Source organism: Paroedura picta, chromosome 9 (genome assembly GCF_049243985.1).
Source record: "Paroedura picta isolate Pp20150507F chromosome 9, Ppicta_v3.0, whole genome shotgun sequence".
NCBI lineage: Eukaryota > Metazoa > Chordata > Lepidosauria > Squamata > Gekkonidae > Paroedura > Paroedura picta.
In genome coordinates this window covers 35,624,256-35,909,508 of record NC_135377.1, presented here as the reverse complement: position 1 = coordinate 35,909,508, position 285,253 = coordinate 35,624,256, and the positions used below count along the sequence as shown (strand labels likewise).

The 285,253-nt window shown below is 40.1% G+C and overlaps 1 protein-coding gene across 1 annotated transcript; it reads right to left on the bottom strand.

Annotated features, from left to right (window-relative positions):
* Window positions 1-44,614: 44,614 nt before the first annotated feature.
* Window positions 44,615-280,145, bottom strand: TOX (thymocyte selection associated high mobility group box). The gene is made up of 9 exons (XM_077352333.1): window positions 279,504-280,145; window positions 163,508-163,573; window positions 140,389-140,628; window positions 98,399-98,677; window positions 90,342-90,572; window positions 67,205-67,285; window positions 57,383-57,769; window positions 49,017-49,168; window positions 44,615-45,711 (listed from the first exon to the last, which is right to left on the bottom strand). Exons 1-9 carry the CDS (start codon window positions 279,633-279,635, stop codon window positions 45,675-45,677), a joined length of 1,605 nt encoding a protein of 534 aa, XP_077208448.1. The 5' UTR covers window positions 279,636-280,145; the 3' UTR covers window positions 44,615-45,674.
* Window positions 280,146-285,253: the final 5,108 nt, after the last annotated feature.

The window sequence follows — 285,253 nt, the reverse complement described above, 5'->3', positions numbered from 1 at the left end:
TTAAGCTTTCATGTGCAAGCACACTTCTTCACACAAAAGCTTATGCCTTGAATAAAATATTGATGGTCTTAAAGTTGCCACTGGACTCAAAAACTTTGTTCTGCTTCTTCAGACCAACATAATTGCCTACCTGAACACATAAAAGGAAGGTTGGTTGATGAGTGGGAAAGGTGGAAGCTGAAAAGAGATGGGAGGCACCCACAGGTGTACGGTGGGGAACCTGTAAACATACTATAGATCAGGCAGATGAAAGAAAGGCCCATTATATGTCAGTAGTTTGATTCTCAAAGGAGAAGTAGGTAAGGACTTCTGAACAAGATCAGGTTTATGCTTTGGATATTTTCATGACCAGTGGGTGACTGTGGCCCTTTACATACGATACATTAAGTCTTATACCATATCCTATAGACAGCAGATGGAGAAAAATTTACTCAAGAGTGACCAGTCACTTGCCAAATAATTAAAAGTAGCTTTTCTCCCCTTCTCCAGTGCTGCTGCAATAACAGCTTCTTTCCACTTTTTCTTGTGAAGGAAAAGGTGAATGAGTGGATGGGAAGATGACAGTACTGGCTCTCTTTCCCTCCTGTTTCTCCTCCTCCTTCAAGCACACTCACATGGAACCTTACCCTGGATGGGAAGAGAGCTTGTAATTGAATCTCTATTGCAGGGGTAGTCAAACTGCGGCCCTCCAGATGTCCATGGACTACAATTCCCATGAGCCCCTGCCAGCATTTGCTGGCAGGGGCTCATGGGAATTGTAGTCCATGGACATCTGGAGGGCTGCAGTTTGACAACCCCTGCTCTACTTTCCCATCCCAAGGAAAATGGGAAACTAAACTTTCCCTGGCACTTCTTTTCCTGGCAATTAGGGTTATGAATAGCCCTGAATAAACCGGTTCTGTCCCTTTATTATAGGATTAATGTATGGAAATCAGCAGCTGAAACTTTGCCTTAGTGTGAGAAGTCATAAGTTTGACATGAAGTGAACTACGCCTTGGAGTTGCTGTTTTTGTTGTTGCTTTAAAGGATCATTTCTGGTTTTTGCTGTATTGGTACATGGGGAAACAGCCACATAACTGCTTCACAAGGCATTCCACTGCAGTCCACATTCCCTTGAAATGGAATTTATGTCTCTGAAATTCTAGGCACTTTTCATTGCAATGTTCATTGTATATATTTGATTGTTTTTTTTTTTGCATTGTTCTCTAATATGCTAATCCAGCTTTATTATACTTTGTATTGTATGCAATATAATGTTATTATGGCGTTGTTTTCCAGTCTTGTAATTTGACTTCATTGTTTGGTTTTTAGTGTACTGTTCTCTGTTTTTGCAATCCAATTTTACTGCATTGTTAGCTGTAGGCATTATACTATTTTTACTGAATCGTTTAAAATTGTTTGATCTAACTTGAGTCTAAGTGAGATGGGCAGACTATAAATAAAGCAAGTCCGTAAAATGTGCTTCAGCTTGTTTCCAGGGTTGTGGGAATCCTGAAAGCTGGCACACACTTAGGGCTTTTGCATTCTGCAGTGCAAAATACTTGCAAATCCAATGTGATCCTGATCCCATGTAGACCTGGGCCTAGTCTGCACACAACAGATAACACACTTTCAATGCACTTTGAAAATAGATTTTCCTGTTCTGCACAGGAAAATCCAGCTGCCAAAGCACATTGAAAGTGTATTATCCTATGTGTGCAGAATGGGCCTTAGTTAATCCAACTCTGCATAGAACCAGGCTGTGTAGCTACAGCACGACTATGTGCTTCTGCTTGGCAGTAGGTCTCATTACATTTATTATGTGTTGTCAGGATGAATTTTTTTACTACACTTATAGCCACATTTTCCTCCCAGTGGGGGCCCAAACTGGCACCCAACATTTTCCTCTCCTCTGTTTTATCATCACAAAATAACTTTGTGAGATGGGTTAGGCTGAGATGACACCCAGCAAGGGGCCATGGGAGAGTGAGGATTCCAAGTCCGAGACTTAACTACTACTCTTTGCTGGCTGTATTGTTTATGCAGAATTAAGTTTTGCAGCTTTCTTCAACTTAACTGTTATCAGTACCTGTTTGCTACCTGTTTGCAAATAATACTGATTTTCTTCTTTGAACCAAGAACATGATAGTGAACTGAAAGTACATCTAAGTTGTGTAAGATTGACAATGCAAATATTTGTGTGGTAACCAAGTTTGTGCAGCCTTTTCTCTTTCAACCTCCTTTTTATAGGTTCCCTGCTTTAAAATTTATTTATTTTTGGCTGCAGATACATAAAATATTTAGATATAGAGCTCCCTCTTGTGGTTAGAGGACATTGCAACATGTCACTGCCTTAAAATTTAACATGCAACTGGTACTTAATTTTAGGTAGTTAATTAGAGTGTCCATGCGATAAAATTAACTTATTAGGAAGTGACTGCTACAGGAATGAGTTATCCTAAGCCATTTAAGTTGGTTATTTCAGTGGCTAATTAAGGACAAATGTCTTCTTGCAGGAAGAAATTACCTTTTTTCATTTCAGTCATGGACTGTTATTACTTAAGAATGCTTCGCTATGACTCTTAGTGATATACCCAATATAACTTTAGAATCCCTTTAAAAAGAGCAGTTGGGATTACATATCTTGCTGTTTTTCAAGCACTAGTTCTTGGAGCAGGTAACTGCAGCTCCAGCTAAATGCTGAATACCAATTTTTAATATACTTTATCAACATGTGTATTTAAGATTGGCATCCCTGAAAATGTCCTTAATAAGGTTTTTATGGTATTTATACCATAATAGGCAAGTAACTAGTTAAACAGATAGAATTATTGCCTGCACTAATGTTATTTTCTGTTCAGTGTAGGTTACAAAAAATCCTTGGTAGAAAGGAATGTCGTTACAATATTAGGGGCTTTGCGTCTGACACTTTAGCACAAAGCTATGGTGTTTGTATGTTCTGCTAAGTTACTTGCCCAAAGTAAAGAAAGCATTGTGTTTGTTTTGAATCAATATCAGCCTCTTGTGTACCATGAGCTGACATTTATTAAAGAAGATCTCCCCCCCCCCAGCCCCCTGTTTCATCAGTTCCCTAGGCTGGGTCATATATCTATGTACATTTAAACAAGTGGGTGAGACAGACAGAAAATGAAGACAACACCAACAACACCTTTATGGTCTTTCAGTGCTGGTTAGTGTGTGGATGGGAGACAGCCAAAGAATCTCAGTTACTGGGCAGGGGAAGGTAGTGGCAAACTGCCTTTGTCTCTTGCCTTGAAAGCCCTACAGAGTCATGATAAGTCGGCTCCCACTTAACAGCACTTTATATACATGTTCACACATTTTGTATATATGTAATCTTTTTGTGCACTTACCACACTTAGTGCAGGGGGCTGGACTAGATGAACCATGAGGTCCCTTCAAAATGTGTTTTTGCGATCCAATATGTACATATTATAATCATAATGAAGCAGACCAAAAAGCAACCAGGGATATATATAGAATCATAGAATCATAGAATCATAGAGTTGGAAGGGGCCATACAGGCCATCTAGTCCAACCCCCTGCTCAACGCAGGATTAGCCCTAAGCATCCTAAAGCATCCAAGAAAAGTGTGTATCCAACCTTTGCTTGAAGACTTCCAGTGAGGGGGCGCTCACCACCTCCTTAGGCAGCCTATTCCACTGCTGAACTACTCTGACTGTGAAAAACTTTTTCCTGATATCTAGCCTATATCGTTGTACTTGAAGTTTAAACCCATTACTGCATGTCCTCTGCTCTGCAGCCAGCAGAAACAGCATCCTGCCCTCCTCCAAGTGACAACCTTTCAAATACTTAAAGAGGGCTATCATGTCCCCTCTCAACCTCCTTTTCTCCAGGCTGAACATTCCCAAGTCCCTCAACCTATCTTCATAGGGCTTGGTCCCTTGGCCCCAGATCATCTTCGTCACTCTCCTCTGTACCCTTTCAATTTTATCGATGTCCTTCTTGAAGTGAGGCCTCCAGAACTGCACACAGTACTCCAGGTGTGGTCTGACCAGCGCCGTATACAATGGGACTATGCCATCTTGTGATTTTGATGTGATGCCTCTGTTGATACAGCCCAAAATGGCATTTGCCTTTTTTACCGCTGCATCACACTGCCTGCTCATGTTTAGTTTACAATCCACAAGTACCCCAAGGTCTCGTTCACACACAGTGCTACCTAGAAGCGTATCCCCCATCCAGTAGGCATGCTTTTCATTTTTCTCACCCAGATGCAGAACTTTACACTTATCTTTATTAAATTGCATCTTGTTCTCATTTGCCCATTTTTCCATTATGTTCAGATCTCGTTGAACTCTGTCTCTATCTTCCGGAGTATTTGCCAGTCCTCCCAATTTGGTGTCATCTGCAAACTTGATGAGTAGTCCCTCCACCCCCTCATCTAGATCATTAATAAATATGTTAAAAAGTACCGGGCTGAGCACCGAACCCTGAGGTACCCCGCTACTCACCTCTCTCCAGTCTGATGAAACACCATTGACAACAACTCTTTGAGTGCGGTTGTCTAACCAATTCCCTATCCACCTAACAATCTGAAAATCCAGATTGCAGTCCTTTTATATAATATAAAAGAATCTAGGCAATTGGCCAGTTTCCTTAGTACACTGAGCCCATTTAATATACATGACATAAAACATAAAAGTGTAAGAAGAGCCATGCCCATCCATTCTGTTGACACAGTTGCCAATCATCTACTTCTAGGAAGCCCACATGCAAGAAAAATAATAGTAATTCTCTAACATTAACTTAAATATCACTACTATTATAATAAAACATTTTCTGTGACTTTGATAGATATCTTTCAAATTAACTTTTAATAATTTGCAATCTGTTTTGTTCAAACTACAGTTATGAAATTCCAATTTTGTTGTACTTTCAAAGAAACATGCAGGGCAACTTCTGATTTGTTGTCACTAGATGGCACTAAACTAACATGGTATAGATATTAATCCAACACCGTGAAAGGTATGCCATAATATAAACTTGATAATGTTTGTGTTTCTTGTTCTTCAAAACTTGATTTTGGCAATAAAAAGATCCTTAAGAGCCTATCAAAACACAGCTGGCAAGTCTTATATCCCAATAAAAAACATCCCAGAATGTCTACCTCTTGATTTTGATCTGTTTATTAAATTTATTGTGTATTCATTCCGTCCTTTTTTACTGTTTATCTATTGTATCCATATGAGATAAGTGATTCTCTTCACCTTTCCATATATTTGAAAACTACCAAGAAATACCCTCCAACAAATCCTTCCTGCCAGGTTTAGTTTTTTTGCCATCAAATTGTAGCCAGCTTATGCTGACCCCATAGTTTTAAAGGCAAGAGAGACATCCAGAAGTGGTTTATTATATTCTTCTTCTGTATTACAACCCTAGACATCCTTGATGGTCTCCCATCAAAATAGTAACTGGGGCTGACCCTGGTTAGTTTCTAAGTTCTGATAAGACTGGGCTAGCCTGGGGTATCTGCACCAAGGCCAGCTTTACATACGCAAGGCCTGATCTACTCAAGGTTAAGAATATTCCAATTACTGCACAATAGCTCAGTTTTTCTCATGCTAGTAAAATCTTGCTTAAAATCATACAACGATGCATAGCGCCAACCACTAAAAGGGAATTACCAGATTTCAAGCTGGCTTTCAAAAGGAACATGGCACATGTGACCAAACAGCAAACCTGTGCTGGATTGTGGAGAAGTCACAGAAATATCAGAAGGATGTATACATATGCTTTTTGTGCACTTACCACACTTAGTGCAGGGGACTGGACTAGATGAACCATGATTAAATAAGCAAAATTTTGATTGTGAGGATCACAACAAATAGTGAAAATCCTTGCAAAATTTAGGGGTGCCAACACTTTTGATCAAATTGATAGAGTCACTCTGAGCAAATCACCATTGAATGTAAACCATTTGGTGACACTGACTGATTCAAAATAAAGAAAGGAATGCACCAAGGTTGTATTCCTTCCCCCTTCCTAAATGCTGGGATCATTATGATGGAGACTGAACTCAAAGAATCAAACAATGTAATTAAGATTGGAGAAAAGAATATAAATAATCTTCGGTATGCTGATGACACTACCCTTCTATCAGAAACGAAGGAAGGCCTAGAACAGCTGATTACAAAAATCAATGAAGAAAGCAAAAAGTTTGGCCTTTTCTTAAAAAGAGAAAAATTAATGACCATTGCAAAAAATAGACATGTCACAACAGCAATTGATGTTGAAGAGATTGAATGCATTCAAGAATTCATTTTTCTTGGATCACAAATGGATCAGAGTGGTGGTTGCAGTATGGAAATTAAACATCAAATTTCTCTGGGTCACTCAGCAAAATCACAAAGACCCAGTTCATTCACTTTGGCCATATCATACAATCCAACTCAATGGAAAAGTGACATGTTTGTGCGTTATGTGAAATCCAACATCTATGCGATATTCTACATCCAGGTTACAACAAACTCCTTAAGATATCCCAGCTAACATGAAAGTAACTACAAGAAAGAATTTATGGGATCTTAATCCCAAGTATGTATGCACATGCTTATAGCCATACTCAGAAAATGAAAGGCCAAAGGAAACATTTCAAGCAAACAGATAATAAATCCATAATTTTTAGACAGATACTTCAGAAAAGGTGAATTTGAATGGCAATCTTGCCACAAACCAGTTGCTAGCATACCTAGATGAAGCTTCAGACTTGGATTCATCCCAGTCTGGCTTCCAGCCTGGCCATGGTGTGGAAATGGTGCTGATCACCCTGATGTATAACCTCTGGAGACAGCTGGAACAAGGGAGGTCGGCACTGCTTGTGCTACTGGATCTCACAGTAGCGTTCAACATTGTCGATTGTGAGCTTTTAGCTTGCCACCAGACTGATGTCAGAATATGGGGGACAATGGCTGATCCCCTTCCTCTGGGGTCATGTAGAAAGGGTAGCTGTTGGGAAGATATAGTTGCATCAACATCATCTCTGTTGTGGGATGCCTGAAGGTATAATTCGCTCCCAAACTCTGTTTAATATCTTTATGCGCCCTCTTGCCCAGCTAGTTTCATACTATCTCATCCCTACCCCAGGGACTTGGGATTTCTTTTCTACTATAATGATGCTATCCATATCCATGGGTCCTCTATATATTTGTGAAACAACCTGGGGGGTAAGACATGTCCGGATGTCCAAGTTGGAATAGGGCCAATCAGGGTGCAGCTAGCAAAGCAAAGCTAGCTGCATCCTGATAGGTGCAGCCAGCAAAGTAAATTGATTGGGCCTGATTGGCCCTGATTGGCCGTACAGCTTCTGCCCTCCATCCCTGGACTCTAGCCTCTTTGGTCTCAGACACACCTCAGTGCCTGGAACCGGCAGTAGGTCAGGGAGAAGGCCCTGGGCAAAGGGTTGTGTTGGAGGGCTTGCTAACGAGGGCCTCTTGGCCTGCTAGGCTGGCCCTGCTGACTGCCTGCTAAGGAGCTCTGTCCTGGGACTGCTAATGAGCTGGCCAGCCCCCACCTACTTGATCTGGCTGCGAGCTGCGGCGCACAGCTACCTTAAACTGCCTGGCCTGGGGCCAGGGGAGCGGGCCCTTTCAAGGCCCATTCTTAGGAACGGGCTTTGAAGCTAGTCTTAGCATAACATGATTCCTCATGCATTTACATCTGAAGGGTCTCTGTATATTAATGTATTAGATTTGAATTTTACCTAATTACATTCTACTTATATTTCCAGTAGTTCATGCCCCCTAGATCACTTTGTTCAGTCTTACATAAATGTCAGTAAAGCAAGAGTCCACTCTGGTCTACAATAGCTTCTGCTGGAATAAGATTTTGTTAGTCTTTAAGGAACCATAACTCATGTTTCTTGATGCTACAGCTGACTAATACATCTATACTTTGAGAGCTGTAATTTGGAATCAACTCCTTTGCTCTCATAGATAAAACAGCAGCTGACTGTTACAGGCTATTAGCTGCACAAAGGGGTAATCATGCAGCAGCCAGAAAGTTCACAGAAGTTTTGGGCTTGGATCCATGCATGCTTCTCTCTGGTAGCCTGCCGCAACTCTTGCTCATGTTCAGCATTTCTACATGGACAATTTCAGTATTTGTCATTGCACTAAAGCAGGGTCCTCAGCATAGTGACTCTGGGCACCATGGCCCAGACCGACAGATCTCCTGGTGCCTCCCAAACGTTTCCTGGAAAGAGGGTGGGCTTGTGACCAGCAAGGCTTCTCACCATGGGACATCTGGGCACATTTTTAACAGCTGCTTGACTAGCAGCGCCCACCACAGCACGTGCATCTTCACAGCATGACTGGAGGAAAGTGGGGTGTAATGCAAGGAAATATTTTTAAACGATCTGTTCATTTTAAAAGGAATTCTTTGAAGCAGAGAATTGAATTGACATTTTTTGAATTGAAATTTATTGTTGAAGCCAAAGTTCCATACGAACAGTCATACAAACAAAGCATTAAAAGAGTAAAATGAAAATGTATATACATATATGTCACAGTATAAACAAGTGATCACAATAAGAAAATTGCAAGTGGAGAATAAAATAAGTGAGCTTCAGCGTAAAATCTTGAAGAGTTAGTTTGCTTTCTATATGACCTCACTTCCTGCTGTTTGGTGGTTGACTCGGCCTCCTCCAAAAGCCATTTTGTAGTTATGCCCACTATCCTGTGTCAGAATACCAAAGGTTAAAAAATGCCAAAGCCTCAAAAATGTTGGTGTCCTCTGTGCTACAGGAATTGTGCTCCATGACAAAAGAAGAAGAGTTGGTTCCTATATGCCACTTTTCTCCACCTGAAGGAGTCTCAGTGCGGCTTACATTCGCCTTCCCTTTCCTCTCCCCACAACAGACATCCTGTGAGGGAGGTGGGGCTGAGAGAGCCCTGATATCACTGCTCTGTCAGAACAGTTTTATAAGGGCTGTGGCCATAGAGGGTTGCCTCTACAGAGCTTCAGGGCCTGCAAAACAGAGCTCTTCCACCAGGCATGTGGTTGAGTCCGGGCTACCAATAACATCCCCCCAAAAAAACGCTCTCCCCTGCAGCATTTGGACCTGGCAAGCAACATGGGAGAGGCCTGGAAGCAAGGGACATCAGTATTGTTTTAGATATCTTAACAGACTGATTAGAGCCTCTTGTGGCGCAGAATGGTAAGGCAGCAGACATGCAGTCTGAAAGCTCTGACCATGAGGCTGGGAGTTCAATCCCAGCAGCCGGCTCAAGGTTGACTCAGCCTTCCATCCTTCCGAGGTCGGTAAAATGAGGACCCAGCTTACTGGGGGGTAAACGGTAATGACTGGGGAAGGCACTGGCAAACCCCCCCGTATTGAGTCTGCCATGAAAACGCTAGAGGGCGTCACCCCAAGGGTCAGACATGACTCGGTGCTTGCACAGGGGATACCTTTACCTTTAACAGACTGATTATAACTTATGTGATTTAATATTGGTGTATACCACCGCAAGATGGCTAGGCCAGGAGGGGCGGTCTTATAAATATAAATATAATAATAATGCCAAGTCTTTAAGGTAGCATATGACTCTGTTGAGGTGGCTGCTAAAGACTTCACGGCTACCTCTCTGGAATGAATGTTGAGTGCAAATGATCCTTCAGTTTAGATATTTTTCTATGATGGCCTGCAAGAGGGGTCATTAAGATAAAGGGAAGGAATGAGGTTTTGGAAAAAAGCTAGTTCCTGAGAGGCAAAAGAGAATTTCATTTATATTTAAAAGATTCTTCAAATAAGGGATATCCAAACCAAACAAAAGAGTTGGTAATAACTTTGAAATCCACATTTCCAGGGCTCATCATTGAGCAGGGTTTGCTTGCACAACCAAGACACTGCGTATATGATCTGGCAGCCTGCCCCTTATGGCTCGAGGGATGCAAATTAGATTTATAGATGACTTATGATATCAAAAGTGAATGCAGGAAGGGCTTTTCCGTCACAGTACATGAATCGCTGAGACACTGCAAAGCCTGTAGAAGCCATGGGGAAGCTTTAGGAAAAAAAGAAAACAAATGTGGATTACTCTTCATAATCAGAACATTTTAAAAGTACTTTCTGGTGTGTCTTCAGAAATGGCCACTGTCACATTTAAACTTACGATGTAAATTTAGTTGCAATGTAACAGACGGTACCTCTTCAGTTAAAACCCAATTTAATACTTCACAAATAAGGCAAAGCCACTCAGTCCTTCCTCTACTGTTCCCACTACAAAATGGGATAGGGGAAAGAACCACATCTTTAACAGCACTTATATTTCCCTGGCATTGCTTACAGTATCTAGGGCAAATGCTGGACTTCTGCTAGCTGCCCATTTTAGATTTCTCAATTTTCAAAGAAAGGATTTTGAGAGATTAAGTCTTGTAAGCACTGTTTCCAGATCCTAAATGTGTAGAAACAGACACTGATTTCCCAGTGGTGTGGCTGAAGCACTCCATCTGCATTGGCACAAAGGTACATAATAATAAGGAAACTTAATCCCAAATTTAACCCCTGGAATCTGGCAGAGGTTCTAAGTATGAGCTCTAGTGACATCTACAAAGGAAGTCCTGCTTTCGTCCTAGGGCCTCTTTGAGAATGTTTCAAGATCAGAAGGTGGTGGGAGACATGCCCAAATCCCATGGCCCAGTGGCTGCCATCCACATAGATGACTCTCTTCATATCAAGGCTTTGTCATAACAAGTGCAGTATAATATAGATTGTTTTGTGGCAAAATAAGCTGGATAGATGCTGTGCTTGTATGGAGCTTACAGCCTATAAGTGGGCATACTTTCCTAGGACTCCAAGCATGAACTTAGACTACATGAACTAGTAACAAGAAAATTCCTTATACCGAATCACACCATTGGTCCATTAAATTTATTATTTGTATTTATTTTATCAGTTTCTATACTGCCTTTCTCGGGCTCACTGTCCAGTGGCAGTGGACAGTAAATTTGACACTAGTTACAAAAAATAAAAACAATAGTGTAAAATTTAAAATTATTAACAGAATTTAAAATACCAAATAATTAGCACCAACATTAATTAAATTCTGGCCTGCTGGTGTTACAAGTATAAGGAGGTGGGGGCGTGGGTGAGGGAGGCCTGATCGGCTTATTGTATATGAACCTCTGATTGGCAGGGGCTCTCTATAGGCTTTTCACGTCAACAATTACCTGCTATCTGATGAAGGGAGCTTTGGCTTTTGAAAACTTTGTACCCCACCCCCCGGTCTGTTTAACCGAAGAAGCAGGGACAGCACCAGGGACCTCCTGAATCTGAAGAAATCGTGGTGTACAATATGTCTCTCTGAACACAGTTTATGGGGATGGCAGCATATCCCCCTCCCCATTCTCATGTTCTACTGTAACAATCAGGGGAGGGGGGTATAAAAAGCCAGGAGTGCAGGCTTTGTGTACATGTGAAAGATACTCCCATCTTCCCCTCTCCTTTGTCCAAAGAACCCAGATGCTTCTTCCCACATGCAACCACGTTCAGCATTTTCCCATACATAAGAACATAAGAAGAGCTCCACTGGACCAAACTAGCCACCCACTATTTCACTTAATGGGCAACCAGTTGCCCTGAAGGACCAACAAACAGTGCATACTGGCCAAGGCTCCCCCCTGATGCATCCTAGCATTGATGCTCAGTTGATTGATTCTGAGTGTGGAGATTCCTTTAGCCACCTATTCTCCATGAATCTAACTAATCCTATGTTAAAACCAGATGGTGGCCATCACTACATCCACTGGCAGTGAATATCAAAATTAAATTACTCACAAAGAAGGACTTCTTGTTGCCCATTCTGAATGTATTGCCCATCAACTTTGAGCAGTCAAAGTAAACAAATGTTGACCTTAATAGACAAGTAGTCTGACTCAGAATAAGTAATCATGTCTACAATTACTGCCTTAATTGTTATGTTAATGTATTACGCTTTATTCAGGCCATCTTCTGAGGAGCTTAGGAGGATATGTGTTCCTCTTATTTTTACTCACAATAACCTTGTTTAGGTGGAGAGACAATGGTGGACATCCCCAGGTAAGACTTATGAGGCGAAGGGACTCCCGGGGCTCCCTGGTAAATGTGACATTTACCTGCCTGTGACATTATATTGACACAGTTGCTCTGGAACGGTGAAGGAAACAGCAACTAATCCTGTCCTTCATGTATTCTGGTATTTTCTCCTTCACCCCAACATTCCCTCACCAATAAGGAACAGGGGTGCTCAAACACCCACTGGTTCAATTCGTGTTCTGCAAGCAGCGCAAACCTGTCATGTAGTCAAATTCTGCAGTATAAACAGCAATATCCCATGCACATGTGTTCTCACATCTCCCACTGCTTCCCCATCTCCCACTGACCTGTCATCACTGCCTGCTACTTGACAGCCAATCATATAAATAAATAGTGAGCAGCTGGTGATTTTAGACATTGTGTGTATGTATAGGCAGTCTGGCCGTTTGTGTTTGCTTTGCACATGCACACTTTTTCACATCCTTATGAAAGTCATAGTTCACCCCTTCACCAAGTTGTTTAATTATCCAATCCAACCATCCATCATCCTGGAGGGGAATCAATTTCACCTATTGCACAGGTATAAATGCCTGGCAGAAGGAAATAAAACTCGACCACCACAGCTGCGCACAGCTGCAAAACTGTTCAGTAGCCATTTGAGTCAGATGGTGGCCATGAGGCAAGGAGATCTGAGGCTCAGCTCATGGGTAATCACAGCTGTGGACCATAGTAGGTTCACCTGCTGCCTAACACACTTACCACAAAGATCAAAGCATCCCTAATAAGCACCTGCCTCATTTTGATAGTGATCAACTTTTTCTCCCCCTCCACTTATAATGAATATATTTATTTTTTAAATTATGGGGTTCTAGGTCGCCCCTTCTGACAATGGTCTTGAGGTGGCTAACATCATTAAAATCATATTTAATTTTTTTTCTAAAAATATATAAAACCATTTTCAAGTTCTTTAAGAGTTCCTAAAAAGGTGAGACAAGCCACTTCATCGCAAAACTTCCCATGAACCTGGGGTCAAATAGGTCCAAATAAAAATGATAATCCCCTGGTTCAGATGGGGGGGTGCAGGCAGGATAGCCCATTTATTGATGTCATCAAGTGAACTTTGACAGCTCCAGAAACGCCGGGATCTCTTTTGGCACTCCCCTTCTACCACGCTCAAGGCCAGCCACACTTCTTTGGGGTCGGGGACCACTAGCACGTTGGCATTCGCTGAGCGCTGTTTTGGAGACATAGTTGGAAATGCGGTCCTTCAGATATAATGAAACACAGTAAAAGTCCTTTGGTTTAAAGAGGGAACATGGGGCCAGAACAAGACTGCATATATATTGGGAGGGCAGCTGATGTGAAAATGCAGTTTAAAACAATCTCACATTCAAGATTTGAGAGGAGACTAGTGCTAAACATCAGGGGAATTTGGGAGGCAGAGAATCACTGGGTTGGGTGATCCAAAGAGGCAGAATACAAGTGGAGAAAGCTTTCATGACAGTCAGCTTGGTGTAGTGGTTGAAAGCAGTGGCTTCTAATCTGGTGAACCAGGTTTGATTCCCCACTGCTCCACATGCAGCCAGCTAGGTGACCTTGGGCTAGTCACAGCCCTGATACTGCTATTCTGACCGAGCAGTCCTGTCAGAGGTCTCTTTTGCAGTCTCACCTACCTCACAGGATGTCTGTTGTGGGCAGAGGAAGGGTAGGCAATTGTAATCTACTTTGGGACTTCTTTGGGTAATAAAAGGTGGGGTACTAAAAGCAAGCTCTTCTTTCTTGCTTTGACTGACATATGCCAGCCAAAGCTATGACTGTACTATACGGTCCATAAATGTGATACACATAGTAAGTTAATGATGGGAGTTTTTACTGTCAAACAAAAATTTTTATTGATTATATGGTAATAGCTAGATTTTTAAAAACCCTCAAACCAGTGAAATTGACATAACAACAAATTTTAAAATTTGGTATATTTCATACAGATTTATTTAATGTCTTTTGTTCAACAACATATTTAGAAAGAGGAACATATCTGGTTTCCGGGGTCAGGTTATTTGTAAGTGAAACAGTTTTAAAAAGGAAAGGAAAGGAAACCAGAAGGTGAGTTTGCAGATTAAATCATAGGCATAATTCCAAGAATGATTCCCGTCATAGCAATTGTGAAAGTATAGAATACTCTATCAATATTCAAATTCATGTTTCATAAATAAGCTGTGCATGGTAGAAAATTATAATTTAAAATCAGTTAAACTTATTGAAATTTTGTGCAGCGGTCAGTATTGCAGCACATCTATCTCCTTTTCCCATCCACACTGGTGCTCTGCTCTCAGCAATGACAAATTCTTGATTGCTTCTGGGAAAAGTGGGAAGAAAATGAATTACGAAGAGCCAAAGCCATACAGCACTGAGCCAATCACATTATGCTGTCTTTATAAAACAAAACAGAGCAAAAAAGAAGATCTTCCAAACATATTGGAGGAGAATCATCATATACTAAGAAGGAAGGAACTGCTTTCTCTCTACTTGGATGTGGTGTCATTGCACATTATAATGCTAGCCATATCATCATCCGACTCGTTTCAGAACTGGTCACTTATCTGTTTGCTTCAAGCATTGAGGTTTATGTCTGCACTAGCAAATAGGTTCCTAGCAGAGATCTCTTTAGCTTTGGGCTCCTGCTAAGTGCTGACACCTTCAAAGACATACTAAGCTCTCAATATCAGCATTGGAGATATATAAAATGGTACTGTTATATGACCCCTTTCCATGTTATATCATTCTTTACTGTATACTGATACTATTACAGCCTAAACATTTCTCTTGTAGAGAACCAAAACCGCTAGGATCGAGAAGCTGACCTCTTCCATTATTCACAGTTTATTCTGTTTATTTATTTATATGTCCGCTTCACAGTTTTGTGAAGTCAGAACCATTACAAACCATTTAAAGCCATTAAAAATAACCAATTTCATTAAGCCACTCACTAAAAAAACAAGCCGATATAATTAAAACAAGCCAGGGTATCAAGATGGCATAAAATACACAGTGAGCAGCCAGAAAGATGACGATAAGATGATCCTTGGGCAACAAGCAGACCATAAAACATTAAAAATATAAACCTTCTTTGTTAAAGGCCTATTTTAAAGAATATGTTTTAGCTTAACCAAAACATCCCAACGGGATCCCAAAGGCCACTAGTGAAAAAGCCCTATCTCTGCTCTGAAAGTAGGGACACAGAGAGCAGGGCTCAGAAGAGAATCTTAAAGTAGCAATCCCCAACCTGTGGGCTGCGGACCACATGTGGTCCTTCGACTAATTGAAGGTGGGCCCCGAAGGACGATTTCTCCCCCCCAGCCCTTTACTTCATCCCCCCCGCCCTTTACAACACACTTTGGGTGTCATTGTCTCTCATCACTTCCAGATGGGACTATCTCGTTGCAGAGAAACAAGCTCAGGGTTCCCATTGATCTGTCATTGTCATGAGTTAAAATTTCCATGAAAATAAAATGTTCCTTATGTTCATTGTTGTGGCATGTCTGTATCTTATTTTGAAGGGATGTTTAAACATTACCATAGCGATCAGAGAGCGTTAGGGCAGTGGTTGAGAGCAGAGGAGTAAACTACCCCCCCCACTGGGCCTCAGAAACAGACTGCCAGTGCAAAGGGGCTATACAATCCCTGAGTCCTCCCCCACACCAGTAACATGTGTGCCACATTTTGGAGGCTTTGGTAACCATGAACAGGTTTCTGGGGGCAGTTTTGGAATAGTTGGACACTAATAAACTGAAAATTAATTCTGACAAAACAAGGGTACTACTGGTGGGGGCATTGATGCTGTGGGATATCTCCTGCTCTGGAAAGGGTTGCATTCTTCCTAAAGACACACATTCATTGCTTGGGTTTGCTCAGTCTGTGTTCCTTGTTGGATACAAAAGTGGCAGTAGAGGTCAGGGACACTTTTCATCACATTCATTTAGTAAACCACCTGCGACCTTCTCCAGGAAGAAAATTTTCTTGCCATTGTGGTGTACATCCTGGTAGCATCTAGCTTTGTTGTTGTTAGTTGCAAAGTTGTGTCTGACACATCGTGACCCCATGGACAATGATCCTCCAGGCCTTCCTGTCCTCTACCATTCCCCAGAGTCCATTTAAGCTTGCACCAACTGCTTCAGTGACTCCATCCAGCCACCTCATTCTCTGTCGTCCCCTTCTTCTTTTGCCCTTGATCGCTCCCAGCATTAGCCTCTTCTCCAGGGAGTCCTTCCTTCTCATGAGGTGGCCAAAGTATTTGAGTTTCATCTTCAGGATCTGACCTTCTAAGGAGCAGTCAGGGCTGATCTCCTCTAGGACTGACCGGTTTGTTCGCCTTGCAGTCCAAGGGACTCGCAAGAGTCTTCTCCAGCACCAGAGTTCAAAAGCCTCAATTCTTTGACGCTCGGCCTTCCTTATGGTCCAACTTTCACGGCATCTAGCTTAGATTACTGCATTGTGCTGGATATAAGGCCGCCTTTGAAAACTGTCAAGAAGACTCAATAGTATAAAATGCTGGGGTCAGAATGTTGCCCGGGTATGGTTTGATGCTTTAATGTTTTCATTGTTGGGGACTTTTAGTTGGGAGCATATAAATGTTTTAAATAAGGTAGCAAAAAAAGTTTTAAATAAAAATAAATTTCACAAGGAACAAGCCTGCAGTAGCATACCAATGAGCTGAAGTTCCTGTTACTTCAGGAGGCAGAACCCAGAGGGGATTTTTGAGAAAAGCTGATCAGGAGTCCCAAACACTACATTCTGGAATATGTCAGCCAATAAAAGTGGATCTGCCAGAGCACAGTGCCCCTCTCAGTCTGAACTTATCTAGCCTCTGCAGAAGGACACTGAATTATATAATCAAAAACTGCTAAGAAGTCCAGGAGAATCAAGAGGAATACACTGCCCTGGCATTGTCCCATTAAAGATCATCACTCAGGACAACCATGGATGTTTCCATCCTGACTCCACACTGCAGTGGGTTTAGATAATCTGTTTCCTGCAAGGCCTCCTGAAGCTGTATAAGCTACCAATTGCTCAAGCACCTTGGCTAAGGATGAAGTATGGTCCACTGAGTAGTAGTTATTAGGTGATTGGAATCTAGAGAGTCATTCTAGAACATCTGTTACAAAGCAAAAAATGTATAGATGGTATCTTCACAAAATATGGTCTTCAGTGGTACTAATGCAGTTTGATTGTATTTCAGGTACAGTGCCTAAAGCACTATTTCGTGGGAGAAAATATATAAATGTATTTAATAACAGCATTAAATATCTAGAGCTATGCAACCCATTTATAATGCTCACATTCTAAAGCTAGCAGTCTGATACTGGCAAAAATACATAAATCAAAAGCTAAATTTATGTATTTATTCTCATTATAGCAGACAAGGAAATTCCTCTGTGTTTCAAAGAGCAACTTTCAAGTATTTATCTGTTTAAAATATTTATGTATCACATTTCTATCAAAAAAGATCTCCAAGGTGGCTCATGCAATTCTTATATCTAATAGTAAATTGACTGTTTCTTGTAAGGATAATGGAAGCTCAAAATGGGCCACCCCAAGATAAGATAGGAGTCTCCCTGGTATACATTTTTTTAAAAAAAGTGATTCTGTAAATTAATCAAAAGCCCCTGACCTGAAAATTTTATCATTGTATAGCAGAGGAAAGGTTTCTGGAGGCAAGGGAAAATAAAAACCGAAATTCACTGGAAAAGAATGGTCTTTAGTTATAGGTGAAGCTATATGAATTTCCTTAGGGAGACTGTTCCCAGGTTAGGGTACTAATAATGAAAGGGCTACCAGAGCAATTCTAGACAGGTCTCCATCAAACAAAGCAGAACTGACACCCGGGAAAACCATCGTAAAGATTGCAGCTTGATTTCTTGATGGTGGGGGTTCATGGAGCACAACCTCTGCAGACAGATGTGGTCCTGGTAATATCCAAACAACCAAAGACCTTTTAGGCTTAAACTACAGAAATGCTGAACAATTATGCTATTTCTGGCAATCACCAATTAGGGTTATAACTCCTGCATTCTAGGCTAGGTATAGTCTCCAGACCTTTAAAGAATCAAAAGTTTGTAAGCTTTGAGGCAGATTTCCAGACAGAGTTCAGAACAAGCAGGCCTTTGTAAACACACAGAGAGCTTTTGTGCCTTTCAGAGTTGTACAGAGATGAAATTTTACCAAGTTTAGCCTCTCGCATTATTATAAAGGAGCACTCCTGGTCAATATATCCCCTTTCTAAGCAACTCTGAAAAATAAAAGGGACCTGTCATGCCTGAATCTCAAAAAATTCTCAGAGGGTCTGTGCCATGTACAGAACAGAAAACTGAATTTCATAAACTGATTTGAATGAATCAGCTACCATGAAGAGAGGCAAGAATTCTTCAGATATCGGATCTTGGGTAGTACAGACGGCACCAGGCTTTTCCTCATTAAAAGGGATGAGGTAAAGTTGCCACTTCTGCTGAAAATAGTGGATGAGGTAAAAATGAGTGGCATCACTTCACCTCCTTTCTGAGCAACTATGTCTATTTTTTGTGTCATGTTTATCCCACTTTCCTTCAAGACACTGATGGCTGCTTACAGAATTCTTCTCACCCCAGAGAAGAGAGAACAAAACCCACCGGAGGTATAGGGCCTTAAGATAAAGGTTATAATATAGGAAAATAGTACCTTTGTAGGCCTTATGAAGATTCCAAGATCTAAATTATCTAATAAACAGACTGTTTGTTTGCTGCTAGTGAGCAAGACATTGTCAAAAAGAGGATGAATCAGTAAAATGAAGATGAGATCCTCACCAAAAAACCTCTCAGCTATTTCAAGCATTTGCCAGGCCCCATCTGTAATATTTAGTAATGACAGTGGTTTCGGTAGAAATGTTTTGTCAATCTTCAGATGATCTATGTAGAGTGGAGCCTGGAGCATCTTTCAATTAAACAGTAATATGTTGATGCATGCTGCAAGCTCACAAGACAGTTTTGATCTCTGGCACCTTTTGAGCCCTCTGGGGATATTCTCCACCTCCAGAACTCTCTCAACCTTGACAGCTTCTCTTGTTCTGGCAGATCACATAACCTATGATACTATCAAAAGAAAAAGTACCTATTCACTGTGGGTGGTTTCTTCTTTGGGGTCTGTTCCAGAGTGGTAGTGAACTTCACTGGTTATTGAGTACTCCTCTCTGAAATCATCCTTCTTCTCTGGTCCTAGAACATTTTGTGTCATGACATTGTATCAGCAACTGTGTATTACCTATTTATTTCAGGTACTTGGAATGTGCCTTTCTCCTTAACAGATTAATGGTAGATTAAAATGCATAAGGCATTTTATATTTAACATCTAGTTGCTGATACAATTGCTAGTTAGACACAGAATCATAGAATCATAGAATTGGAAGGTACCTCCAGAGTTATCTAGTCCAAACCCCCTGCATAATGCAGGAACTCACAAGTACCTGCCCCCCCCCAAAGTGATCCCAATTTCATGCCCAAATGATTCTCCAGAATACAGCCTGGCCTGGAGGAAATTCACCTACCATCCCACTGTGGCGATCAGCAATTCCCTGGGTATGCAAGGAAGGGCCACAAGAGACAAACACTGACACATCCCTTCCTGCCCACACACTCACAATCTGCCTAAGTTCATAAAATTGTTATTCCTGTAAGATGACTGTCTAGCCTCTGCTTAAAAATTTCCAAAGGAAAACCCACCATTCTCCAAGGAAGCCTGTTCCACTGAGGAATCACACTTGGTATAGTGGTCAGGAGCATGGACTTCTAATCTGATGAGCCAAGTTGATTCCCTTCTCCCCCACATGCAGCCACCGGGGTGACCATTCTTCTGGATGTTTAGATGGAATTTCCTTTGGATTAATTTCATCCCATTGGTTCTGATCTATCCCTCTGGAGCAAGAGAGAACAACTCTGCTCCATCCTTTATATGGCAGCCTTTTAAATACTTAAATACTGAGATCCCCTCTCAGGCGTCTCCTCTCCAGGCTAAACAGACCAAGCTCCCCCAACCTTTCCTCAGATGTCTTGATCTCCAAACCCCTCAGCATCTTTGTTGTCCTCCTCTGGACATGCTCCAGTTTGTCTACATCTCTCTTCAAATGGGATGCCCAAAACTTAACACAGTACTCCAAGTAAGGCCGAACCAGAACAAAGTGGTACCATCACCTCTCATGATAGTAAAAGTAAACTATGTCCACAGCATTTCCCTGTGGTAAAAAAGTCTCAAACACACATACAAAAGCTTGTCTGACCAAACACATGGAGCATTCTGTCTATTTCAGTACCACAGTTCTTTGAGAGCTCAATAATATTGGTACGCATACACATAGTGAGTAGGCATTGCCAATGAGGTTATATTTATTTTTTAATTAATTACCTCTCTTTTGTTACTGAGACTCAAGATGAATTATATAACATGTCAATGCAATCAATAAGCAATATAATAGAACTAGAATTACAACAATCTGAAACAAAGCATAAAGCATTAGAAATATGTTTCACAATGCTTAAAATGACCTTATATTCCTACAAAATTGTTGGCAGAGTTTAAATATGCAAAGAGGAATCAAGCATCAGGACGCTTAAAGAATAAAACAGATGAGAAACAAACATAGAACTGTTCAGGAGACAACCAGGAGGAAATGTGCTCAAAGGAGCAGGAAGTCTATTGAGCCAGCTAGGACACTGAAGGAGATTACTTGAAAAATATCAGAAAGTTCCTAATTAACTTTGCTAGCTACATATCTCATCTAACCCCCCCCCCCCGATATTCCACTCATGCTCTCTAAGGATCTTGCTTATTCCAACAAAAACAATGCAGTGAGAGTGGGATAAACGTAAGCAAACAAGTAACACATACTAAACACAACGGTATAATTCACAACCCTGTTATTTTCACGATGATTTCCTTCCTGAATCATCTCTTGAACCCTGTCCCCATTATAAAAATACTCACCTGAACAATTTTGTTTTATGTAGTTAGTGGAATAATATGCAGGCCCTTGAACAAGGTTGTGGCCACAGCAGAGAATGTACCCACAGAAGCCCTGCTTGTATTATTATTATTAATTGCTGTAAGGGAAATATAGGTGGTGATGGGACAACCTTCAGGCCTCTCCACCCCCACACACTACTCTACTGCCCAACCTATCCATTAGGGCCCTGGTGTACTCTTTACCTCTTGCTGTCACCATAGACTACTTGATCAAAATAAGCTAGCTGCTATAGTAGGCTACACTGTACTCTAGGGATACTAGCCTACAGGTTGGGATCCCTTGGATTTATAGCTCATCTCCAAACTAAAGAGACCAGATTCCTTGAAGAAATGCTTTAGAGGGTGGACTCCATAGCATTATACTCCACTGAGGTCCCTCCCCATCCCAAATCCCGCCCACCTCCAAAGTCTCCAGATATTTCCTAACCCTACTGCACTCTGAGTCTGAGCACTAGCCAATCTGCTCTTTAATCTGACTCATTAATCTGCTGTCTTTAAATTTGTCTGTCTACCAGTCCTCCTAACTTTCAGCTGCCTTAAAGAACAACATGCACACTAAATAGGCAAAATAGGAATAGGCTGCCTAAGGAGGTGGTGAGCTCCCCCTCAATGGCAGTCTTCAAGCAAAGGTTGGATACACACTTTTCTTGGATGCTTTAGGATGCTTTGGGCTGAGACTGCGTTGAGCAGGGGGTTGGACTAGATGGCCTGTATGACCCCTTCCAACTCTATGATTCTATGATTCTTAATTTTTTTTAAGGCTTGCTTCAGTTGAATATTTCATCTTGACCATAAATTCTTTCTAGCTTAGAAGCTGACAAAATTTTTTGTTTGTGATGCAAGTATGGGATTTTTAAAAGACAATCTCGAAGATGTCCAGCTGGCACAGAACAAGTAGATTTTCCTAGGTAGAGAGCAGAAAGTGGTTGAAATCCAAGATGGAGAGCAAAGCAGACCAGTTCTCCAAATAATCTAACTCTCAGGTGGGGTCAACTAAAGATCTGTTTTTAAAAATCATCTTTGGTCTTGCTCAGAGAACCATGGAGAGCTATGAGAGAATTGTCATGACTGGGTATACAGGTCTAATAATTCCCCTGCTATTTGATCCCATTGCATGTGAGAGCTCCCCCCCCCCTCTCCATTTGCCTGGTAATCCTGCAAAATTAAAGAAAAACAGGCCTAGGAGCCTTAAAATGTCAGTATTCTTGAATACTCAAGTATTTCTGGATTTTTGTGGTTTTTTTGAGAATCAGCTACTGGTATTCTGGAAAACTCAAATATTGCTCCAAAAACCTGAATATATTTCAGCGATATGCTCAGACCAGAAATATCCCATAGTACCCCTCTTCATACTTATACACATATGTTGGAAGATGGGGTGTGCATATCCTTGTGGGACCCTAAATTTCCACAACTTAATATATTTGTATTTTGATAAATAAAATTATAATGGAGAAAATTGTCATGAGGTATGAAATGTTGCTGATTGGAATTTTCTCTAGTTAGTTATGCTATTAACACATTTGGTGGTGCTGCTATCCTACTGGCAAGAAATTCGTTTATCTCTAAAGAATGCAAATCCCTTCATTTGGACTAGATCTGGATTAATTTATCAAAACATGCAGACAGAGCAAGCCATTATCCTTTGTGAAGACTAGTGATTAGATCTATATGTTGGTTGGGGGCTCTAATCATTGTCTTTATGCAGCAATAATAAATAAAATAACCTCCTTTGCTTTATGTTTTTCTAGCTGTGCAATCTGTCAACCAGTTTATCTTCTTCACTAATTAGGCTGAGGGTTTTCAGGGATTTATGTACTATAACTCCTCTATTTCTTTTCCCTGATCTGCCCTGCATTTATGTTCATGTGTTGCTGCTAACATAGTTTGTAGTACTTTATTTAAACACAGGTGAGCAATTGTAGTTGAGATTCTTACCATTAGAACATTTACCCGCTTATAGGAGAATACTGAAGTCCTTTCACTGAATTTCATTTGCCCTACTTTTCTAATATTGACAGTAGTTGAATCAATGCATGTCTATGCATGTTCATCTATCACTTTTGATTCTTATTATTCAGGTAAGGATTAGCTGGTTCCATTTATCTAAAAACCCCGTATACAAGATAGAGAAGTAGGTAAACAAAGAGATGGCTACTCAACCATCATACTACAGGAACATCCTCTTTAATTAAGTACTGAGGGCCATTCCACACGCATCTAGCATTCCAGCAGAAAATTGGCAGCTACATCCTCCATTTTAAAGCACTAGCTGGGGAATCCGCAAAAGTAGATCCACAAACACACACAAAAAATACAAAAGAATCCACACAAAAATCCACAAAAAATCCACAAAAGTGGATTCCCCCAACTTTATTGCGTGAGCAAGAGGAGAGCAACCAGCAACCACTAGTGAAATGGCTGTGTGTAACCAAAGTGACCAGGAGTAGCATGATCTGTCTCCAGCACCTGCCCTCATGCCCACCTCCCTTTCCCTTCTCTCTGGAACAGTTTTTATTTTATTTTTTTGGTAGCAAGCTGCCTGGAGCAATGAATACATAGAGACAGAACCAAAAAAAAATCATACCCACCAGTTGGCACACAAAGCATGCCTCTTAAACCCCTCTGCCCAAAATTGGGAAACAATTACTTCTGTTCATCTTCAAGTGTCAAAATTCCAAAATGGTCTGGCATTAAACTATGCCCTATGCATCTATGATTATATGCATGGGCATAGCAATGGAGAAATCTTACTTAAAAATGATCACTTGCCCTTTAAAGAAAGGAGAAAGCTGATTGGCTGGTTGCCATGATTGACAGGCGAGGAAAACTTGCTGGTATTGCGAGTCCCTCTCTGCAGCCATTTTAATCAGCTGTGCAGAGTGCCTGGAAGTGTCAGAAATCGGGAAAAGAAAGCGAGAGAGCGAGGAGGTGAGAAATGTCAGGGGGCGTGTTTTTTTATAGCATTAAGTAATTGCGGTTGCTTAACACTATGTTTTTAGAGGTGCAGAATGGCCCTTAGTATTTCCGGGGCTATTTTCCTAGCACAGCCATTCTCCTAGCAAAGCAGGACTTTGGTGTATTCAACCACTGCTGGCTTTTTTTGCAATTTTGGTGATTTTGGCCCATACTGCTTCCGTTTATTCCTTGATTTCTGCAAGCATTTTTGTGCTTTCAGTTTTCATCACTTTTGTTGTTTTCTGCCACCCCCCCCCCCCCCGGATCTGATTTGAGACCATTTGTACCTCAATCTTTTTCTGGAAGCCAGTTTTGTCGCTTTTTTCCTAGTAATAAAGGTTTTCTTTCTCTCCCTCACGTCCACTCACCTAGAAACCACTTTTTGATGATTATTTGTAAGTCTGATTAGCTGAAAACTTGGCTTGCCACCCTGTCTGCCTATCATAAAGGGAGATTATCTCTACTGTTGCTCTCTGAATTTCCAGCTTTTTAAAAAAAGTCACTGGTCTCTTCCCTTGTAGAGATGTATGCTTTTTTCCTCCAAGGGAAGGGCCTAGACACTTGTTTTTAAAAAACAAAAGCTGGGTACTCAGAGAATGTACTAAGCCTATTGTTACCACACTTTAGCAATATATTAACATTATGGTGCTATTTTTTTTAAAAAAAGGGGGGGGCTGTGATGCCATCTATGACACGACCAATTATGACAGCACCCTCCCTTGGAAATCCTCATAATTTAAAGCATGTAAGGAAGAACATTAAATGATTCCAAAACTGGGAAAATGCAGAGGGAGGGCAGATACGTGAAAGAACCACACTCAAACAATTTCAATGCTTGTGGATCAATTCCCAGGAAAACCAGAAGTGTGCAGAAAAGCCTTGTGATCCTAGAGTTCTTCTTCAATCCTTGCCTGTACACTTGTCCTTGTTCACTGCTTCTTTCCTCCTTAACAAACTAAGTTGCTGGCCAACTGGATGTACAAACAACAGCATCCAGTTGCTGGGACATGTGACTCATTTTGCAGCTTTTGCAACATAAATCTAATCTGATATTACTTTTCATCCTATCGTAGTTTTTAGGCTCTGTCTAATTCTCTGAACAATATTTGACTCTTGAAAGCCTCCATTCTTCAAATGTTGTCTTTTCATCTTCCTTTAAAATATTATTTGAAGCTAACCTCTTTTCTGTGAGATAAATAACCTAAAAGCTCTATGGAAACCATTGTCTCTTTTATGTTGGACATGAGGGAATACATGTGGTTAGTGTATAAATACCTCTAGGTTATAAGAAACTTATAATTAAATCTATGGATGATAATGAACAGATGCTTTCCTCACAGAAATGATTTTTCATACCAAACATAGGCTAGCTTGAAGATTTTCTCAATACGAAAAGTTTACCATTAAATTGAGAGAAAAATGCAACATACCTTGACAGTATCCCATCTGGTTATCTTCTCTTCTTGGCTTCTACCTTTTGTGAGCTGCTAGCTTTTTCTGTGTAAATGATTTTTACTCCCATTTAGGCAAACATATAGCAAAATTGACATGTGGTTTCTTTCAGGTCTCATAACAAATAACCAAGGGATGATGTAGTGTCTGACAGAGAATATTGCTACTCAGAAGTATCCTTCATTGCATGCTGTTGTAAGGCCAGAACTACTCCTGGATCAATGGAACATCAGGCTAATCGTAAGGCAATTTCATGCCTTGTGTATTTGAGAAACATGTACCATGTACTGTGATGGTAATTTAGTGGCAGTAAGCCAGAGCACTATCTATCACTCTGACCATTTCCACACAGAAAGGTAAAATGCGAGTGACTTCCTGCTTGCAAATGCAGGATGGTAAGCCTTATGTTTGCAGCCCTCTCAAACGAGACCCTTCCCGCATTTTCCCTCTGGTCGTGGCTTTTTGCCACCTGACGTGGCTGCAAGGGAAAGCAAAACGAACTTCTATCTCTGCTCCTTGGCTTGTTAATCACAGCAAGCCACCAGTCACAGCACAGCAGTTCTCTTGTGGACTGAAACTTTCTCCTCCCCCAAGACCCAAAGTTATTAATTTTTTTAAAAAGGCACTTCTGCATTGGCATGTGGTAATGTCACAACAAAGATGCATTTTTAATAAAAATCAACACTGCTGCATTGCTATGGAGAAATGCCAGAACAATACAGCATCACCCCCCCCCCCCTTTTTGGGATTCACTTTTTTTTTTTACTTTATTTCTGTCTGGGTGGCTTTCTGAGACACTGAACATGGTCCCTGGAGCCCAAAAAGACATTTTGTGTTAATGATAGGTTTTAAAACATAGTGCTCAGACCCCTGTATGATTGGGAGAAGGATGCTAGATCACCGGCCCCCCCATTTTTCCAGCTCATTTCCCATTTCCAGAAAACAGAAAATGGGCTGTGTTTTGCCTGCCTGATCCAAAAAAGATTTTATTTTACCTTTGACAATGTAGGTTTATGGCTGCACTGTAATGCAGACTGCGACATCCTGCGGTGGGATCCCCATGCTCCCTGCCCCTCCCCCACCGTCACCATCCTGAGGCATGGCAGACCTTTCTCACTTCAGAGTTGTGTGTGCACAGAAACGACTCTGGTGCCAGGGGATTTTGTCCCCGTACGTATTCAGGAAGCAGCGCTGCCCCACCGCTAGGATCCAGTGGTGGCTCAATGCAGATGTCACCATGCATAATCAGTCATAATGAGCCTGTGACAGTCTATGTAGTATAGCAGTGAGAGTGTCAAACTAAGACCATGGAGAACTTAGTCCAATAAGGGTGACGTTGGCCACTCATACTCTCTAACCTACTGCACAGGGTAGCTGTAAAACGGGTAAGGTAAGAATCCTGTACTCTTCCTTGAGCTTCTTAGACAAAGTTTGAACTAGAACAATGAAAGATAATAGAACCTTACTGGTGCCACAGTCAAGAAGTTTCTCTCTCTTTCACTGTCTGCTTCAAGACAGGTAGCTGTGTTAGTCTGTGTGCTGTAATAGAAAAGAACAAGAGTCCAGTAGCATCTTAAAAGTGAACAAAATTTGTGGCACCTTTTGTGAGTCACTGCGTACTTCTTCAGATAGTGTCTGCTTCAGTTCACTATTGCTAACTTGTGTTGTTTGGAACAGAATCTTAGGAGAAAGGATTCCAGGATCTACTATATTCATCTTTGGGCTAAAATTCCCAAATGAGATATAATTATTCAATAGCTGGGGTGTACAAGCAGATATGCAGTTTGTTGTATGGAGTACCCAGTGGCACATACTCAACATCCATTTCTATAGCTGGGCTAAAGCAAATTGTGTACATAGGATTGGGGATACTATAATACTGGGAATAACTTTTAGTAGCAGATCACAAGGTATCCTAACAGCATAGGTCTCTTGACTATGTTAGAACTTCAGTGGGAATCCTCCAGAAAGAACAACAGGAAGACAGGAAGACATTGAATCTTAACACTATGGAAATGGAGCAGCACCTCCTACTGGTTGGAGGTGCTGTTTATATAATCATTATAATACTTTACAATCTATGCAGGAATTCTTGGGCATAGGATGATAGATGAAAGTAGGGTTTAAGAGTAACAGGCAGGGGATTAATATTTGCAACCTGAAGTTCTTCTTTAACAGATTTGAGCCTTAGAACTATGCGCTGGCAGTTCCACACACAAATCCTGAATGTTCAAGATCTAATTGTTGACACAAGTGAAGCAGAATTCAAAACTGGACCATCTAGCATGAGGCTAATAAAGTAAATTTGCCATTGCTGACTCACTGAACTACACGCGTTACTGGCTTGCTTTCCTGCTTTGCACTGTCTTCTTGCCCTGCTAGCATTCTGTAATTAAATTTGTGGTTTTCTCTAAGAAACCAAACATTTGCACTAGAATCCATTGGTCTTGACAGGATTATGACTTTGTAGTGAATTCTTTCCACTCTTTATTATTTCCAGCGATGGTTTTTACACTCAGAGCCAGATCAGTGGCATCGTGGAATCCCTGTCATTGTCTGGCTTAATAAATTTGCTCCTAGTGAAGTAGCTGCACTCCAGTTTTAAATCTAATACAGTCGTAGGATATTGAAATCAAGATATCACTAGATCAGTAAGTAACCATATGAATCACAGTGCAAATTAGATATTACTTAGGAGCTGCATAATTTATGCTGATCAGTTTTCAAATATATCCTTTTTCATAGTACAAAATGAAGCAGAACTAATAGGATGACAATCCACATGGCTGAACATAAGTGATATTGATAGTAATAATAATGTACAGCAGCGGGAAACTGTCAGATGCATAGCCTTGGTGCATAGCTATTATATTTTTACACCAGATGCTCTAGTTTATTCCAACTGGATTTTATACCATTTGTCTAGCATTAGCTCCTTCAAACAAACCATACACAAAAAATACCTCAAGAATTACAGGCAACTGGACATTTTCTGTGTTTTTTTCTTGTTTAGTTGAAACAAAAGCTCTTTTGTGTTTGTTTCAACAAAAAGTGGTAAAGCTGATATTGCATGGAATAAATTTTAGCTTAGTTTGGCACCAAATCCATTCCTACATTCACCCCCCCCCCCCAGGGCTTTTCTAGTAAGGTCTTGGGACTCCTGGAATCTCTACAGCAAGCAGGATCTAAGGCTTTTTGCAGAAACTTTTCCTTGAGTAAACTCTGGGACACTGAGGCAGTCATAAAGGAAACACAGTCTGCAGCACATGAACAGGATGCATGTTAAAACTGCAAGGGTTTTGCAACATTAAAAGCCAGTGTTGACATTACTAATTTTGTTTTGATTATTTCCCAGTATCTGTTCACTATTTCAAAGACAACACAACCACATATACCATATGTAAAACTCTACTGTTCAAACTATTGACATTTGGTGAGATGCGAACCTACTTCTGTTCAAATCACATGTTGATGACAAATTGCAAACTGCAAAGGAATTAAGCCATTAAAAACACTCTTTTAACTGAATTCTCAGTATTGTTCCAAACTGCATCACTAATGTTGTGCACATTTGCATTCATACATACATTTAAAATATAGCTGATATTAAGTAATGTGCCATGAAGTAATGTGCCAGATCTTCCAGTACCAGCCTTCTAAAGCTATAGATTCTTGCCTATTCTGACATTTTTTTTAACAATGTTGTTCTTCTGATCTCAAGGTACTCTATACACTCTCAAGAGATGTGCATGTAATGACTCTTTTAAAGCTAGAGCACAGGAAATTTGCAATGAAATCTTAGGCAGACTTGTTCTAGTCCAAGCCTGTTCATCTTAGTAGGCTTAAACTGGAGAAATTCTGCATAGAACTGCACTGTTAAGTCCTCAAAGTAAATAAAACATATATTTTTCTAAAGCTGACAACTGTCCCTATCACAAATCCAGTTTATGATTGCAACCATCCCGGGGAACTGCTAAATGTGATTTTTGACTGTCCGGTCAATCATGTTACAGGCATTTTGTAGCTGCATTATTTTTGCTGCTGCATTGTTTGTGGACATCTATACTTACTGTAGCCCCATGGCTAAGTTGGGTATTAGTCAATTTTGTACATTTTCTTCATTTCATTTAACTATTGATGCATTTTTATTGGTTTAATGACAGTAACATCTTTGTCAGTTTAGATAAAGCTGTCTGTGGTTGAACCCCTCGCCAGAGGGACTGTGCTGCTCAAACATAACCCTAGAAGATAGAGACCAAGTTTCTTTGGCAATTAATATTTACATGTTGATTGGGCAAAGGTCAGGCAGCATAACAGAGCAGGCACATGGAGGCATTTAGCAGCCGAAAGAACTTATGCAGAATTGCGCAGTGGACTGAAGTCTGCCACCTCCAGGAGACAGGCAGATTTATGCTGTAGACATAGAAAAGTACGCTGCACCCCAAGAATGCAGACATTGGCATGCTGGTGACTGTTTCAGGCACCCCCCAAGGAAGGAAGGCGGAATTGCACAGTGGGCAGAGGGAGTTATTTGGCACCCCCCAAAAAAGTCGTAGATGAGCGCTTGAACTCACTGGGGGGAGGACGGAATAAAAATATGACTGATAGAGCAAGACAGATAAGTTAACTAAGTAATGACTGTGAGAGGGAAACTCACAACTAACTATAGAAAAGATGCTAGAAATAATGTGAAGTCCTGAAGAGAAATGATCTGACTCAGGCACTGAGGGAAATAATAATAAAAAACTTTCATTAACAGTGTGATCCCAAACAGAGTTCTGTCTTTTGAAGTCCATTGATGTTAATGAGCTTAGAAGGAGCGGCCTCATTATATTCAACAGGGCAGATACTAACTTATTCTGAAGCAGAATTGAGTATAACAAAACTCTTGGAATATTGCAAATATGCAAAGATATTTTTTGTTGGGTGAAAAGACACATAAATCAAAATCTACAAAGTCATTTTAATGCACTTAAAAAAATAAATTCCCTTTTAGAGCTTCAATCTGTTACAGAAGCCTATGCAATGACAGGTAAGATGATTAACGTACTAGACACTTGCAAAAAATTCTCTACTGCTATGAAAATGTTAAATCAGAGCTTCTAGGCAAAAATGTTTAAAACAGACTTTTTTTTTCATGAAACCATTTGCACAAATGAAACTAATAGATTTTTATCTAAACCATCTGTTGGTGCAGAAGCATTAAAATGTGAAGTCACGTATGAGAACCCTCAGAGACATCTTCTGACTGTTATACATAAAAAGAGAGAATGCTCTAGCTTTCCTCTCGCCTTTCGGAGGTCAGACTCACCAGAGAACCAATTCAGGCCAATTACCTTGCCTTTGCCAACAAAGCCAGTCTAGTTTCAGGACCCTGTGTGCGTGAAGATTAAGGTCCCAGAACAGCAAATGATAAACAAACTCATTGCAGGAAAAGAGTTGTGCGATCAGTTAGGAGGCCATGTTTGAAATAAATTATTTTCTTTTATGTAAACCTTCTAAGCAAATTACACTCAAAAATACTGCATTTTCTCTTTAAAAAAAAAAGAACCCTAAATGGAGAATTCTAAAAATGGAGAGACTGGAAGCATGAGATTCTTAAGTGTGATTGACAGCTTTGAGTCTCAATATATTCACAAATATAATTTCTGAGTAGGAGCAACTTATTTCTGGCTAAAAGAATTGTGCCAATTTTAAGCAGAATATATTAATCTATTCTTAAGGGCCCCCAAATATCCTAATATGCCTTATCTTTAACTCTGACATAGTTTTTATGTCCTGATTCTCTGTGGATTTACTACATTCTAATATATATATATATATATATATATATATATATATATATATATATATATATATATATATATATATATATATATATATATATATATATATATATATATATATATTCATGTCACTATTGATACAAGGTTCCAAATCTCTTACACTTTTTGTAGCAGTTGTATTATTTGTCAGTTTGATTTTTAACAATGGAATGTGATTGAACAAAGGCAATATTTCATGCACGAATTTGTTTCCCCCCCCCATGTGAATCAGACCAAACAATCAGCAATCCTGTTCTAGGCCCACACACTCTCACTGACTGAGCAGTTGGATTAGGTTTGATGCTGTCCAAGAAGAAAAAAGTGGCAAGGGAACCCATTGTGATGATAGCTCTGTGGCCAGCTAGCAGATGGGAATCAACCTGTTCTCCTTGCTTGGCAAGGAGACAGATTCTGTCACAAGGTTGGTTGGAGGTAGGCGAGAAACTCAGATGAAGCATAGAGCCCAGAGAGCCCACTTTGAAGAGGACAAGTGGAAAACAGGGAAGAAGGCAGCAAATTAAGAGCATAAGTAAATGATATAAAGGAAAGTGAGAGAAGGAGGGTATGACAGGGAGAGTGGGGTGGGGGAAGGAAGTGAAGGCAGCATCATGAGAAAACAAATAAATAAATGAGCTACAGTGACTCTAGAGAAGGAAGATGAGGAGATAAAAGAGGTAATGGAAGTATGAAAAAGGGGTGCAGACCTAGTGGAAAGCTAGCCTTGAGAGACACTTGAGAGACCTGTATATACCTCTGAGTAGGCTGAATGATGGGTAGAAGGAAAACTGAACATGTTCCTCTTAGGTGAGAGGACTCTCTCACTAACAGCCAACAAAATGAGCTTCACGCTGCTAGACTTTGTGATGTAATATTCGAAATGCAAAAATGTATGTCTATCATATCATCCCTTCACAAAGAGTTTATATGGAATTCTTTGGAATACCTAGGGACATCTTTTAAGAATATCCACAGACATTTTATTTAGGTTTTGATTAGTGTCGGAACCAGCCAACAATTGGTAACCCCTGAAAGAAGATTCAAAGTCGGTGTGCCTTTTCCATCTAGGTAGGAGCTGAGGGGAGTCCGAGCAGAGTTTCCCCGTCTGGGAATTGAGCGCTCTCTCTCTCTCTCTCTCTCTCTCTCTCTCTCTCACCCCGTCTTTATTGTTACAGTCTTAATCCCCCTGTACTCTGTGAGTATGCTTATCTCTACTACAAGGTTAATATAAACATACTTTAAGCCTAAATACATACATTCATTACCGGCCTTTTTTCTTCCTGTATGGAGTTATTTTCCAGTCTTCTGGACTTTAGGACACATAGCTCTGTTCCTGTCAACGTGGCAGTATTTTTCCATACTCTGCACATCCTCCTTTGGTCACTCAGCTCTCAAAAATGGCTCTACTTTGGTTCAGTACGCTGAAGGATTCCCACAGATTAGTTTAATGAGTGTAGGTGATTAATCATTTTGTTTGAATTCTTTTTTCAGTCTCAAAAATGAACTTGTTTTGTTTCAATATTGAATTTGAATGTGACTCTTAGTATGAAGCACATTTCTACCTGTAACCCCCTGCCCATCTGGGATGAAATTCACAATGCTTGTCCCTGCTCCCAAGAGATCTATCTTCATGAATTTCAATAAAAGGCACAGCATATTTCCTGTTCTAGTCTTCCTACCATGCAACTAGAATTAAATTTTTGAGGATCTTCAACAAAAGGATCTTTCTTGGCAAATTGCGGACAAGGAGCCAGTCACCATATAACAGCTCATTAGAATGTTCCCTTGCCCAAAGTGCATACATGGACATACTGCTGAGTTTTTACTCCCAAAACATGGTAAGCCTTCTCGTCTTACGGAGTATAAAAGCAAACATTAGGAAAAAATATCCTTACCTTTCAGTGTGTTACACACATGGCACAACTCTACAGTGAGCAATTCTACATTGTAGAAGCAATTCTACATTGCCTTGGGTTTCACCAGTGTGTATATTTACTAAGAAGCAAGTGCAGCTTCATCCAGTAGTGTCAGTGCACACAGAACTGCAGTGAGAGAACACAATTCTCAGTTTTGTGGAAGATGTATTGATTTTCCTTCTGAAATATCCATGCTTACTGTGGTGGGGCAGCCTATTTTTATATATGCTTACTTATATCCAATGAGTTCAACATGTCAGATTTCCAAGTAGGGGTACAAAGAACTGCAACTTCTGTAGTGTAACAAAACTACCTGCATTTTGTTTCTAGAGATGACAGCCTTTTATTCTCATAAGAAAAGTGAGCATTCATCATCCCCTTTCAAATGTCTTATTTCAGGGTATGCCTTTTTGCTCAAGGGGCTTAGGAAACATTATTTCCATTGAAATGTTTTCAGTGGCGTATTGGAGTGAACCAACAAATATCTTGTTGAAAACATTTTGAGGCTTCCCTATGGACATTTTCCAGTGCACTGTGTTGAGTATGCAGGCATGAAGAGACTATGCAAGACTCGGAGCTTGAGAGAGGATGTTGGATTCCTGAGTCCTTACTTGACATTTTCCAGACAATCACAAGAGAGACTCAGGAACCAATCAAGAGGCAGACTTAAGGTCCAGCCACAGGCCTCCACTAAGGACCAATCGTGTGCCATGGTGGGAGTTCTAAATTGTATACAGCCCACTGTTGGCCTGTTCAGTTTTTCTGATTCGAGTAAAGTTGCTGGTTGTTAGAGCTGAGTCTTACTGAAACCATGGATCCATTACACTTAACTCCTGTTCTGCAAATTCAAGTAGCATAACTTTACTCTGTGTACTTGTTAGTTGGGACAGGTAATAGCTGTCAACAACAGAGGTGGCCTAAATAGATATATGACAAAGTTCCTATCTAGTAAATCTGTAGTACAACATTGGCTGTTAGGGTAAAGCTAGAGTACACAAGAGACTATAAGAGAATCCTTCCCAAGATCATTTCTGCTCTGGAGGTTCCGTCCTGGGCTGCAAGTTGGAGTTTGACCAGGGCAGCTTGCCCTGCCTTTTCCCACTTGGCATAAAGAAGAATTTGGCCCAGTGCACTTCGTCCACCCCAGATTTGTGCCCCCAAATGAGTGCCAGGGTAGTGAAATCCTCAATGTAGAAATGGTCCATCATTTCATCATTCCCAGCTGTGCTCCCAGGGAGGAGATGTAGCAGAAATCGCACACTTGGCAAGAGTCATCCCAAACTGCTGTGAGCCAGCTTGCGATATATAAATTTAATTATGAATATAAATAAATAAATAAATAAATAAACCATGGCTCTATGAAGTGTAGACTATGAAGTGTACACAAAAATGCAAATCACATAAATGCAAATCATACAAATTGGGAAATAAGCAATTCCTATATTCAATAACAGTTTGTCAAAAGCTGTTTTGTCTATGTATACATGGTATTCCCATGAGAGAGGGTGAAAGAAGGGAAAGTAGGAAGAAGGGTTGTGCAGGGCTGGGAAGAGGTACAGCTGAACCATAGAGTACCCAGTGCAATTTCTCTGCATCTCTTGTCTGCATAGGATCCTGGGTAAATGCAGTCTGGGTAAGTAGAGTGAAGACAATATTTCTAGGTTATGGAGGAGGACACTGGGAGGGAATTGTTTCACAGGGTGACAAGCTAGAAGCCCTTTCCACTTTGTTAGGAAGGTCTGAATTTACAACATTTAATCACAACTTATCTATGGAAAATAGAGATATTATGTCAAGTAAATCTATACCTTATACATATTTTTTATTAAAATTAAAATAATGCAGCCATTTAAATTTGAACCTGAAATACTTTACTCAGTGGCCACATTACTGATTGTCCATATCTTAGACATTCATCTTCCAGGAAATCTGGAGAACACCGGTTCTCCAAGGGTTACAACATGACAATTGTTCTTTGGAAATAAAATTCACATCTGTTCTGACAACTTATTTCAGCCTGATGCAACTTGAAAAGGTCGAGATTAATCCCAGAAAATCAGAGTTCTATTGGAAAGGCCAAATCAACTTTAATTGTAGCACATTGCTATTTATATTGACATTTAGCCACAGTGGAGCATTATTCTTTTCAATGCTAATGTTTGATTCTGAAATCTCAGTTGCACATTCTAGATACTGAAATGTAATTATCTTGCATAACTTGGTTGTGCATAACTTGGTGTGTGTGTGTGTGTGTATGTATGCATGCATGCATGTATGTATGTATATCTTAATAAAAGTGGTTTTAACCTGTATATTCACCTGGCTTTTGTGGGCCAGCACTTTAATACATAGCAGATGGGAAAGTTGCTAAGAAATATTCAAAAAGGGTAATATGAATTTCAAGCAAAAGAGCATAAGATGAACTCTTCTTGAAGAGACAAATAGTCCTGTAGTTTGGGTTACACTGGGGCCAACCAGCAGCCATGGAGAGCCAGCATCAACACATAAAGGCCAAGGCCCCGCCCTGGTGTTGCTTTCTAACAATTAGATTGGACCAATGGTAGAAATGAAAATGATCAAAAAACTGTTTGAGACAAAGACAAATACATGTTATTTTAAGTAAGTTATATGCTCCAAGAAAATGCACACATTCTTTAGGAAGCACAGATGTAAAAATGTTAAATATTCCTGATGAAGATTCAGGTTCAAATCAGCTTAATCCAGAATTTACTTGATTCAATTCCATATTTTGTAATTTTTTTCTTAGAAGAGCTTTCCTTGCCAAATTTGGTTTTTGATTTCATATTTTGGAAACAAATGTAAAGTTTCTATGTAAAGAGCTTCCTCAGCCAGCTTTTCTTCCTTTGAGAAGTACTTTAAACAAATGTGCTTTATGAGAGGCAAGATTAGACTCCATAATAATCTCTCCTGATGTTACCTTTTTAACATTGAGCTTCAGGAGTTTCCTGGCTCTGACAATCAGCATGGATAGTTGGCATTAATGGGCTTTTCTGACTATGCCTGAGCCCCTTTTAAAGTGATCTATGCTCATGACCCTCACTAAATCCATTAGCAGTGAATTCCACAATTTAATTATTTGTTAGGTAAAGTAGTATTTCTCTTTTCTCTGCCCTATGGGTGCCCCTGAGTTCTAGTATTATGGGAGAGGGAGAAAAGATACTACATATCCACTTGTCTACCACATGCATAACTTGATAAATCCCACTGTTGTCCCCCCCCCCCCCAATTGAAAATCCCGTCTCTTTCCTCACAGAAGAAGTGCTTCCAACCTCTTCATAATCCTGGTTGCACTAGTTTCAACTTTGCAACACCTTTTTTGAGATGTGGCAATCAGAACTGCACAGAAGACCACACTTTAGTGGCACACACTGAGTCAACATTATTTATTTATTTACTTTAAATAATTATATATCCGCTTTTCTCAGGGCCCCTTTTAATCAAAGTATCCACTAACCCCTCAAAATATCTTTCCCTCTCAGTCTCAGCCAGTTCAGACCACATCTACCTATATTACTTTTTGGGGGGTTGCAACAACCCACACATAATATAATTTGCCACACTTTAGAGATATTGTCCTGTGCCTCTTCACAATCCACTTTGGGTTTTCACTGTTTTGAATCATTTGGAATTATCTGCTAATTTGGACATTTATCTGTTCACTCTCAATTCCAAATCAGTGCTCACTGTACTCCACTGTGAAAACTATCCATTCATTCCTATTATACGCTTTCCATCAGTTAACCAATTTTAATCCATAAAAAGACCCATCCTCTTATCCCATGACTGCTAAATTTATCCAAAAGTCTTTGCCGAAGGGCCTTGTCAAAAGCCTTTTGAAAGTTCAAGTATAGGATGTCCATTGCACCGTTCAAGTATGTGTTAACCTTCTCATAAATTCTAAAAGATTGGTGAGGCACCACGATTGAAGAAAGATGTAGAGAAACCGGAGCGTGTTCAGAAGAGGGCTACAAAAATAGTGAGGGGTTGGAGACCAACACAGATAAGGAAAGGTTGAGGGAGTTTGGTCTATTCAGTCTGGAGCGAAGACAACTAAGAGGCGATGTGATAAGCATCTTCAGATACTTGAAGGGCTGTCCTATAGAACAGTGGTCCCCAACCCCCAGTCCGGGGACCAGTACCGGCCCATAGATCAGTCAGTACCAGGCCGTGGCTCCTCCTTGTCCTCCTTCCCGGCTGCTGCCTAGGGGGTTGCCCTGCCACTCTGCTGCCAGCTCACCTTTGGTGCTCTCCACTGGCCGCCATGGCTGGGGCTCCCCTTCAGCGTGGCACTGTGCAGCTGCTGCTGGCAGGTGGCGGAAAGTCAGGGGCACTGACGGGAAAGCAAGTAGAGCAGGGGATCCGGCAGTGGTGGCGACATCCCTCGGTAAAAGACTATCCCCCCCCCCTCCAGCCTCAGTAAAATTGTCAAGTGTTGACTGGTCCCCAGTGATATAAAGGTTGGAGACCACTGCTATAGAAGATGGTGGAGAGTTGTTTTCTATTGCTCCAGGGGGTCAGACAAGAACCAATGGGTTGAAATTAATTCAAAAGAATTTTCAGCTAAGCATCCAGAAGACGTTCCTTACAGTTAGAGCGGTTCCTCAGTGGAACAGGCTTCATCAGGAGACGATGTGTTCTCCTTTGGAAGTTTAAAGCAGAGACTATCATCTGACAGAAATACTGATTTTATGAACTTAGGCAGTTTGTGAGTGGGTAGGCAGGCAGGGATGTGTCAGTGTTTGTCTCTTGTAGTCCTTGCTTGCATATCCAGGGGATTGATGATCACCACTGTGGGATGGTAGATGAATTCCCTCCAGACCAGGCTGAATTCTGGAAATCTTTGGTGGTGATGGGGAATCACTTGAGCATGAAATTGGGGTCACTGTGGGTAGGCAGGTAGTTGTGAGTTCATGCATTGTGCAGGGGTTGGTCTAGATGACCCTTGAGGTACCTTCCAACTCTATGATTCTATGAAGCGGGGTGTTAATAGTCACTAGACGGTTTACGGAAGCCATGCAGACTTTGCTCCTCCATGTGTGTCATAATCCTGTCTTTTGAAGCAACATTGTAATTTCTTTCTATCATCCTGTAGTGGTTATAAACTTAGCCCTGAATTCAAATGAACAATTTTTCAACTAAATTCGTGACAACACATGAGTGAGAAATACTCCCATTTGGTAATACTTTGTTGTTTTGCCCGGAGCAAAGGGTGCTCAGTAACAGCTGGCAAGCACCCGGGTATGAACCTGATCTTCTGTTAGAACAGGCATGTTCCCAAGTCCAGCTGTTTCAGAGCCTTACCAGCAGCAAGTCAGTGCTGATCTTGGCCAATTAATCTTTTCCTTGACAGCCCATCAGGGCAATTATGTTTGGGCTTGAGGTAAGTACATGTCGAGTGATGATTCCCAGCGTCATAACACATTGTAGCTCATTGCATGTCAGCCTTGGCCAGATTACCTTGCTTTTTCAACTTGCCTTTTCCAGTCCTTTAAAAAAAATGTAGTGCATCAGAGATGAATTACCGTTCAATATGAAGCCTTTAGCAAAAATGTGAATGCCGTTTATAAAATTCATAATGATGTATAAAAGGTAATGGGGTTCTTTAATTAGGCACCAACCTTGACAGAATCCAAATGTCACCACCAACTGTTCTGGGAATGTTTCTCTTTTTACAAAAGGATGAAATGTTACATGAATTGCAAAGCATTCCTAAAGAGAGTTATCCCTAAGTCCACTGATTCAATGGACTTGAAAGGGAGTAACTCTTTTTGGATGGCACTGATATGTGTGTTTGAAAGCAAGAAAAATTGAATGTGATAAAAGAGGATTATATTTTCTGCCAGAATCCTTGTAACATTATACCAGTTTTCTAAAATTAATGATGAAGCTGGGTGAACTACCCACATGAGCTTGTTCACATCTGGCAGGATGGTGTTTAGACACCCTCATAATCTCAACATTGTTAATGACATATAATCGGAAAGCTGCTTTACAAATCTTCTTTGTAATGTCATTGATTTGGAAGGACCATGAAAATGCAAGCCTAGCACTGCATTGGCATGTCCTTCAAAGGAAGGCGATTTACTTGCATGGAAATGACAGGCTACCTACACCATCAGCATGTCTTTCCTCTTATTTTGAACTGGGTCTCCCACATGATAGAACGGTAGGAGATAGGGCTGCCAACTCCAGGTTGGGAAATACCTAGAGACTTTGGAGGTGAAGTCAGGAGTGGGTGGGGTTTAGGGAAGGTCTTCAGTGGAGTATAAAGCTATAGAGTCCACCCTACAAAGCTACTATTTTCTCCCGGAGAGTTGATCTATGTCACCTGGTTGAGATGTAGAACCGGGGAATCTCCAGGTCGCACCTGGGGACTGGCATCCCAGGTAGTAGATCGTATAAGATGGGGTGTCCTAGTTCTGAATGTCTAGTCTGGTGTCCTAGTTCTGAATGTCACTATTTTTTCACAATTCTTTTGAGATCAATCGGATTACTCCTATTTATTTTATTTTGTTTATTAATTCTATTTCTTAGCTGCTGCTCCTGGACCTGCCAGTTTGTAGTGGCTTATAACTGTAATGAAAGCAATAAAATACAATAAAAACCAACCCCCAACCCTCTCCCCTCCCACACACACCAGTCCTTACCACTCCAATCCCAATGTTTGACCTCATGACTGCCATCTCCAGAGTGTTTTTCCAGTCAGACCTCAACCAAATGCCTGGCAGAAGAGCTTCATGTTGCAGGCACTACAGAACTCTGACAGCTCCATCAGGGCCCTCAGCTCTCCCAGGAGCTTAGTCCACCAGGTAGGCGCCAGGGCCAAAAAGGCATGTAGCTTTGAAGGAGGAATGGAAGATTTTGTTGTTTGAGTGCGTCACCAAGAAACAATGCACACAATTCTAGCTCATCACTTGGAAGGCTAGATGACTACTTAGTTGTATTGATATTCATAATAGATTCTCACTGTGGATCGTATTGTTGAACAAAACCTTTTCATTTTTTAGATGGTATAACCTATTATTCTCCTTACCCTTTGGAAAGGAATGTACAACAGTATTAAAGTTCTGTTTCTTAATTCCTTCCTTGAAATTCAATTAGCAGTAAAAGGATCATGTCCCTGTATTACGTTGGTTACATGTTATTTAAAGCAGCATATTCAGTCTGAGATTGCGTGGGCACATAGAACTATAAGTATATCAGCGAGGCCACCCAAATGAAAATGTGCTCTAAAAGGTAACTTTTTAAACATTTGCTAGCCATTTGTGTGATATTTTCATCATCAATGATTAACTATCATAGTATATCTCCAGTTTTAATATGTGGATTGAACATGCAATCTCACTCAACATTGTTCACATAAGGTGGGGAATACTTTTCTACCTGTACTCCTGTACTCTCCCCCCACAACACTCATGTTGACTTTTCAGGGCTATGAAAGGCTTAACAAGGAGGACTAGTTAGTTAAGATCCATTCCATGAGTAGAATTCTCATGAGAGTCCTGGGAACCAAACCTGTCTATTTATCTTTAAAATACATTTTTAACACAATACCAGTTTCCATTCAGTTTTTGTAACATGCTTAATAGTATTAATTGTGGATGTTGTATAAAGATGTTCTTAGTCTTTTCTGAATATGCAGTAACTGACAGAAGTAGTTGTTCTGTCACAGAAGAAATAGACAGCCATTTAAGCCCTCTAAGGTGCTATTTTGATTTTAAAATGTAGAGAAATGCATTTTTCTTTGGATGTTTGATTTGATCTATAGCTTCACCTTAAATTCTAAAAGATGCTTACCTCAGCCACCCTTTAGAAATGCTAATAGGTCTTGTGAGAGCTTCCCCAGTCCAGCTTGACTGATGATATCTAACAGGCAACAGAGATTTGGAGGACTTGGGTGATAGAAAGTCTTCAGAGAAAATTTCCTGGAGACCTTAGGAAAAGCTTATTTGACCTGGCCTGGCTTGGACAGTGGGAGGAGGAGGAGAGCTGATAAAACTTCTAGGAATGAGGGGGGATTCTGTTTTATGCCAACTCAATCCAGGCAGATAGAACTCTTACTTGAAGCCTTTATAAATGATTTATACATCATTTAAAATTTTGAATGGTCCATTGCCATATGCTAGCCTGCAATGAGGCTAATGTAAACCTACTAGAACACCTGTAACTTTTTAAGCTAAAGAGCCTGCCTTAGTTTGATATCTACTAGGGCAGGCTTTCTCAACTAGAGTTTTATATAAGGGTTTTGCTGACTGAGTAGGAGTTAATTTTTAGACACACACAGTTTAAACTTAAAAAAATATATTGGGTGATAGGTACCATATATGGTCATTTCAAAAACACCCCCCAGTGGCCAATGATGTGCCTGGAAGTGTGGAAAGGAGCCCTGGCCATACAAATCCCTGCTGGCTGAGGCTCATTACATGTGGTGGTAACTAGAGTTCATTTTAACTTATGAGGGGTGGGGGGGTGGAATGAAGCACATAAACCAGCTCCAGTCCTGTTTCTGGCAGTGGGGGGTGAAGATGCTGGAGTGGCTCTGGCCCTATTTTTGGCATGGGGGTAGGTGTGGAGGGTGATGGAATGACAGGCCTGCCCTGGCCCTGTTTATGTAGGCTTCCACAGAAGGCAGAGAGGACAGAGGAATTGTGTTTTGTCCTTTTCTACTGAATTCCTTGCTCCATCTGGTGGTGTGCTGAGGGTATGCATGCGTACATTTTATTATTTTCTTTTTAATAAATGCTTTTAAATTTTTTTGCTGGTTGTGGTTTTCTGCACTTCATTAGATCTCTGTGCTATTTGAAAAAGGAGCAGTCAGTCAGTCAGCAAGTGGCTACTCTCCCAATGGCACGCAAGGCAGTAAGCTGTCCATGTGGTAATCATATGCTGGATAGCAGGAGACATAGAGGCAAGGCCTCAGAACTGGGAAAGGAAGCTAGGAGTTCTGGCCCTGTCAGTGGGCAATTCCTGCAAAGGCCAGAGAGAGAAGCCCTTCCAGGTGTTGGAAAAGTCAGTGGATGGGACCTGCCAGGTGGAAACCTTAGGCCGCCACTGGGGGCTCAGAAGCCTTGGAAGCTATGGTGGAATAGGGCCTGAATGTCAGAGCAGGGCAGTCCCACCATACAAGGTTAGACATTTTCTATTGTACAACAGCACATTCTATCATACTGTTAGTCATAGAGGCTTCAATTCATTGGAAGAGTTCCACATGTGCTAGGGTCCACACAGATGTGGAAGAATAAGCAAACTCCCTCCCCCTTTGTGCTATGTTAGCATATACAAAACAGTACTTGTGCAATATATTATGCAAGTCATTTCTGAGGACTGTAAGAAATAAGGAGGAAACTGCCAGTGCTTAAACACCTTGCTTACACAGACCTGTGCTAAGTTGGTGTACATTTTCCCTTGTTCATCAGTGGATCAAAACCAGGACTTCCACAGAACTCACATGATGCCTACTTGCTCCTGGAATACTTTCAGAGGACAGATGCATTAGTCTGATGTAGAAAAATCAAACAGGAGCCCTTAAAGTATAACAAAGTATAACAAATAAAGCCAACAAAGTTTCATGAGTCAGAGCTCACTTTCTTGAAATCTCTGGATGGAACAAATTTTGCCAGTTTTTAACAAAGTGCTACTTGGCTGCTGTTTAGTTTTGTTCTGTGGGAAGAGGTTTCAAGTACCTCCAATGCTAGTGAAGAGGCTAATCTTTAAATATTGGCAGATACTCAAATAGCAACATCTCCACACACAAGTAGTTTATTTATGATGCATTTTATTGACATTAATATTTGCTTCTAGTTTGAACCTGGGTTGGCCTTTGAATGTATACCATGTTAGCATACCCTCTCTAGAAACAATGCTGATGGTACAATACTCGTGCATCAAGTTCTGTCAACAACGATTCCCATCACCACTTATTGACTTCTCTTTTTATAGAATTCATTTGAGTGGGAAATGAAGTTTTACCCTAATAAAACAAATAGAAAACATTATCTAATTGCTAGGGCTGGTATGTTTATAAATTACTGAACAGAAAGACAATACATTATGAATGTAATCATGATTGCCTATATGGATTCAAGACAAGAAAATTAGAATGCAGCTACAGCCATTTGAGTAATTACATCTGATCTGCGTTATTTATTAGTTATTACATGCTCAAGTGATTCAAGGTAGTACATTGCCTAATTTCATTGCAAAGCAAACATACGGTATTTTTAGGCTTGTTACATTGTTTTGGGATTGGATTAACACAACATCTCTATTTCTCATCTGAAATAGAGGCCAACTGATTATCAATTAGATTAGTACAGGGGTTCTGAGAGTTTGCCACAGCAAGTACAGTTATGAAAATAAAACTGCTGTTATAGTCTTCCTCCAAACACAGAAAAATGGCTTGCCTGACAGCACTTCTTGCCTGGGGCAAGCAGACTGATGGAAATGTAAACGAAGGTGCCTAAAATATAGTCTGATGTACATTTGGATAGGGAGAGAAATGACAAAGGAAAAATAGAGGAACCCCCTCCCCCATACTAGAGTGCTGTTAATCAACATTCATTGGGACATTCATAGGTTAATCCTATCTCCGGCCTGTTCAAGAAACAGACGGAATAATGTGAGATTACAGGGTTTCAGATGACGATTGTTCCTTCTTTTGTAGGGAGGTACATTCCGAGAATCCTGAGACAAGAATGGGTTATATTTAATTATCTGTGATCTAATATTTAGTTTTGGTCTCTCTTACTCACTGTTCTATTCTTCAGTTTGTAGTTAATTAGGAGGCACTGAAATAGCCTTGTTTCTAGTCATTCCTACTAAAAAAAGATTATCACAAAATTCCTTTGCCTTCATAACTAAAGCATTTTTGGTAACTTCAAATTTTGGTTCCCCCCCCCTATTTTAATTCCCCTTTGTTTTTTGGGGAGAAGTTCTTTGACTACCAAAGGCTTCCATATAAAAACTGTGGTCATGTTCTACCACCCAGCCCATTATCTGGAACTGTACTGGCGCTGCCAGTGTCCCTGTTGTCATCTACAAGCAGGGCAATTACCTGTGCATGTAATACAGCCTTTGTGCATGTACAGAAAGCTCTCTTTTACAGAAAAGTATGGGAATGTCCCTGTACACATCAGACCTTGGATTGTAATATGAATCTCCTTGTTTAGTCACCTCTAAGGAGGACTGAATAACATTTTACTTGAACAATTTCCTCTTGAGAAACAGGGCTTTTTCTCTTTTGGTCTCAGATCAATAAATGAATTGCAGAATTTTTTTTTTCCTCCTGGGAGGGGGGGGGGGAAGCTGGTTTGACTGTATCCGTATCACGGTAAAAACTTAAAGAATTCACACCAGCAGCAAATTCATTGATGCCAACAAAATTAGTTTTTTTAAAAAAATCCTCTTTAAGATGCTAACAAATTTACTTACAAACACCTATATTTATTATTTCATAAATAGGCGCAACAGCTTCCATAAAAAAAGATTAAATACAGACACAGTATGAAGAAACAATAATACATAGCCATATGTAAAGGTTATAATTTAGCTGTTTCCAATCTGTTCTGCATCTAATAAAATATCAAGAAAGCATTTGGCAGTTTTATACATAAGAGGACGTAAATGACGTTTACTAACCGTTACACATAAAGTGATAAAAAAGCTGTTTTAGGCAGTACAAAATAAATGTGTTTCCTCTTTTCTCAACACTAATTTTTTTTGTATAATTAATGACACAAAGCCAAATTCTGCTTAATTAAACTCATTTGGGAATATTTTTTCCTTTTTTCTTTCAAAGAGTTTGAAAATATAGACTATTAGTCAGTTGCTTAAAAATGAAGTAAAAATATGAATGTTTGCCAATTTAACCCCCTTTGTGAAATCAATAAACTGGAATGAGCCAGTTTCAAATTACAGTTAGCTACAAAAACATTCACATTTTATACTCTAGGAGAGTGTAACATAGATGCTATTTACAAACTTGCTATGATTGCTACATCAAGCCATTTAAAAAGTCTTTAGTAGTTTCATATAAACACCCATTATGAAAACCAATGGAAAATCCAGGACTTTTATCCAAGACATCTACAGTTGCTAAGGCAGTTACTAGCGCAGCACTCCACAGCAAAAATAAAAACCAACATAAAATTTGAATGGTCCAAGCCTCCTTCCTTAAAGGAAAGAAGAAAAGCAATGTCCATTAAAGGATGCTGGAGGAGAAAGAAAAAGAAGGAAGGGGGCGGAAGAAGGAGCAAGACTATTTTTTTTCCCAGAGTGAATGACCCACCAGCTCAAATAGTCCTAAGTGCTTAGCAACTTATATTCTCTAAATAAATGCAGAACTGCCTTGACTGCACAAAGCAATCATGATGAGAAGACTTCCCTGCATTCCTCAGTGGAAAGGAGAGGTGCTTTCCCCAAACATGTTCAGGTGAGGTACAAGGCTTTGTCCCTCTGCATGGCCCTGTAGACAAAGGGTGAAGAAAAAGGAGAAGAAAATTAGCATTGGCCATGAAAATCAGATGTTAGTGGGGGTGGATATCTAACACTTGAAATCAGTATGCTCCCATACTGAAAGTAAAATGCATTTTATTGAAATATTCATAGCCCATTTTTCATCACAATGGGTCTTCCAAAGTACATTACTGGGTAATGATATACTTGAAAGGCCAAAACAAAATCAACAACATGTGAAACACATTGCCTCAATAGAATAATATTAATCAAAAACAGCCAGATAAAACAATATAAGAGCAAGCAACAGCAGGGCAAAGAGACAAACAGATTTAATTAAGCAAAAAACACTCTTTTAAATCAGGATGACCAGTTTTTCACTGGTATGACTGGATTTCCTCCCTCCTAACTTGATGACAAAGGAGGGTGTTTTCTTGTAATGGAGATAACAGGCAATTTTTAATTCTGTTCTTATTAGTTATTTATTGTTTCCCTCATCATCAGAAAGAAGAATTTGGGTGGGATCAGAGAATGATTAGGGTAATTCTAATTATTATAAAAAAAATTAACAGGAAAAGCAATCTTCATTCCTATGGGGCCTTTCCTGGTCCCCCTCAACTTTGAAGCAAATGCACGATGAACAGTCTCCATTGCCAGATTTATTATGTTCTAAGAGCTGGCAACCCTAACTGCTTCTGGGAAAGCCCTATTACATGTAACCACATGTTAAACTTTTGAAAGTGACAGACCACAGATGTTAGCAAATGTGACTTTGGGAAATAGTTTTAGTCCCATGCAGTAAGGAAACCAGTTATACAGAAGGTCTGAGTTCATGGCTTGAAAAGATGTTAGTTTAGAGACTAAAACTTTAAATTAAAACTAAGGATAGTTTTCTTGAACTTCACTAGTGACTTGGATACCTATAATTTACTTTCCAGAGTAAGTTTGTCAGGCCTAGGAACCAGCAGGAAATGCAGGGTAGCTATTGTCAATGGCAGGGGTAGTCAAACTGCGGACCTCCAGATGTCCATGGACTACAATTCCCAGGAGCCCCTGCCAGCGAATGCTGGCAGGGGCTCGTGGGAATTGTAGTCCATAGACATCTGGAGGGCCACAGTTTGACTACCCCTGGTCAATGGTGTGATGTCACTTCCATGGAAACCTGAAAGTGAAGTCATGTGTCTCTAGGAAATGTCAGAACTCTATGGTAAAACCATACGATTTCCAGTGATACTGAGTGACTGATGACATTTCTGGGCTTTCCCTCTGGAATTGACATCATGCCAGCAACCTGATGGTCATTTTATAATTATTCTGCTGACACTGCTCCAAGCTGGAATGGAAATAAGTAACAGCACCAGGGAGATGACAGGCCTATTCCTCTAGGGGATTACATATCTACTGCAAGCCGGGTTACTGGGACCTATTCAGAAGACAGCCTAATTAATATATGCAGCCATTATTCAGTTGTTATATCCAAACTGCTTCTTCATGGAGCAGTTCTCTTCCAGGAAAACATCTTTCCTTTGCATGTGAACTAAAAAACTGAAATTGTTGGGAGGTGGGTATAAACCCACTAATAGATAATACATATTTCATTGCTAGTGACAAGGCATGCAAATATGTTTGCTGCAGATATCAACAAAATTACATTCCCAGTGGGTAACTCATGTGAACCTTTCTACACAAAAATGAATTACTCAAAAGGATTCTTACCACAAAAGTCAAGGTATGTGCAAAGCACAGGCACATCATCTCTATCCCTGAATCAGAGTTACACAGAATTAATGGGAAATTACTCAGCTTTAAGGCAAAATTCCATGTAGCGCTTGATCCAATCAAGGCTAAACACTGACTAATTTCTTTTTTTGATATGGAACACATCTTCTGGCATGCTCTCTGGGACAGAAATGGGAATGGGTAGGGAGGGACCAGGGAGGAGATTAAGCAAATGTGAGGCAAAGGGGGGTGAGGACAGGGGATAATGCGTGGAAGGAGTTTGTGTATATGAGGGAGGGGGGGGAAGAAGGGGGAACAAGGAGCCCCAGAGCCCCAAGTATGTGTTCCACATAGCTAGTGAGAGTCAGGCTGTCACTGATTTTTTTATTTCTTTAATAATCCATCAGCCCATGTGTCTTACTCCATCCCACTTCTACAGAACTTTTTGATCCTACAGAGTATTTGAACACAAGAACTTGTGATTCAGTCTACTAACAATACACAGTTTGTTATATCTTAGTGAAGCCAGATAAATATTCCTTTTGAACTACCCCTCCATAGTAGCTACTTGATCAAAGTTTTTTCTTATCTAGGCATGAAACAAACAAGACAGTGGCTTGGGTCTACTGACAGTGGAGCTTTCCTCTGGTGCTGATTAGGAAATGAATATCAGTTTTGCTAGAGCAGGGGGCATTCTTTTACAGTAGGAAAGCTTCATACCATCTAGCAGATGAGAGGAGATGAGGGCCAAGGCCAAGGCCAATAGATTGCTTCTGGGAGTGAAAGGGAGCCAAATTCTTCTTGACAACCCCTACTCTCTTTTGCAGGTACTATTTATTAATTTAGAGCCTCTTGTGGTGCAGAGTGGTAAGGCAGCCGTCTGACAGCTTTGCCCATGAGGCTGGGAGTTCAATCCCAGCAGCCGGCTCAAGGTTGACTCAGCCTTCCATCCTTCCGAGGTCGGTAAAATGAGTACCCAGCTTGCTGGGGGGTAAACGGTAATGACTGGGGAAGGCACTGGCAAACCACCCCGTATTGAGTCTGCCAAGAAAACGCTAGAGGGCGTCACCCCAAGGGTCAGACATGACTCGGTGCTTGCACAGGGGATACCTTTACCTTTACCTTTATTTATTAATTTAGTACATATTTTTTCACCAAGGAGCTGAAGCAAGCCCTTCCTTCTATTTTATCATCAGAACAATACTAGGCAACCACATCACATGGGCTAAAAGGGCTCATTGGAATCCGGCCCCCAAATTAACAGTGTCTCCTATGACTATAGCACTTAGACACAATGTTCCATGTTTCATGGATTTCAGTTAAGTATGAGACTTATTTGCAATTAAATATATGAAGGTTTGTCACCTTTGGCTCCCATAGATAAAATGAACTGTAATTGATATAAAGCAAAATGGCACTACTTTTTACACTGATTTTTTTCACAATAGACCCTTCGGTAAATAAGTGCGCTCAAATGCTGTTATCTTGTTTAGACAACAAGAATAAAAAAACAGATACCACAACAACGCATTTCATAACGCTCAACGCATTTCATAAATACTCATCAATGCAAGACAGCATTCATTGGCTGCTTACCCATTACTGCAGTAATCATTATTCCAGTCCACACTCTGTGCTGGAGGATTTCTGCACCCTGAACGAACATACTCCATTGCTTGAGTAACAACTTGTGCAGCTGTAGATGTAGGGTTGATAATATTCTGGTAGTCAGGCTGGAGAGTAAAGCCCTAGACAAGGGGGAAAAAACCCAAAGCAAAACAAATTAAAAAAAAAAAACAAAGAAAGGTTTGATTAGCCCAGTTAACATCTTAACTGAAAGTCTTGACAAAATCCCAAGCTCTGCTTCTAAGTTCTTCAACTTGAAGCAAAAAGGGAAGGAGAAAAACAAGATGCTTGTGCCTTGTTACTTTTCAGAAATAATTTTAATTGGTTGAGAAGCAATGCAAGATAACATAGTGCAATAGTATAGAACTCCAAGACAAAGAATGGAGACTTTTAAAAAGCCATGAAAAACAACTCATTCAGCACTGGGAAATAAAAGAAAGGTTTGTGTGTTTCTTACAGCTCGTATTTCGATTCAATCCAAGGATACACTATTAGTTAATTCCAAGAATATGCAACAGAATCTTTTTGAAGGATGCAGGCAGCAGGTGGCTGAGTGTTTTATTAGACTACACCTATTCACAATTATTGTTCTCCAACCCTTTTATTTGGTGCAGTCACAAAAGGACCATCTGCTGCTTCTTTTATTTGCACTTCTTTCTCAACTACACAAAAATCCAACCAAAGCTTTTTAACAGTTGTTGGACTAATGTAGCAAAAGCAGAGGGAAGGGGGGGGGGGACCCTTACTGTTGTTTTCAGTCAAGAACGAGCCATGCTTAAACGTTGTTTGCCAAAAGCAGCAGAACCGGTCAGATTTTCAAGAACAGTAACATTGATTTTTCCATACAGCATTTAGCTTAAATAAACAAAGAGGGCTGCCAAAAGGTTAGGAGTACTTTATAGTGTACAAGCACAGCAATAAACCAGATAACGCCTGCTTGAGGAATACAGGCTAAAGAGATGAACTCTCCAAGGACATCAGAAGAAGGTATACTTACTAAAGCAAAAGGTTTCATTGTGCTGAAGAGAAATCTTTTAAATTTTAAAGCAGCTACGATCTAGTTATTGGTCTTTTTTACAATTCTCAATTATTGAGCATTCTGTAACCCAAAATTGTTCTCATGTAGTGTACAAGCTTGCATAAAAATGGCTTTTGTGGTAGAACATGATAGAAATTTTGGTCAACTGCAGACTGGATTTGAAAAACACTAACATTTAACTGTTTATCCCAGTCTTAGATACTAAAAACAAATGTACAAAAGGATGCAAAAGGCTGCTTTTTAAGTCTCTGTAGTTCCTGACATAGCACTCAAGGCAGAGCAACCAGAAGCCCAAGAGCTGTGCCACTTTGAGCTCATCTAGCAAATTGTAAGGGGTCTTTATGCCCCAAATGGTGTTTAAGCTTCAGCATCATCTCTCTATATGCAATCTGTAAACCTTCTGCAGCTCATATTAATCACACTACCCCACATGCTAGTCTAGGACTTGGTCAAAAAAGTAGAGAAACACTTCTGAGCTTCATGAGATTTGCTTAGCTAGTCAACAAACTCTCCCTCATCAAAAACAGAAATTTTGAAATGAAGTTTTGGCTCAGCTTTAATATAAATACAAATATATGACTCTGGCCTTTTGTTAATTATCAAAGAAAATCAGTCTAAGACCGATTATGCACAGGAACACCCATGCTGGCGGTGGCAGGGCATCAGGGAAAATCCCCGATTATGCACTCCGCTGCTGCCAGTCAGGGCCTGGAACACGGGTTCTTCTGGAGTCTTTGGGACTCCCGAGGGCACAGGTGAGGGCCAGGCCGACCGAGCACTGTGCATAATTGGAGGAGCCGGTCTTTTGGCCCGGCTCCTCCCCCGACCCCCGTAGGGATGCCTCTTGCCCCTGCCAGCTCCATGGTTCCGTAGAGCTGACAGGGGTGACCCCCACCCCCTGCAATGGTGGGAAAGCAGCGTGCTGCTCCCCACCATCCTGCATCGGGTACCCCTGCCCCCGGTCCCCCCCAGCCATGCTGCTGCTCACCACGTTTCCAGCCCCATGTTGTGCATGCAGGGCTGTTGTGCTGCGGTGGCCAGCGTGCGCCAGGGATGCCCTGCCCCCGAGCGTACTCGGGGGATGGCAGGGCTTTTTACCTCAATCTAACTCACACATCTTGAATCCAGGAGATATGTAGAAAGTTTTAGTTATACATGTTTTTTGCAATAAATATGCTTTAGAAAATAACATAATTTTGGTCATAGTAGATTCTTATATTAAAGCATCATGTAACTGAATAGAATCCTAAGGAAAATGAAGCCAAATATTGTGCTTTTAAAGGTTATTTTTCAATTTTATCAAGGCTAATAGATACAAGAAGTTAAAGAAACCTTTTCATATTCATAGCTCAGACACAGGCTCCAATTATAATGAAAGAAATCAGCAGGTCAATATTGGCCACTTAAGCTCCAGGAGTTGGGTTTCAGCTGACTGAGACCTACTGAACTGCTTAACCCATTGGAGTCAATGAGACTAAGCACCAATTGCAGTTCCTCTAGCTAAAGCAGTTTATGGATCAGCTTTGTATAAAGTTAAACATTATACCAAAAGGACTAAACAGCAAGATTTTATTCATTCTTACTTGGAAGAAAATTTTCTGGGACATATACATAGCATTGTAGCCAAAATCAGCATATTATGATTCCACAGTTTTGACTAATAGATCTCTGAGTGCATTTAGTTATATATATATATATAAGCCAGGGTGAGTTCGTAGGTGCCAAACCAGGATTTCACACTCAGGAGTATTAAGCTCAACATGAAACCTCACAAAAAGTCTGCAAAAAAAGAGGTCTTTTATTTCTGCATGTGGCACCATTTTCACAGTGGAAAATCCACTATAGTATTTTTTTTATTATGCATGGTATTCTCCCCTCATAGCAGTGACTGCGTCTTTTCTGTGCAGTATTTAAAACTAGCTTTATGACTTTTCTTTTACAACAGTACTGACAATGCCTGTTTTTGCATGCATAAATGTTAGAGGGGTTTTGGTCTCCTCCCATGCCACTATACACCAATGGGTGAAGGGACAGTCTCTAGTCCCTTGTCCACCCATGGGAGCTTGAGGCACCCCTTGTTTGGCGCAAACCTTCCCACTTCTGCTATGAAAACATTACACCAACAGAAATTAATTAATTCATTCCCTCAGATGCATTTCAATCCACTCTCTACAAGTAACAGCATACCTCTGAGGGGGAAAGGTTGTAGTGTTTTCAAAAGACTGTGTGCCCCCATGGAAATTTCTTGTTGAGGTCTCCATGTCCATGGACTACTATTCCCATTAGGCGCTGACAGCAACATGTGTTAGAGTGGTGGTCAGGTGACATTGCAGCTGACCATGGCCTGCCAATGAGTATATAGCACAATGGAGGAAGTGCCCCCCCCACACTTAAGGATTTGCCATGTAAGTCTTCCAAATGCACATGCATAAACTTGACTGTTTTAAAAAGTGACAATTTAAAAGGGTCAGAGTATTGACTTTGGTGAATACCTGTATGTGCATAATAGCCCTGGGCTAGTAACTTGTTTGTTAATCACAATTTGTAATAACTGCAACTTGTTGTGATTGATGGACCCATTATACACGGGCCGGAACGCCCAAAATAGTGGCAACAGGGCTTTGGGGAAAATCCCCAATTATGCCTGACGTCACCATCATCCAGAGTCCGACCCAGCCTAGGCCCTTGGAAGACCACGTTAACAAAATGCGGGTTCTTTGGGAGTCCTGGAATTCCCGAGGGCGCAGGCGAGGGCTAACTCAACCGAGCCCTGTGCATAATTGGAGGAGCCGGGCTTTTGGCCCAGCTCCTCCCCCAACCTATGGCGTCCCTACAGGGATGCCTCTCGCCCCTGCTGGCTCCGCGGAGCCGACAGGGGTGGGAAAGCAGCATGCTTCTCCCCAACATCCTGCAGTGGGGGCACAGCTGGCAGAGCTCCATCCATGTGCATATACGGGGGATGGCGGGGCTTTTGGCCCTGCCACAATGGCATGGCGGCAGCGTGACATAGCTGCCGCCATGCATAACGAGTCATTGATTCACTACCACAGTTTGTTGATGACTCTGGTGCCCTGATATATGGCATAAAGAGAATGTTACTGGGAGTTAAGACACAGACAAACTGGGATTTAAATATACTTGGAGATTTACTCCCTGTATCTATGCTAACCAGAGCTTTCTGCATCAACCATTAATTGCAGAATTTGTATAGTTCTTGCCCCATATCTCTCCTGCAAAGTGAGACTGAAAGCTGGCTGGTGAGAGAGAAATCAGTTTGTTGTACTGTCTAAATTGGGGTTCTTTAACAAATTTTCCAGTTTTTCTTCCCTTCTCTACAAACTGGTGTTCTAGAATCACATAATCATAGAGTTGGAAGGGACCTCCAGGGTCATCTAGTTCAATCCTCTGCAGAAAACCATCATTCTAAACCATAATTCAATGCCATCTCCATGCATAAAGATAAATGATAAGAAAGAGGGGAAGACAATGTGTGACCTTACAGATAATTCAGACATGTTCTAATCACAGACAAATCAGAATGTGTTTGAGTATGAATACAACTACAGAACTTCGATCTAGAAATCACATTCTTCAGACAAGAGGAAGTCATTTTAATGAACTGTAGTGTTATTACTTATAAGTAAAAGAGAAAGTGCTGTTGCAGACAGTGGAAACAGAGTCTTCACTTAACATAGTATTACTCTCTCATCCATTAAATAGGTGGTTTGATGTCCATAGTGGGATGCTCTAATTTGTTATTTATATTGGAGTATATCTGACGAGTGGCTTTTCAAGGATATTTGACCATTGTTTTTCATTGTTCTGTGTACAAAGGCAATTACAGCTATTGATCCTGACTGAAAGCATTAAACACAATTATCACACCACAAGAAATAGTAACATGAATGTTAGTTTTTAGGATTTCACATTATCCAGATGACAGATCACCTTGCCCACGGTGGCTACAAACCAAGGCAATATATATTTGTAGTTCCCCCTCCCCCCCAATTTGATTGTCCAAATGTTTTCATGTCCCTCTAGGAAATCATGTTGTTGTAATAATGCTTGTGGAAAACTTATTTGCCAACCCTAGTAATTCCAGACATGTGAAGCTGACAAAAGGCAATCAAGTCCAAACTTTGGCCAAAAAACTCCAGCAGATCTTGAAAGGCAATGGATGTGTATGCCACTGTGACACAGAAATATTAAAATATTCTTTTATGCAAGGACTTTGCAAACAGAGCAGCAATAAAAATAATTCAGGAAATAGATATTCTTTGGGCTAATGAGACAATGCCAAATGTTTTTGCATTGTAATGTTCAAGATAAAATCACCAACTGTTTCTGTGACATGCCTTGAATTTTAAATTTCATTTTCTTGTGCCAGATTGAAATAAAAAATAAAGAACTTGATAAAGATTAATTTGATGTCAGATGGGACATTTGCTCTTTAATTAGATTTCTGTATCCCTAGCTGGAGGTTTTGTGTGCAACTGTGGCAAGTACTAAAAAGCCTGTAGCACAACCTAAACTGTGATCTTCATCTCTACACTTTACCGGGAACTAATTTCATTTCCTGCCTGTCTGGAGAGGTATTTTCAACAGGCTTCAATGTTTTTGTCTTTATGACTGATTTATTCATCAATCTCAATGTGATGTTTTTAAACCTTTAAATTACATCCAAATCTTAAAGCATCTGTTTATTACACAAGGAAATTGAAAATCTGTCCGTGTGATATCATACAAAGATTTTCTTTTAAGGTTATAAGGACAGTTGACAGATATTAATGATTTTTTCTGCCTCTTAGCTACATTCAAAAACATGGTATGGCGGGAATATGATGGTGGAGAAGAAACACTGGCAAAATGTAATATGCCCAAGAGTTCCCTGAATAAAAGCCAAACCAGATTAAACAAAGCTGTGACTTATTAAATAACCATTTATGAAGGCATACTGCTAAATAAAAAAAATGAATGGTGTTTTGAATCATCAGTAATAAATGTACTTTACAAATAGGTATGATTTCCATGTACTCTATACATTGAGCAGGAGCAACATCTGTTCTCCTTTGCAACATTAGAGACTCGGAACTAACAATGCACAAGAGTCAAAGCTTTGATTATTATTTCATCAATGGTTTAGTGGAATAGAAGGGTGATGGGCATACTAAGACTATGACGATTTCGAGGTGTGTATGTGATAGCTATGATTATGATTTAGAGAGATGTCATGAATATTATCTTTAAAAAAACAGGGTGTTTCTATATTGTTGGAACAGAGAAATGTGGCTTTGGCTTATAGCCAGATTCTGCGTACTTCAAAACCCCAAGAATGAATTCAAAGTTCCATCTGAAACTGATGCCTAAAGTATCCCCAAAACTGTTAATACACATGAGGATGATGGGATAAGATGTGCGTGTGTGTGTGTGAGAGAGAGGACGGCTTTGAATTTCCTAAACATAAGTTTTCATTTTATTTCAGTAACAATACTGGTGATTTTGACTATTATTAGAATTTCTTTTATGAAGAATCATAGCAGAACCCCTGGAAGAACAGTTGTGGTTTGATAACCTCTTTGTTTCCCTATCAACACTATATAGAGTATTTTGTGTCTGACTATTGTCACGTTTTTGCAGAGCTTTTTGTTAGCTTATAATCAATAAAGAACATGGACTAATTCAGACTTTTCCCCTCTGTTGCCTATTTCTAATGATGTTCATGATTTAAAAGGTAACATCTGACAATCTATGAAAGCCTCCAGAGAGAGGCTACAGATCCAGGTGTGTGAGCAACAGGATGGATTCATTATAACATACACAAGTTAAAGTTTGCTGAAAATATAATTGGGAAACTTGCAAATACTGAAATTCTAAATTAACTGTCACCACTTATGAAAAATCTCTGGTCACTTCAATCTACAGCTAAATGAAAACACCTGAATAGTACTGGAGAGGGAGGTCACAAAAGTGCTGAGGGTCATAAAAGTCAACAATAATATCTCAGTATAACTGTGAAGAAAAGGTATTTTCATTTTGAGATATAAATTGATGGCATGCCAGCTACATTCAAATGCAAGACAGAAAGGGATATTAGAACAGGTTGCTTGTCACAGAGTGAAAAGAAGACGATTGCCTTCTTTGTGGACTGAAGAACAAGCAAGCACTTTTATTTAAAATAATAATACTTGGTGCTTATGTAAAATAATACATCTGAAATCTTTTAAATCACTTAAAGCCAAAAGAATGAAAGAGCCACATTTCTTTGCAGTTAATGCAACTAACTAATTCCCATTACCATGAACATTTCTCTCCTTTGTTTGTAAAGGGTCTAAATCTAGCTACATACTAAATGAAGTAGGGAGGAAACGAACTTATTGAACTTTCCCAGTCCTTTGTGATATATGAACTGCCTATTCTAGCAATCGCAAATGCAGTAAATTGTATCCTTGAGTATTGTTTTTAATATTGCTAACATTGTTATAAAACTGCCAAAATCTTAGGTTATGGCAGAAACATCTTCATTAATTGAAATATTTATAAACATGTATTCTTTCTGAGTATCTCAAGACCCAAAGTAACAAGATAAAAACAATTTGATAAAACAATGAACATTAGAATAACAGATATAAAAATATATTAACAGTGAACTTAAAAACATATTATGTCCCCCTATACAGGTAGTTTCCCTTTACTCAGGCTCCAGTTGCTCCCAAAAGTCCTTTGAACAACTATATCCTGTAGACTTGTTGAGAAACCAAGAGAAACCCCTGACTAAGGATGGCCACAAACTGGCTCACAAGCCAAAATTCATAGTGCATCTGGTCTGTTTCGTGCCCTCCAAACTGAGGTTTGAGAGAAGTGGCTTCTTCGAACATTTCAAGATCTTTTGTCTGGTTCGATTTGGGGATACAGGATATCTAAACGTAGCAGCTGAACAGGGTAATTTGTCCATCAGCTGTTAGGTTTAAACCCTCCGTTTCACAACCCAGTCTCCCCTGGGGAGGCTGTTTCAGAGCCATGAGGCATCCACTGAAAAAGCCTGAGCCCAGATTACTGCAGAACATGTCTTAGACAAAGGGGCCATTGGCAATAGATACTGGTCCAAAGAATGAAGCTTCTGCATGGGAACATGATGGACAAGACCTTCACCATTTAACACTTAAGTATTTAAGTACATAATGTACATGTGAGATACCAGAACTGCTTGTAAACTGAGAATTAAAAAAGGAACTTTTAAAAAGGAATTGAGCTACACATATAATTCTGAGACAGGTTATTAAATTCAAGAAGGACTTACTTGCTGCATTGTAGGCGAATGTAAAGCAGACTGGACCTGCATCGGTAGCTGGCTCCCGAGGGATTGCTGCATTGTAAGTGGCTGGTGTTGTTGTATGCTAAGATGTGGGTGAAGAGGAGGGCTCATCTGAAGGGACGGGGGTGGAGAGACTGCCATGTTTGCTATGGAAACAGTCACAGGCATTTGGTTGTTCGGCTTAGGTGCTATATTCCTAGGAATACTGGGATGTATGGCTGTTATGTGAGCATTCATTCCCGCTTGCTGGTGGTAATGGGAACTTAGATACAGTGCCGAGTGAGGCTGTGTAGATCCATGGAACACTGACTGCTTTGTATTCATCATCTGAGGTTGTTGGGATACTTTAACATCCACAGGTTCATTGTAGCTCTGTTTAAAGAAGGAAACAACAGGCTAGAATAAATGCTGATTTTGTGCTTTAACCCACCCATAATAAAATTGTGTTGGTTTTAAAGATGCCATTGGACTCAAACTTTTCCTAACTGAAAGCATGACTTTGCCCAGCTTGACCAGTTATAAATCTTGGAATGACCTGGCTTATTTGGAAAACACTGCAATGAAAAAACCCTAATATCATTAAAGAATAAAGTATATTTTATAAATGTTTTTTCACATCGATCACATTTCTATGCTGCTGTTCTTCCAAGGATAATCCAAATGAAAACCAGTAGAATCCATGAAGGTAACAGTGAAGAACAGGGACAACTGGGGCTGTACAATAAAGTCTCTTTTAATCCAACAATAAACTCAGTCTCTTATTTATTAAAGTAGAGTCAGGAGTTAGCCAAAACAAAGTCTGGAACTTACTCTCACTTTCAAGTCTTCCTCTGTGCCTTACTCAAAGACTATCACCCATAGAAGCAAGACTCTCAAAAATCAATAAGGCCCATGGCTCAGAATTAAAGTGGCTTCTCCAGGTCCTTGGTTCTTTCATGTATACATTTTGGCAGTTATTGGTTTTGGATTTTTATTCTGTTTTTATCTGACATATCAAGTAGTGTACAAAGCAACCTAGACATGATTATGAAATATTGTGACTAAGATTGACATATAAGTAACTGAAAATAAAGTCTAGAAAGTCTAGGCATTTTCCCCTATTCCTGATGGATGCCCCAAACAAAGAGATGTACATGACCTTGAAAAAAACAAAGAGATGTACATGGCTTGGAGAATCAGCCATTTGCCTACCATAAAAATTCTTAGCCATGTAATTTGCTACTTACATATCAATCCTAAGCAGTGTTACGCGCCTCTAAGGATTGACTTTATAGATTGGGCTGATTGAAATGGCCCAGTTTTCATATAGAAGCCACTAAAAAGGAGAAAGTACACACTGATAGCCTGTGCAATGAGCCAAGGTCTACTTCGTATGTATAAGCCCAGCTGGAAGGAGCATATCCAAACCAAAGGTCCACATCTGGCATGACACTGGCATGGAAATGCGGCTTGTGATTAAAGCAACAACCCATGGTCAGGTGACTTTTAAATTCTGCACGAGCTACATGGAATACTGACATACAGAAACTATTTTTGGAGAAGATGTTTAAAGAATTAAACTTCGTTGTACAACTGTTAACCTACAACAAACCATGAAAATTCAAAAGGATCTTCTTAATTAACACCTTCTTGAAAATATGATACTATTGAATTAAAATATTTCTTTCCCCTTTACCAGACTCAACCACTTGAAAGAAAAATAATACAAGAAATATATAATGTCGAAATGTTAACAGAATCATCAATAAGATATTAGTAAAGAAAACATTCAGTCTAACAAAAAGACTATTTTTACTGTTGCGCCATCTGAAACTCAAGGGTTCAGGCCAAGCTACACAAAACATTTTTAAAAGCCCTTTTGCCTTTTATGGCTTTTGTGTCTTCTCTATCTACTCATAAGGACTTCCTTTCCCCATGTTCTACTATTTTCACCTCTCATATAAGGAAGCTTTGCATGGAAAAACTGCTGCTCTAGGAGATCTTATACCTTCCCTGGGAGTCAGGAAGTTCCCTAAATCCCCCCCCCCCCAAAAAAAAATCCCAATATGTTCTCTGGAGAACATTATGTTCTGTGAACAACAATTTGCTGATGACCCCTTACCCCAGGCATGTTTGCCTGTTCTTGACCTTTTTGGTCCTGGCTACAACCTAGTGGACTGAGTTGCCAGCTGAGATCCAGCCCATGATGGAGCTATAAAAGTTCCACAGGGCCTGTAAAGTGGCAACCAACCTTATGGTTGAGAACAGCATTGTCTGAAGCTTTATGGGCCTTCCTCCATTCTCCTCTCCATTGGCTCCCCATATTTATCATTGTCATCTCCAGTGTGGGGTAGGAAGGGAGCTAAAAGGGTGGAGGGAGCTGAAACATCAGTTCAAGCAATTTTTTTTGCCTCAGCCTTCATTATAAATAAATCAAGCAGGTTGCAGGCTGGAGGTCCAAATGGCTGTCAAGGCTCTTGACTGGCTCCAAAATGTAATAAGACAACCAAAGCTACTAGTGCTTTCTGTTGCTTAAATTTCTGTATTTTCTAGCCTTTGTTGGTTGTTGGGGAGAAACAATTATATTTGTATTATTTGAAATAAGATGGTTTTGGGGGAAAAAACTCTAATTGTCATGGCTTATCAGTACATGCTGTGCTGTGCTGTATTTTTGTTATCTATCTTATGTGGCAACTCCATTTAGGATTATGAAAGGGGGAAGGAAACTCTGTCTTGATCCCCTTTCCCAATCATCTTAACTTATGAAGTAAAATTTTTCAGAAACATTGAGCTTGGCTTGTACTAATCCTGATCATTTGGTTACCCTTTCTACATTTCTCAGAGAGCCAGTTTGGTGTAGTGGTTAGGAGTGCGGACTTCTAATCTGGCATGCCAGGTTCGATTCTGCGCTCCCCCACATGCAGCCAGCTGGGTGACCTTGGGCTCGCCACGGCACTGATAAAACTGTTCTGACCGAGCAGTGATATCAGGGCTCTCTCAGCCTCACCCACCCCACAGGGTGTCTGTTGTGGGGAGAGGAATGGGAAGGCGACTGTAAGCCGCTTTGAGCCTCCTTCGGGTAGGGAAAAGCGGCATATAAGAACCAACTCTTCTTCTTCTTCTTCTTCATAGCTGCATCCCAGGAAAGACAGAGGGCTGGACTAGGCCAGAACCAAGTTCCCAAATGATGTCTACTGACTGCTCTCTGACCCTGGGACTTAGCATGTGCAGTTCCTCAGGATTTTATTAACTTGACTAGATCTTCATTGCTGCCTCCACTTATAGAAGACCAAAGATTCACATGGCCTAAGATATTATCCCAATCTGTCCCTCTTAATAAAACAGTAAGGGGTGCTGGGGTTGGCTCAGTCCGGGATGGGGGGGCAACAATTGTCCCCTTGGCCCTGGACTGAAAAGCAGAGGGGCCAATCGGAAGGTGTAAAGCGCCTTCTGATTGGCCCCTCACCAGGACGCACCAAAATTCCATCCAGTCAGCCTGGCCAGGGGCAATCTGGAGACATAGCTGCCAGTCTGCCCCTGACCACCGCAGGGAGAGGAGGTCAGTAGGGATGCCAAGGGGGTTGAGAACACAGGCTGCACCAGCCCTTTTCACCCCAAGGCTGTCCTAAATGTCATGTTCAACTGTAACTTTGCCTCAGAACCCTGACAGAGCTGGCAGGAGGCTGGTGAGTGCTCTCTCTCCCCCTCCTTTCAGGCCTGCTGCGAAGGAGCCTCTGACAGGCCCTGACTGAGGGGAGGGAGGTATTTCCTAGAGCAACGCAGGGGAGCCTGAGGGCATTCATTTTGAGGGTGGGGAACTTTCCCCTTCTGCCAAACAGTTGGCTGACAGGGAGGCCACAGAAAAGCCCCTTCTCACTTAAATACTGCTCTGGCTAGGGGTTAGACGCAGCCAAGTCATGTGTATTTCTTCTTTGCAACTCTCTGCAGATTTGAGGCCACTGCACAGTGTTATTCTGCAGACGAAACTGGTTCTTTTGTCTCCTGTTTCATCTGCACAACAAACCTGTGCAGTAGGCCTCAAGTCTTTCAATTCAACAACAACCTGTGTGGGAGGCCTTAAATGTTTCTTCTCTACCATAACCCTGTCCAAAGTAGCCCTTTCTGCCTGGGGAGCTGATCTTTATACTCTGCAGGTGAGATGTAATTCCAGGAGCTCTCCAAACCCCACCTGGAGTTTGGCTACCCCTGGGTTGGAAATATTCCTGGAGGTTTGGAGGTGGGACTTTAAAATCGTACAATGCCTCAAAGTCCAGCCTTCAAAGGAGCCATTTTTGCCTGCAGTTGAGAGGGCTACGGCCAGCCCTTACCAGCAACTGTTTGTATTCCGGGGCGCAGACATGCAGACCAGCATCAGTCCTGTGAGTCTGGAAAGTGCAGGAAGATCTAAATAAATATTTACAGGCTGAAACTGTAGTAAATAGTGAACAAGTAAATGGCTAGAGACACATGGGAATTGAAATGACTTTTTCAACCTTTGCCTGGCAAATAAAATAAACAGTATAAAAAACCTTATTAAGGTCAAGAGTCCTGTGCACAGAGAGTCTTCCTCTTAGGGTTGCCAGCTTCCATGTGAGACTCTCTACCCCACCTCCCTCATGGGGAGTCTGCTATGGGGAAAGAAAGGGAAGACGATTGGAAAATGCTTTGAGACACCTGAAGCCTGCTGGGTCACTGCGGCCTATTCCCAGTTCTCTCAGACCTCTCACAGCCCCACATACCTCACGGGTTGACTATTGTGGGGAGATGAATGGAAAAGGTGTTTGTAAACCGCTTTGAAACTCCTTGGGTAGTAAACAACAAGGTACAAAAATACGTTCTTCCTCTAAGGAGCAACCATGAAAGAAGCATGTGGGCACATAACATTTTACCAACAGTGAAAATATGGGAGACAGAAGGAACAGGGTGGACACCTGTGTACTGTGACTACCCCATGTGTATTAGGGCAGAGGAGTATTTCCGTGTCTGTGGCCTAATTCACACAAGAAGGAAAATGACGCAGAACTGGGGGGAATTGGTTGCCATGTAATCTTCCTCTAAGAAAAGTCTCCAGTCTGAGTTTCCCTTCACACATCTGAAGACATGGCTCTGGAAAACTCATCCGTAACCACTATGCCACAATTCCCAAAGGTCAGTCCTCTCCCACACTCCCACATCCCTCTCCCAGTCCTCTCCCACACTCCCACAATTCCAAACCACAGGTTATTGACACCCATATCTCCATACCCATGCCTGCATTTGCCACCATGCCACCACAACCTCCCATACATTCAACCCTTACAGACTGGACAACTCCTCCCCTTCCTCTTCCCACGGCCAAGCTCTAGTGCCCGTTGTATTCTTGGATACAACGGGCTTTGCCCCTAGTAGTTGTATAAGATTAGAACAGACATTGAGCTAATCAAAAAGATTTTATATTTTGAATATTTTTTGGATCAAGAATATTTCCACAAATGACTTCCCCATAACATTTTTGTCATTTGTTTGCATATGTTTGCTCAGTTCCCTTCACAGATCTCCTCCTAACTGACTGGTAAACTAGATATGCTCACATAAATGCAGCAAAGAGTACGAGACAAACTCTCAAAGGCTTGCCAGGAGATATGTACCTGAATAATAATTCATCTCTTAGGGAAAAGTTGAATGAATAACTAGTGAAAGGTGAAACATGTCAGAGAAAAAAATGGTAAAATGTTCCTCTGAAAGAAGACGGCACTATGTCAAAACAAGGGGTTGGAAGATACATATATGCCCTTGTTCTATAACCCTCATGTCACATTTGCTCCGTTTACAAGTCAGAATAAGTTTAACGTTACTCCAGGCACTCTGAGGTCACTGGAGCTTGTGAAGAACCATTTGTATTCTCTATGATGTATGCACCATCACCACCAATCAGCCAATATGCACATTACAGAAATTGGTTCATTATGTACAATGATATACAATGAAAAAGATGATAACTTCATTTGCTCTAGTCAAGCTGTAGTAATGATGGCAACAAAATGTATTTTCTCCAGTAAACTGAGCAAAATTAAGTGGAAATGATAAAAGGGAGTTCAATTCTCTCTATATAGGTAATACTATGTCCTATACTTGCACTCAAAGCATACTAGAACATGCACAAACTCACAGAAAAACAAAATCCTTGAAAAGGTAATAAGGCAAAAGATATAAACTATAGCTCTTTTTTATAGCACTGATATGAAAGAAAAATGGAATGTATTGATGGATTCCATTTCCTCCCTGCTCTAAGAGCAAGAGGAGTTTTATACTTCCCAAGGGAAAGGAACAAAGGTTTGGCATTGTGTACTGGTTTCTTAGGATCCATTCAGCTGTTATATACTAAAGAAAAATGTTCACTCTACACTTATGCAAAAGAGCCTTCCACATGAGGAATAATTGCAGAATTAAGACTTGATAGTCAAAAGTGGCTGTTGAACCCCAGCTGGCATCCTAAAGGTGGGATCTTACAATTACCAAATCACGACAAAAGAAATATGCAAGAGTAGAATGCTTGAAAACCAGCAAATCTAAATGAACAAACTAGTATCTCTGGCAAAAAGACCTGATAGAAGATTCTTCGAGGGGGGGGGGGTATATTGGGATCTACATCCATTGCTAAAGCAGCCTTTTGAAAAATGTAGCTGGTGTTCTGAAAGGATTAAAAGTGATGCATATATTGTTAACTGATTACATTTATCAAATTACCTTTTACTGTATGTTGATAAAGGGACACTGGACTAAACATGAAAACTTATTTTTTGAACAGCTCTCAATTAGAATCATAAAACTAGCTGGTAGTGTTGCCTGCATTAAATAAATACGCAACAGGAAAATTAACAAATCCTGTTGTCAGCCAGAATAACAACAACAACAAAGTTGCCATAGTAAGCTGTAAAAGTGTGTGTTTTTTAAAAATAAAATTGCAATTCGCAGCATTTAAATAATGCTATAAAATTTGCTATACAGACTACTTGCAGAAGTAATAAAAGTTCCGACTAAGGGCAATGCAAAAGGCTTAGAGTGTTACAAATAATATCATAATCTGAATAGCATTATATAAAATGCTTTGTAATGCAATTTTTACTTTATATATTTATTTCCACATATATCAAATGATCCTGACTGTGGCCAAATTAATTTCAGGAGTTCTAAGAATGGGGAGGAAAGAAAGGCTCTAACAAAAACTCTGTACCATTAGATTTAACAGAGGGCTTTTTTGCATTTTTCTGCATTCTAGTTAGACCTCACATATAGTACCGTGTTCAGTTTGGGGCACTGCAATTGAAGAAGGATGTAAACAAACTGGTGTGAGTCCAGAGGTGGGCAACAAAAATGGTGAAGGATTTGGAGACCAGACTATCATGCAACAAAGCATTAAAGTAGTACATTTAGGCAGGAAAGATCAAATACATCATTATAGGATGGGGGAAAGGTTAAGGAAAAGCTGAGGGAGCTTGATCTGTTTAGCCTGGAGAGAAGAAGACTAAGAGGTGATATGATACCCATCTTTTATATTTTTTAGGGTGCTAAATGCTATGCTTTTATTAAGATGGACAAGCCATTGTACATTCTCGCACAACATAGCCTGTCCTCAAAGCAAAAGATAAAACAACCATACAAAGGTTGAGGTCAGTGTTCTGATGGTACAGTTGAACAAGACTGTGTCTGAAGATACCCATCTTCAAGTACTTGAAGGGCTGCCACATAGAGAATGGAGCAGAGTTGTTTTTTGTTTCCGCAGAGGGTTGGACCAGAACCAATGGGCTGAAATTAATTAATTATAGGATGATATTGATAGGCTCGAGAAGTGGGCTAAACCGAATAAAATAAAATTCAATACATTTGTCAGGGACAAATGTAAAGTTCTGCATTTAGGTAGGAAAAACCAAATATACCAATATAGGATGGGAGAGACTTGGCAGTAGCATGTGCAAAAAGGATCTAGGCGTCTTAGTAGTCCACACACTGAACATGAGTCAACAGTGTGTGTCAAACGGAGTATCGTGTCCAGATCATGGGAAGTGATGGTACCGCTTTAGTCTGTTCAGGTTCGCCCTCACTTGGAGTACTGTGTTCAAATTTGGGCACCCCAGTTGAAGAGGGATGTAGACAAACTGGAGTGTGTCCAGAGGAGGACAACAAAGATGCTGAGGGGTTTGGAGACCAAGATGTATAAGAAAAGGTTGGGGGAGCTTGGTCTGTTTAGCCTGGAGAGGAGACGACAGAGAGGGGATCTGATAACCATCTTCAAATATTTAAAAGGCAGCCATATAGAGGATGGAGCAGAGTTGTTCTCTCTTGCCCCAGAGGAATGGACCAGAATCAATGGGATTAAATTAATTCAAAAGAAATTCCGTCTAAACATCATGAAGAAGTTCCTGACAGTTAGAGCAGTTTCTCAGTGGAACAGGCTTCCACAAGAAGTGGTGGGTTTGGAAATATTTGGAAATTTTAAAAGAGGCTGGATAGCCATCTGATGGAGGCTGATTCTGTGAAGGTTCAAGGGAGTGGCAGGTTGCAGTGGATGAGCGATAGGATTGTGAGTGTCCTGCATAGTGTTTGAACTAGATGACCCATGCGTTCCCCTCCAACTCTATTATTCTATGATTCAATGATTATTCTATGAATTCAAAAGAATTTTCAGCTTAACATCTGGAAGAAGTTCCTAACAGAGCACTTCCTCAGTGGAACAAGTTTCCTTGGAAGGTGGTGGGTTCTCCTTCTTTGTAAGTTTTTAAGCAGAGGCTTAAATGCTATTCTGTGAACTTAGGCATATTGTAGGTGGGTGGGCAGAAGGGATTGTATCTGAGCTTTGCTCTTGTGGCTCTTTCTTGCATGCCCAGGGAAATGCTGATCACCACTTTGGGTTTAGAAGGGAAATTTCCTCCAGACCAGACTGACCAAGGTTTCTGGAGGGTTTTTTTTCTGGGGGGGGGGATCATCTGGACATGGAATTGATGTCACTGTGGGTAGGCTGTTAGTTGTGATTTTCCTGAATTCTGCCGCCCTTGCAACTCTTTCATTTTATTATTCTATGACTATTTTCCACTCTATTACATTCTATAACATTATTATAACTGTGGGGGGGGGGGGGAAGAGACTTTCAAGCACTTGCTGTGCCAGTACATCAGTGCTCATGAGTGCTGCACCAACAACATCACTGCAAAAGCACTCCAAAATGTTGGAAGTATATCTGCAATAAAAATGCTTGGGCTCAGTTTCATATTAGTAATGACCTACTGCACAAAGAATAGTTTAAATCAAAATACTATTGAATACTGCTATCCTACTTTGTTCAGTTATTTGAAGAACACACCATTATTAATTCATGCATCTGATAATATAAGCCTGCCAAATCCCTCAATAATTCAATGTCTTGACTTCTAGGTGGTAGTTCACTGTTATTTCATATGAACGACGTTAAGTTATATAGGTTGCATTTCATCTTAATACTCAATCTTTCACATGTAAAAATGGTAACTCAACATGTCATGATGATGAGCATGAGACACTGGTTAAAGCGGAATGCTAAGAACCAGCTACTGATCATTAGTTGTGCTGTCCACTGGCAGATATGGATTTGTCAACTGTAACTGTTTATATTTCTAATCTGTGGAAAGATTACAAGGTGAAGGGGATAGACTAAGTGCCTAGAGGCTAAAGAACAGCTGTATGAACTGTGAAGCAATTCCCAGAATTAACCTCAGAATTTTGAGTCAACAACAATTATCTTTATATTACAAAGCTAAACAATTAAAAATTGCCAGAACAGCTATAGTCTGTCACAAAATATATATCATGGGTTACCTTGGATACAAGGCTTGCCCTGTAAGCGGCTAGCTGCTTCAAATATTCCTTCTTAGCAGCTTCAGTTTTCTTTTTGTATACCTGAAAGAAAAGGGAGAACTTTAAGTTGGCATGTTTGTTTTGATTTAAAGTCTCATCATCTGCTTTACAATATCATATTTCTCTTCCTTCTTTATCTTTTATAATCTTATTTCAACAAATGAGCAGATGAACACTTAAAAGGTACAGGTACAAAATAATGGCAACTATGCAAGAACTAGTAAAATGGATTGTAAAACGTTGGGGGAAAAAATCAACCCATTGACCGACCGTATCACATTTTTAGGAGTACTATTACAAGCATATTTTAGAAGGACCAATTGTTTTTACATCTTACAATGCTCGGATTAATACTTCACTGCATGGAAATATTTTCTGCATGGTGGAATGTCCACGCAGTGACCACAATACACAAGGTCATGTGGGCTGCCAAACAGTTGGCCATCTGGCTTCCCAGAATCATTTGCCTCTCCATGTCACTGTGGCTTGCACTGGCACAGAGAAACTCCACACAGATAGGATAATTCACAGCTTTCCCACATGACTTCAATCATAGACCACTGCCACAATGAAATTTACAATAAATTTTCATGTGATAACTCATCAGGCTATATTTGGATGGACCATTGCTCTCCGTCGTTGCTTTCCGCTCTCTCAGAGAAAAAAAATGGTGATAGCTTTGTTGGAAGTTCAGAGGAGAGAGCCGGGGGAGGGACTTTGCTGAAACCGCAACAATGGGAACGCACAGAACTTTTTGAAACTGTTGCGTATTGTTTGCAAGAGTGTAGCGCTTTCCAGAGGGTGAATCCACTTTTGGCGATTTCCCTGGAAGCGCTACAACTAAGCGCTTTTCGCGGGTCTGTTTCAGGAGTGTGGCAGATTGTGTGCGACGTCTTGCGGAACTGCAAATTAGTAGCATTTACAATTTGCCACACTCCTGCTACATTTAACTTGTGTGGAATGGGCCTTGGTATGTCTCACTATACTGTCTTCAACAAATTATCCAGTCAACAACATAAATAAATAGGAGTATTGGAATTTAAACATCGAAGGCAGTGGGATGAATTGATTTACATATACATTTAATCTAAGCCTAACTGAATGGTGTAATGAAACCTTAATCCTCATTTTCTGAAGCAATGCATGCTTTGAAAGTCCAATTTATAATAATACAGAAAAATGTGGTAGTCCTAATATTAGCAAAACTAGAGGGCTAAATGATGCAGTAGGTTAAATTAGCTAGTAGTTGGTACTAGACCTGTTTTTCCTACTTGAAGGAGTCTCAAAGCTACTTACAATTGCCTACATTCCCTCTCCCCACAACAGATACCCTGTGAGGTAGATGAAGCTGTGAGAGCTCAAACCTGGTTCTCCAGATTAGAGGCCACTGCTCTTAACCACTACACCAAGTCTGTCTATAGACACTTTCCTATGAGGTAACTACTTTGCATTAGATCTAGACAGGGAGTGTCACTGTACTTCAAGATGCTTCACTTTTCAACAACTAGCCACTCCTATTCTTCAACAAACACGTCCCTTCCACTCAGCTGCAGGGATGATATTTCTCCAAACTTGAACAGGTGTTATATTCAAGAAGACCAGAGCTCAAAAGACTAACAATTACCTCCCAAAGAACTGTTAAAAATTAACTTTGTGAAATGATCTGACTCTCATCAGGGACAATTTTAGTAATAGATCTATTGACAATAACCAGGCAACATAATACAGAAGGAATCCAATTCCAGTCACAGGCCTTTGGGCGAGAGGATACAGGCAAGGACAGAGATGCTTAAAATTTGATATGTCTTTCAGAGCTAGGGATGTGCAGTAAGGTTCACTTCTTGCAAGAATCCAATAATAGTAGAAAATTTGAGATTGAAAGCATGCTAAGGATGTGGAGTAAGGTTCACTTCTTGAAAAAATGCAGGGATAGAGGTAGAAACTTTGAGATTGAAAAGATGCTTATTGTTTGTGTTGTCCAACGTAACTGAAGTTGAACTGAAGGGGAGAGGAAAATCAGTCCCTCAGACATTGTACCAAGATGCTTACCACCCATGCTTTGGGTAAGGCACACTTTCTCCATCTTTAAAACTGATCTCCTTTGACCTTCATGTTCCAAAGTTAAATCAGAGCAGTTGTATCCGAGAGCATACACATACAGCTTCTAAGCACATTTTCAAGCTGCAGGATTGTTCATGACAAGTGGTGCCATGTTATCTTCATGAAATGTTCTTTATTCTTTTAAAGCTGTGTTTTCAAGAGCATGCAGGTCCTTCTGATCTCTGCTGGGAAAACCCAGAGGTTGCTTAAAAGGATTAAAGATTTTGCATCCCAGGGAAACATAAGATCATAACAGAGAAACAGGCATCCTAGGATACTAAAGCTGTAAATATCGGGAGAGGAATAAAAATAATAGATTGGCTCTAGCTGTGCAACGGCATGCATGCATTCTTTTGCAATTTCTTCAGATTACAAAGCTGAGCTCATTTTGCTTCAGAACAGATTTATAACAAGTTACATTTCTGAGTTGATTGTTTGTGGTTATTGCTAAAACGTATTGTTTGTTTCAAGGAAATGAAACACCCGTTAGTTGACAGTTTCTTCCCTAGCAGCTAAAATTAAATTTGCCTGACCTGAAAGAACAGGCAAAAATGCAAATTTCAGCTCTCTGTTTGACTACATCTGCATAATTTTTGTTGTTTTATTTAAAAAAATAGAATCCAGTACAAGTAAAAGATTGCAGAGATTTATTCTGCCATTTCACATTTCATAAGACCAATCAATTGTTGTTCTATTCAATGTTGCATGCAGGCATTATTGCTGCACCCTATCATACGGATATCATGCAGTTATTTCCCATCCAGCTACTTAATGGTACTTCCTACTAAGCAGTAGTAAGCAGTTTCCATCTTACATTGAAATTGAGTTGCAAAAAAACATAGCATGATTCTTGCAAATTTGATAGGAGAATATTATGATTGAAATGGGGGCACTCTCACAGGGTATATATCAATTACTGAAAACAAAAGAAAAACATGATTTAAAAAAACCATAAATCAGAATTTTCCATTTTAAAACAAATTGTTATATAATATTAAGCAACCCTTAAAATACCCCAGTGTAAAATGAAATCTGATTAAAGCCTACAGTCCTGATTTCCCAAAACCGAATCCATGATTCTTTACTAAAGACTAAAGATGTACTTCAGATTTAGTTATCATTCTATTGTTTTCCTCCTATAAATCTCTCTTGATCTTCAAGCTCTCATGTCCTTCTCCCAAAATATATTTAGAGTCCAGTGGCACTTTTAAGAGCAGTAAAGTTTTATTTCACATCAAAATCACAAGATGTCATAGTCCCATTGTATACGGCACTGGTCAGACCACAGTTCTGGAGGCCTCACTTCAAGTTCAAGTGAAGCTTTGTGAAAGGCACCATTAAAAAGTCATGTACTGTACTGTGTGCAGTTCTGGAGGCCTCCCTTCAAGAAGGACGTAGATAAAATTAAAAGGGTACAGAAGAGAGCGACCAAGATGATCTGGGGCCAAGGGACCAAGCCCTATGAAGTTAGGTTGAGGGGCTTGGGAATGTTCAGCCTGGAGAAAAGGAGGTTGAGACGGGACATGATAGCCCCCTTTAAGTATTTGAAAGGTTGTCACTTGGAGGAGGGCAGGATGCTGTTTCTGTTGGCTGCAGAGGAGAGGACACGCAGTAATGGGTTTAAACTTCAAGTACAATGATATAGGCTAGATATCAGAAAAAAATTTTTCACAGTCAGAGTAGTTCAGCAGTGGAATAGGCTGCCTAAGGAGGTGGTGAGCTCCCCCTCACTGGCAGTCTTCAAGCAAAGGTTGGATACACACTTTTCTTGGATGCTTTAGGATGCTTAGAGCTGATCCTGCATTGAGCAGGGGGTTGGACTAGATGGCCTGTATGGCCCCTTCCAACTCTATGATTCTGTGATTCTATGATTCAAGTTATGAGCTGTCGTGTGCATGCACACTTCCTCAGATACAATGTTATGGAATAGATGTAATCAGCTCATTTCCTACCCAGTTGCATGATTGGTAGTAAAAGGTAAAGGTAAAGGTATCCCCTGTGCAAGCACCGAGTCATGTCTGACCCTTGGGGTGACGCCCTCCAGCGTTTTCATGGCAGACTCAATACGGGGTGGTTTGCCAGTGCCTTCCCCAATCATTACCGTTTACCCCCCAGCAAGCTGGGTACTCATTTTACCGACCTCGGAAGGATGGAAGGCTGAGTCAACCTTGAGCCGGCTGCTGGGATCGAACTCCCAGCCTCATGGACAAAGCTTTCAGATGGCTGCCTTACCACTCTGCGCCACAAGAGGCTCTTATGATTGGTAGAGAGGAGCATAAACAGCTCAGGAATCGTCCCCATTCTTCCTTCTAAACAGCAGCCATTTCTGCTCATGGAAAATGTTCCATAAGCAGAATAAAACTTTCTTTTTTCCAATGCCTGCTGCAGTGCCAAAGGCCCCCCAAATTCCTTGTGGATGGGGGCCCCAGGAGCAGTATTTGGAGGACATTTGGGGCTGCAACAGGGCAGAGAGGTGAAAAAGTTGTGTTCTACGGACCCTAAAGTTTCGCAGGGCCTGCAAAATGGCACTCTTCTACCAGGCATATGGCTGAGACCATGGTGGACTATAAATAGAAAGGCCTCCCGCTCCTCATCCTCAACTCCTCCCCATATAATACCGCATGCTATATTTATTCATTTATTTATTTAAGCTAAAGCAGTGATTAAAACAATCAAATTTGTATTCAGATCAATCTCTCCAGTAGGCGGTAGTAGAGTGTTTTGTTACTGACTGTATACAAGTGTTTGCCTCTTGAGTAGGGAGGCCACTTTATTGGTGGCATTTGTGGGCCTCAACCTGTTGTCTCCAGTCCAGGTAGGCAGTGGAGAATGTTTGGGCAGGTAGGGGAAGAGGGGCTGGCTTGTAAATTGTATTTTAAACTGTGGTTTTATCTGTAGTTTATTGTGGGCAGGGCCAGTTCGGGTGAAGGCCCAATAGGAAGGCACAAAGAGCCTTCTGATTGGGCCCTCACCAGGACAGGACAGAGCTCTACCCAGTCAGGATGCACAAAGCCTCAGACAGGTCACACCCACTCAGGACTTATGTCCAATCATTGGGCCAAAGTTCTGACAGGACCCGCCCACCCAACCCAGCCAGGGGCAATCTGGAGACATCACTGCCTGTCTGCCCCTGACTGTCCTTCTGAAGTGACATCAATTAACTCATCTAACTAAAGACCCAACTTGCAACTGACGATCTGTCTTCAGCATAGAATATATATTGAAGGAAAAGGTCTACTGGTTGTGGAACCATGCTGATGGTGGGGCAGGAGACAGCACACGGGAGCTGGGAACCAGCTGTGGTAGTGATCCCCTGCCCTGGCTTCCAGTCTCACAAGGGATCTTGTTATCACTTCTGGGCTGCTACAACTGGCTTCCCACTGGAGCATCAGGTGCCCACAGTGCTGATTGGCCTAAGTGGTGGCCCAGCTTCAGGGAGGGCTTGCCTGCCCCTTTAAAAGAGCTGCAGAGCAGGGAGATCCTCTTTTCCTGCTCCAGCGGCTCCAGCATTGAAACAGGTTCCTGGCACGTGGTTTCTGCAAATCCCTGTGTCAATTTAAAGGAGTGGCTGTGGACTTAAGCGAGGATGTTGCTTCAGTGGCTCCCACAAGTAGCTGGTATTACTGGTGGTTCTTTGGAATGATTTTAGAGGTTTCTATTTGTTTCCAGGGTCTGGATGGGGGGGGGGGGTTGCTTGTGATTTTTCTTTTAGAACATTTCAGAGTGTATTCTTTGGATTGATTTTGGGGGCTGAAGTATGGGATTGCTTTTTATTAAAGAAATGGGCACTGGTACCTCTGTGCCATTCCAGCAGCCGTCAGTCTGTTTGAGACTAAGCATTGCTATCATTTGTTTTTGCCTTCTGCTTGAGGTTTGTCCAATTTGTGCTTGTTGCTGTTTTTTGTAACAGAGAAAGGATTTTTTTACTAAGTTTATTGTTTTGCTGCTCTTTTGGAGGCTGCCCCACCTGTCCATTTTATAAGTGCTGTACTGATGGTTTTCTTTTCAAGTTAGCCTTAGCATTGTCATCGCACCTCCTCGCAAGTGAGTGGCAAAGGTGGCAGGGAGCAAGAAACAGGGGAGGACTGCAGTTGTGGCTGTACCTGTTCAAGTACCTGCAACTGGGACTCAGGTCCTTTCTGCCACTATGTATCAGCATGGGACTGGGGGGGGGGGGGCGGTTAGGTGTGCCTTGAGGGGAGGTTCCTTACTGGTAACCCCTGTGGATTCAGGGCCAAATGACACTTATGGGGCAGGTTCCTCCCATGTTTCCTCATCCCTTACTGCTCCAACTGGTGTGCACACTGGTGGGGCAATTTTGGTGCAGTTCTCAGCCCCAGCTAACCCTGAGTCACTTCTGGGGGGGCAGGCCAACTCGCAACTCCATGGCCAGCCTCACGGGCGTTCCCATGCTCCCCCTTTTGGTTATAGCCTGGTGGGCAACAAGAATTTTTTTTCTTCTCAGGGCATTTGTTACATCATTTGGTGCATGTTTTGGAGGTCAGGTTCTTAGCAGGAGATGCGGCAGCTATTGCTTACAATAAGGCCTTTAGGGAATAAGCATTTCAGAATGTCCACGCTAGATGGGATATCAGAAATGTGGACAGGTAGATGGTTAAGATTGGGACTTGTGTTTGGCAGTGTGTGGATCAGGATAGGTGGAAGGCTGTGGTTAGGAGCTTGTGCAGTGTACCTCCCCCAGATGGAGGCCTCCTTAAGAGGTTGCATGGATGTTCAGCCATACTCTACTTGGGCAGGGCTCCCTGGCTGACATCTACAGGGGACAGGATGGGTTCCTACCTGAGATTGATGCCTGCAGGACCCACCTTAGCTGTTACATCCTCGAGCCTTCGGGGGGAGGCGGGGTATAAATATAAATATAATAATAATAATAATAATAATATAATAATCCCTGATGCCTGGCATATACCCAGTCTGTGGGATGGCATATATGTAGGTCCATGAGCAGGCATTTGGGCTTGGACTGGGCATTTGGGTTTGCGCATTTGGCCTTTGGGCATGCTTGCAGTCTGCTGGCTGCAAGATGGCTGGATCTGCCCTCATTTTGCCCACTCATTTGTATATCAATAAAAACTGTGGCCAATTTTTTGTCAATTGATGTGTGTATGAGTCATCATTTCTGTCTCCATGAAGAGTCTGCTTGCTATACAATCAAATATTATTATTATTATTATTATTATTATTATTAATTAGATTTATTTCCCGCCACTCCCCATAGGCTTGTGGCGGGTCACAATAGTCTTATCCCCATTAAAATACCCATTAAAAGACTTTAAAAACAATCCCAACATGGTGGAAGCTCTCATTATTCCTATCCCCTGCTATCAGAGCGGCAGGGAGGGTGGGGAGGAGATCTAACTTACTAGGTCCGGGGGGGGGATGCTGGCACTCATTCGCTGACCCCAGCCTCAACCAAAAACCTGGCAGAAGAGCTCCATCTTGCAGGCCCTGCGGAAAGCTGGTAAATCCCGCAGGGCCCGCAGCTCACCCGGGAGCTCATTCCACCGGTAGGGGTCAGGACCGAAAAGGCCCTGGCCCTGGTTGGCCCTCTAGGGCCAGGAACAATCAGGAGATTCTCCCCCGCTGAGCGTAAAGCCCTGCGGGGGATATAGGGCGGTAGGCGGTCCGTCAGGTATGTGGTTTTTACTCAATATCCTTCCACATTAATGGCCTCCAAAACTCTTGGGTCCTATATTCCATTGAAAACCAAAACCTGTGCGTCCTACAATCAGACCAGACCATCATAATCTACAGCAGGGGTAGTCAAACTGCGGCCCTCCAGATGTCCATGGACTACAATTCCCAGGAGCCCCCTGCCAGCGAATGCTGGCAGGGGGCTCCTGGGAATTGTAGTCCATGGACATCTGGAGGGCCGCAGTTTGACTACCCCTGATCTACAGACTTCAGAGTAGACATGAAAAGTAGCAAGCACTGTCAAGAACCATTCTGTAAATGGCTCCATTATTTCTACAAGGGGTGGCCAGCATAAATGGTTCGCAAGAAAGACAGGGATGGACAAATCCAGGGAGAGGTTCTTTATTATGGCCCAATATGCTTCACAACAGACTTCCTTGTGTTAATTTAATGAAAGAGCTGCATTAAGCTAAGAGAACTAACCCCGAGGCATCTCCTAAGAAATATATTCAGTTATTCCAGAAAAATGATTCAGAACTTAGGTTACAATAAGCAAAACTGTTTTTGTGCTCTGTTTAAACAACAAATATTTCGCCACTGTGATATGAATACAGAAATATTTTTTTTAATGCCAAGGGATTTGTACTGACAACTTTAGCATCAATGCATCCATGTCCTATTCATCTCCCATTCACACCTTTCTAGCCATTCTAATGCACACTCAATGTGCATTAAAGGTATCTACATTACATGTGCATAAAGTAGTGACCCGGTTGTTTAATGGGGAATTCATATAATGGCCTCACATACATATTCAACATAGCTACTTGGCACTTATGCAAGTAACTCATGTGGCAAAATGGCTTTTGTCTACCCTAAAACCCATAGATTTAAGAAAATATATGAAACAAATTATTACTTCATTTCAAACTTCTGATTCTTCTCCTACATTTATATCTAGACTGTTGCAAAGTGCTGATCACATTTACCGTATTTCTGCTCTATCAAAAGCACCCAGTTTCATAAAAATGGCTCAAAAGCATCTGCTGTTTAAACAATCTCAGGAGTGCCCAACCTTATAGCACATGGGGGCCACATTAGAGTGCCCAATGCCAAAATGTAAGAAAATTATTAACCTGTCTATTTAGAACATAAGCACACACTCAGATGTCAATGAATAAATGTTAACTTGACTGCATTCCACATCCTTATCTGCAGTGTGATTTTTGTAGTTGTTTTCTGTTAGCCAAAGCATTAAAGTTCAAGTGAAGCTTTGTGAAAGGCACCATTAAAAAGTCATGTACTGTACTGTGTGCAGTTCTGGAGGCCTCACTTCAAGAAGGACGTAGATAAAATTAAAAGGGTACAGAAGAGAGCGACCAAGATGATCTGGGGCCAAGGGACCAAGACCTATGAAGTTAGGTTGAGGGGCTTGGGAATGTTCAGCCTGGAGAAAAGGAGGTTGAGACGGGACATGATAGCCCCCTTTAAGTATTTGAAAGGTTGTCACTTGGAGGAAGGCAGGATGCTGTTTCTGTTGGCTGCAGAGGAGAGGACACGCAGTAATGGGTTTAAACTTCAAGTACAACAATATAGGCTAGATATCAGGAAAAAATTTTCACAGTCAGAGTAGTTCAGCAGTGGAATAGGCTGCCTAAGGAGGTGGTGAACTCCCCCTCACTGGCAGTCTTCAAGCAAAGGTTGGATACACACTTTTCTTGGATGCTTTAGGATGCTTAGAGCTGGTCCTGCATTGAGCAGGGGGTTGGACTAGATGGCCTATATGGCCCCTTCCAACTCTATGATTCTATGATTCTATGTAAATGTTCACCTGTAAATCTTGAGATACACTTGGATTTTACAATTTTCATCCTTGAAAAAGTTTGGTCTCAGATACACATGGTGTCAAAGATTATGAACATGCTTGCAACAAATTTCTTTGTGTAGATAAATATATCAGGTAGACAAGAACAGATATCTTGCAGACAATTTTCTTTGTAAATGTCTCATTGCAAATCAATTAGTTCCATCTGAAAAAAAGTTCAGTACTACATAAAATGGATTCTGAAACATTCTTCCTTCCTTCCTATACTTATGGCAATCAGTGAATCTGTTCTGGAAATCTACTTGCAATAGGTTCCAATCTTTGATGTGTTTTTTAACACTGAATTGTAAATTCCCATCTTTCTCAAATTTTAGTCCATTGCAATATGAGAAGTTTGAAAAGTTACCTTCAGTTATTTGCTTCATCAAAATGTTTAGTTTTGCTTGAAAGGCTTTTAATTCAGAATACATGTCACACACAAGCTTTCCTTTCCCCTGTAACCTTAGATTCAGTGTGTTCAGATGCTCTGTGATATCAATTAAGAAGAACCAAATAAAAGTCTATTAAAGGTCGTAACCTTTTCCTTTTCCCCTGAGAAAGACATCAACCTCATAATGAAGAGTGAAAAAATATTTGAGGACTTTGCCTTCACTAAGCCACCTGACTTATGCATGGTACAAAACATCTCCATATTCTGCATCTATCTTTGAGAGAAAATTTGAAAATTGACAACGAGTAAAACCATGATGTCTCATTTAATTAATGCTGGATACAACAATACACATCACACTTTTCTACTGAGGAATCTTATTACCCAAGGCATAGTTATGGATGATGTTGTGAGATTACATAGGAAGTACACCATTTATTTTCAAAATCTCTTCACTGATTCTTGCAACTGTACCAGTTTTACTGTACCACTATATTTCTTGCACCATCAGCTGTGATGCTTTTCAGTGTATTCCAACTTACACCATTTTTCTACTGATTTATACGCCTTCAAGGATATATTTCCAGATTTCAAACTCTGCAGTGCACACAATTCTGTAATTCTGAAGTTGGAATCTATCCCTGATAAAAATTAGTAGTTGAGCAGTGTCTACAATGTCATTGTTCTCATCTAATGCTAAAGCGAGAAAAATCAAAACTGTTCCCCTTGACTATCAGTGACATATGCAGCTCTTCTCCTCGTCCTTCAACATGCCTGGTGATTGTAGGTAAAGATAAACTGACAGAACTAGCACAAGTTACCTTATCAGGGCACATTTCCTCCATTACTTTAACCATGCACTTTTAACAATTCACCATCAGTGAGTGGTCTACTACTCTCAGCAATTCATTTAGCAACATGATAGCTGGCCCTCACAATAGACAGGTTCTCCTCAACATGCTTTCTAAAACTATTTTGCTGCAGAAACATTGATTTTTTAAGAGACTTTATCTTGTTTACTTGTACATCTCCTTGATATATTGAGTAGCTCTTGTGACAGGATTCAAAATGCCTTTTAACATTGTACTCCTTTAATACAAAGGCATATCAGGCAAACTGCTTTATTCTTGTTTAAAACAAAACAAGTACTCAGTAGTCCATCTGCAATTTTTCATTTCTTTCAAAGAGCTCTTTATTTTGCAGACATCTTCTTACAGACATTTTTAGCAGAATGGCAGTGGCAGAGTTTCAATATAATAAAATAAATAAAAATACGAGCAGTTTAGTTTAGGGGCCTAATTTTTCCCTTTCCTATCAAATCCACCCTCCTGTAGTTGCTATTTGCTGGGATTTTCATTTCAGCCATGGCAAAGAAGAGGAAACCCCTGCCTTCCTACCCCCTGCAGTTCTTATCCACTGCAGTATTGGGCCATATGCACATGCTAGGAAGAATTTTTTAAAATAGATTATGAATTTGACTACCAGGTGGCAAAGCTGCAATTCTAAGTACACTGAATACTATGAGATTTATTTCATAATAAACACAGAGCCTTGAGATTTAAATCTACACATATCAATACTATAAAAATTAGAGTCCCTCCAAAAAAGACAGGTAGAGAGAAAGAGTGAATAAAAAAGCAGCTTTTCACCTGGAGCAGAGGATAGGCCATACACATACACAGCACTCACCACTTGACAGCCAAGCCTCGGTCATGAGCAGCAAAATGTCAGCCAGGGAGAAGGAGGAGAACTTGGCTGGAGGAAGATGTGGGGAAGGGAATCCCAGAAGCATCTCTGCTTCTTTCCACTCAACTCAAGGGGCCACTCATTGGCTCCTGCAATCACACATACATGAGTGGGTGTGGGAAGAGAGGTAGAAGCAAACAAGAAGTCAGAGCAACCAGCCCTTGCTGAGGAAGGACAAACACTTTTGCCTGCAGCAGCAACCACATCAGTAACCCTGGAAGCCACTTGCACCTATTCCACACCAGCTGTGCTGCGCCAGACTATTGTGGGGAGTTTGGGCTGGGGCAGTTTGCCCAGCCTCTTCCTGGGTCCAGAAGAAGGAGCATTTTCCCTGCCAGACCAATTCTGTTTCGGATTTGTGCCTCCAGACAAGGCAGCAGGGTAGAGAGGTTCTGCCACGTTTCATGGTGGTGCGTTGCGTTTAAACTCCCCCCCCCCCCCAAGAAGGTAATAAAATAAAAAAATGACCCAGGTGCTCCACAGCACCAACTCAGTATTTTTGTCCCCTCTGGGATGCCATAGTCAAGGAGGACAAGAACTGTGATAAGCCCAAGGTTACTCAGCTGGCTGCATGTGGAGAAGTGGGGGATCAAACCTGATTTTCTATGGCTCTTTAAACAAACCTGGCTCTTGAATCACTACACCACACTGCCTCTGGTTGCCACACCCTAGAATGTACCATTAGAAGGTGCCTTAAGGCAGGAAGAACAGTGTGGATCTGAAGAAAAGTCCCTTGAGGGTCATAGCTGCAAACAAACAAGTTTGAGGACTGTACAGAAAGAGCTTGAGGGCCGCATGTGGTTCATAAACTGCACCTAATCTACATTCCTTGGTGACAGATCATTAAATAGATCACTGTTTGCTTTTTAAATGCCCAACATGCTTAAAATAACAGTGATCTAGTCCAGGCTAGTTGTGTGGCTGAAGCCAATTACTCATGGGTTGAAAAGGCCGAGGGAGAGCATATGGAAGCAGGGCTAAACCCCATTTCCACATGACACCGACGGCAGCCCCAGATTGGGCCCCTGTTTGCTGTGCCCAAAGGGAATGTGGAAGAATTCCCTTTTTAAAAGCATGGGCCAATGGGGCTTGTCCAGCAGCAAGCCCATGTGGACAGGGAAGAGCCAGGCTTGCCTATGGTGGCCCAGAGGGGGCAAAAAATGCCCCATTGGATTCACAGCACTTCACTGCACTGTGGAGCAGACAGGAGCTTTAAAATTTTGTTGCGGTTGGGATTCCACACAATCTTACCTTCCTGAAAAATAACCCCCTGCCCCTCCCCCCGTGTGTAGCTACTGCCACGTGGAATTGGCCTCAGCAGTTTCATATAGAACACAGCATGAATGCACACTGATGACACATTAGAGAAAAATATTTCTATCACATAAAATTTCTACACCAAAAGCATTAAAAGCAGCATTGCTTTGGGTGCAATTGAAATCATTATGACAAAACGGCACATGACTTTAAAAAATATTTTTTAATGCTTAAGATTTTTACACTTATTCGTAAGATTTTAAAAGGTGCATGGGTAATTGTAATGATCCACTCTTTGCTGTATTTTGCAATATCAAGACAAAATCAACCATGGACTACAATTAATCTGGGAAACCGTACAACTGATTTAAAAGTAGGTTTCTCTGTTGGCAGATGTTTATAGTCATTAGGATGTTTATCAAATTTCAGTATGCTGTTATAGAGGCACCTTAACCATTTTGATTTCCTAACAGTAACCGAGTGAAGAGAGTCTCCTTGTTCCTAAGAAAAATAATGGAAATTATCTCACTAGAACAGCAATGCCAAAATCTCCTGTTATAATTTCAAACTTCTTCTAGCGAATAAGTGCTAAAAATATGAATGGAAAGATCACTGGAAGAATACTGACAAAGAGGTCTGTTTGAAGACCACAATGTTTTCAGTGCCAACTTCTCCATGAAAATGTAATCCATAAATCTCTTCTATAAAAATCCCACTCTTCTGGAAAAGCTCTTTCCTCACTTATAGTTGTCCTGTTGAGCTTGTGAAGAAAATTCATATGTGCCTATGGATGATATTTGCTTAAGCATAGCTTAAACACAGCTGGAAAGTGCCAGTATAGACAAAAATTGTTCCTACTAGAATGATACCATTCTGAAAAAAATAGATGGAAGGAAGCAAAAGACCCTTTTTGTTTGTTTATTTTAAGAGAGGCAAAATTTATCTTCCATAGGCAAATTAATTAAAGCTAGTCTGTGGCAATAGTCTGGTTTGTGGTGAAATAGATAGGGTACTTTGAACCAACAGACAGGGCAGATTGCAAGTACTAAAGCCAAAGAGTGCTTTTAATGAAATTCTGGTTATGAGATCTGTAAACATCTACATTTTTGAGTGTCAGTGTCTGGGAGTACCAAGATACAACAGCCATTACATAACAATACCCAAATTTGCTATGTAAACTAGAAAATTCTTTCATATCTGCCATAAAGTGTTGAAACAGAATATTTGATAGAAACACCTGAAAAGAAACCAGATTATAATTGTGTAATACTGCAAATCATCTTCAGTCTAGGAATGCCAAATGGGAACAATACCTGGCTTACACTAAAACGTTTGGATGGCTGGTAAATACACAAACTGGCATTGTACGATCATCAGGATATATATTTCACCAACCTATGTATGTTCCTGTTCATTAAGCAGTTACATTTGGAGCAGTGGAAAGCAATGAATGACCAACACCTCTAAAACTAACATTTTTCTATGTTGAAAAAGAGGTGCTTCTTTAAATAGGGTGGGGGGGAAGAGGCTGAAATAAAAACAAGAACACAAAAATAATATTGTATATATAATATATTTTATGTGGGTTTTAAATTCTATCGTAAACTGCCACGAGCTGGCAGGGTCCGGAAGCGGCAGTCCATAAATATAAACATTAAACAAACAAACAAACAAACAAATAGGGAAATAATAGGAAAAATGATTATCTTGTTACATCAATAATGGCTTCTTTTTCATCAAACTTGGTGGTATTCACTTCCCAGTCCTTAAAAACAGCTCACAATGTCAACTTTCAAATCAATTTTAAGTTAAAAATTAAACTTCTCCTCTATGAACAAACGAGATTTTTATGTTAATAAGAATGGGGAAAATTTATTAAGCAAGATTAGCTTTAAGGAAAACTGACATATTCAGTTATATTAAAAACTGACATACATATTTTGTTTCCCTACATGGGTAACTTCGAAGATGTAGTGCTTTCATTCCACAGACAGTTTTCCAGATAATAAAATGTAACTGATAATGAATAAAATATGAATGAATATCATGGAGATGAAACTGAATTGTCACACTTAGAAATCTTCTAGAAGTTTGTAATCCTATTGTTCTAAGTATATTGTCGGGGGGGGGGCGGATCTTGTCATAAAGACAGGTATAGGGGCAAACAGCATTGTTGCCAGCCCATCCTCTCTGCTCAACAGACAGTTGGGTATACAACAAATAAAACACTGGTTCTGGTTGACAAAACTGTCCTTTCCTCTTCTTCCATCATTGGCAGGCAGGAGGCTAGTGCTGGCAGAAGAAAGATGCAACTACAAAGCTCTTTGGCTTAAATTTGGCCACAGCATTTATTGCATAACAAAAACATCCCCCTGGAGGGTTGGCGCAGCATGGGAGCCAGTACTAAGCAGCCCGCTGGCTACGCCCTCTAATCCACATTGTAAAGGAACACATCATGGTCCCCACTGGGAATACATGATACCCCTACTTGGATTGCTAAATTGGGAGACAAACCCATAAAAAGAGTCAAAGGGCGCAAACCTCCTTGGCTTAATCTTTCTAGTTGTCTGGTCATTAATGATCAGCACTGTCCACCCCAGTGGGTATTTAAAGGGGCCCCTCCACTTGTGGGGAGTCCGATCGCACACCGGCTCCCCATGAAATTGGCTAACTTCCATGCAAATACCCCACTGTGATGAACAAACAAGTAGCAGGAAACCATAACAAATGTGAAAAGGGGAAACGGGAGGATGGGTCACTTGCCTGGAGGCCCAGCGGAGAGGCAGGAAAGCCCTAGGCAGCATCTCAAGCAGACGCTCCTGGCCCTGCCCCAGGAGCCACACGGAGCTGCCGCATCTTCTCCTGCCCACCCTCTGCCCTACCAAACGGCGGCTCGGGTGAGTCCCCACCGCTCATTAAAGAGAAGAATCCTGCAAGCCAGGAACCAGGGAAGGAAAGCTTTCAGCTAGGCAATCCATGACAGAATTTTGTTAATTTCTGCCAACTGGAAGAATCTGAGTTGGCAGCAAGAATCAGGTAAGGTAGGCAAAGCGGTTGCGCACCATATTCTCCTCTGTTCACAGAACAATGTGCTATTGTTATATGTTACCTTGGTCTCCTCCCTAAGAAGTACTGTAGATGTTCAAACACCACAATCTAGTCTCTCTCTCTCTGGCTAATAAACTAAGCTAATTTCCTATGCAAACTTGAACAATTTCTTTGACATGTTTTACTGTTTTTCTGCGGCTTGGGCAAAAGGAGAGAAAGAGCTTTTTCCGGTGGCCTGCCTGGCTCAAATATTAGTCAGTCTCATTTTCAGCAGCTCACCACTCTGTAGGAGAGGAGAGAGAAAAAGTAAGGTCTCTCTTGCATCTTTCTTCTTCCACCAATTTATATTTAGTATTTCTTTGACAGTCATCTTTGGAAAAAAAAAGGTGGGATATGAACTAATAAATACATTTGACTATAATCAGCCCTAGAATAACACCAGAGTAGAAAAAAGGGTATAAGCATGCAGGGTGTCTCGTACTTAAAGAAAGCTAATTTTAGTTATTCTTTCACATTTTAAAAGCAGCATTCTTTTGTAATGATCCTGGCTAGATGTGTGGAGAATGAAGGAATCCTATGGGTCATTGTAGATATAAGCAGGTGCGGTTTCTTCTGGCAGAGATAGTCTCATAAATGGATATTTTTGAGGCACAGCTGCTCCCCAAATAACTTACATAGGAGAATGGCTATTCAGCAGCAATAAAATGAAGAACCACTAGGTCTCTGTAAAATGGCAGTATGCAGAAAGTGAACTACCAGCCAAAACCACAGTAAATGTATTAGAGGATCAGCAACAGAGTTCCAACTTGATATTATCCATGAATATGATTTTGGTTCAAATATTAAAACAGGCCTCATAAACAGTTTGCATATGCTTACACAGCATTAGGCATTTCTGGGACTAAATCACAAGCCTTAGAAAGCAGTTAATTGGTACAACAAAATGCTAACAGCAAGAGAAATTTTAAAAGAACCTAGAAGGTCTTCAGATTCCTCAAGTAATGGCCAATACACTTGGAGATTCCATCTGATGATAAAGGATAAGCTGTAGCATTTGTCTAGTGGGTGTTTGAGCACCAGTGAGGAGTAAATGATTTGATTTTGTGGGCTCAGAGGATTTGTCAGCTGCCTCAGAAGTATAATTCTAGCTCTTCATATCCCTGCTGCTTCTAATTTAGCAGGACAGGCTCATAATTGAAGCAAATTAACTATTTACACTTGCCACTTCTACCAGGGGAAAGAGGACACATCAGCAGGAAAGACTGAGTGGGAAATTAAATCCTTCCCACTTGTGTCAGATCTGGCCTTATATAAACACATTAACAGTAATTTCATGAGGCGTCAAACATAGGAATAAATACTGAGGGATAAAATAATGAGGTGTTGCTATTGAGCTGAACTGTTGCAGCGAATATTACTGAGAACAAATTATGCAGCCTGAAAGAAAGCATATGTTATAGTACTTCAACAGCTCCCTTGCATGTCTGATCTGATCATAACACCTTGGTTCCCTAGGTATTCAGACCTGTCTTCTGCTACAAGGACCAAGTACAAGACTTAAGTAAACATGCTTACCAAAATTTGCATATTTGAGGGCAAACAATTCCTGAAATGGCTCAACAGACACCAGTAGTGTTACAAAAAGAGGTGAACTTTGTGCGGTACTCCTTGAGTGGGCTTTCAGATCCATTTTTAGCATAATGGCATGTTTTATTAAAGTCTTTGGCTGCATCCATGAAGTCAGTTACACTAATGTAAACAAGGACATTTTGTTTGTAATTTGTTCAGTCTATTATAGCCTTGCTTGGTCACCAATTAAGAACTGAAAGTATTTATACATCTGGTTCTGATTTTAAATGAATTTAAAACAAATATTTCAGGAAAAAACCCTACCTACACTGCCTTTTAAAGCCAGGCTTATTCAAACATAAATGTCTGTTTGAAAACCAAAAAAAGAACTCTCAATCTCTCTTTCTGTTCTTCAACATGTTCAGCTATTGACTGCCATGTACACGACCATCCTCTCTTTAGCGAAAATGTGCATAAAGAAAAATGACTTACGGAAAATTCCCTACAAAGATCTCAGCGTACAAGAGCATGCTATGCCTGGAAACAAAGGAGGGAGAAATGGAAAAACAGAGAGCATCAAACCAATGAAAGAAGAATGATTGTAAGATATACAGTCAGTACTTAATCTGTAGGTTAAGAACTGGAAAGGTTAAGAACTGAAATGGACAGGACTGGGGCTAATTTCCCTCTATTTATTTAGGATATTTCTATGCTGCGACTTCACAGTCCAGCACAAAGTAACATACAATGAAAACCCCGTCACAGTACTAAAAAAAAATGGCCATTGGACATAAGCAGCATAAAAGCTATGTGGAAAACAGAAAAGCTAATAAGATAAACTCCCAAACTGAAGCCTGTGTAAAAGCATGTGTTTTGTCCCTGTGCCTAACAAAATAAAGGAGGCCCCAGGTGAGCTTCAAGAGGGAGGCCATTCCAAAGGTGAGATGCCACCACAGAAAATGCCTCTAGTTCCTACCAACCTCTCTCAAGGCAGGGGCACAAAGAGCATGGCTTGAGCGATAGATCTTAACTGGAGGGCTGGAGAGTATTGGAAGAGATGGCCCTTCAGGTACTCTGGCCCCAAGCTGCTTAGGACCTGAAAGGTAACAACCAGCACTCTGCATTGTGCCTGGAAACAGATGGATAGTCTGTGTACATTGTTCAGCACAGGGGTAATTCAATCCCTATAATCATACTGACAGTAGCTTGTCTGCAACATTTTAGACCTAGGTTTCTGGACTGTTTTCCAAGGCAGTCCTATATACAGCATATTACTGTAATCTAATGAGAATGTGATGAGAGCAGAGCATGAATCACTGAGGCCAAACCATGCTATCTGAAAATCAGCCATAGCTGGTAAACCATGTGGAGTTGATAGAAGGCATTATGTACCATCAAGCAGACTTGAGTCTCCAACCATAGGTGAGGATCCAGAAGCACCCTGAACTACAAACTTCTGAATTCTCTTGTTCAGGAACAGAAGAACTGGAAATGGACACAAAATATTCCTCAAATATTCCCCTCCAGGTGGGGCCTGGAGATCTCTCAGAATTATGACTTGTCTCATATTTCCATGTTTCCATGAAGAATATGGCTGGACTATGGTATTATACCCAGTTGATGTCCCTTTCCTCTCCATATTCCACCCTCACCCTCTGGGAATTTCCCAGCCTAAAACTGGCAACTTTGTTACAGGAAACTGGGTGTGATCTTTGACTCTTCCCAATTTATGGAGGAACAGATTGCATTCTTCCAGTTTGGTGTAGTGGTTAGGAGTGCGGACTTCTAATCTGGCAAGCCAGGTTTGATTCTGCGTTCCCCCACATGCAACCAGCTTGGTGACCTTGAGCTCGCCACAGCACTGATAAAGCTGTTCTGACTGAGCAGTAATATCAGAGCTCTCTCAGATTCACCTATCTCACAGGGTGTCAGTTGTGGGGAGAGAAAAGGGAACAGGATTGTAAGACGCTTTGAGACTCCTTCGGGAAGAGAACCAACTCTTCTTGCTGTTCTTCCACCTACGCCAAGCCAAGCTACTCACACTCTACCTGGCTCCAGAACACCTAGCCACAGTGATTCAGGCTACAGTCACCTGTAGGCTGGATTTCTGCAACTCCCTCTATGCAGGCCTACCTTTATCCCTGACCCGGAAACTCCAGCTGGTGCAGAATGCAGCAGCCAGGGTTCTTACGGGTACATCTTGGAGTGCCCATATCCGGCCCACACTCCAACAGCTGCATGGGCTACCAGTTGACTATTGGATCAGGCTTTAGGTTCTAGTAATTACCTTCAAGGCCATACATCAGGGGTAGTCAAACTGCGGCCCTCCAGATGTCCATGGACTACAATTCCCAGGAGCCCCCTGCCAGCATTCGCTGGCAGGGGGCTCCTGGGAATTGTAGTCCATGGACATCTGGAGGGCCGCAGTTTGACTACCCCTGCCATACATGGTCTGGGCCCTGAGTATCTGAGAAACTGCCTCTCCACCTATGCCCACCAAAGAGCTCTCTGCTCTGCAATCCTACACTCCTCTGCTACCAATAAACAGGTCATCCCTAGCCCTAGGGAAGCTTGTCTATCAACAACCAGAGCCAGGGCTTTCTCAGTCTTGGCCGTCGCCTTGTGGAATGAGCTGTCAGAGATCACCACGGCCCTGCTGGAACAAAACTATTCCACAGGGGCCTGCAAAAAAGGAGCTCTTCCACCAGGCATTTGGCCAAAATGAGTAAATAAGCCGCTACAGAACAGACTGACCAAACTATTGTTATTCAATTATGTTACATCGCACTGTTTGTTGTTATTAAGTATTGTTATATTACACTGTTAAATAAATTTTATACTGAATGTTCATTGTAATGAACTGTATATGAGAGTTATGATGTAAACTGCCCTGAGCCGAAAGGGAGGGTGGTATAGAAATATAATAAATAAATAAAAGTACACAACAATAAAACAAAATTAGCACAATAAACTGGGTAGGGGGGCTCCTCTAAGAGAATCAAACTGAGAACTATAAGAATAGACGCTGGAATACTTCACGGTGTAAGCACGGGTCTACAACCAAATTAGGTGCTTTAATGTCATGCATAAATGTCCCCACATCCCAACAAGTCTTCCAATAACTTTTCATGTCTTGGTCATGCTAGTATGTCTATTACTTTCTTTGGGTGTTCCAATAGCACTGTTTTTTTGGAGGGAAATCTCCTGCAGGATTCCTGACATTCTGCATTTCTACAATTTCAATGCTGTCTTTTTCAGGTTTTTATTTCAAGCAAGGAGAGCTGTTAGAGCCCAAATTATGTTGTTATATGAGCTTTAGTCTGAGTACACTGCATTTCTTCAGAAGCCTGAAGCCAGCAGCTATCTTATAATACTGAGATATAATATATTCACAACTTACAGAAGAACTTCTGTATTGAAATGGACAAATAATCCATTCAAGTCAGATTCTGACTTCAAGCAACAGAGGCTGCTGTATATATTAAAGCAGGGATGGGGGAAGGGGATGTCACTTTAATGTTACCTGGAAAACCGATCCACTACCCCAATATTGGGCCACTGCTTAGCAGTCACAATCTAATATTACTGCTTAACAGAAAACGAGCGTGTCAGGCAGACCTCAAATGGCAGACCTTGGTTTGCTGGAGCAAAAGCCCAAGCAGCCAGTGGCTTCAAGGATTTAAGATTTATACCGCAATAGGCAGAGCCTTTTCAGATTACATTACTTTGTATTCTTAAATGGAACACACTTTTGCCTCTCTGTAATTTACCATGAGAAACTGCCAAACGCCAGTGATTAACACAGCTTTCCTTTAATAATTTGCATGCTCCCATATGCTAAGTCAAATAAACACAGCTGGAAAATGAGAAACCCCTGGATGTTTCTGTCAATTAGTGTAACATGGCTGGCAAATACCAGAAAGAAAAGCAGTGCATGCAATGTTTTCTGTGTAAATTCTAAGAATTGAGGACAAATTAGTTCATCTCTACAGACTGCCTATTTGTGGAAAACTCCCTGTAAGGGAAGAAGGGTGGATTTTTTTGGCATTCTTGGACTCCTTCCAGCTTTCCCTTTCCTGGGCTGCAGGAGCCTTCTTATCTCTCCCCAGCAGTACATGCAGCAGGGTGAAAAATGGGAGATCACAGCCTGAAATTAAGGGGTGGCAGTAAAAGCTTTCAACAAATGGTGTACAGCAAGTAGGTGGAAAGGTAAGGGTACAAGAAAGCTTGCTAATGCAAGAAGACAACTTTCATGTTCATGATACAGTAAAGAAAGGCTTCAGATATCCATTGTTACTCAAGGTTGAAGCTATGACATTGTGTACATGGCTCCCATTCCCTTTTTGTACAGTGTTATCTGTTCTGCCTTCAGATGCTACGGTGGGCAACTGTCTCTATGGTGCCCTAATTTCCTGCCCGTAGTCTTTGTTCAAAAATTGTTCTGTACACTTGAATTTTGAAACACAATCCTACAACAAAAATGAATATTGTCGGTTGGATCCTATGCCACTGTTCTGTAACTGATGGCCTGGCTCAGGTATGCTATCAGTAAAACCAAAACTTTGTGCTGTTTTAAGGGCAGAGCCCTGTATGGAAACTGGAGGCTGTTGCATGAAAAGCACAGGTAACTCTGATGTGATTTCCATATTAAGATATGCAGATGGCCTTAGGGTTTCCATCCTGAACTTCTTCCTTATCCTCCTGTATGGCCATTTGAAACCTAAAATGGCTGTCATGTCCCTGTTCTTTTTTTGGGACTGTAAAAAAGACTGAATAAACGCCAAAGGACTTTTGGGCCTCTGGCACATTACCCTGATAGGCACATTGCCCTGATAATCCTTGATAACCAACTATAGTATTTAAGTGTAGTCCTAGTCTTGAAGCTTTTGAATGTGCCCTCAACTACAGCACAAAAGTTCCTTAATCTTGAAAAAAACAACAAAGTTATGAGCACCTGCTTTCTTTGCAGGTTTAGTAAACATAGGGCAGGTAAATGATAGAAACAGGTAACTGATCAAAACTGAATGTTTAATATTGCAAATGTAATACCTGCTAATTAGTTTCAGGCTTGTGGGATCATTACAGATATTTGAAGTTCCAGGCAAGAAGTGAAATATAGTGTTTACAGAGGATGGCAGTGGAAACATCCAGGTTCCAGTTTGACCGTTTATGCACTGGAAGATTCATGCCGGGCTGCAGGCTAGAGTTTTAGTCATGGCAGGTTGCCCCACCTCTTCCTGTACCCACATGGGGGAGCATTTGACCTGGTGCACCTCATCCGGCCCGGATTTGTACTCCTGCATGAGAGCTGGGGCAGTCAAGTTCCCAGTGCATAAACGGTCTTTGTGACATTTGCTGGCTTAATTCTAGTAATAAAAATAGCTGCTGAAAAATAATAGATAAATCATACATTTTGCATTTACTACCGAGTGAATCAATTTCATGCATATGGAAGTATAATTTGGTACCTGTTTTTGTTCTTCCCCCAAGCCATCCCACATGGAAGCCACAATTTTAGAGACTTCCCCAAAAGTAGCATTTGGGTTTTGGCCTTTGATGGCTGCTTGAGTATCTCGGAAAAATAATGCATAGGCAGAAACAGGCTTCTGTGGCTCATTGGGATCCTTCTTCTTCTTCTTCTTGGGAGTTTTGGGTTTTTTCCCCATATCAGAAGCAGGTCTTTTTTCTCCACCATTGACCTGCAAAGTAAGTACAGACTACATTACAAACACACACACAAACACACAATTACTGTAGAGAAAACTAAATCTGACGTTCTTTGTCAACATGCATTTGGTGGGTTTGAAGCTTAAAAAGATATTTCAATTATATCTTTTTTATAATAAAAAATTTCTGTTATCATACATGCTTTCATCTCTAAAATGCATTTTAAATATACTGGATTATATAACTTTGCTTTCTGAAATTCATTATGTATTTTTTTTCATATAGTTACAGCTTAGCTTTTCATCTTTTTTCAGATATTATAGCTAATGGCTTGACATCCCTCTGAAGAACATCACTATGCACTAGCTAGTAGTTCAATTACAGAGGAAATCCACAGTGGGTGGGTGGGGGAAAATCTGTTTTATGGTATATTTTTTAAAATCATGTTATGGGATTAAGACAAGCTTAAAATTCAGTTCATCTCCACCTTAAATCAAGACAGTTGAAAATTTGTTTGTGTAACATCAGAACTATGATACGGAGAAAAATATCCATTGCCAAGACTTCAACTCAAAATCATCCCAAGGAGAACTGTTTGTACAGAATCAACATGAAAAGTGAAAGTTCTCTGTTTCTGGTTCACAGTAGTCTAGCCATTATACAAAAGAATCGAAATCAGTGGTAGAAAACATTTTTCTTAAATTTCTTTGATAATAGTGCCAGGAACAGATAATTCCAATCCAGCAATCAATTACTCAAGATCTAGAAAGTTAGTTATGCTCTAGAAAGTGGTCTCTGAATTTTGAGTGTGCCACTGGGGAAACAATGACAATTCTTCTGTATTTCAGACTATATATAGTCAAGATCACACAACATTTATCATTCAAATTTTGATCTTAAATTACAACTCTATTTTAAAATCTTATCCTCCAAATTATGCTACAAATTGACTTAGCATTTTCCATTACTGCTCACTAAAGAAGAGCTACACAACTGCACACAAACCTGTACTGTTTATCCTCAAATCATGTATATCGAGTTATAACATGAATACACAACATATGATAGGCCTCATGTATTTGAACCAGGGAGCACTTCCCCCTGGGGAGCCCTCTGAGTAAAATGTTGGCTGGAACAGCAGTATCCCTCAGATCTCAGAATGATTATGGCAAAAGGCTGGGAAAAAGTTCCAGCCCAGATATTGTCCCTTCTGGCCAAGAGGTTATACCTGGGAAATATCCAACTGAAATTGGGGGCAAACATGTTTACTGATAACATTAGATCAAACTAGAGTCCAGTAGCACTTTGAAGACCAACAAAGATTTATTGAATAAATCTTTGTTGGTCTTAAAGGTACTATTTGACTCTGATTTTATTGTGCTACTTCAGACCAACATGCCCACCCATTTGAATCTATCCTAATTAGACCAAACTCTTGCTTGACTGTGTTTGGCCTATCAATACAAAGAAAAAAGGTCAGAAAGGTCATCTTATTTCAAAACCATATTCCTCCCAAAAATTAGAAGTAGGTATGGAGTTGACTTTCTTTGTTGTCTATCCTTGGAACCTCAGGCTCAGAAGCATCCTGTCTCTGCCAGGTAGTTCCACACTCTGTCATGGCTAGTCCTCACTGACTGTCCTTTCTTCTACATTTTTTCCTTATCTGAAATTTGAAAGATTTGTACACTAGTGGATAATAAAGAAATCACCTGAGAATTGAAAACATATACATGGACTTTGCTGGACTGGACCAGAGGTTGCTCTTAATCCGGAATTCTGTCTTCCAGAACTGCCAGTCCTTAGGAAGCACCCACTACACTGATTGTTAGAGACAGGGCAATACTTTACAAGGATATTCTTGTCCCTTCTCTGATTACAGACACAAGAATAGGCTGGAGGTATATTCTTTCAATATAAAACCTTAGACTCCAACCTATTGTGGGTGGTGCCAAAAGACATCACGGCAAGGAACCAAGTATGCCTCTCTTCACCAGAGTAAAGGTTCATTCTTACCTAACCAGTTATTTGAGTTGTGCACCCCCGGTTATGTCTTCTTCACTGTCTTATCAAGATGAAATGGCACTGCATTGCACCTTAGCTATATTATACAACCCATTGACCTTTGATGCAGTAATGTCACTTCTGGTTTGCACTTTTCCACAGCAACGAAATAGACAACATTCCTTTGATTTTGGTTGTTGTATTTTAGATAACACAGTTTATAATTGCTATTCAACTAAACTACAGCAATAGGTGTTTATCTCTTTTTAAGATAGATAAGAAACTGTTACTAATTTTACTGATCCCTAGACATCCCTGTGTATATTTGGCTATATTTAGCAGTGTTTTCAAATTCAAGGAAGCCAGGGAAGCCACCCAAATTAATCTTTCTTGTTTAGGCTGCTAGTTAATTGATGAATAATTATTTCTTCAATAGGTTTACTCCTGTTGAAATCTGTAAAACTGCAGCTATACAGCATGCTCAGGAACAACTAATGTGACTGGCAAGGCTGGTTAATCATCCTTTTTCTTTGCTGAGTCAACTCCTCCAAGCAAGAGACAGAAAAGAAACTGGAAACTTGAGACAGCTCCAAGTTTCCACCTAAAATCTCACCTATCTATCACCTAATGGGGGGAGGCAAGCACTAATTTATCGGTCTTCTGTTAAACTTACATATTTCAGGATTCCCCCCTAAAAAGCTGGTGGACAGGCAATGTCAGTGGTAACTCTCTACTACTGCCCATGGTTGGGATGTCATGATATTGCTGCTGGACAACGTGGCATGAGTAGAACTCTTAGGGAAGGTCTTTAAATTTTTTTTTTGATAATTCATATATTTGGGGTCCAATTACGATCCAATTCTTAGCCTTGTGAATAGCTTCAATATGCCTAAAGGTTAAACAGAGCTTAAACTGAACAAATTCTGCCAGAATCTAAATGATCCATTACCTCTGAGTTGTTCATCCACAGAACTAAAGACAGACTATCCCTAAGGAAATTCTGTTAATATATTTTAAAATATGGATAAATTGCACAACTAATAACCTTGAAAATAATGGGGATGATGTCTCCACCTTACACTTATAACCATCTAGCAGTTATACAGACTTTGCTGCTAACCTCCAAAACAGAGACAGATGGGAAATAATTAAAAAAAAATCCTCATACTTATTTTGCTAAGCATAGACTTGTGCTTCAGAATCCCTAGAGGTGCAGTTAGCTCATGGTAATCCACCTCCTGTCAGGACTTATTGCTTAATTATAGTGATGTATTTAACTTATTTATCACAAGAAAGCAATGGTTTCTCACTTTAAAATTGTGTGTATTAACCATGTTGCAAGAATAATAGATCACAAGGATATATAGTAAAGGATTTAAGGCTATCAAATAAGGCACACTGTTGATATCTAAATGTCCCTTGAGAAGTTAAGAAACGCCTATAAGCATATTTAAAATAAACTGCAATCATTCCAAAGCCTTTAATGGTGGTAGGAGAGCTGTTCTGTTCACACTATCTCGCAGTAATCACCATAGTTTAAAATAGATTTTAATCAAGTGCCATCTGCATAATAGACTGAACAAACAACATAAAATTCTAGTATAACTTACCATATAAAGTAAAAATGGTTAAGCCTCTCTCTGACACACATACAGAATAGGCTGCAGCACTTCTTAAGCAATCATGTTTCAGTTAGTTAACACTGATGTTTACAGTACTCTCATGGCTCTCTTTTCTCGAAACCCTGCGAAACCCTTTCCTAAGTGAAATCCAAATGAGCATGAAACAAATATTCTTCCATCTTGTTAGAGATATGTATTTGTGAAGATATAATGGGTAACACAATTATTTAGCAACACCAAATCCAACATAATGGATAATTAGTTCTTACTAGATGGCCATAATAGTGAAGTGGCCAGAATAAACCCACTGAACATGGAAAATGTCATTTAACTATTTTTTACCAAGTCTCCCAGTAAACCATAGAAATGGGATACGTCAGGTTTGTCAGGCCAGGCTTGACAATTAGCAGGATACCGGGAGATACTGGTTAGTGGCATGATTCTCTGGGAAAATCTGAAAGTGATATCATCCCACTCTTGGAATTACCTGAAAGTCTAAGTTAAAACCATGGAGTCTTTGGCAATTTAAGATTAATGTCACTTTAGAGTACTGTAAACAGCAGTTTTTTCTGGAAGTGATGTAACACCAATGGCCATTTAAATTTTTATTTTTCTCTTGTTGCTATGCCTGTTTGGGCGGGGGGGGGGGATTTCACATCCCCATTGGGAGGCTGACAATCTTACTATGTGTACAAACGTAAAAGCCTCTTACTTACACAGGTTCAAGTTCCTATACAAGCAATATTCTGAACAATATGACTTAGACTATTCCCAGACATTTTAGGAACAGAAGCAAAGGCTTCAAAATAGCTGTAGTTAACCCTCCAGTTCCAGGACATGATATAAGACAATGAAACTAAACTTTAAGAGAAAAAGTTATGTTACAAACTCAGCATTTCCAACACCATTTCCAAGGACAGTGTCCACACAGAGGCACAGAAGATTCTAGTTTTTACTAAACCCATTGCAAGACCTTAGTTCAAGAAGAGGTATCCACTGAGAAAGATTCTTCCGCAGGAAGAAGGCTCTTTATGTGTGGCCAGGAGGATCTATCACCAATTTCATCTTTTGAAAATGTCTTTCTTTTAGATTTAGACTCACTCATTGCTCTTCAGTGCCCAAACAACTTGCTCTAGCCACAATTCAAGATTTTAGGTCTGATGTATAGGCTCTAATACAGCTTGATTACCACATATTAAGGAAACTACTTTCTCCCTTGTGGCCCAATGTAATTATTAAGATAAATTAAGAGTGATTCTACCACCCAAACATAAATATCCCTACAGAAAAGCATTAATAATGAATGACCATTTGACTATAATTAGAGTTTGTTAACATTTTCTTCCAAGTTCTACAGCACCGGGGGAGGGGGTATCTTTTCAAATGTCAAGCAGAGTGTTTGGACTCGGTATACATAGGTGAGCTTTTGTGATGAGAGTATATTTACTAGGTGGCAGTATTATTACTTGCTAATTAGAATGATTTCACATGGAATATTTGAGCCAATTAATCAGATCTGCTAAGTCATAAAAGAAATTACGATGATCACAGAATATGCAATCAGTGTCACAGAAAGATAAAATAGGGGAAGATATTTCATTTACTGCTTCATTATAAAATTGAGCATTCTGGAAAAAAAAACCCTTTAAGAGAAGCAGAGGGAGCTGAGCAGTGCCCTGAATCTGGCCCAATATGCAAACATTCTAAAAATTAATAGAGACTGAAAAGAAAATATTGAATTGGTTTATATTTATATATTTCATATGCAAATTATTTTCCCATGTAAAATGCATATTGAAAAATGCTAAAAAGTATAAAATATGCAAGAAAAAAAGATTTCTATGAAATGTGTATTCGATTAATAATACCCTTTTTAACCAGAATTTATTCAGAGACTGCTGTAGGACTTATTTTTTAAATACCTGATTATTTTGCAGTTTCAGTAATGAAAGTATTGAAATAACATAAACAGGCATAACTCATAACTGAATTACATCCTTGATATACTAGATTACAACTCATCTTTATTTAACTGACCCCTATTTCATGGGTTGCAGATAAGAGATACTGAGTTTGGTGCTACTAATCTTGGTGGAATTTACATAATACTGTGAATCATAAACTAAGTTCATATGTTAGAAATCATGCCGAAATTGTCCACAGCAGGATATCACATATTAGAGTGGGAAATTTAATTTTAAATACCATACACCTGAGTCAAATCAAAAACATTTTTTAAAAATTGACATTTTAAATCACGTCTGTTTTATAAATCTGACATGCTCCCTGTTTTGTAGAAGCCAGGAGTGAAGGATTTATTTTCAACAAGAAAATGGATATGTGAGCAGAAATGTCTCAAAGCACCAGCCAGTGCTTCTTGTGTAGCTTAAGTCACTTCAGGTACAGGTGACTGCATAGAGAGAAAACTACTCAGGGAATGAAGTTCCATGTAGGGTGGTCCTTTTGCTGTTCTAATCAGATCCTGAGTGTATTCCTGATGACTGAGGAATGTCTGTGTATGGTGCTTCAGGGCAAAAATGTGGACCCAAGGTGTTCTTTGGTTTTTGCAATATTTTTGTTTCCATTACATGTGCTGTTTCCAGTGTGTCCAAAAGCTCAATTTTTTTCATTAAAATGTTTACTACAAAAATCATCCCAGCTGGAAGATGATGAAAACTTCCTATCATGCTTTATACATTTCTGGGCTTCAATTAAAAAGATTTGTTGATGATGATGTATTTCCTTATGTTCCCCTACACCATTTCTGTCAAACTCATGCACATCAGCTCCCTGTAACTTCTCCCATTCCCATTGTGTTCAACAGGCTGAGTCCCCTCTGTCTAAACTTTTTATTCAGAGATAGCTTTTAAAAAATCTTTCGTAAACCACCAAGACTTATCTTACTAGCCTCCATTTTGACTTCTGATATTCTCATTCCCATTTCTACTCTTAAGTGTCAATCCCTGATCTCATTTCCACTCATCACTTCCCACAATATCCCGTTGCCAGGACAGAAACGTCTGAAGGGCACAGACTCTCTTGATCTGTGTTCTATTCACTGTCTAATGCACATTATTGCATAGTAAGAGAAAATGTAAAAATGTAAAGGGAAAAAAAGCATGTAGAACATTCTACTACTTCAGAATACAAGAAAGGAACTTCACTTTATTGGAATACTTTGCCATGTAAAATACTTAAAATGAGCCACGTTAGAAGAACTCTTATCCACTGCATACAAGGAGTATTTTATGTAAAGGAATATTAAAGTGTGTAATTCCCTATCAGTATTCTGTAGTACTATACAGGAAAGACGATACCATATCCTTTTTTTCTGCACAGATGAAATGTATAAAGATATTTAGAATTAGTGCTAATTCACTGCCCTAAATATTCCTTGGAGTGGGAGTTATACTTCACCCCACTGCTGGGTAGGAGACATTTTCATTCTGATATGAGGCTGATACATTTTTTTCTTGAGGATAAAGACCCTGAGATCTCCACTGCTGTAGCACTTTTTATCTTCAAAGCTTTTTATTTTAAAAATATTTATCAATCTTTGATATTTTTTCTTTGTCACTGTGTAGTTATTTTTATGCCATTGGTGTTTGTTTGATATTTAGAAGTAATAGTATTTAAAAAACGATGGCAAAATAAATTGTGTGCTGTTTTCTTTGAAGAGCTGTATGCAGTTATCTTCACTGACCTGCATCTCCTGCGTCTTATCCTACAAAGTGGGCAGATCAGAGGGTGGAGGTGAGAGATAAAGGTAAAGGTAAAGGTATCCCCTGTGCAAGCACCGAGTCATGTCTGACCCTTGGGGTGATGCCCTCCAGCATTTTCATGGCAGACTCAATACGGGGTGGTTTGCCAGTGCCTTCCCCAGCCATTACCGTTCACCCCTCAGCAAGCTGGGTACTCATTTTACCGACCTCGGAAGGATGGAAGGCTGAGTCAACCTTGAGCCGGCTGCTGGGATCGAACTCCCAACCTCATGAGCAAAGCTTTCAGGCGGCTGCCTTACCACTCTGCGCCACAAGAGGCTCTAGGAGGTGAGAGATACAGTATGTGAATTTTGTTCAGCCTGTTTATATACATACAGGGACTAATCTGTATCATTCTATATCTTTTAAAATAAGTCTTTTTAGAAGCAGGAATTTGTAAATGAGATTATCTACTGATCCACAGAATAACAACTAAAAAAACACTTGAAAATCTCCACAGAGTTTCATACGTACCTTAGAAGTATCATCACCTTCATCTTCATGAACTGAACTGGATGGTGATGGAGTTGCAGACTTGCTTCCAGGAGGAGATGGAGAATTGTGAGGAACATTGTTTCCACCCATATTCAAGCCAAGTTGAGCACTTAGCTGTGATTGGTTAATAGTAGTCAGCTGACCATGTTGCATCATTCCCGGCTGCCTAATGTCGCCAGGCTGAACTCTTGGTCTCATGGCTGACATCTGGGGGTGGGAAGTATACTGAGCTCCTTCTGTATTCCGTAAATCTTGCATCTAAAAAAAAGGAAATAGGAATGTAATTGTGTCTCATTATTGTGCTGAGAATACATTGCCTCATTACTACTTGGCAAGTTTTAAACTGAAAACTTGTGCACCATGTAAGAAAAATATAGCGTATCAGATCAGGGCTAAGGAATTCAAGCTTGCTTGACCTCAACCAGGGCCAGAGCATTCTCCATACTCGCCTCAACCTGGTGAAATGAGCTCCCAGAGGAGATCAGGGCCCTGATGGATCTTGAACAATTACGCAAGGCCTGCCAAAGGGAGCTCCTCTGCCAGGCATTTGGTTGAGGTCAACCTGAACATATCACCTTCCATTGGCTCCCGAGCATAACTCCCATGAAAACCACTGCCGATTTGATCAACGCACATGAATGTCAGTATAAAAGGTAAAGGCAAGCACCGAGTCATGTCTGACCTTTGGGGTGATGCCCTCCAGCGTTTTCATGGCAGACTCAATACGGGGTGGTTTGCCAGTGCCTTCCCCAGTCATTACCGTTTACCCCCCAGCAAGCTGGGTACTCATTTTACCGACCTCGGAAGGATGGAAGGCTGAGTCAACCTTGAGCCGGCTGCTGGGATTGAACACCCAGCCTCATGGGCAAAGCTTTCAGATGGCTGCCTTACCATTCTGCGCCACAAGAGGCTCCTGAATGTCAGTATGCTGTAGTTAAATTACTGTTCTTAGCTTTGTTCTACTGTTTCACTGTTCTATCATACTGTTCTATTGTCATCACTGTATTGTTACTGTTTATAACTACCAAGTTATTTGTACTGTTCCCTGTTCCCTAAGTTCTATGTAAACTGCCCTCCTCGGGAGAAGGCAGTATCAAATAAATAAATAAATAAATAAATAAATAAATAAATAAATAAATAAACAAACAAATAAACAAACAAACAAATAAATAAATAAATAAATAAATAAGCAAGCAAACAAATAAACCTTATTGTGTTTTTATCTGTCTTTTTCTGGATTTAAAAAAATGAGCTGTAATTGCATCATTAGATCATTAGATCTGAATCTTAACATCTCTATACCCCCTGCCCCTGCTGTAGCATGCTATACCCCCTGCCCCTGCTGTAGCATGCTATGGGGGCCCAGCCCCTTCCCACTCCCCCCCCGGCATGTGTGCGTGAGCTATGCCAGGGCATCAATGTATGACAGGGAGCTCTGCCCCTGTGCATATACGGGGAACGGTGGGGAATCCTGCCCTGCCGCAACAACACAGCGGCCGCCTAGCATAGCAGCTGCCGTGCCTAATAGGTCAGAGTGTCTTTTGTGGGGAGAGGAAGGGAAGGCGATTGTAAGCTGCTCTGAGATTCCTTTGGGTAGTTAAAAGAGGGATATAAACACTTCTTCTACTTTAATATTTCATGTCCAACAGGATACCAGGGGGCAGGAATGGGGGAAGGGGTCTGTCAGGAGTTTTACATTTATTTATTTTCCTACTCCCGTCAGGCTGTCAGGCAACACTTGTTTGCAACCCTATGTCCTTCTAAATAACAAAAAGAAAAACAATAGTTTCCTGTCAAGTTCAAAAAGTAGGATTGCCACCTCTGAGTTGGGAAATTCTTGTTGATTTTGGGGAAGAGCCCAGGAAGTGTGCAGTTTAGGGAGGAGAAGGAGTTCAAAATCAGCACTTTTCACCTGGGGAAGAGATCTCAGTCACTTGAAGATCAATTAATTAAAATTCTGGGAAATCTACGAGGCCTGGAAGCTGGCAATCCCAGCCTACATCCTTATACTTCTCACACAGTACACACTATGAGATTATTCTAAACTGCAAGTTAAGTAGCCAATAAAAGTTACAATATTTAACCAATAACAGTTTTACAAAAAAGCAAGGATTTTTCAACAAGTTACTAAAAGTGGTGATTGACTGTTCATTTATTTATTTATTTATTTACATTTTGGCATTAGATTGATTGCATTCATGTCAGTAACCTGAATCGTGAAGGTCTCAAAACTACCCTATAAGCAAGTCCAGTTTTCACTAAAACATTTTGAAATGGATTTTGGCAATATTAAAAAGCAGGCTTTATATACATTTGTGAATTAAATTTTCTGGAATAAAAAGAAACACATAGAAAGTATGTATAGGACAGGAAAAAATTGATACACACTGTCTATCTTACATCTGAGAGACATTTTAAGATTGTTGCTGGCTTTTTACTCTCTGCTTTCAAACACCAGCTCCATCTCAGCCAAACATATTAGCCTTGAAAGCTATCATTATCTCTGCCTCTAGCAGACAATCTATATCTGAACAGTTGTACACATAAAACTCTAACTATTTCTTGGCTGTATCGCTTCTGATCCAGCTGTTTCACTGAATAGCAGTTGGTGAATGAAGAACTCGAATATGGGCAGCCCTGAGGCCTTATTTGCTAATGTTAGTCACCAGCTGCTGCTTTCTGTGGAGTTAGCAGGAAAGGCCTGGAAATATGCCAGTTGCAGCAAGAACAAGGGAAAGTAAGGCATCTCTGAAGCTTTTCCATTTAGCCTTGCCTGTTACCATTTGACCCTGAATACTGTACAGTCCTCAAGGCTACTGAAATGCATCGCTGGCCTTAAAGTGTGATTACAGCTTGTATTGTACAATTACTGAACAAAACATTATCAGACCTTTTTTGTAATGCTAATAAAACACAAATTTAGCATTTTCATATTAGATGAGGTTGCAGCGGAAAACTAGAGCTAAGCTTTGCTGAAATGGATAGCACTACCACCTCCCTGCCTATGCCCCTCAAAGAGCACTATGCACAGCCAATATCAACCAGCTGCTGATACCTGGTCCAAAGGAAGCACATTTGGCCTCAACCAGGGCCAGATCATTCTCTGTTCTGGCCCTCACCTGGTGGAATGAACTCTCAGAAGAAATCTGGGCCATGTCTTAGCACAGTTTTGCATGGCCTGCAAAATGGAGCTCTTCCACCTGGCATTTGGTTGAGATCAATTGAATCAACAACATCTACTGTGTCCCCAGAACTCTTCCTCCCATACAGAAATGCCCATTAAATACATCAAGAGGCAGTCCTGCATTGACCTATCTATGGAGTTACAGTTACAGTTGATATGCTAACGTTTCAACTATTACTGCTGTCATTGTTACTATAGGTTGCTACTGTTACTACTGTTACTGCTCCTATCTCTATTATTGAATATGTTGTACCTGTTCATGTTCTCTTTAAACAGCCCTGAGCCATAAGGGGAGTGTGGTATATAAGTATAAGAAAAAAAATATCATTTTCAATAAAGAAATATGATAATTGTAGGTAACCAATATATTGCAAATTAATAGGAGCAGTGTAATTTATGAAACGGACATATTAGGAGTTGATTGATGTTACATTTCCTGGCCATGAGGTCAGTGATAGGGTCCTTGTTGCTGGTCTTATTCAAAAGCCTGGCAGAAGAGCTCCATTTTGCAGGACCCATGGAACTGTTTAAATTCCAATAGGGACGATATTATTGGGGAGCATATTTCACCTGGTTGGTGCTACAGATGAAAAAGCTCTGACTCTATTGGAGGCCAGGCAGATTTCTTTGGGCCATGGATTACTAGGTTCTTGTTAGCATGCATGGAGTGAGTCAGTTTTCGGGGGGTATAGGCAAACAGATGCTTCTTGAGGTATGCAGCCCTTCAAAGTAAGTATGAAGGAATACTCTGCAAGTTGTTAACAAGCTGGAATATGTCCAGAGGAGGGAAGTCCAGGGATCCTGGAGGTTTTTTGCCTTACTCTGGGCACAGAGCAGGGGTGTGGGTGGGAGGTAGCTGTGAATTTCCTGAGTCATGCAGGGGGCTGGGATCTTTGAGGTCCCTTATTAATTTAATTATATGATTTATATCCCACCACTCCCATACAATAGCTCATGGTGGGTCACAAAGTCCTCATTAAACCCCCCATTAAAACCCCCATTAAAAGGACATACCAATACAATACAGAAAAACCACAGCAAACAAGGCAATAAATAACTCTACCCCAATGCCCAAAAGACTGATATACCTACTATCGGGGACGGAGAGGGGGGCCTAGCTGGCAACAACCCAGGTGCTAACACCAGCCCTGCGAGGGAGAGCATGATCTTCCTCATTGCACTGGCCTCAACCAAAGACCTGGGATATGCTTCTATGTTCCTTTTTTTAATGAATACATGCAGAAGGAATATATTTGTTGATCACTTATTCTATGTTCTGATTTCCTTGAAAGTGTTACAGCACATTGCAAAACAAGTCAGAGCTTTGGTAAGGAATTATAAGCTCAGAGGCTATAGCTGATAAAAAGAAATATTACCAGCTGTAAAAAGAGCATGTATAAATCCTAAAACTAGACAGAGATGATTACTGGAAGACTATTTGGTAAGTACATAGAAACAAGGAAGTGTTAACATGATGTGTGTTTACAATGGCCAGAGCTCAGAAATTACTGGACATCTCTCTTAATGAATGTCTGAAAACTGAGGGAGAAAGTTCTGCACCAGATTCTGCAAAACTTCCAACCAATGCATGGAAGATGGGAGCAACTACACAGGCTTCAGTTATGACACCACTCATCATTAGAAGTCTAATTGAAATACACTCTTTAAAGATGAACTTTACATGACAAATGCAAAACAATTCAGGAACTATTAGAAGACTTATATCCTTCTAAAAGAGTCTCTTGTGGCGCAGGGTGGTAAGGCAGCCGACATGCTGTCTGAAGCATTGACCATGAGGCTGGGAGTTCGATCCCAGCAGCCAACTCAAGGTTGACTCAGCCTTCAATTCTTCTGAGGTCGGTAAAATTAGCTTTCTGGGGAGTAAAACGGTAATGACTGGGGAAGGCACTGGCAAACCACCTTGTACTGAGTCTGCCAAGAAAATGCTAGAGGGTGTCTCCCCAAGGGTCAGACATGACTCGGTGCTTGCACAGGGAATACCTTTATCTTTATCTTTATCCTTCTAAAGCATCTTAGGTGTAACTCTGCTTAGGATTGTACTAAATACAATGTGCTAAAATACAATGTGCTAAATACAATTGTGCTAAAATACAATGTTTTGTACTAATGACGTTGTATAATATTCTTATGAGGGAAGCCATCTTAAGTTGTTTCCCATTGTATCAGCACTTGTAAGTGACCTTAAGCTCCTTTAAAACAATTAAATACTCAAATGTTAACAGCTGATTTTTAGAGCGTGATCATGTAATGACACAAATGTAATAGCGTAACATTTCTGTATTTCTTAGTATACACTTAATTTTATGAATATTAACATTCTCTTCTATTTGATGTGTTAATAACCTCTATGTCACACAGGGCCAAGGTCTCAAAACTAATCATGAAAAACCCACTGACTGCTATTTGCTCTAATATAATAACCCTTTCTTTAAAACAACCTTCAATAAATTTCATTATAAGAAGTTATTAAAAGGGTTAAAACCTATTAAATGTCAGAGAATTTGCCTGACTCAAACTTCCAATAAAGAAGAGAGAATAGGCTTTCTTACTGAATTATTTAAATCTTTACTGACTGTGCACTGAACCATTAAATTAGAAAAGTGTTATTAGAAGTGTTCTCTGGTTTTATAAAAGTTGTAGCTGGAATGTATCAAACCACAGCCTTTAACTCAACTAGTTAAAGAAATAGGTTTTTAATCCAAAATACATGGTTTTTCTTGATATAAAAGGGGTCATAATTAAAAGTCTGGCCTGAAAGGGGAAGATAATAAAATTATTATTACAGAAGTGTACATGTTCATTTAGTATATTCTTTATGAATGTTTCTAATTTGGACAATTTAGTTTGATCCTGCAAAGTCCACTCATTTGGTCCCTCTCAGCAAACAATAAAACATTTAATTGTGACTCATTTTGAAGAATTAATGGTGAATAATTTTGTTATCTTTTACAAGTGCACCAAATTCTAAAAGGGTCAACAGCAGCTATAACATGACAAGTAACATTTGAAATATATTAGCCTAATGTGATAGTAGACATATCTTTATCAAAAGTTCCTGATTAGTTATAAGTTAACCATTAATTGCAAGAATAAAATAAACTATGTATGTGATCTTCCTTTAATCAATTCAACAGAATGTTTGGATCCACTATATCAGGGACTCCCAGATTTTACAATATTTTTATGTGTAAACCCAATGCATATTTGGATGTAAAACAAGCATACTATTGTTATTTGATTTTTCCTGTAATAAATTATTTTTAAAAATTCAACAGCTGAATAATTACAAGCCATACTAATGCCCCAAATGACTTGACTTGAAAAACACCATTGTGTCTGTGTGTCATGTACTTGCCAATATGAACAAGATCCCTAGAATCATAGTCAAATGTTAAAGCTCTGCCATTTTCAGATACGTATAATTATAAAGCAAGATACTTCCAGTAAGTGATGAAAAATGGGTTTTGCTCTGGGGACAAATGTAGCTTAATGATATGCTAATAAGTTCTTCTTCTCTACTGTATTATTTACAACTTTGTCTACATACTATCTGCAGGATAATTATGTGAGTGAAGCCTGCAAAGTCAAGTATTGCATTAAAAAAAAACACACAGAAAAATCTGAATTGATTTTATAGTAGTCAAGAAAGGAATGGACACAGTCCTCAAGAACAGTGCAAATCAATATGTAATGACAAATGCTCATTATACAAGATATTAATGTATTTCATGCTCACTGGAATTTGAAAATATTTTTAAAACACACAGCCAGACAAAATTCTATTGCTTATTATCTAGCTGACAACTTAGGAATAAAAGCAAGACAAACAATTCAAAAGAATTTACCTGATATACCCACAATAACTATTATTTGCCATGGCTTATTTTGAAACATCCCTCCACACCCTATTTCTTGTGGTTTCAAGGCACTTAAGAGCTGTTATAATGCTATGCGTAAGACATGATCTAGAAGCTTAAATGTCACCTCTGCCACATACTTACTAGGAGGTCTTAGGCAAGCCCCTCTGAGGCCCATTATGCACGGCCGCCGAAACGGCGATTTCGGGTCACATGGAAAACGCGGAGGGGGAAGACGTGACACACACCGCTTATGCATTGGGCGGGGTGCGACGGCGGCAAAACCCAGAGTATGCACACGCCGATCCCGGCGCCACTTCTGGTTGCGCCCCGGTCACCCGGAAGCTGCGCTTTCTTCCGTGTTTCTCTAACGAGGCTTTTTCGGCGGCATGCACCAAAGCTGCAGCCGGTTGCAGCCGGCACCATGCGTTATCAGTGATTTTAGTCGCCGCCATTCCACCCGGAATGTGCGTTATTCCCCCCGTGCATAATGGGTCTGAGCGTCACCACCCATATGGAGCAAATAATACTGGCTTACTTTACATTGATGGTTTGATGGTTTACAAGAAGAAAGTGGTTTGTGTCCTACAATTTGGTTTCAAAGACAAAAAATAGTTCCACCTTTGGAAGAATTCCCACCATTTATTCCTCCCACTGCACATCCTAACTTTGCCCATTATGCCGCTCCTAATGATCCCCAGGAAGATTTTAGGAAATACAATGAGCTGCATTGGAGGGGAAGAACGAAACTACTGCTCTGCAAGGGCCACTGAGTAAGTGGATTTTGTGAGATACAAACCACTTTGTGATGGTTTTGAACACTGAAAGTAATTATTATAAGTACTAGCAAAAAGTCCATTGTAATTAAAAATACAATGGGTGCTAGCCTTCCCTCCCCACACTGCACCCCGGGCAGGCCTGCCGAGGCCTGGAGAGGCTGTAGCAGGCCTTTTTGGTGCAGTGAGAGCACTAGTGGTCCCCCCTGGCCCAGGCAGGTCTGCCAAGGCCTGGAGAGGCTGTGGTAGGCCTTGGGGCGGGGGGAACAGTGGCGGAGACTCCCTTCCTCCCTCTTCCCCTGCCCTAGGCAGGCCTGCCGAGGCTGTGGCGGGCCTTTGTCTTGGGGGGGAATCACTGGCATGGGTTATAGCCTTACCTGACCTCCCCCCCCGCCGTGCCAGCGAGGCCATGGCTAACCATTGTTCCCTCCCAAGGCCTGGTCGCCAGCTGGATGACCCTTCTGGAGACCAGCCCTTCCCAGCTCATTCACTGGCTGCCTTATGTCTCACAGTCAGTCAAGAAGAGTGGGCTGGCAGTGGATAGGAATAAGGACAGGGGCAGGATAGCCTACCTCATTGGCTGTTCGCTGGACGTATTGTATGTGATGAGTCCCAAATGAATTCACTTGTTCTGCAAGTGAGTGAATTTGTGGAAGAGATTTTTTGCCAATTTACTTGTACCAATGAAGCACGGTGTGCCCTGGAACTCTTTTAGGACAATGGATCTTTAAACTGAGGTGTGATTTGAAGGCTGCAGGGGGACATGGAATCAGCAAATTTCCCTCTGTAAACTGTAGCTCCACCTGCACAGCAGCAATGAATGCTTTCTTCCCCTTCTGTTCCTGAGTGTTGGGAATGGGACCAGAATAGCTTTTCAGCACACGCAAATGTTGCACTATGAAGGCCATCAGATCATTTTTATGAATTTACTTTGAATTCTAACCTCATTGGATCTCTCATCATCATTGTTGACATATTCATGCATGCCATAGTAAAATTTATCATTGAAAAGTAGATGACTTCTCCCATTAATGGTCAAATATAACTGGAGAAATTTAACAAATGAATATATCAAATTAGAAATATTTCACTCAGACATTAACTTGTGGTGTGCAACTTCTTTAGTTACATAGCGAATCACAATGCAAGCAAACACCAACAACAAAACATGAAGAGAGTTCTGTGTATTGACAGCTCACCGGTAAAGAGAGGAAATTATTCTAAGAAAATTGTTCTAAGCTACAGTAGTTGGAGATAAAAAGGAAAATAAGAATTGATTTCTTAGCAAAGCATGAAAAGATCTGCATTATTAAAACAAAAAACCTGCTATTGGTTTCACAAGTGACAAAATCAATACACAAACGTAATGTGAAAGTATAGGGAGTCTGAAAATCAAATTGGCCCCTCCGCAATGAAAACGAAGATATTCCACGGTTCTTGAGCCAGTTCATGTGATACAAGAAAATAAATACTTTCAAGACTTATCAATGAGTAAGTAGTAACAATTACCCACAGTAATCACAGCTAGTAATCAATGTGTAGACAGCACTAGCGAACACTAGAGAAACCACCTTTAATGTATATCACAAATGTCTAGGGGGGAAAAGGGCCAAGAAAGAACATGGAAGAACCATGGAAATTAACAAAACCTTACAAGAAAATAAAACTGATACAAGCTGGCCACACCTATGCACCTCTTTATGACAGATTGTATTTTGTGACCATTCCAGCAATGGTATCTTGACTTCATTGCATACAGAGGTCAATTTGATTGTCTTCCCAGAAAGATACCAGTGTTCACAATATCACTTCAGGAGTTATGCAGGGAAATAGCCTGCAAATTGTGTTCTTACACACACACATTTATCTTAGGAAAGCCTCAAGATTGTAGTGACAACATTTATTCTTCTCTGCCTCAAGATGTTGGGAAAATGGTAGTTTGAGGATTTGCCCTAAAATGATATGACATTATTACAATAGTCTAACTTCAGAGTTACAGGTGGACAGATCAGCATGGCTAGATTTTCTGAATCTAAGAAGGAATCACAGAATCACAGAATCATAGAGTTGGAAGGGGCCATACAGGCCATCTAGTCCAACCCCCTGATCAACACAGGCTCAGCCCAAAGTATTCTAAAGCATCCAAGAAAAGGAAGACTATAATCAAACAAAATGTAATTATTAATTACCAGTTGGGTGTAGTGGTTAGGAGTGCGGACTTCTAATCTGGCATGCCAGGTTCGATTCTGCGCTCCCCCACATGCAGCCACCAGGGTGACCTTGGGCTCGCTACAGCACTGATAAAACTGTTCTGACCGAGCAGGAATATCAGGGCTCTCTCAGCCTCACCCACCTCACAGGGTGTCTGTTGTGGGGAAAGGAAAGGGAAGGCAACAGTAAGCCGCTTTGAGCCTCCTTCGGGTAGGGAAAAGCGGCATATAAGAACCAACTCTTCTTCTTCTTCTTCTACTTCTTCTTCTTCTTCTTCTTCTTCTTCTTCTTCTTCTTCTTCTTCTTCTTCTTCTTCTTCTTCTTCTTCTTCTTCTTCTTCTTCTTCTTCTTCTTCTTCTTCTTCTTCTTCTTCTTCTTCTTCTAAAATGCTCTAACCCGTTTCTCCAGTAAAAGAGTTGGTTTTAAAGTCACTGCCAAGCTCTTGCATTCAGGAACAACCTTATTAAGGGTGGTCAACACAACCCTGATAACATCCAGTTTCCTTGTTGTGGGTAGGAAGTCCCCCATTCTGGCTCCTGTTTTCTATCACTGTGGCTGGCAGCGAAAACAGAATGGGGAAAAAAACACTGACAATTGTGTGATGATGTCAGTCCTCTACAGCAGTGGTCCCCAATCTTTTTATCACCAGGGACCGGTCAATGCTTGACAATTTTACTGAGGCCGGGGGGGGGGGGTAGTATTTTGCCGAGGGATGTCGTCATGGCCTGAGCCCCTGCTCTACTTGCTTTCCCGCCAGCACCCCTGACTTCCCGCCGCCCAGTGGGGGGCGCTGCCAGCAGCAGCTGTGCAGTGCCACGCCAAGAGGAAGTCCAGCCATGGCGGCCACTGGAGAACACCAAAGGTGAGCTGGCGGCAGAGTGGCAGGGCAGCCCCCGAGGTAGCAGCCAGGGAGGAGGACGAGGAGGAGCTGTGGCCCAGTATCGACTGATCTATGGACCGGTAACGGTCGCCGGATCGGGGATTGGGGACCACTGCTCTACAGGAATCACTGGAAGCTCTATGATTTTAACACAGAGTTTCTGGTGATTTTAAGAGAGGCATGATACCATGTCTAGCATTCAACTATGTTCCTGATTCCCTTCAACTGCCATCCAGTGGTTGGCAGCCCTATCTCAAGACGTTGTAAACCGCCATGAGCTGGCCAGGGAGTGGTGGGGAATAAATCGAAAATAACAATAAATAACAACAACAACAACAACAACATGCATAAGACAAATTCCAGGATGTTGATTCTGAATCTGATATGACACCCTTTGTCTGTGGCATTTGTTTTCCTTTTCAGTTTCCAGGTATCTGTAACAGCTTGCACTGTTAAAATAATTGAATAAGGGGTAGGTGGACAGAGAATGGGCGGGGACTTTCCAGATTTCAGGCAGGCAGGACGTAACCACCCGAGGCAATCTGGTGCAATTTCTGCCAGTCTGCCCCTGACCGGTGCTGGGAGAGGTCAGTAGGGCTGCAAAGGGAGGGAACGGATGCTTGGACAGACCGCGCCAGCCCTTTTCGCCCCAAGGCTATCCTGTCATGTCCAACAACTTCCCTCACTTTGCCTCAGACCGCAGATGGAACTGGCAGGTGGCTGGTGAGTGAGCTCCCTCCCGCTCCCTTCAGGCCTGCTGTGAAGGAAGGCTCTAGCAGCCCCTGACTGAGGTGAGAGAGGTATTTCTGAGAGCAATGCAGAGGTGTCTGTGGGCATACTTATGCTTTCCTTTTGAGAGGGGGGAAAGCTTTCCCCTTCTGCCAAACAGCTGGCTGACAGGGAAACCACAGAAAAAACCCTTCTCACTTAAAATACTGCTCCAGCCGGCCTTGCTGCTGGAGGGAAGAAACAGCCAAGCCATGTGTATTTCTTCTTTGCAACTCTCTGCAGATTTGAGCCATTAGAATAATAGAATCATAGAATCATAGAGTTGGAAGGGGCCATACAGGCCATCTAGTCCAGCCCCCTGCTCAACGCAGGATCAGCCCTAAGCATCCATCTGCACAGGGTTGTTATGCAGACAAAACTGGATGCTGTTGCGGAGGATCTTTGGTCTCCTGTTTCATCTGCACAACAACCCTGTGCAGTAGGCCTCAAGTGTTTCAACACCACAACAACCTATGTGGGAGATCTTAAATGTTTCTTCTCCACAACAACCCTGTCCAAACTCCAAAGCAGCCGTTTCTGCCTGGGGGGCTGATTTTGATAGTCTGCAGATGAGCTGTATTTCCAGGAGCTCTCCAGGCCCCACCTAGAGGTTGGCTACCCCTGGGTTGGAAATATTCCAGTTTGGAGGACGGACTTCAAAATTGTACAATGCCCCAGAGTCCTGCCTCCAGAGCTTATCGTTGTAATCCAGAGATGAGTAGTGGCCTAGAGACGACCGTAGAGGCTTGCAGACTGAGTTTGGGGTAGAGTGGTGCGGGTGTGTCCCTCCTGGGCTATGGGCTTTGGCCAGCCATTATCAACTCTTTGTATTTTGGGGCACAGACAGACAGACCAGCATCAGTCCCATGTGTCTGGAAACTACATGAAGATCTAAATAAAGAATATTTATAGCCTAAAACTGTAAATAGTGAACAAGTAAATGGCTGGAGAGATATGGGAACTGAAGTGACTTTTTCAAGCTTGGCCTGATAAATAAAAAATAGTATTTGCCAGGAAGGTCCTATGAACTCAAATGCAGAAGTGGTCCAAAATTTCAAGTGGAGTTAGCTTTACAGGAAAGTAGATAGTGAGACTTTAGGAGAAACTAGGTGATCCACTTTTATGGCCGTGCAGACAACAACAGGGACTACAGTTGCCAGCAGTAGGCCTCAGGCTTCAGAAGGGCAGACATCACCAGCCAAATAACAGTGCTAGCCAAGGGGTGTCTGGGACCACGTTCATTCCTTTTGAAGGGATGCATGTGAGGGGAGAGAGCTTTCCCTTTAGCCTAACTTCCTGGAAATGAGATGTACTTCCAGGGGATTCTCAGATCCCACCTAGAGGCTGGCATCACTAAACCACAGTGGGATACAATGCTACACAGTCACCCTTCCAAAGTAGCTATTTTTGCTCGCAGAGCTGATCTTTATAGTCTGGAGGTGAGCAGCAATTCCAGGAGATCTTCAGGCCCCACCTGGAGGTTGGCTGTCCCTGGTCTGAGCATATTTCTTGAAGTCTGGAAGTGGGGCCTCAAAAGTGTGTAATGCCCCTGTGCCACCTATCACCCCCTGACCTATTTCACGTCAAGAAAACATTGCAGAGAGGAGGTAAGGTTGCCAGATTGGTGTAGGTTCATATTCTGGAATTCCACACTACCTAGGTATACATAAACCTGATTAAAGTCAAGACTGCTGTGTAAAGACAGACCTCCTTTAAGGGTCCCATCTTCCAAGTAAGGCTCTCTACCCCATCTCCCTCACAGGGAGTCTGCTGTGGAGAAGAAGGGAAGGCGACTGGAAACTGCTTTGAGACACCTGAGGCCTGCTGGGTCACTGCGGGCCATTCCCAATTCTCTCAGACCTCTCACAGCCTAACATCCCTCACAGGTTTTGTGCTGTGGGGAGACAAAGGGAAAAGGTGTTTGTAAACCACTTTGAGACTCCTTTGGGTAGTAAACAGTAGGGTACAAAAATCCAGCTCTTCTTCTAAGGAGCAACTGTGAAAGAAGCATTTGGCCACATAACATTATATCAACAGTAAAAAAATGGAGATAGAAGCAGCAGGGCAGACACTTGTGTACTGTGACTACCCCATGTGGATTAGGGCCGGGGGGCTTTTTGATGTCTGTGGTCTAATACACAAAAGAAGGGAAATGACGTTGAATGCAGAACTGGGAGGAATTGGTTGCCATGTAATCTCCCTGTAAAAGCTCACCTGTAACCACTATGTTACAATTCCCAAAGGTCAGTCCTCTCCCCCACTCAATGAACATTCCAAACCACAGGTTCTTGACACCCATCTCTCCACACCCATGCCCTCATTTGTCACCATGCCACCACAACCTCTCACACAACACACACATTTGACCTCATGCCTTTACAGACTGGACAACTCCTCCCATTCCTCTTCCCACTGCCAAGCTCTAGCACCCGTTGTATTCCTGGATACAACAGGCTTTGGCCCTAGTTTCAATATAACTGAGTAGTCAATCTGTCAAAAGTGTATCCAATAATAAAGAGCCATACTTCGTATCAACTCCTAAACAAAAATGAATAATATCAGGTTTTTTTCTATTTTAAGATTTCTCAAAGCTGCTTGCAATCACATTACCTTCCTCTCCCCACACCAGGTTCCTTGTGAAGTAAATGGGACTTAGAGAGTTCAAAAAGAACTGTGACTGGTCAAAGGTGGCCCATCAGGCTTCATGCAGAATAACGGGGAATCAAACCTGGTTCTCCATTTTAGAGTCCACCCCTCCTAACCATTATGCCACACTGGCTCTCCCATTGTTATAGATAATCTACCAGAACAGATAATCTACCCATCTCCATTCCCTAAGCAGGCCTGAAACCAAATTGAAATGGAACAAGAGCAGACAAGCCATCTAGGAAGCCCTGAAGTTACTCTGCCACCAGTCTATAATGTTCCCCTCAAAAGTCAGGTTACGATGATTAGATATGACCTTCTGATCCAGAGATAGCTTCATTAGCAGAATATAAATCACTGCCTCCTTTAATGTTCTTCAGATAATACTTTCAGATACTGAGGTATTAATAATTTTCAGTAAAGACTCTATGACCTTATCCCAACAGGCTTCTATTAGACAGGAAGAACAAGGATCAAACCTGAAAGTGTTGACCTTCACAGCTCTCAGGAATCTGCCATAATCCATCTGAGAGAACAAATAGAAATCATCCAAAAGAGGATCAGATGGCCTATCAGGCACTGCTACTAATTGTATTGTTCTCAAACCAGCATTCATGTTGGATCAGATCAGAAAGATTTTATCAGCAAAAAAGCAAGCAAATGTGTCACACCTAATTGCCAGATCCCTGAATTTTGATCCTATCAAGCAGCAAATATCTGCTGATGCAATGGTAATAGAAAAGTAAAATATCTTTGCTATCACTGCCGCCTCATAGACTACCTAGTATTCTGTTAAACATTAGTTCTTTGCCAAATGATACTCTTGTCCTCTCCTCTTTAAGCTATCCAACTCCACTGTAAACCAAAAGGAGGGACAGAGTGCACAGTAGCAGTCCTGTACATTTACTCATTTAGATCCTTAGTCTAAGCTGTTACAATTGATATTGACAGAACTGCTGTTTGGGCTCTCAAAATCTCTCAGAGCATCATGGAATGGGCTGGATCCATGAACCCTCCTGGGCAAACCATGCTATATGAGTACACCATCTTTGCAGGTATGAGCTGAATCAACAATTTGCCCAATATTTAATTGTTTTTATGTCTTTGTATGTGTTTTAGTTCTGATTTTAATCGCTTTAATGATGTGTTTTTGGTTGGATTAATGTTTTAAAATGTGACATTATTATAAGTATTTTAATTTGTTAGTTAATGTTTATTTAGATTGATGCTTTTTTTTTACTGTACCATGCATATAGGGCAGTATCAGAGTTACAAAACTGCCCTTTCCAATACATGGAAACAGTGGCTGGTGCTCCTTGTCTTTTCAAGTGCCTCTGTATATAAGATAAGTACAGAAACTGCTTGGAACGTGCCACCTGCAGTAAATTTGCTGTTAAAATCCAACGTTTAAGGGAAAGTTTTTTCATGACAACAAACAAACAAACTCACTGAATCTCAGTCCTACATTTAAAGCAAAAATGACTCATTTGGGTTGAATTATATGACAGCAAATGAATAAAACCATGTTTGAGAAATAAGATAAATATGCATGCTACAATCATGATGGGGGAAATATAACACACTGTGATAAAATGTAATTTATTCTTGGGTGCCTTTTAGAATTGATAATTTATTAATTCTACTTCTAAATGCAAGCTCAAATCTAAGAGACTCGATAAAAGGGTATGATCAAGCAAAGTCCTTTACGATGGTACAATGGTATGAAGAAATATGAGTACTAGGGCTAGTATAATATTTAAAATACTGACATGCCACTTTTTCCTGCATTACAGGAAAAGTGCCTCAGAAATTTTAAAATTGCAAAACCAATGCTTCAAGACATCAACCACTAATAATACCCATAAACAACAGGCATACAGATATTTCTGATATCACTGAAATGTAAAAATGTAAAATTTCTGGACCAGTCAGCTCACCCATGTTGCATCTTTCATAGACTTTGGCAATACAAATAACTCAGAATACAAATCAGAATACAGGATGATCTTGAGGCTCAAGAATTGGGCTAAACTGAATAAAATGAAATTCAATAGGGACAAATGTAAAGTTCTACATTTAGGTAGGAAAAACCATATACTCCAATATAGGATGGGGGAGACTTGTCTTGGTAGTAGTATGTGCAAAAAGGATCTAGGAGTCTTAGTAGACCATACATTGAACATGAGTCAGCAGTGTGACTCGGTGGCTAAAAAGGCAAATGGGATTTGGGGCTGTGTCAAATGGAGTATCATGTCCAGACCACGGGAGGTGATGGTACTGCTTTATTCTGCTCTGGTCCGGCCCACTTTGAGTATTGTGTTCAGTTTTGAACACTACAGTTGATGAGGGATGTAGACAAACTGGAGCATGTCCAGAGGAGGGCAACAAAGATGCTGAGAGGTCTGGAGACCAAGATGTATGAGGAAAGGTTGGGGGAGCTTTGTCCGTTTAGCCTGGAGAGGAGACGACAGAGAAGGGATCTGATAATCACCTTCAAGTATTTAAAAGGCTGTCATATAGAGGATGGAGCAGAGTTGTTCTCTCTTGCCCGAAGGGATGGATCAGAACCAATGGGATGAAAGTAATTCAAAAGAAATTCTGTCTAAACATCTGGAAGAAGTTCCTGACAGAGCTGTTTCTCAGTGGAACATGCTTCCTTAAGAGGTGGTGGGTTCTCCATCTTTGGAAAGTTTTAAACAGAGGCTGGATAGCCATCTGAGAGAGGCTGATTCTGTGAAGGTTCAAGGGAGTGGCAGGTTACAGTGGATGAGCGATAGGGTTGTGAGTGTCTTGTATAGTGCAGGGGATTGGACTAGATGAAGAAGAAGAAGAAGAGTTGGTTCTTATATGCCGCTTTTCCCTACCTGAATGAGGCTCAAAGCGGCTTACGGTCGCCTTCCCATTCCTCTCCCCACAACAGACACCCTGTGGGGTGGGTGAGGCTGAGAGAGCCCTGATATCACTGCTCGGTCAGAACAGTTTTATCAGTGCCGTGGTGAGCCCAAGGTCACCCAGCTGGTTGCATGTGTGGGGGTGCAGAATCAAACCCGGCATGCCAGATTAGAAGTCCGCACTCCTAACCACTACACCAAACTGGCTCAGGAGGTCCTTTCCAAATCTATTATTCTATTATTCTATGAACCAGAGAAGCAGATAATAGAAACCTTACTCCAATAAGGTTGTCCTGGCCATCTCCTCAAGCAGTTGTCCCCAACCTTTTTATCACCGGGGACCGGTCAATGCTTGACAATTTTACTGAGGCCCGAGGTGGACGGGGGTAGTCTTTTGCCTAGGGACTCAGATTCAGATTCAGAGTACCTTTATTGGCATAAAATGGTAAAGTGTAAAATGAAAATTTCAAACAGTTCTAGATGTAAAATCTATCGTAAAAGATTTTCATTTAAAATTGCCAGTAAAAACTTTGCTACTTTTATTATAGTTGCTGAGTCCCTCACATTTAGTATCAATTTAATCCAGTGTTTCTCATTAACACAGCTGAATTTCAGTTTCTTCAGATAATTAGCTAACGGGCGACAATATACTTCAAACTTAGGACACACCAGAAGTATATGATACAACATTGCCGAGGGACGTTGCCACCGCCGCCTGAGCCCCTGCTCCGCTTGCTTTCCTGCCGGTGCCCCTGACTTCCCACAGCCCACTGGGGGGCGCTGCTAGCAGCAGCTGCACAGTACCATGCTGAGGGGGAGCCCCAGCCATGGCAGCCGCCGGAGAGCACCAAAGGTGAGCCAGCAGCAGAGTGGCAGGGCAGCCCCTGAGGCAGTAGCCGGGGAGGATGACGAGGAGGAGCCATGGACCGGTCCCGGTCCCTGGAACGGGGGCTGGGGACCACTGTCAAGGATGCTGATCAGAGCTACTGATGCAAGTGTGACAGACTGCACTTTTAAAAGCTTAGAACTGCTGTGTAAGCAGATAAAGGACTATGAAAAGTTAATTTTTCACAGCCAGAGAGCCTTGAGTGACAGACTGCTCCAAGAAATTTGATGGTTAGCCACAGTTGAGCAGAAAAACACTTCTGAACTGGATGCTGAGGAGGATTCAGTCTGATTTCAACTCTAGCTAAAAATCATAGAATCATAGAATCATAGAGTTGCAAGGGGCCATACAGGCCATCTAGTCCAACCCCCTACTCAATGCAGGATTAGCCCTAAGCATCCTAAAGCATTTAGGTCAAGTACTGAGAGATTTGGTAATTAGCCATGACAGAGAGCAGTTTAACATAGAAGAACTGGGGAAAGTTGACAAGGACGAGTGAGTAGTTAGACAGAGACCTTTAATCAAACCAAAGAAAGTTCAATGACAACACAAGACAAGTCAGTGAAAACTCAAGATGACTCAAGAGTCAGTAAGAACTCAAGACAAGTACTTGAATTTCAAGAGAAGGGGGTTGGGTACTGGTAAGAATTTATCAGCCTTCTGGCAATCAAAAAAGTTAGAGATAACTCAAAGAAAGTGTATTTAAGTGTTTGGGGAAAACACTAGTACAAAAGCGTCTCAACATAAAGATTTAAGATTGTGAAATGCTTAAGAAACTCCCATTAGCCCGAAACATAAGAACTAAAGTCTATACATGCACTGATTTTACTTTAGATATCTATATTGAATTAACTCAGAAATGTTACCCCTGATATCACCTGATTTCTTACGATGTTAAATAAAATATTTTGTTATTTTCGAATTTCAAGTACCGTTTAAGTTGTTTGAGTTAAAGTGGTATCCTGATCCTTCCTTCAAGTTCCTGGTCTGAGTCAACAGTCAAAATATTATACTATGAGAAGGTTGGACAGCCAGAGTTCTTCAGCACAAAAGTAAACATGTTACAAATGTGGCTCAGTCAGTAAAAGGAAAGAAAAACAAAGGAAAAATCTTGTGTCTGAGGAGTTTATTTATTTATTTATTTATTATATTTACATACTGCCCTCCCTGAACACCCAGGGCAGTTATATGCCATAAAACAATGTAACTGAATAACATGAGAGTCCTAATAAGGAGACCTCCCAGAATTACAAGCATCACCAGCTAGAGAGATCACTTTTCCTGGAGAAAATGTCTCTTTCAGAAGATAGATTCTGGTATTATACCGGATTAATGTCCCTCTCCTACCTCCCCCAGGCTCCTTCCTCTAAATCTCCAGGTATTTCCCAATATGGAGTTAGCACCCACGATGAGCATGTGTGCACACACTCTTCCTTTGCAGATACAGCCTGCCTGGCATGCAGGGGAAGGGTAGCTGTTTTGCTTCACACATATTGGAAGAGGAGCTGGGGAGGCTCCCCTCTACAGATAGGGAGAATGATTTCCCTCTGACTCACTGAGCCCAGTTAAAATAGAAGGCAAAGTTGCCACCAGCATCGATTCATTAGCACCATTTTACAGTGATTTAAAAATGCTGTGATACCCTTGACACACTGAGGGCCAAATGGCTGTGACACACTGAGGGCCAAAGAGCATATACTATAAAATGCTCATGAAATTGTTTGTGAAAGACACAACACTGAGGATGTTGCCACCCGGTCCCTCTGATCCCAACCACTTTTGAACATTCCCCACCAGAGCTAAAATAGGGCCAAACAACAACACCCTACTACCTTATTTGCTACTTATACTGTTTAGTCTTTATAATTTGCTATTTATTTATACTGATGATGATCAGTGCTGCTGATTTGGAAACTATGTCTGGCATGAGCTAGCACGTTAAGGAGCAAAAAGGAATGTGTCACATGCTTCAGAGCATAGCAGAAACTACTTTGTGCAGAAAACAAAGTATAAAGAAAAAGGCGGGAAGGGAGGGGGAGGAAAGAAAGAGACTCCCTCTCTCACTGGCAGAAGATCTGTGACAGATTTCACACTAATTACTAATTGTGATTGGGGGAAATGATAAATGACTGGTGGGGCCATGCCCCTGTGTACACCACTATGGCTACAGGCCTGAGCCTTATTGTCTTGCTGCTTTCTCTCTCTTCATTTGGACACAGGTGGTAACTGATGTATCTGCCAATATTATGTACTGTAAAGTCATACGTTTGCTTATCGCATGTGCAGAATTGTGCACTGAGTAACCTATAGTGCTTTATACATGTGGGGATACTCTTTCAGGGAAATGCAGGCAAAAATGTTGACTGAATTTTTATTTTCCCCAAGATCTACTTTTTGATTATTCTGTTAATTTCACAGGAAGCAATGATGGTTTTATTGGCAGGCACAGATAACATTCATACACATTACATTTTGGTACACACACAATACAAATAATTTAAATTAATGATGGAATTTTCCTAATTAAATTTTGAAACTGCAGCAACACACTCTAATTATACACTATAACTCTTAAAATAGTTTGAGTTGTTCTAGTTGAAGCACTATAAAGAGACAAAAATTGCCACATGATTGGCATTATTTATAATTGGTTTGTTGCTGCTTAATCTACATTAATGTAAACAATAACTCAACTCATACAAAGATTGTGTGAATCTTCATTCATCTTTTCTGACAAGGGAGCAAGAGTGGAAGGCTTAATGAATGGAAAGCAGCAATGAGGTCATGTTTAAAAGCTGCACAGGTCAAAAGTCTGACATTTTTGAACAGTGGAAAATAAGCAACATGGTAATAACTATTTTGGTCTAATCACTGGGTTTTGTGATATTCTAAAGGGAAATAAAAGAGGAGCACAAGATAAGCCTATTCTGAACGTTACATAAGGACAACTGAAAGGAATATCTTATTAGCTAGCTATTTAAATTGTTACAAAAAGTATGTATGCCACAAGTGATTTCACAATAATTATCAGGTATATGTTTTCATTATTTTACTGATGGACACCACAGAGTGTTTCATACCCTAGATTCACTAATAATTAAATTATAAGTCTTTATTATTATCAACAGAAGTCAACAAACCAAATGGTTTCATTTTATGGCCACACTGATTTTTGCTAAAGTGGAAGACCTTTGTTGTTTATCAATAGTGTTCAAAGATCAAGAATACTTACCAATTTCATTCCTAACCATAGTAAACTGATCAGGCAATCCAACATGATTTAACAGTAGCTTTTTGTTAAACTGGATATTAATCTGTCCATGCCTCTAAGGTTCATTACGCTGGTAATAAATAAACTATTTGTAGCTTCATAAGTATTCACACAGTGCAATGATCTAGCTTCAGGTGGGGGAAAGTCTTTCATGTAGTTTTTCTATGTTCCATTAAAGTTTCTTATCTTAGTCCCATACAAGTCACTGGAGTGATGAAGTTGACTAAAGAAAAATTATAAACAGCTTCTCCCAAATGAAATCCAAAGACAGAACATTTAAAATCAACAATTATTCCACCTCTAACTTGAAAAAAAAACCTATCACCAATATACTGCCTTAAGCAGCACCAGCTATTCACATTGGTACCGGTGAAGTATTGGTTATATCTGTAGCTTAACCTCAAACTGCATTCTGTGCATTAAAGAATTTTTTACCTTAACAAATGTTATAATCATGCATTGTAAGGTAATTGTAAATTACATCACATATATATAAGAAATAAAGCACAAAATAATCATGAGGTAATATTATACATTCTGCCTGAAATGTATGTTGTAGTTTGTCAATAAAAAGCTCACACCCTGAATAAATCTTTGTTGGTCTTAAAGGTGCTACTGGATTCTGATTTTATTGTCAATAAATTAGTGAATGTAATATCCTAACCTAACCCTAAACTATTGACACAGAATTAAGTCTCTGAGATCCCTAAAACAATTCTCAGTTTGTAGATGCATAAGGCATATGCTACATATTTTAAACACTAGGTTTGACCCAGAACAATGGTTTTATGACTGCAAGGATATCATCATGCATAGCATGATTTTTGTTCTCTCCTCAAGCCTGATATACTTCTCTGTGACTATTTCCGTACCAGGATTTGCCTCAATGCACCGCTTGTCTAATGGCAGAGCAAATTCCTGGTTCTGCTCGCTGTCGTCACTGGGCTGGGACTATCCCAGGCCTGGCCCAACTCAGGTCCTTGGCTGCCCCACAGCAAGGGAACACAGATAATTCCCTGTTCCCTTTTTTGCCCTGGACAACAATGGGGCCTATGTCAGGTCTGGGAAGTCAGGAAGGAAAGAGTTGGGCTGTCCTGGGCTGGCTCCTTCCCACCTGTGGCCATAAGTACGGCATCCCAGAAAGGACAAAAAATTCCCCAGGGCAGAGATGTCTGGGGCATTTTTAAAAGAATGTGATATTGCACTGTAATACAATACCACAATCTTAAAAATAAAAACCAACGTAGATCCATGCCGCCCTACAGCACGGTGGAACTTCACCACACTGGCTCTCATGTGGGAGCACAAATGCAAGGTGGATGAGGTTAACCAGGCCAAATGCTCTCCTCTGTGGGAGCAAGAAGAAGCGGGGCAGTCTGCCCCAAGGCAAACACCAGGCTGCAGCCCGGCAGCACAACCATTGTGTTGTAAAGGTCTGTAGGATTTCTAAGGGCATTTCAGGCCACCACAAGAGGGGAGTCTGAAAGCTTTGTCCTGTAGGCCCAAGTCCTTGTACTCACAGAAACACTGGCCTAATTCCAACTCAATGAATGTATGCATGCACTACATGTTATATCACAATATACTGCTAAATGTATACATGCCTATTGAACCAAGAATTATAGTGCATTCTGTATATGCACTTTCAGATGTTTATCCTATCTAATGCTGGTACACAGACTTTTGAATGGAACAAACAGTGTTGACCAGCTCTGAGCTAGCAACTGACTTACATGGGACTGAAGGTGACAAAACCTTCTCCCATAATGTTGTCTTTAGTTAAGATAACCTATAGGAACATGCCTTGGACATGAAGCACTCACAGGTGGAACAAACATCTACATTATGGGACTCCCCCAGACAGAAGAGACAGATCTCATGTTTGTCACTGGCAGCCATCTTGTTCCTGCACATAATATGTTTATTTATTTATTTATTTGATTTATATCCTGCCACTCCCCAAGGGCTCGTGGTGGTTTATAATTCATTAAAACCCCAATAAAATCCCATAACAATAAAACAATCTCACATAAAGCCAACAATCAATAAGAGCAGGGGTAGTCAACCTGTGGTCTTCCAGATGTTCATGGACTACAATTCCCATGAGCCCCATGAGCAAATGCTGGCAGGGGCTCATGGGAATTGTAGTCCATGAACATCTGAAGGACCACAAGTTAACTACCCCTGAATAAGAGGATAAAGCGGGGGGGGGGGGAAACTCGTCCTGATTTAGCCCATCTAATACCATCACTAAGGGGAGGGAAAAGAGAATGAGGGGGGGAGGGAGAGGACTGTAATGTTGGGAAAGCACCTTGGTTGCCATTACCGGGTACTACAAATACTAGAAACTGGACAGCTTAACGGGTAGGCTGATGAGAGTCACCTCATGCTGCCAAAAATCTTCAACAACTCGTCCAAAGAGAACCCATAAGGGAGAAAAGAAAACATTTTGCTCTGCTGAGAAAACAAAAGGCAAGGATACAGGTCACTGGAACTCTACTATTGTGTTGGAAGAAAAAACCCAAGCTTGAGGAAAGGGGCTGCGTGCCTCTGGAGCACATGATGGCCTGAGTGGTTAACGCCACTGCATTGGCTCCAGAAAGGGAGAGGCGCCCCCACGGTAGCTTTTAAGCAGGAAAATTTTATTCTGTGGCTAGCCTGTGCAGGGGCAGTCCCAATGTGGGGCTGCACCAAAGATGGAAGATTAACAGATCCACGTACATGGCAGGTACTACTGAACATCTCACACTTTAATCAATGTATCAGATCTTACCATACTGCCAACAAGATGCTATGGTATGCTCCCTTATTTTTCTGTCTCTTCCCATGCATTATGAATGTTTTCTGAACTTCCCCATTTGGTATATGAGTCGCTTCTTCCAGGATATCTGAATAATGTGTATTTTATTACAACTCTGTTATTTATAGCTCAAGGTAATTAACAAGAGAAATAGATATGTTCAACAACATGCTGTATTCAGTAATGTTGTTACTACATTATCTGTTTTGGCCAGACTTCTTCAAATTTGGCTTTGGGAGGTATTTCTGTATCTTTGACTCTATTAGTGTAAATATTTCAGAAATACTTAAAGCCACATCTAGCTATTTCTTTATACTTTTTAGTCTACCATATGACTCATTTCAGGATCTAGCCAATTTTATAAAAGTCTTAGTTTTGATAAACAGATTAAAAGAATCTCAAAGGTGTATTATGTTTGGCTGAAACTTTCATTTGCTTTCTGAGGAACAACATGTATTCAAAAACTTCCAACAGTTTCTCAGTGCAGATGGGCACAGAATGAGAGTTAACACGGATATACTAGAGAATCAACAAGCCCCCACTATATTAATTACAAAAAGGATCTTCAGTGGCTAACCTAAATATTCAACTACAATATGCTGATGCCTCCTCTGATTAAGTAACCTGAACATCTGGGCATGAAAGCCTGGCTCTAAGCCTCTGAATTCTGTACTTCTCAGATCCTTATTTACCAAGCCTTTGCTGCCTTGGGGACCTTAACAGAAAAAAGAGAGAACCTGTCCCTGTCTCTCAGTTAACAATATATTTGTACAATCTCTATTTTAATGATAAGAACGGACTCTAGATTTTGTTCCGTTTTCAATGTAGACCTTTCATCAGTGGTTGTTTCTTATGTGCAGAAAATCACAGCAAAATTACAATCAATGTGAATTCTGTCATGGTACATAAATTAACAAACCCAATTTGCAAAAGAAGCATACCTCCTATGATTTTAAAACTTATCCTAGAAGTTTTTAATATTTCAACCTACAATAAAATATAATCTAAATAATGTTTACCAGCTAGAAAACACATGTAAGGTTATTTAAATTTTTATAGCTCTTGAAAAGTCATTTTACCAACTCAAAGATGTAATCAAAATTCTATGCATATAATACCAGCCTTCAGCTCGCAGGTATATTATTGGTTGAAATATTGAAAACTTCTAGGATAAGTTTGTTAATTTATGTACCATGATGGAATTCACACTGGTTGTAATTTTTCTGTAATTTTCTGCACATAGGATACAACCACTGATGAAAGGTCTACATTGAAAACAGAAAAAAATCTAGAGTCCGTTCTTATCATTAAAATAGAGATTGTACAAATATACTGTTAACTAATTTTGATAGCCTGAGATAGGTTCTCTCTTTTTTCAGTTAAGATATTCATTCAGAACTGCCTGTTTTTTCGTGTTGGCCTTGGGATCCTATCTGGGTGGAAAGGCAGCACAGAAATGTTTTGAATAAATAAAACACAAAAAATAAATAAAACACAAACTAATTTTTGATATAAGTGGCCAGATCCTCTATTTTTGTTTACAAAGTCTTTGGGTCATTGATCATGGCAGCCTTAAGGTAGTATTCCTGACCATTCCCCATAGTAAAATTCTCCCTGAGATCATTATCTGAGGTACATCCCCTTCACCTCTAAATCGACACCTTAGGTTAGTGACCAGGTTTAATGTTTATAACTGCAATGCAATTAAAACAATATCATGAGAAGTCTATGAATTAGGTTTTATATTCATTTTAGAAATTCCACAAGTTAAATTGGAAGACCTGATGACTGAACACTATGACTTGTTGAACCTCCAGTTGGCCATTGTGTGAGACAGGATGCTGGACTACAGGTCTGATTCAGTAGGACTCTTTTATCATTTTTGTTTAGCAGCTAACATCAATTGAGATCCACTAGCATGGGCTATCAGACATGAAGAGTAATAAAACTCCATATATCTATGACACATGAGATCAATCAATTCTTTGAAATACTATAGGTAAACTAGGGTTGCAAGTTTCCTTTATAGATCTACAAATTAGTCTTTATATTTTAAAATTTGAAGCTCATTATTTTGTGTATTCCAATTCAGGTTTTTCTGTACAAAAACATATTTCCCTGACTAAGATTAAATAATGCAGTAAACATGCAACATGATAAATAATGTTATGGTTAGCAAAGCACTGGCTTCTTCAAAAGGCAGGTTACAAACATCTATCTTACTGTGAGAAAAAACAACGGAACAGCAAATTAGTGTGAAATAACTTCATCTAGAGACAATATTATTAATAAACTAGAGCTGACAGAATAATATATCTGCAACACCTTAAATATTAATACAATACTGTTTAAATGGAATTCTTGTGTTGGTTCACAGAGTTAATAGAGGGTTAGTACTAAACATAGGAATTTTATTTGTGATTCATTGTAACTATATATATATTTGCTTAGATTGATAGTTCTAGGGGGGTAGCTGTGTTGGTCTGCAGCAAAACAGCTAGATTTGTGTAGACACTTAAAGACCAACAAGAGTTGGGTGTATAAATTTCTGAGAGCTAAAATTCCTTTCACCATATACAAATTACAATGAAGATTCTTGAGTTCCTAATCCCAGTCAGAAGGTGAGAGGGGCCTTACAAAGAAGGAATTCAGGATGCAGAGTTATAATGCAGACTGTAATCAGCTTGATTAGAGCAGAGGAAAAATGCTTAGGGATAGAAAGTTAGTATTTTAAGTGAGATAAGGATCCAGTGTCTCTGTTTAGCCCTTGGAGGTCCATTACTCTCAATTTTTGAACAAACTCAAATTCAGAAATTCAGAACAATGAACAAGTTCCCCCTCCAGACATAAGATTCTTATTTTATCTCAGATGGTAACCCCCCCCCCAAGCTCTTGTATTCTAATCAAGCAGATTGCAATGTACATTGTATGTCTGCATCCCAAGTTTCTTCTTTGCAAAAGCCCTCCTACCTTCTGAATGGAATATAAGGACTCAGATCTCAATTCCAACTTGTCTTTGAAGACAGGAACATTGACTGTCTCTTGTAAGTCTCTAAATTGCTACAGGACACAAATGAAACATCTAACTTTTCAGTGTTTGGCATAACCATTTCCTGTCCATTGGACAGCTATGCTACTGCACTGCAGCAAAAAAACACAAGAACAGTTCTATGAAATCTTAAAGACTGAACTGTTTACTGCAGCATAAGCTTTTATGATTGATCTCACTGTGAGAGATCCAGTAAATATGAATTTTTATTGCATCATATGGAGTGGATTCAAACCCTTGACAGTTTTTAAGGTCCGACACGGCTTCTGAGTCCCCCCCCCCCGAGTCTGAATATCTTCTTTCAATCTTTGCTGTGAAATGCCATATTTTATTTCTACACATTCACCATTAGCAACAGTCTCCAAGATGATGTTGCCATATTTAATGGGTACAACAACTTATGTGTGCTCCATATATGTTGCAAGGTGTAATTGTAAATATTCGTCCCTTCAATGTCAAGAGCAGCTTTAAAGACATAGGTAAAGATAGTGACCTGGATAGGCCAGGCTAGTTCGATCTCATTGGTCTTGGCTAGTATTTAGATGGGAGACCCCCAAAGAATACAAGAGTTATGATGTGAAGGCAGGTTATGGCAAATCTATGGGGTCACCATCAGACAGCTGTGACTTGATGCAAAAACAACAATAACAACAACAAGAGAAGGATCATGAACTTGAATGAAGAGGAAGGAGTGAAGCTGTTCTGCCCCCTTGTGCCCTATCTTAAAGGTCGGCAAAGCATTCTGAAACTTCTGCTCCTGAATAGCCTTGCACCAGCAGGAACTGAAGCAAGGGTGTTTTGCTTACCTAGTATCTATTCAAGGGTGCTTGCCCCATACAGGATTCCTTTGTGTAGCTTTCACAAAGACTGTCTGTAGCAATCCAAATTGCTACTGCCAGGGCAGATAGAACCAGACTACCGGATGGGATGGGGGGGGGGGAGCCTATTTATAGATTATATTTATACATATCCCATTACCGCTTTTAGTAGGAAACTGCCCAAAATCAATACTTTACATGCTATGATTTAGCAGATGTAACTGAAACAAAGCATGCCAGATGTTGGTGATTATACAATACACACACACTTTGTCTCTCTTTCCCCTACAATGCTGCTGCAAAGTAAAAACATGCTTTCAACACAAAAGTAAACAGTACAGAATGATTAATAGGCATGGCTGTGTCTGGGCCTTCACAGAGACTAAGGTACCATATAACTTAAAGTAAAATCAGATTTTTCTTATGTCAAACAGCCAGCATTCATGTTTATCACAGAGTGACTTAATGTTCAACTTTGCTCTCTACCCCAAACTAGAAGTTCACCTTCAGTGCTACCTAATGTCATTCTTAATTAGAAATAAGCAATGACATGTCTGGTAACGAGATTTTATTTTTCTTACTTCAAAGAGGCTACCTAGAATTGTGTGGTGTTTTTACTTTGAAGAAAATGTCTTTTATCACTTATTTTAGTACAACACATTAAAATCAAATATCTCCTGTAGCAAACCAATTCAAGTCTCTGGAACTCAAATAATTTTCTAATAAAAAATGCATGAGACAAATAAATGCACTTTATGTTCCACAAGAAAAGGCAGTTTCAACAGGCTAATGCTCAGAGAAAATTCATTTTATCAACCAGCCATTTCATTCTGTGGTGCTGTTACAAGCTCCTTCCAGTTGCTAGGCAACCATAATTCATAGTACCTTTTAATGGATACTCTGCTTCTGCTGAGAACATTAAGGTGAAGAGAATAAATGCCTTGGGTGAATCTTGAAATCTTTCATTATGCATGTCATTCTATTTTTGTAATGCTATAATGCTGAAATGTTTCTGTGGCAGGCAACTGAGTTGTGGTAATTGCATATTCCACTCATATATGTTTTGTAAGCAGAGCAGCACGTACTTGTCTAAAATGAGTTATTTCAAACATGATTGAAATAGGACTTTTCTACTACTAAAGGCAGTAAATAAGTCCAAAAGGGAAAAAATGAAAACAAATCTAAGAGAAGGTTTTCAGATTTCCAGTAAGGATCATATCACATTGCAATCTAACAGGTTTGGGATTTATTATAATACAAGAAAAAAATGAAACCTGAAAGAAGAAGCCTTTGTTGCCCAACTATTTTGTCCATTTTTCCTTCTTCTTGTGTCTGTCTCTATTATTACCTAGATGGGTACAGCTCAGTGCAACTGTTACAGTGCAGAAAGCTGTAGGGGAATTTCAGTTTTAATGTTTTGTACTTTTATCTGCCTATGACTCTAAAATGACTAGATAAGTACCATATTAACCCCAAGTCTGTTAAGTGCAAAAACCAAAATACAAAGATCTAAGTTCTGTCCACACAAGTCTGCCTTGAATTTTGTTTCTTAAGCAGCAACTTCCACCACCATTCCTTGCATGGCAAAGCACCTTGAAATGATGGGAACTGCTGTTTGAAATGGTTAAGAGCAAGCAGAAACAAAACCTGGTAAATGTGTGATATAATAGTTCAGAGTAAACTTTGGTTTAACTAGACAGTGGATCGTAATGGAACTCAAAAAGAAATAGTAACACCCAGCTTTGTGGCTCCTGAATTAGTAATATGATAATAGGGACATGGATAGGCCGCATTATCTCCATAAACACATCCAACATACTTTCACTGGAAGCCAGCAGAGTCTTCAGCCTGGACTTCTAACAGTTCATTACAAATCTCTTCTCAGCCAAGTGAATTAATTACCCTTGAGTAATGCATTGTACTGGACCTACCTTCTACTTAAGCAATGATGAAAGTAACAGAAACCAGAGCACATTAATTAACAATCTTCATTCAGTTTAATCATCACAGTCCTTATGTATACTAAAAGCAAAAAAATATTAAGATGTTTACCCTTGATATGATTTAAAGCTTGCACCATATATATTTAAATAAAGTTTACAATCATGAATCTGACAAAATGAGATGGTTGGCAGGCCTGTTCTCACCTTCCACTCTCCATCTGTTCAGCAAGAATCAAAATATGCTTATTTGAAATAACTGAAATAAAGCCAATGTCCAGGATCCAGATAATTATCTACACAGCAGTTTCCCATATAACAAATACAGGAAAAAGAAAGGAGTAGGCATACTAAGAGAATTAAAGGCTAAGACATTTAAAGATGTCTTGCAGAGAAGAAAATACAGAAAATGATAGAAGTCAGGTAAGAAATATCTGTTTTCAAATAAACCAGGAAAAATGGAAATATGTATATATCACCACTCTGGCTGGAATCAACATAAATCAGGTGACAGAAGGGGGGCATTTGATGCATGGGTGCTTTAAAATCATTGATGGATCCACACATGGGGATTGTGCCAGACAGGAAAATCCAGGAAATAAATACATACGATAATCTAATAAACAACTATGTCTCTTCTCAATGAGGCAAAGTAGGCTAATATAAGAAATAATGAATTACAATAACTGGAGTTTGTTATAATATTCTGATCTCTTTTAAAAATATTTTGTGGTTCTGTCCAGAAAATCACTGGATTTCACTTGGCCCTCCTTTTCCAGCTTCAGAAAAAGTACTAACTGATGCCATATCTAATATACTCCTTTCTTGTAAGCAGATGGGTCAATGAAAGAACTTCATAGGACTACCTACTATTAAATTACACTTGTGTCCAGGCAATTTATATAATCTTGCCAAAGTCAAGATTTAAAATGTAAAGGACATTGATTAAACTGGAGTAACACCTCTTGTGGCGCAGAGTGGTAAGGCAGCCATCTGAAAGCTTTGCCCATGAGGCTGGGAGTTCAATCCCAGCAGCCGGCTCAAGGTTGACTCAGCCTTCCATCCTTCCGAGGTCGGTAAAATGAGTACCCAGCTTGCTGGGGGGTAAATGGTAATGACTGGGGAAGGCACTGGCAAACCACCCCATATTGAGTCTGCCATGAAAACGCTGGAGGGCGTCACCCCAAGGGTCAGATATGACCCGGTGCTTGCACAGGGGATACCTTTACCTTTACCTTTTTTAACAGATCACTTACACTGATATAATTTAATTAATACCACTGGCCCTATTCTACTGTGCCTATTTGTTAGGGATGCCAGCCTCTAGGTGAGATTTGGGGATCTCTTGGAATTACAGGTAAACTCCAGACTAGATTGAACAGTTCCCCAGGAGAAAATGGATGCTTTGGAGGTGGATTCTATTGATTGTACCCCACTAACATCCCTGTGTTCTCTGGGCTCCATCCCCAAATCTACAATACTGTTAGAACCTGGATCAGTTAAGCCTATCTCCCCACCCCATTGCTTATTTATTGATCTCTGAATAGGGAGGTTTCCCTCAGTCCCCAAGGCTAGTAGCCTTTGACAGTCCATCCAAGGGGGGGCAACCCTACTTAGCTTCTGATATCTGATGAAATCAAGTTATTCTGAACCATTTAGGTCAGGGATTATTTCTCTTAGGATAGGAAGGGATATATTAAACATCTTTCATTCTCCCAAACCAGTTTGCGGTGACAAAGTTTTCTTTTGTGATCCAAAATTAAGATGTCAAATCTATCATTTCTATATTGTCTAAACACATACATAAGTTGGGTTTTTTTGTTTCTATTTATTTATTTAAAACTTTTTTATTCCATCTTTCTATCCACATAGGAACCTCAAGGTAGTGAACATCAAACATGAAAACAATTCAAAATAAAAAAAATTAAAATTAAGTATATATACAATCCTTAAATTAACATGTAACACCAAAAAAACAGGAAGTAGGCCAATAACAGTTATCAGGGGTATGCCAAAAAGAACAAAAAAGTGTTCACCTTCTACTGGAATGGGTTCCAAAGTTAGGCTCCATGATAAAGAAGGCCTAAACTTGGGTTGCCACCATTTTAGCCTCAGGTAGCAGGGGCACCCAAATCAGGGCCTCCGAAGATGTATGTAGTAGCAAGAATAAAGAACAATACTATAACATCTCTCTTTATTAAGATAATACCAAGAAACTTGACGTATAACCAGAAAAATATTATTAACTCATATAGCCTTTTTTCTCTTGAAGAAAAATGTACTTGAGAATAACCTCAATAAATTCCTCAAAAACTGTGCCCACTACAGTTTTTATTTGTTTTTAAACAAATGTTAGTTGGTTTAAAAATGTTTTTCAACTATTATAATATAATGTTACCGTGTTTTTAATTTTTAGTCTATGCTGAAAGCCTTCCTAGGTCCTGTGTTAATACTAGAAAACAGGGGTTAAAATTTACCTAAATAAACAAAAAGATCTGTTTTGATATATTTCCGTTCTATTCTTCCAAGAAACTCAGAGTTGGCACACACAATTCTCCCTTCTTGTGAGAATCAAGAACCTGTTAATTAGGTCAGATTGTAACAGTATGACTGATCCAAGGTCACCCTATGACATTCATGAAGAATTGAGTAGGGACATTCCCAGGCTTCACCCAAAACCTCATCCCCTATACTACATTGGTTCTATATTAATATAAATACATGTTCAGAATGTTATTCTGGACATTGTTTCCTGAGGTCTGAATAAACTGCCTTTGTTCTATTAAAAAGGAGGGGGGAGATCCTATTAGTCTTGAGTAAAACAGATTAAATGCCAAATTGGATGGAACCTACTTTTGCAAGATAAATCTGGGACATATCAAGAAAATTGAATGTTTCATTTGGTTAGTTTTGCATGTTCCAGTGTATGGATCAAAAGGATTTAACATAGGCAAGTGGCATTTTCAAGTGCATTATAAGGCACAAAGGGTGGATGCTCAATATTATTTATCAAAGAATGAAAAGAACAGTAATAAAGCCCCAACCAGAGGAAGGTCACAATCAATAACATCATTGCAAATAAAGAGGAAGCATCAAATGCAAATTACTGTTTGCTGGAGAATTTTAATGGAGTTTAACGTCACATTATAAAATGTTTAATTGTAACCTGATTAAATGAAAAAAGTCCTACTGATGGCAATTACAATCTGTCAAATAGCATATTTATTTACAGTTTAGTTTCTAAAGCTGTAACATTAAAAAGGAACTCTCTTCAGCTTGTCAACAAACTATAATTATTGTGTATCCTTCTGTCAGTTGTTGCATAAAACTTTTGGTCCTTAAATGGATCTAATTATATCTACATCAACATTTTTATAAATGTTTGGCTTCTCTTTCCCCTTAATCTCTACAAAATATCTCCTAAGAAAAGAACAAAAAAACATCTTTTATTAACACCAAGCATTTTTAAAAGTATTTTTATTTATTTCCCTGTATTCTTGGGGCAGAAAACAGATGTTCTAACAAGCATAACAACATTTTTTTTCACCACATAGGCTTCCTAACCTTCTCAATTCCTGTATTCTCACATTTGCTACAAATATGATATATTTTGGAGGAGTCACAATTTTTTATATTTTTATAGTCTGGATTTGGTGGGGGATTTTGGTAGGATTTTGGGGGCAGGTTGCCTTTTACAAATTAAGTTTATTTTTCTAAAATGTTGTCTCAGGCTACACTATTTCTGGCATGCAGCATCTGGGATAGGGCATGTAGTTCCATTTGGAATTACATCAGAGAAATTTTTGGTTATATTTTTACTGAGAACTTGGTGATTGCAAAGTGCAAACATGTCACAATCAATTTACGGTGAACACATTAGTAAAATCAAATATCTAGATGTGGTAATAAAGGCTTCAGGTTCTAATACAGTCCACTGTCATTTTGAAGCCAAACATGCAGAAAGATCTATTTATAATAACTCAGATTTTTTTGATCTAAGGAGGGCATTATGTCCCTGGAGCCTTAAGGCTATATCATGCTAAAACTTTTCCTCAATTACTTTATGGCATTTATTCAGGCATTGCAAAATCTAGTTTGTTCCACTCAGACAAACTATAATCCAAATTTCTCCTGACAATAATTCAGGTTCCTCTGTGTATCGCTACTCAACCATGTCCATTCACAGTCCAGGCCCTGTGTACCTGAGAGACCTTTCTACCTATGCCCCCTGAACAGCACTTTGCTTTGCAGATTCCAATAAGTTGGTGGTCCCTGGTCCAAAGAAATACATCAGGCCTCCCTAGAGTTAGAACGTTCTCTGTCTTGGCACCTATGTGGTAGAATGAGCTTACAGAGCAGATTTGGGCCCTGACAGAGCTAGCACAGTTCCGCAGGGCCTGCAGGACTGAGCTCTTCCACCAAGTTTATAATTGGGGCCAGTGAAACAACAGCATCTACTGCCCCCCCCCACCAAGATGTCCCCTGACTGCAGTCTAGCTCTGGGAGATCTGATGACTACCCAAAGCGGTACTGCTGATGCTGATACTGTTGCTGTTGTTGTTAGGTGCGAAGTCGTGTCCGACCCATCGTGACCCCATGGACAATGATCCTCTAGCATTCCCCGGAGTCCATTTAAGTTTGCATCAACTGCTTCAGTGACTCCACCCACCCACCTAATTCTCTGTCGTCCCCTTCTTCTTTTGCCCTCAATCGCTCCCAGCATTAGGCTCTTCTCCAGGGAGTCCTTCCGTCTCATAAGGTGGCCAAAGTATTTCAGTTTCATCTTCAGGATCTGGCCTTTTAAGGAAGATCTTCAGAATCTGGCCTTCTAAGCTATTGCTGACACTAACTTAAATTGTTGCTTCAATTTAATTCTAAATTTAATTTTCCATGTTAAATTTTTAGAAACTTTGTTAAATATTTTATTTTATTATTATGATGTTCTAATATGATGTATTGTACACTGCCCTGAAGTGGCTTGCTGGGAGGGCGGTATAGTAAAGGTAAAGGTATCCCCTGTGCAAGCACCGAGTCATGTCTGACCCTTGGGGTGACGCCCTCTAGCGTTTTCATGACAGACTAAATACGGGGTGGTTTGCCAGTGCCTTCCCCAGTCATGACCGTTAACCCCCCAGCAAGCTGGGTACTCATTTTACCGACCTCGGAAGGATGGAAGGCTGAGTCAACCTTGAGCCGGCTGCTGGGATCGAACTCCCAGCCTCATGGGCAAAGCTTTCAGACGGCTGCCTTACCACTCTGCGCCACAAGAGGCTCTGGGGAGGGCGGTATAGAAATGAAATAAATAATTAAGAAAATAATGCTTGGCTACTTCTGGATACAGATAATATGAAAATGGAGTTGAGGATATCTGTACAATCTGTCTTAAGATAAAGGCATCACAAAAAGGTCTATGTCCCCCGATTACTGAAGACCCTTTCTTACCTAGGTGGATCATAGTCCCTAACGGTAAACTGTTGAGGTTTGGCTTGACTCCTAGAATTCTTTTATCGCTAAATTTGGAACAGGTGAGATTCATTGTAAGACAGATATGGAGTGGCAGCGTGATTTAGCGTTGTTCACTAACTTTGTGTCATACACTAAATCTAGGTATATTATAGCCACAGTGGCATACCTCTATCACCTCAGTGTCTACCTATCTAGACATGTATACACCTTAATACAGCACTTCCATCAGCCATACTAGAAAGTAAATTTTAAAAATTCCATTTGTAGAGACTTCGCCCATGTGCAACAGGAGAGGTGAAGCATTTGGAACATGTCTTTTTTCACTATACCTTCTCTAACATCTGAAGAGATAAGATGAGCGCAAGAATCTTATCTCTTCAGATGTTATAGAAGATATAGTGAAAAAAGACATGTTCCAAATGCTTCACCTCTCCTGTTGCACATGGGCGAAGTCTCTACAAATGGAATTTTTAAAATTGTTCAGATTGTTCAGATGCCATCTGCATAAATCATTAATAGAGGAAGATCCTTGCACAATGAGACCGATTATGTACTGCAGCGGCTGCGCCAGGCCACTGCCAGGTCCTTGTGGCCACTGTCCCATCAGTGTGGTGGTGAGAGAACACCCCGACCAACTCCGTGGCTCCATGAAGGTGACAGGGGCGTTTGGTATCCCTGCAGGGACACCATAGGCCAGGTGCCTTCCATTATTCACAGGGCTGGTCCAGCAGGGCCATGGATGACTCCAGCGGCATCAAAGGGAACATGGAAATATCCACATTCGCTTAACACGGGCCATCTGAGGTACTGGGTCGGGCCAGGGCTGGATGGCGTCATCGTTGGCATTGTCATTGTCATGCGCAATCAGGGATTATCCCTGCTTCCCTGCCACTGCCTTTCTGCCCTGTGCATAATCGGTCTGAGACACATGGCAAAGTTCTGCGCACATGTGTACCATTTTCACACTAATTATTCCAAATGAGATGGAGTGTGGGAATTGAGTTCTAAAATTATACTTAATCTACCCATTGCTATTATTTTACTATTTTTATTTGATCTGTGGTCTCTGACCATAATAATAAATGAATCTCAGTTTTCAAGACTAGAAACAAACAGTGGTGGTTTGCCATTGCCTGCCTCTGTGTAGCTACCCTGGACTTCCCTGATGGTCTCCCATCCAAGTACTAACCAGGGGAGAAAGGTAGAATAGCCATTAAAACATAAGAACAGACCAGCAGTGCACCTTGATCAGCACCTCTTTCACTCAGTGGCCAACCAAGTTAACTTGAAGGACCAATGAACAGGGCACAGAGACTAAGGTCTTCTCCTGGTATTTGTTGCCTCTAAATATGGAGCTTCCCTTTAGTCACCCTGCCTAGTAATTTTTTGATGGACATATCTTCCATTCATCTGTATAACCCCCTTTTACAGCAGTCTAAGTTCTTGACCATCACAACATTCACTAGCAATGAACACAAATGAATTACTTATTGTATATTAGCATTTATTTTGTTTATTTTGAATTGATTGTCTAACAACTTCACTGGCTAGTTCCAAGTGCTAATATTATGGAAGAGGGGGAAAAAGTTATCTCTATCTACTAGTCCATCACATATATAAGTTTAAAAACCTCTATCATATCCTACTCAGTTAAGATAGCACAGTAAACATGGTCTATATATAAACTATGGTTTGATCAATTCCCAGTTAGTTGCGGCATATGAAGGAATATAATCAACAGGATGAAGTTTGTTGGTTGGCCCAAGGCTAGTATTTAAAAATAGTGGCATTTTTTATTTATTCATTTTATTTATTGTTTTATTTATTACCCGCCACTCTCAGCATGCCGGCTCGTGGAGGGTTACATAACAGTCCAATACAGTAAAATCCCCAATTAAAACCCTGTTAAAACTCATATCTTTATAAAAAATCAACAATACAGTATAGATGCCAGTAAAATAACAAAGCCCTCCCTATCACAGAAAACTACCAGCCAGGATGGCGAGTGAGTGCGTCAACTGGCCGTGCCAATAAAAGAGCCTAGCGGGGCCCTTCAAAATATATTTTTCCACCCTTAACATTTTTATTTTAAGTTAACAAAAATAAATAATAAATATTGCATTAAGATATATACCAACAATGACCATTTCTATGTGATGGAGCTCATACATTCTTTATTCATTAGCAGGTACCACATTACAATCTGATTTTGAACAGCAAAAGGCAGAACTGCAAGGCAGCTTCTGATGTGGCACCTGGAAACTGTCATTCAGAAAATAAATGTTATGTGGAATAAAATCCTACATATAAAACTGGATGAGGGTCAAAAGTGCAGTAACAGTTGCCATTCAGCAGCAATTCCTCTCATAAGATTTACTAGCGACTATCAATTTTCAGACAAGAAACAGATTTACATGGTATAGGAACAGAAAGTAGAGTAGGTGTTCCATTTCCTTCATTGTCTGGTGTAAGGTACCCTCTCATGGGTTTTCTTATAAAAATAACAGTTAACTACTCTTGGGTTGATCCAGTGGTACTTAATGTTAGTTAATTATTCAAAGCCTTTATTTTGTACTGGGTGATGGAAGAATATCTCGAGAATGATCTCCTCATGAATAAGATCCATTTTATTTTTAAAGATTACTTCTATTATTCGGTATTTAATAATTAGACAATAGCACCCATTCTTTCATGTCCTACAGACCTTTTGCTCTGTAATACTCTAATGTATTGAATACATTATGTAAAATGAAATACATGACTGTGAACAGAATTCAGAAAAAGCAACAATGGCCTGTAATCATATTTCCTGTTTAGTTCTGAAGATGGCATTATTCAAGATGCTGGAAGACTCATCCATAATTGCAGCAGTTTAGAAATACTGCTGTAATGTAACTGAATTTTCTGATGTGCTATATTTCCTGCAGACCCAAAGAAACATTTTCGCTTTAGTGTCACGCGTTCTGTATTCTACCTACTGATGCAATCACTGTCAAAACACTTGTTTAGTAGCCCTTAGAATTCAAAGTGTGCTTTGAATATATGCTAAAAGAGATAATGAACCCACATTATGTCAGCTTTTGTTGCCAGTACAAAAAAAGAGCTTTTGGGAAATAAATCACTTTTACAGACTTTTAGTGTCTTTCCTACTTTTAACTGCACAGTTTAAAATTTAAAGCACTCTGAGAGAGTGAAATCCATCTTATCTTTTCTTTATTTTTCAAAATATGCCATAATGTTTAAGATGGTGTACTTTATTTTAATTGCCATGCATATAACAGACATCTAACATAGATTTTTTTAATGTAAAAATTTTAGTCTTGGATTCTTCCTTTGACAAATAACCAACATCAATGAATGCAGTCTTTTCTCAATACTTTCCAATAAGTGCTACATTGAGTAGCTTTGGAATTGCTATCTCAGGCTACATAAAGAAAAAGGACAAAAGAGGAATCAGGTGACCTGCAGAAAAAGAAAGATGATAGATTCAGGAGTTAGGTCAGGATGAGGGTAAGCTTTGTTTAAGAGCAAAGGATCTGAGATGTACAAGGGGGAGGGCTAACAGAACACAGGTACTGAATGGGCAGCAGAGAAAATGTTTCATTGAAAATGGTTTCAGGCTGGGATGTGAGGAAGATGTAGGGTAAAACTCTATATAGTAGTCAGCTGCTAGTAGCTTCTCTTACTCTCAGTATCTCTAAAGACAGATTCAGGTGGGTAACCATATTGGTTTGAAGTAGCAGAACAAGGCTTGAGTCCAATGGCACATTTAAGACATACAATGTTTATTCAAGGTGTGAGCTTTTGTGTGCATGCATTGTATGAGAAAATGTGCATGTACACGAAAGCTCAAACCTTGAATAAAACATTTTAGGTCTTAAAGGTGCCATTGGACTCAAATGTTGTTCTCAGTGTCCCTGCCCACAAGCATTTGTTAGTTCTACACCCTTACAGCCAACACCATTCATATTAAGCCTTAGAATAGAACTACTACTATGGTGGCTCTGCATCATGTAGGCCAGAAATAAGAGTAGAGGTGAAAATACAGCCTGGATCCCCCCATACCATGCCACAGCTTCTGCAGACCCCCTTCACAGCTCCCACGAACCCCCAGGGGTCTATGGACCTCTGGTTGGGAACCCCCAGTTTAGAAGGTGGAATGGAATGGAGCAGCCTATATTTTCAGGGGGGTTATGTACACCAATTGATGCAGGACTTGACTCTGAACTGGCAGACATTCTTGTTGAAAACTACAGAGACTTCATTCTCTGGGATATATAATACCTGGCAGAACAACTGCAATTGTAGCTTTGATGAACTTGATAATAAGATAAGCAAAAAATTGTTATGTTAAAAGCACACTAAGGATCCCTCTCATTTGTTTAACTGCACTGAGCACTGTTTAAAGAGAGCAGTTCATATGATAACTTTACAGGCACATACTTCATTGACTGAAGCACAATGCTCTCTTGAACAATAGTAATATATATGTGAATGCCATATTCTTATTCTGATATAATGAGGTCATAATCTAGCATGCACTTACTTAGAGAAAGGAATCATTTCAAGCCTTAATCGGTTGTATCATTTCTACATTGCATAGTGCCTATAGCCATGATACTATATCAGAACACATATGAAATGGAAAGAAGGAGGCCGCACTGCAATATGTTAAAGAGCTGGGGAAGCAGCTGTTTATAACATGTTTTGCATTTATCATTTCCTCATTGCAGAACTATGAGCTGCTGTACCCTGTATCTTGGACACGAAGAAAAGAGGAATGAAAAGAGAGGGAGGGAAATAAAGAGAGACTGCAAGTTGCATCGGAATTTAGGTTATGCCATGGAACTACCCACAAATGCCTGGTAGAACCTATGAGCCACAATTGGGGTTACAAGGGCTAGTTCATTCACATTTTAATGGGATACCAATAACAATTATAAAACATTTCAGAAAGAGAGAGAGAGAGAGAGAGAGAGAGAGAGAGAGCAAGAGCAGTAGAGACAAAACAAGAAAAAAGCATTTGATATTTTAAGTGAGACACTCACAGGGATTTTAAACTTTCTACAATATTACAGAAAACACACTTCTAGATACTGAATACAAAGAAGTTTATGCTTTAGAAGAAAACTGACACAATAGCTATTAGTTATATTTTTAAAGCACTGGGTTGGACTCAATAATAACATGAAAAAAGATGTGCCAGTCTCAAATAGATCACTATGCTTCATTTTAAACCAAATTGGGAGTTGTTCAACAGACAACATATTCCTAGGGCTTTTGTTCACCCTTGAGTTATAAGTTTCTCTATCCTGTTCTACCCTAAGACTCCAAAAGAAGCTTGACTAGTTATACCACTTGGCCTTTAGATATTTTCTCTTCCTTCAGTTACCCAGTTTGATAACTACAAGCGCTCAAAGTTCTTTTGTTCCCTTTTCTTTTCAAGAGGCAGATATGAAACTTTGGCACTTAAGAGAACACTTAGCTTCCAAACTCTAACCTTAGTACAGAAGAGGTCAAGTCAATGAAACACTGCTGGAGCACTTTATTGAAGAGCCAAGTGCTACCCTTATCTTCTTCAGGTACTTTTACAGTGGTGGTTATGTCCCTTCATGTAATTCAGATCACTTTCCTTTATGTAAAGCTAGGGTAATTTTCTTCATTCTTAAGTTGAAATATAAGCAAGCTGAATTAGTTCTCAGAATGACTTGTCAGCCTAATAGAAAAGAACATCTATGGCACAACTCTGACCCGCAGTCTAATAAAAATAAAATTCAAATGTACAATCTGATTCTCAACTCTATCAGTACATGAAATACTAGAATAAAAAGCATGTGGAAAAATAAAGAGCAAGAAAATCAATACTAGGTCTGTGATATACAAATGTTCCAATGTGGAGATAACTCCTCTATGAAGCAAACATAGAAAAAGATAGTTGCTTAGGCTCATCTATTCCACTTAATATTTCTGAAAAGGCCTTGGAGGAGGAGCATGTCTCATGGCTTAAATGCCACTCAGCACTTAACACAGTCAGGGCAGATGTCCTGCTCCTGAGTGCCTCTTCCTCCAAGAGGCTTGCCTGTCTGTCCAGCGGCCAGCCAATCAACTTCCAACCCCCACCCCCTCCTCCTTCCACTTCCCTCTGAGGCTTGGAGGCTGCAGATCCCTGCTGTGTGAGAGCTGCCCCTACCTGTTAGCTCCCTAACAGCTGCCTACAGGCTTTCCAAGTCCTGGGGGGAGGGAGAGGCTGTCCACAGAGTTCTTCCACTCCATCCCCATAACCAAGCGCCCGTTGTCTTCCTGAATGCAACAGGTTTGGCTCCTAGTATCATATAAAGTGAAGGAACTCACTTTATGTGAATACAGGTTTACTGGACACTAGATATAATCCTTCCCAAAGCTGTACTGGTGAACCACAGTAGTACATCCCAAAGACCAAAAGATATGGGATGTCATAGTACACAAAGCGGACTCTTGAAATATACTGGAAATATAAATGGCTTACCACTGAGAGTGAATTTGAAAGCAGTGTCCCATCTTGTCCAAGCATATTGGAGACCGTGATTTCAGGTAGGTCCATGTTTTGTGGATGAAAAGGAAGTAGGCCATTATGGTTGACTGGGTGACACAAAGGATAACCAGATTCTGTGTCATTCAAATGTACCAGTGAATGTTCAGGTAATGAAGGAGGAGTGATGGGAGGTATGTTAAAATCTTCACTTTCAAGGCTTGGACCAGGAAAAGACTGTAGAAAGATCAAAGGTAATATATCAATTAAAATGTCATGAATGTGAGCTTTAAGATAGAACAGGATTTAAAATATCAACTAAATAAAAGCACTGAGACCCTCAAACAAATAACCCTATCCCATCCCCAACACTATACATAGCATTTAGCAGTAGGTTGCACAAGAGAAACCATTTTAAACACTCATATGTTATAATAAAGGATTTTTTTCTACTGTTTGGAATAAAATTGCCTCAAAGGCATAAAACCTTTGATATTTTCACAGCTTCCATTAGATGTTTTTTCTCCCCCCAGTGGCTGAATTCAAGAGCCCCATTACATTTTTCTAAGAGTCTTCATTGGGCTGAATGCCTTTTTCATGGGAAATGGAAAGAGGAATGCAATTTATAAAATTAACATTGGATCAAAAAGACCTCATAAGACTTTCTTACCACTCAAAAGCAAAAATAATAGAAGGAGGAAAGAAATCTTGTTCTTGTGTGTTGCTCTAAGGTGTACAAAAAACTAATACATTCACTCTGCTGTACTAGAAGCAACAAATTGACCTAGAAATAGAAGGTATGAAAATACAGTATGGCCTTGATTCAGCAATATACATGCCCAGGGTATATATGGCAATTCTTTTTGCCTATGTGCTGGTTAAAACATCTGGTGATATCATCAATCACCCATTGCCTATCATCGGTTCTGGGAGAATAAGATGACTAGATTTATCTAGAGATACTATCAAATCTCCTTTCCCTGCTGCAATGACTTCATAACGCACTTTCAATTGTGCATATCCTTCGTGTAAATCAAACCAGTGAATCTTTATTTTCGATGTTACCTTGCATCACATTTGCATATGAAATATACAATTTTTTCAGCATTAAACATTACATACTTTATACATAATTTCTGATTCATACTTCTGATGCCGTATGGAACATTCAAAAGGCTCCAGAGCGAGCCCCACCTATGCCTGGAGGCTTAGGACCTTCAACTTGTGGGGATAGGGGGAGTCTGGCAGCCAAAGGAAACTGTGGGCCTTCACCTTACAGCTGTCTGTGATGTGAAGGAGGGATCTGGCAGTCCTTGAAGCCTCCTGTCCCAGGAAGGCAGGCGCTCACCCCCCCCCCCATCCCTTTCCAAGCTGCCAATTTGCACTGGAAGCTGGGTTGATATTTAAAGGATCTGTGGCTGTTGACTTTCCCTGCACTTGAGGAGTACAGCCCTTTTGGCTTTTCCCGTGCTTTTGAAGAACAACCCCTTTAGAAGCATGTGCACTGGTTTGGTGTGTGAGGGGGGGGCCTCTTGGTTAATGCCCTCTCCTTTTTGCTCCTGACTACTCAGGTAAAGAGGGCTTCTAGGAGTGACAGGGTTGGTCTGCCCCAGCACACAATTTGCATGATGGTTTTTCTCCTTCAGTTTTCCCTTCACTCCCTTCCCCATGACTCCACCAACTCCTGCCAGGCTGCCTGTATTCCCTTTCCTTCCCAGAGGCCTTCCCAGCAATTGATTCCTTCTCCTTGCCTCTCACTTTAAAAGGGTCAATTCTCCCAGCTCCTGTAAGAAGATTCCTTCACTCTGTCTGCATCTGTCTACAAGTCCCAGCACCCCCTGTTCTCTCCCTGCCTTCATGTGTGTGTGTGTGTGTGTGTGTGTTTGAGCAAATGCAAGGCTTTCCTCTGTTTCCCTCCCTGCCTCTGTCTGTATCCAAGTGATTGCTATCACTGCCTCTGCTTCTTTTCCCACCTGTGTGTGTGTCTCTCTGTCCAAACAGAACAAATTTGGAAGGCAGTGGCACCTTTAAGACCAGCAAAGTTTTATTCTCTGTATGAGTTTCTGTCTGCAGACACACTTCCTCAGATACTGTGTCCAAACAATTGCCATTGCTGCCTCTGCTTCCCTCCATGCCTTTCTCTGGCTCTCTCTCTGAGCAAGTGCCAGGACACATGGAACTCACTCCCCTCGGAAGGTGTGTGTGGGGGGTCTTTTTAGGGCCGCACTGCTGATGGCTTTTGCTGCCCTCTACGAATAGAGCCATTTTGGCTTTTCCCGCACTTACAGTATGTAGCCCCATGTGCATCAGCCATTGCTATGGAGGGAGAGTCTCTGGGATAATGCCCACTACTTTTCGTGTACTCCTGAATCCTCAGGTAAAGAGGGCTTCTAGAGGCAACAGGGCTGGTCTGAACAGGTGTGGGGAAGGCACACTTTGTGCCGAAGTGTGCCTTCCCCACAAGGGAACATTGAGATACCGCAAGCCCCTACCTAGCGTCCAATACATTCCTGACTGCACAAGGCTTTACTTCCAGTAATATGAATAAACGATATACATTATATGTATACACTAACATATACGTACATGTAAGCTGCATATAAATAGCATATAATTGCAAAAAGAGAAAACAAATCACTAATACTAACAATCAATGTGAACTGAACTATTACAAAATATGGAAACCAAAGTCAACCAAAAAGCATATATTCCCTTTCTAAACAACAACAAGAAAGTATGCTATGAGCTGACCATCAAATTGAAGCTGCCTCCTGGTTCCCAATAAGGTGGCAGAAACAATGCACATAGTCCCAATAACTGAATGGAACCTTTTAACAAGCCATTTACACTCTTGCTGCCCAATCTGTGCGAAACTAAGTACTTTTATATACACATGACTTTCACATATTTGTAACCACATCCTAAATGAAATTTGAAATAAACAGACATACAACTCTGTGTAAAGCCATTCACCAATATGATAATTTGATTGTATGGCTTCTGATTTGTACATTAGCTGGTGGTGTTAACTGGGCAGATGGTAAATGACTAAGACAAGTAAAATTTTTGTAAACAATAGAAACCTAATTGAGTTATGCTGAATATTAGTATAATGATAGCAATTGTTTAAAATTGATTTTTTAAAAAATAGACAAATTAATCTCCAACTGTTCTTTGTTCTTGGTCTAACTGTCCTTTGTTCTTCTGTGAATTATCTAAACTATATTGTGGTGGAGGTGGGATAGCTTTTGATATTACAGCAGCACTCTAAGAAAGTTGTGCCTCAAGTCACATTGACTTAACTGCTGAAAATCAAAGAGGCAAAGGACAAAAGAACTATCAATTCCTTAAAGCAGTGGTCCCCAACCTTTTTATCACCGGGGACCACTCAACGCCTTTTACTGAAGTCCGGTGGGGGGGTGGTAGTTTACTCCTCTACTCTCAACCACTGCCCTAGCGCTCTCTGATCGCTATGGTAATGTTTAAACATCCCTTCAAAGTAAGATACAGACACGCCACAACAATGAACATAAGGAACATTTTATTTTCATGGAAATTTTAACTCATGAGAAGGCATCCGTCGGGGCCCACCTCCAATTAGTCGAAGGACCACATGTGGTCTGCAGCCCACAGGTTGGGGATCGCTACCTTAAAGTATTCAAATAAAGCAAAGAAGGAAATCTGTTGGCTGGTTAATAAATGTATTTCATAAGTCATAATGTTCTTATTGTCGTTTATCAATCCAAAGTATGTGAGTAGTAATCAAAACGGGATCCCAGGTAAGGTTGCCATTTTCAACAGGAAACCTTCCTCAGTGATTACTTCCTCAGTATGGTGATTGCTTTACACAGTAAGTAATGCATAATAAGCTATCTCAAGGTATCACTTGGGCTACAGCTTACAGTACATTGGGGTACATTCATAGGTACTGTGGTGCTGGCAGCCCTGCAGGGTTCACTCAATACACAATTGGGTCACAGTGATGATGGCAGATCAAAGTTGAGCCCTTACAGGAGACCACTTGCCACCTGTCCGTCATGGCTGCTCAAATAGGGTGACTGACGGATAAGAGGCCCTTTGAGGGAGATTGTCAACTTCTCCCTAACATTGGGTGAGTTCCCTGAAGTGCTAAAGGAGGCAGTGGTTTGTTCTTTTCTGAAAAAAATATCGCCGGGATCCATGGGACCCCACCAGCTACCAGCCAGTTTTGCATCTTGCATTCCTGGGAAAGGTGGTTGAAAAGGCCATCACAGACCAGGTCCTAGCATTCTTGGAGGAAACTTTGGTCCTAGACCCATACTAGTAAGGCTTCTGCTCAGGCCATGGGGTGGTGACTGCACTGGTCACTCTGATGGATGTTCTTTGGCGCTAGCTGGATTGGGGCAGTTCAGCTACCCCCATACTTTTAGATCTGTCGGCTGCATTTGATGTGGTTGACCAGGAGCTGTTAGCCCACTGCCAAAACCAGGACTGGGATTAGGGGGACAGCCTTATAGTGGCTGACCTCCTTTCTTAAGAACTGAACACAGAGGGTTGCAGTGGGGGAAGAGCTATCTGACCACAATGGAGTGCCACCAGGGGTGATACTCTCCCCTACACTTTTTAATGTCTATCAGCACAGCCGGGCTGAAGTGTCACCAATATGTGGATGGTGCCAAGCTCTATATCCTGATGGATAGATGGACTCTCCCCCGGAAACATTTGCCAGATGTTTGGAAACAGTGTATGGAGGGCTCAAGAAGACTTGTCTGAAGTTCTACCCTTACAAGACAGAGGTCCTGTAGCTGGGCAGAAGGGGACAATATCATGAAGCGTTCTTCCCCTGCCTGGATGGGGTGTAGTTAATCTTCAGCCAGGAATTTGGGGGTTATCTTTGATGCCTTCTGTAACTTGCTCTTCAAGGGCTTTCCCTTGTCTCTGACCCGGAAATTGCAATTGGTACAAAACGCAGCTTCTAGGGTCCTCACAAGCTCATCTTGTGAGGGCCCATGTCCAGCCTGATGAGGCAGCTGCATTGGTTACCAGTTGGCTTCCAGATCAGGTTCAACATATTGGTTTTAACCTTAAGACTATACACAGCCTGGGTCCCACTTATCTGAGGGATCAGTTATCCCCTTATGTCCCCACAGGGCTCTTTGCTCTGCGGGTATGAATCTGCTGGTTGTCCCCAGCCCCTGTGAGGCAGACCAAGCCTCGACCAGGGCCAGGGACTTTTTGGTCCTGGCCCCAACCTGGTGGAATGAGTTCCCAAAAGAGCAGAGGGCTCTGATGGAGCTATGTGTAATGCAGGACTTGTAAGATGGAGCTCGTCCACCAGTCATTTGGTTGATGATGGGCTAGAAAGATCATGTCCCTTCTCTCTAGCCCCCCAGGCCAGACACCACCAGTGAATATCCTCTGGAGCAATGGTGACTGCTATGGCAGGGCTGAAGAGATGGTACAGGGGACACTGAAGATTGTTGTGAAAAATTGTTATCGCTGTCAATATTAGTTTATGTACTGGGGTTTTATGTGGTTTTAATGTTTTTATGTAAACCGCCACAAGCTGGTCAGGCCAAGTGGTAGTCAAAAATATAAATATAATAATAATAATAAAAGTATAATCCAATATGGCAATGACAACTCCAAATACCTGCTTTTTAAAGGGGAAAATAAAGATTCAGGAGGTTCTTCATGGAATTCCCAGATTTATGTGCACTTTGACTGTCAGGATGAAGTACTTGGAAAGTACTACCTGCTTACTAATAATCCAGTATTCTGTTTGTGATGTTATGTATGATAAATTAGGCCACAAACAGTCAAAAGACAGAACTGATGAAAGACAGGGATTCCATATAACTTTTCTTTTAATAGATCCCTTTGCGGAAGGGTAATTTCTAATCAATGTATGGAAGAAAGCATATTTGTGTTAGTTTCTGAGTGTATATGTTCATAAAGAAAAACATGTCATGTTAAGAAAGGCCCTCTTGTAGCAGGAGATGGTCATCCCAGTTCTATAAACCCTCTATCTCCTTCAAGTTTCTTATATGCTATATGAAAAGAACTTCTCTTTCACTCTGTAGTTCAAGCTCAGAGGACTGGGATAAAATCCACTGTGTCCAATGAAGTAGACTTTATCAGCTTCATCTGCAGTCTTTCTGATATATGGCTTTCAGGTTTAATTTGGGCACTTTCTTGTAAATCAGGATTTGACATTTGTCTTAATGAGACAGTGATTCTCACCCAAAGACCATATCTCTTGCTGAATGAGAACAAACAAGTGACCTCAAGTTTCCTTCTTACAGATGAAATAGAAGGATAACCCCACTAATGCTTAACAACTCCATGTGAGAAAAGAGAAAGAACAGGAAAACCTTCCAGCTAAGATCTTTTTAAAGACGGCTTTTGTCAGAAGTCAAATCAAACTGATTATCTTAATGCTTCTCAACAAGTTTTCTCTATAATTAGATCATCCTTTCCATGCCAAACTCTTCAATAACGGAGCTATCATTATATTTTGATTTTGATTTGCTGGGCATATATTTATACTTAATTGCTATGATTTCATTCTCAAATGCATTGATGACAATCAGGATGCCATTTTACTGCTGCTATGTGTATATAATTATTACATATTAACTTCACTTAACACCATATAGACAAATTATTCTCAAATACTGCAACTACTTTGAACTGTTATTGATAACCTTTTTCAGGATAGTTATTTTTCCTTAAGTATATGTTTAACCAAATTTTTAAAATAAAGTGGGGGAGTCAGTGGGTTAGGTCCAAGCTTAAGGCTCCCATGAATGGAATGGACCTCTCCTGTCAGTTCCTGCACACCGATCTCCACAAAATGCTGCTCCTGAGAGCTAGGAGATACCGAAAAAATGATGGGGTATATGTGTTTGTCTGCTGATGGAAGAAAGAACTGGTGGAAATTACCAAAATAGACTGGATTCAAGCCAGTAATAAGCAAATGAATACTGGGCTTAATAAATGCATACTGAAAGAACAAAACATTTAGAGGTCCTTGGTGTGAGACTGGGGTGGTACAAACATGTACTTATTTTTGCTAGTGAGGCACTGTAAGGCACATAATTTATGAATCCATTAAGGAAGATAAAATACTAATTTTAGGTAACAGAACAATATCTGTTTACAGTATTCTTAGAAGATGCATTAATTTATCTTTAATATCTGTTTACAGTATTCTTAGAAGATACATTAATTTATCTTTAATATCTGTTTACAGTATTCTTAGAAGATGCATTAATTTATTTTTAATAGCATTATAAGGTAAAGGTAAAGGTATCCCCTGTGCAAGCACCGAGTCATGTCTGACCCTTGGGGTGACGCCCTCCAGTGTTTTCATGGCAGACTCAGTACAAGGTGGTTTACCAGTGCCTTCCCCAGTCATTACCGTTTACCCCCCAGCAAGCTGGGTACTCATTTTACCAACCTTGGAAGGATGGAAGGCTGAGTCAACCTTGAGCTGCTGCTGGGATTGAACTCCCAGCCCCATGGGCAGAGCTTTCAGGCTGCATGTCTGCTACCTTACCACTCTGCGCCACAAGAGGCTCATTGCATTATACCGGTATCCAATTTAAACACAGCTTTACACACTCTGCCAGCTAAGCAAGAGTCTGAAGTATAAAGCTAAACAGAGTTGTAAAAGATGTCCTTACACTTTGTTGCTGAAATAAAGAGTATGACTTCTAACCCTACCTTTCCTCTTTGGGTTTTCATGGAAATTGTCTTGCTTACTTTGTTACTGTTTGTTTAGTGCTTAATCTAAAGCTAACTACCTGATTGCAACTGACAGTTTGCTAGCATTCTGCAGATAGAAAATGGTGGATTATCTACTTCAAATTATTAAGGATTATTAAGAATTTTAGCAGGTATAATTAAAATTGATCAATTGATGAAAACTACAGCTCAATTCAAAAATCAATGACCAGTTCTCAATACCCTGAATACTGAGTATTGTATTCTGTGTCCAATTACACAGAGCTTTCAATTGAATTAGCATACATGCTGCTGGGAGCAAGAACCCAGTCATAATCTGTTAAAAGATTAAACCCACTATTTACTTTGTGACATCCTGGAAACTATACATATTGGACAGCAGCAATTATGAGAATTTAAATTTTCATTCTTAATATCTCAGTGGGAGAACCTACTGTTCTTAAGAATTTTTGTCTTTACATAAAGAAATCTGGATAGTATGAAACTGGAATGCATTAATGTACAGACCTTCAGTCTACAATATAAATCATCTTTATGTTCAGCAAAAATTGTCCAACAGCACCACTGATGTGTTCAATTCAATGATCCTGGAAACATTTTTTTTGCATTTGTTCATTGAGCAGACAGAAGCAATAAATCACAACCATTTTAAAAACATACAATATATTAATTTATCAAACAGAAGTTATCAAGCACACAGTGCTACAGAAGGTAGAGCATTTCTCTCAGGTTTCTTTAATTCACAGTAGATAAAGGGCAGAGCTTAAAGCAAAGCATTAATTTTCCACTACAAGGCCAAATAAGAAAGAAAATGTTGATTGCTACATAAATGATTTTAAAACTATAATTTCAGAGTCCCATAAAATAAAATACGGAGTGTCAATTAAGCATACTGGATGGGATTCAGCCATTTTCCATTCAATATTACCCAATTTCATCCTTACTACAGCATGTGTTTCACATGTTTTTTGTTTGTTTTCTGTATGTATGTTCCATGATCCCCAGCATAGCCTTTGTGGAGCGGGACACCTAATCAGGAAAAAAGCTGGTTGGATCCAACCCGCTTATTCCACATTTTCCTATAGCAATGTAACAATGATATCCTATATTCCTGATGTAACAATGGTATCTCAGAGAGAAAACTTAATTATTGTGAATCATAAAAACCAAGGTCCAAAATAGATGTGACAGCATTCACAGGTTGGATCTGTGGATACAGCCACCATGTTAAAGCAATTTCAAAATGATGTGAGAATTTGAGCCTATTGAGCCAGCAGAATGGTGGGCTGAGGTGCTGATTTCTCCATGTACCTTTTCAATTCTTTATTTATGTATTTATTTATTTATTTAGATTTATATACCGCCCTCCCCGAAGGCACAGGGCAGTTTACATTAAAACTAGTCAACGATACATGAAACAGTCTTCGTTAAAACATACAGTAATTAATAACAGTGGTTGTAACCATATAACAGAATAATGTAACAGTATAACAATATAATAAAATAATATAACGATGGAGTGGTGCAATACCACAACAGGTCCAGAGTGCTCTGGTGGAGTTCTGGGAGGAAGGAGGGGAGAGGGGGGGAGGGGGAGGAACGGGGGGAGCTGTTGGTTATGCCTGGTCTCAACCAAATGCCTGGCGGAGGAGCTCCTTTTTTTTTTTAATGGTTGTACCCCTCCCCTCTCTCTTGGCTGTTCCAACACTTGAAAATGTATGGGAGTCAACAAGATTGGGATTGGGACTTCACATAATTTAAAAATAACTTTTAAATGACAATAGAATTCACTGATCAGACCCATGGATCTGATCGGACCCACAGCTTTGGGCCTTAATAAATAAGATGAAAGTAATTCTGTTACTACTTGGTGTAGTGGTTAGGAGTGCGGACTTCTAATCTGGCATGCCAGGTTCGATTCTGCACTCCCCCACATGCAGCCAGCTGGGTGACCTTGGGCTCGCCATGGCACTGATATAACTGTTCTGACTGAGCAGTAATATCAGAGCTCTCTCAGCCTCACCCACCTCACAGGGTGTCTGTTGTAGGAGGGAGAAAGGGAAGGTGACTGTAAGCAACTTTGAGCCTCCTTCAGGTAGAGAAAAGTGGCATATAAGAACCAACTCTTATTCTATACCAAAAGTATAGTTTTCTACTTATCTGTATGCACCAGATGAGCAGAGCTTGGTCCTTTGAATGGGAAAAAAGTCTCACAGCAATTCAAGAAAGATCATTTAGGTTCTACTGTAATTGCCACTTCTTACAAGGCTTCAGTGATAAATGGACAGTCATGACTTTAGCAGATTATTTACAAAGAAGATGCACACAAAAATTCAGATCCAAATATAGTAGATTTTCTCTGATATAAAACTACATGCTTAATGAATGAGCACAGAAACAGAGCCTTCTCTAGGCATCTTCTTCAGACATATTTCACTTCCAGTTTTTTATTTTCTTGTATTATGCTTTTATTTTTTTATTTTTTACACTTAATAGACATTGTAAACATGGAAGGTTCAATACATGCCAGTTGTCAGAGTGCAATTTTTGCCTTAGTTGCATATTCTTCCACTTTTTTCTGCTCTCATTTAAACTCTGTACTACATTTTAACCTCAAAATATATTTTAGCTGAGTAAAGCAAGTTTATGTTTTGGCTGTCTTCCATTTCCCACTTGTACTTATTCCTTAGCCACAGAACTTTCTGCCTATTAACTTATATACACTGTATCATTTGTGGACATAGATATTTTTGTTTTAATTTTCAAGTAACAATTTTTAACTTTCAGTAACAGTATGCAAATGTTGTTGAAATTATGAGTCTTGCTTTCAATCACGTTTTTTTTTTTTTTAATCAGAATGTCTGTCCGGGTCGGCAGTGTAAACCGCATTCCCACTGCCTGTCCCCCCCCCCAATGTCCTGAGGATGATGCCCCTCTGCAACACCACTGCCAGTGAGGGGTCCCCTAAAGGGATCTGGGCACAGAAATGTGGGAAAATGTCACCAAAGCAGCCCAGGGCAGGACACCAGGCTTTTCCAAGTGGGACAGCCTATAATGGCATTGGGCACTACTTAGTGGGCAGGCCCACCAACCCATGGAGGCAAAGTCAGGTGGGGAGGAGGGAAAGCAAGAATGCTGTGTCAGACCTGCAGGAGTCTGAGGTTTAGATTCTGGCAGCTCCTTGTCTGCTCTGGAAGGGGGAGAATCTGGGAGTGGGAAGCCCCATACCAGAGTTCTGGGAGGAGAAAACATGAGGATGCTTGCCCAATGCTGCAGAGTCCTGAAAAGCCTCCAGCTTTGGCAGAGAGAGCATGTCCACAGGCATGGAACTGGTGTTCAAGCTGGGAAAGGAAACAGGAGTGGGTAAAGAACAGAGCCCTCTTGTAACCTCAGACAAATTAACAAATGGGCCAGACTTAGTTCAGGGGGGGGAGGTTAAAAAGGGACAGCTGGAGGCAGTTGTCAGACACGAGAAGAGAAAGGAACATGGAAGACTTTGCTGGTGGAGACTGAGAGATTGTAATTGACAATTGACTGCACACTGAATAAAATCTAAACTTCTGCTGATGACCGGAATGGAGTCTTTGTGGCCACACAGACAAGTTAGAGCTGGAAAGTGGAGCTAGAGGTGTCCAAAGGCCCAAGAGAGGGGGCAAGCCCTTCGGCAGAGGGGGCAGAACACCAGGGCAGAAAAGGACAACCTCGCAATGTCAAAAGCCTAGGTTGTACTGTAATGAACCCTATAACATTACTCAGATGACACTGCTATTGAAAATACCATAGCAGCCAAACCGCTAAAAAAAGATCAAATGTTATAAAATACTTCTGCATAAACAAGTACATTATACACCACATTTAACCTGTCAGCTGCCTCATTAGCATCTCTGACTCTAAACTGGCAATCAAGAAGCTATGTTCCATAGATATTCACTATAAATCTTTATCCTGGATGCAAATACCAGGGGATGCTTCATTAGCGTAAATTGAAGTGATTGTATGTATTGCATAGGTTTTGACATGCTGCAAGTTAAAAAAAAAAATTATGTTTCTGGTTAGTATTGAAACATGGCTGAACTGTATCATTTATGAATTAAGATAGGCCCAATTTCTAAACTAGTGTTTATTCTCTCACCCCCTAATGGAGAAGTATAGAGAAATGTATACTGTTCCTAAGGCTTCCACAGCTGGACACTGTATATGAAGGACAGGTTAATGAATCTGGACTAAAGTCAGTTGTTGCAAACAAACATTCCCACTTCATTTTCTTGCACATGAACCTATAACGAAAGATTTCCTGGTTAAAAAGAAATCAGTTTGCTGTGACATACAAACTATACATCTGAAGACACTGCCTATAAACTGCCATTTTAAATTATGGTTATCTTGATTTAGAATCCTGAGCTGTAGGCAAGAACTAAGCAGGATGTCACAAGAAACTACATTCTATTTCAAACCAGGAAGTTTTCCATCTTGGCTCTGGGTACATGAGGAGGAGAGAGGCAATGTGGGAATTCAAGAACTTCCTGGTTTATTCAGGATACAAACTGTAGTCTGCACAGCAGTCTCTACTGCACTGTGAAGCACAATGTACATATATGACATTTTCAGCAGTTTCCTGTTTGTAAATTGTTTTATTGAGATACATGTACCAAATACAATGCCAAAAAATGAAACAGGATTTTATACATATTTAAAAGTAGCTACCTGTTTACCAGTGTTTGGGATAAATACTAAGCAACACATCCCCAAAGTGATCATGTAGATTTATCCTCAGTCTTCACAGAACTGGGATATATACATACTGCCAGGATCTAGAGTTTTTGAGGGATGTGAACAAATATGTGGACGCAGTAGATGTTGTTTACCTAGGCTTCCAGAATGCTTTTGATAGAAGTTCATCAAAGAACATTCAGCAGTGAAAGCCTGATTCACTATCTGAAATCAACTTGAACGCTCTGGAAACAACAAACTGATAATTAATTCAGACTTGCTGATAGTCAATATGTTTTATATAGAAGAAGGAATATTGCCACTCCCTTAATAGATTCTCAGCGTGTAGTTCTTGGATCCATAATGGCTGCTAGAGATATACAGTGGTATATTTTGCATCCTCAAGTTTATATGCTACCTGCATCTCTTCTGAGACAAGAGATACTTGGACACAGTTACATATATGCTAATGTGATTCAGACTGGTTCACTGTAACATATAGTCCACAGAAGCTAGTTAGAAAACTGCAACTGATCAATTAATTTAGTTTTCTTTCATTTGCATTGGGCTCCCATTTGTCTTCAAAGTGCTGGGTTTTGTTTTTATAGCCCTACATTGTCTGGGGCCTGAATATATTTTAATAACTGTGTTCCGTCCCACAGCTTGAGCTGAATGGCTTTCAACACAAACCAAACACTATTTAGAACAGATTCAAATGAGTAGCCATGTTGGTCTGAAGTAGCACAATAAAATCAGAGTTCAGTAGCACCTTTAAGACCAACAAAAATTTATTCAAGGTGTGAGCTTTCGAGTGCAAGCACTCTTCCTCAGCCTGAAGAGTGCTTGCACTCGAAAGCTCACACCTTGAATAAATCTTTGTTGGTCTTATATACACATTACTTGGATGGGACAGTATGGCAAAGGGGGCCAAGGCTTCTGACACTGCTGCGCAGGCAGGTGCCCCTGAGGTTATCATAATTCATCCAGACAAAAATTACTTGACAAGAATGCCTGGCTTGCAATTGATTAAGTAAATATCAGAGGACCTGGGGGTTCACTGGAAAATTATCCCTGAAACAATGGGAGTGTAGGGGCCCAATTATCAGATTGGGTGGTGGCCTGGTGTGCATGTTATTTGGGATGCCTGTATTTGGATCTGTTCTCCCAGGGTGATGGTGCCCATTAGTCAGACCTGGGAATGACCTGTGGTTGCCCAGGAATTCTGGCTGCCCAGCTGGAATGGATGATATTCTAGGAGGGTTGGCCGGAATGGGGCATGTTTGGCCTCATTTTGTGGCAGGTTTGCATGGGATGGAGTCTGTTGGCAGGAAGGCCATTGAGGGGGGCCAGTGTGCAATTGGACTCCCTGGGGTTTGGGGCCTCCCTAAGACCCATTATGCACGGGGGTTTTAGCGCACATTCGGGGTGGAATGGCGGCGACTAAAATCACCGATAACGCACGGAGCCAGCTGCAACTGGCCGCAGCTTCGGTGCATGCCGCCGAAAAAGCCGCGTCAGTGAAACACGGAAGAAAGCGCAGCTTCCGGGTGAAAGGGGCGCAACCAGAAGCGGCGCCCGGATCGCCGCGTGCATAATCGGTTACTCTGGGTTTTGCCTACATCAACAGGCATTTAGATGTTATCTTTAGTTTTATATGATTTATTATGGTTTTCTTTAGTTACTATTCTACTATTATTATCATTTTAATAACTGCTGGAAAAGTATTGGAGAGAAGTGCAGTAAGCAATACAAATATTTTAAATACCTATTAAGCATTAAATACGTATTAAGCATATACTCAAGAAAGTTAATTAGGAAATGCATTCAAATTAAAATAATACCCATTAAAAGGTCCTCTTCCCAACTCATATTAATATTTCTAGATCATGTCAATGCCTAAAAGAGTAGAAACTAAGGTTTCCTAGGAGATAGTAGATTAATTCCTAAGGACTATTTCCCAACACCAGTAAGACCACAGAACATGCAAGTACAACCCAGCTATCAAGCCAAAAATCAAGGTCATTTTAACACCAGTTCATCCTTCACATGACCTCTTATATTTTATAAATAAAAGGAGCACAATAACCTCAATACTTACAAAGCAGAGTAGAGGCAAAAGTATATATTTGCTGTTTTTGAAAACTGCCATTTTTCAGTATGCTTTGACTTCCCTCAAATTTGTCATATTTTTCATTCATGTGCCAGATGTTAAGCACTACTCTAAAGGGGCTCTGAAAGACCAAGTTTTAAGGCTTTAGAAAGCCTTCCTAAACTAGCACAGTGCATGCAGTTCATAGATGAAATACAGTATTTTGTTCTGTAAATTTATGAGAGTGAAAATGGCTGGGGTTCATTTACAAATGTGCCCATCTATAACTTACCTTGTATCTAATAAAATGAGGTAGGAAGTATGTTTAAAGAAATACATTGTCACAGAGTAGTGTTGTGTTTAAACAGCTGAACCTTTAACTGGATACAAGACCATTTGTACTTATGGCATACTGACTATAAGCATCTCTGGTAGCTCCTCCAGACATTTTTATAAACTGCAAGAAATATGTGAGCTATTAAAAGATATAATTCTGAAAAACAGACTTCTGTGTGATACGCCAATTTAAGACAACAACATAAACAATAGTAACTTGTGTGCTCAAGTGAAGCATCTTTTTAATTTTGAGTAATGAAGATGTCAAGCCAAATGCTAGAGTAGTTTAACTTAATTAGGTGTCCTATTTTTCCAGGCAGCCTTTCATTTCCCATTGAAAACTCAGCTTGTATGCAAGGCAGCAAGAGCAATTTTGTCTGTAATGAATACCTCTGGGACTGCATAGAGTAATCATTTGAATGCAATGCTGAAGACTGGTCTGAGTAACTAGTTTGGGCTTGCTGAGATGCCAGACATTGTGAGACAAACTAGATTAATCTAAAGCATATTATCATTATTGTTTCATCAGGTCAGAGGTCAATAGGTCAAAGTGACTTTATTGCAGGACTGATTTGCCAAAAGGGACAGGTTCATAGTGGTTTGCACAATAATTACTTAAATATACTTTAACACCCATGGGCAGACTAAGATCATTTTGTTTATTTAATACAGACAATGGTTACTTTTTCCTTGTTATGTTATTATTGACCTAGAGAATTTCCTGGAAAAGAATACTTTCCCCCATACGTATAGTATTTGTTATATTTGAAAATATGTCCACAAAAGCAGACACTGCATTTCAAGTAAACTTTTACACTAAACATCCCTTAATTATCCACATGTAGGTTGTAAATGTAGGTAGGAAATAAGATCCAGCACTATAAGCAGGAATGATACAACCCTAATACTTTATAAGCCAATTGTTACAATAAGAAGTGAAGAACACATTACAGATCACATAGTGTTTAAATTAACATGTTTATAATGAGGTTTTGTCCTCTAATAAAAATACTTTTTTTTCTATGCTTATCTTCTCTACAATATGAAATCTACTTTGTTGATTATCGATAAGTTTAAAAATAAGGAGTGTATTCTTTGAGTCAAAAACGCACAATATACCCAGAAAAAAAAAACACACACATCCTCCTCTCCATATATGTGCTAATCAGTTACTACAAAGGGGTGCACATTCAGCTATTCTGAGCCATAATGCAGCAGAATATATTTTTTGCTATTTTTCAGCTATATGAAATGTGAATTTTCAGGACTTTTTAGGATGCTGGATAGCCCAGATAAAGTGAATTCTCACCTTGGTGAAAGCATTTAAAGGAACTACAACCCCTTTAAATGCCTTTGGAGTTCACTTGTGCTGCCACCAAGGCTAAAAAAAGGGCCTTTAAATTTTAAAGGGATGATATTCCCTTTAAGAGCCTCTTGTGGCGCAGAGTGGTAAGGCAGCCATCTGAAAGCTTTGCCCATGAGGCTGGGAGTTCAATCCCAGCAGCCGACTCAAGGTTGACTCAGCCTTCCATCCTTCCGAGGTCGGTAAAATGAGTACCCAGCTTGCTGGGGGGTAAACGGTAACGACTGGGGAAGGCACTGCCATGAAAACGCTAGAGGGCGTCACCCCAAGGGTCAGACATGACCCGGTGCTTGCACAGGGGATACCTTTACCTTTACCTTTTATTCCCTTTAAAGTTTAAATGTCTTTTTTTCTCCTTTGGAAGCAATGGAGGATGGGCAACTTCTTTGGGGACCATAGAAATGGACCCTGATCTAATCTTTTTCAAACTTGGGATGGTTTTTAATTTTTTTTAGGAGAGGCATAAACAGCTATACAGATAACTTACTGCCTCTACCTCAAAAAAAAAAAAAACAGCCTCCTTCGAGCTTCAGATACCCCCAGATCAATACTCCACTAAAGCCTATGGGATCAAGTTAAACACTAAAGCATATCTGAATAGGTAAGCAAATCTTATTTGTTAAAAGTTCTAGCAGTTTAGGAAGCAATGAAAATTTGCAAAATTCATTCATTTGTGACACATGGTCACATTACTGAAACTTATTTCTAATCAGAATCTAATTAGAAACTTATTTCTAATCATAGAAAGAACTCATGACCCAATAAGCAGCCTTGTGCAGCTTCTAAAACTGGTCAGTTCTGAATGAACTACAGTTCTTTTCCTGGGTGACTTGGCTTTCATCCTTACTGCATGCAGGGTATTACTAGGAGCTATACTCAATTGTCCATAGGAGGCCAGATGATGTGTGCTAAGGCCAATGATTCTGATAACAGTTTATATCTGAGTATAATTCCATTTTAAACATCTTCATAATGAGGTGTAATAATTAATAAAATGTTATATAACTTTATTGTATGCTAATGATTATGTGGATAGGGAGAGTCATTTAGAAGTTGTCTAATATGCAAAGCATTACGTTAGATATTTGTCACCAAGAATACAATATTTACATAAATAAAATATACACAAACCTAGCCTCAGCAAAAAGTCCTTTGGGATAAGCTAAAAGAATATCATTAATTTTTATGGCATAGTTATTCTTCTGGCTCATTTCCAAGAATGGCTTTCTGCAGAAATCATTTCAAGTCTGGAATTATGCTGTTTGCTTGCAGCAACATTGCAAGAACAGTAGAAAGCCATATGTTGCTACTTAGCAACTTAGTACATAAGTCCCAAAGCATGTACTGATTTGAAAATTGAACAGAAATGATAATTGTCAAGTAACGCTGTGAGGCAAGTTGTCTTGGATTACCAAACTATGCAGATGTTTGATGTTATACTTTTCCTGATTGACAGATGAGTTTTTATTTATGTTAGCCTAAAGGTGATTAATTGATTTTAAAAGCTTTAAAATAAAACACAATGCCTCATGAATATGAGCACATTCTGATAAACATAAGGAGTTTAAAGCTCTGATTTCCTAGTACATTCAGCTTAATTATCATGCTGAAATTTAAATCTGCAGAAGTGGCATGGACATTTTTCCTTCACCAAATCCTTCTTCCTCTCTCCAGCATAAGAGCAGGCGGAAGCTAAAATCTGTTAAATACTTTAAAGGGGGGATTAGATGTAGTATACACAAGAGTTCAACAAATAGGATATTTTAATTCCTCTCGGGATTCCTTGTGACATTCTGAAAAGCATTTAATTTACAAATTGTGTAAAATATGTAACCAGGTTTTATTTTGTCTTCCTTAGAAAAATCCTAAGGAACTGAACCTTGGGGTTCAACTATGCAGCACAGATAGCACATCAGCAGAAAGAAAATGGCTCAGCTGGAAAACATGGAGGTGCACTCCCTTGTTCCAAACTATTTAAGACAGACATAATGATTCTCTGAAAGGTAGCAGCTGCTTTGTAACAGCAATCATTCAGAGAGTTTGTACTTCTACAGTTCAAACAAATTCAATTAGCCCTTGTGCTTCAAAGCCCTGAAGGCATGAACAAGAGGATGCCCTGTTGCTTTAATCTAACAGCACTGCTAAACTTGTCAAGACAATTTGGAGATGTAAAGGTTAGGAAAGAATATATTTTTTCACATTTTAATCAAACAATTCTATTCAAAAGAACTTAAAGCACGTTAAGGAAGTTCAGTCATACAAAATAATTCTTCCAAAAGGCATAGTTAAAATAAATTCAGTGGCGACTGGGAAGTAATATTTTGGAAACATACTCTTTCTGAAGACAGGATTCTAAAAAAAAAAAAAAGGTCATACTAAAGGGGGCTGAGTAATTAAAGAGACTAATAAAATAAAATAATAACATTAAATAAATCTTTTTGAGTTAATATTTCTGGTAAGGCCTTGGAGAAAGACCGTGTCTCATGGTTTAAATGCCATAGCGCTTAACACCCATTCAGGGCAGTTGTCCTGCCCCTGAGTGCCTCGTCTTCCAACTGGCTTGTCTGTCTGTCCAGCAACCAGCCAATTGCCTTCTGTCACCCACCTTTGACCACACCCTCCTCCTTCCACTTCCCTCTGAGGCTTGGAAGCTGCATATCCCTCCTGTGTGAGAGCTGCCCCTGCCGGCGAGTTCCCTAACAGTTGCTTACAGCCTTTCCAGGTCCTGGGGGAAGGGAGAGGCCATCCACAGAGTTGTTCCACCTCCCTGCATCTAGCGCCAGTTGTATTCCTGAATGCAACAGGCTTGGCCTCTAGTAAAAAATAAAAATGAATAGGAATTGGATTCTCCAGGTTAGCCTGATTTGATCAGAACTCAGAAGCAAGGTAAGTACCTGAATGGTAGATCATCTAGCAAGTCTAGGGCTACTATGCAAAGGCAGGCACCAATTTTGAACTTATCTTGCCTTGAAAATCCTATGGTGTCACCATAAGTTATTTGTAACATGATGACAAAAAAGTAATACTGATGTATACAGGAACAACATAATGAGGCTTTGCCTTCATAGTGTAAGCCCTTGTGACCTTAATTAAAACCAAATTCTGAAGCATGAGAGGGAATTGCTTCTGCTTGTATAACATGTCTGGATAAAACTCAAACATTTTGATAACATTATATCTGATTATGGCATTTCCCAAGGTACCTATATAAAAATGCTTATCACACAATCAAGAAATAATAATTATTAATTACTAGCATCTTATAAATATAACAATAGTCTTCAGTCCCTATGTATCTTAGGTCCACTACTACTGGAAATCCAGTGGTAGACTTGGGAGGTTAATGGGAGGTTAATTATAGATATGATATATTCCTATGCTATTTAATTCCATGTCAGCTCTTAAACAACAGGAAGAAATCTAGTAAAAAGTTTGTTGTAATTGCAATTTCAAATCATTATGAAATTGTTAGAGGTCAAGCCAGTAGATACCAGCTAGAAAATTATAACACTATTTAAAAGAATTATTACCCCAGTCATGTGTCATTATGTTCATTGAACAGCACACAATTTCACAGAGGGTTCTATGAAATTTCGAGGAAATCATAAATCCAATCGTAATCTCTTGTTACAGCCTGTGCTACAGGATGGTAAGTTATAGGCCCATTATGCACGGGCCATACTGCCCGCGTTGGCAGCCGCAGTGCTTTGGGGAAAATCCACGGTAATGCTTGCTGGCACCGCCAGCGTAGGCGCCTCCCGGCCCAGGGCTACAGAAGGCCCGCGTTAAGCAAACGCGGGATCTTCTGTAGCTTCCTGAGTAAGCCGGGGTTGCAGCAGGCCGGCGCTGTGCATAATTGCCAGCACCACTGCACGCCCTATTGCTGGTATCTATGCAATTCATGTAATACCCACATTTTCATATATGCAAATGAATAACTGTCCAAAGTTAGCCACTGAGATTTGTGGCTGCATGACGACTTTAATTTGAATCTCTCGTGCCTAGTTCTAGACTATGTAACTATTTCAGTCCTGCCAAGTAGTTACGCTGCTTCCAGACACAATATAAGATACTGATTTTAAATTTTAGAGTACTAAAGTGTTATCTGTTTTCTTTAGGAGCATGATCTCCCAAATTTACCTGGCTGATTCATGAAGATTGTTGCATGAGTCTATACTCAGAGTCACCTCTTCATCAGATTGACAGGAAAAAGGAGCAAAGTGATCTTGGAGCCCAAGAAAATAAAATCTGTTACTACCTCCATTTCTTCCCCATCTATTTGCCAGGAATTGAGAGGACCGGATGCCATGATCTTTGTTTTCTTGATGTTGAGTTTCAAGCCAACTTTTGCATTCTCCTCTTTCACCCTAATCAGGAGGCTCTTTATTTCCTCTTCGCTTTCTGCCATTAGAGTGGTATCATCTGTTTATCTGAGGTTGTTGATATTTCTCCCTGCAATCTTAATCCCAATTTGTGACTCATCTAATTTATCTAAGTTTCTATACCCTCCCCTAAATGGTCCTGGTACAGTTTACAAAATAACATATTACAATATAAAATGGAAACATTAATAAAAACAATACAAGGCTTAATAATTAACCCACTTCCAACCCCCAGCTGCCTCTATTCACTACCAGGTTGTTTGATTTGTTGGGGAGAGAGAGTGCAGAATGGATGAAAAGGAGTGATAGAAAAGGGAGAGGATGAGAAAGGCCCATCCAAATACTGAGAAGACCAGGCAGACAACTCTAGGGCCAGGGATCACGAGCTCACGAGCTCACCCACGGGGCCTAATATATTGGGAAAGTCGGTACCTCAGATATGCAGGACCCAGACTGCATAGGGCCTTAAAGATCAACTTGCTCTACCTTGAAAACACAGCTTTCCCCTTTAATTTGCTTCTGTGATGCAGATGCCAGAGGGCAGGTCACATATTTTATATATGTATGTGTATGTGTATGTGTATGTGTATGTGTATGTGTATGTGTATGTGTATGTGTATGTGTATGTGTATGTGTATGTGTATGTGTATGTGTATGTGTATGTGTATGTGTATGTGTATGTGTATATGTATATGTAAGAGCCTCTTGTGGCGCAGAGTGGTAAGGCAGCAGACATGCAGTCTGAAAGCTCTGCCCATGAGGCTGGGAGTTCAATTCTAGCAGCCGGCTCAAGGTTGACTCAGCCTTCCATCCTTCCGAAGTCGGTAAAATGAGTACCCAGCTTGCGTATGGTAATGACTGGGGAAGGCACTGGCAAACCACCCCGTATTGAGTCTACCATGAAAACGCTAGAGGGCGTCACCCCAAGGGTCAGACATGACTCGGTGCTTGCACAGGGGATACCTTTACCTTTACCTTTACCATTACCTTTTATATGTGTATGTGTATGTGTATGTGTATGTATGTATATGTATATGTATACTGATTGATTGATTATATTTGTATACCACCTTCCCTGAAGGCTCAGGGTGGTTCACATGAAACAGAACAGAAACAGTACAGATAACTTAGATTAACAATGATGAACATATGGGCCATCCATGGGATCCCCATAAGAACCCGAGCAGAGACATTCTGAGCCAGTTGTAACTTGCAGATGAAGGACAAGGATAGCCCTTTGTAGAGTGAGTTACAGTAATCCAGTCGGGAGGTGACTGTTACATAGATACCTGTGGCTAAGTGTTATGGGCCCAGGTAAAGTAATAGTAGCTTCATCTGGCAAATATAAAACGCCTGGTGAGCTACAGTAGTGACTTTAGCCTCCATAGAAAGGGAGACATCGTTAAGCCCAATGTCCTGATGGTGCACAAAGTTGTTAACTGGACATTACCAAGACTGGGGAGACAGGCATCCTCACTAGTCCTTTCTTCCCCAGTCACAGGACCTCTGTCTTCATAGGGTTAAGTTTCAGGTGTTTCTGTCGGAACCACCTGTGTCACTTTGTTATTTTCAAGTCATCTGACACAGAGACCAATTTTAGTGACAAGTAGATCAGCAATTTCATATTTGAGCTTTAAAATACGTGCCATCTGGACCTGCAGACTTATTGATTTTCAATTTGCCTAGTAGCCCTAGAAATTCATCACTTCAATTTGATTCATTTAATCAGACCTCTTTCTCCAAAACAGTGGCTCCAGCGTGGCTATGTGCTGCATATTTTCCATAATGAAAACAGATGCAAATAATTCATTTAGCAACTAGGATGTAATGGTTAAAGTATTGGACTAGGATCTGAGACACCTGGGGTTGAATCTCTACTCAGCTATGGAAACCCACTGGGGTGACCTTGGGCCAGTCATGCACCTTCAGCCTAAATTGATCTCATAGGGTTACTGTGAGGGTCAAATGAAGGAGAGGAAAATGATGTAAGTCACTTTGGGTTTCCACTGGAGAGAAAGATGGGGTATAAATATAATGTAAATAAATACATTAATGTAATCATTTCTCTGCCATCTCCCCCTCTTCCTTAAGCAACCCTTTCATAAGAAACATAACAAGCTTATTCTTCAACTCCAAAAGTGATAAGCAAAGCCTCTTGTGGCACCTGTGGCTGATAATGATTAACTTGTCTGTAGTCAGATAAACAAATAGCATGCACCTGTATAGATGATTTCCTAAAGGTAAAACAACTGCTTGTGTATGATCATGCTGGCAAAACAGCTGCCTGCATTCTGGAGCGCAAACAAGGTAGTATCTTCGACAACTGCCAACTCTGGTGTTTTATCAGTGCTATCTCATTAGCTGGAAACAAGGCTTAAATGCTTTGTTTATAAATTATGATTATTTCTGATTGCAGCAGTTACTGATAGTGCCACTCATTTGCAATGCAACTCTTTGAATTTGTTTAATTACAATTTGAAACAAGGCAGAGAAGATTAATTAACCCACCTGGCTGGCTGGCACATACTCCTGGCTTGGCTCTGTCATACTCATATACATGTTCTCACCGTCAAACTGTAAATGAAAGAAATATTGTTTTCTTTTAAAAGGAACCAACAAGCTTTAATATTTTTTAGAATGAAATGACAAACAGTAGCTGTTAGAAAACAAAAACAAAACAAACAAAAAATCCACTGTGATTAGAAAGACATACAGTTGCATGTGTGCATCTTGTCTTTGATGTTCCTGTTGTCATCCACCTTATTGACCCTGGATGTCAGTGATTAGGAGTAATTAGTGCTCTAGTAATTACAACAAGGAATGAATGGTTTCCTTTCATCTGCAATCTGTTTTAAAACGAAATTTTGTGCTCATTTTGTGCATCATGTATACATGCTGCTGTTGGTGATAACTAAGTGGTAAGTAATAGAAAATATAGTGAAATGTCTCTTACTAGAGTTTCAGTTGTGAAAAAGGACATTTTTAAAAAAACATTCAATCCCACCTTAATGAAACCATCATTTTAGAAAATAAGGAAAGGTACCAGATGTTTGAAAGGCAAATACATATTAATAGAAGTTCAAAGAGGCATACAATAATATTTTGCTTCATGGGCTAAAACTAAATTACTCTTTATTATGAATGAAATTACCATTCCTGGAAAACTGATAGAATGCACAGTATCCTTGCTTAAATATATATTTGTGAGTAGGGTTGCCAGATGTTTTGACAATACCAGACATAGTTGATAAAACTTTTCAACACACACACTAAAAATGGAAAATGCCCTGTCCTTTCAACAGAGGCTTAGGTGTGGACATGAGTCACTGAAACTTTTAACAGCATAGAGGTAAATAGAATTCTATTATATCTTTCCACCTTCATATTTCACTAAGGGGTAAGTGGGTGGAGAGTGGGCGGGGCCAGTCCGGGTGAGGGGTCAATAGGAAGGCGCAAAGTGCCTTCTGATTGGCCCCTCACCCGGACGGACTGTTCTGACCAGCCAGGTGAAGGCCCAATTGGAAGGTGTGAAGTGCCTTCCGATTTGGCCCTCACCAGCAGAACCCAGAGCTGTTGCCAGAAGCCGGATGAAACGCCATGAGTCCGGCCCCTGGCTTCGCCGCTGGGCAGGGGACTGAGAAAGTCTTCCCCGGGACCCTCCAAGCAGGCCTGCCACACGGCAGGCCTGCTTGGAGGCCCCCGGAGAACCCGAGATGTTGCCAGGAATAGGGTCAGGTGGGGATGGCTGTTATCCATTGTGGTGTGTATAAGAGAGAGAGAGCAGAAACATGAGCTGGACTCAATTCCATAGTTCTCCCCTGCCCCAGGCCATTTCTTTCTTCACAATAATGTTTTATCACTAACAGATGATCACCAAATACAAATTGTCTTCTAAAAATGGAGATAAACCAAAAAGAAGATTGTATCATGGTGCTGTAGAGGTATAAATTTAAGTATGCCATTCTCTTACTGAGTATATTTTTATTATTTATGCTTTGCCATTTCTGATAGCATAAATTTTTACATGACATGTCAAGGAAGCTTTTTATGTCTTTTTCTTTGTTTATTAAATTAACATTGTAACTGACAAAAAGTATCCAGATGTCTGAAATGTCTTGGAAAAATTCCAAGCTATTGTTTTCAATCTTCCATCCACAAAGAGCAATTGATTTATTTAAAGTAATGGTTTATCAGTTACATTTGACCTCAGTAAGTTTTAAAACATGAGAGCTTTAAGTACTCTGTTGCAATTTATTATGAAATATCACATTATAAAATTGCTAAGCAAAACAAAAAAGCCATGAAGTATAATCACCATCTGATTTATCTCTATTTGAATATGTAGAATTGTACAGTACTGTTTTTATCCTTTCTTAACTGTAAACCACTAATCCTGAAAAAGCTTTCAAAGTGGTCGACTTTTTAAAAGACCTAAATGCACAATGAGCAATTTCTGGGGCTCTTAATGACGACAAAGGATGATATTTGCAAGTCAGAGCTGGTAAAATATAGATAAAGTAAAGATGGATTGCAGAAGTAAATCATCTAGTTATTAGACTATAGGAAAAAAATTGATCTCATTATGGAACCTGAAACCATTATAGTAAAAACAGAGCAGCTTTGTAAATAATATGTTATTATAAAAATAAATCAGTTTCCTTTTGCAACATTGTGTATCATTTATAAAATGCCATGAAATTTCCCTGTAGAAATGGATATGAAAGACTTTACCTAGATCCTATAATGCTTTGTGGAAGTACTTTGTACAATCCCAGCCTGTTTTCATGTTCAAATGGAAGTAAATTAATAATCCAGATCTGCAGAAAGTCATTTGAACTCAAAATATTATTGTTATTGTTATTGTTATAACTCTGCATGGGCTCAGGGCAGTTATTCCCCCGAAAGATAAATAAAGAGCTTGGAAACTAATAGGATCAAGCCCTGGCTAGTGTGGGAGACCACCAAGGAATACAAAGATTATGACACTGAGGTAACCAATGGCAAACCACTTCCTAATGTTTCTTGCCATGAAAACCCTATAAGGTTACCATTAATCAGTTGTGACTTGACAGCAACAACAAATATTATCTCTGGTAGGACTTTTAAAATTATTATTGTAAGTTGCCTTGAACCAAGAGGAAAGTTGGGATATAAATTTTGTAATAAATAATTAATAAATGCTACACTTAGTAGATAAAAAATCTGATTCAGTCAATTACTATTTTCTGTATTTGTGGGATAGCTTGTATAGCACAAGGATGATAAAATTCCCTTAGTTTTGTATATATACTGGGACTACCAGAAATATATATTTCTTGGAAAATAAAAACAAAACAAAGTTAGTTATAAATAAGATGTCAACACACTTTTGAAGCTCATGTAAAAGCTGAAAACAGTAAATGTTGTAATCAAGTCAGGCACAGCATAGATTCCAAATTACCTATTAAGGAGACCAGCCCACATCACTGAATATCATTGCTGCCTTTCAGCATTTCAGTTCTGTTGCAATCTACCAGCATCAGGCTCTCATGTGACAAGAAAATATAAATTGAAAAGTTGACCTGAACAATGAAGGCAATGCATGGAAACATATTGTCTCTTTCTCTTGATCCTGAAGAGACTTCTTGATTTTAAGATTCTAGGTCAACTGGTTTTTGGAAGCATAATTGCTTGTGGGAAATCTACCTAAATGGTCCCAATAATCCCACCAGAGGTGAATCCTTCCCTAATTATACTCCAATGAGTGGCATCCCAGGTGCAGCATGGAAAACCAAATGAGGAGGAAGTGTAGGCAGCAGCAACCAATGTGGGAATATTCTGAGTATAAGGCAATGCAAGGATGTAGGCTCTTGCCTTTCCTTGGAAATGCAATTAAATATGCATCAAATAAGCATATTTGCAAAATGCTGTATGGAATACTCTGGAATACTCAGCTTCTCATGTTACAAGGGAGCAGCACTCCCTCACTATAGGGACAGACTAACACAGAAAATGAGTGCCTGAAGCTGATTACTGGATAAACCTCTGCCATTTCTATAATGTACCATCCAATCTACACTGCACTGGAAGAGGAGATAAGCTTTGCTTTTAAGCACTCAGCCTTTGCAATAACTTCTATCCCAGATGTATGCGATGAGTGGAAGCATTTCTTGAGAGCCTTGTATTACAGATACATAGCAGTGACTGAAGCTCCGAAAAGAACCTGCTTCCTATGAACCAGATTTTGTGAAATCAATCAGTCAACCAGGATGGCTATGCCTATCCCAGTGCACAAGCACTGGCATTTTTGCAGGGAGAGACCTTTTATGAAAGGCTCTTCCCCTTTCTTGCCTATTAGACAGTATAAAGGCTATTGCCTTCCCATGGTGCTTTTCTTATCTGGCATGTCAAAGTAAGGAGGTGAATGCAGGTATGTGAAAACCCATGTGGCAGCAAAAAGAATACCCCCAAACAGACAAAGAGGGAAAGAATGTGAGAGATTTTATGTATTTAAGGGTCAAACTTGGCATGGTGTTCACAAATCATGTATGGATTCCTATGACCCAACTTTCATCTCCCCAGTGAAGCAACAGCTGAGAACTAGGGCAAACAGTGGGAGAGGGGGAGACAGGTATTTACTGCATAATGACATCACTTCTGGCTTGACCATGAAGCAGCGGCATTGCATCAGGGCAACACTCTAGAGCAGGGGTAGTCAACCTGTGGTCCTCCAGATGTTCATGGACTACAATTCCCATGAGCAAATGCTGGCAGGGGCTCATGGGAATTGTAGTCCATGGACCTCTGGAGGATCACAGGTTGACTACCCCTGCTCTAGAGCTCAAAACTATGGAGTTTCTTGCCAAGCACTAGACCATCAACCCAGTGCAATAACTATGCTTCTGGGTTGTGCCTAAAGTGACATTATCGTACACTGATTATATGGGTCCCCCCCCTATTTTTATGGTCTGCTTCTGCCTGTCAGTGAGAGAAGCATTGGTGGGCACAACAATAATTACTAAATGTCTGTTTGCCACTAGTAGGCACCTAGTGAGCATATTGGGACCACTGTCCAAGGGTAGCAATGGTTTCAGACTTATACTAAGTACCAGTTTTGTGACCAAGAACAGCATTTAAGCGGCATTATTTGCCCCGTGAAGTGTGTGTACATGTGCCAGTGTACAAAAAGCATGAAATGAATCAAGCTAAGGATATAGAAAGAGGCCTCTCCAAGAAGCATCTGTTTCATGCTTTCAGTATCCTACTACTTTGGCAAAAAAAAAACAACTGACTGGCATGTGCCCATCCATTGCACTACCTATTGTGTATGCACCATCCTATTATTTCATGAAGCAAAATACTTGTGGAACATCTTTATTTCATTCACTTTTACCTACTTGCATGGGTAGTTCTTGCTTTCTCCATAGCAATTAAATATTGTAAAATCTGATCAGCTTTTCCTCATCTATGCATAATGCCAAATAATTACATGGAAAGGTATTCTGAACATAATGGATACCTCACTTTCCACTAGGGAAAATTATAAATCTGTGTTTTTGAGGGGCTTTGTTATTTTCTAGACAGGTATATAACATTCAGCAACAGCAACCAATGGAAATTTTTAAGGCAGAATGAAATTCTACTACCTAACTTCCCTGGCTTGTGCTTATACTTGGCATTTCATAATTTAAGACTTTCAAGAGCACTATTATATATAAACAGCACCATAGAAAGAAATATTCTCTTACACATTCACAGGCAAACAGCCAAAGCGTAAGCAGCAGATTGAGCTGCTATGTTCTTTCTGCTCAACAACAGGGCCATTCTATCAATAGCATTTCACCTTTTTGTCAGTCCTAATGTTAAGCACACTGCCACTGTCTCCTCAAAAGCAGGGCAATTAAGATCTGACTCACTGTTTAACCAAGTTGTTACAAACAGGGAGAAATGAGCCTGCAAAGCTGTATTTTCCCAAATTGCTCTATGATCCCTACAGTTAGGATATAATCAGAATGTACTCATATGTTTTATACATTTTACAAATAGTTTAGTGATGCAGAACCTTAGAGTGAAATTGTGAAGATTTTAGCTTTCTATATAATGAAGTTGGGAAGTTTTACTTCTGCTGAAGAAAGTTAACAGACAAAATAATAGCTGTCTGTGCAACTTTTCAATGAAGTGAAATAAATAAAGAAACCCTGATGATGGAAATGAAGAGATGACCTAGAAATGAGATGGCCTGAAATACCTGTCTGAACTGTCAAAATTTTGATCGCAGCTTAAGATTTTACATAAAATTCTGGGAATCTGAATAGATTTCAGGATTGTGTATGGCTGTACTGCCTCTTCAGTATAGTCAGAGAATCTGCAAATACCTGCTATTAACAAACATCCATGCAGTTACATACATTTAGTATTAAGAAAAACAATTAAAACTTCTAAAGACTCAGGTCTAAGAGAAAGGACTAAGCCATCATGGGATGCACTACAAAATTTGTTTGAGACTGATAAGCACTAAGACTAAAATGCATCTGATGAGTTCTGGTTGAGATACAATGTAACTTTTGTATACACATGGCTGATTTAACAAAGGGCTTCAGATAAAATTGAAACAAAACTCTTTCCACATAGAAGATAACGAAGATAATGAACATTTAACATTTTTCTATCTGGAAGGAAAAACACTATTAAGGAGATTCCTGCAATGGGCACTATCTAGCCTGAGTATGAGGTTCCATTGCATCCTTCTCTTGGTCTATTGGAGGATCAGCCCCTTCCTCCTTTGTGAACCTTCCATTTCTCCCTACTGTAGTCACACAAGGCCTTTTTCTTCCTGCCAGCACCTGCTAGCCTAGAGATATCCTGCCTGCTATTCCCTGGCTGTACCATAAATGTGAACGTAAGCACCAATTACAGCATTAAAAATAAAGCAACATCAATGTTGGACAATCAGCAATCATGGGACTCTTATGCTTCAGAGAATCCATTGTAGCAGTAGCAAGCCATCTCTTGTATCACATAAGTTCGTTTCAGAGGTTACCTGTCTTACTTTTCAAGTAGAAGAGCTAGATTTGAGTTCAGTAGCACCTTTTAAACCAACAAGATTTTTGGAGTATAATCTTTACAAAGCTCCTTTAGTCCGACGTGATTTATAAAAACAGCTACAACTTCAGAAACCCAGAAACCAAAAATTGCAATTAACTTACAAAGTTCATCAAAGCTGTAGAAAAGTGATAAGCACTGGACAGACCAAATAAAGTAAACAACCCAAATGGAAACCTCTGCTTTACTTTAAGTCTCATTTTCTCTCTCTTTACCATTCCCAAGAAAGGAATTCCTAGGGCATTTCCGCATGGAGGGGTAAAATGCGAATAGCTTCCTGCTGGCAAATACGGGATGGTAAATCTCGTGTTTGCAGCCCTTCTCACAGGCAGTCCCCTCCCACATTTTCCCTCTGCCCCATTGAGACTTTTTGCCTCCTGACGAGGCTACAAGGGAAAACAAGCTGAACTTTTCCATCCGCTCCTTGGCTTGTCAATCACAGCAAGCCACCAGTCACACCACAGTAGCTCTCTCATAGACTGAAACGTTCTCTCTTCCCCCCCGCCCCGCAAACCCAAAATTACTTTTTTTTTAAAGGCACTTTCATGTTGCTATACAGTAATGACATAACACAGATGCATTTTTAATAAAATCCACACTGATCGATTGCTATGGAGAAACACCAGAACAATACAGCATTCCCCCGCCCCCCTTTTTGGGGCTTTGTAGTTTTTTGCACGTTCTTTTTTAGTGGGGTTCTAAGATGCTGTACATTGTTCCTGGAGCCCCAAAAGACATTATGTGCTGATTGTAGGCTTTAAAACCCCTGTAGTATCAGCAGAAGGCAACCAGATCACCCGTCCATCCGTCCCCCCCTTTTCCAGCTCATTTCCTACCTCCAGAAGATGCAAAGGGACTGTTTTTGCCTGCCCCAGTTGTGAGAAGGCTAGACAGGTAGCTGAAGCCCAAAAAGACATTTTAAGCTAATGATAGGCTTAAAAACAAGCTGCTCAGACCCCCTATAGTTTCGGGATCTCATCTGCCCTTTCCCCTCTTTCCAAGTTCATTTCCTACCTCCAGAATATGCAAATGGAACTTTTTTTTTTGCCTGCCTCAGTTGTGAGAAGGCTGGACAGGTAGCTGAAGCCCAAAAAGACATTTAGTGCTAACGGGAGGCTTAAAACCAAAGCCCACACATGGCTGAATGATAGGAAGAAAGCTGCTAGATCACCTGCCCACCCCCCCCTCTTTCCCAGCTCATTTCCCACCTCCAGAAAACAGAAATGGGGCTGTGTTTTGCCTGCTTGATCACCAAAACACTGTGGGCACTTTAAATAAGATTTTATTTCACTTTGGGAAAAGTAGGTATGTGGTCCCGCTGCAACACCGTCCATGCCATTTTTAAAAAGAAAAAATTCTCAGAGCACGAAATGGAGAGGGGAGGGTGCTGCTGTATAAAGCTGCTGAGTCTATTGTGATTTTCCCCTCCATACAGTCTTTCCCAAATTGCTCACTGATGGCTCATGCATTGTAATTTTAAAATGGTGAAATCGCACTCTGCCTTCTGAACAGCCTTGGGATGTTGGCGACATCATGTGGAGGGGCCCTGAATATGCCATCTACATTCAGAGGCTGCATTTTGCATGAACGGAAATGCCCCTAGATATGCAAATTGAATAGAGAGCTAGTCAAGCAGCAACATACGGTTATGTTCCGTTCAAGAGACGTTACATTTTGGAAAACCACACCTCACTTCCTCTTGCATATAAACATCCTAGTCAAAGTTCAGAAACCATCCCTTGTACGTGGAAATTTAATTTAGCAGTTAAATTTTTTGAGCGATTTTGGCATGTAGAAAGATTTTTAATTACTTTGCTAAGTTTGCATATCAAGCAATTTCAAGTACTGAGGGGAAAACAACATGGCATGTTAAAAACTAAAAGCAAAACAAATATAATCTTAATTTAAAAATCAAATACCACTAAAGCTCTGCATAAACAAAAACAATTTTTGTTTCCCTAAAATTAATAGGCATAGATTCAAGTGTATTTCCTGTAGTATTCTATAACAATAGTCTCATCACTCTCAGATCTCCAAACAACACCATAAATCTTATGCAGCCATGAAAAGATGCATTTTCTGTAGACATTAGAGGACTCCTCCTCCTCTTTTAATGTGCAACAAGAGAGAATGTATGTGCTATAGTTACACTCCAGGCTTTTCCATACTTCACCACATTAGCTGATGTAATGTCATACACTCTTTTTTACTACATTACTGGGGCAAAATAGGGCCATAAAGAAAGGGTTGCTAGATCTTCCATAATGTGTAGGACCAACCTTAGTTAAGTGCTTATCCTCCCCCCACCTAACACACACACACACACACACACTCCTACTTTAGATAGTAAAGGATAGAATAGAGATTATGCTGGCTCCATACAATTGATGAACAATTAAAGGCTTACAATTATAGCCAAATTCTCTGCTTCCAGCATCAGAAATGGGGAACATTTATTACAGGTCCTCAGTTCTTATTTCCTTAGAGTGATAAGGTTCCCTAGACTTAAACAATTCCTATCAGATGCAGTTTTGAAAAAAAAATTCTGCCTTTAAAAAGTCAATTTCTCTCTTCTAAACAACCGTTGTTTAGTAACTAAAAACTGCCTTTTCTCTAAATATGTCCATTGCTTCAAATCTTATCATGAGATACACTCCAAGCTTCAGAATACCTTTCAGTTTGGTGACCACTTATGAGTTTCAACAGTCAGAACATCAAATAAAAGCTAAACAGGTATTCATCAAATTACAAGGCATTACGGTGGAACTCTTGGTAACAGAGAGAGCAGTGTGAATTATGTATCTGATTTTATTTCATGCTGCTAGACACAGCCCACTGAAAATTCACAAGGTAGTTCCTTTCAGGAATACAAAGTAAAAGCTATGTCATGTATTATGCTCCAGCAGGAGTTTCTATGTTTTACACAGGATTAGCTGACAGATTTATCAACCAGCTCCAAGGAAAGTGGGGTTTGAGACTAAGCTCATCAATAATACATAAATAAACTGAGCAATTAGGTACAAAGTGGCTATCTTGTCAGACAACTTATTAACTGATAAATGTTATACACATCACTTTGAGTATATGAAACAGAGATGCACACCAAGACCTGGGAATGAAGCTACTGAAAAGGGTTACACAAGGTTATGCCTTTACCGCTCACCATCAAATAATGTAATGACTGAGGAGAGAGACAACTCAGAGACATTGCAATGCTGGATTGCCAAACACTGCCACAATTAAAAGTTGAGGTTGCAGCTGAGAAGAGTGATAGACAAATCTGAAGATCTCCCCACTACCACACACGTACACACCCCTGACCAGCCTGGAAGTAAACAAGATTAGCTGCAGTCTCACAGAACAAGCCTTGAAAATCTAAGATCTATATATCCTCGTACAAGTGGGACTGACAACCCCAAGATCAAAGTTATGTCAAAAATTTGTTTCGCTTTGAAGGTGATGCAGTAAGTCTTTCTCCCTCCCCACCACATCCTTATTAGATCATGAAGTCAAAACAAGTCAAAGCTTTTCCACTCTTCCTCTCATCTGCCCTCCCTGTATTCCGATTTCCAGGATTATAAAAATATCATACTATTCAGATGCTTGTACAGTTACCTTCACATACCAAGTTCAGAAATACAACAACTTCAGTTTACTCATATTCTTTAATTTTGACAGAAATAGTTGTTGTTTTTTTAAAACAAGGACTAGCTTTGGTTACTGTGCGTTCAAAGAAAGAAATATCAAACATCCATGGTGTGGCAATATATCACCAAGACAGAATACAAGTATTATTTTAGAAAGAATGCCACCACTCACCCAACCTCTCTGAAGGTGGAGGGTTTCCACACATCTTAAAAAATAGCGTTACATCAGTGTAATGAACTAATGCTAAAAATTATCTCGCCTCTGGCCATTCCTCATCTTGTTACTGTCTCACTTCTGTCTGCCGCCTTTTCATACCTCTTACCCTCTACATGCCTGTTTGAAACGGTGGAAGAGAGCAACATGCTTTACACATGACTCTCTTCCACCTGTCAATGAAGCCAGGCAACCAATCCCTTTTCTTAACATTTTAGAAGGCCCGCAATGACCGCAATTAAAAAAAAATTAAAACCTTCTCTGTTAAAATGCCTATGCATCTAATCTTAGATGCATAGTGCTTGTTGAATGCCATCCATTATGGAATTACGAGTCTTGACACTTAAAAATAATCTTGTTCCTGATTTTTTTGGGGGGGGGGATTTAGATAGGCATGCTTCGTGTCCCAACTTTGGGAAAAATTATTTTTTGCTTTGCCTGCATGCTTGTATGCCTATTTGCTGCTCCAGGCAGTTCGCTTACGAAGAAAAAATCCTCTTCCCAGGAGAAGGAGGCGGGTGAGAGGGTGGGACATTGGAGGTGGAGATAGTGCTTCTTCACCTCCATCCACTTCTTTACCTCCATCTACTTCTTTGGCTGGTGGCCTGCTGGCTGTTCTCCTGTAGCTTGTACTAATGCTTTAAAATGGCGGATGTTGCTTTAGGCTTGCTGGCCAGTCAGAGGTTGATGACATAATGCAAAAAATATAGCATCTTCATAAAGTATGTATGATGCTACATTAATGGCGTACAGAAAAGACCAGAGATCTAACTTCACCCAAGAAGAAGAAAATAGAATTATGGGGGGGGGGGGGGGTTCATGAAAGACCTCACTAAGCATACAAACTGCAAAGAAACAGAGGACTTTTTCTACTATTAATTTTATTAATTTATTTGCATGCCTTTCTTGAATTGCTCGCCTCAGAGTGCTGAACAACCTTAAAATACATCATTACAATATTGTAATGATAAAACACTTCTTCTGGTACAGAAAAGCAGCATATAAATAAAACTGTTCTTATTATGATCATTTTATTTACTGAATAAGTCTTGGTTCACCTTCGTTTTCCTCTCCCCACAACAGATACCCTGTTGAGGTAAGTGAGGCAGTGAGAGTCCTGATATTACTGCTCAGTCAGAACAGCTTTATCAGTGTTGTGGCGAACCCAAGGTCACCCAGCTGGTTGTATGTGGGGAGCACAGAATCAAGCCCAGCTCGCCAGATTTGAAGTCGGTGCTCCTAGCCATTAAACCAAGCTGGCTCTGATAAAACCATTTAAAACATCAGGCTTTATTCACAACCAAATAAGTTAACAGTAGCCCCATTAAGAGTCAAGGAGAGAGAAGGGGAGGGCAGGATGGGGGAGGCCCAGCCAGATTGTACTAATTGAATTTCCACTGGCTTCAACCATAGGCTTGCCAGAAGAGCTTTGTCCTCCAGGCCCTGAAGAACTCAGTGTGTTGTGTCAGGACCCTGATCTCTTCAGGGAGCTCATTCCACCAAATTGTGTCCAGGGCCAAGTGTACCTCCTTGGGGCTAGGGACAGTCAGCTGTTTGGCACTGGCTGATCATAATGTTCTCCAAGGGATGTACTCGAACAGGCAGTCCCTCTGATACACCGGACCATGTATGGCCTTGAAGGTCACTACCAAAACCTTGAACTGGATCCAGAATTTAACTGGCAACAAATATTGTTGCCGGAGGACTGGCCTTATGCGGGCTCTCCAGGATGTTTGTGTGAGAACTCAGGCAGCTGCATTTTGGACCAGCTGCAGTTTCTGGTTCAGAGACAAGGAAACACCTTCACACAGCAAGATATAATATTATCAGAGGAGGGTTCCTATAGCAGAAGGTGCCTTCCTCAGATCAAGATGCTATTCTATCCACGGAATCCAATCCAGAGCTTCTCACCATGGAAAAAAACTGGTTTTAAATATTCCAAACTATCTGTTCTATGCTTTATGCATCATCATCCTTATTTTTAAAAAAATGAAAAACTGAGTTTCAGAGACAGAATTGTGACAATGTAGTCTAAGTTTTGATGAAACAGAAATGTGCCAGGATAGATCAAGAATGCATTTTATTCTCAGGAAGTAAAAAACAACACAGACAGAAACCACTAACTTCAAAATATACACAGAAGAACATAGATCTTTCCTTAACTCCTGGTTAAGTCATCTTTATATGCGGCTTCCCATCAGGAGGAACTGCGGTCTGTTTTGTACACACACACACACACACACACACACACACACACACTTTTAAGTGGAGAGAAGCAATATGGACTGGCCCTAAGCAGCTATTTCATTTTGGGGCTTTTTGTTTGGTTTGGAGATTCTGCTTTGGGACACCCTGAGCCCTGAATGGAAGAGGAATTTTCTGTTTTATGCCCATCCCTAGATGCTGCCGATGGTTAACCTCCATAGGTTTCCTTTCCTGTGTTTTTTTAGCCTAAAATTCAAGATAATCTCAAAATACATCATTGTTTTATGACCCCAAGAATCCAGTTATGCCATATGCTCAGTACCAAGAAAAGAGATCCTACATGTAGCCATTTAGTGGAACAGTGAGAGGATGACATAAAATTTAAACTTATCCAAGCTACATGATATAAACTTTCTGTATGAACGAACAACCACAGATGACTTCGCTCAGAGCAGTATACTGACTATCTGCAGTGCCCTAAAGATAACATGTGTCAACACATCAGTATCTTCTAATGTGTGCTAAAAAGTGTGGCAGAGCATACAACAGAGCAGTCAGCTGCATGAGTCTCCACTATATTGTCCACCTGTTGGCTAAAATCATGAAGGCCACCATTCCAATGTCCATAGCACAACCATTCCCTTCACACAAAAGTAAAAAAAATGAAGGGGGCTAACAAGACATGGCTGGGAGCTTTGAGACATTTTTATTATTGATCCCTTTTCAAACAGTCTCTGTAAACCGATGCTCGGAATTGTATTTTTAAAGGAAACTGACCCAGACAACTTTTTCCCCATGTAGAAATATTATAGGGCAAAATTTTATGAATAGCAAAAATCTAACTTCTCTCCATTGCTTTTAAAAAATGGAATGAGACATGGATAAGCATGTTTCCCAATGCCATTATAATGCTGTTTCTGTATTTGGACCTGTAATTTATATAATCTTCATATCGCTATCTATAAATTTATAGGTAAATTATAAGTAAAGTTGGCCTAACTCTAATACAATCCAGTCTCTGTCTTCTACAACCTACTCTACATAGAAAAAACATACACTTTACAATTATTGCAAAAGCTAAAGCGTTTGTGTGCACTGAAATCAGAGAAAATTGGTTCATACAGAACTATGAATGCGATAAAAAGAAAATTAAGCACTGGCCCAGAAGTTCACAACATAGCAAATAACTTAGTTTTTCAAGCAGAAAGTCTATTTCAACTCATAGAAAATGCTAAAGCCTCCAATGTACTGAAATGTAAATAAAAAGGAAAAATCCAGTAAGAAATGTCTTTTAAAAAACAAACAAATAGCCCAAGCACCAAACCAAGTGAAAACCCTCAAATGCAGACTCTGTACTTTAACAGAACCCTACTCATTATTTAGAACTTCCATACAGGTGATTTTAGTTTCTACACTTCATACAGAATAGTCTTGTAACATGAATGTGGAATATTTAAAACTTAATATGCATTCTTCCATGCCATATGTAAATGACATTAAATAGAGACAATGTCATCAAAGCAAATAATATTTGTGATGCATTATTTCCTCTTTGTAATTGGTCATATATCCATGTGCATTTCTATGTGTGCATTTATCTTGCATCAAAAAACTGCATCTTCAAAAGCTTTCCTAAAAAGCTTTGCACATCACTAGCACTCGCTAAAGTGGTACTCAGAGTCCTAAGGAGGGTTAATGCACTTTAAGATTGTAATCAATGAAAGAAGCATGATTTACAGAATCTGTGCTCTTCACCAAATGTAACTAGTGTATCGCTGTGCCAGATCTCTTTGCTGGCAGCAGCTTACTGCATGATGGAGATGCTGGAGAGCTTGTTAAACTAGTTGTACCTGGCAGGGCTTGCTGTGTCTGCACAATGATAAAACGAAAACTCTCAGGACAACCTCAGGCTATCTGTCTGTGCTGCTCAAGAAACTGGCTTGCAGCTTATTTAGAAAGAGCTGTTTTCAGATGTAATATAAAAGGCTGAAATGTGCCAAGGATACAGTTGCAACAAGTCACAACAGAAACTGTTGCCAGAAACTTGGAAGGAAACCTGAGGAAAAATAAAAGTATTGGGTAGAGAGATCAAAGTAATATTATTGTATTTAATATTTGTTTTAACATTTGCATTCTGTTTATATTTAGAACACTTGAATAATTAGATTTTCATGTTGTTACCAAAAACTATACAGACCAATCAAAAGTATGAAGTACCATTTCATGATAATAAAAATGTAGATTTCTGCATTATATGTCATAATCTCCAAGCACTTTTTAATATTCCATTGTCCACCAGCTTGGTGTAGTGGTTAGGAGTGCTGGCTTCTAATCTGGCGAGCTGGGTTTGATTCCGAACTCCCCCACGTGCAACCAGCTGGGTGACCTTGGGCCACAGCACTGATAAAGCTGTTCTGACTGAGCAGTAATATCAGGGCTCCCTGAGCCTCACTTACTTCACAGGTGTCTGTTGTGAGGAGAGGAAAGGGAAGGGGATTGTAAGCTGCTTTGAGCCTCCTTCTGGTAGAGAAAAGCAGTATATAAGAATCAACTTTTCTTCTTCTTAATCTCCCATATGAGAAGAGTCAATGATATTTCACAACAATTGCTGGAAAAGTTAACCACAGCAATAAAAACAGGTTCATTTCTGAGCTTTTAAATCACTTTTAATTGGCGATTTTATTGTAATAAAATAGATTTCTTGCCATGGAAAGGGAAGTGATACCATATATCTCTGAAAGTGTTTAAACCCAACCCTGAAAGGTCCAGTATGCTTAGTAAAGTCAAATCAGCAACTCCTGCGCCTGTGCCTATTGGTTCTACCTTGCCCAATCAAGATGCAGCTTCCCCTCTTGCTCCTCATTCTGGAGGCTGAAACTGATAGGAGAGAAAAGGGAAGCAACACCACACAGGCCCATTATGCACGGCCGCCAAAACGGCGATTTCGGGTCACATGGAAAACGCGGAGGGGGAAGACACGACGCACACCGGTTATGCACGGGACGGGGCGCGACGGCGGCAAAACCCAGAGTAACCGATTATGCACGCGGCGATCCGGGCGCCACTTCTGGTTGCGCCCCGGTCACCCGGAAGCTGCGCTTTCTTCCGCGTTTAGCAAACGCGGCTTTTTCGGCGGCGTGCACCGAAGCTGCGGCCGGTTGCAGCCAGCACTGTGCATTATCGGTGATTTTAGTCGCCGCCATTCCACCCCGAATGTGCGCTAAAACCCCCGTGCATACTGGGTCACAGAGAAGCAACCTGAAGAGTCCCAGTCAAGGACCCGCAGCTCAGAAGGAGACAACTCCAGAGGCCTCTTTGAAGATGCAGCTAGAACACTTGGCCTAATGACATTTCCAAACAGGGCAAGAGGGTTGAAACCAGTCCAAATTGCAGGGAGGACAGGCCTGGGGTAGGAATGCAGTGAGTCAACCTGTCCTGAGGCCTGGGTGCTTGGATATATAATACTTCTGTCCAATAGGAAAGCAGAAGGACCAGGAACACAGGGGAAGGAGGGTGCTGATAACAAACTATGGAAGAGATGCATCAGCTGCTCTGGTAGGAGATGATGAGGAACAGGCTGCTTAAACTGCTTCCACTCTCTTTCTGAGGCTTGAAGAACCCCAGTTTGGGATGTCATCATAACAGAATTTGCCAAACCACCAGGTTTGGCAAAAAGCTATCTAGAAAAAAACTTCCAAGAGCTTAGATCATCATTAGTTATGATAGCATTTATAATACCAGTTCCAAATTGTATATATCAATAGATTTATTTTGCTTCCATGATTGGATCTATTTTTGCCTTTTCAGTTTAACCAGGGTTGATACACAGAGGCAGGCAATGGCAAACCACCTTTTAACCTTTATTTGCCTTAAAACCCTATAGCAGTTACATAAATATGCATGTAAATCAGATGCAACGACAGCAATTGCTGTAAAGTTACAGTCAACTTATCGTGACCCTGTAGATGTTTCAAGGTATGAAAGATTCAAAGGTAGTTTGCCATTGCCCGCCTCTGTGTAGAACCCCTGGTATTCCCTGCTGTCATTTTAGTACAAATCAACTTTCCAGTGAACAATAAACTCTCTTAGAAACTTCATATAGATGTTAAGCAGCTATGATAACATAGCAGGCACTCCATGGGAAGGTTTCTTTCCCATTTGAGTTTATCCAGTCAGCAAAGAAAAGCACTACCTTACATGACCCCAGATTTTCAGCCTTTCAAGATTGATCCTTCCAAAAGAATCAACAGGGTCATATTCCTCCTGTCATCGGCACATATTGATCATCAGTCAACCAAATCAGTTTAACCATACTGTAAGAGTCTAGCAGTGTGTATGTACACACACACTGGGTTGCTGGGGGAACTTATTGACAGGAAAAACTTTTCTCACAAATTACTGCAAGGTGGATATTCATTAAAGTCACATGCCAAGTGGGGGGAAGAGAGAAGATGACTCAGTTGCTTCCTTTTTTTGCACCATGGGTCCAGCATTACTGTGGTGTACTGGAATGGGTGAAAAAGGAACAAGCCAGGGCTCACCTGTCAGCTGCACAGGTTGGGCCAATGGGCCACAGGCAAGCCTGAAGGGCATTTGAATTATGGATGCCAAAGGCCTCCATAGCTGACCCAGGGGCTGCTCTGCCCATGGCAAGACCTCCAACCCACACGCCAGGCTGGAGAGGTTGGTGGGCAGAACAGCCCTGTGGCACAGAGACATGTTTCTGATGAGCCAGGCAGGTACCCTCCTTCATCCAGGTGTGAAGAACAAGCCTGTTGGTAGGCAAATGCTCAGTGCACAAACAAAGTGGACTTGGGCTGGAACCTGGCATTTGAGGAATGAGTGCCAGAGGTCTCAGCTGGCCCAGGAGCTTCTCGGCTCACAGCAAAACCTCCAACCTGCACTCTAGGCCAGAGAGGTCAGTAACCAGGATGCAAACGCCTCCCTCCATGGGTCAAGAACAAGCTCATTGGGGGGTTGTGGCTGCAGAAAAAATGCACCAGAGGGGGGAAATGCTGTGTAAAGGCAGGCACAGAATCCGAAGTCAAGCTTAAAGGCTTGGCTGGTCAAAAAACCTTCAGTAAGCTGTTAGCGCAGCAAAGGGCCTAGATCTCTTCATCCAACTGAATCTCTAGAATCCTATCTGGGATCCATCAATATTTTCTACAGCAGAAGCTTAAGCTTGCATAAGAAACCATCTAAAGCAGATTTGGAAATATGTTTTATCCTTGTTGTGCATTGTGTGATATAAAGGCTACACGAAGCCCAGATTCAGATTCTTACTCACCTAGGAAGCTCAGAGACTGAGTTTTGGAAGTCATTCTCTCTCAGGCTAACCTACTTCATATGGCTGTCATAAAGCAAAAATACTCTCAATCCATCTGCAGCAAATGCACTATGTAAGAACAATTAGAAACAAAATATAAACATGTCTATAAATGCCACAGATTCTTTTTATTCATACAGTGTTGAAAAGTGAGACACTCTGTTTTCAACAAATAATTTTGTTTAACCAAAACATTCGGATAACTTAAAATACTTCTCTTTTAGGACTTTAAGTGCCCACCTGGGAGCTTTTTAGTATCACTGAATTTAGTCTGTATATTTGAATAATTTGCCAAACCAGAATTTTAGAATCAACTGGAGCTTTCTGGCTTACATTGGATGCCTCTAATGGTAACCTACTAGTAGCAGACTAAGGGATAAATTCTAAATTCCTGTCCACAGACCTGAGTTTTCCTTTAAGAAGTCCATTGTTTTCCTTCATCTGTCTATCTAGTTAACTATCTTTCATTGGCATCTTCTCCTCTTGATACATTTTATCCCAGCTCTTTGCTCTGCCTGTATACCTTATGTTGTTACAATGGAGAGCCAAATATGCTAGAAAGTATAATGCATGCATACTACAGAACTCACAGTACATTAATCAAGTTTACATAGTGTTACACTAAACATGACGGTCCTTGTAATGAGAAAGATGTCCAAGTAGCCCACCAATGTATTATTATCAGAATATGATGATTTGCCAGTAGTTTCACTTCCCAGGGTGAATTTAATCTATCAGCATATTAAATCCAACTGGAGAGGCAACCTCTAGAAGGATTCTAATCTCACACTGCACTGAAACAAATGTTTTAAATCATTTTATGGGAATTTTAATTGTATGGATACTTTTATTGTGTTAACCACCGCGAGCCAGCTATGGGAGCGGCGGTATAAAAATCAAATAAACAAATAAATAAATATACTATATATATTAGAGCATAGTAGCCAACTACCAAGAAATAGTTGGCTACTATTGCAGTTGTCTTCATTTAATTGTTTAGGCCAGAGTTTCCCAGCCTTTTGAGCCTGTTGATACCACTGGAATTCTGACATAGTGTGGAGAAGGGGGGTGCCCCCACAAAATGGCTGCCACAGTAGTGTCAAGAAGTGAATCACAGCAACAGTTAGCCATCACTGAATCCTTTTGGAATACACAACAGAAATCTTATTATTTTGCTGGGTTTATGCCCTATGTGCTGTGACATTACCTTTCTTGCATCATCATTTTAAGATAAACATATTTTAAGATTACAATGATGAATATCTGATGACTATAGTAGTTCCTCTCAGGTACATTAAGCATTTTGTCCATGCAGCCCAATTTTTAGTCACTGCATTTTTTAGTATATCACTCAGCTATTTTCATTTGAGACTTAGACTTATTTGCACAGGTAAAGTACTTCATGTAAAGTCACTATTAGCACTGCACCAAAAACTCATACCAGATCTGTGCTGTGATGTAATATGACAGAGGGCACAATAAAACCCCAGTCCCAACTCAAGAGTGAATTGCAATGCCTGTAAAAATGGGATTTGGGGGATTTTTTTGGGGAGGGGAGGGTAACAGTTTTATTGATTTGCACATGCTTGTGTTGGGTTTTTTTTAGTGGGTTACCAAGTAAATGGATTTGTGGGTTGACATATCAAAAAAGTTGGGAATTTCAACTGCTGAATGACACCTACTTTAAAGAATCAATCAAGGAACCAATTTCCCAGTGAAATAGTAGGGGAGTTTCCCATCTCATTTTCAGTGAAATTGTTAGGAGCCCTCTAATGAATACACTGCTCATTGATCTCATGACAGGACAGTACAAACTCTCCTTTACTTAATATATTAAGCAACATCACGGATGTTACCTTCTTGAGGCATTTACGAAAACAGAATACCAAAACAGCCCAAAGCTACACAAACATTCATATGATGTTATTTTTGAACAGTTAGGGAACTGAATCTTTATCAGCCTTGTACATGTAAAGCAATTAAGGAATCTAAATAGCTTTCCATTTGCCCTACTTAAGTTCTACCTGTTAAATTAGCCTCAGGGTTAAGATCCTATGTAATCTAGAAGTCAGCTCCAGTAGAGATTAATTCAAAATTAGCATTGTCTACATGATGTGAATAACAATTAAAATCCCACACATTGTCCACTTTCTCATCTTTTGCAGTGGTTGTGTTATTTTAGTTTGACACCAAGTCAGATTGACATTTATAGTTTCCCACATTAGTAACTTTCTGTAGAAGTCCAAGAAGTTAAGTTACATTTTGAACAATTACGTTAGAAGTTATTAAACTGGTGTTTATGGAAGATGTCAGATGACTCCAAACTTATAGGGACAAAACATCTGAAAAAGTAATATCAGCAGACATTTAATCAAATACAAAGAGCTGTGTGACAGTGCATTTATATATTAAACATGATTGCTGAATTAATTAACTACTACAAGAGCAATATATCAACAATTAGAATCATTATGTTCTTTTACACTGCTTTGTGCCTGTCGTTTTCAAACAATTCCAATGAAATATGGAAAACAGAGTTGGAAAAAAAATTAAACAGAAACATTATACTATTTCAAATATGGTTCAAGATGTAACTATGAATACAGTTTGAAGTGTACATACAAATTTAATTTTACATAGCTCAGGCTCTGAATGCTGTTAATCAGGATTATCCATACCCTTAAACATGAAAAAAAATCTATTTTAGTTTAGCTTTGCCTTCAAATTTCATAACTCAACTGGGAACCATTTAGTGCTATGATCAAAGTTTCTCCACATCTTTTTGATCCGCAGTGTATAAATTAACTGGATAAGCTTACTGTAGCATAGAACACTAGATCTTACAAAAACATGTGTGAAAGTATATTACTTATCTACAATTTCTGAAAGCTTATTACTTTTGTATTACATATAAAGAGTCATTAAAGTAGTATTTAAAAAAACAATAAAACTCATGCACATAGTATGATGCACAATGAGTTCATCTGAAGTATTAGAATATAATCTTGTACCTGAATTGGTTTCCCATCTCTGAAATTATTGTCTGTTTAAGATTACTAAAATCTACAACACCGTTTTGAACTTCAAAGTAACATTTTTTTCTCCATCTCTGTTCAATGCATTGTATATTCAATGTCCTGAATAAGACAAACATTTCAGTAGACATACTGGTAAGTGAGTGTGTGGCCTGCTGAGCTTTTATACATATCTCTTTCAGAATACGTCACAGGAGATGCACCAACATGTATGAATGGAAGTTTTTCAAGTAAGCATAGTTCTACCTATTTTCATCCTTTGAATGAATAGCTCAATAATTTTAGTTTTTTTCTACTTACATTCTTTCTACTTACATTCTTACATATGCTGAAAATATTAAAATAACAAAAATGTCTGTCCTGTAGACATCCTGACACTAGTTACTTATACATTGGGCATTTTCTGTTACAGTTCTATTTATTTTAAATAATTTCTTGCCAGAAGGCAACAGATTCTTTTTATTAGCTTATATTACAGTAATATCCCAACTGTCAATACATCTTTGTACAGATTAGGAAACACAAAAAATATCTTGCCTGGCTCTGTTGGAAGTCACTGATCTTTTATCTCGAACAGTTTCTAGAAGGGAAACCCAGTTACCAAAAAAAAAAAAATTCATTTGATAGCAGAGCCACACATAGCTTCCATTGATAGATGTGCATAGAAATGGCTTTACAAGCATAGATGAAAACCACTTAGATCTACAACGTTCAAAAGACATATTTGGGCCAATCACACAACATTCAGGGGAGCTATTTTTAGTTCACTAGAAAAGAATGTTCTGCTTCTCAGAGACCTAATCTACAAAGCAAGATGATGTGGGTGTGATAATAGCAAACAGTATAACTCGTTTCAGAGATGACCAGACAAGTTAATAGAAAATAGGACTGCCCAATGAAAAGCAACTAAGAGCATCAGCCTTCTAAAACATCAAACTCAAAAAAAGGCAGCTCAACCATATTATTCTATTATTGCTTACTTTTTACCCAAAATTGTGCCATTTCACCACTGGAGAGGAGAAAGAAGAAGAGGAGCTGGGGTTTTATACCGTGCTTTGTACTATCCAAAGGAATTCCAAAACAGCTTACAAACACCTTTCCCTTCCTCTCTCCACAACACCCTGTGAGGTAGAGAAGGCTTACAGAGCCTTGAGAGAACTGCTTGTTTGTGGACGGCAGCAAGGTGAAGAGACCTGAACAACTTTGCTACAACATCTGTGTTCAATAATGATGCTAACCAGGGATCAATGAGAAAGAAAAGTATGGCTCAGTGGCAGAGTATCTACACCACATGCAGAAGATTCCAGATTCATTCCCTGGCATCTCCAGTTAAAAGACTCATGTCTCCAGTTAAAAGTCTTCTACCAGAAACACTGGAAGCTGCTAACATCAGAGGAGAAAATACATTGATAGAGGTAGGCCTGATTGGATATAAAGCAGGTTCATGTGCAACAGAAAACGTTCCATCCCTATAGCTGATGCAGTTACATCAGAAGATACAGAAGATAATAGATCAACCAAAAGTAGCCTAGTTAAAAGGGAATATTAAACACTTTTAAAGGATAGATGGTAATTACAAAAACCTAATGTGGGAGTGACACTTATTTTCCCTGCTTTAATCTAAGCCTCCAGACGTGCATGAGACTTGTAACAGCAAAGACAACTGACAAATGGGTTTAAAGTCTGAAGAGTAGGAGCCTGGACATACAAATAAAGAGACAATAAATATGCTAAATATGCTAAATATGCAGTTGGAGGTGTAAGAGTGGTACGCATCAATCATAATCCATAAAAAATAGACCTCATTGAAATTAACATTTAAGTGTTCTGCTGAGCACTTAATTCTGTACCCCACACATTTCAATCTATGAAAATTTTGGAAGGCAACTGTAAAAAAAAAGTATCCTTTCATTAACCCTACACCTGTAAAGCCTTCTTTCTTACACTGTAGAGTGTGACAGAAACTGAAGAAACTGCCACAGGAAAATACCTCCACCTTCCATACCTGCATCTGTTTTCCTGCTTAATTACTCCTTTACCTCTTTTACAACTTTAGATATTCAAGAGATGACATCACCAGCAGGAGCAGGACCAGGAGCACTGCTGACAAGCTCAACAACAGCAGCAGCTACAATTAACCCTCATCTGGCAACAATATCAACAGCTTTTCAGTGGACTGCTCTGGCCAATCTACAGCACACCACTCACAAGGCTTGAGAAATGGCAGCTGCTTAGTTTGGCACCCAATTGATCTTTGTGTAACTCTAACTCGCTCATCACTGTCAGCTAGGTCAGTATTAAACAAGCTAGTCCTCCTTTTTCCTCTTAGAACGGTGTCCCAGGCACCTCTACTTAGAAGTCAGGGCAATGCTTCTTTCTGTATCCTCCTTGACAAAGACCAACCAGTGCACATTCTAGGTCCCAACAGTCCAAATCCAGCATATTCCTAAATGTTTTAAAGAAATGTTATTGCCAAAACTCTTATAAATAGAATACAGGTTATTAAAACAATACATTATAATGTTCAAAGTCGATAAATGTCCATTACTAAAATTTCTTAGAAAATTATGTATGGGATGAAATTCAGACATATCTATTTCCAGTGTTACTCTGTAAAAATCAGCTACTGTAGGATACTATTCTGAGTTGACTTGTCAAGATTTCCATGAATATAAATACAAACTCAGATTCTTTCTAGTTAGATTTGCAAAAACAAGACTCTTTTCTGCAACATGCATTATATTGTTTGCCCTTATCTTGGTTGTCATAAATTTAGGCCTGTTCCTACAACCACATGGATGCCACTCAGTATGTTGCCGCAAGAGCCACTAGCCCACAGGAGACAGCCAATGCCCTATATTTCCACAATTTGCACTTTCATATATCATTATATATATATATTTTTCCAGACCCTGTAGCTCCAGATGTTGTCTTCTTTTTGATCAGTCAAATTTAAAAGACAGGCCACAGTCACATACTGAACTATTGCAAAGAAGTATTCCAATCCAATAGCTGGAATTATTGGTCGTCATTCAAACTCTTGCACATGTTGTTCAGAGGAAGTGTATTTTCCAACTAAGTGGACAAATCTTCATAGAATCATAGAATCATAGAATCATAGAGTTGGAAGGGGCCATACAGGCCATCTAGTCCAACCCCCTGCTCAATGCAGGATTAGCCCTAAGCATCCTAAAGCATCCAAGAAAAATGTATATCCAACCTTTGCTTGAAGACTGCCAGTGAGGGGGAGCTCACCACCTCCTTAGGCAGCCTATTCCACTGCTGAACTACTCTGACTGTGAAATTTTTTTTCCTGATATCTAGCCTATATCGTTGTACTTGAAGTTTAAACCCATTACTGCGTGTCCTCTCCTCTGCAGCCAACTGAAACAGCATCCTGCCCTCCTCCAAGTGACAACCTTTCAAATATTGAAAGAGGGCTATCATGTCCCCTCTCAACCTCCTTTTCTCCAGGCTGAACATTCCCAAGTCCCTCAACCTATCTTCATAGGGCTTGGTCCCTTGGCCCCAGTTCATCTTCGTCGCTCTCCTCTGTATCCTTTCAATTTTATCTACGTCCTACTTGAAGTGAAGCCTCCAGAACAGCACACAGTACTCCAAGTGTGGTCTGACCAGTGCCGTATACAATGGGACTATGACATCTTGTGATTTTGATGTGATGCCTCTGTTGATACAGCCCAAATTGGCATTTGCCTTTTTTACTGCTGCATCACACTGCCTGCTCATGTTTAGTTTACAATCCACAAGTACCCCAAGGTCTCGTTCACACACAGTGTTACCTAGAAGCGTATCCCCCATCCAGTAGGCATGCTTTTCATTTTTCTGACCCAGATGCAGAACTTTACACTTATCTTTATTAAATTGCATCTTGTTCTCATTTGCCCATTTTTCCATTGTGTTCAGATCTCATTGAACTCTGTCTCTATCTTCCGGAGTATTTGCCAGTCCTCCCAATTTGGTGTCATCTGCAAACTTGATGAGTAGTCCCTCCACCCCCTCATCTAGATCATTAATAAATATGTTAAAAAGTACCGGGCCAAGCACCGAGCCCTGAGGTACTCCGCTACTTACCTCTCTCCAGTCTGATGAAACACCACTGACAACAACTCTTTGAGTGCACTTCTCTAACCAATTCCCTATCCACCTGACTATCTGAAAATCCATATTGCAGTCCTTCAATTTATCCATCAGAACATCATGGGGAACCTTGTCAAAAGCTTTACTAAAATCCAAGTAAATTACATCAACCGAATTTCCCCAATCCAGCAAACCTGTTACTTGGTCAAAAAAGGAAACCAGGTTGGTCCGGCAGGACCTGTTGGAGACAAATCCATGCTGACTTCCTTGGATCACCAAATTGTCCTCCAGATGTTTGCAGATCGCTCCCTTTAATACCTGCTCCATTATCTTCCCCACAACAGAGGTCAGACTCACTGGTCTGTAGTTTCCCGGGTCATCCTTCCTCCCTTTTTTGAAGATCGGAATAACATTTGCTCTCTTCCAGTCCTCCGGGACATCTCCAGTCCTTAAAGAGGTTCCGAAGATGATGGACAAGGGCTGTGCAAGTTCTCTGGAAAGTTCTTTGAGTACTTTCAGGTGCATTTCATCCGGACCAGGGGATTTGAACTCATCCAGTGCAGCTAAATGCCTCTCGACAACCTCTCTATCCATGTTAACCTGCCACCCAGACACTGTCCTTTGGCTATGGCCATCTCTAGATGTGCCTAAACACTTTGACCTGTGGGAAAAAACAGATGTAAAATAGGCACTAAGCCTTTCTGCTTTCTCTGCATCTTCCGTTAGAGTTTGTCCATCCACACCCAACAGTAGGCCTATTGCCTCCTTTACTTTACGTTTGCTCCTCACATAACTGAAAAATCTTTTCTTGTTACAATGGGCTTCCTGGGCCAATCTTAGCTCACTCTCAGCTTTGGCCTTTCTGATGATTGATCTACAGTGCCTAGTAACCTGTAGGTACTCTTCTTTAGAGCTCTGTCCTTCCTTCCAGTTCCTGAACATTTTCCTTTTCTTTCTTAGTTCCTCTTGAAGTTCTCTGTTCATCCAAATAGGCTTCTTAGAGCTCCTGCAGTGTTTTCATCTTTCTGGGATAGTCATTGATTGAGCATGCAATAGCTCCTGTTTGAGTAGCGCCCACCCTTCACATGCTCCCTTCCCTTCCAGCATTCTCGTCCATGGTATGACACTCATCATGTCTCTGATTTTATTAAAGTTTGCTCTATGAAAATCCAAAATCCGAGTCTGGCTACAAGCTTCCTTGACTCCCCATCTCAAAAGGAATTCTATGAGGACATGGTCACTTCCCCCTAGGGTCCCCACCTCCTTCATCTCATCCACCAACTCTTGCCTGTTGGTCAATATTAAGTCCAGTATGGCTGAACCTCTTATATTCATAAATATTAACAAGAAGGTTTAAACTTATTGAGTTTCACCTGTACAGTAAGGTGTCTTCTACCAATGCAGGAGCAGATAGCTTTTTAAATTTCGCCACCACTGTTCCAAAAAGTCATTGCAATAATGTGCAAATTAGCACTGCATTTCCATGACTGGCAGCTGAATGCAAAATTCTTTAGGCAAGCCAGTTTGATGGGGTATGCATTTTTTTGGAGGGGAACAAACTCATACATGCTCATGAGTGGATAGTATTGGCACTGCACACAGTTCACATCTAACACCATATGACAGGAAGGAGAGTGGCAGAAGGTGAAAGAAAATAAACACAATGGAACACGAGTATTGGTGGTGCTAAGTATTAAGTAAATTTCCTTAGGTATGATTTTCTGCTAGAACTTTCTCATATGACTAACAACTTCATAATGTCCTAATGTACTTATAAATGTCCTGTAATATCCAAAAATAACCCTGAATTTGTATTTTTATCACCTATAAGAAGTGCTAGTTTTTATATTTTGCTTTTCCGTACCCTCAGGAGTCTCAAAACAGCTTACAATTGCTTTTCCTTCCTCTCCCCACAACAGGTACCTTGTGACGTAGGTGAGAGAATTCTGAGAGAACTGTCACTAGCCCACGGTCACCCAGCAGGCTTTACATGGGGAAGTAGGGAATCAAACTTGGTTCTCCAGATTAGAGTCTGCTGCTTTTAACCACTACATCACACCAGATCCATGAAGAAACACAATAATATATTTTACTGATTATACAAATCTTTCTGCCAATAATTTCTAGATCTGTTCCTCTCTTTGGATTATTTTATAACATATAAAATATATAAATTATATTCCTACACATGGAAGAAAATCACTTTCAAAGAATAGGAAATTAGCTTAACACATATGTACAAGATGCATGAGCCTGTTATTCATGATATTGTTCATCACTGGTAAAAAAGCTTTGAGGGAAGGAAATGAACCACTTTTTCTGTATGTAAAAATATATACTCCAAAAGAGGGAGGAGAAGACTAAAAATTTTCAGGCTCAAAGCATTTTCCATTTAAATGCAAATTTCATTTATTTTTTAAAAAAGGAACACGAGTAAACTGTCCTGAAATTCTCTGATAATATCAGTCTAAATATGGAAGGGAATTGAATGAATTATATTTATGTGATGACTATTCAGTCTATTTTATTGTGATAGTGCATTTCCTTTGCTTGGCTCCATCTCACAAAAAATATAGTATTTCTAACATTAAAGAAGGGAAAGCAAAATATTAGGGCTTTATCCTTTCCTTCCTAAGGTCAAAATGAATATACATCTAATAAATTTTTTCAAAATTACAAACAGTAACAAAAAAAGATGCAAAATGGAGCAGCAACATTATAGTGATAGTATTCCTTGTGTGTTTTTATTATGTTGAAAGGAAATGTCTAAGAAATTGAAATCACTACATTGTATTGACTCAAGCACAACATCTTCAAACATAAGTCATCAGTGGTGATACTTTCAAATACATAAAACGTGACATGTGCTTCTTCCAATGCACTCTACGGGCTGTAAATCATCAAAACAGAAAAACAGTTCAATGTCATTTCAGCCACTGTAAGCCATGGTTTATAACAGGAAGATGAAAATAGTCATACCATCACTGACATCTCGACCACTTTTCTACTGCAGTATTTCCATGTTCTAATTTATCTTTGTGGTTGAACAACATGTAATCAATTGTAAGCAACAAGTGTAGCTTGGCTCTAGTCAACAGCAATTTTCTACTGTGCACTCTCTCTCTCTCTTTCCTTTAAGTCTCATCGCATTGATAAAACACTGTTTTCTGAAGATTTTCATTTGAAATAATGAAAATAATAAAACAAAAATGTAAATAATAAAACAGGTCAAATATTAATAATTGTATTACTTATAGTGCTTGCAACAAAGTTTGCAAGTATTTATGGAACATGCAACAAAATGTAAATCACAAAATATTTTTGTGAAGCATTATTTTAGTCAAACAAGTTGTTTACATCCTGTTACTGAAAGAAATTAAATGTGCCATTACATGGGTGGTGTTCATATATACATCAATAACTAAGCTATGAGATGAGCTTTTGTTGACGTTAATCTGGACAGGATGGCTTATTTCTAGATTGTTCATATAAACATGAACAGCAGCAATATGAAAAACCGCTGAACCACCTCAGGGTGGATCACATTTAATGATGTCATAAAGCAATATTCTACAACAGGATTAACTATTATTTCTCTGTGGTGGGAAGCAATGCCTCAAGAAGGGGAACAAGAGAGGAAGTGTGTCACACAGTATTAAATTTCTTCTATTCCAGTAATGTAAATTTATAATTTCTCTGCTGATTTGACCATATGAATTATCATGAGAAACTAGTGTACTACTATCTTTTAAAAATGAGACTGCTCTATGATGTGTAGAATATGCACCTTCACTCCTGACTCAAGATCAGCAAAGTACTAAATGGCTTCAAGTATGCTCAATAAACTGAAGTATATGTATATGCTATAACTATACTACTAGGTGGTTGTAACTAGCATTCTAAAGCTCAGTGACTTCAAGCTTGAATAACCTTCAAACATTTGGCACGTGTAATTGAAAAAAAGCTTGCTATCACCAAACTTTATATTATCAATAGGAGCTTAAATTACAGCTTATATTTTAAAAGGAAAGCCAACAGAGTCAAAAGATCTTATTTGTAATGTTCACATTTTCTTGGTGATAAATTATACAGTTCATGAAAACAAGGAGAACAGAAACATGAACAGGCCTGTTGAATGCACACATCTTGCCAAGCACTTAGTGGGTAAACATTGCACCAAGTTGGTGTCCATTGACTCCAAGCATGCTATATAGGGTAGAAAAAGACTGAAATGGCAGCCTTCCCCATTCTGTTCTTAAGCGTCTCATATACACTATATTGCAATCTTTTTTCCAACCATCAGTACCACTTTGTGCTTAATCACAGCACAAGAGCATATAACTTGTATAAAAGAACAGGGAAGTCATCCAAAAACTGCCAAACAGAATATTTACATGTCAGGCAATCACAGCTGTGAACTGACAGAGACATATTCATTGATTATTCACTTCGAGAGCAATGTTGGAAATATGCCCATAAAATGGTGCAGTATGAGTGGTAGTGCATGCCCAGATAAGTTGTCTGAAGTGTTCAGGGCAAAATAAATCCTGCTGTTTGCTCAGGATGATAAACTTCAGGCAGCCTCTGTCTACTGGCCTTCTTAAACACCTCGGGAGCAAAGCATGCAAAGATATGGACACTATTGTATGCTGTCTGTAGATGGCAGCATGGGTGCTCCCAATTCATGGGGTCAACAGTGCAGCTCAAACATCAATCTACATTCCTGAAACCTTAGCACATATCCAGCTCTAAAAAAGTGTCAATATATGGAGCTAAAGCCATGTACACAATATACCTTGTATGGCTTCAACACGAATGCTCTGTTGATGTACTAGGAAAAAAATTCCTCTGGTAACTAGAGAAGCTATTACAGGGGGAAAGAAGGGATTTCTTTGTTGTTAAAAAAAAGACTGAAGTAATAAAAATACAATTTTAAGTAAACAGAATTGCAAATGCCACTTAATTTCCACTTTGTCTAATAGTTACAAGCACATACTAGTCCATATATTATCAAGCGTTAAAATACAAACAGATCTTTGTTTATGTACCTAAATATCAAATTCAAATTCAAAAAACCTTTAGTGGCATATTACCTAAATATCTGGAGTGTGAGTATGTGTGTGTATTTCTTTAAAAATTCAACAACACAACTGACCCATTAATTTTCCTATAATCAAGTGAATATCCTTGGCTCTGTCATGTTACTATGCAACTTTAAGCTTTCTGTTGATGCTTTGATTCTGTGTCTCTTCTGCATAGCAATCCTGGAATTCCTTGGTAGTCTCCCATCCAAATTCAAAACAAGGCTAGCCCTGCTTAGATTTTGAAACCTTTAAAGATCATGCTAGTCTAAGCCATCCAAATCTGCACATTTTGACTTTCCTGAAAATCAATACAGTCTCTTTATAAATTAGACTAGCCTTCCTCAGCTTTTTTTACCATTGAGAAACCTCTGAAATATCCGTCAGACTTCAAGAAGCCCCAGAAGTGGTATGATTGTGCAGAACATGGTTGGGAAGCATAGATATGTACATGTCTACCTGGGGCTCTTCCACTTCCCACCTCCTCCAGAACCCTCCCATTTTGGGAGGGCAGGGGCAGGTTGACATGACTATATATGTTCATATCACCTGATAAAGGTTTTACAAATTTCAAAAATATATTCAAAATTAATTCATTCCCCCTGATTTGGGAAACCCTTCCAGGGCCATCAAGAAACCTCAGGGTTTCAAGAAACCGTGATTGAGAAAGCTTGAATTAGACACTGGTGTAATCTACAGATAGGTTAAGAGGTCCTGTTATCCTAAAAATATTTTGCGACAACCAGTATCTATCACTGCTTAATCTGAGCCAATGATTCTGCATCAGAGATAAATTCAATTTCATTTCAGAGGTTTTTGTTTGTTGGTTGGTTTGTTGCTTTGTTTTTTGGTGTTCCATTCTGACTACATTTCCAAAAATTCTTACCTCACTGAAATTTATTTTCAAATAAAAATGTTTAGGATTGCACGGTGCGAATGTATACTGAAGATGAAATTGATCAAGGCTTCCATGGGCTAAGAAAACAGTGGTCAAAGTCATGCTCAGTACAGAGTGAGCATTCTTAGTCTGGAGGATTCAAGGCCCACAGGATCATCAAAGTGAAATTGACCACATTGTTTTTTACAAAAAGAGCCAGTTTGGTGTAGTGGTTAGGAGTGCGGACTTCTAATCGGACATGCCAGGTTCGATTCTACGCTCCCCCACATGCAGCCAGCTGGGTGACCTCGGGCTTGCCACAGCACTGATAAAACTGTTCTGACCGAGCAGTGATATCAGGGCTCTCTCAGGCCCATTATGCACGGCCGCCGAAACGGCGATTTCAGGTCACATGGAAAACGCGGAGGGGGAAGACGCGACGCATACCGGTTATGTACGGGGCGGGGCGCGACGGCGGCAAAACCCAGAGTAACCGATTATGCACACGCCGATCCGGGCGCCGCTTCTGGTTGCGCCCCGCTCACCCGGAAGCTGCGCTTTCTTCCGCGTTTCACTGACGCGGCTTTTTCGGCGGCATGCACCGAAGCTGCGTCCGGTTGCAGCCGGCTCCGTGCGTTATCAGTGATTTTAGTCGCCGCCATTCCACCCCGAATGTGCGCTAAAACCCCCGTGCGTAATGGGTCTCAGCCTCACCCACCCCACAGGGTGTCTGTTGTGGGAAGAGGAATTGGAAGCCGCTTTGAGCCTCCTTCGGGTAGGGAAAAGCGGCATATAAGAACCAACTCTTCTTCTTCTTCTTTTTATCCATTGAAGAGGTTATTCAATATTATCTAGAACAGGGGTAGTCAAACTGTCGCCCTCCAGATGTCCATGGACTACAATTCCCATGAGCCCCTGCCAGCACTGGCAGGGGCTCCTGGGAATTGTAGTCCATGGACATCTGGAGGGCCGCAGTTTGACTACCCCTGATCTAGAATATACTTATTCTACTGCGATACTGTAAATTTGTCAATTAAAATCAATAGGTTTAAATGGCGGCTGCATATAATTGCACTACCAGTGAATAAAGGCACTACCTTAGTACATAAAACTTTGGTTTTAAAACAGTCCTGCATCTCTAATGCTTATGTTTTATGTTAACAACTAATCTTTAATAATTATCACAGCCTTAATATTCAGTGCTTATATTTATTATTATTGTTGTTGTTGTTTGTTTGTTGTTGTTGTTAGTAGTAGTAGTAGTAGTAGTAGTAGTATATTTTTATAGCCCACCCTTCCCGGTTGGCTGAGGACCATATTAGAAAGCAGAACATGAGATTATCAGATAGACCCCCCCCTAAAAAAAACACCAAGAAAGAAATCACAATTAAATTTCCAACTCTAGGCAAAACAATACATATAAATATAGTCTTAACAAACTATTAATTGGAAGTAAGTAGTAAAATATTATTGGGATGATGACCTTAGTATATCCTAAATGGTTTGATCATAAGGAGAATCTTTCTTAAATTTTAATCCACTCAAGTCTTGCCTCTATAAGTATTTCATTACCATTCATTGTGGGTGCTTGGGGATTTGTTGTTGTTGTTGTTGTTGTTAAACACTATATTGTAAGGCATGGATGAATGGTGCTACAGAGCTTCTGATTACATATTCACAAGTATGATAGAAATTAGTTTCTACAGTTATCAAAAGGAAACAGATCCAATTAAAGAAATAGCGGTAACAAAACCATATGCAATCCAAAACAAAAACGGCAACTAAAGAATCTAATGAATCCTTTTATCATTAATTACAGATTTTCTAACAATGCATTGGCACAGCACTCTCAGAGATTTCAGCTCACTGTTTAACAGTTTCTGACTAATTTTATTAACCTGTACATCTGAGAGGACCAACCCCCTCTGGGTTTAATTAGAAGAAAATTCAATTTAAATCTAAATGTCAACAGTGGTTACTAATTATGGCAGGGCCCTGGATGAGACATTCAGTCTATAATCAGGCAGTTCTCTGGTAACAATTAATCAGTTTCTTTTTTGAGTTTATAAATGTGTTGGGCTTTTAAAAAAACATGCACACAAAACAAAAACTTGATATTTCCCGGGACAAAGCTAATATTAAGAGCACCTATTGCTAAGTGCAGACATGCAGAAAAGGTTGCCAAATTAAATTACAAAAATAGCTGAAACATATAGCTGAATAATAAGCAGCCACAAAAGTAGGTCAGGGTCGCAACAACAGATCACTGCCCCTCCCCCAGTGTGCAAAATAAATATTCCCCCTATCTCTGAATAGAAATCATTCTTTTGTTATGCCCTTTGTCAAGAACACATTATTGCAGAGGATATTTATTTCCACAGTTGTCTTCACAGCTGTGAGCAGGACTAAATTAATCTTTCTGGACCTGACTTCATTTGCAATTTCATCATTATAAAACAAACTCATTGATTAAAAAGGGAGGAATTGCTACATAAAATGGAAAGAATATAAAAAATGTTGGCTCTTGTTTTTATTTTGTTCTGTATTAGTAATAAAATATCTAGAAACTCAAAAAATAAATTGACATTAAATTAAAAAAAATTAAATTAAACTCATTCCAATTAGTAAGATGCCTCCCCCAAGTATATTCTAGAAAAATTATTTGTTAGAACATGGTAACAAAAACAGCTAGCTGACAATCCAGTCCATATTCGGTATGTAGCAATGCTTTTTGGACAGCCCTGAAGAGAAGTTCAGCTCTACCCAAATACTGGGTACTGTGCTCACATGGGAAATACACTCGTCCTCTTTAAAGCTCACCTGAAGAATGGCCAGAAGTGGTCAGGAGCTGATTTTGCATAGTACGATCAGAATATAAGGACGCATTTTAACAAAAGGTAAGGGCATTTTGGTAGTGTTAGAAACAAACTGCTTATCAAAACTGAGAATTAGAAATGTAGAACCAACCGAGAACTGCTGCTGTAGAATGATGCCCAAATGGATATTTCTTTTAAACATTTACATTCTGCCATGCATTCCAATTCACTTGAGACAGTTTCCTCATAAATTAAAACTATATAGCCTTAAAATATACAGCAAACCTATAGGAGACCCACACTAATATCACTAAGCCCCTAAATTTAAAGTTCTTAATAAATTTTTAAATGATTTGCAAATCCGATCCAAAAGTAAATAAATAGGAAAATGATAAAATTGTCTGCCTATTTGTATCCAGCAGCCCACTAGTCCACAAACATGCAAATTTAGGAGTGCAAGAACCACTCTTGGATTTCTCTCTCTCTTACTAACCTACACATACACACAGGCACTCAGTTTAGTTAGACCCAGACATTTCCTTCCCACCCCAAAACAGCTGCTGACTATGCAACATAGTTCACAAGACTCACATAGTAAGGAGGGGTGTGTGCTTGTTGTTTCTCCCTCCCACACCCAGTGTTTCTCTAACCAGGTATCCATGACAGAATAGCAGTTTGGGCTGGGCTACACTTTATTAAAACATAACAACATATACATATACATACACACACACACACACACACACACACACACATATATATGTATGTATGTATAATTCAGTCCTAGCACAAACTGTACAACTATGATGAACCAAATTAACAAATTATGGAAAATGATAAAGCATGATTGTACAAAATTAAATAATACAATTCAGCCCAATTATCTCTCATCCATTCAGGTCAGGTCAGTGACCTTCAGCAACATACGTATGATCCTTCGAAGCCTATTAATGGGGGAGACTTCTGGAGCCAGATTTCAGCCAAGTCAGCCAAATTAAATAGTATCTGACATTCTGAAGAGGCTTTAGAAGTGTAGACATGAGTCAGAATTTCTGATTGTCTGTCTATTATGTCATTTCCATGACTCTATTTCCCAGCAAATTCTTTTTTCCTTCCGATTATGAAGAAATTCTCTGTCACAGCAGCAAGACACCTTAAGGCAGTACATTTCAGGGCAATTATCACACTTCTTGAGTGGCTCTGTTCATCCAGCCTGTGGCTCCTGCCTTCTATCTCCATTTGAGTCACGCAAATATCATGCAGCAACACTAACCCCACCCCCGCCTTATTGTTTAATCATACAACTTCTGTGGCTATAAAAATCTGATGGTATGCAATTTCTTCAACAGTACTTTCTAATGGGTTTCTTACTGAAATGCCTTAGTGGGATATATTGTTTGCCTAGAAGTCTTCTTTAAAGCATCCAGAATCATTAGAATGTGTTTAAACTATGTTGTTGTTGTTGTTGTTAGGTGCGAAGTCATGTACGACCCATTGCGACCCCATGGACAATGATCCTCCAGGCCTTACCATTTGTTGTTGTTATGTGCGAAGTCGTGTCCGACCCATCGTGACCCCATGGACAATGATCCTCCAGGCCTTCCTGTCCTCTACCATTCCCCGGAGTCCATTTAAGTTTGTACCGACTGCTTCAGTGACTCCATCCATCCACCTCATTCTCTGTCGTCCCCTTCTTCTTTTGCCCTCGATCTCTCCCAGCATTAGGCTCTTCTCCAGGGAGTCCTTCCTTCTCATGAGGTGGCCAAAATATTTGAGTTTCATCTTCAGGATCTGGCCTTCTAAAGAGCAGTCAGGGCTGATCTCCTCTAGGACTGACTGGTTTGTTCGCCTTGCAGTCCAAGGGACTCGCAAGAGTCTTCTCCAGCACCAGAGTTCAAAAGCCTCAATTCTTTGACGCTCGGCCTTCCTTATGGTCCAACTTTCGCAGCCATACATTGCAACTGGGAAGACCATAGCCTTGACTAAACGCACTTTTGTTGGCAGGGTGATGTCTCTGCTTTTTAGGATGCTGTCTAGATTTGCCATAGCTTTCCTCCCCAGGAGCAAGCGTCTTTTAATTTCTTTGCTGCAGTCCCCATCTGCAGTGATCTTGGAGCCCAGGAAAATAAAATCTGTCACTATCTCCATTTCTTCCCCTTCTATTTGCCAGGAATTGAGAGGGCCGGATGCCATGATCTTTGTTTTCTTGATGTTGAGTTTCAAGCCAACTTTTGCACTCTCCTCCTTCACCCGCATCAACAGGCTCTTTAGTTCCTCTTCACTTTCTGCCATTAGAGTGGTATCATCTGCATATCTGAGGTTGTTGATATTTCTCCCTGCAATCTTGATCCCAATTTGTGACTCCTCTAATCCCGCATTTCTCATGATGTGCTCTGCATACAAGTTAAATAGGCAAGGCGACAGTATACAGCCTTGCCGAACTCCTTTCTCAATTTTGAACCAGTCAGTGATTCCATGTTCAGTTCTCACTGTTGCTTCTTGACCTGCATATAAATTTCTCAAGAGACAAATAAGATGCTCTGGTATTCCCATCTCTTTAAGAACTTGCCACAATTTGTTGTGCTCCACACAATCAAAGGCTTTAGCATAGTCAATGAAGCAGAAGTAGACGTTCTTCTGGTACTCCCTAGCTTTCTCCATGATCCAGCGTATGTTGGCAATTTGATCTCTAGTTCCTCTGCCTCTTCGAAATCCTGCCTGTACTTCTGGAAGTTCTCGGTCCACATATTGCTGGAGCCTAGCTTGTAGGATTTTGAGCATAACTTTGCTAGCATGAGAAATTAGTGCGATGGTGCGGTAGTTTGAACATTCTTTGGCATTGCCCTTCTTTGGAATTGGAATGTAAACTGACCTTTTCCAATCCTGTGGCCATTGCTGAGTTTTCCAAATTTGCTGGCATATTGAGTGTAGCACTTTTACTGCATCGTCCTTTAAGATTTTGAATAGTTCAACTGGAATGCTGTCACTACCACTAGCTTTATTGTTGCTCAGACTTCCTAAGGCCCATTTGACTTCACATTCCAGGATGTCTGGCTCCAGGTCAGTAACTACCCCATTGTGGTCATCAGGGATGTTAAGCTTGCTCTTGTATAGTTCTTCTGTATAATTTTGCCACCTTTGTTTGATCTCTTCTGCTTCTGTGAGGTCCCTACCATTTTGGTCCCTTATCATACCCATCTTTGCATGAAACGTTCTCTTCATATCTCCAATTTTCTTGAAAAGATCTCTGGTCCTCCCCAATCTATTGTTTTCTTCTATTTGTTTGCACTGTTCATTTAAGAAGGCATTCTTATCTCTTCTAGCTTTTCTCTGGAATTCTGCATTCAATTGGGTGTATCTTTCTCTTTCTCCCTTGCCTTTAACTTCCCTTCTCTCCTTAGCTATTTGTAAAGCTTCCTCAGACAGCCATTTTGATTTCTTGCATTTCTTTTTCTTTGGGATGGTTTTAGTTGCTACCTCTTGTACAATGTTGCGAACCTCTGTCCATAGTTCTTCAGGCACTCTGTCTATCAGATCTAATTCCTTAAATCTATTTGTCACCTCCACTGTGTATTCGTCGGGGATATGATTTAGTTCATACCTGAGTGGCCTAGTGCTTTTCCCTACTTTCTTCAATTTAAGCCTAAATTTTGCAACAAGAAGCTCATGATCTGAACCACAATCAGCTCCTGGTCTTGTTTTTATTGACTGGATAGAACTTTTCCATCTTTGGCTGCAGAGCACATAGTCAATCTGATTTCTGTGTTGACCGTCTGGTGATGTCCATGTATAGAGTCGTCTCTTGGGTTGCTGGAAAAGAGTGTTTGCTATGACCATTGTATTCTCTTGACAAAATTCTACCAGCCTGTGCCCTGCTTCATTTTGTACTCCAAGGCCAAACTTGCCTGTTATCCCGGTTATCTTTTGGCTTCCTACTTTAGCATTCCAATCCCCCATGATGATAAGCACATCATTTTTGGGCGTTGCTTCTAGAAGGTGTTGTAGGGCTTCATAGAACTGATCAACTTCATCCTCTTCAGCAGCAGTGGTTGGGGCGTAGACCTGGATCACTGTGATGTTGAATGGTTTGCCTTGGATTCGAACTGAGATCATTCTGTCATTTTGGGGATTGTATCCCAAGACTGCTTTTCCTACTCTCTTATTGATTATGAAGGCTACTCCATTTCTTCTGCGAGACTCTTGTCCACAGTAGTATACCTGATGGTCATCTGAATTAAATTCACCCATTCCTGTCCATTTTAGTTCACTGATTCCTAAAATGTCGATGTTCAGTCTTCTCATTTCTTGTTTAACCACGTCCAGCTTGCCTTGATTCATGGATCTGACGTTCCAGGTTCCTATGGAATAAAAATCTTTACAGCATCGGACTGTCTTTTCGCCACCAGTTACTTCCACAACTGAGCGTCCTTTCGGCTTTGGCCCAGCCGCTTCATTCATTCTGGCGCTACTCGTACTAGCCGTCTGCTCATCCCCAGTAGCATATTGGACACCTTCCGACCTGAGGGGCTCATCTTCCAGCGTCATATCGTTATGCCTATTGGAACTGTCCATAGAGTTTTCATGGCAAAGATACTGGAGTGGTTTGCCATTTCCTTCTCCAGTGGATCACCTTTTGTCAGAGCTCTCAGCTATGACCTGTCCGTCTTGGGTGGCCCTGCACGGCATAGCTCATAGCTTCACTGAACTACGCAAGCCCCCTTGCCACAACAAGGCAGCGATCCTTGAAGGGGGAGGCCTTACCATTACCATTGTTTAAACTATGTTACCCATTATAAGAAAAGTTTTAAAAAATATTTTGACATGCCACAGGGAATTACCCTTATTACCCTGAACCCATATGTTTTGTTTGTTAATATTCCATAACCAATGTAGATCAGGTGTTTCTGAAATATTTCCTTTCCCCTAAAAGAGTTTAGCTATTTAGTGTATTTAACTGACATTTTAGCTGAGAGGTTCTGATAACAGAAAAAGGAAGTTCTTGCAACCACAGCTCAGTAATAAGGTGAACGGAAAAAGCTCTTGGTTTCCTCTTGTCTCAGCTGTATAACTTTATTTTATTCTTCTTTATAGCCACCATAAAATTAGACAAACAAAACAAGACAAGAAAAATATTTTCTTCTCACGCTTTAGAAGCCATATCAGTCATACAAGGGGGAGGGGGAGTTTCTCAAACATACTTCCAGGAAGCACATTGGTTATCAACTTCTAACTGTGTTATTTGTTCAACTAAAATAGTCATTACCATTGCTTAAAGAATGTAATAGGCACACCTATTTGAAACTGACAAAATTGCACAATTTAAATTGACAACCCAAGAGGGCAACCATGAGTTCCTATAATTTTGGAAAATACCTTACCATGACTAAACCTTTGGTACTTTCATTTCAGGTTACCACTGCTGCTGTTAAATGCAGAATCTTACTACTTTTAATTCTTAATAACACTTAGTTCTCATTGCTGGGGTTTCCAAATTGTGCCCTGCATCTGAAAAGTGTCTGAGATATTAGATAAATGGGTAAAAGAGGGGGCGGACCTGAATTACACATTTTTCTAAGTGCAGAAACAGATTATAATGTTTTTTGGTATTATAGAAGTTTTTATGGACTAGCTCCGAGATGCATCTGGCAAAGCAAGCCCTGGTCTAAAAAAGTGTATGCAATGAGTCTTGTCTAACATGGTTACCCTTTTAAAATGGGTCCAAAAAGCCAGCTAATTTTAAAGGTTTTACTGGAGTTCTGTTTCTATACGCATAAATGGTAGGAGGCATATTTCACAATCAGCGTATTATTTGTGTACCTTAATTATATCACCCAGGAGACAAGCTTTTAAGGTTTGATCAGAAAGAACCATTAGTTTTCTTTTAAGAAAAACAAGAAAGCTATGCTATTATGCATCAGAATCTAGGTGAGTAATTTATATTATGTCTTTCAAATGTCAAAATGTGTCATGTTTCTATATTACATACAGAAAGCCTCAGATTCTATTCTCGCCAGAATTTCAGATAGCGAGGTATTAAACTACTGTATGGAAGTCATCAAATACATATTGTTTATTAACAGAGATGAAGCAAATTAAAATTCACAAAATATCCCAGTTTTTACTCATAGTATATAAACCTCCTATTAATCAAAACACTATTTACTCCATTCTATGAAGCAATATTTGATATAGCAAATCTTTCACTTGGTAACAGTCTATGTCATACCTTCACTTTCCCAAAATATATTTTCTAGAGTTATTCCTGGTTTGTTTAGTGAAGGCCTAATACGCAAAGGGACTATTCTTCCCAGACTCAGATGTCATGAAAGTCTTTTGGGGGGGGGGGGAGAGGGGGTTAGGTCAGACTATCCAACATGGTGATTGTCTTCTAATATCTGATGAAGTGTGGTCTCCTGGAAGACTGGACAGATATAGCTTTTACCCAAGTATTCTCCAGCCTACCACTTTCATAAAGCTTCCAACCAAGGGGGTGGTGAGGATAATGGTAGAATACATACTTTACATGTAAAAGCTCTTAGGCTCTTAGGTTCAATAATTATCACCTCTCATTTAAAGAATGCAGGTAGAATGGGCTAGGGAAGATTCTTCTCTGCTGGCAGTTAAAATAAATAAGTAAATAAGAATTTCTAAGTGCTTCGAGGTAAAAGAGTCCCAGTTTCTACAGAAGACATAAGTGGCCACAATGTATCTGCATTATATGTACACAATATAGTGTAGGGGTTCCCAAGATGGGCGATACCCCCCCCCCCGAGGAGCAGTGGAAGGATCCAGGGTGGCCAGGGTGGCCATGAAGAATTTTGAGGCAGTAGGGGGTTGCTGAGAAATTTGGGGTCAGCAGTTTGATTCTTCTTGCTGCAGCTGCATTTTCCTAGCAAGAGACATTCCATTGCCTGCCTATGCATAGCAGCAACCCAGGACTTCCTTGGTGATCTACCATCCTAGTGCTGACCAGGGTCAACCTTGCTTAGCTTCCTGAAGAAACCAGAGCTTCAGAAGGTGGGCTGGATGGAATTATATTCCTGCTGATCTCCTTTCCCTCCTTAGACTCTGTACTTCCCATCTAGACTCCAGGAATCTCCCCCCCCCCTCTCTCTCTCTTTCCCCATCTTTCTTTCTACCCAATGAAGACGCAAAGTGGCTTTTACAAATGACTTTTACAAAGAACTTATATATAATATATATTCAGACTAAAATATGGCTTCTGCACAACAACCCCAAAAGAAGTGAGTTTGTATGGGCACTAGGGATGTGGCCTGGCAGCCAAGGTGGCAGCCCGAAAAAGTTTGGGAACTACTGATCTAGTGGGTGAGCATTCCTCCATCCTCCAGTCCTAGTATATGTTGAGTGTAATCATTAAGAATGTTTACAGGAAAGCTTATTATTGTATGAAAAAATAAGTAACTTAGAATTCACTTGTGCTATTCTATACACAATGCCAGTTATAGTTAAAAGAAAACATTTAATGCATCCTAACCTTAATTGTTTATGTTAAAAAAAGCAGTTGAACAATCCTGTATTCTAAACACTAAAATTGCATACAGTATCACCAGGTTTAAACCAGCTATAAATATTGGGTTAATATGACTACATAGGCTACAATGCTGGCCTTTAAATATGTCCTCTAATCTAATATATCCTATCAAAAAAAAAGTTGCTGGTCTTCAGCACAGAAAAAGGTATTGCTAGGAAACAAGTAAACAGAACAAAAAACAATCGATAACCCCTGATCTTATTGAAATAATTACAGAACCTTTAATATCCCACAAAGAAACAGAGTGAAAAGATGGAGCTGCACATAGAATAGATGGAGTAATGAGAACAGACAGAAGTAGGCCATTCTTTCTACCTTTTAGTTTATGTATAAAAGCCAGTGTCAAAAACTATGAAATTTTAAAAATGACTGCTTGAATAAAAATATTTAACCACTCCCTTTCATTTTGCTAAATGTCTGCAGTGTATTCAACAGTAAATAGCCATAAATGTTGTTCAGGAAAACACTTTCTAATTTATGTATGTTAAAGATACATTAGAATAATACTCAAGCATAATAAAATTAAGACCTATGATTGTTATGTCTCATTTAAAATATTCACTACATGGATTCATTCTAAATTATAATATTCAAATCCACAAAACTGATTGGTCTGAATTATCCATAAAGCATTCAAAATTGTCCATTATTTGGGTTGACTCATAATTACCTATGCAGAATGGCTGCTGTCAAGGATATAAACCTTGTGTGACATAAAGTTCTCACCGACCTGATTTTACATCTGTGAAACTCTCCATGTGAAGAGGTTGCCTCGGTACAATATGAATTCACCTGAACCACGGACAAATGTTCCATGGTTTATCATGAAGTTTGCATCTTCCAAGTAAATCTGATGAACATGATAATATTTAATTGTAGATATAATGAGCATGATCATGTGACTATAGAAGTGTGGGAGTAGGAGGGTCCTATGCCATACCATTCAGCAAAATTTATCCTCGGCATAACTGTCCTTTTGTTAATAGCATTCTGGTGGTCTTGAGCCAGAGTAACATAGTGATTAAAGAACCACAAGGTGATCCTGGGCTAGTCATATGCTGTCTATCTTTCAGGGGTAAGGATATAATGGAAAAGAAGAAAACCATGTATGCAGGCTTCTTGGGCAGGTCTGATATGTGATGGAATTGTTTATTTACATTTACCTGGCCAAGCTTGTGGGATAGGTAAAGCTACATATTTAAATATATCAAGAACATGAACTTTTCAAATCAGGAATTAGTGCAGAAGTCAGTGCAGTTTTGGTAATTCAACAGATCCATCTTTCTGTCCAGAATACATAAACTTCATCATTAAACTTCAGCTAAATTACCATTTTATTTAACAGCATGGTACCCTAAGAGTTAAGCAGTCAAGTATTTTGTTCCCTGAGTCTCAATCTGGGAATTGCTTTTGTAAAACACATATAAAGGACAAGACATTTCAGTCCCTTATTCAAGCACTTGAAAACTGCTGAGTTCCTTTGAGACTTATACAGTTATACTGAGAAATATTGCCAGGGATATAAAAATGCTAACATTCACACAATGCAGCAGAACTTCAGTAATATCTAATCCCAGCAGGAAAAATCATCAATGGTCTAAATTCACATATCTACAAACAAGCTAATCTTCATTAGAAGTCTCCGTTCAAGATTAAGAACTCATAGACATGCCCTGTTCTTGTATGGAAGGGATATATATCATCCACAAGTATCTCAAAAATGCAGATGCAAGCTCAGTGGCAACCTCTTCTTATGAGTATCAGCAATAGAAATGAACCACTGAGCAATCCCAGAAAGTTATCCACAACTGCAAGCAAAGTTATTACAGCACTAGAATCACCATCCACAATTGCAAGCAATTTTAGACATCTCCCAACAACCCAAGAATCCCTGAAATTTTGTAAACATATATTTTCTGGACACAGACAAATAAGAGCCAGCTTAGCGTAGTGGTTAGGAACATGGACTTCTAATCTGGTGAGCCAGGTTCAATTCTGCGCTCCCCCACATGCAGTCAGCTGGGTGACCTTGGGCTCGCCACAGCAATGATAAATGCACCCGTGAGTGCTCAAAGAACTTTCCAGAGAACTTGCAGAACCCTTGTCCAGCATCTTCGGGACCTCTTTAAGGACTGGAGATGTCCCGGAGGACTGGAAGAGAGCAAACATTATTCCGATCTTCAAAAAAGGGAGGAAAGATGACCTGGGAAACTACAGACCAGTGAATCTGACCTCTGTTGTGGGGAAGATAATGGAGCAGATATTAAAGGGAACGATCTGCAAACATCTGGAGGACAATTTGCTGATCCAAGGAAGTCAGCATGGATTTGTCTCCAACAGGTCCTGTCAGACCAACCTGGTTTCCTTTTTTGACCAAGTGACAGATTTGCTTGATCATGGAACTTCGGTTGATGTCGTTTACTTGGATTTTAGTAAAGCTTTTGATAAGAGTCCCCATGATGTTCTGATGGATAAGTTGAAGGACTGCAATCTGGATTTTCAGATAGTTAGGTGGATAGGGAATTGGTTAGAGAACCGCACTCAAAGAGTTGTTGTCAATGGTGTTTCATCAGACTGGAGGGAGGTGTGTAGCGGGGTACCTCAGGGCTCGGTCTGGTACTTTTTAACATATTTATTAATGTTCTAGATGAGGGGGTGGAAGGACTACTCATCAAGTTTGCAGATGACACCAAATTGGGAAGACTGGCAAATACTCCAGAAGATAGAGACAGAGTTCAACGAGATCTGAACACAATGGAAAAATGGGCAAATGAGAACAAGATGCAATTTAATAAAGATAAGTGTAAAGTTCTGCATCTGGGTCAGAAAAATGAAAAGCATGCCTACTGGATGGGGGATACGCTTCTAGGTAACACTGTGTGTGAACGAGACCTTGGGGTACTTGTGGATTGTAAACTAAACATGAGCAGGCAGTGTGATGCAGCTGTAAAAAAGGCAAATGCCATTTTGGGCTGTATCAACAGGGGCATCACATCAAAATCACAACATGTCATAGTCCCATTGTATACGGCACTGGTCAGATCACACCCGGAGTACTGTGTGCAGTTCTGAAAGCCTCACTTCAAGAAGGACGTAGATAAAATTGAAAGGGCACAGAGGAGAGTGACGAGAATGATCTGGGGCCAAGGGACCAAGCCCTATGAAGATAGGTTGAGGGACTTGGGAATGTTCAGCCTGGAGAAAAGGAGGTTGAGAGGGGACATGATAGCCCTCTTTAAGTATTTGAAAGGTCGTAATTTGGAGGAGGGCAAGATGCTGTTTCCATTGGCTGCAGAGGAAAGGACACGCAGTAATGGGTTTAAACTACAAGTACAACGATATAGGCTAGATATCAGGGGAAAAAATTTCACAGTCAGAGTAGTTCAGCAGTGGAATAGGCTGCCTAAGGAGGTGGTGAGCTCCCCCTCACTGACAGTTTTCAAGCAAAGGTTGGATACATACTTTTCTTGGATGCTTTAGGATGCTTTGGGCTGATCCTGTGATGAGCAGGGAGTTGGACTAGATGGCCTGTATGGCCCCTTCCAACTCTATCATTCTATGATTCTATGATTCTAAAGCTGTTCTGACCGAGCAGTAATATCAGGGCTCTCTCAGCTTCACCTATCTCACAGCGTGTCTGCTGTGGGGAGAGGAAAGGGAAGGCAAATGTAAGCCGCTTCAGCTGGAGAAAAGTGGCATATAAGAACCAACTCCTCCTCCTCCTTCTTCTAATACTCCTTTATAAGGTTAGAATTCACACTTAACTATGAGTATTAGTATCTCTGTCCAAACACCAAAAATAAAAAGGATATGTGCCTCGTCATGATTAGTTTTGTAAACCTTCAGAATGACTACTGATCTCTAGGCAGACCACAGAGAAAAAAACTGCAGTTTTTTAGGGTTGGCCATATGGTATCACATCTCTGCTGAGCTCCCTTCTCTCCCCAAATTCTTCCCTCTGGCATTTTCCAACCCAAAGTTAGCAACCCTAAGTGCCTAGGTCAATCGCAACACTAATACTTAAGTAGGAATACTACTGATCAATCATTATTAGAATTTATTACTTTAGAGTTACAACAGATGTTTGGAACTTGGTCTTTAATGTGTAAATAACCTGACTGTAAAATGAAGAGAAATCCAGTGGTTGCCTCTGTTTCTAGGGGAAATCTCATAGTTTTACTAACAGCTTGGACAGCATCCAATTTTTTTTGCTATCTGATTGTGATATATAAATTGAGGCCAAGACCCACAATACGGTACATTTTCTCCAAAACCGTCAGATCGTTTCCCAGAAACACAGAAAACATAGATTAAAAGATCATGGTGCTTCTCTGCCAAACTGTTTATTCTAAGTTACAATGCATATAGATTATTGCAATATGGGATGTAATGATGCTTGCTGGCAGAGAGAAGAATCACATTAGTCAGCAAGCACATGTACTTCTACTTGACATCATGGGTGTAGGGTAGGTTTGGACCACACAAATGTCTCTTTCTTAGTTCAGTGGCCTCTGTAATTGTAGATCAGACCATCATCATTCTTTAAAAACTTTCCATTTTATTGGTTTTACAGTTGCTTGATTCTCCACTATATTTAGTTTGGTTGTAATTTACCTTTCTCACTGAAACACAGTGGAAGTCAACTATAAATGGTCCAGAATGTGGTAGCCTGACTATTGTCAGGGGTTAGCCACCAGGATCATGTTCCCTTTTTGGAACAGCTATATTGGCTGGCAATCTCTTTCGGAGTTTAATCCAAGATGGTGGTTATAGCCTTTGAAATAGTTACAACATGTGACCTACATATATATGTGTGAAGGACTGTTTTGCAAAAAAAAAAAAAACTTTGCAAAAGCATCACAATGAATTACTTGTTCCTGTGTCAATACTTGGTTAGATAACGGAGTCAGCAGATGCCAAGATAGCCTAAAAACTGCAATGGTCACAAATTAGCTGATTCAATGGTAGCAGAGAAATAATATTTCTTTGCCACTTACCCAGTTCTTCAGTCTTCCTATGATTTTTATAGCACACCAAAGCAAACTCAGCACAAGTTTTCTACCAGGATCTACACATCTCCCATTACATTTCAGGTAGCCCAGCTCAGTGGTAAACCATGGTGGTTCTAATCGCTCCAGTGCTGCAGGTGGTGGCAGTTCCAGACCCAATGCAGGCCCAGCAGAGGCCACCCAACATGGCAGGGTGGGGCCTGTCATCCACTAGGGATGAGGCACAGATGATCCCAACAAGAGGCCCCTGTACTCCACAACCCCGCAGAAGCAGCCATGGCCCAGAGAAGTGGCCAAGAGGCAGTTACCTCCATGAGCCCATCCCAAGTCCAGATGGGGTTGAGACAGGCATGCCCCATGCTGTGGTAACATGGGGACCGGTGTGAGTCCTTGCAGTTGACTCGGAGGAGCCCAGCAGGAATGGGTGGGGCAGCCCTGAAAAACAGGACCAGGAGGCCTGGATGGGGTTTCAGGATTTAAACACGGGAAAAAGAGATAAAAGGAGGTCCATGATCCTAACTGAACTCCAAGGCAGCTGCTAAGGATGTTCCAGCTAGGAGCAGGACATTTCCCTCCCCCTTCTTTCTGAGACTTCCAAGAGAATCCAGGTGATGAGGGTATAATGGCAACAGGTAGCGGGATCTACATAAGGCAGGTGTGTTCCAACACTATTAAGATATTTTTGTTCTTTATATTGCACTTACAACTCTTCTCATCCTCAGAAAGAAAAATCTGAGTAACTTATTAACATTCTTGGGATACCCATGTCTTAAAAAATAGCAGCAGGTACACATCATGCTGAAGTTAGTCATTTGAGCCACCCCATGTACATTAGAGATTCTGTCCATATGCACTTCCTTAGCAGTCTTCCAGAATGCCACAGCCTGAACTCCACTGCTGTAATCTAAACCACAAAGCAGATGTGAATAGATTACAGGAATCATGAGGTAGAAACAGAGGGAGAAAACAAATCAGAGGGAGGAACAGAGAGGGAGAAAAAGAAGACAGAAGAATTATATGTAGTCAAACATTTCCTGATAATAATAGTTAAACAAATGTAATAGTTTCTCATTGCTTTCGTTGATTAAAAATTTGAAGAGGATAGCTACTCCAAGGGTTTATCCATGAATATATTTTATGACTGCAAGAATTAAGTGTAGACTTGTGCAAAACAATAATTTTTGTCAGGAATTTTAGAATTTTCCAACCCAATTCAGAGCACATAAGAAAGTCTGCATCTGCATTCCCTAATTTTCATCAATAAAACTCTGTAGTAAGTTTTTTATTTAAGATAATTACAGATATTATTGATTGTATCTTAAAAGACATCCATGATATAAATGTTCTAATTATCTCTTGCAATAAATGTGGAGATAAGCAAATAAGACACTACAAACAAACAGCAAAACTTAATTCTCAGTTAAGCAGCTGTTCACAGCTGTGGTTTGGAACAGCGAATTTTAATTCTTTAATGAAGACACTCAACATTTGTAGGTTTATTTAATTAGGTTGCATAATAGTATTAGACAAATACAAGGTACAATCACACAGATTGCAGCAGTCATTCTGTTAAAAAATAAGTATCACCTAAAGCTTTAAAGTCAGAGAAAACTTCCATGCATTCATGTTTTTACTAGTTTTTGATCAAGTCAAGGAGACAACTAAGCTAGACGCCTTTTCACTTGATCATTCCAGGGAGATTTTTCACAAGTGTCATACATAGGTAAAGGTAAAAGTATCCCCTGTGCAAGCACTGGGTCATGTCTGACCATTGGGGTGATGCCCTCTAGCATTTTCATGGCAGACTCAATACTGGGTGGTTTGCCAGTGCCTTCCCCAGTCATTATCGGTACTCATTTTACCAACCTCAGAAGGATGGAAGGCTGAGTCAACCTTGAACCGGCTGCTGGGATTGAACTCCCAGCCTCGTGGTCAGAGCTTCAGACAGCATGTCAGTTGCCTTACCACCATGCGCCACAAGAGGCTCAATGTATGTCATACATACAATCCCCAAATACGGCGGAGGACTATATCATTTGCGTTTATGAATAGTTTATATTGAGATTCAGTGGAACTTTCTCAGTCCCTATGTATGTGTGTGGGATTACATAGACCATGTTACATACATACATACATCATATCTGCTTTAAAACAATCAATATATATACATATCCATTTATGCAATGACAAACAAAGACTTGAATGTGCAAATGGTCATAACAGAACAACCAGTTCAGGAAAACCTTTCATTTCAGACAACATGGCTTTATAATGGATTGGATCCAATCAAAGGAAAGAGAGGTCCTTTGGACTACTAAAGTGGCTATGATAGGGATAATGGACAAAGCTATTCTGGATGGAGGCTACAGAAAAAACTGGGGCACATGATCACTCTCTGGCCTATTGTGAATGTCAAAATATTCACTCCTACATAAAAGATAAGGAAACCAAGATATAATAAACAAGACAAACTATTATCCAGTTAGAAATTTTTTTTAAATGACTTCAGATATATAGAAGCACATTGGGGGAAAAACCTCTAGTAATGTTATTTAAGTACATTATTCTGAAGTGCACCCTAATATTGTATACCAATCTGCATATTGCTACATTAAAGTAATAACCGTGTTAAGAATGAATGTTGGAACCAAAATAATAATTGGTTTAACAGGCACCTAAATTAATTACTTATTATATAAATCTGTTCTACTATACTTAGTTCCCCTGCTATGGCTTTCAAGGAAGAAATCACCAGATAACGTAAGTGCCGTTAGTACCTGAATATTAAGATTCAGTCACTCACCCAGTGAAGGTCGGAGCAATACATAGCTTGGAAGTAGCTGTCACAGAATATGGTTTTGTTGTTTAGGTGTTCATTGTTTACAGAGATATTACAAAAACATATAGCCCCTGAGCTTGGAATTCAATATATGGAAGCTCATATGCTAACCTTTAACATGTAGGCAAATGTCATTACCCATGAATGCTTAAATCACTCAGATATACATGATGTCAAGCATGCTAAGGACCACATCTCCCAGACTTCCCCCTGGGTATGCTATGGAGGCTTCAGAAGCAGGATACATGGCAAGGCCTGAGGAAAGGTGGGGGAAGTCCACGAACAGGGAACATTACTTGCCCAATGGCCAGAATTAGTAGGGAAAGGAGAGGATGGAAATGTATTTTCTTAGTTATCCCAAACTTGAAAAAATAAGCTAGTTGCTGATTAGAGTGAAGGAGAATGACACTAAGAGAAAGAGATGAGATCAAACTGTGCTATATGAGCAGGGGTTCTGTTCTTGCTGAATTATTTTGTATGATCGCAGTGTGCTTCCATATTAGTTTAAGATTATACTTTTAGATAATATGCTTACTTGGTTACTTATTGTAGTGCATCCTTCTTTGACTATTCTACAAGTTGAAGTATTCCACCCTCCTGGGTGCCAGTTCCCAGAATGCTTAGTGCTACTGCTGAGAACATTTCACCCTACTTCTGCTGTTTTTCTCAAGCAAAAAATTAATGAATCAATAAAAATCAGCTGTCTCACTCATTGCTAATCCAATCCCGCTAATCTGGAGCCTGAAATTTGTTTCTCCATGGCTGAACATGGCTTTGGAGTTCCAGCACTGTTGGGGACTGCATAACTCTGGAAAGTGAAGATGCTAGAAGTATGGAGGTGATTCAGGGCAGTGGTCCTATGGTGAGGCTAGTACTCAAACAGCCTCCATCTGTATTGGTGACAAGCTCCTCCCACTTCTATTTGCATATAGGTATTTGTGTATTTCAAGAAAGGAGATTATTCTACAAATGTGTTTTTATTCATTTTGTGTGCATATGTCTTTGGTGAGAAGGTTTTATTTGTGTACAAAAGAGGAGATCATAATATATAATGGGTCTATATTTCAATGCCTGGATATAAAGTAGAAATTCTTGTACAGAGTTTTCCTTGGGAACAAGTTTCACTGAAAAATTTCAGACTCTGTACTGAGTAAACGTACTAAATTGAAGTCATTTAAAACTAAAATGACCAAATGTTTTTTTTTAAATTAAAAATCAAACAATATTTTTATTATGTTTTGTCTCTTTCCTGTCTTCCCTCTGTTGGTGACATCTTAGAAGAAAGTGCTTATCAGCCAAGCCCTGACCATCTAAAGAGGATCTATGACCCCTTACCTCAATCTCTGAGAAATCATCTCCACCTAGCCCCGGGAATAACAGCATGATATCCTCAGGATGATATCCTTCAAAACCTTACTTAATACCTGAAACATTTACTAAGTTCTTAGATCAACTGCCTGCATTTATGGATGCTATCTTCTGAGTATCAGCATGCCTTGAGGTCTCTGGCCAGTACTAAGCTAAGCCTACAGACTCAGAAGTTACCAAGTGCTATATTGTAAGTTTACAACCTAATATTGATTTTAAGATATTAGTGTTCTGAGTTACACATTGAGCTTACTATACTCTATGTCACTGCTATTACTCTCAATTCAACTTCTATTTGCTTTCTTTAAGTGGAACATCTCCATCTATTTATTTCTTTAACTACTTTATTCTGTGTCCCAGCTGCAGCAGTCAGTGACTACCCCAATCCAAAATAAGTCAAGCCCGAGGTCAGCAAACCTCCCTAATCCTTATCCATGGTCTCCTTATAAATAAAAGGGAAACAGCCTCGGGGGACGGGCTGTCCGAGTTGCACCCTGACTGGCCTTGCCCCTACAGCTCCCACCCTGGCCGGCAAGCACAGCCAGGCCATTTCCCTTTAACTAGAAACCAGGTCCTCCATATTAACTAACCAGTTTGGTGTAGTGGTTAAGGGTGGTTATGAGTGGTTAGGAGTGCGGACTTCTAATCTGGCATGCCAGGTTCGATTCTGCGCTCCCCCACATGCAACCAGCTTGGGTGACCTTGGGCTTGCCACGGCACTGATAAAACTGTTCTGACCGGGCAGTGATATCAGGGCTCTCTCAGCCTCACGCACCCCACAGGGTGTCTGTTGTGGGGAGAGGAATGGGAAGGCTGTAAACCGCTTTGAGTTTAATCCTGGGTATAGGTTTGTGTGCATGCACAGTAAGTGCACATATACAAAAGCTTATACCTTGTTGGTCTTAAGGGCACCACTGTACACCAACATAGCAGTTGCCTCAGATAAACATGGCTGCCCTCTTGAATATAAGCCTATAATAACAAAATCAAAGGGAACCAAAGAAAAGTCATTAAGCCCATGGCCTTCCCCGCCCCAACAAAACCTACCTCCCACCAAGCCCAAAGAACAATGAGTAAAATAAGAAAATATTTTTAAACCGCTCTATGAGAACACCACTATCAGGACTGAGCTGACCCCAAAGTCACCCAGCTGGCTACCTGTGGAGGAATGGGGAATCTGGTTTACCAGATTAGAAGCTGTGGCCATGTTAACCATGACAAGCTGGTGGTTCAAGTCCTATCTGGATAAGCACCCTCAGAAGGTGGTATTTGGTGATTCCTACTCTGCCCCATGGCCAATGACCTCTGGGGTTCTGCAGGTTCCATCTTATCCCTCATGCTATATAATAGCTATGAGCCTCTTGTGGCGCAGAGTGGTAAGGCAGCAGACATGCAGTCTGAAAGCTCTGCCCATGAGGCTGGGAGTTAAATTCCCAGCAGCTGGCTCAAGGTCGACTCAGCCTTCCATCCTTCTGAGGTTGGTAAAATGAGTACCCAGCTTGCTGGGGGATAATGACTGGGGGAGGCACTGGCAAACCACCCCGTATTGAGTCTGCCATGAAAACGCTAGAGGGTGTCACCCCAAGGGTCAGACATGACCCAGTGCTTGCACAGGGGAAACCTTTACCTTTTATATAATATCTCTGCAAAGTCTATGAGAAAGGTCATAGGAGGCTTGGAATGCACTGTTACCAATATGCAGATGATACTGAGCTCTACTTTTCTTCCCCACCTAATGCCAAGGATACTTTCAGTAATGGGTTGGATAGGTGTGACCAAGGTAAAACTTCACCCTGACAAGACAGAGGTTCTCTGTATTAGTAGAAAGTCAGACCTTGAGATTTCTCCTGTTCTAGATGAAGTTCTATTCTCCATGAAAAGACAGATCCACAGCTTGGGAATGCTGTTCAACACAGCAGACACCTTAGAAAATCAGGTGTCTGGAGTAATTCAGAATGCTTTTGCCCAGCTTCAGCAGGTACATCAACTGTTTTTAGTCCTGGATAAGTCAACTCTAGCCACAGTGATCTGTGGCTGGACTACTGCAATGTGCTTTACTTGGGGCTGCCCCTGAAGAAAGTTTGGAGACTGTGGCTAGCACAGAACACTGTAACTTGTTTGATGAGCAGATGTGAGAGGAGCTTTTCAATGGCAGCCCCATAAGTATGAAACAACCTCTAAAGTTGGTTTTGTTTAGGACTACATTTGGTTACTTTTACTGGCAGTTCTGATTTGTGATTTTAAATTCTGGTTTTGTGTTTTTAATGTATTTTATGTGTTTTACCTATGTTGTAAGCCATCTTGAGCTCTGTAAAGATGAAAGACAGCTAATAAATGTTCTAAATATGTAAACTACATATGGAAATTCCATGGCTTTATCTTGTTTTCTGGAAAACAGTCTTATTTACAGAATATGGTGCCTTGGTATTAAGCAGTTTCCCAAGGCAAAACACTCTAGGTCTTCCTGACCCTGTCAATTTCTGCTGTCAGTTCCCTGTGTTTCACAAATACTTTTACAAACTCATGTTTTCCCACTGACTAAAATCCATCTTCCTTCAAGGTGGATTGCATCTGCACCTGTACAGAAAAAGCAGTACTGTGCTGCCAGAGCAATATTACATATGGAATGGTAATTTGTCCTGTAAATGTCAAGTCCTTCAGCAATACTTTCTTGAACCAGGTTGTTTTGTTAAGCTCTCTCACCTCAGCTCACTGACTTATCTTGAGGCAGCCCAGATATTTTTTCTGCACTCTTCAAGTCAATGCTGCCACCTCCTATAACCCAATTTCCATCAAAAAGGAACTTTGTAACTAGACAGCTGATTGGGATTACTTCGTTAAAATTAAGAACTCTCTGAATACAGCATTCAGAAATGCAAAGTTATCAGGATCAAGTGCAGTTTGACATCAAGCTTGGCTAAAACAGCATCAGGATTTGTAATCCACACCATGGCTATTTTCATGAAGTATACTTAAGCAAGCATAATTCGGGGTCTATGGCATCATTAAGCAAGGTTAATTTTGGATAGCGCAGATGGTCTTGTTTATTTATTTAACACATCTTTAGCTCTCCTATCTCCTGTACAGCAGGGGTAGTCAACCTGTGGTCCTCCAGAAGTTCATGGACTACAATTCCCATGAGCCCCTGCCAGCAAATGCAACAACAACAATGCAGCCAACTAAAAATCAATGTCTTAAAATTTCAAGAGTGGATGCCTTCCCAACACATTCAGGAAGACCATGTCACAATACAGGGACCACTACCAAAAATGCTCAAGACTGACATGTAGATTTAAAAACAATGATATGAGTTTAAAAACCCAAAACAGTCTGGAGCTGCTAAAGGGATGCATATTGGAGATATAATTGTTTGAGTCTGCAGGCTTCAAAGAAAACCTCTTGGTCTTCAAAGAAAACCTCTTGAACTGAACGAAGAAACAAACAGGTATATAAGGAATCAAAAATGTGATAATGTGTGTATGTAGAGATTTACTCCAGACATCGGATGTTTATAGATTGTCTTTAACAGCAATCCCACAAAAGATACAACTGTAGATTAGCTCAAGGTTATCCTAACATGGAACAATACAGTTAGGTCAGCCAAATCTAGATTATAGGCTAACCTCCATGAGGAGTGGTATAAGGATTCATGGAGCCCATAGCACCAAGGTCAGTTTAAGGATCTGCAAGGCGCTAGCAGAATACAATTGCAGTGGGAGCAAGCCAGACTGTAGGTGGAGGGGTCTCCTACAGTGGAATGGGGGTGTCTCCCTGAGTATTCTGAAAGAAGGAAACCTGGGAAGAGAAAAGGCTACAGCCCTTTTCCATGGAGGGGAAAGCACATGTACTACATTGCTAAACCAACCCTGACCTCTATACTAGTTATTAAATGTGAGGGACTCAGCAATTATGGTAAAAGTAGCTAAGTTTTTGCTGGCAATTTTAAATGAAAATGATGGAATCTACATTTGGAACTGTTTGAAATTTTCGTTTTACGCTTTGCAATTTTATGCCAATAAAGGTACTCTGACTCTCACTCTATTAGCTACTTTTCTAGATCGGAACAAGTTGCTTCTAGATACTTAATTGAAGATATTATAGTTTGATGGTTTCAGTTTATAGACAGCATCCTACTTCAAAGTGTTGGCCAACCTAATTCAGAGGCCCAACACAGCGGTCCGCAAGCTTCCGCTTGCCGCGGACTGCTGCAGAGTAGTGGGCGGAGAGGGCGGTCCGGGGGCCCGCGCATGCGCGGCAGCACCAGCGCAAACGAGCATGTGCGGACTGCCGCGCACGCGCGTTTGCACCCGGCAGGGCTGCAAACGCGCGTGCGCGGCAGTCCGTGCATGCGCGTTTGCGCCGCCGCCACGCCAGCGGCCGCGGCTTCCCCTCCCGGCCCCTCCGGGCCACGAGCAAATCGGCCGCTAAAGCCGATTAGCTTGCGGCTCGGCAAGCTTCTCTTCCCTCCCCTCCCGAGGTGAGAAGCTTGCCGGGCCCCGAGCTAATCGGGGGGGAGGGAAGAAGGAGCCACGGCCCGGCGCCGAGGCCTTTGCGTCCCGCAGGTTGGGGACCACTGGCCTAACAGACATTAAAAAGCATGTATGGTAACACCAAAGCCTATAGAACACTTCAGGTTAAATTCTATGACATTAACTCAAAGCCTTTGGTCACCTCTATTTGAATACCAACAACCAATGACAATTCTAGAATGTTCTTCCTTACACTAACACCATGCTCCAAGGATTGCAATAAAACCTAATGATTAATTTTGCCAAAATCAGGTTAAATCTCAGAATAATTATTAAAGAGGCATTCTTTATATCAGTCTGCAAACAGATCATCCATCAGAGCAATCAACAATATCTGTGATTATAACATTCTTTTCTGCTATGGACTTTTCACAGTCTCATTAGCATCCAGTCACAGATTCAACTCCACAGATTTCCACAGATCTTCAGCCACTAGTTTCTAGAACTGGATTCCTACCCAAGGGTAGAAAGCAAGATGACAGGCATGAGAGTGGCGGCATACAAGTATAAATAAATAATAATGATGAATTTAGCATTCCAAGCTCCTACCAAGGAAATGAAGAAAGAAAAACATTAAAATTGAAACTAGACAGCCTAAATTTTATACTTAAAGAAAGGGTGTTATTTGAACAAAAACAGTACCATGTAGTCATGCAAATATAACTATTTATATTTAGCAAGTTAAATGCTATAACATCGAGCGACTCAATGATATATCATATTCATTCACATTATAACACATTGTGGACAATTTTGCCACAATTAAACAATAAAAGTATGCTTGAAACTATATTCCATGACTACAGAACACATAGAAATTACTGTTATCTCATATTATAGATTACTAGGCGGAAAGTTCATTTTATTTAAAAATAAAATGAGCGCTAGGCCCCCTCCCCGGTGAAGCCTTCATGGGGTGAAGGCTTCCCGGGGCCTGGCAGTCCCGCAGCCAGACGTGCCGCGCTCCCCGGGCCCACCCCCGTGGCGGGCGGCACTTGGCGCGGGGAGAAGCCCATGGCCAGCGAGTCGGGGACGCGCCAGGCCCGGTCTTCATGGTGCGGCGAAGGCCTCACATCCCTGCCATCACGTGGATGCCCTTCCTTGGCCACGGGCCGTGGCTCGTTGGTGGGAAAGGAGCAGGGAATGAAGTACCACAAAGCTATCCAAGGCATTTCTTGCTCCCTGCAGGCCTCCATAAGGTGAGGAGTAGCTGGGCATGGGCGAATCTGTGTCCCCTTAATGCGAGGCTTCTGGGACCTGATCTGCAATAGGCCCAGGAGGGCAGTGGCCTGGTGTCATCATCATGTGGACATAGGGATTAGCCCTGGCTCCATACTCATATCACTTTGGCCTTTTCCGCCCATGCAGAATTGACCTGAGATGATACCAGTAACTGTGCATTCTATATAAGAAAGTGCTAAACCGTTTCCATACTAGCAATATTGATTTTAAAGGGTCTTTTTAAAGGGTCAACAGTTTTGTCAATTTCCACCTAAAATTCCCCTTTCTAGGCACAGTCCTGACACGGCGGCCTTGCTCTTTTCCCATGGCCCTCCTCCCTGGCCAAGCCGGCTGCGTGGCCAATGGGAAAGGAGCAGGGCCGCCGCGTCAAAGACAACAAGAAAAAACAACAAGAAAACTTCAGTTAACCATTGAAAACAAAAAGCTTGTGTAACAACAAATATTTTGGCCTAAAACAGTAAGCCAGGTAAATATCTACTGGGCAGAAGCTCTGTAACCTGTTGTGAACTACCCTGAGTTGATAACCCTGAAAGGGACAGTAAATAAATCTAAAAATAAATAAATAAAACAAAGTCCTTTTCCTTTGTGACTGCCTAAATTATTTGCATGGTTGGGAGTATACCCCAAAAACCTAATCTGATAGGTTTAAATTGTTCATCTGGAATATAAACATCATCATCTTAGATCATTTACTATTTTAAAGGTGGTGACTTGCATCTTGAGCTGGGCCTGGAATGAAACAGATAACCAGTAAAGTTCTTTCATAATTGGATTGCTCTTTCTTGGCAGCAAGCCCAGATAGCAGTCTCACTGCAACACAGTAAAAGCTTTGTTATCCGGCACTCATAGGGAAGGTGGACTGCCAAATTACTCTGCCTGATATTTAATTCAAGGTTATTGCTCTGCCCAGCACCCTATCCAGAAGAATCCACAACAACCAAACCCCACCCAATATGTATATCATGGCAACAATTCTCATACCTGGCAGGGTTCTTCTTTACTACCACTCATCCCCCGCCAATTCTTCTTTTGCAACAGTCAACAAAACACATCAGCAACCTAGTAGCTCACTGGCAGAGCTGGTTTGTGACAGCTCAATCCTGGCTTAAAGGGAAGCAAGCACCAGAGGATGAAATCAAGTGACAGTATTGTCTGTCAGAACCTAGCAACATCCAGAGGCATCAAGCTGGCCAGCTGAAGAATGCCTGGCATGTCTGCATGGCCAAAGATGCAAGGGTCTGTTGGCTGAGGGGGAAGATCTTGCCTTCTGAGGCCAATTCCACACCAGCAGTGCCAGTCTGGGCTGCCACCTACACACTGCAGCTCTGCACGCTCTGCAGTGTGCTGTGTCAATCTCCGGCGCTGAGATGTGTCCCCTCAGGAAACACAGTAACGGCAGGAAGGTTCCGTTGCATGGATGGGGTGGCAGGGTTTTTAAAATTTCGCTGGAAGGTGGGATTCTTCCTGCAAAACAAAACAACAATACCCTGATCCACCCCGTGGCACCATGAAGTACCACAAAGCTATCCAAGGCATTTCTTGCTCCCTGCAGGCCTCCATAAGGTGAGGAGGAACTGGGCATGGGAGAATCTGTGTCCCCTTAATGCAAGGCTTCTGGGACCTGATCTGCAATAGGCCCAGGAGGGCAGTGGCCTGGTGTCATCATCATGTGGACACAGGGATTAGCCCTGGCTCTATACTCATACCACCTTGGCCTTTTCCGCCCATGCGGAATTGGCCTGAGTGATACCAGTAACTGTGCATTCTATATAAGCAAGTGCTAAACCATTTCCATACTAGCAATATTGATTTTAAAGGGTCTTTTTAAAGGGTCAACATTTTTGTCCATTTCCACGTAAAATTTCCCTTTCTAGGCACAGACCTGAATTGCCCTCTCACTGTGCAGTTAAAGAATTCCCCGTTACATCGATTCAAGGCAGAATCTAATTAGAGACATTCAGGGTTTTTTTCCCCTGTCCATCATTCTGAGTCATTTGTGCACACCCCTTCCTCATCGCCACCCTTCCTCCTCCTCCCTTCCTCCCAAAACATCTGACTTTTAAAAAGGGGGATATTGTGTTAATATATCTAAATATAAAAATAGAAGCAGTCTTGTTTGTTATGCTGCAGCAGTGTCGTAACACGATAACCTACTTTTAAAAAAATCACATCAAGTTTATTCAGGGGAAGGGGGGAGATGATTGAGGGCAAAGAATGGTGGAATTGGGTGCAAGCAGCCACCATTTTCCAAAAAATAAAAATAAACATTTTGGGAAAGGGAAAGAGATCAAAGCATGATGAGAGGCTGCCTGCTTCAGACTCAGATTTATTTTATGTATGTATTTATTTAGATATCTATACCGCCCATTTCTTTGCTGCTCTTGGTGGTTTACACAGATTCTGAAAACATATGGTGAATTTCAGCCTGGAAAACAAGGGGAAGGAAGCCCAAATGTGGAAAAGCCCAGCATCAATTTACAGCATCCAAAAGAAACCCAAAATGAAGTTACAACATGGTACACCTCAAATGCGGAAATAGTCCTGGATAACAAAGCTTCCTGTCTTCAGGGGCAGCCCCATATTGAGTGCACTGCAATAATCCAGTTGACTGTGGTTTGTCTATGGTTATTTAGTAAGTTAGTGACTGAGGTAAAATTTGGACTGGTAGCCTCCAAGATGGCAGCTAATTCTTATAGTCAATATTCTACACAAGCAATTGATTCTAATGAATCTGGTAAATAAATAATTTATTTTGCTAACATACTTAGTATATGAGTATACTAACCCATCAAACAATCTGTTAAATCTTCTACAGCACAGAGTTCTAATTTAGTTGGGCAAAGTAGTGGCACAAATCCTAGACCTCTCAGTGAAGAATCAATTCACAAATTATGTATGTATATCGTTTTTCAGCTATAGCCAGCAGAAGCTCATGCTGATAAATTTTCATGGACCGTCCAGCAAATAGCAAATAAATCAGATTACAATGTTAGCTTTCTTAAGAATACGTATTAGGTGATTTCAGTTCCATTTCACAAACATGAAATGCAGGGAAAAAAACCCTTTATCAGTGCATATAACTTGCCAAACAATTGACTACTTTATTCTGCTACTGGAGTAACATGATCTACATGACTAAATGCTGAATATATTTAGTTGTTCAATGCTATTTCTTATGGCTAAGTGCAAAGGTTAAAAACATAACTATATCAACCAACATATGATTATTGGGGAGCTTTGTTTTCAACAACATTGTCCTTCATACATAAGTAAATTAAATTATTCTGAAGAAAGTATGCCAATATTAGAGAACTTAGCTACTGAGAGCTACTAATATGCTTGAAATAAAAGTTACATTAAATGCAGTTTCTCTAGCTATCACTAGTATGCAATTTGATAAGCAAACAATAGCAAACAAAAAGACACTGAACTTTACAAAGATGTACAGTTTTTAAATAGAGCTTTGAAGATCATCACTCCTCCCCATTTATTGTTAAAACAAATAGATAATAGCTTTTTCTGACAGGGATTCTTCAAAGTTAAAATACTTATGCATTTAGGGCATTGTACTGTCATTTGTTTTTACTTTCAACAAGGAAAAAAATGACATTCTAACTCCTATGGGTGAAAATGACTTCAGTAAAATAATTCTCACCTCTATGCTCCTACTTACTCATTTTTAGTTCGGCAGAATATAGATACAGGCCTGGGGGTCATCCCCCCCCTCCTGGGGGCTTCTATTGCCACAAAATGTATGCACGAACTGTACAGTAATTAACAGCTCTTGACTGGAAAACTGCCAACATGTACAACGTGACACTCTCTCTTTGAACACTAACAAAGTGCATAAGTAATTTATGTTGGATTAAATATCCTTAACAGGGACCCTTAAGTAACCCAATCACTTTAAACAGGCTCCCCATGTATGCTCCTGTACAGTGAAAATGTCAGACAGTGATAACCCACTAATAGCACAGTTCTAACTGTATTCCAGCCATTCTCATTTTATGTCATCAATCCTCATTATATTGTGCAAGAGGGGGAGAAAAAGATACTGATATTTCCCAGTTTTGCAGCCAAGATGCAAGAAATAGAGAAAATGTAGACAGGTGGTATCTCTCCTTCCCTCCCCCAGTCCAAATTAACATTTTTTTAAAAATGTAGTTGCAATTTTCTGTTAGTACCTTTGTTTGCACTGAAAGAGAGACAACAAAGAGGAAAGGGCTACAAGGACCTTGATGGAATCCAGCCAAGAGTGAAAGAAAAGCTTGGTATTCCAGCTATTGTGTTCTCCACTAAAGCACTGTGCCAACTCATCTTCCAACCCGTTATATGAAATTTAATTTAACCTGCTATGCAATTAATTCAGATGTTCACTCTATTTTTCTCATGGCAGAATCCCTCACACAATGCCTTATTTAAATATTAATCAGTCTTCTTTCAATTAGGACTAATTTGCTTCACAGGGTTTCTCTCATCTTCTGATTGCAGGAAAATGGAGGTAACTTGCAACGTTTGAGGATAATTAACATGGTATTTTTATAATACTGATACATCAAACGGGACCTTAATGAACCCCGCTGATTCCATTTAGTAAAGCATGCCTCAAAGTTATAATCAAGAGGAAACCCACTGCCATCTGTTTAAATTGTTGCTCCTTTAGTATTTTAAACACAGAATAGTTATTTCTCTAAATTGTCTATTGTAGGGGTCTTCCAAAGTCATTTTGTCATGCAAACTAATTGTACAGCTTTTTAATTTGGATCTTTTTACAACACATTTACAAACACTGACATTCTACTTTGTAAACCCTCTTTAATTAAACACTGACAACTGTGGCTATATGTAATGTTTGCTAATGTTCGTTTTTAAACATTATGCACAGTTGCTCCAAAGACAATATGGAGAAGTTTTACCATGTTCTAATGAACATAATATTTCATGTTACAACCGCATGATGCTTGGAGGATGCAATTTTAATAACATGTATCTCCAGCCTGTATAAATCTGAAGAACAAGGCATATGTTGCTCCTTAGTTGCTATGACAAACAAGTTAACGTTTCACATGACCAGTTGCTCACTAAACATTCCATCTGCTATGATAGAGGTCAAAGTTCATTTTTCTAGTGTTTGGAATCAATCTAGTGCTTCTAGGAAACCTATAGTTAAAATCCACGTGACTGAGGTTTCAGGCCCTTCCCTAGGTTGCGAGGTGAAAACACTTCACATGAAGCAACTGTGATAAACTGCTGAGGGTGGAACGTCAGCAAACTTTTTAGACAGTTGTTTAAAAGACCATAAGTAAGGCTGGTACAATTATGACACTTAAAACTGAATTAAGGTAGTCTTGCTAGAATTTACAAGTGCTATTTTACAAGAATTCTTATTCTGCTACCCTGCTGAATGTGGGGGGCTATAGTAAAGAAAATACATCCAAAATGCTTTCGGTAAGGAATAACATAATGGAAGCAAGTGTACAAACACAAAAACAATACCCTACTCTGTTCCACCATCTACAGTGAAATCTCCTGGAGCATAATCTTTTAAATAGATAAAAGACTAACGTTGCTGCAGGGATCTCTGTTTCTCATCTTTCCACTGGAGGGATATATGGCCACAGGCAGCAGATGGCACACCTGGTAAAGGATATATTCCAACAATCTTGCTAATGTAAAATGGTCTAAAGGGGATAATTTCAGTCAATTTAAGTCAAATAGTATGTAAAGGCACAACAGATACCCTTTAGATTGGGGAACGATGGCAGGAATAGCACACATCAAGTTTATCAAGTAAACCATGGTTATGAGAATAACGTAACATGTGAATTCAGCAGTTGCAACATATATTGGTGCTTAGATTTTAGAAGCACACTGCATTTGTTTTTAATACTTTAATAGAGAGGTGCATTGGATTTATTTAAATAGGCAAAAATCATCCTTTTAAAAAAAGACAGAATTGTCCTTACTGGTAAGATCCTTCATCTGACCCATGAAGGATTATTCCAAAATAATCTTTAAAGTGACTCTTTGCCATTTATCTATGTTAAACAGGACCATATGAAAACAAACTGGAGATTCCACAATCTGATACTTTCAGGAACGTTCATGCTCTGGTATTTATCATAATAATGGGTAAAAGAAGAATTTCTAATTGTTATTGTATGTAAACAGTAGCTAGCTTAGAAGTAACTGATTCAAGTGCAACTTCTAAAACTGATATGCAAACCGAGTGTACAGAAGTTGGCACGCAAATGCTACAGATCTGAGTAACTCCAAACAAAATACACCAGCTGTTTCTATCACCTTTGTTTAGCCATGAACAGAGATGATACATAATCCTATGCAAATGTTTAAAGTTGAATATAAAGCAGTGCTATAATAGAATGCTTGAATTCTTTCCACTCTGCCTATATTCTGTTTTTATGTTATAGTTCATACATTTAGCTCTGAAACATACCCCTCAGTTTTCTAAAAATATTATTTGTGTACCCATTATACAAAAACTTGCTTATCTGTCTTGAATCCCTGTGACAAAGGAGGACTTTAAATAATGTAAATACAATAGAATATGTGCACTGAACGTGTTTACTTGGTAAATCTGCATGATACAATTTACTGCAGATGTAAAGCTTTATAAAGAATTGATGTAAGACAATGGAAGCAATCTTAAGGAGATCCACTGTTAAGTAAATTCCACTTTGTTTCAATGCAGCTTGCTCCTAGGGATGTGTTATGAGGATTGCTGTCAAATTCTTTGTGGTTAGGGATATAAGCCAAAAATAAACCCCATGCCCTAATAATGTTATATAAGCAACTCATCAATATAGTCATCACAGACACCATTCATGTGTGAAGCAAAACAATTCTACTGAAACTGTGAATAATTAACACATTTTGAAATAAGCAGCTTATGCCAGTCACTGAAATTTGGCAACTGAGAAGTATAGTTACTTATTCAACATCTACATTTTTCTCAAATAATTAAACTGTCCTGTTTCAGCCACATAAATCTTCCTATAAACAATTAATGTTGGTGTATTTTAGCCAGCAAAGATGGTTAGTGATCTATGTGATCTTCCTTACCCAGAATGCTCAAATGGGATTTTAGTCAGATGCTAAGGGAAATAATACTAATATGAATTTAAAAGCTTCATAAAGAATTCCTTTGAGATGGCAAGAAAAAATGATATCTCCTGATACAGTTTTCCATCAACTATTAAAAGCCATAACCTTTTCTTGATTGGCAACTGGTCACTTCATTGTACATATGGGAGCAGGACCAGACCTACCCATTCCTTAGGGCACTTTCAGACTCTCCTCATACACAACTCCTCATACACAACAGACTCTCCTCATAAAAACTGGAGATACAATTTTATTGGTTCCTACTTTAGGGCTCTTTTCAGACTCTCCTCATACACAACTCCTCATACACAACAGACTTTCCTCATAAAAACTGGAGATACCATTTTACTGGTTCCTACTTTACCTATCAAGTTGTGATGATGTCTCCCAAACTTTTGTTTTGCTTCTGCTGTTTTACCCTGTGGCTCTGAGTGGATCCTAGAAAACCATCTATGGACTCAAGATCTTTTGTCTGCAGTCATCTTTAGAGGGACACTCAGATACATCATGAATGTATAATTGGTGGGGCCTTGCCGGGAGTGGTGGGGTCAATGAATGAATGAATGAATGAATGAATGAATGAATGAATGAATGAATGAATGAATGACAGCATAGAACAGATTTCCATTTGAGCAAATGAAAATGTCTTCTGGCTGGTATCCCCCTAGAGTGATTGTGCTGTTAGAAAGAACTGTATTAAGTTTGTTCTACTAGTTAAGATTTTTAATTGAATGGTAGTGGTAAAAGGGTCTATAGAATAGACACTAAAATAATAAATGTAAAATGATACACATGGCCATTTCTTTATCCCGATGAACTCCACCATCTTCCTTCCTAAATACAGTGGTATACTTGAGCATTTTGGTACCTTTCTATACTAGCGAATGTTGATTCATCAAACCTAGCTGTTAAAAACATACTTCATAAAGAAGAAATAATCTAGGACAATAGAAAAATAAAATTGGAAAGTGCTATAAATAATTAAGATGAAGGATTCGAGTATAGCAGTTATTTGTTTAAAAGCATATTTGGCAAACCTCTGGAAGGAAGAGCAAACAGATAATTATCTAAATATCATTCTTCATCTTCTCTGGGTGGCTGACCTACTGATGACCCTTATGAAGTTCTAAAGCTCTTTTATTATTGCTGAAATACATTCTTTTTGCTTAAAATTCTTTTTATTATTGTTCATTTCTGTTGTGTTGCTTTATAATTTAATTTCTCACAAAAGATTTATATAGTTATGCAGTAATTCCTTTTGAAATATACAAGATGCAAAATATGTGCATGTTTTAGGTTGTAACAAGAAAAGCTGCAAAGCAAGAGAACCTCAAGATTTCTGCTTATGAGCCAAATCAGAAAGAGGAGGCAATTGAACAGACTAGTCCTGAAGACCCATTAAAAATAAGTACTGTGCAGAATCCACAGAGAACTGTGTATACACATTTACATTGGTAGTAGTACCCGATACTTTGCATTTATATAGCACTTTCAGTATTCAAAGTACATTAAATGCATTATTAGCCATTATCCTTATAACAACCTGTTATTGTCATATCGGAAATGGGAAGGGGGATGAAACTCAGAGATATGATGGCATGCCTAGAACCACTTTGTGAGTTCCTGAAAGACATGATATTTGATCCTGAAACTCCCAGATCACAGTTTACTCTCTTTACATTTTTAGTAGCCCGTGTAAGTAGCTAAGACTGCAACTTAGATATAGGAACACAACTTCAGTACAAGGAATAATGCTCATTTTAGAATCCCTGGGTTAAGATTCCACTGCTACTGCCAGATTACTAGGATAGCCCTGGACAGAATCTCCCTCAGATTCAGATTCTTAAGACAAGGCAAGAGACATTCAGAGATGTTTTGTTATTGCCTGACTTTGCATCACAACCCTGCTTTCCCTTGGTAGTTTCCCATCCATATATTGATCATCTGTGTTTAGCTTCCAAGAATTGATGAGATTGGGCTAGCCTGGCCTATCCAAATCAGAACAAACTTATATTATCTAGATCTATTAAAGATATGATATAAATGAAACATTATTGATATCATTTTGATGTTTCTTTAATATGACTACATTGCTATCACTATCCATCCAGTAATAATAAAATGACTATGATACATTTATTCCAGGCCACACAATGAATTTACTGAGCAACAAATATGCATCTACAAAACTCAGTAGCATATCAGCTATCTATACTACTTTATTATGGGAGGATTCTAGTTACATTAAACTTGTATATACTCTGATAATTCTTCTTCTTCCAAAATACTGAGTTTCCTTTAATAGTAGCACTATTATGTCCAATCATATTGAGGATAAGCTAGGATGAAAAAGTATTATGAAGCATTTTTCATCTCTTGTTATTGGGATTCTCCCCAGTGATACTTCTCCAAAAACAAATTACTTATTTATGAATAAGCAGACAAAATAACATCAAATATGATTGTGTAGTTTATCAAACAGAAGAAAAAAACACTCCACTATCTGGAAGGTAATCAACAGCTGGAATGGATCATAGTTTTGTCAGCCAAATAGGCCAATGGTGTTCAGGATCATCTTGGATAAGCCTTGTTAGCCATCAATTTAAAGAGTGAGAAAATTAAATTTCTTCTTATGTTTCCTCCTAAACCATCTTGACACTCTGGCTCTGACATAAGCTAAGAATAGCCTCCTCTGGTATCTGTTGAATCCCTAAACTATCTTCCTGTAACTGCTAGGAATTCAAGAATCAAATGTAGTTTGGTAGGCAGTTCATTGTGACTGTTTCTTCAGCGGATGCTTTGCACCAGGCTGCAGGCTAGAATTTGATCCAGGGAAGATTATTATTATTAAATTATTATTAAATGTATAGTTCACCATCCTCCTGCTCCTGCACAGTGGAGCGTTTGATGCACTGCACTTCATTTGCCCCAGATTTGTGCTCCCACACGGGAGCTGAAGCAGCAAAGTTTCCAGTGCAGAAATGGTCTGTGAGGGCTTCAGTTTCTGTTATTAAAATGGTTCTCTGCAAACTACACTCGCAATTTCCACTGATTTCCTCCTCCTCCTTACAATCCCACCTGAAGTAATTCCTCAGGGTCCTGTATCTCCTAAGAGCAGCCTTGCACGGAGACCAGTGAGCAGTAATTGGAAGGAGATGGACAGGGCATTTCTATTCTGCCACTGAAAAGTTTAGTCTGGATCTAACCCTTTGACCTCAGTGTCATAAAAGTAGACTGCTAAGGCAGATCTGAAAGCTGACATCAACTGTAAAAACTGTGTATAGCATTGCAAGAAACTGCATTGTGCAAAGGCTTGATGAACCTGGAGGTCCCTTCCAACTCTATGATTATATGATTCTATGTGTCTAAGGTTCTATGAAGTTTGATTTCAGTTCCTACCACATTTATTTTTCATTTTTCCTATCCAGACAGATGTCTGTGCCTGGACACTCTGTATCCTGTACCAGTCTACAGTGACAAGTGGGAAACCATGACACTCAGGGGGATCACCTTTTTTTGTTTCACCTCACAGGGACTTTTTCAAGCCACACTGAGCTGCTCCCTGCCTGACAAATGTAGCAGTGGCTTTGGCTCCCCTTTACTCACTCATCCAACAAGTGCCTGAGAGGACCTGTATAATTTGAAGTGGGGAACCCCATCCTTATTCCCCTCCCCGAAGCAAGGCTGACCATTCTACTTGACCATAGCACTGTTGCCACCATCTGCCTGCTTGAAGCAGCCTGAGGTTTTCAGCAGATCTGGTTTCTCCATTCCCTACCTACCTGCCTAGTTTAAACTGTGTGAGGGTACAACTCCTGGTCTTCCTTCTCTGCCCTCATTGCTACCTCAGCATTCAATAGTACAAGGAGGCAGACCCACTCCCCCAATCTACCTCCTCTGCCTGCAGCAGACTCATGGGCGCAGTGCTGGCTCTTTTTTCCAGCCTGCCAGGAAAAGCAGTGTATGTGGCCTCAGTGAGCTCCTTCCCATTCTACGTAAGTGTACATTGTCTGGATAAATACACTTGTAACTATAAAAATATTGTTATTTTTGTATTTTGTCTTCAGTACCATTCTTAATTGAAATTTTAAAGGAAATCCTATTAAAATTGTAGAGTATAGTTCCCCAAATCCATTGGCTTTGTTGAAATAGTGAAATGGTTAAATGATTACTGGGCTTTTAACAACTGTTACTCTAACTGTGCCATGAGATTATGTACTCACATGGAGAATCAATGGTAATTAAGTAGCTAATCAATGAAACTACCTTGTTAAACTGTAAAAGCCTAAAATACTAATCTAGTTCCTGAAATGAAACTGAGTAAGAATGGAGGAAGGGAAAATTAAGCACATTTACTAAAATATATTACCCTTCTTTCTGATTACTGATATTAAAAGCATTTTACAGTTGAAATGCATACATACCAGATAAACTTAAGTTTCTGAGAAACAACAAGCATTTTAGGATGTGTTATTTGGGAAGAAAAAATCTCTTTATCAAAGCAAGATAACCATAACAAAACTAGTTTTAGAGCCAGGCAATTCTGGAACTGCAAGTAATTGCACAAAAGAACTCACTTGGGTATCAGGTTTTGTAATCTACAAATTGCCTGATAATATGAATTTCTATAATGTTTCAATAGTAGTTTGACATTCCTTTGTATCTCAGATCTAAGATCCCATACTCGGGAGAGCAGAAACATCCCTTCCTAATTTTTCTAGAGATGCCTTTTGCCTGTTATCATCTAATTTCTCAAAATACCTTCTATGGGCTGTGTCCATACTTCCTTGGAACTATTCCAAGAAATAAACATTAGGAGAAAAAATGTTCAGAAACAGCATTTGTGTTTTGAGTGGCCAAACAGAATTGGCAAAAATCATGTAATCTTCCATACATTAAAATGCCTTTCCATTGCAAACTGTATCGTTAGATGCTTTACTACCCAAGAGTACTAATTAGGAATGTGTATTTAGGAATATGTATTAGATTTTATCCAAGCTTAAAAAATACTTGGAAAATACATTACCTGTATTTTTAAAGCCAAATACAGATCAAAGTATCCGACCTGCTGCCTGTATAGCTGACCCTGATTAAAGCTGAATCTTTTCAGCTTTTGGAGGGGTATATCAGCTTTACCAAATAGTTACTGATCAAGACGTTTAAAGGGCTACAAAGTTAACTTTTAATTCTCCTCCAGGGCTCGCTGCTGCTTTTTGCTCTGGTTTCCATGGCAAGAGAAGGGAGGGGTAAGAGATGCAGCCCAGTGGCAAATGCAACTTAAGGGAAGCTTTAGTGCTTTAAAACTGATCATTGCAAGGTTGTTGGCTTCACATGTGAAGTCCAACTAAGTAACTACCTTACTTTTCCCACCCATTTCCAAGGGAATTGTAGAGACTCTCTACCAGGAGGCTCAAAGCAGCTACAATCACATTCCCTTTCCTCTCCTCACACCAGACACCCTGTGAGGTGGGTGAGGCTGAGAGAGCCCTGATATTACTGCTTGGTCAGAACAGCTTTATCAGTGCTGTGGCTAACCCAAGGTCACTCAGCTGGCTGCATGTGGAGGAGGAACTGGGAATCAAACCTGGCACGCCAGATTAGAAGTTGGCGCTCCTAAGCCCTACACCAAGTGATAAGACAGTTTGATTATCTGGTCATTCTCTGAGAAATTTCAATCACCTTGAGCCAAGTGGGCCATTAATATCTTAATAAAATATACTAATAATTTATTTCTTATGCACTATCAATGTACTATGGCGCATAACACACACATATGGACAACAGAAATGTAAGCATGAGAAGAAACACTACACTTGTTATGGAGAGGAAGGATGTGAACATCTTACAATTTAAATATGATCCAGTATCCAAAATGTAGTCAAGAGGAAAACAGGTGGCATAATGTGTCTTTATACAGACTCTTGCAATCAATTATATTTAGACATGACAAAGGAGAACTGGATTTGTGTACCCCACCTTTTACTACCCAAAGGAGTGTCAAAGTGGGTTACAATAACCTACCCTTCCTCTCCCCACAACAGACACCCTGTGAGATATGTTATGCTGAGAGGGCTCTTAGAACTGTGACTAGCTCAAGGTTACCCGGCTTGGGTATGTAGAGGTGTGGGTATCAAACCTGATTCTCCAGATTAGAGGCTGCTGCTGTTATTACAAAGCCAGTTTGGTGTAGTAGAGCCAGTCTGGTGTAGTGGTTGAGTATAATGAGATGCATTTGGACATCCAGCAATCGTTTGTTCCATAAGGAAACTTGCACGCTTCATTTGTTATGCTCCACTTTTATGTATAATCATGTTTCTTTCTCAAATGCTTCTCATCACTGGTTTCCCTACAGCTCCCCAAAGTGCCTATCCTAAGTACTGTATAACAGATTGGCCATGTTGGGAACAAAGCCAACAACACTTATCGGCACTACACTTCCATAGTAAAATTTAGATATTTCTGTATAAATATGCACATTTTAAGACACTAATGCCAGAGACAGAAGAAGTTGAGTTCAACTTGTATTGAGCTTAAGAATATGATTTTAGTCCACAATACTAGACCTCACAATTCTTAGTAAAATCAGATGCTACTGATATGTATACTTGATGTACATTAAGACACAGCTAAGGATTTTGAAGGCACATTATTAAGCAGAGGTGGTTTGCTATTGCCTTCTGCAAAGTCATCCTTGATGGTCTCCCCATTCAAGCACTGACCCTACTTACTTTCTGACATCTAATGAGATCAGGCAATACCATAATATTCTACATCCTAAATACTTACCCTTTTTTCCACCATATAATATACAATCTTTCAACTCATTTATAATTATGCTAATTTAATAATGGCTGTCCTGTAAAATCAGTGTTTACAATTCCCTCTTTTATTTGGTTAGCTTATACATTGATTTTGTTTATACATTCTTAAGTAAAGCTCCACAGTACTCCACAGTGAATGTCCCAGTAAGACTGTCTATAGAAATGCTGGCCCCACTCTCACTAGGAAAAACCTAAATTGCAAACCGTTTCCAGTGATTTTCTAAAGACCAAAGTCAGATCTTGTTATTTGGTCATGAAGCCTCTATAGCTCAGTGTTTACATTTTGATATAATTTCTTTTTAAGTGGTAAATATATCAAACTGCTTATATCAGGGTTACTGAAGTGAATAACCAGTTTGCTTTCATTTGTTTACTTAAAACATTTATTAGCTGACTTTCTATTTCTGTTGGATTGACTGAGAAAGTAATCTGAGAAATGTCATGCAGGGCTTTACCAGTAACTGGAAAAGAGATAACAAAAGGTATGGAAAGTGTTGCAATAAGTCAAATCACAAACTCCAAAAACATACAGCAAAAGAAGAAAAGTGAAGGAATTACTTTAATATTTTGAGCTAATATACCGGTGACCCAATTCAAGAAGACCCAATTCAAGAAGACCCAATTGTCAGTAAATGAGGACCACCTTTTTTGGGGAAGTATATTTTCAGTTGAAAACTTCATCATGCTGTTCATATATAAAACTGGATACACAATTTAAGATTGATAAAGAAGCAACAGTCACTGTCATTCCAAGTAAAAACTACTGTACACCTTGGAACAGTGACCTAAACAATAGCAAGAAATACAAAGCAAATAAGTTATTATGCAGAGTAGGTAACGGTATAGTGGATGTCTGTGGCTAGTTCCACAGCAAACTGAAAACCACCCCCAAAAAGTTCAATAAACAATATATATGTAATAAGCCAGCTAACAGCACCCTTGCTTCAGTCACCAGTCCTCTAAAACTCCATGTAATAGAGTTGGAATACTCTATACTCTATGTAATAGAGTTGAAATGTAATTGGAATACATCAAGAACAGCACCACAGAACGAACTGAGAGCCAGCTTGGTGTAGTGGCTAGAAGCAGTGACTTCTTATTTGGTGAGCCAGGTGAGCCACATGCAGCCAGCTGGGTGAACTTGGGCTCGCCACAGCACTGATAAAGCTGTTCTGACTAAGCAGTAAAATCAGGGCTCTCTCAGGCCCATTATGCACGGCCGCCGAAACGGCGATTTTGGGTCACATGGAAAACGCGGAGGGGGAAGACGCGACGCATACCGGTTATGTACGGGGCGGAGCGCGACAGCGGCAAAACCCAGAGTAACCGATTATGCACGCGGCGATCCGAGTGCCGCTTCTGGTTGCGCCCCGGTCACCCGGAAGCTGCGCTTTCTTCCACGTTTCACTGACGCGGGTTTTTCGGCGGCATGCACCAAAGCTGCAGCCAGTTGCAGCCGGCTCCGTGCGTTATCGGTGATTTTAGTCGCCGCCATTCCACCCCGAATGTGCGCTAAAACCCCCGTGCATAATGGGTCTCAGCCTCACCTACCTCACAGAGTGTCTGTTGTAGGGAGATAAAAGGGTAGGCCATTGTAAACCACTCTGAGACTTCTGGTAAAGAAAAGTGGTATATAAGAACCCACTCCTTCACATTCAAATTATATATCCCCAGTATCCACTGGTTTCAAACACTGAAACTGGACTAAAAAATATAATCAGTATCAGCAAGTTCTCTTGCTCACAGTGCCATACAACATATTCAGAGTTCTTTGTTACAGAGGAACTACAAAGAATAGAAGATATGACAGAAGTTTTCTTTTTCAAATGTATGTTACTGCAGCATTCTTTTAAGAATTTAACAAAAAAGGTAGACCACTGATGACATTCACAACTGTATTTGTAAGGACAGGCTTCCCTTTGGTGTTCAATCTGCTTCTGAACAATTCCAAAACAGAATTTTTCAGATTGTACCGGGGCTATCAGGCTGCTGTGTCATGCAGATGATGTTCTAGCATGGAGCAAGAAAGGAAATGAACATGATGAGCAACTCTATGCAATTCTGAAATGTACCGGTAAGTGTCTCTTACCCTGAGTGAAAAAAGCAAGTTTGAGAAGGAACAAGCAACATTTCTAGGACACATCATTAACAAACAAGGAACTAAGCTTGCTTCAGGCACTGGTAACTTTGCCAGTGCCTGATGATATTTTAGCTTTAAGATTTTTGGGTTTGACAGACTGATACCAAATCTGATATAACTGACAAAACCCTTATCTTCTTAACAAGTATAATGTATTAATATGTGACACCTTAGAGAGCTTTTCAAGTCAACAGAGAGATTCTGACATTTTCAAGCACAATATTCTGTAGCTTTACTAATGACTTTAGTGCCTCAATTTGTGGACTAGGGCAGGGGTAGTCAACCTTTGGTCCTCCAGATGTTCATGGACTACAATTCCCATGAGCACCTGCCAGCAAATGCCCCTACATGGACTGAATATATTGTGCACAGGGCACTCCACCTTCAGTCGCAGTGATAAAGGCGGACTATTAAACAAAACCCTTCTTTAAAAATCACACATTCAGTGTAAGACTTTGGTGAAAAGTTTCTATTTTGAAAAACTATAGATATTAAGTCTGCTTATTAAAAAACAAAGATGTGGAGAAATTGTAAAGGTAAAGGTAAAGGTATCCCCTGTGCAAGCACCGAGTCATGTCTGACCCTTGGGGTGACGCCCTCTAGCGTTTTCATGGCAGACTCAATACGGGGTGGTTTGCCAGTGCCTTCCCCAGTCATGACCATTTACCCCCCAGCAGCAAGCTGGGTACTCATTTTACCGACCTCGGAAGGATGGAAGGCTGAGTCAACCTTGAGCCGGCTGCTGGGATCGAACTCCCAACCTCATGAGCAAAGCTTTCAGGCGGCTGCCTTACCACTCTGCGCCACAAGAGGCTCTTGGAGAAATTGTAGAAGCCTTCATAACATGTTACAGTGAATACTCATATCTGTAAGAAAAAATAACATGGTCATTTTAAAAGTGAAATGAGGGATGAGTACCTGCATAAATGTGAAGTCCATATCACAGTTTAAGATGTATGTGTTTGGATATGAGAATTAATCAGCACATGTATAAATAAAAATGAAATGTAAATTTTACATAGATCATGAATGGAACATGAACAGGACTTCTAGAGTCCTGGTCCTTTACATTCCAAAGGGTTGGGGATCCCTGATGACACCCGGTTTAAGATTAATGTGTCACAACATGCCTAAATTTAGACGTATACCTTGGTTTTTATACTCCAATTTTCACTACCTAAAGATTAATGGCTTACAATGCCTTCCCTTCCTCTTCTCACAACAGAATCCCTGTAATGTAGGTAGGGCTGAGAGAGCCCTGACAGGACTGTTTTGTGAGAACAGTACCATAAGGACTGTGACTGACTGAAGGTCACCTAGGTGGCTGCATGTGGAAGAACGGAGAATAAAACATAGCTCACCAGATTAGAAGCCACCGCTCTTAACCATTACACCAAGCTGGCTCTTACAGCAAGGTACAGCAAAAGAACTGGGTTTCTGTTAGTATGCTGCCCTGAGCTGCCCCTTTACAACTATGGGCCATTCTAAAATTATTAGACAATGAAACCATTTCAGACATAAGGGCAATGACTATTTACATAGCTTGCCACTAAAACAATAATCTGTCTTAGTATGGGATTTATGAGTTTAATATTTGAACCTACTGTTGTGTTATACTTTTTAGACGAACGTTGTTGTTCGTTTATGGTTTGTATTTTTATATGTTCTTTGAAAGAACATATATTTAGCTGAATTCCTTTTAATAAAGACTATAAAAAAGATAAGCATGATGTTTAAGAGCTATACAATTATTTTATGTTATTATGCTATTTTTCAATTTTGTAACACAACATTTATTTGTACTATAAAAGCAAAGCAGTACTAGCAGTTCAATTCATGGAATTATAAATACTTCCCAGGAATCCAGCAATATTTTTAGATTATTATATCCTGCATACTTATTAGCACATACTTTTTACAAATTTAGTTTTAAACAACATTTTCATTTCATTCTTTATTATAAAATAATTCAACATAAAATATATTGTATTGGGTAAATAATAATGTATGGAAAGATACAACATGCCTATGACAAGTTTAATTAAATTTAATTAAATGCTTAAAGCATATTTCTATTATGAGTCAGATATAATGTCCTTTTTTGTGTTTGGTCCACTTTTAAATTAAGGACATGTTACATAACAGATTTTCATGTATGTCCATTTTTCATGGAAAACTTCAGAGTATGACACATACAACACCATTTTGTTAAAGACCAACCATTAGGTATGTCAGGTTCCAGTTGGGACCTGGGGATCCCCTAGAATTACAGCTCATCTCCAATCTAAAGAGATCAATTCCCCTGGTGAAATGGCTGCTTTGGAGGGTCAACTCCATAGCATTATACTTCATTGCACTCCCTCCCTGCCCCGAATCCTGCCCACTCCAGAAGTCTCCAGGTATTTCCCAGCACAGAGCTGGCAACCCTACCAACCATGTGTACACACTCCAGTTTATTTATTTATTTGTTTATTTGTTTGTTTGTTTGTTTGTTTGTTGGATTTATTTCCCACCACTCCTGGCAAGCTGGCTCATGGCAGGTTACAGAAAAAAATAAAACCCCCACCATAAGCTAAAACTCCAATTAAAAAAAATCCAATAAAAATTGGATAGTGCTAACTTGATTTTCAAGAGCCTCTTGTGGCGCAGAGTGGTAAGGCAGCTGTCTGTAAGCTTTGCCCATGAGGCTGGGAGTTCAATCCCAGCAGCCGGCTCAAGGTTGACTCAGCCTTCCATCCTTCAGAGGTCGGTAAAATGAGTACCCAGCTTGCTGGGGGGTAAACGGTAATGACTGGGGAAGGCACTGGCAAACCACCCCGTATTGAGTCTGCCATGAAAACGCTGGAGGGCGTCACCCCAAGGGTCAGACATGACTCGGTGCTTGCACAGGGGATACCTTTACCTTTACCTTTAACTTGATTTTCAAAATTTGCATTCTATCTGGGCATCACTTTTGAAGAACCAGTATCTGAGGTATGAGTTATTAACTGATTTAGGAGATCATCAGGGATGGAGTAACATTCAAGAAGGCTATTAATAAGGCTATACCAAGCTGGATGACATTATATTAAAGAACTGGTGACTAAATCTGTTTGAGTTGGCTAACCTGAGGTTTTTCCACAATTTTAGAATTGCAAAGTGTACCATTCTTATTGTACTTGTTAATGTCAATTTTTAAGAGAAGGTAGACCCATTTCTGCCCTCATCAGAACAGCAGACGTTCCCCTAGGTAAGGCTAGGATTTTCCTTAAGAATGTATTTTGAACAGTTTCTAGCCTAGGTATGATGTTTTTCTTCCATCCCTAGACCCAGCTCCTTCTCCGGCTGCGAAGCCCTCTCCCCCGCAGTCTGGGGCAATCTGGGGCAATCTGGGGCTCAGGCGCTTCCCGATTGCCCCCCCCCATTGTCAGTCCTAGGCCAAGGGCCAATGGGTTCCTTTCCTCATCCCAGACTGGGTCCACCCCAACCCCACTTACTGCTTTATTTATACTGCTTCTGGAGCGGTGTAAAGATATATGCACATACATAAAATACTATATACATACACACACACACATATATAAAAGCATTATACTACCTATAAAAATGTCTAATATATTGTTTTGTTCCCTAAATAACAAATATAGCACAATTTAGTATTGTACAAACTATTTTACTATTTGTGATAAAGACATTCTGATGAAAATACAAGGTTTTGAAGTGTTGCCTAAACATTAAACATTATCTGCTTTAAAATATTATACTTTGAGTATAAACCAGGAGAACGTGATTGACATTAATAGGTGTCTTTTGTTCAGATGCCTTCATTATGTACCTTTTTTGACAGTAATAGCATTTTATTATATTCTACAGCACCTTAACATATTCTTACAGGCATTTAAAAATGCTGTCAAACAAAAGGAAAATTAACTGTCTTCATTCAGGGAAAATTCAAAACTTGTCAGTTAGTGCAGGATTTTTTTTTTTACAATTCTTTGTGTATATAAAAAGTTGAAAGGAACTATTCTGATGTTAATTTGCATCAACCTTACAAATATATGATTCCAGGGCTCTAAAAGGAGGCCCACTTAAAAGAGTTTTAAAGCTCAACGACAACAACAACAAAAAGAGCCCTGGGGCACTACAACTCGCATTTAACCGACTTCCTTGAAAAATAAACTGCTTTGGTTAAGAATAAACTTCTACTAGGTCAGGTTGAAACCAAACATGCCAACATATTAGTGAGGAAATTAAAAAGCAAATAGTAACTCTTTCATACTCATAATAACACTGCATTTTGGTTTATGTGGGGTACCATGTTTTTATTGTTTTATTGTACAGGATGGCCCAACTCTTCCCTTCTGGATGTCCCAGGCCTGACACAGGCCTTGTTGATGCTCAGGACGGGGGGGGGGGGGGGGAAGGGAACACAGATTTTAGGTCACCAATGTTTTTTGTGGTTGTAGAGGGCTTAGAGTCATGAGAATAATGAGTTTTATGTGGGGTTTTATTGGGTTTTTATATTGTGAACCACTGAGAGTCTTCAGAAAGTGGCAAGATATAAGTCTAATAATAAATAAATAAATAAATAAATAAATAAATAAATAAAATTTGATATTCTAACTTGGTATTTTTAACTCAATGTATTTCAGAATACGGCCTGGAATTCTGAAACTGGATGCAAAGTATATATTCAAACCAAAAAAGTAAAAATGTTACTGCATGGGAAACACAAATATTAAAAGAATAAATGTAGTTGATACAGAATTTAAAATTTTATTATTTGTTTATCATATTTTGTAATAAAAGAATATTGTTCAGTCTCCATTAACCTTATGGCTATCTGTTCGATTACCATGATACGTTTATGATCTGTGAATATTATTGTTTGAATCTCTGCTTTATCTAGACTCATTGTTAGATTTTTTTTGATACCAGCAAATGCCTATTTTGTTTGATGACTATCAGCATTTCCAAATACTGGAATACATTTCTGGTGATTTTCCACATTTGTGATATCTAGATCTATCCTTCTTTGGATCTAAATCTCCCTTCATGTCTCCAAGATTAAGCATCTTGAAGTGTTAGCATAGTTTGAAAAAAAAACAAACTTTGGCATAGTTCAGTGCATATATTGTCGCTAATATACACACCTTGCCTTCTAGGTGTTTCATGTTTTAAATTAGTTATCTTCCTTCTGGATATCTTAATTCTTCTATTACTTCAAATTGTGAATTATTTACATAAATAGCTACTCTGCAAGATATACTTTGCCTAATTTTTATGTATGTTCATGTTTCTGCTGGTTTCTTATTCCTGTAGGCATACAATATCTGCATTTTGGTTTTTAAAAATCCTATGTTTCATAAGAGCATTCATTCCCTTAATATTTAGTAATACTATTTTTTAAATTTATTAATTTTGTCCCGATGCCACAGGTATTTGTTCTCCTGAGCTCTCAGGTGAATTTTGATTTATGTTGTTTGAAGATTTTTCTTTATTTCCTCTATGTGGATCTTCCACTTTCAGTTCTTCAGCCAATAACTTGGTTCTTATGTTTTGATTACTTTCCTTCCTTTTGGCAAGTATACTTCCATTGCAAATGGAATTTTCCAGTGATATTTTATGTTGTTCTCTTGTAGAATCTGTCCCCAAAAGTAAAAATCTTTCCCTTTCCTTAACACACTTTTGGGTAGATCCTGAAAGATCTGTACTTTGTTTTCTACTGCTAGGGATTCTCTTTGCTGCTTTAATATTGCCGCTCATGTTTACATGGGAGTGAAGTGAACCAGTATATCTTGATAAAGCTTGAATGCAGATCTTGAATTCATTTTGTTGTATTTGTTGAATTCATTTTGTTGGCAGCAGAGAGAAACAAAGACCAGAGATAGAACACTCTGGCAGAGACCCCATTGTGGAAGCCCAGTGGATTGCAGAAGAAGCCTACTCATTCCGATCTAGGGTTAAGTTAATTGTCATGTTGCAAGATCAGTTTCAAGTCCTTGCATACCATGAATTTACCATTTGTCAATACTGCACTATGGCAATATATTCCAATTGCAGCATTTTACATATTTGATATTTTATCACCTGATTTTAATACTCAAAGTGGCTTTGACAAAATAAATTTAAAACTATAGTAGCTTAAAATACAACTAAAGCAACACCAGAAGCAGGACAGAGCAGCCTTCCTCAACCTTTTTACCATTAAGAAACCCCTGAAATATTTTTTAGGTTTCAAGAAACCCAAGAAGTGAAGCCAACAGTCCACACCTCCTTGCCATACCCCTGGAAGACACAAATCACCAGAAGTGACATCACCCAGCACTCCCATCAGATGTGACAACATGCTCTATCACCCCCCCCCATAAACACACACCAGAAATGGCCCAGTGTCCTACTCCACTGGGTTGGGCACAGGGCTGGGGCAGGATCTGCTTATTCTCTTCCAGCTTGCCAATACTGTTAAGTTAAAATGAGAGTACTTACATCTCTGGACTCCAGGCACTAACACTTGTCACAGTCCTCAGCAGGAAGGATTTCTTAATGGCCCCTCCCATTTCCACTCTAGGTACATCATTGACCATTGTGGGGTTAATATAGTCTTATACGGTAATATTACATCATTTTAAATATAAAATTGAAGAATATATATATAATTAATTAACTCCCATCCAATCCACAAAATCCCTGGGTTTCACTAAAACCCTGTTGAGAAAGCCAAGGATACAGTAATATAGAAAGGATCTTAAATTACAGCCATCAGGTCACATCTGATTACGGCAGTTCAGAGGCCAACATATCACAGCTACTACCAAACATGAAGTGCCAGCTGGTAATGATAATCCTTAAACTACTTATAAAAAGGAGGCATGTGCAATTCATTTTGGATAGTCCCCAAAGTACCCTAATCAATGTTGATTCAAAAAAAAAATTTTTTTTTACAAATCTGGTCCAAATCACAGTTCCCATTAAGTTAAAAATCCCCGAACCCCTTGGCTGAATCACTAAACCACAATTCAGGCGTGATTTGGCTATGGTTGGGCAATTTGGTTGGGCAATTTAAGGTTTAAAGGGACAAAAAATTATCTTTTCTGTCTATTCCATGGTCTAGGAGGGGACGGGGATTTGAGGTAGAGGCACCAAATTTGCAATGTATCTGTGAGAGCCTCCACAAGTTTCAAAAAGACTGGACCAGAAGTTCAAATTCTACGGGCATCCAAAAGGGGTTTTCCCATCCAATTGCCATAGTTTCCAATAGCAAGGGAGGGAAGACAGCTATACTGCAAATTTGGTGCCTTTATCTCAAACCCACCCATCCCAAACCATGGTTTCGATGGAAAAGGTAAATTTCCCATTGACTTTAATGATGCCATAGCTTATTATGGCACCGAATCAATTTGGATTTGGCCAAATCCAAGCCAGGGAAAGGTGCTTCGGATGCTTCAAATTTGAGCTCAAATGATTCAGCCCAAATCTGAAATGGTTTGAAATTTTTATTTTTGCACATGACTGATAAAAACCAGCAAATGGTCTCACTGCCCTAATGCATTTGGGTTTCTATTCTGTATTACCTATTTTTGCAACTCCTGGTATCACCAGCTATTTGTCTCAAAAATAGCGTAGCTTCATATTTTGGCTAGTCGACTGTAGTCCTAAAACAGCCAAGTGATAGAGGCTTGACTTCAACACACATTATAATTACCCCATAATGATGTAGTCATAATTTTCTTTCAAATGGGTCTTATCAGCTTGGATATTACCTTTTTGTTTTTAAAGGGGCATTGAATGAATAAAGTCTAACTGAACCTGAAAATGAGAATAAGGACTTAGCTAAGAAACAGTAGCTGCATGTCAGTTGACCCAAGACCTTCTCAATAATTAGAAAATAATGCAGTTAACTGGTAATGGTAATTATCAGAACACTAATTTCCCATTTGGGTTAATGAACAAAAGCTTGCTAATTTGTTTACTTCTATCCATTATTATTTCACCCTGCCTTTTAATATATTTGTAGCAATACTTGTTCTTTTGTCATTGTTCTGTTCATTTACCTTTGGTTTTATTACTTCCTTTTTCTGTTTTGTTCAAATATTTGGTGCACAATTTGTTCAACCAAAATATGTAAAGCCTAAAAAGATAAAGTTATCCCCAGTGCAAGCACCGAGTCATGTCTGACCCTTGGGGTGATGCCCTCTAGCATTTTCTTGGCAGACTCATACAGGGTGGTTTGCCATTCCCTTCCCCAGTCATTACCATTTTACCTCCCAGCAAGCTGGGTACTCATTTTACCAACCTGGGAAGGATGGAAGGCTGAGTCAACCTTGAGCCGGCTGCTGGGATCAAACTTCCAGCCTCATGTTCAGAGCTTCTGCCTGCGCCACAAGAGACTCTTATATTTAAAGCCTAAATGTAGTAAAAATTACACCAAGAGACTAAGGATGGGTTTAGTGATTCTGGGGCCCTTGAAAAAGTCCATGATGCCCCACTACCAGGGCCAAGCAAAGGGTGGCTGTCATCCTGTGCAAGGAGGCAGTAGCCACAGCTACTATCTGAAGCCAGCTGCCTGAGTCCCAGATTGGGCAGGTGCATGTGATGATAGGAGCTTGCTCTTCTTCTTTCCCCCCTTCTTTGAGGGGTGGGACTGTGGGCAGTTGGGGAACCACATATGTGGGGACCAGGACAGCTGCTCCAGTTGCCCGTTGGCTAAGACCAGCTCTGCAAGAAACAATGGAACAAAGCAATTACTCATCTGGTGATGCCTATGCTATTGTATAAAAACCCTGAAATTCCTTAAAATTTCCAGTGTACCACCCAAGTAGCTCTATTCCCTTTGGGAATATCATGGTTAAGAATACGTTTCATTGAAAAAACAAAATGGAAAAAATCCAACCTGAAAAACAAGCCAGGAACCTGAGAAAACAAATAAGCAAAAATAATATAATTATTTATAGCCTAGTACACATGATTAGAAATAAAAACTACATACAAAGATATCACAGATTCTTGGATTTGCTTTAAATACTTTTATTCACACATTTTGCACCGATCCTGTTTTTCTTTCTTACTAAGCCCTGGCAGGAACATACAATATCTTATTAAAGTCCAGCAGGTAATGCGTGAGTCATTAAAAGTGAAGCTCCAAACAATGTATACAATTCAATTCTCATAGAAAATAGAGTTCACAGTCATAAATTACAGTGGTTAAGAACCACCAATCTGTTCTAGGCTGAAGTTAAATTCACAATATGTGTTCTCATGTGTAAGCCATGATCTTGACTTTTGGTTTGCACACAAGAATCCTAATTATGCAGACTGGACAATAAAAACTGCATTTTATTTAAATGTGTTTTTTGCTCAACCTTTAGGTTCCTGGCAAGAATAAGTTTCGTCATCATCTACAGTTTTACCTTATGAGCCATGTAAGATCTCTGTCTATCCTAGAATAATACCAGAATAATACCAGTAGGGCTCCTACATATGACTTCCCAAGATTTTGCAATATCTTACAGAAAATAGCCATCAGCAATCTAAGGTGGGCCGAAAGGGCTGGAATGATAAAAACATCTGTAAGCCGCTCTGCGGTTATTAAATAAAAGAGTAAGGGCAAGTTGGGATGAGTTAGGGCGGGCTCTGTCCGGGATAAAAACTTGGAGGGGCGAATCAGGAGCCGTGAAGCAGCTCCTGATTCGCCCCTCCGAGTATCAATCCTGGACCAAGGAGCGGCACATTGCCGCTGCCGACCAGGCCTCGCCTGCCGCTGCCGCCCTTATGCCGCCGTTGCCGCTCCCTCCCGCGGCTCCCCCACCGCCGCCGGCCTGCGAACTGCTGGCAGAGCCGAGCCCCTGCCTTCAGAGGTCCTCCTGCTGCCGGCTGACACCATGAGCCCGCCTCCGAGCCGCAGCCCACCCTCCAAAATGGCCGCTGACATGAGGACGCCGCTGCCCAGCCGTTACAAGATCCAAGGCCCTGCCTTCTGACGTCCTCCTGCTGCCCGCCGACATGAAGAGCCCGCCGCCGCGCCGCGCTGACATGCCAGCTCCTCCAGCTCAAACAGGTTTGCTTCCCTGCCTCATGCTGCCCTTGCCTCTTCCTCATTCTGCCCCATGCTCACTACTTACTCCCCGCCATCCACACGGCGCCCACCCATCCAAACGCCCAGGGATCCCTGCCATGCGCCCGCAGCCTACAGGGCCGTGTCCAGTGACCCCTGCCCGCCCCCCCAGGGAGGGGGGCACCTGCTAGCACCCATTGTATTTTAGGTACAATGGGCTTTACGAAAAGCTATGGGGGACACATTTACCTCCTTGGACATTCTATAAGAGATGCCATCTATACATAACTATCTTCAGTTGAATGTATGAAACCAGAAGTAGCAGCACAAGAGGAATTTATTCAGAAATTTGCAGTGTTCATCAAGGGCTAAACAGAAATTACAGTTTATCTTAGTATCAGACTTGAGAGTAACCTCACTATTTACCTTGACCTATCCATGAATAAGCCTTATTAATGTCTCTTTCAAAATTCTGGGTAAACATTCTACCGAGTGATTTCTCTACTTTACCTTCAGCACAACAAAATTTTATTCCAGTAACACCTGTACTCTTTATATCTGTACTCTTATGATCCTTGTTCCATTTTGTCTGTGGAAGAGTGCATGTACTTGAAAGCTCATGCTTTGAATAAATCTTTGTTGGTCTTAATGGTGCTATTGGAATACATTTTTGTTGTGCTACTCCAGACCAACTCGGCTACACACTTGAATTCACCATTAGCAGTCTCACTAGCATCTAACAAAGTAGTCAACTGTCTACAATAGTTCATGGCCTGTATATAAAAAGTCAAACTTAATCGTGCAAAATGATTTACTTAACACTATTTTGTTATTGTCTATAAAACACAGCCACACAGATCTTGAACAAGGCAATTAACTTATTATAAAGGTTTTGTTACTAACTATAAAAAATGTCCACAACAAAAACCCTTTAAAGTTTGGTGTATGCAAATGGCCAAGTTCAGGCCTTACAGTCTTGCTGTCAATCTTGTCCTGCACCCTGCAACTACCCAAATCTGACTGGTGACACTACACTGACAGTTGGTTCTGCTTAACTATTCCTTCCTTTATTGATATTAAAAGTAAAGTTAATGTTTTCGATTAACACTGAGTGTTCTATGTTGTATTTTGTAATGCACTCTGAACACTAGTGAGCAGATGTTACATAAATATGAATTTACCACTGCTAGTACTAGGGTGCCAGACTCTTGTAAAGGCACTTCTTTACACATCTGAAAGGAACACATTCAACTCTGCTCCTTTCTTCCAATTCAGTGACATGTCTTCACCATCTCCTTTCCTCCTGCAATAAATATTCTCTCTCTTTCCCTGGTACTGACAATAATGTGGGTGAACTCTGCACTGCATACATCTGTCATTATTAATGACTATAGCAGAGAAGACCAATACTTCACACAAAAGGATGAAAGGGGCAAAGTGGTTCAGAATCTTGCTGTTCATGTTTACTTATTTAAATATATTTTCCTAATATGTTACTAAAAGCATAAATATGACTCAGAGAGTAAAACTCTATACTTAACCTTTAGATAGAAAAAATTGCTTGTAACAGAACACCTGTTTTCTTGTAGCAATATAACTCACGGTATTCCATGATTTTTCATGGAAAACAACACTTTAATAGAAACAGAAAATTAATATTACTGTAGGGAACACTGTATCTCCTTGTTCTAAGAATATCAAGAGCTGTAGTATTATAAGAACAAGAAATGCATTCACTAAAGTGCCCTATTATTCCTAATTTCAACAACTTTACACCAAGAACAACATTATCCTTCTTCACAGACACTTGCCCAAAGCCCAAATACTTTCTGAAAGCATTACATTTTTAGCTATTGAATTAGACTTTGGCCAAATAGTAATGATTTATTCAGCAGTTTAAAATATTTATACCATGATTTTCTGAGAGGACTGTACTAAAAGTAGCTTATATATCAAAACTGAAAATGTCTATTCAGACAGAGAATGAGACAGGAGGGGGAGAGACCTCACAAGTACCCAATATAATATAATGATGTCCAATAAACCACAAGACCACCCCAAGGTATCAACAATTAAACACCCTCAAAAGTCTGTTGAAGCAATTCAGCTTTGCAAAATTTTCTGAACTGCTCAATTAGAAACCTTTTAAACTTGGTGCTGTTAAACTATTACAAAGAATTGAAACATCAACAGGAATGGCCCTAGTCTGGGCTGAAACAGATTTCACAGTTTTTCAGGAACAGTGTTAATAAAACCTGGGAAGATTGTACAAGTTGTCCAACAGTTGTGTATCAGAAAGGCAGGGGTAATCAATCTTCTTCGGATTAAGTTCTTAATTTTTCCTATTAAAGACAGATTAATCCTGTGTAACATCTCATCTTTTTCATAAAGAGGTGGTTCCTTTGGGACTAGTGATCCAGCATCTTTTCACAGGGTCAAAGTAGTTGACCTAGAGCTCATCCTTTGGTGCTAACCTATCACTTTTATGTAGAGGTTTATGACCTGTGGGTACAAGCTCCCTTCAGTCATCACGGCTGGTAGCCACTACTAGACTTGTCTTCCATGAATCTGTCTAATCCCCTTTTAAAGACATCAAGGCCTTCACTACATACCTTAAATTCTACAGCTTACAGGGCAATTCAAAGAACACTCACTTCAGACTAAGCCCTACTAAATAATCTTAAATAAAGGCCAACCTAGATACTTTGGGCATTCCCAGGGATGCCTCACCTATCCTATGTACTGTTTTTCTGATCAACATGGCTCAATTGGGGTAACACAGGAGATCCTCCCCTTCTAATCCACAGTGGTTTCAAACAGAATTGTGCCCATGATGCAGTTAAAAGGAGTACACCAGTGAGAGCTCACTGCCTAAAAATGTGAGAATTGCCAGGAACACTGTACTGGCTAATTCAGCCCTAAGAGTCTGAATAAGATTCTATCACTGTTAATTACTTGTTAAATGAAGAAGTACATGTTTCCATCTGTCCTGATTTGTTTACCATCATATTCTAGTATTATGGCACAAGGATAAGTTTTCTTTATTCATTTTTTTGATCATTGCATTGCTTCATGTCCCTATCATATTCCTCCCATTTTTGCCCTTTCTCCCAATGAAAAGCCCAGGACTCTTCTTCAATATAAAGGTTTCAGATGTATCCTTATTTATCCCATTGTGGGATGAATTATAAACCTAAGGAAGTAGAAATAAAGAAATCAGACTGCTTAAATGAAATTATTACAAGATGACCTGAATTTCTTCCAAGGTTAGAGGACCACATACCAAGGCAAAACAGAGTTGCCCCACATTTATCATTGTAGACTGCACTGATTTTGGAGGATGAGATTAAATTAGATTTAGCAGAGCTCTGGATGAAATACTTGTATCAATTTGATCTTGGCTCTTTGGGGACATAAACAAGCATAATACTTGCACAACAGCAGTCTTGCCCTTAATCTGAGATCCAAATAAGCACCATTTTCCAAATTAAATTACGAGTACATTTGTATAAAGGAGGAAGAAAACACGAAGGCTCAGTATATAAGCAGGAATGATAACTGTATTAATGTTTTGTTACTGTTTTCCGATAAGCCTTTAAAGGTTTTTTTTTTGGGGGGGTAGTTTACAAATAGGTTCCATAATTACATGGTAGAGTACATGTAAAAGTAAAAACTAATAATGTTAATGTTACTGATTCTTCGCCAAATTGTATATGTCCCAGAGAATGAATATCTTTGTATACAGCTGATGCTTTTCTGTTAATTTTATAGATATTCTTATATTTTTGATTGAATATTTTAAAATATAGAGCCAATGAAACCAATAACTTGGGAAAATACCATTCCATTGTTCAACAAAAGCATGCAATAGACAAGAGAAACATGTTTGTAAAAGAACTTCTATGAACACAAGTCAATCAAGTTTAGGGTTTTCATATTACAAAATTTCAGTCTGTGCTTCTGTGTTAAAACTCTCATTGCTCTACAAGAAAAAGGCTTCTTAATCTCATGTCCTAAAGCTGTGGGAGCTTCTTCAAATGTGGATTGAAAGAATTTAATTTCTACTGATATTTATGTCCTGTAAAACATTCTGCCCTCAGTTAATTCTACACAGTAGAAATAATACTGTTTTATAGGGCAGATAAGAAAAAAAGTATAGACTGCCAACATCAGTAAGAATTGCTTTCATATTAACAGGGAAAGACATTCACTGGTCATGCAGTACTGGAGCAAATTAAGAAGCACAGAAGCAGAGCTTGGGTTCCTACCCATATCCAAAGAACTATATTTCTGGAATAAAACCACAGAACAAGTGTGAGAAGCACCTCTTGTACTGAACCCTACATGAATTCATTAAAACAAATTAAAATGCTGGACAATGTTTAACTAACACATACACACACATGGCATGCCTATTATATGCAATTAAGTTAAAATGATAGCAGCACTTAAAGGTACACCAGATTCATTATTTACAGACACAGATTCAGATACTGAATACACATCATGAATCACCGTAACTGTATTACTAGTATCATATTAATAACGTGTTTGCCCTCCTAAGGGATCTTGTGCCATGTAGGCTAGGACTGCTGATGTACTATCTCCAAATGAAGAAAGTTTTGAATCCAGGGGCACATTAAGACCAAAAAAGTTTAATAACTGGATAGAAGCTTTTGTGTGTGTGCATACTTCTTCACCAAATGAAATGGATATAGGAATAGGTTTCTATCAGCAAGGTCTAGCTCAACACTTCAGAGGCCACGGAAAGTGAGGCTTTGCACAAATAGGGTCAAAACCTGGGAATACTTACATACACAATCTCAAGTCACTTGATGGCATAAATGTAATAATAAAAAAAACAGTGAAAAAGATCATATAAAATGTGGTTAAAATAAATATACCAAGTAGTACCTGCACAACATAGTCATATATATGGATTAATAAAGCATAAGTCGCAAGTGCTTACTATTTTTGCACGCATTCACTGTACAAGATTTTGAAATCTACCTTTCACTCTAGAACTATTTCATTTTCTTCCATATTTTCAGCAGCAGCAGAAAAATGGTATAAGTTATATTTTCTCAGCAATGTAATAGGTAGCCAGTTGTTTTAACAAGATGTATTTAATCCACGAGTATTTAAAAGCAAAAGACTACTGTAGTGTTGATAATGGCAAAGGCCCACAAAGGGCCCATAAACTTTAGTCACTTATGAGGTGGTAAAGACATTACACTCTGCCTTTTCCGAAGTCTATAGTACTTCACAGGGATACTAGTCGATGAATTGTAACCAGTTCATAGGTTATAACTTTATGTTCACACTCCACATGAGCTATGTTCTGTAAATAACTGTCACTTTTCTTTTGCATTTTATGTTTATAAGAAGTTGCCACAAAGGTTATTTTGACTTACTAGAAATGGGATTTTCCACAACATAAATTTTAAGGCTTAACTAGATTGGGAGGCTTCTGTTAAAACCACTAATATGTTCTGCTAAGTCTCCCTTGTCTTCACTCAGACTCCCTACAATGTTTTAAAACAGTTTTATTGACATGAAATTCTGGAAACGTCAGCTCTTGGCAGCACCTACCACTGTTGTTAATAGGAGACTTAGACCAAAAGTAATATCAGGCCATTCAGGAAGTGCAAAATCATATTTTACAAGAAGTTTTCTCTTTCATCAATTCTTTTGAAAAGGCTAAATTAAAAATGTACACCATGAAGTACGAAATGTAACCTGATTTTTTTTCCACATTGCACTTTATAACTGTTGAAATTTTAGTATTCCATTCTACATACTTATGCTTAGTATAAGGTGACCAGATTGTCCCACTTTTGGAGGGACATCTGGGGGTACGTGGCAAATTGTATTTAGGTTGAAATTTAAATATATATATATATTACAATGCTATTTTTGTGTTCTAGGTGTTCTATGAAAATTTTTGCTGCTCCATATAGACCAAATTTTTAATCAAGAACCCCCCCCCCCCGCCCCGGTCAATGGTGTCCCGCTTTACCAATGTTAAAATCTGGTCACCTTAGCTTATTATCAATTTACCAATGATATAACGCTGACCAGGTTCCAGGACTTTTTAATGCACAAGCAACAAGTATCCATAATTTACAAAGCCACATAAAATTCTGAATTTAGAAATTCTCTTGGTTTAATAAACATATTGATGAAACTAGGAACAATAAAAATTTAAGTACATATGAAGATGTCTGATGGATATTCCTAGGGATCACAAGCCAGATGCACTCAAATACTTTGGCCACCTCATGAGAAGAAAGTACTTCCTGGAGAAGAGCCTAATGCTGGGAGTGATTGAGGGAAAATGAAGAAGGGGATGACAGAGAATGAGGTGGCTGGATAGATGCACTGAAGCAGTCAGTGCAAATTTAAATGGACTCCAGGGAATGGTAGAGGACAGGAAGGCCTGGAGCAGGGGTAGTCAAACTGCGGCCCTCCAGATGTCCATGGACTACAATTCCCAGAAGCCCCTGCCAGCATTCGCTGGCAGGGGCTTCTGGGAATTGTGGTCCATGGACATCTGGAGGGCCGCAGTTTGACTACCCCTGGCCTGGAGGATCATTGTCCATGGGGTCGCAATGGGTCGGACATGACTTCACACCTAACAACAACAACAAAGCATACCAATGTGATGCTATCTACTGATTTGCTACTAATTTATTTTCTCCTTATATCTGTTCTCTTATGATCCCTGTTCCATTGTCTGAGGAAGTGTGCATGCACAGGAAAGCTCACACTTTGAATAAATATTTGTTGGTATCAGAGGTGCCACTGGACTCAAATTTTTTTGTGATACAGACCAACAGGCATTCCAATGAAGGTTGCAACAAGAATACCATAGAGCAGCAGTCCCCAACCTTTCTGAGGTCAGGGACCACCTCCAGGGGTGAGGGGAGAGCCGATGGTCTGCCGTGCACATGTGTGGCAGCTGCGCGCAACGCGCATGCACGCAGTTGCCGCGCATGCACGTTTTTGCCACCAGGGAGCCTTGCAGGTTCAAATCCAGAGAATTTAAAAGACAAAAGGACATCATCTTATTGGCATTTATAGTCTCCACTCACCCAATCTCAAAAAGAAAACCCACACGTGAAAGTACTATCAACACTGTAAACACAAGAATTCTTTACAATAATGCACTGATGTGACAGTGACACTTCTAAATATACGTTCCCCCCCTTTTTACTTGGAGAAGGCCTCTCTGCCTGTCTCTCACATATGTTGCTCAAAATCATAAGGCAAGCAAATTAGTTTGGTTCAAATTAAATCTGAAAAAAATGAGATCACTAAATTCTTAACTTAATAGTTAGTAATAAATAATGTGCTCCTATTCAATCGGCACATTATGCAACCTGGAGACACTTTCTTATGGCTGTACCCATTATAATGTAGCCATAGAAACTGACACATTTATTTCTTGGATTGAAAATATTAATATAATGCAGCAAATGGGAATTTAATCTAATCTGCTGATGCTAGACTGAAGTCAGGAGAAGGTTGCAGTGCCTTTACAGCAAAAGACATTATATCTGTTCAGTACAGCTTGCTATTATTGATTAGAAAGCAGAGTTAACAACTTAGATATTGCATGTCCTTTCCACTTTTAACTAGGCTCACCATAAAAGGGTCAGCATTTCATCTTGAGATTTATTTTCTGTTTCACAAAGGAAATACAAATACCAGAACAGAATGGATTTCAATAAAATGTCCTTAACCTTCTACACAGAAATGATATTTACATGTGGCAATAGAGAAATTTCAAACAATAGTGTGCCAACAGTGTGTACATAATAGTGTGCAGAGGATCTGCATGCTGAAAGCCACACTCTTCACCTGTTACAGGATTGCTGTGGTCAATAGCCTTATCTAGTAGCCCACAGTTCTGCACATTTGCCATATAGGAGGAAGAGGAGTCATTTTTTTGTGGTACCTAGACCTTTTCTGTACCAGCACTGTGGCTCTCGGTGGCCGCCTAGAGTTTGAGCTGGCGTAGGTTGCTCCACCTCTTACTGGGTCTGTACAGGGCAGCATTTTCCCCGCTGGGCCCGATCTGCCCCAGATTAGTGCCTCCAGACGAAGGAGCTGGGGCAGTGAGGTTCCACCATGAAATGGAATATTGCACTATAAAGGGAGGAGCCATGCCTGGATGGCCCAACTCTTCCCTGCAGCATGGGCTTGCCCCCAACAGCGGTCCCAATGGCATCCATGGCAAGGAAGGGAACACAAAAGAATCTGCATTCCCTTGCTATGATGCAATGGAGGGCCTGAGTCGGGCCAGCACCAATGTCATCTGGAAGTGGGCATTAGCCCCCCAATCAGACAAGTTTTGCCCAAAGCCACAGTCCTAACTGCAAAAAAGGTCCTAACCTGAGCTTCAGCTTGATATGTCTGTTAACGTAAAAGCTCCGATTCATATATATTTTGAACAAGTAGTGCAGAGTATAGGCAGTATAAACCAGCTTTTTCTACAAGGATTATATACATCCCTATAGTTGCATGCCACACAGGTTATAGTTAGACAAAAAGCTACCCTCATACTACCAGGGCTGGTGGCAGGATTTTTGTGTCCTAGGCAAAGCTAAATACTCATAGCTCCCCCACCCCATTGTTAACCAATTTTCAAAACTAGGTGTCTTATAGAAACAAATGTTCAACATTGTATGGCCATGTGTAAAACAGCATAATAGAAACTTACTTTGAATTTTTGCTTTGGATCTTGTGGTGCCTCTTCTTGGACTTCATAGTCAAACTACTGTTTCTTTCTCCTTTTTCTAACTTGTTTTGTGTCAATGTTTGGTAGCTCTTATAGCTAGAGTGTCCATTGCAAGGCACAAAAAGGCACATGGATTTATGTCCAGGACTATGAGTACCCAGCTTGCTGGGGGGGGGGGTAAACGGTAATGACTGGGGAAGGCACTGGCAAACCACCCCGTATTGAGTCTACCAAGAAAACGCTAGAAGGAATCACCCCAAGGGTCAGACATGACCCGGTGCTTGCACAGGGGATACCTTTACCTTTATCATTATGTTTTATACAGTATATTTCTTTGCACTTCATGTTACTTCCATTATCATCACTTAGATCACACAGATTCTCAAGTGGTAACCCAATTTGTTTCAGCAGTCCAAGAAGAGTTTCTGTAACAAAGGCACCTGTAGGGTCCTTTAGTGGAACAAATCCCAAGAAAGGGATCCACCTACACCCCTCAAAGAGCCTTGCGCTCTACCCCCTCCAACCTCCTGGTGGTCTCCTGGCCCCAAGGAAGCCCGCTTGACCTCAACCAGGGCCAGGGCCTCACCTGGTGGAACAAGCTCCCAGAGAAGATCAGGGCCCTGACAGAACTAAAGCAGTTCCACAGGGCCTGCAAAAGGGAGCTCCTCAACCAGGCATTTGGTTGAGGTCGACCTATCTATCACTTCCAATTGGCCCCCAAGTTCTCCCCTCCTACCATGACTGTTAACAAATCCACGCAACCCCTGGGTCTCAGTACGAGTTGAGCTAAGGCTCTTGCCATTTCACTTTCCTTTAATGTTAATGTTGTTATTGTTATGTTGTTAGGTGCAAAGTAGTGTCCAACCCATCGCGACACCATGGACAATGATCTTCCAGGTGTTCCTGTCCTCTACCATTCCTCGAAGTCCATTTAAGTTTGCACCAACTGCTTCAGTGACTCCATCTAGCCACCTCATTCTCTGTCGTCCCCTTCTTCTTTTGCCCTCAATCGCTCCCAGCATTAAGCTCTTCTCCAGGGAGTTCTTCCTTCTCATGAGGTGGCTAAAGTATTTCAGTTTCATCTTCAGGATCTGGCCTTCTAAGGAGCAGTCAGGGCTGATCTCCTCTAGGACTGACCGGTTTGTTCGCCTTGCAGTCCAAGGGACTTCTCCTGCACCAGAGTTCGAAAGCCTCAATTGTTAGATGCTCGGCCTTCCTTATGGTCCAACTTTCACAGCCATACATTGAAACTGGGAAGACCATAGCCTTGACTAGACGCACTTTCATTGGCAGGGTGATGTCTCTTCTTTTTAGGATGCTGTCTAGATTTGTCATAGCTTTCCTCCCCAGGAGCAAGCGTCTTTTAATTTCTTTGCTGCAGTCCCCATTTGCAGTGATCTTGGAGCCCAGGAAAATAAAATCTATCACTACCTCCATTTCTTCCCCACCTATTTGCCAGGAATTGAGAGGGCCGGATGCCATGATCTTCATTTTCTTGATGTTGAGTTTCAAGCCAACTTTTGCACTCTCCTCCTTCACCCGCATTAAAGTTCCCCTTCGCTTTCTGCCATTAGAGTGGTATCAACTGCATATCTGAGGTTGTTGATATTTCTCCCTGCAATCTTGATCCCAATTTGTGACTCATCTAACCCTGCCTTTCTCATGATGTGCTCCGCATACAAGTTAAATAGGCAAGGTGACAGTATACAGCCTTGCCAAGCTCCTTTCTCAAATTTGAACCAATCAGTGATTCCATGCCCGGTTCTCACTGTTGCTTCTTGACCTACATATAGGTTTCTCAAGAGACAGATAAGATACTCAACATATTGTTATTATGTTGATGTTATTGTTGTTGTTACCACCTTACAGTTACCTGAATGATGTTACCTATGCTATTTTGTTTCATGTATACCGCCCTGAGCCTTCAGGGAGGGCGGTATATAAATACAATATAAATAAAATAAATAAATATTCTTTGATCATTGCCTCAAGCTAAGACATCTCATTATCTGATGGTTTGATGACATCGTTATAATATGCAATCATTGTCATTTCTTCAGTGTGACTAACATCAGGTGTACAGTCCAAAATAACTTAGTATATGGGTCAGTTGCACATGCTAAAATTTTTCTACTTTATAGCTCCTGTTAGAAGCTATACAAGCTCATTTTGGATATCTTTTCTAAGCAGAGAACCATTGTTTGTTCATCTTTTAATTATGTGCAAATGTTCATTCATGACAGGATCAAAAAGGGCTCAATATTCTACAAACCTCAAAAAAATTCCAATGTTAGCACTGTACAACTTTTCACTTGTACCACTGAATGCCAAGTTTTGTATGTCAAGTGTTCCAAGACTTGTTACAAATATTGCTTTTCTTGCCTGATCTTCTGCTGGCTAATATAATCAACTGTTTTTCCTCCAGATAAGTGCAATTCAAATTCTCTCCAGGTCTGATAGGTTTCTAAATGCAAAGAAATGTAAAGACAGAATTGTTCCAATGTTTTTTTCCAGTCTTTTGAACCTGGTTTTTGCAATTAATGCATCATTTCTTTTGCTGAAAAATCTACAGCAAAAATAAAAAGTCACATCTTTTAAGGTGCAACCCAACAGATCATTGCCTGTTCCAATCCAGAAGATCTAATTTGAGGATCACCAACCATCTGGCAGATTAACCATCTAATCTATTTTAATTGTTTTAATCAATTTTAACTATTGTTGTATTTTTAACACTGTTGTAAACCAGCAAGAGACAGCTACACTAATAAGGGCAACCTAGAAATTTAATAATAATAATAATAATATAATAAGGTGAAATATATCAGTAATTGGAAGCATACTTCTTCACTATTTGCTAGTCTCCTTTTAGTCCCTTCTCTATTTGCATAATCTCCTCTTGTAGTATATAGGAGAAAATCCGGATTATTTTATATCAGCTATTATTCTCTATAAATAAAACTGATTATATTTTTCAAATTAGTTTAAGATCAGTCCATGGAAAATTCAGAACTATAGTTAGCACTAACTTATTCCATGCTAAAACACATTTGAGTTTAGGGTGGAGCATGTTGCATGATAATGAAGTTAGTCCATCATGGGTTGAGCAATAATGAGGCTGCAGTTTGCCAACCCATGTGACCATTCACTCTAAGTTTTGCTGCTGGTGGAACAAATCAACTAGTGAATTGGATGTTCCTTGAACACTTTACCACAATTGCATTTTGTATCCTGAGTTTAGGTTTCCTTCTGCTGCCCCAGCCCTCCCCTATTTATTAGTTTAGTTTGCCATCTCAGTCACTGCTGTGGCTGACATCATCAACTGGCACCATAGTTGTCGAGTCTTGGCAAGGACTGTTATTCCTGACTTGTAAGAAGGACATTCTTCATCTAGTTTTAGGGCAAGGTGTGTGGGCAGTTACAAAGTTTTTAGTGCAGACATATTTTTCCCTGCCCTTGTTTCTTTTCAGAAGGTATGCTCTGCACATTGCTACAGCATAATTTCTCTCATTTCCTCCCCTCTCTTGCAGCCATGACAAATGTCTTTCTGCCCATTTCTTTGCAGACATACAAGAAATAGCTGTGGAAATTTTAGTGTTTTCCACTCTGGCTGTCCTCAGGGGTAAAATTTGCTATATGGTTTCTTTCCTTAACTCCTTTCCTGAAAGGTGGTTATTCCCATCTTTCCCCCTTTGTTTTCTTTCAACCTTGCATTGTTTCCTCAAGTTGCTGAAAAATTCCTTTCTTCAGCATTGGAAACTATTTCCCTACCTTTTTTCTTGGCTGGCACAACAGAGTGGCTAATTCTTCTCCCCCCTCCCCCTTTCTCATGCTAGTTGTATGGCAGAAGGGAGAATTATACTGTACTTGACAAGAAGATGCTTGTTTGCTTGATTCTTTTAGCTGGTCTTTGTAGAGATAAAAAAAGAGCGGTTTCAGTGAGGTTTGTTCCTCTTAAATTGATTGAGTCTTTTGTGATAACTTTTGAGTCTCATAGACTATTTTGAGATCCAACAATGACTGGCAACATTATCTCAAAGCAGGATGATATAATTCATAAGGTTTGCCTTTGTTTGAGAGTTAATGATCTCATATTGCCTACCCAAAGCCATATCATACTGCTGTTACTTACCTATCCAAAGCCATGCCATATTCTGTTACTCAAGGAACAATATCTACAAATCACTAGTATCTTTTTCACCTGAATAATAATGCCAACTAACCCACTTATGGTACAGTTTTCTGGTATTTGTTTTATCTAATGGGAAATGTTTTATTTAAAATGTTAGTGTTTTGAGCTGCTTGACTGTACACTGAAAAGACCATTCACCTACTTGGGAGGGGGATCAATAGGTTTTTTCCCTGTCTGCATTCTGCCCATTAGCCCTGTTTGCTAACTTATAACCCAGGAGGAAGATAACGGTGACTGATGCCTTTGGAACCCTTTCAATGGGAGGGGGCAGTGAGCACAGTATATCAAACACTTTTATAGAAGACTATATATTAATTATATTCCATACCACTGTATAAATTGTCAGTTGAATTTTGTAAAGAAAATATGCCCCAGCCTCAGATCAGTTCTGTGCCCCACTGAGGTCTGTGTTCTAGGCCAGGGGTAGTCAACCAGGGGTAGTCAACTGAGGTCTGTGTTCTAGGCCAGGGGTAGTCAACCTGTGGTCCTCCAGATGTTCATGGACTACAATTCCCATGAGCCCCTGCCAGCGTTTGCTGGCAGGGGCTAATGAGAATTGTAGTCCATGAACATCTGGAGGACCACAGGTTGACTACTCCTGTTCTAGGCAGTTGGCCTAACGGTAGCACCGGCCCTCCATACTACAAAGATTCAGATCATATAACTATATAAGTTACTGAAGCATGCAAAGAAATTCACATTCAATATATATGTATTAAATTAATTTCTTAGTTTTTTGTTTCTGAACTTTCCTCCCAAAAGTTCAATATTAAATATAAACTAGACACATTCCTTATTGACTACTTCCTTCTCTGGTATATTAAAGGTTGGAGAAAACCAAAGGGTACAGAGCAGTCATTTACAGGGTTGAGGAATAAAAGAAATCAGGAGTAGGGAGTAGGGCTTTCAAAAGTAAAAATTTTTACACATATCTTTATTTAAAGAGTTAAAATAAATGTTTTAATAAAAGTCCCTCCTACTCTGCTAGCAAGATTTCTTTTAAAATACAAGCTATTATTAAACATGATAAATATATATTTAGATATTTCTACCTGACTTTTCTCTCTAAGACCCATTATGCATGGAGTGGAAGGTCCGGAGTGGAAGGGGACCGGTCAATGCTTGACAATTTTACTGAGGCCCGGGAGGGGGGGTAGTCTTTTGCCAAGGGACGCCGCCGCCTGAGCCCCTACTCCACTTGCTTTCCCGCCGGCGCCCCTGACTTCCCGCCGCCTGCTGGAGGGCGCTGCCACCAGTAGCTGCGCAGTGCCACGCTGAGGGGGAGCCCCAGCCATGGCGGCTGCTGGAGAGCACCAAAGGTGAGCCGGCAGCAGAGTGGCAGGGCAACCCCCGAAGCAGCAGCTGAGGAGGAGGACGAGGAGGAACTGGGGCCCGGTACCAACTGATCTACGGACCGGTCCCAGTCCCCAGACCAGGGGTTGGGGACCGCTGGCCTAATAGACACCCAAAGTAGGTTACAACTTTATTCTTCTATTCTGAATTTTATCCTAACAACCACCCTATGAAGGAGGCTAGGCTGATAGAGAATAGGTGGCATAAGAGAGCCAGTTTGGTGTAGTGGTTAGGAGTGCGGACTTCTAATCTGGCAAGCCGGGTTCGATTCTGCACTCTCCCACATGCAGACAGCTGGGTGACCTTGGGGTCGCCACGGCACTGATAAAAGTGTTCTGACCAAGCAGTGATATCAGGGCTCTCTCAGCCTCACCCACCTGACAGGTGTCTGTTGTGGGGAGAGGAAAAGGAAGGCGACTGTAAGCCGCTTTGAGCCTCCTTCGGGGAGAGAAAAGCGGCATATAAGAACCAACTCCTCCTCCTTCTCCTCCTCCTCCTCCTCCTCCTCCTCTTCTTCTTCGAACACATACCAAGCTTCCAAGGCAGAGCGGGGATTTGAATCTGTGAACACAACTAGATGTTATAGCATCTATTGTTCTGACCTGTGGATGCTGCCACTATTTTATAACTGAACTGCTACATAAAACGTGGTAGGGAAAGGTACTGGTCCCTCCCCCTTCCCCTTTTCAAGTGTCTCATTTTAGCACTTGAAAAGGAACAGGAGAAACAAGAGCACCTGGTTCCAACAAATAATGGCCCAATCAATATCAGGCTCTTGGCACTTTTAAATAGCCTGAATTCAACTGTAAAATGGTGGCAGCAGCCACACAGCAGACCTGTGCTTACTGTGTATCTTGTTCTGCCCACAGTCTAGTCCAAGACTCAAACCACTAGACCAGATAAATATAGAGCTACCCAGCTCCATGCAGTTTTAATTCCTGAAATCAGCTTCTGGCTTATGTGAGTATGAATTGAGTTAGCTTTGGTACTATATGCCAGAGATCTTTCTGCACTACTGGACCCTGCTCATAATGTTGCCGATTTATGCATAGGAATGTCCCTGTTTTGACCTGTGAAATACTGAAAGGTAAGTAATACAGTCTAGGAAAAGAGTTATAAACAGTATTTTTAAGGAACGCAACAGGACAACCCAATGATAAATTGATTAAAGAAAACCCACACAGAGACAAATGCAACTGAACCACAAGAAGAGTAAAGAGTTGTGCTGCTGTTAATTTTCAGGTCCAAACAATGCATCCATAAATATTAAGTCCTATTCTAGTAGATCAAATTTAACTCTGGCTCCTAACAGTAATTCACAGTGCTCAAGAATTGACTATCCTTTACAGGGAAGTATACTACATAAATCCAGAAGATATATTCTGACAGATGAAACATTGTTGAAAAGCAAAGTAACGCTCTTTGTCCTTGAAATGTTAACATGAAATGCTATAGAATATTCAAATAATAATTTACTCAATCTTTCAGGGTAATTAATTAAAATGCTCTGGGTGTTAAGAGAAAATCACCTTGAGCTACAAATCGGACAGTCTCTTCTGTACTCTGCATGCAAGCTGCTCCAATGGACTTGCCACATGGTTTTACAGTTATGGTTTTTGATTTCAACAGATAATAAATAGCCAGGATCTAATTTTGCCATGTCAAAAGCGATTATGTTTCACAAGAAAAGGTGGAGTGCTTACCTACCAGATGAAGGTGAAACATAAAACCAGTTTTATTTATGTGATGTATCCAAATTCAACTCAACCTGGCACTAGGTACTGGGAGTGCATGGATTCTAACTGCCATGTAGATTTATGTACCCAAGAAAGTGTCAAATATAAACATAAATTTAATCAAGGGAATGAAACTTTTATTAGCAAAGGAACAAACACAGTTTTTGACAATGCCAATTATATTAATATATTTTGCTCCTATTTTTTTCAAGAAGGTCAAAGAAGGAAAGAAAAAATGTGTTGCTGATTAAATGAACACTGATGAATACTGATATTAACAGCAATATTTTAAACATAAATTTATACTCTATAGCACTTGTACTACAATCCAAATGTCATAATCCTGTGTCTATTGATTACAAGGGGATGTATCCAAGACCTTACAAAACAACAGATAATCAAGAGTGTGCATTAGTCTGCAGTTTCCTCAGCTGGGTCATTACTGGACGTTATATTAATGGTTACAAACAAAATCATACATGATGAATAAAAGATGCCATTATCAATTAATTCAGACAAAGGACTATAGCTATATTTGGCAAATGAGGTAGTTTGTGGTACATGAAAAGACAATTCACAGACATTGTCACATACATCACTGCCTTGAAGTCTAAGCAAGTTAATGACATTTTTGTGCATTTACCCAGCTACATGACAACACATTTGCTGGGCAAGCATTATCTCCAAATTCAATAGCACAGCTCTTGTTTATTTTTTAAATGACTATTAATTCATCAGTAGTTCCTGAATATTGATACTTCCAGCATATGAAGTATTGTGCTCTAATAAGAACAAACAGGCAGTACTTAACATTATTGTACAGCTAAATGGGTTAACTGAAACTGAAAACTTATTTCATACCACTGAAAATAACCCTTATCACCTTTCAAACTCATCTATATTGGCAATGACACCTACTCCTAGGGCATAAAATTGAACTAAATTACATAACATAAATAAGAAACGGGAGAAGATATATAAATATTGTATATGCTTTGTTCCTGGGTTTTTATTGGCTGGGGTTTGAACAGTAATACATTGTAATGTATGAAATAAATATAAAATAGTAATAATACTATTTTGAGAAGTGCTACATTTTAATTACCAAAAGAACCAAATGACTACTGCATGCACTGTCCACCAACCCACCAGGACACAAACAACACAAAATATATTAGTCTTAAATGTATATAACCAGAAAATAGTGGGGTATGTTGGAGAAGATGTGTTCTTTATTTCCATCCATGTTACAAGGTATGTAAACTTAGGGTGCTTTGCAGTTTGCTCATCCTCCAATCCCTCTGGTGGTAGCTGTTTCAAGGTACAAACTACTGATCAACTACAGGTCCTAGCAACCAATGGCCTTCCCCAATTCCTGAAACATGTAGCACATTGGGGAAAGATACCCTGAAGAGCCTTGTGTGACATGTTAAAGAGCCGTATGTCACTTCCAAGCCACAAGTACACCATCTTAAACTGATTAAGGGTGTGACAACAGAAATAGAGATTTCTTCTCCAAGAATATATTTCCTGACTTCTGGTTCCTAACATACAACATATAAAGCATTAATTGTTTGGCCTTTTTAGGAATTTGGGCATGCAAAAGGTATAGTGACACACAGTACTTAGGTTCACACTAAGGACTGAGCCCTTTAGCCTGTTCTCCAGAGGATTGGACTAAGATCTGGAAGATGCAGTTCAAACCCCCAGTCTACAATGATGACCTTGATCCAGTTATTTGCCATGGATGAGAACGGATGACTGAAGGAAGTGTATGGCATAAATAAATTCTAAAATTCCCTAAGTAATGGTTTTAAAAAAAGACCTAGACATGGGTATCAGGGCAGCATTAACCATAAACTGTGCAACTGTTTTTATTTTCAAATGTATTTCTGGATTATTCTGTCTCTCGGCAACAGGAGTTCCCATCAAAACAAAAAAGTGGACATCACCTGCAGCACAATACTTAATATTTAAATGTATCTGTGTAACCATCACTTTGGAGTGATTCATTCATCGGTTACCCTGCATTCAAAAGGCAATTTTAGAGTACAGCAGTTGGAAAGACATTATAGAAGTGATATCTAATTTAGAGATGCAGATTGAAAACATGCAAAGGGTGCATGCAGTACTGAACATACTCTTGTTTTTCTTTTAACATGAAAATTGTTTCATTTTGCTACTGATAACAACACGAAACACATACACATTTACAACCATTATAAATACTGTAACATATTAAAAATTTAAAACTGAAAAGAATAAGCCATTTTACTGGAATTAGGTTCAGTTTAAATGTATGATATGAGAATTGAGGAAGAGCTCCTGATAGCTGAGAGTAGCCCCATGCAACAGCACATTAAAATGTAGCAAGAACTGCAAGAGGATTCCTAGAATTATTGTAGGTAATAATTGTACCCAAAAGCTTGATGATCATGAATGTCTAAGGTTACTTATAAATGGATACGTAAACTATAAATATAAGACTCAAGAACTCACAGGAACTTGAGGGGATCAGCTCATTTCTCTTTCTCTTCCCCTGGCAGACTCTATGTCCGCTGCCACTGCCTCAAACCTTACAGGAGGAGTGGTTAATAAACCCAGTAATAATAGTGTTTCCTTGTTTCCTTCATACCCACAAAACGTCCCTACTCCCTAGCTATAAGGACCTGAAGCAGTTACATTGTTCTCTCCTCCATTTTATCCTTGTAGCAACTTTGTGAGATTACTGGTCCAGGGTCTTTTATGGCAGGATGGGGACCTCCCAGATCATGTTCAAACCTGGACCCTGAGATCCTACTCTGATACTCTTAGCACACCACCACACTGGCCTTCATACAGTGGCTGCTGTCAAATGATAGTGAGTTATGCGGTAGTTGCTGATGGGCCCTCCCCTCTAGGGTAGGGGAAAGGGGAGCTGGGATAGCCTTGCCCTTTTTCTGACATAAATGAAGGCTTAAAGGCTGGCAATATGATTATAGTTGCCACAATAATCACTGAGGTCCCAGATGGCATCCATTTCTTAAAGCTATTGGCATATCTTCTGTCATCTGGGCTGGGGGGTCTAACCTCCAATGTATTTTTATGCAGGTTTCAGTTTTCTCTGCAAACCTGGGATGCTTTAACAGGTTTTTAGGAAGATCTGGTGTGTCTGTTCATGCTCCCATTTTCTGTATCCACAGATGAGATTGAGAATCAGATATTTAGGCAAGGATTCCACAAGGGCAAACAAAGGCATCTAATTTTCCTTTCCCTCACTATTTCTTCTTTCCCTATCTTGAAATTCTCCATAGTCTCTCCCCTTTTTCTGACTTTTTTCTTTCTACCAGATAATCCACATTTATCTGCCCCCTTTTTGTCCAATCCCTTTTCAAGATTGTCCCTTTGCCATAAAGATTCTCAATTAGGATAAAGCCTTGGTTTTGGAATTCTGATTTTGATGCAAAAGGGTAACCTGTAGTTTATAATTCAAGGACAGCAGCAAAATGTGATTTGCTATGGAAGTAGAAACAATTCATTTCCAAGCACTTAAAGAGAAGAGAGATTGACTGAGGATTATAAGGATCATTCCTATAATGGAAACCACCCTAGAATAAACAGTCACTAATTTTAACTGTTTTATTACTTTTTTGAACAAAATAATTTGCTGCAACTGATGTTTTTTCTTTCGTTTTCACAGAGGCTTTTCAGTGCCTCAGAAGCAGTGCCTTTAAATATTACAGATATCTATGATGGCCCTTCATGCTTTTTTTTCTTTCCTGAGGTCTTCTCATCTTACCCAGACAGAAAAGGCACAGAGAAATGTAAGTATGAGCATACTAGATGAATTGGCATTTCTTGTGAGCACCACCCTCTAAACATTCAACTCCATCCTCTGGCTCTATGTCATGACCCAACTGAATTATATTCATTTATCCCAATGATCCTGACCTTCGGTAGGCAGGCTCTGCCCTGCAAGAGTTGGCACCTCTGATACAATCTGGTGCCAATATCTACTGTATAAAATGTAAACCTGAGCTGTGTGTGTTGCAATTACCATCTTTTAAAAACTATATGAATGTTAAATAGTGAGATGGATTTTGGATATTGGACTTGAAGATGGGGGAACAGGAAGCATAATTTTGACTTCCAGTAACCTATGCTCCTTTACAGCACCCAAAGCAGAACCTTTACATCTTTCACATGCAAGATGCTTGTGATGGCTCCATAACTAGAGACATTTTTACTAGAAGGTCATAAATTATTTCTGCCTTTTGCACTCCATGCAATTTGTGACATCTGAAGCTACTCTTATGTACCAATGTACATATATCCAGAATGGAGTCCCACTGTGCATAATAGACTTTGTAACAGAAAAATATATTGAGCAATACAGTATCTAAATCAATTCAGCCCTCGTTCAAGATTATTCACTCTCCTGTTTACTTAAATCCACCTACTTTAACTGATCAGTGAATTAAAAACACAGTTACTGAATGATAGTAGATCTCAAAGTTTCTGTGGGCTTTATAAATCTAAGCAACTTTTTGGCTGTGTAGTGATCTACTACATTGTAGTATTCTCTGTCAACATTACAAGGGAAATGAAAGCTCATATTTATAATGGAATGCTTTATTAATAAGCAACCTGAAAGTTATTCTAAGCAACTGAGTTTTTAAGCAAAATGTCAATTGGTTATGTTTTAAAATATCTTTGGTATGGCTGACCTGTAAAAACCAGAGAGGGAACACTAAGCAGTGAATCCACTGAGTCTGATATGCACACATGATATACAATTAAAATCTCAATTCACATTCCTATAAGGCTGTCACTCAAGAGAAAAGCCTTTTTGACAACATTCAGCGAAGCGTACAAACTAACTGCCAAATGAGAACTTAAACAGTAACAGTTTTGTTATCAGCAGGAACAGATTTTATCAGGATTGGGTTCACTGTCTAAAAAAATGCATTTTATTAAAATAAAGAATGTATAATAGGACTTCTGTGTTGCATGACAGTAATCTCTATATGAGGAGGGAAAATCTAACAGAAGTAAGTTAACCTTTCACTTTTAGATCAATGATTACAAGATAGTTTATTCAAGGTAGAGAATGTTTTCCTAATTACATTTTTATCACATTGTTACATGCAAGAAAGGAAGAAATAGTTTCTAGCACTATAACAAACTTGGTAAGTTAATATACAACCAGCAAAGCAATCCAATTAAGTCAGAAACTGTTGGGCACTAGATTGTATACACAAAGCTATTATTATGGAACTGCTGCAAGTGAATGCATTTTACATTTTGAGAATCTCTAAGAAGTATTATGCTCATAAAATATTTCAGATTAATATAGATAACACCATACCCGTAACTCAGACTTTATTTAATAGCCTATCAAAAAATTCTTCCCTTTACCAGCTTTAATATGCTTTATGGAAATAAATCCATAAAAAGCAGGCCAAAGTATACATTTGCTTGTTAATTTGCCACCTCTATGTTTGCATGTGCGTGTGTGAATCTTGAAGTAGTTACCCACGCATTACAATTTGGTGAAAGTTAACTTATGGAATTGAAATATTTGCTGTTTTACCTATTACAGTCACTGACTCAGAAGGCAAGCAGATGCATCCTGACTATTAACAGTCATGACAAATTGCCTTGCTAATGAATGTTACACATTGAAAATGCTACAACTCATTAAACTACATTTTCACACTATCGAGAGGGAAGGAGAGATAGTTGGAAACTCCAATAGTGGACAACTCTTATGTTCTGCCAACAGCCCTTCGGGGCACAGTAGGCTGTTTAGGAAAACATACTCTGTAAAATTTCATATAAATATATTTTAAAGATTGAATAAGACACACAACAGATTTTGTAGAATATTAATTGGAGCAGCTCAAGTCAATAAATGTTGAGTCATATGAAACTGGTAAATGTATCTATCATTTATTAAAACACTGCCTTAAAATTATTTTCTTTTGGAGTTTTTACTACTCTTCTCCCCTCCCCCTGCTGAAAACATTTCTTGTGCTTTGCATTTCACATAAAATCTCTCTTTTGTCAGTCTCTTTGTTGGTGCAAAATTGGCAGCAGTTCAAATTCAAAGTACTCCTATTCATTTACTGACCATTAAACCAATGTCATTCTAGTTCACATCAGCCAGAGAGCTAAGCTCTAAAAAACATAAAAGACTTGCTTCACCACTGACGAATAATGTGTACATTTTTACAGAGCTTAAACCTTAATGCTTTGCCTGAAACTAACAATACAGTATATCTTATCATTCCTTTTTCACAAGCAAGCAGCTGCTGAAACGCTTGCCACTTCAAAATATCAATTGCTTGCCAGAGTTGTCCTCAACACACCCTGTCAAACTCATGTATATTGTGCAATGAAAATGCTGTAGCACTGAAAGCCAGAAATTGTGTCAAATTTTTCTGTAAGGGTATGATGTGCAAAGAACAATGTATGACAACCGTAGAGACCATGAACAAAAGCAATGAGGGTAGCCACTACATATATCACAATTGTGACTGTACATATTTTATTGTCTGTATTATATATTTAAAGCATGACAAATGAACTGTTGTGTGCCCTGTATAGCACAAATAAAACTCCTTTAGTTAGGCAGGCTTTTCTCATTTCTCTTAATGATAGAAACAATGTTAAATTTCTCTGCTGTCTGAACATTTGTTTCAAAATCAAGTGGGAGGGGGCAGAAAATGCAAAAGGCATCAAACTAAGTAACAGAAAACAGAAAATACTATAGCACATGAAAATAAGATTTTGTTCAGTTGCTTCTCTACAAGGAAACAGAACTAGGGTTACCTTAAAGAATGTTAGGCTACAGAAAAAAGGGGTAAAATATTTCTATGCCCATAAATTATAGCTTGCCTAATTTCAATGCAGATAAGTGCTGCCCTATTGATTTGCATGTTTCCTTGGCAAAATGGAAATCCCATGTGAATCCTCTTTGTTTGGAGAAAATATATTTTATAAAGCCTTTATGAACATAGCAGTCCCTGCCAAAAGGGAATATGTTAGCAATAAATAGATTGCTGGTATATAGAGTACTGTACATAGTGTACTGTACAAAGTTGAAACCTAAAGAAAATACAGAGCAAGAATCTAATCTACACCCTACCAGTATTTGTACACACAAAATAGTTTATCTCCATTTTTAACCATAGTTACAACAAGCTTCCTTAAGTACCGTAGAAAAACCAACCCCTTACATCAAGCAGCACCAGAAGTTAATTGTACCTGGTATAGGCCAATATTTACATCACATGTTGCTAAGTGAACAAACAAACAGAAAAAGGCACAGAAGTAAAAGATTAGCTGCATCACACACAAATCCATCCATGGTACAACTGAGGTGTCAAAAGCTCTGAAACACAAGACTCTAAGAGTGTCATTAACTCATGTACAACTAACAAAAATGAATAGATATGCTTTTAAGGTGTTAATAAATATTTTGGAAAGAAAATAGGTGTTTTAGGTGCTTGGAGGTGCTGACCTTTCCTGTGTTTATTAGTGGGACAATGATGCATTATTAACACACAGCAGCTGTACCTGAACTGCTGCCACAAACATAATAGCCTTTTATAGCCATCAGGGGAGTGAGATAGGAGGCCTTTATTAACCACTAGACATGATTAGCACATTATGCAAACTTCAGTAGGCAAATTATCTGTTAGTGAAATATAATGTTAGTTATAACCAATTACCAAATGATTTTTAAAGCAAACTTCCAAGGGCAATATTAAAAGGTTTCACTACTGGTTAGCCAGTTGTAGGTTAGAAATTTCTATTAAGACCATTGTTTCCCCCAACTCTGCTAGAATATCTATGAATGAAGCACAGAATATAGCACCACGTTTAAGACTTCCATTTCATGAATATTAATCTCCAGAATATAAAACTAAACATAAAATCAAACATTTCCAATGCAATTAACTGACCTGGTTAATTAGTAAGTAATCTGATGTTTCTAAAACACATTTCCATTAAGGATACAAGCAAGCCTTGAAAGATTACTGTTGCAATAAATTGTGAAGAGTTAACTTGAAAAATAACAGCATAATTTACTTCAAAAAAGCTTAATTTTGGGCAAGATTATCCCATTATCCCTCGCAACTGAATACAGCACTGAGAGTCCATTATGAGCAGTCTTTTATGCCTCAGCAGAAAGTCATTAACATAAAATAAATCATTAACTGTGATATTAAACTCTAGTATCTGTAGATTTCTATGACTAATTTTAATTACTGCATTTGCCAAATGAAAAATATACTTCTGTGGAAAGTTTTTCTTGTCATGTCAGAATTATTTTCTCTCTTTAATTAGCATTGCTACTGTATAATATATATTCTTTTAATTTAATTCTTATTTGAAAGACTATTGTTACATTGACAACCTTTTCCATGGAAAACTACTTTGGACTACTGCAGAAATAAATTCACAGTTTACAATGTGGGAATTAACAGATTCGTTAACCCTACCCCCACCCACTCCACCCTACTGGCTAAGAAGACCATTGTCCCAAAGTAGAAAAGTCCTAGCCCACTCAACAGAGTTTATTGTAGTACAAAAGTAAAATATAGCAACAAGCTAGAACTCAAGGGAGCAGCCAACTTATCATCACAATGCTGAAGTGATGACCATTTATTTAGTTTCTAGACAGAGAGCAATATAACTGGTATAAACCAAACAACTGTAATTTACCTGCATTAAACAACAACAGTTTGCAAGAAAAATATATTTAGTAGTATTAACATGGAACAGAAACGAAATGTGAACAGTGACAGTTATACAGACCTGTTCATGTAGACACATGATAGATTGTAATTTGCAAACATTGGTGACCAATTTCTATTGGAGTACCTGATGCAGGTTACTGTAATTCCTATGAAAAACTTGGACTAGGTAGAACATGTCAGTTAGAAACTTCTTTAATAAGAGTCACATTCACTGTCTCTGCTAGGGCTGTCAACCATCATGTGCGGCTTGACAGAAGTGGTTTCAAGATTTGCAGGACCCATAACACCAGAACCAGTTTAACGATTTGCCCTAGCAGAGTACAATTGCGACTAAAGCAGCCAGACTGTGGACAGAAAGGCCTCACACAATGGAAAGGGGTGTCATTCTGAGACTGATTATGAAGAGTGGCAGCTGTACTGGGATGCTGCTGGTTCTTGTGGTGGGAGAGCATGACCCGCCACTTCCTATGTACAAATGGGGGGCCATTTCCCCCAGTCCACACAGTCCGCCCCGGAGTTGTGTGCGCGTATGCAAAACTCTGGAGTGGAAAGATTCTGCTGTGCTTTGCCACAGTGGCAGGGGGGTTACTTCCACAAGAGTAGCCCACTTTCGTTAAAGGTTTATAAAATGCCCCATACAGCTCCATAAAGCTGGGGTATTTTCTCTCCCTGCTGGGGCACCATAGATGTGGAGGACCTTGTGTGCATGGGAATGGCCCAGCATGGCCAATAATGGCAGCCACAGCAAAAAAGGGGAACAAAAAAAACCCAGTGTTCTTTTGCTGCAGGGCATTGGAGGCCCTAAAGCAAGCCAGAGCCTGGAGGGAGACAGGCTGGTGTTGACACTGTGCACAAGTGGAAATTTGTCCTGCTGCCATGCAAGCACTGGCCCAGCCTTTTCCTCCTGTGCACAATTGGTCTGAGTGTCCTTAAAGAGGGAAAAGGGGAAGGAGAGAGACTAGGACCCTGAGCCATGGAACTGGAGATTTCCTCAAATTACTACAGACAACAGTTCCTCTGGAGAAAATAGGTGTTTTGGAGGGTGAATGCTATGGCATCTTTTACTTTAGAGGTCCCCTCCCAGCTCTGCCCTTTCCACACTCCACACCCAAATCTTCAGAATTTTCCCAACCAGATGTGGCAACTCTAATCATAACACAACTATGCGTTACGTGTTAAGTGTTCACAGATGTTCTTGCTTTTTATACCTTATTAGTGAATCGTAGGAATTATAACAAAAACAAAGAGTAGTTAATACAAGATTTAAAATTGATGATCAAGTTTGACTCTAGAAACTACTGACTAAACTGAGGCTACCACACTTTGGTCACACTATGAGAACAGTCAGATGAAAAGACAAGAATGCTAGGAAAAGTTGAATGTATAAGGAAAAGAGGAAGACCTAACATGAGATGAATTTACTCAATATAGGAAGTCACAATCCTCAGACCTGAGCAAGGCTATTAATGATGTTTTGAAGGTTATTAATTCATGTCAGAAGCAACTTCGCGACACTTAACATCCACACAAACATTTGATGATATAGAGACCTATAAAGGAGAGGTACCTTTAATTTTATTTCCTTGGGAAAAACTGAATGTTATAGTTTCTGGAAAATGCAATAAACAGTTAAAATATACACAATTTTATGTGGTCTAGATCAGGAAATACTGCAGGGAAGGGAGACACTCTCTCAAATATAACATCTAAGAAAAAGCCAGTGAAACCTTAGAGGGGGAAATATAGGCCTTTCAGATATCCAGTACTGCTATGAGTCTAAGATTCAAAAAGTCCTCACACCCAGAGGCAAACAAACAAAGGATATCCAAAGAGTACTATGCTATAATCATATGATTCCAAGACCCATAGCTCTCGCCACAAAGAATCATGGCAGAGCCTAAGGCATAGCAGAACAATTACCAGATTGCATCATTGGATGAAATATACTGCTTGCTCTTCATTAAGGCCAGTTGTAAGAAAAGAGACAAGTCCAGCATCTTCAAGCAAGCAAGCTGCCTGCTATCCTTCAAGGCAGTGCAGGGCCTTTCCACTGTTCTAAGTAGTCTGTCAGAAGGAGGTGAAGTTAAGGAAAAAGACAGCCACTGCATGCAAGTCTAGTAGTTCCTGTAATAAAACTAAATAAGAAAGAGGCCAGAAAATAGGGGGGAAACCACTGAAGGGAAAGCAAAGCAGAGGTTAAGTTTCATTATAAACTTATAAGAAATCCTCCATGGTTGCTCTCTCCATGGTTGCCCTTTTTAGATAATTGGTTCTTCAGTTTTTTCCTACTAGGGCACTGTTTACTAATGTACAGAGAGAACAATGGCTCTAAAATTCAACAAAATAAAAACACTACACAAAAGTCAACTGAATTTGCCATTAGATGCTTTTTTGTCCTATGTCCTTTGAGTTTGCAAAGGAAAAGTGATCCAGAGAATCATTGGAGTGTTACAGCTACAGGGGCTGGTGCAAATAACTGGAGAAGCTTTCCCTCACTACAGACAGTTATTTAGCTTGGAGTAGAAAAATGACTCCCAAATATGAACAATATTACTGATTAATAATGGCAGATGCTGTTTTCATGGTTTGATCATTCTCTAACATCTTGAGTCAAAAGTCTGGGTATTTTGAGATACTTCTGCTACTTGAAAAATGAGTTGTTTGCTAACAAATTGGAATTAGGCTCTAGAGCAATGAATATACTACAAATCAAACATGATTTATACAAGTTTTATTCATATATCGTTTATATGAGCTAACATCCAGGAATCTAAGTGAAAGTTAGGGAAGTAAGTAGATGACCAATGAGCAAAGGGCTGAAGATACAGGTAACAGAAATAAACCACCAACCAATGGAAAAAATGTTGTGAACTAATATATTAATCTGAACTAATCAGCAATGCCATGGCTGCTTGTCTCTATTGTAAAAAAGAATTTTATTCACCAGACTCAAATAGTCAGCTGTTTGGGCCTCTTTCAAGACTGCTGATGACCCAATAAAACAAAATGGCTGGCAAAGAGCTCAGGGAGAGACAGCTATTAAAAAGGAAAACTAGGTTTATATACTTCAGTGAATTTGCAGACATTATCAAACAAAATGTACTGTGAAGGTACAGCAAGGGAATATCTGATTAACATGAACAATATTCTGTGTTTGCGGGTGTGTGTGGAAAGAGACCAGAGCACAATTTTTTTGCCTCAGCTACTGCTATACCAGGATGCAGATTGTTGTTGCCTCTGCCATTCCATCAGCATAGATGCAGAAAATACGCTGCCATTTTCAAACTCAACACTGTAGGGGAAAATGTTATGGCCAGAAAAATCTCAATCATGTTAAAGATAATTCCATGTTGCGCTGCCTATAATTAACTATCTGCTGGCACTTGCATTATGAAACACATTTTCTGAAGTTTTTAACTCAGGATTCTTAAAACAAACCTGTTCCTTGGGCAAAACAGTCATGTAAGGCAGACATGATTCTCATAAAACAAAACAGTATGAGTGGTCAGGACTGTTACTGTTGTCTGCCTTAACAGAGCAAGGGTGAAACAGAACACAAGACTACCCTGTATTAGTAGTGGTATAGCCAAAATGGAGAAGCTTTCACTAGTCTTATTTCAGAGCACTCCATGATGTTGTCCTTGAATATAGTGTTTCAGGAATTCTGGTCTCTCACCTAGTTTAACTATGTAACCCTAATCCTAAACAGACATGCCTCTGAGCAAACTCCATTGGAATCAATGGCATTTAATTTGCTAGTTCTGTATCCCCTGTCAGGAGTTGAAATATTATTGCATTACATATTGGTGGTCATCAAAATTTCTTTTTATAGTCCATCTATTAACAGATGGTAGGGTATTAAGTCCATCTAGCAAAAGATTACTTGTTCTCTTTTGTGAACACAATGGTATCTAAGAATACAGTACGACTTTCAGAACAAGGTGCCAAAGGCTGCAAATATCATATCAACTAGGGACTCTTCTGTCTTGTAAGATAGAAGTGCTCTGTTTTGAAATACTGTAATCCAACCAAAACTTTGCATCTGGGACCAGAAGAAACAACCAGAACAATTCTTAGCTTCAGTAAAGTATTTTAAAAGGCTCCAAAACATACACAAAATACCCACACAATGCAAGAGATCAATAATATGTTTCAATTGCATTGTCACTAAAGATGAATTCACAAAATGTATCTTACTCAATCACCATTTTGGGTCAACAGCAAAGAACCAAACATTATCAGCACTCATTTTGAGTACATTCAACCTTTTTTGCACAAATATCTAGAAATCTCTAAAAATACTGCTATGTAAGCACTTTGTTTTCCTGAGGGAATCATAGAATTCATCTGTTTCAAGGAGGAAAAGTCTGTCCAGACATCAAAACAAAGCAAGCATGCTTAACAGATAGTATCTACGTTTCAGTCAGGTATAAAAGGATTAAATATTCAGGGACTATAAATACTATGGTTCATTACTGAAGTCAGTAAAAAGTTTTCAAATATTCTCTGTACTATGCACTATTTCTATATATTACATTTCCCCAAGCCTCATTTTTATTTAAACCTTTCTCTCTCATCTTCCTTTAGTTTTACACTTCACTGACAACTATCAGGAAGTAATCAGTAAATGAGTTGTGGGCCTCTGTCACTAAATCAACAAATCTGAGGGGGGGGGGGGGAATCCATGCATAATTTTGCAGGGTTAGCTATTGGGAGCACTAAAGGTCATTATCCCTGTTATTTCCACCATCAAAACAAAATAATATCAAACACATAACAGTTCAGACATGTTTGCAAAGTACAGCAACTGGTAAAGTTATGGTCTCTATTCACAACTTACTACAGTTGTTTCTGGAGAGACTAAAAGCTGATTTCTTATAGTTTGTGATTAAAATGAAATTATAACATGCCCCAAGCAAAAGACCACTGAATTACTTTACTACTGTGCTCATACTATATGCAACTTCTACTTAAGAAGTTTTCCAGGAGTCATAACATATATGAATGTCCTGTGCTGCCATCACCATAATCCAAAATTACCAGAATGTAGTTGTGCTATGAGTTTCAGAGGTGAACTCTATTACCTCAGCAACAAATCTGGCTGTCCAGGGTATGAGCTTCACAATGTTATTTCAAAAGATGACCTATATACAGCAGCATACCATCCATTCTCTCTGTTTGTATAAGAGATACCTCACACAGTTGCCATTACCAACATAGTTTGCATTGTTCTTTCACTTTTTCTCCCTCTGAGCTTTAGATGGGAAAGAAACATGATCAGATGAAATACGTACAAAGCATATTACCTTGCAAGGGAAAACTTGGAAAAAGCCAATGAAAACATTCAAGATCATTATTTCAAGTTTATAAAGAAGAGATCTCAGTTATCTTTAGAAACAAAGCTCACTGAAAAGGCAGTGTAGCTAAAACATTACCATGTTTTGTTCAAAACATTATCAGGGATTATCTGTAATAAAGTACAGAAAGGTCATGATACTGTTAGCTATATCATTGGTTGTCTACAATCAATCACCCTCGAATCATTCATAAAAACTTACGTAAACTGGCATCAATTTTTATTTATCAATGGTTTACACATCAAAAATTCAGTCACTCTACTGGCTTCAACAACTGCAGCCCTCTTCAACAATACTTTCATTTAAAGGTAAATAAGTGCAACTAAAGTTTGCTCTCTATGTTAAAGGGAAAATACAGTGAAATATAACAGCTGTTATTCCTACCAAAAAAACAAACAAACTATAGACTGCAAAGGAAGAAAGATTCTATTTATCTGACTGTCTGTCTATGCCAGGCACAAGATTGTTCAGTACTAGGATATACACTGGTCTTTGCATCTGGTTTTATGTGCCTATCAAGTTTGCCAAAGATGCAGCATTTAGAAAAGTCCCTCTCCCCACGTAGCAGTTCATAGATATGACAGAGTGAGGTGTATTTTTACAACCAGGAACAACACAGCACATAAAGTTACAGCTTCATAAAAACGTTAATCATTCTGGATGGATGGGGCTGAGGGAATGGAAGAAAATGAGATGTTCAGTCAACACATGCCTCATAGGGGCCCAGCCAGCATAGCTACTCTCAGTCCATTTACTACAATCAATGGTCATTGGCAGAACTGCTTGACAGAGACATGCATTACTTGTAGAATGTGTCTTGTGAGAAACATTCCTGGTATGTCACTCCTCAGCTTTTTTAAAAAGAACTGTTACACTGTGCATTTCTGAACTCTATTATCACTCCTGACTAAGTTAAATAGAGTGCCATATTTGCATAGTCAAAAGAAAAGTTTGTCCTTTCACATGTAACTGGATTTAACCAGTTAGTAAAGAATTGCTGATGGAGAGCAAGGGCCAAGGAGGGGGAGAAAGGCCTTCTAAATTAATTTATTCAATCAGGAATGATACCCACACAAAATGATTTAAAGCACTTAATTGGAAAATGATTTAATATATTAACGCAATTCCTGATTTTCCAAAGCATTTAACTTTTAAATTAAATCTGGTTCACCATCTTGAGTATGATGAGCAAAATGTGTATTCAAGTCATTACCTTCTTTTTGAAGCTTTAAATCACTGATAGATTTAATAACTGTTCGTCCAGTTTTCACTGCCAAATGGTTCTTCGGGCACTTGGGTACTTATGTCATTAATTCTACCCAATACTTCTTTACTTTTCAGCATGGCAGGCTTACAATTCACAATAAAAGATAATAGAGATTATATTTTATAGTGGCAAGTCACAGAGTGAAAGGAGTTTTATAATAATTGTTGCAGAGTACTTAGAGGGCCATTGCACATGAACAGCTTGGCACATGTAAGACATCTTTACGCTGTCCCAACTCCAGTTTCTCTCCCCTTTTCTTTGGTAACAAGAAAACTTTTTTAAAGGTCAGACCAAAGGTCCATGTGATAACATGCTAGCGGATCACTGTACCCAAATCTACCTTATTACACTGCTCTTTGATTTCATGTAAGAAGTCAGAAAAACATTGCAAGTCCCTTCTTTGGCACTTGTTCTCTTCAGGGATAAGAATGGGTTCCATGCATCAATAAGTAGCAGATGATATCATGCTGGAAATATTTCCTGAAAAGTGAACGGTGCATGTGTGTGCTCTTAAAAACAGCAACAAAGCAGTTTGCATTTGCAACGCAAGTGACAAAACAACTATTTATTTGTATCACCAGATCTCAGTGCAGTTGCACAGAGTGCTTGATATATCCCATGAACACAAACACAGGGCTGAAACAATAGGCAAATCACAACAGTAGGGTTATTTTTCCTGTTCCATGTCCACTGCTCTTCTGTAGAATGGCACTGGCTGTCTAGAGCTGCTTGTAGTTTCAAAGGTTATAAACATGCCAAGAATCACTGTAAAACAAGAAACTGCCACAAGTGCTGGTTGTAGAGACTGGTGCTTTACATGGCACAAGAAAGATGCTCCTGCCATAGTGCCATCCTTTCAGGAGCTAGCGTTTCTACAAAAGTCTAAGAGGTACCCAGGTTAAAACCTGTCTCACTAAAAGTGCTTCCTTCACCCAGCTCAGGAGGTGTGCCTTCCTAGCTGTGTTTTGGAAATCCTGCACTTCCTGCTTTCTTCCAAGGCTGGCCATTCCTCAACAGCCCTTGAAAGTGCACACAACACATAAAATAACAGCTGGTTGAATTCAGAAATTCAACATGGGAGAAAGGGAATGATCCTTATCTTTTGTTGGACTTCAGTCTATATCAAGTACTCAAGATCAGAGCACACAACCAAGGCCAAGAGAGGCAGAGCATTTTACTCTCTGGCTTTCTGTCCTAGCAGTGCCTCCTGGCTCACTTGGCAAATGTCTCCTGTTCTCCGAAGAGCATGGAGAAAACTTCTTCTTCTAAACCTAAAGCATGCCAAGGCAGGATCTGTAAGTCGCCACTTGCAGATACACCAAGATCGTCCAGTCTCTGCAGCCCCAACTTGTCACCTTCCCAATTTTGAAACTCCCACAAAACTCTTGAGGCGCGAGCTTTGGGTGAGCTCTGACATCCAAGCCGGCGTGCTAAGGCGATGCTTTGTCATCCTCCTGCCATCAGTCGCCGAAAGCAGCACCAAAGAGCGGCCGGGGAATTTGGGGGTGGGGGGTGGGGGTCGTGGTTTAAATCTCCCGCACAGGCACCCACCGCGCGCGGAGTCCCTAGTCAGAAAAGACTTTGCTCTTCAGGACCACGCTGGCCCGACGGGCATTTCCTGAGGAGGACGCCTCCCGCCCCGGGACCAGCCAGCGACTCGGGATCCACTCTCAAGACCGTTCTCTCCTCCGCCGCCCTCCCAAGTGACCAGGCTAGGATTTCACTCGAGGAACTGCCGGACCCAACGGGCGACTTGCGAAGGCTGTCCCGTTGTCGTCCCGCACGCACGCACACACACACACAAACATACACCCCCCCACCCCGGCCATCGCTCGCCTGCAACACAACAACCCCGACCAGGAAAGCCGCCTCTTCCCCCGCCCCCCAGCCTTTCTTCGCGGGTTTCTCTCAAGTCTGCAACCTGCCAAAGCCCCAAATCCTCCCTGCTGCAAGCGCCAGCCAGCCTCGAAACAACCCAGCCCCCCCCCCGAGAAAACCAACCAGCACACCCCCACAAAAAGCACGCGCGCATACACACACACACACACACACACACACACACACACACACTCACCTTGTTGCAGTAGTAGGGGTCCAAGCAAGGAGAAGGTCCCAGGCAAGGAGTGTCAGGAGCGGCGGCAGGCTGGGATGAAGGCGGCGGCGGCGGCGGCGGAGGAGGAGGAGGTGAATAAAATCTCACGTCCATTGCACTAAAACATCAAGCAAACTCCTCGCTTTCCCTCTTTGTGTTGACGTTCAAGCGGGCGCGGGGCGGCCGGGCCGGGGGGGGGGGGGCGCTCGGCAGAGAGAAGAGAAAAGAAACCCAGCAAGGTTGAGGTGCCCGAGTTGAGGAGAAGAAATGAAACACCTTCCCTGCCTCACATCCGTCTGCGGTGTGGAAAAGAGGGGGGGAAAGGGAGAGAGGGGGAGAGAGAGAAAAGTCTTCCCCAAAGCCCCCGTCTCGTCTGCGGATGGCTGCAAAGAGAACTCGCCAACGCTGCCTCCTCTCTCGCACGGCAGGACAGGTAACTTCAAGTTCTGTTTGCACCCGCAGGGGCTCTAGTCGGCTATGCGCGGGGCATGGATGTCGCGCTCTCCCTCTCGGAGAAGAGTTGCCTCCTTGGCTCCCCTGCTCGCTCGCGCGCGCGCTCGCTCTCCCCCTTTTTCTTTATTTCGGGGTATTTATTTCGGAGACCTGTCTTTCCCCCTCAGGTAGCCAAAGAAAGAGGGAAGAAGGAAAAGCTGCCGGGAGCAGTCGAAAGGAGGCAGGGATCGGGAACGGCTGCCCCGCGTTGCCGGCTGCAGGCTGGAGAGGAGGGACTCGGCGTGCGCCGCTGCTTCGAGTGTGCTTCACACAAAGGAGCCCGCAAGTCCAGAGCCATTTGCGGCTGGCGGCGGAGAGCGCGGAGAAGAGCAGACAGGGGGCGCTGTAGCCTCCGCCAGCCCGCCGAGCCTCCCGCTCCGCTCTCCTCATCCCTTGCCCCCTGCTAGCTGCTATGATAGCACCTCGGCACAGCGCGGCTGCAGCACTAAGGGAGGGAGAGGAAAGTGAGGTGGCTTCTGGCTGAACCCCCTAACTCGCCTTCAGCTTTTTGGTTCAGCCTTGGACAGCGGCCACTAATCTTCAAGACGTTGCTGAGCATGTGCAAAGGGTGACTTTGATACTCGAGGCAGTCCTAGCATAACTAGAGCCCGAGCGTTGCTTATTTTGGAACTTAAGCCACTCTTATAGGTGTCTTTAGAGCTTTTGCTGTGTTGTTAGCTTCTTTGAGCCTGAGGACAAAAGGAGAGGTACAAAACATATCTTAAGTAAATAAACTCATTGAGTGACCTTGGGCCAGGCATTGTGTCATCCCAGTTTACAGCACAGAATTATTGTGTGGAGGAAATGGAAGAAGGGGAAACCACGTGGAAGGGCAGGATAAATTATAGAAAGTGGCGAGACCATTCCACATTGTAACAAAATGGCCTTTGGGGGCTTCCAAGATGATGATGATGATGATGATATATCTTCATTTATTATATTACTTCATTGTATATCTTCACTGATATATATCTTCATTTAAAACTTCTTTTTCAAAAGCCATTAGAGAGATGTACACAGAACAGTGAAGCAATGCAAAGAATTTTTCTTGCTGAAGACTGTGACGACTCTCTTTAGCCACTGGTTCATCTGAAAAGCTGGTTTCTCCTGGGGCTTGGGTTTGCCATAGTAAAAAAGTGAATAGCGATTCCATTTGCCAATATGTTATACGGCTGTCTAGAACACGTTGCTTGTTATGTAACTAAGAGGCTGGCAAAACCTTCATGCAAGTTTTTAAAATATACAAATTAAATGAAAGATGGCATAAGAAAGTGAATTGATGTTTCAGCTTCATGAGCATTGAGGAGGGAAAACAAGTAAAAAAAAACCCTTAAAAAGGCAAAAAAGGAAAAATATGAAAGGGCATGGGAAAATGAGAATGTTTGCCATATAATAAATAAATAAATAAATAAATAAATAAATAAATAAATAAATAAATAAATAAATTTGAACTACAAAAAGAGAGCTCTGGCACAATGGTGGAGAAGGCTATAAAATAGACTGGGTAAAAATCAGATCTAGATTATTTTCAAATAGACTATGAATGCACATGATTTTTATGTTGAAGCTTCACAAAATCATGTTCGATATTGCAGCTCGTATCTTCGTCAGGTGCTTCATGGAATTGCCATGGTTCAAAAATGCACTGGGAAAAAGGACCCCTATGCTTCTTAAATGAAGTCCATTGAAATCCACTGTAAAATCAAGATTCTCAATAACCATAGACTAAGTCAGCGGTCCGCTGCGCCAGGGGTTGGGGGGAGAGGGTAACCCAGGGCCCCGCACAAGCACGGCAGCCCTGGCACAAACGCACATGCACAAACATGCACACGTGGCAGCGCTGCACATGCACAGACTTGCCACGTGTGCGCATTTGCGAGTTTGCCATGTGTGCGTGTTTGCACTGCTGGCATGCTGGCGGCCTCGGCTCCCTCTCCCCGCCCCTCCAGGCCACAAGGAAATCGGCCACTGAAGCGGCCGAGTAGCTTGCGGCCCGGCAAGCTTCTCGCTGCGGGGGGGCGGGAAGAGGGAGCCACGGCCCGGCACTGAGGCCTTTGCGGCCTGGCACCGGGCCATAGCCCGGGGGTTGGGGACCACCGGACTAAGTCACAAAATCAAGGATTCAACCCTTTTTGGTTAATGGGTCATTACAATTTACATATATTTTCTACTAGAATCCACCATAAATCAATACATATCAACGAGATCTAGTATTTTGCGGCATGACCAGGGCTCAAAAGTATGCATCCAAAAACTCATGGTTTAGATCCATATGGATCCAGAATTCACTGTAAAATCACACCTCAGCTATATCTATAAACTGTTCAAGAAGGAACACAGATCCAGTAGCACTAAAAATACATACCTAGGTCTGGGTCCTCATGATTTTTACATGAATTCCAGAAACATAACATGAAATATAAAATTATGCCCATATCCATCTATTAAATTACCTTCCCCACCCAAATCTGATACATCATGCCCTAGCACTAAAGCATATACCTAAGGCAGACTTTCTCAACTTTCTTACCATTGAGAAACCCCTGAAACATTACTCTGGTTTTGAAAAACCCCAGAAGTAGCGCAATCATGCAGAATATGATTGGGAAGCATAGCTGTATGCACCCCTATCCAGGGCCCCTCTCCTTCCCACCCCCTCCAGACCCATCATCGACCATTTTGGAAGGGGGGATTGACATGACTGTATATGGTCATATCAACCAATAAATGTTTGACAAATTTAAAATATATATAAAAAAAATTAATTAACTCCCACCCATTCAGAAAACCCTTCCAGGGCTGTGAAGAAACCCCCAAGTTTCACAAAATCCTGGTTCAGAAAGCCTGTTCTAAGGTATGGAGCCTCATGGGTTTTATAGAAGACCCCCCCCAAAAAAAAAAAACCTGAACATGAAATCAAAGATCACATCATGGATCTAGTGGTTCATCTAGTTGCTATCATAGTGCAAGATTGTGGGTCAGAAAATATGAATCCTCATAGATCATAAATATTTCCTAACAGTTTTCCCACAAAGGGACTGTATAGTAACAGATAGACTGTTATAACTAGTGTGGCCTCAACACATTATGGAGTTGTCTTTGTGCTGGTTTTAGTTGATTCTTCAAATTTTTAACTGATCAGTTCAAATCCTTCTTTCTATTCACCAGTTGCTTCATGCCCATTGTTTGGTCACAGCTCATGTTTGTGTGAAATTTTCACTTTACATATCATAAGCCTTATATTGCTGCATGGAATAAAATCATTTTTTTGTGAGAAAGCGTTGGGAACATAGGTAGGATTTTTATCACCAAAATATCCAGTATCTAATCACATTTCACATCTGTGTCCTTATATTTCATTTCAAAATTCAGAAAATGGTCCACTGCCTCATGGTCACAATGTCGTACATGGATCTTCATGACACTTAATTTTATCTCCATATAAATCTGAGCAAAATTGCATTGTAAAAATCACACGTCAAATACATTGTAGCACTGATGTAGCACAACATCTAGATTCAAGGTAAAGATGTTCAAGAATCATGATCATGTTATAAATACTTTATGCCACGTTCCATGAACATTTATCAAATCCATGCCCATAGCATATACCAGCCTTTCTCAACTTTTTTACTTTTGAGGAGCCCCTTAAACATTTTTCAGGCTTTGAGAAACCCCAGAAGTGGTATGATTGTGCAGAATATGGTTCTAAAGCACAGCTGTATATACCCCCACCTGGAACTCCGCTCCTTCCCATCCTCTCTGGGTCCATCATTGGTACTTTGGGAGGGGAGTTGACATGACCATATGTGGTCATACGACATAATAAATGTTTAAAAAATTTAACAAATATATGAAAAATTAATTAACTCCCACCCATTTGGGAAACCCTTCCAGGGTCAAGAAACCCCAGGGTTTCATGAAACTCTGGTTGACAAAGCCTGAACTAGGAGAACAAGTTACAGTAACTGTCCAAATGCAATCTCCTAACTAGGTTTCCCATCCTTGCACAGCCAGGTTTTGCAAACTAGGCAGCCCTATTAGTGCATAGTTGAAATTAAAAAAAAAAAAAACCCTCTTTCACAGTCTTTTTCTACATTTCTCTAACTCTTCTTTTCCACACTTTTCCTTCATTGTGTATTCCTTTCATAATCTGCCTTATTCTTGATCTCTCTTATTCTTCAGTCTCAACTCCTCATTCATTCTGGTTGACAATTTAGAAGATATTTAACAGTAGACAGCAGCAAACATTTGCTAATATTATTAATAGAAGGAGGAGTTCATATTTCTCCATAATCTATCAAAGTAGTAAAAGTATGCTTCCTTCCTCCATGCTTTACATGCATAATAGAATGTTAATCTGCCTTACTGGTAACAAATGAAGAACAGGTTAGAACATGTATTTATTTATATCCCTTCTTTTACCCCAAGGGGGACCCAAAGTGTTTACATCATTTTCCTCCCCTCCATTTTATTTTCATACCAACTCTGTGAGGTAGGTTGGGCTGAGACCCCAAGGCCACCCAAGGACATTCCATCGCAGAGTGGGGATTTGATCCTGGTCCTCCCAGATGCTAATCTGACACTTAACCACCACACAAGCTTAGCTTTCATTGCAAATAGAACAGGTGGTAGTGGAGATAACCTGAGCTTTTCATTTTTGGCCCTGGAACTCCCATGATCATCCTGAAGCTGATGAACAATTCTGAGATTCCTAGTTTTATTTCCTGAATTATACCCGCCACAGACAGATGGATATGAGGATCCGTTTATTGCTATAGATTCATGTTAACAAGAAGCAAAGTTATTTGTTTTGTTAATATATTTGGTTTGGATAAGGGTCATATGGGGGGGGGGACAGATAGCATCTTTGTCCAAGGTCCCATGATGGCTCTAGGGCAGCCCTGTATGGATCTGCTGTTTCACATGGGATACATTGATATTTTCCATAAAAATAGATATATATGTGCCACATATAAATATATATAAGTATCAACTCCATCTTTGGATGCTCAGATCTGGAGTGTGAAATCACTGGATACTTAACAAACCAAATATATCTACAAACCTGACAAAAATACAATGGGGCTTAATCCCCAGCAAATGATAGACACAGTACATGCAGCTTTAGGAAACTGATCTTAAGATCTCTGAGATCTTAGTAGCTAGTCCTACTCCCTTCCTTATGTCCTGGAGGGAGGACACCTCAGTGCCAGGCCAAGCAGCAACCACTGGCCAAA

Coding starts and splice junctions, on each gene's coding strand:
- TOX (XM_077352333.1), bottom strand. CDS start 279,635: ATGGACGTGAGATTTTATTCACCTCCTCCTCCTCCGCCGCCGCCGCCG. Junction 140,629..163,507: donor AGTATGTGCCAGCCAGCCAG/GTGGGTTAATTA, acceptor ATCTTTCTACAG/TCTTTTCCTGGTCCAAGCCT. Junction 49,169..57,382: donor ATTCGCCTACAATGCAGCAA/GTAAGTCCTTCT, acceptor CCCCTTGTCTAG/GGCTTTACTCTCCAGCCTGA.